At 41.5% G+C, this 256,121-nt stretch overlaps 2 protein-coding genes across 2 annotated transcripts; one reads left to right on the top strand and one right to left on the bottom strand.

The window, feature by feature from the left end:
• Positions 1–28,371: 28,371 nt before the first annotated feature.
• si:dkey-103j14.5 (isoaspartyl peptidase/L-asparaginase) lies at positions 28,372–79,425 on the bottom strand. The gene is made up of 6 exons (XM_061228844.1): positions 79,314–79,425; positions 73,376–73,572; positions 69,467–69,609; positions 56,528–56,691; positions 42,503–42,621; positions 28,372–28,896 (listed from the first exon to the last, which is right to left on the bottom strand). Coding segments are annotated over exons 1-6 (864 nt in total). The 5' UTR covers positions 79,316–79,425; the 3' UTR covers positions 28,372–28,657.
• A 17,224-nt stretch (positions 79,426–96,649) lies between these two features.
• On the top strand, positions 96,650–255,221 carry khdrbs2 (KH domain containing, RNA binding, signal transduction associated 2). The gene is made up of 12 exons (XM_061228444.1): positions 96,650–97,017; positions 128,229–128,356; positions 164,928–165,044; positions 181,747–181,893; positions 194,185–194,312; positions 200,930–201,128; positions 221,123–221,205; positions 224,116–224,174; positions 228,169–228,268; positions 230,285–230,336; positions 243,077–243,180; positions 254,876–255,221. Exons 1-9 carry the CDS (start codon positions 96,927–96,929, stop codon positions 228,264–228,266), a joined length of 1,050 nt encoding a protein of 349 aa, XP_061084428.1. The 5' UTR covers positions 96,650–96,926; the 3' UTR covers positions 228,267–228,268; positions 230,285–230,336; positions 243,077–243,180; positions 254,876–255,221.
• Positions 255,222–256,121: the final 900 nt, after the last annotated feature.

The raw sequence follows: 256,121 nt of genomic DNA, 5'->3' as shown, positions 1-256,121 counted from the left end.
AGGTTCTTATCTGGGAGCTTCTTCACCAATCACTAAGAACAATGTCTGAGACTGATCTAAGCCATATAATATAAAATGTGTACGGGTAAAATATGATGACAACCAAATTATATCATTGACCAATTATAGAGAATGGACTCATACAATTGTTTTTATTATTATAGTTAATAAAATAATAAGTACAATTTTGTCCGTTTCCCTGTTTGTACGTGTCTGTAGAGATTTAACTCAATTTATGGGAAAGACTGTAATCCCTATGGAACAGTAACTATGGCAACACTCTCATCATGTATTATGCACCTTTTTGGGGCCAAGGCAACTGTTGTCAAGTGGACATGAACTCTCCAGCGCTGAGTAATCAGATTGAAAACTGTCATCATTTTTATTCTCAGAAATGGACAATTTGGCACAGGTACTCAAAAGCAATTCACACACAAAATGGTGTGTGATTATCACTGAAAACATTTCCACTGATAAAAACAACCGTCTTCTTTTGTAACTGCAAAAGTACTTCTCATGTATTGGGCTGGTAGCTGATGACATATTTTACCTGAAAAATAAGTTTCTACTTTTTCATTTGTGACAGAAACATTGTCTGTGATCGATATGCTTGTCACATCTATTGGTTTCACCGATTCTTCAAAATTTTCATCCTTTAAACATTGTAGTAATGTAACATATTTTATTTATTTAGGTTCTGAATGAACATTTTTACAGACAAATTATAAAACAAAATGATGACTAAAAATTATAATAATTAAATAAACAATTTGTCGGAGGGCATGTTATGTACTGTGTAATCTGACTTGAATAAACCTGGAGAAACATGTTTCATTTGATCTTTCTGTTAGATGTCGAACACTTACTGATATTCAAAGGATTTAAAGCAGACAGCAGCCGGTGGCATCAAACCCAAATCAGTGTTCACTCAAAGCAGAGCAAACACCAGCATAAACAGTAGTCTCACTGACTGGAAAACATTAATTCTAACACATACAAACAGCAAAGCCCACTTATGCCCCTTCTGTCCAGGAAATTGCCCCTGCTTGCCTGTTTACAAACACTTGCCGGCAATGAGTTAATGTGTGAGGCGAAGGAACAGCGGGTCGGACGACATGTCGCACACCACCCCCTCCCCACCCCTCATTTCTGTTGTTTTGACCGACATTTTCTCAGAACAATGCTGTCCTTCAGTTCCAGGCCAATATTGGAATGGCGTGGGCCAAAAACCACTTGTGTTGGTAACAGAAAATATGTGGTTAAGAGGCTTATGAGGAGTTGTGGCCAAAGAGCTGAGCAGGAATAAAACAGTGTTCTGCATTTAAAAACAAGTAATTTGATGCCAAGCCCTCTGGGGAAAGAGGTCTATGGACGGGCACAGTGGTATGTGAGATCCACCACTTTAACATGGCTTCTGCTCTGTGTGGGTGGCCACACCAGACATCCCCAGACAAGCTGTCTGTTCCAGTACTTCATGGCCGCTGTCTGTCTGTTTATATCACTGAGTAAAAAGTCTGAGTTTAAAAACGTCTCTTAAAGTCTAGAAAAACATCTTTGGCCACAATGCTAGGGCATATGTGTGGTGCTAAAAGTAGGAGAGCATTGTGAATGCAAGCTTTTTGTCTTATAAACATCGCCCTTCCAGCTATAACACACATTCCTCTGGAATGTCTAGGGCAAGGGCTGTACAAAACAACAAGCTAGTAAACAACAACATTGGCATGATCGCCTGGATTCCACCATGATTCCTCAGCTGTATGTTACCCAGTGCAGTCCCCCAAACTGAGCACAGTTGAGAGACAAACAGCCATGTTGCTGTCATGGATCATTGCTAGGCACCATGTAAACACTACGATGTAATGCAATGCCAAGCTTACGTAGCTCATTGTGAGGCTTGACTTTCACTTTAGTACACTCTCAGAAAAAAAGGGTTCTTTGGTTTGTCTCCATAGAGGAACCCATTTTCAGTTTTTTATGGAACCCTCTATCATACGTGTGAAGCGTGAAAGCTCCCAGACAAAGATCCATTTAGCCTGACAAAAAACCCTTGAACTAGATAGGGTCCTTCTCTGGAATCACAGTGTTCCTTTTGGAACCATTCTTTTTCTGAGTGTATAATGTTATTACATTGCGCTTAAATATGACAAAAAAATGTTTCTAATATTAACATTTATTAACTTAATTTAATTAATTCACTTTATTCTATTGCCTTTATTTTACAATTTGAGGGTACACAAAATGCTTTACAGTAACAGCAACTGTAAAAGTGCAAAGGCATGCACAAAGAGGGGCCTCTTTCTGTAAAACCCAGAGCACATTTTTCAGGCCTCTCGGAAGGCCAGCCTCCTCAGTGGTTCCAGAAAAGTAACCAAAGAGGCCTACAGCAAACAGGACCTTACCTGAGTTTGCACAATGTAAAGTGATATGGCAGTCCACCCCTCCCCCGCTCTCAACACCACGTTGTCACGACAAATGGAGAATTTATCTTGCAGTGAATGTTTGCCTATCTCTCAGCACAAACTGTACGCACGTCCTTTTAGCATCCACTAAATATGCTGAAACAACCACAAAACATTCAGCACCCTGGAATGAAGGTAATATATACAGAAGAAGACAATGTGTTCCTTCACGGTATCACTGCAGCATGAAAGGATATATTAAGACTCATGGTGATGCTTCAGAACATCTGTAAAATTAGTTAAAATGAGATTCCAGAGGATATGGGGAGAGCATAGAGGGAAGGGAAGAGACAGTGCCGACTCAAAACACAGGGTCATCGAGTCCCAAACTCCAGAAGTGAGTTAGAACATGTGTCATGCTGATTGCATAACCCAGCTGTGTGTTATAGATTTTTTAAAAGTTGTGTTTATTAACAGCCACACAACAGCTAGGAAGTTCTGTAATGTCAAGCAAGGTGAATCTGTGTAACGGATAGAACAGAGGGAAAATCCGCACACTGATTCACTGATTTTAAAAAATACAGTGTGTGCGCTGATGTGTATGTGTGCGTGTGTGTGTGACGTTTAGAAATGTCACAAAAAAATTAACAAGCCCCCCCCAACCAACATTTTCCCAATCACAACAGTGATTCTGCACCATCATTGAAAACTCAGAAGACACGCAAGCATGCAGTCAGCCAACATTTCTCTTCAGCATTGTGCTGGTGAAGGCAGACCTCAGTCATGTGATCCACCAGATGAGGCAAGACATACCCTGCTGTTTATCATGGTTAATATTTTCTGGGTTTTTGCTGACTTGCAGTCAAAAAACAAATACTATGTCTTTTAGGACAAGATAGTCGTAGCTTACATTTATTTATTTAATTTGGTTTGAGCCCTGCACCCTCCTCTCCTCCCTTGGAGTATTACACAAAGGAGCCAGTCTGTAGTTGGGGGTGAGATGTAACCACTTGGCTTGGATTCCCCGGGTGATACAAGACTGCGGGTACCCAGCAGGTTGGATCTGTACCGCTATTGTCTGGGTTCCTGGAAGGCGCAGCTTCCCGAAGATTAACACTGTTCCCGGCTTCACCTCGGACCGGGTCGGTTCCCTTTATCTCATTAGCAACACCAGCCCTTGGCAACTGCAACTCCCTGTGCTCCCCCTATTACTCTAACATGCCAATTTAGCAGGCAGGCAGGACGAGCTGAAAGGTTAACTCACTCCACGAAAGAACTCACAGACTCCTTACCTCTTTCCCCGTGCCCCAAACATATTTTGATACTTTTTTGGGGGTCTTTCACCTCAGGCGTTTTGTGTCTGCTTTCCAAGGCCCATTGTTCCTATAGCCTCTAGACTGCAGAATGTTGCTGTTATTCACAGTTCGGTGGTGCAGGTGAGTGTCCACCTGATGAGGTTTGCCAAGGAAGAGCTGCTGCACAGATGGCAGGAACTGTAATATACAACAGGTTCTGTACAACTGGCTGGATTTATGGTGTGCCAGCCATACAACGTGACCCTATTATGATATATTGATTAAATTATGAGGTTTTACTTGCTAGGATAAAAATGAGATATGATGTTAGATTCATATGGTAACAAGTAATGTGTATGCCTTTTAGCTATAATGGTAATATATTTTAGCCTATGTAAATTCTCCAATGCATTTCTTTGTTGCTCTCAGGTCTCACCCACCAATAAATAATTAAAAATACCTGTTTGAGTCAATGTGCATTCATCCCCTTAGTAACAGGAATATTTGTTTTCACACAATACGAGTGTCATATGTTAACTTTAGCAACAAGTCACAACCCTGACCTTGGGTCTCTTGAGTGATCAGACTGTGAACTAAAAAAAAACCTTGATGACATAACTGATGGGGCAGGTTGATGGTTATTGTCAAAAGGGTTACATCTTATGCAATACACAAATGGAGAACTCACTGTTATGGGAAATAAAATGTTGCACATTTATCGCAGAGAATATGCATTGTTTACAAAGAGAGATCTATCCATCCTCATGTTAATGACAAAACTGTTTACATTCACAGCCGATGCTGGTTCAGTAACTTACATTTTATATTTTCCAGTGCATTGGAATATGATTTTTTATATTGTTTATATTCAGTAGGCCTATTATATTTATACTAGAATACAGTATCTAGGCTATTTTTTTAATCGTAGCCAACTGTTATTGAAGCACGTAGTTTTCCAAACAACATACAAGACTATTTGAAGTTTATATTTAATGGTTATAATTTAACATTAACGAATTTTAAAATATCTAATTCGATGTATTACGAGACTTATGCGAGCACCTTCTGGCGTTTCAATGATGAACTCGAGTGCCGTAACTTTTCAGTTTGCATTGTGTTGCCATAGCACCAGTTGCCATGGAACATTTTAATGAATAACTCCTAGGGGTAGAAGATTACGTTGAAGTGACTCAGAGTATTACGTCAATCATTCAATCTGTGAGACGAAGCGCTCGTGCTTCAGATATCAGGTGGAATTGCTACTCCGTGGGGATAAGAAAAGGGCAGTTAATTTCCCGAGGTCGTCTGGGGAATGTGGTCTAAAAAATAAAAAATGACACGCTTTGCTAACTGTTACGAGAACGGTGACATCTGTGTCGTCAGGACGTGTTCTGACTCACCATGCGAATGTGAGCTCCCTGTTAAACAGCTCATTTGAAACAGAACGACAATGAACATGAACAGGCTGTGTGGATGATGTAAAACGACAATCGGCTTGTCTGACGACACCAATAAAGGAGATGATATAAGAACAGAGAGAACGGAAATACTGAAGCTTCAAAATCTTTGTTTATGAAATCGTCTGTGTATGAAGTGCAAAACTATTATCATGCTCAAATGAACAGATTGAAAAAATAATATTTAATAATCAACATTTCCAGTAACCTACAGTAACGGTGCTTTCAGAGAGAACCAGGAGCATTGCCATCTGGTGGCTGAAAGGCGACACAACTCAACACCTTGAAGCGGAGTTGAAAGCGATACTGTAGATGTATTGTATACTTAGTAGTAGGCAAGTGTGCTGATTCGGACTCGGCCTGAGACGTCATTAAATACAGTAGCTACTTTAGCCACCAGTGAAATCCGTATTGGCAGGTAACTGACCATATTTACAGAAATATGTACTTTCACCAATATTAAGAAACAATATGTCTTGAAAATGATCAAGGAAATGCTTCTATCAACATATAAAGAGTAAAAAAGAATTACGGGCCCATGTTATTTCACTGTGACCACGAGATGGGTTTCAAGTTAATCACTATATATTCATGAGCAGTTAATCTCTGCCATTATTGAAGCCTTTTACATCAAGTTCCCTCAAAGAGAATGAGAGAGAGAGAGAGAGAGAGAGAGAGAGCTAGCACCGTTTGTATGGGATTCCATTTGTGCTGTCGACTGCTAGATTATCGCTGTCATTCTCAAGTCGTTTTGACAGTGTCATCTGTTTTGTAGAATGTATTGCCTATATCTACTTTGGATGCCTATTGTTTCTAGGTCACAGCAGCAGATGTTGATGGTTTATGTCATCGTCTCTCTCTCTGTCAACCTGCCCTGTCATCCACATTATCGATCACACAATTTCTTCATTTGGGTTAGGGAACAAGATGGGTCCCACTGTAACGCATGCTTTACCATGTCCACATTGAAACCAAAATATCGATGTTCAGTCAATAGTCAATATTCGGTTGTCCATTGACAGGCTTCTCCGTCCACAGACCTGGCTTCTGCTTATGTTCTATTTTCCTGTTGATAAAATAAGCATAGAAGATAACATTTACATTTTATATTGGAATTTTATATCTCAAAATTTCATAGCAGTTGATTTTAAATCAGCAGTCAGATCATGTGCTTGGATACATTAGAAGATTCATTACACTAATGTTCTCTTCTGGTCTGAACACATCAAACAGACCATTATATCTGCAGCGCAGAAAGACATTAAAAGCTGCAAATTACGATCTCTCTCTCTCTCCAGGCACTCTTGTTTTTGGGTCAGACAGGTATGGACTAGTGAGTGGCTCATCCTGCCACGTCCCCTGAACTCTGGTATTTAATCTTGATTGGACCAGTATTTACAGTGACTGGTGTCAGCAAGGGAGCACAGCTTTCAGTTCATGTGTTTGTCATCAGCAGATACCATTGTTGATCTGATACCTGAACCTGTCTGTGTAATGTGTGCTCTACCCCGTGGACTGTGGAGAGCATGCTTGTTCAGAGTTTTCCAAGTTGCCATAGGATGTTGCAACTATTAGAATTCATGTAAATACTATTTAGGCATTACAAATGGGGAAAAAGGAAAAACTGAGGTCAAACAGAAGTTGGTTAAAAAGGTTAGTGAGGAATTGACTAACAACGAAGACAGCTGCAAAAGAGCATATCTGGTGGATATGTGATAAGGGCAAGAATGCACTGATTTTTAAAACAAGATGGCATTGTAAGATTGAGCTGACTGCTGAACATTTTGTGCTAAAGAGTAATAAGAGTATAATACAATGCAAAGACCATTGTACTGTATACGATTAGTGAGGTCACATAAGAACATGTTCATATTTGTAAATTCTCCAGTGAATCCCTATGCATATAAAAGCCCCCAAAAGGGGGATGCAGCTGTGATCCTGGAGAGTCACACTTTTCACTTTCAAATCAGGCAACAAATACAAACCCAAGAAACCATGGGGGACGAGTGTGAACTTAATGGAATAAGTGTGTAATGTAATAAAAAAATAATACAAACTCATAGGGCCAGTTTCATAGACATGAATTAACCCAAGTGCTCGATTAAATTATATTATGAATGGAGATTCTCCATACTAAGTCAACGTAATCCAGGTTTAAACTTAAACTGTGTCTGTGAAACTGGCTCATAATGTTTTAATCTGCCTGTTATAAAATGTAATGTTTTTAACATAACATTTTTATGTGTAATGTTGAACAGAGCTGGGCAGCCATGAGGATGAATACCTTTTTGCATGTAATGCATTCATTTGTTACTTTATATGCAAAAAGTTATTACGTTACGCACCAGCTCACTTCTAATGGATATAAAAACCCCCACAATTATGTGTTGCATTTTTATACACGGTCTTGTCCAGATTCTACACTTTTACTTCAGGTTGTTTTCTTCATGCCACTGTTTCAGCCAATTCAGGGATGAAATGAATATACTAAAGATTCACAAATCTTTGCAATTTATGTGCGAACAGCTACAATATGCAACCAATTTATGTGGGCCTGTAGATGCATCATGTTTGTCCACTGAGTAAACCACCAGTAAAAGCCCAGTATTTTCATATTGCCTCTGCAACTACAAATGGGGATCCAACTAACAATAAACAATAAAATATGTATGTTACATCCATAAGCAAATCGGAGTGTGTGTTCCCTTTCCTACCCTGTTGGACGAGGCTTATTCCACAAAAAAGGTTTTAATTCATCTGATGCTTAAAAAAAGCTGTGTGACATAATATATACAATTCAACCCAAAAACTATGCTTTAAAGAAGACATAATGATTGGCAAAAGCTGAAACAGACAGGAAATTCACAGAAGCACCAAGAACATTGTGTTGACGTATGCACTGACAAGGCTTCCAACACACAATGCATTAATACCTGCTATAGGTACTGTAACTATGGTGGTCTACTTCAAACAACATGTACCACTGGGCTGGCTGCTGAGGATTCTCAAATATCTTTGAATCAATAACCAAATAGATTATTTTCAGAGGAATGCAGAACTTAAAGAATTGATTCATTTCTGGAAATGAAGTAGGTAAGTATTTTGTTGCTATTTGAACTTAAAATGTACTAATTATTTGATTTGTTACTTTCTAGTAATTAATGCTCTGTAAAATAAACTAAAAGACGTAATCACTGCCAAATTACATAAGTATATATGCCATAATAACTTGCACTATTAATGACAAATATAATTAGTATTTGACCATTTAAAAAGAAAAGAGAACTGTAAGTAGTTTAAGGCTGTTACCTATCAAATACATAATGGTCATTACACATTAAGCAAGAGCTTCAATTAAGTAGCCAACAAGCTTTAAAACCCTTGAACCACACCCTTGAACCTGCCTTTGCCAGACCGAGTCAAAAATGAAATAGTTGAAGTTTTGGTAATTGTCTGGAAGCATTGTAATTGCTGATTTTGCAAAACCTTCACCTACCATTTGGCTTGTGCCATTGCAAGTGGATTTTTTAAAGGTTTGTTTTAAACGAACTAGTTAGCTTGGTCACTAAGCTAGTGCAAAAAGAGAAGAGATGAAAGAGATGCATGCATTTACTCTCTATAACTTGCTACCTAGGACCGTGTAAATATTATGATATTAACTACAAAACATGCTAGATGCCGAAAGTTTTGTCGTCAACCGCAACCTGGAGTACCTTAGGTCAGCCAAAAGACTTAATCCCCGCCAGGCCCGGTGGTCCCTGTTTTTCAACCACTTCAATGTCACACTGACCTACCGGCCTGGTTCCAAGAACATCAAACTTGATGCACTCTCCCATCTACACTCACCTTGCCAAGTAAATGAAGAGTCTGCCCCCATCCTGCCTCCCTGCACCCTGGTTGCTGCCACACAGCTCAACATCGTCGGCAAAGTGGAGGAAGGACTGAGGGACTGTCCTTTCCTGGACGACACTCCTGAAAACTGTCTCTTCCTCCCTGAAACGGTCTGTCCGCATGTGCTGGAGTGCGCTCAGTTGTCCCGTCTCGCCTGTCATCCTGGGGTCAGCTGTACGCTGGCTCTCCTGGGCCGCCGCTTCTGGTGGCTCTCTGTTAAGCCTGGTACGGCCACCTGTCCTGAGTTTTCCAAGGGGAAGTCCAGCAACCAGTGGCCCAGGGACTCCTCCAGCCTCTGTCTGTTCCACGTCACCCATGGTCCCACGTGGCACTGGACTTCATTACTGGCCTACCTGTCTCTAAGAGAATGTCTGTTGTCTGTTGACGATGGAAGACCGGTTCTTCCACCGTCCCCCCCCCCCCAAGTTCCCATCCTCAAAAGAAATGGCTGAACTCCTGTCTCTACACGTCTTCCACCTGCACGGCCTTCCCTTAGAGGTGACCTCGGACCAAGGCCCTCAGCCAATTCTGGAGAGCATTCTACACCCTCATCTGTGCCAAAAGCGCGTAGTTCAAGAATGTAGGACCTGACTGGTACTGTATGTACTGTATGTATGTTCCTGTCAAAAATGTCAGAAGATGAAATCTCTGTCAGTGTAGATCTTTTGCAATTAGGAGCTGGGATTTTTTGTGTTGAGCAGGTCGAGTGGAAAAGAAAAATAATTCTCAGAGCAATGCAGGTGTGTGGGGATGCAAATTTATAGCAGTGTCGCCTGTTTGTGCTGCAGGTGCATTTGAGTTCCCAGGTGTGTTTGAGTTGCATGTGAGTTTGAAATCACAGGTGTGTCTCACTGTCCTCACTGAAGTCACAGCAACATGGTCTAACTCCATGGTTGATTTGCAGATGGCCAAAATGTTTATGACAATATTTGAATGGCATGTGCTGGACCTCCTTTACAGAAGAAACTTTTGCTCTCAAAATGTTGTATTATGATGATAAAAGTAGCAATTCTGTCATTTGGAAATGAAGGTGCTGTTCTGCTGAGTAATAAAATGAAATAACCAAAAAAATATTTTATAGCACCATTATGTAAATTTATTATAACCAGATAATACATATATTTCAAAACCCAGCAGTCTCTTATTTACACATAAAAATAAGGCCAATTGTGTTTCTAAGCAAAATCGTTTTCATAACATAGGTTAAACATCAAACGTTTCTTTGACACTGAACTTAAAATGTTTCCAAAAATCAGCAAATAATAAAACGTACTCCACCATCATAGTAACTGCAATATTAGATACATCCATATGGGGGCAGCAGAGCCATGTAAATCTTCAGCCGCCATTGAACATTCTGACATTTCTGACATTTCATAATGCATCATTTCGAGTCCTTAAATTCTATGACTGAATTTGAGGCGAGACTAATACGAGCGAACTACTACCGTAAGCCACTGAAAGTCATTAAGAGAACAGCAAAACTCGCAAACAGAGAGATAGATGATGTGCTAATTGGATTGATTCTTCTCGGTTTTATGTTTCTCAATAATAATAATAATAATAATAATAATAATAGAAACAACAATAATAACAATACTAATCTTCCTCCTCATCATCATCATAAATACAGATGCTCTGAATGGATATAATTCTACATTTCATCAGAGGTTAAAGACAAACACATTTTGGGAAAGTAAAATGCCTAAAACTATATTTATTTCGGCCGATTCATACATATTTTGTTAAGACTCTCCCATCTTCAGTTGACATTTTTTATTAAGCCTATAATTTCAGTCGAATTCAATTTCCTGCAGCTGCAGGTGGTTAATTCTGAATCTTGCGTTCGCCCTGTCAATCAGGACTTAATGTAAGTTCTACCTTGACTGACGGCTTTATGAAGGTTTAATACTTAATATTCCTCCAGTCCATTTGAGAACTTGCTTCAAGAAATTGAGTAACGAGTCTGCTAAAACGCGAAAAAACACATAATTTTGAGGCGCTTTATGACCCGATATTCTGCACTCAGTTCTAAACAATTTTTCTTGCCTTTTCTCTACTCAGGTCAGATACGACTGAGATCTCTTCAGTGCACTAAGCACAGTTCTGAAACTTCAGACACAAAGTCATCATTCTGGTTCAGCATTTTTTCTTGTTTTTACAAAGGACTGCAATCTCTCAGAAGTTTCCAATCAAAACTGAAAAGGGACATTAAAAAAAACGGCGGGTGAAAAATCAATACTTTTAGTGCAGAATCTCCTTTTCCCTTAAGTCTTTCTGAAGGACACCGTCCTACTATTAGTGACCAGTATGTTTTGTTGTAAATTGCACTGCACAGTTCCAGGGTTGGGATTAGAGTCAATATAGACTCACCAAGCACTTTATTATTTATTTATTATTTTTATTAAATTTCTATTACACCTACTTAGTCATGCGATTATACAATCAGCCAATTGTGTGGCAGCAGTGCAATGCTACGGGTCAGGAGCTTCAGTTAATGTTCACATCAACCATCAGAATGGGGAAAAAATGTGATCTAAGTGACTTTGACTGTAGAATGATTGTTGGTGTCAGACAGGACGTATCTCGTCTTGTATTTCAGAAACTGCTGTTCTCCTGGGATTTTCACGCACACTAGTCTCTAGAGTTTGCAAAGAACGGTGCAAAAAAAAAAAAAAATCCAGTGAGCAGCAGTTCTACAGACAGAAACGCTTTGCTAATGAGAGACGTCAGAGGAGAATGGCCAGACTGGTAACAGGAAGCTGACAGGAAACTGACAGGAAGGAGACAGTAAAGCAAATAACCACACATTACAACAGTGGTATGCAGAAGAGCATCATAACTGGATAGGCTACAGCAGAAGTCTAAAAAATAAGTCTAAAAAATAAATACCTAAGTGCTCGGTGAGTGTATCTGTTAAAGATAATCACACCTTCTACAAGTGCAATGTTAATTTAAAAAAATCGAATAAACATAACACCTTGTCTACACCCCTTCCATGCATTTCGTATTCAGGCATATGTGTTAACAAGACACGTTTCTGACTTCACTGTATAGGCTATGTTGACACAAACTCTCACACCTTGTGAATGGCAGTAACTTCACAAGATATATTTTCAGGGATGGCATCATTTGTACCATTAAGAATGCTGTGTAATCCCGACTATGTTTTGTATTGATTGTTGTGTCTCTACTGTGATTGGCTGTGTGGAGCCCTTTGCCAGTGTTTGAAACCCCGTTTTCATGAGTGTAAAATCTCTTGATTGTATGGAAGGCATAGCCGGCTGTGTGGTTCTGTGCAATAATAGTTGCACAATAGTAGCCAGTGTGCACAATGTAAAATTAATTAGAGCTTCTTCTTGCAGAACGTATTGCCAAGCTACTGTCATCCTGCAGGGTCAACCAGCTGTGTTCAGCATTCTTATTTATTTATTTTGCATCAATTAAGTTTGATTCCAAAGCACTTGAATAAGCTCTTCCACTTTATGAAAGCATCTAGAACTGTTCAATGTCATGTAGCAGTGATGGAAAGGGGGAACCGTGTATTGTCCTCCACAAAGGCAAATATGAAAAGACAGACAGGGCAAATATGAACAGACAGACAGGGCAAATATGAACAGACAGACAGGGCAAATATTAACAGACAAACAGGGCAAATACAAACAGACAGGATGAATACGAACTAACAGACATGGGAAAAATGAACAGACAGAGTGAATATGAACAGACAGATGGAGCAGATATGAACAGTCAGACGTAATAAATACAAACAGACAATCAGGGCAAATATGAATAGTCAGACAAGGCAAATATGAATAGTCAGACAAGGCAAATATGAACAGACAGACAGGGAAAATACGAACAGGGTGAATACGAACAGACAAGTCAAATGAAAACAGACAGACATTACATTACATTACTATGCTGCCCCTGGACATGAACAGACAGACAGGGCAAATATGAACATACAGACAGGGCAATATATGAACTGACAGGCAGGGAAATACAAACAGACAGGATGAATACGAACAGACAGACAGGGCAAATACAAACAGACAGGTGGAGCAGATATGAACAGCCAGACAGGGCAAATAAAAAGAGACAGACAGGGTGAATATGAACCAGAGATGGGGACTTGAGACGCACTTGAGTCGCACATACACGGACTCGAATCAGACTTGTCAATAAGGACTTGTGAATAATAAGAGTCTGCAAAATGACAAAGTGAATAATGTCACAGCCAATGAATATTTTTCAATTACTTATATGAAAGCTATTCCTTAGTTTAAACACACCCAACGTTGTTTAACAAGCCACACCGTACGCCTTTAAGTTGCAACCATAGCAACACTCTACGCTGTATTTCTTGCAGCATAACTTGCTAAGATTACAGTTCCGCATGTTGTGGCCTTTGAGTTTAAATAATTCAGAAGTCCATATTTTCTTATGTTGTTGACTGCCAAGTTGTAGTGATGTTGGCTTGGATTTCAAATGGTTGATCTTGAAAAGCTATGCAAGCTAGAGAACCACGAGTGTAAGGTACAGTAACGTTAAAACAAACTTCTTCAGGTTGGCTTGAAAAGCCCATACATTTTCATTGTCAATGTAGTTCACACAATCAGCTGCGTTTTCAGTTACTGTAGAACCTGAGTTTGGCATGTTTTGTTGTTGCATGCGGTTTTTGAAATGATTTAACATTTTATTATGCAATAGTGCAATGGCATTTGTTAGGATTCAAGGTTTTCGTATAGCATAATGCAGACGTAGTCCCAAAAATCATAGCTCCTGATTTTCTTGCATAAACAATATCAACACTCATTTTGATGACTTGTGAACATCTCTGATATAAACAGATAAACAGGCCTGTTCAAATATGAACAGACAGGGAAAGGCAATGGAAGAGAGCAGGGAGAAACTTTATTTTGTAATTATTGAGAAATGAATTCCCCTGATTAAGTTATTGTTTTAAAGTGGTAAGGTATACTTTGCATTAATATTGCAGTAGAATATGCTGTCTGCCTGAACCCACATGGGCTGACCTACAGTTTGTTGCACTCAGGTCTTGAGTTGCTTACATTTCAGCTTTTGAGTAGGTGACTCACAGTGCATCGGAGTGGAGCCATATCTAGTTCATACTTCCAGGACTGATTAATATGATATGTAAGCTGTATTTTGATAATATAAGACTTTCTCTTATTGATTACAGTCAGAAGGACAGTGCACAGGAGTCTGTTGAATCTACAGTGCTTATTGTCATCAATACTATTATCCATTTGGAATGCTTGTATTCAGGATAATGCACATGTAACTGATGTGTTAATGTAATAGGTTTATATTTCACCAATAATCCATTCTCCATTTCTGTTCACGTTTTATTTTTATTTTATTTTATTGATTCTGTGAAATACTGGATGTGGTAAATGTAGTGGCACACGAGCCAGAGGTCTGCCGGCTGGGAGCCATAATGAGGAGAGGTGTGCATGTAGAAACCTGCTCACGAAGTTACTGTGCTGTATTTTTATTGTGTTTCACACAGAATATATTCCCCCCCAGTCAGCATTGGCAGTAGTTGTGCTCCCCTCATTTATTATCACAGACACAATGCAGAGTTAGTAGCAAAGCGGCTACACACAGAGCAATGATTCAGTGTGCTATATAATGGCTATTACAAAATTGGTGGGTAGAATAAGGCTTCACAATCTTCAAATTAGGTAGAACTACAATGAGCCGCAATGAGCTACAATGAACCAATCAAAAGCACAGTAATCCACAAGGATTGGTTCAAATCAATGAGTGACTGATGCCACAAGGCACCATAAAGCCTCACTCTCCTGCCTAGACAAAAACCCAGGGTTTTACTTCTGCTACTCTATTAATGTATAGTGAGGTCTGTACGTATTTGGACAGTGGTACAATTTCTGTTCTTTTGGCTCTGAACTCCAACATATTGGATTTAAAATGAAACAATGAATATGAGGTTAAATTGCAGACTGTCACCTTTAGTTTGACGATATTTACATCCATATCGAGTGATCAGTGTAGGATTTACATCCCGTTTTGTAGAAAGTCCCTCCATTTTAGGGGACTGTAATTGGACAGTCGGCTTCTCAGCTGTTTCTGATTCATCAGCTGTATTTAATGGCTTTATTAATGTCAGAAAGCTTTCAGCATCTAATCTAGATTCTAGGCTTTTCATTTCCTTTGGAGTCGGTAATTGGCATCTGTCAACAAGAGGACCACAGGTTGTGCCAGTAACACAAAGGAATGAAGGAATCCAATGTGCAGGAGTACAGAGACGAAAGAACAGAAATTGTACCACTGGCCAAATACTTACAGACTGCGCTCTACATCCCCTCAAAGAAATACCCACACTCTCCAACCGTACCCCCTAATACTCCCCCACCCTCTGCAGAGTGAGAGTCCACCTAATGAGTTATCATTCTGAGAATCGCCCATCACTCCAAAGCGTGGGGGTGAACGGTCACACAGCGGAGGACAAAAGAGCAGGGTAGTGCCCAGAATGCCTGCCTGAGAGCAGGGTGTCCACCCCCCTGGTGCACACTCCAGACATTTAGAATCAAATTTTGATTCCGATCGAGAAGCCGCCATTACCGAGGAGGAGGCTCCTGCCGTGTTAGCACTGGCGGAGGTGTGGGGGGGAGGGGGGAGGGGGTGAGACACGTCTCCAGTTCCTGGGGCAGCTGTGTCCTTCGGGGGGGCTGTGGGCTCGTTATCAGATGTCCTCTGAAAACACACGACCCGCACAGAGGGAGACCATTACGAAAATAACCAATTAAACAAAGGAATTAGATTCGTCCAAGTCCTCTATTGCGGATTGCTCGACTGTAATAAGTCTGGAGGTATTAGCATTCATTATTATGTTATGTTATGGGTATATGAGAAAAATGATCTACTGAGCTGCAACATAATTTTTTTTTCTTTCTTAAAGGTACAATAGGTAAGATTTTTGTGCTAAAACATTGTTACAAGACTATTGTAAATCCCTTCCTATCATTGAAAAAGGCTAACTGACCCTCTGCCTGTGTTTATAGTCCAGTTGATGGGCCGGTACTCTGTACCAAAACATTGTATAGCTGTACAATAATTCAAGCCCATTGGCTAAAACTTGGTTCTAATTCACACAGCCAATGGCGTTTCCACATTAATGCGTTCACAGAGAAGGGGTGAAATAGTGTGAGTGTGAGGGCAACATGGATAGCCAAAAGTGTTAATTATAAAATTGTTCATGCAAACGAATTCTAATTTATGTTAAGATTAACCAGATCAAATAATTTACAGAGATTTATCTGCAGAACAGTGCAAAACTGTAGTAGTTTTGCTTCAGGTGAAAGTCTTGTACTGCAAATCGCAATGTAGTACAGGGGACTGTTTACATGACACCACTTCTGGATTACGCCACGTCTACTTCCGAGTACGAGTAATGGATAATTGAATTTGTTTACTTGTATACGGAAACCGATACAAGTAATCCACTCCTCGCTCACCACTAGTCTCCACAGTATTGTCATTTAAGCTCCTTAATTTAAACTTTTTCTTTTTCTCTGTTTTCTGCTCCGATGCAATGGCCGAGGTAGCAGTGGATAAATGAAGGTTGTTTATGAGTCTGAGAAGCATTCGCTTCGATCTCCCTGTATTAGGTGAATAAGGTATTGCTGCAGGAGCAACTCCAATAAAGTGTTCATGTAAACAGTATATCCCTTCCTGTGTTTACCATCTAAAAGCTCCATAAATGTTCAACTGAACTGAAAGGATATAGTGTGCCCAAAACCTTATGAGGAATCTCTGGAAAAAGCTCTGTTCTATGCACACATAAAGAGGCTATAAATACAAGTGCAGTTGTGAACACAGTCAAATTAATTGTTTCAAGTCAGCTCCTGATTACTACAGAATGCTTGCATTGAACTCCCAATATGAGACAACCTCTATCCACCACACTGTAGGCTAACCAATGACGCCACCTGGAATAAAACCATAATGCAAATAGTGGGTTCAGACATTCAACTGAAATGTATTGTACATATGAGAATAGGAATCAGAAATCAGACTAAATAATCAATTGACATGGTGAAACTAAATATTGCTAGAGAAATAACATGAAAGTGTATATGCATGTACGTATGTAAGTGTATGTGTGTGTGTGTGTGTGTGTGTGTGTGTGTATCTCGTATTTATCATTTATTCACAGTTTGCGAATTGAAATCACTCACAAATTTAGGGCAGAGGCAGCCTCTGACATGTGTCTGTTTGTGTGTGTGTGTGTGTGTGTGTATCTGTGCATGTGCATAAATTTAAAGGGAAAAAAAAGGAAAAGGGCACTGTCACTGAAATATCATAATTTAGCACATTCTGTCTTACCTTTAGACTAATTGGTGTAACGTGGACGTCATGTGGTAAAAAACAAATCATTCATCTGTATCTACCAAAGACCACTGGAACTGGTTATTTCCCTGGAATATTACCATCTCCTTTTTTTTTTTACATTACAGTTGACGCTTTTATCCAAAGCAAATTACAGTTGATTAAACTAAGTAGGAGACAATCCCCCTGGAGCAATGTGGGTTAAGGGCCTTGCTCAAGGTCCCAACAGCTGTGAAGTTTGTGGCTACACCGGGGATTGAATAATATATTTTATTACATATATTTAATATATGTAATAAAAAGTACATTAAGAAATGAACATTTAAAATGGCAGGTAAAAAGGTAAGAGCACTGAGAAATTCTCTGTGAAGAAGAAAGTGGTATTTAAGCTCTGCGGGTTGCCACATCTTATCACGGGGGTATCACAGCTAGGGGCAGCTGTAAAGCTGTGAGGCAATCATTTACTTCCCAACCATTTGGTATTCCCTATGAAAATGAATGTATCATTAAATCAAAAACCAGAATGGACACAACCCAATAACCCAAAAAATGCCTTGAACCACCAAGCCTGCCGAAGAAAAGGGACCAAGTAAACGTTTAACTTTTGTAGCAGCCATCTAGGCTACAGCATACATATCTATGAAGCACTGTTTTTAATTGCTTAGGAAAAAATTTTTTCTTGAAGCTTGTCTTCCAAAAAGTTAATGTGCGCTCATGTCCAATGTGTAGACACCTGTCTGCCTGTCTGTCTCAACCCTGACCTTCAACATACCAAGGGGCTCTGAGCTTGTTAGCTATTCCATGCATTAATAAACCACTGACATTAATAAACCATGAACTGGAATAATGAGCATGAATATAAGCATGTGATAATATTATAATCTTAGCATGTAATAATAATACTATTTCCTGCCAAAGATCACTTGAGCAAGACTGCAAGAGTTTGTGCAAAAATAATCTAAACCTGAATTATTTAAGTATAGGCATGTAAGATCACAGAATCTATACTGTACAACATTTCTAACAGTATATTCAATGTATTACTGAGTTGTAACCATATACACTCCAAAATAGAAATATACTGTACATACGTATGTTTCAGCACTTTAATTTAGTGTCATAGTACAAAACATTGGTCTTAAACCACATTAATCCAAAGTGGTCAAATTATGTAGTACTTCTTGATTTTCTTGATTTAGGGGTATCATTTAGAACCATATTGCCTGTATAGAAAAACAGTACGATACCAGAGCTCGGAAGTCTTATAAAAGAGTTCTGGCAAACTCTTAAACCAATAAACGAGCCTTTTAGCCTTCTACATCAATTATTATTATTATTATTATTATTATTATTATTATTATTATTATTATTACCTACTTCTTCCACGAATGTGAAAACTTGTTTGCGGTTTGCACTTGTGGAGTTATATAAAAGAAGGGAGTTCTGGACAAATATGACCAGAATTGGTCAAACATTGCTCCACAGTTTATTTAAATGCGCTACATCCTTACATTATGCATAATGAACAAATGAGATATTATGTCTTTTTAACATATGGCTAATGGCAGTTAATGTCAGCATCTGAGTCATTATAAGGCTAAATGATTGATTCCAATAGCAGTTGTGACTAGTGACAGTTGAAGCTCCCAAGGGCAGTTCAGATAATCACACGTTCCTTCATTGAGCAGCACCTCAGCTGCAAAGAAGAATCATTAAAATTAATATCAAAGTTTTCCCTAATAGGGCACTTTATCCTGCTCGGCCAATTAGAGCATCATTCAATCAGTTGGCTGAAAACACTTTGATGCCTAATGCCTCTCCATCTATATCATTATGTGAAAGTTAAAAATCTTAAAAAATAAATAAATAAATAAATAAATAAATAAATAAAAATTTCATCTAGTGAACAGGAGGTAAAATTTCAGGGGGGATAAAAATGGACTCCAACATGAATGACAGTTCTGTAATATGAAGGGGAGCATTTCATCATCATCACCTTGTTCGGAGACTGAAATGGCTGAGCACTGAGTTATTCATCTTATTAACAAATGGGACTTATTTTAATTGCGCCGTTCTTCTAGCCTGTGCTTGCAGATTGCAGGTTCATTTTGTAAGGGGTTGGAGGACCAAACATGACAACATGAATGACAGTTCTGTAATATGAAGGGGAGCATTTCATCATCATCACCTTGTTCGGAGACTGAAATGGCTGAGCACTGAGTTATTCATCTTATTAACAAATGGGATTTATTTTAATTGCGCCGTTCTTCTAGCCTGTGTTTGCAGATTGCAGGTTCATTTTGTAAGGGGTTGGAGGACCAAACATGACCGAGTTGGGTTCTAAGAGTTATCCACAAGTCACGAGAACCACTGATATTTTCTGGGGACATCCCTTGTCACTTGGGATGTCCCCAGAAAATATCAGTGGTTCTCGTGACTTGTGGATAACTCTTAGAACCCAACTCGGTCATGTCTGATGCCCAGAAGAAAAGAGGAAGGGGGAAACAAATGGAATAAATAACTCCCGGGCAATTATGGACGAAATGGACAAAATTTCAGGCAGTGAGTCTCCAGGCTAGTAACCAACCAAACGTGGCAAAGAACGCTACTCCATAACTTGGTTCCCTAGCTACAGGAAGATCCAGGATTCGTTTTTACTGAGAAATAGTCCCATCTTTCCACTACCGTATACCTTGCATATTGCGTAACTAAAGAGTGAGACAAACAACATTCACAAGCTGACTGTACCAACAACTCCACTTATACTGAAACAAGCTGATAAACGTGGCGAGAGGAGATTTCAGAGAGAGATATCAAACTGCTGAAATGTCAGACAGCCAGACCCTAAACTAAGTGTCAACAGGTTCCCCAAAATCTTCACCAGCCCTAACTAGGAAGTTTCTGGAATCCTTTTAATTTTAAAAAACAGTCTCCCGACTCTCTCTTTACCGGATTTGTGAATGACAGAACATGAAGTGTAACACAAAAGTGCCAAGTCTCGGAAAGACCGGAGTGCCTCACACAGCCCCAAGAGACAATGCCCAACTAAGCAAGGCAAACCATGACAAGGTCTTAGATATTACCCATGATAAATGCACAGTGTATCATGAGAAAAAGCCATTTAGTTGTACAAAACATCCCACGGTACCCATTAGGTTCTGATTGACTGAATGTGAAACAACATATTGAGCTGTGTGAGAGAGAGCATTACTGAACATGATGCATGAACTGCTTTTTAAAATATAGAATCTTCGGCTGACATAATGATTTGAAATGGCTCACATGGACATGGTCTGTATTAGGGCAGAAAATGTGTCTTAGGTTTCTCTCATTTTCTTAAGCATTTAGTACAGGCTCTCACTCAGAGCAAGACACAGAGCTTTATATGCATACAGCTGCATATCTACTGAAGTGTTTCAGGTTATAACCCTTGCTTAAAGTACACCTGGAAATGGCACCTACTGTACAACCTTGGAGTTAAAAGTTACATTCAGGCCCCGACTGGTCTAGGGTCCACTTGGCCCCTGGTGGCACCAATGTGAACTCAGTCACATTTTATTTATTTATATAATTTGGCGGAGCACAGCTGCCGTTGCTGAGAGCAATGTGGCAGTTGATGGATCAGGCAGGAAATAGAGCTGCCTCGCTGGGAGCGGTGGTGAGACAGAGACGCACATCTGTCACAGGGGAAGTGCCGAGGGGGAGGGAGCGAAACAAGAGGAAGTGAGAAAAAGACAGAAACACAGAGAAGGTAATAGTGAGTGACAAAACTAAAGAGTAAGAAGACTGTGGGCTCATTCCAATCGGTTATTTTTCACCTCTTTTTTCTTGTCCTTGCTCAAGACCCATTAAATGTTCTTACAAGGAGCTAGAAGTAGAAGCTAGGAACTCCCGCACTTTCCTTTGAGCAAGGAGACATGAGCGCATCCTTTGCGGAAGCATTTTTTCTGAAAGCCTGACGTATAAGTGATCGACCTGTGGATCCACCTTTCCCCATCCGCCATGCAGGCATCTGCCACATCTGTAAATGACGTGGCTTTGAGCCGACATTTGAAGGAGTGAGGACATTCCATTCTCTTGATTCACATTCTCGATTCCCCCGTCTTCACTTCTTTTTCTCATCACAACTCTTTTTTCTCGCCTCTCTCAATGGGTGGCGATAGAAGCAGAAAAAGGAAAAGGAAAAAAAGATGTGAAAAATAAGCGATTGGAAAGAGCCCCCTGAAAGCAAGGCTGAGAGAAAAAATACAAGAGTTGGCTGCATCCTAACCTCTATCCACCACTCTGAAGATACAACCATAACAAAGATTTATTTTCACTTCCTGTACTTTCCCCCATTGGAAAATTTCCACGTCAATTGTACCTGTCATTTATTCATTCCACTTACTTTTTTATGGTTTTATTATCACACACCACACAAAGCTTTGCCTGAAAAGAAGCGCGTGTACAACCCTGAAGGAAAATATGGTGCATTTGTGCCTGAGCTAACATGAAACAGATTCTCATTAATTTACCATTCTCATTTAATCACCATAAATAAATTCTATATAGCCCACTCCCTCCCTCTCCACGGCGACGCTCAGCGAAAAAGAACCCCGTTTCTGAGATATCCGTTTTCTCGTCATGCGATTTCAACAAAGCAAACCCCTCTCTTCTCTGAGAATCCCAGGAGTCTTCTCGTTATGCTAATGCAGCAGAATCATGTTTCTAAATAAGGCCAGTGTAGTAATATTTAATGGCACGGGAACCGCCGACACACAGAAGCTCTACAAAGCACGCACGCCCTGGCTTATTCTCCAGTTGCAGTCTCTCTCGGTCTTTTCCGGAAAAATAAAGGCTCTGATCCCACTTAGAACCCACAGACAAAGTGATCAAAATGCCAAGCTAAGCCGACAAGGCAGCTGGTTGGGTGACAACTTTGTAATAGCACAACGGCGACCAAGTGACTGGCGATCAAAGCAGAAAATTCACCCTCTCCCTCTCTCTCTGGACTGAAAGCTCACTGCTCTGTAAAGCCTGTCTTTGATGATCATAATGAGCGTCTTAGTCACTTCATCACTGACAGAAACTGCTTTTCTTTTCTCTCTGGCTTTTTGGCTTGATCAAGTCCCCTCCCGATCCATAGCTCTGTAGCAGACGCGTCTGTGCTACTAGAACGATTTAATTATTTAATATTAACATTTTGCATCAGTTCATTAAGTTGTGGAAATGCAATCTGCCTCCCTGGTAGGGAGCCATCCACCACTAGGACTTGCTAACCTGAAAACACAAGGGCAGGAAGAAAGGCTATCCGATAGCATATTTATGACCTTGGGTGAGAAATGGCTTGTTTGACTTTTTCATCGTTTTTTTTCTTCTTTTCCAAGAATAAGCTGTGAAATGCTAATCAGGCAGCTGGCCAGCAGCCATCTTCCCTTGGAGTTTCTCAGACATGATGGCTGGTGCTAAGCAGGGCTGAGCTTGGCTAGTACTTACACTGAAGACCTCTTCAGAAACTGAACATGTTCTAGGCGAGCCAGCAGGCGCTTTTATCCCCCCTGGCCCAGGCCTAATAACAAAATTCCACCAGTGAACTGACGGAGATGCAGTACTGGTGAGAAGTTTAAATGCTCCTGGCATACTGTGGCAAGTGTGGGCTTATGTTACAAAATGGCTGGCCTGTATTAATCGGATAGGTACTACATAACGGCAGTGGCTGGGGCATTTCAAGCTGAAGTGGCCAATTCCCCACCCATGCTATATGATGGTGATATTGTCAGGCTCCAAAGGGAATCAGAAGCCGAGAATCAAGACCTAGATGAGCCTAGATACTGAAAGATCTCTAATACCTCTAATAAAGAAGTAATTGAAGTAGTCACCTCACTAATCAGAAACACCGGTGAAGCCATTTGTCCCAATCAGTATAGTGGCCTGAAATGAGAGAACAATGTATAAAAAGTGTTGTTATTTCCACATAGTGAAACCAACATATATAAAATACCCTTTAATACAAGCTGCAATGTGCACTTTAACCAAATGTGACATGTTTACCACAAGCTTATCCATTGTTTGATTACAAATTTAAAATTGTGGAGTAAAGAGTCAAATTAAGACTCTTTTTCTCCCAAACATTATGGCGCTCACTGTACAATATACGCTCATAAAGCACTTTACTATTAGGAATATTTTTACTTTATTACACCTGCTTATTCATGCGATTATGTAATCAGCCAATTAAGGGCAGCACTGCAATGCATACAATCACGTAGATATGGGCCAGGAGCTTTAGTTAATGTTCACATCAACCATCAGAATGTGACTTTGAGCGTGGAATGATTGTTGGTGGCAGACAGGGTGGTTACTCAAACCACCCATCAACAATTATTCCACGGTCAAAGTCACTTAGATCACATTTCCCCATTCTGATGGTTGATGTTAACATTAACTGAAGCTCCTGACCTGTATCTACGTGATTGTATGCATTGCACTGCTGCAACAGAATTGGTTGATTACATAATCGCATGAATAAGTAAACATTTTGCTAATAAAGTGCTCGGTGAGTGAATACATTTAATACATTTCTTGAAAAAATTATATGAAGTTAAGAAATTATATGAGCTAAGTCCTCTTGAAGCGTGACTTTATCCCACATGATAATGTCAGCCAAATTCACTGGATTATATTTCATCGTTATACATTAGTTAAAAACTACAAGATTTTCTTTTTACTCTATAGACTCTGGCATACTGTTCCCAGGGTCTTCATGTAAAAACTAATTTCAAAATTAATCTGTAGGCAATGTGAATGTGAAATATATTGCAGTCAAGGCAACTCATGAACAGTTCAAGGCATCTTATATAACTGAGCATTAAAAACACATAATCTAGATCATTATAATCTAGCCATGAAATTGCTTTACATTTTTTAACAATATGCAAAGACATGCTGCACCATTCGAGGCATGTCACGCCAACAACATTTAAGCAGTTAAAATGACAATCCAATACCAGAGCTGCAATGAATATTTCAACAAACTGCAAGAAAATCAAATCTTGTATAAATGGAATGATGTTTACAACAGATCACAATTATGCCCACACAGATCAACACTGCTTATCTAAGACATGTATTATAATTCCAATGTTTTATTTCTCTCTTCACTTTTTTATTTTCCTTACTGCTGACCAGGACACCAGTTCCACCATCTTTAATGCCATCATTCCAACCCAAGGGCAGTCCATTAGCCTAATTCATGTTTTCAACTTGCCTTTACTTCCTTTTCTTTCAGCTTTTCCTACCCTCTCCCGATGGGTGGAGCTAGTGGCAAGAAAAGGAGAAAAGAGTAATAAAATAAAGGATTGAAATGAGCCCTTAGCTCATCTAGAACACAATCTGAGAGCCTGCTCAGCTAAATAATAAAAACAAGAACAAGATGTGCAGGACGAAAAGATGTCAGGGAGAGAAACAGGGAGGTGTGTGGAGGAAGATTGTGATGGGAGATGATCAACAGACACTGAAACCATAAGACTACACTGTGAGGACTAGAAAATGTTGAGAATTTCAAATGCCAAAAGAGTTAACTTCAGCAAACGATCTTATCCAGAGTGCCTTACGGAAATGAAAATGTTATGTAATGTACTATACATATTACATATAATTGATTTATGGAGTGAGATATTTTACCAGAGCAATTCTAGTGAAGCATATTGCTCAAGGGTCCAATAGCCATGCACCAGTGGAGGGTCAAATCCATAGCCGTTGATTTAGATACTAATTTCCTCAACCATTACATTAAAGTGTGAGAATATAGCATAATACTAGTGCCACAGCCACTCAGACCACTGCACCTCATTCAAAGCTGAAAGTTAAAAAACGGATATAAAATTGCTCATGCGTTAAGTAAGAGAACAGGACGAAGGCAAATTCATGCCATGAGGCAACATCATGTTCAACCGTGTGGACATTCAACCGTGTGTAAAGCAAATTCAACCATGACTGTAGAATAATGGTCATTACGGCCAAACTGAAGAAGATTAAAATGGTGCACTCCCAATACTGCACTTGACCCCTGTAGCTGTGACTGTATTCATGATTCATTTTTGTGTAATTATTCAACAATTAGTCCAACCGGGCGTTGTGATTGGGCGAGACAGATTCATGAGTGCTGCTTCCATGAGTGCTGCTATACAGTATAATATCACCTATATGTCTATGTCCTAATGGCAATAGCTCATACTGGAGTTTGAGATGCTGTGAGAGTCGGACATGAGCTTCATTGGGCGTGTTCTTTTTATGCATATCCCGCACGGTCAGTTTCCCACTATTATTTTGCCACTGACCAGAACCACTCTTTCCCCAACAGAGAATGAGGGACACAGACACCATTAGAAACACCGATATCCACCTGTCACCATTATACTGCCATCATTTCCATGAGTGACTGGAGAAGTCCCTTCATCACAATGCAAGCGACTCCTCTGGAAATGTAGGCATATATGACCATTTCATTGGGAAAAAGGACTAAAGGACATCACATTTCAATGTGAAAACAGTGCTAAATAAAAGTGAGTTAAAGACAATTACTTGCATGTACTGTATACAGAGTAATTGTGTCACAGTAATTGTTGCCAACCATCGCATGAGATGAAATCCTCCCCTCCAAAATAAATCATTTTTTTAGTGTGCGGTGCATTGCCCTCTATGTAAAAAGTGAAACAGAGCCTGAAAGCTGGTCAGAGACCTTTAATTTAATCTGTCTGACACTGCTGGGAGGATGTCTCACAAACCCACTCCCATAGCTCTGTTTGTTCTTCCTCCTGGTTCAGCCATTTTAGTTTTCCATTCTAATTCATGCCGTTTAGCTGAAAAGATGCAGCAGCGGGAAAGCTGCCAAACTTGCTGTGGATCAAGGACTCTGCCCTCGCGCCCCAACTCGCATAAATGCAAATGCTCGACGGCCAGCGCAGAAAACATCAGAGCGCGCCGAGAGATCAGAGCAGAGAATGAGCTTCACCCCAGGGTGCGAGACTGAGTCTGACAGTACTGTAGAAGAGAACTTGCACTTTTGTTTGTTGGAAACATTCGCAGAGCACATAAATCCATCATAAGTTTTACTGGAACACAATGATTCTGTGCTTACTTTCTGCAGCTGATGCAGTTTATGTAATTGCGTTTTCGCCTGAAGTGGAAAGGGGTATCTCTCTCTATCACTCTCCCTCCCTCCCTGTATGTGTGTGTGTGTGTGTGTGTGTGTGTTGTGTCCCAAGAAACTAATAAAGATAAACTAATAAAGATTTACAACAACTCAAATTTAGAGGACTTCAAGTTTAATCATTTATGCTCAAACTTCGCATGTCATTGGGTTCCCTTATGACAGGAGATGACAGGGGAGCTGGCTGTCTGATATAAAATGACATCAATATCAGGGAAATGAACGAGGTGTACAGCAGTCATAAAATAAATTGAGTCAATTAATGAAATATTTATTTATTTTTACCAGCCAGCATGTTGAAAGTTGAAAATATAGTTGAAAGATATTTTCTCATTTTATTGCAGGTTGAAAGATGCAGTACTTTAAACGGAACTGTCAGTGGTGCTTAAAATTATTGCCTGTCCTTGAAATCTTTAGAATAATCTGTTGTCAATGACCAAAATCCCAGAAGAAATTGAATTCTTAATAGGTTGCACATTTTTATTGACCACTTTAAAAAAAATTATATCTCTCCTTTTCCGTTTCACTCCCTGTTTCAAAATATAATAAAACCCTTCTTGCTGTTCAGGAAAGAAGGCATAACCTAGTTAAATTACATACATGTCAGTCAAATATGATATGCAATGCTTTATTATTAAGTTAATTTGCAATTGGATGCTTTCAGGGCATAGAACAAATTTTTCTCTTTTCGAACAGAGGCTCCATAGCTTCCACTGTATTATAGTTAGTTAATTGAAATTTTCCACAGTGATATCACTGGATATGACACAAGGTATTTTTTAACTGGACCTAAACCTCTCCATTGAATCCATGGACATTCTCCTCAAAAATACAAAATGTGAAGCATTTTGTGGTGCTTCGATAGGCTTAGTTTCTGTTGGCAATAACTGGCATGCTTCACTGCGGTAATATGAACGTGCATGTATTATTTTCCAGTCTTCATTGAAAATCGTATTAATTCTATTGGATGAGTTGACCTTTCATGAGTTCCTGACCTGTATTAACTGTAATATGATAATTGATAACAGTCATCATGCTATAAATAAATATAATTATGAAAAGATTTAATTGAAAAAATATTCATGGGAGGGTGGCAGAAAAGTTTTCTTTGTGCTATATTTTTGAAGGCAGTGGGGTTTTTTTTCAGATTTATATTCATAAAGTGTATTAGCTGAGGATGATGTTGCACAGCTAACAGCATGCCTTCTTGTTTGCACATTTGGGCAGGATGTAGCATCAATGTGACACCATGGCTCACTATACCGTGAGCCACACTAATTAATAATAATTGTATTTTTACCCCTTCCCCCACAAAGAATTTACAATCACTGTGCAAATGAGCGACCCAATCCTGCTGCAACCACCCAGCAGAAACTTTCAAAAACAGCAAGCTTGCTGTAATATACTTGTGAAGCTCCTTCAAAACATCAGACTGCTTTTGTGAGCAAAGTCTTGGTTGGTTGATGACATAGACCAGACTCATGCCTAACATGTGTGGACTATAGTGTCCATATCACCAACATGGTTGTGGCAAGAATTTCAGCACCTCACAAAAACACTTCAGTCCAGTGAATATGATCATTTTAGTGATATTAGAATTGACCCCATTTGCACCCATGGCAGAAATACACCTCCTCGCTTAAGATATTTGGAAATGTGTCTAGATTCTCGATTGCAACGATGGGCTGAGGATTTGATGGATTACACATTCTGGATTAGTATAATTTTTAATAATTATTTGAATAATTCAGGTATCACAGACAGTTCAATTAAATAAGTTATGACATTGCCACACAAAACAGTCCTGACATTCAGATGCAAGATTCTCAGTTTAATATCCAGTATTAAATTGGCACTTACTCGGGTCGAGTAGGACAATATGAACACTGGACATTTTATGTGTTCTCAAATTTTGTTGAACTTGAAAATGTCTGACTTGCTTCAGGTTTGTGTAAAGTAGCGATGTTCATCAAGCAATACTATAAGACTCTCATGTCCCTCACCCTTCTCGCTCCCAGGGCAAACACAGCTCTGAAACTGACAGAACTAGCTCTGGTGCTGAGGCACTACTCTCTGGAAGTCTGGCAGTGTCTCCTGGAACACTTCCTTTGGGTTGAGGCCGTAGGACAGCACGTCCCCCTCCATCGCCGCCCAGGCCATGCGCTCTGTGGTGAACTGGGCCGTCCAATCCCCCGCCCGGCTCACCGCGATGACCCCGCCCCCGCCGTTCACTCGTTCGGCCATGTACTGCAGAGAAGAGTCCACTGCCTCAGAGAGACTTTTCCCTGTTTGAAACACACAGGAAAGAGTAGCAGCTTTGGTCTGAATGTGTGTGAGGGAATGGTGTGTGGCCTGCGATGGATTGGCAACCTGTTCAGTCCTGCCTCTTCCCCAATGCATGCTGGGATAGGCTCCAGCGACCCTGACCAGGAATAAGTGGGTTATTGTAGATAATGAATGGACAGATGGATATCTGAAAGGAACAATAATGCCCCCCAAAAAATAAATCCCACAATGTCGCTGTCAAAAATTATGTAACTTTTTCACCGGTTATTCATCGAGAGTGATGCTGGCCCCGTTATTATTTGTGTGGAAAACAATGCGACTGTCTGCTCATTAAAGCTCGACATGGAACCCCATGTAGGAACAATCTGACTCCACTGACAGCCATTCGGCTTGTCCGGGACTTAGCGAGCGTTGACAAGCGGCGGCAAACAACTCTTAGACAAAACAAAGAAGTGGAACGGTGTCCTGGGAAGGACAGAAACATCTTCTAATTCAAAGCAGAAAGGAAGTCAGCGCCGCACTTGAAAGCAAAGTATACAAGCGAAGAATAACAAAAGAAAAACAAAAGCCTACTCATGCCCACTTCCCAGGTTCTCGCCAGGAGCCGTACCGACAAATATCATCCCGGGCTGACCCTGTCGCCTGTGTTTCCTCATTATCTACCGACCACGGCAGCCGTCGGCGCCGATTCCTCTTCCTCTCAAAAACCAATTAAAATGATTGGCAAGCTCGGTGACGAGCCGCCGCCGGAACAGTCGTGTTAATTTACGATGGCGGTATGGAGAAGCCTGGTGCTCGTAGCAACGCGCGGCTCGCGGGCGAAACGTTGGCACTTTCTGGCTGATGTCAGCGCATCTTCGGTGGGGATGGGGCTATCAAGTGTCAAGTGTTCAAGTGTCGTTAAGCGAAGATTTCATGGAGCTGGCCATAGGAGATTGGATGCTTGGCATTCAGCAGCTGCTGATGTTAAGTCTTTGTTTTGGTTTCAGGTGTTTGGTTTGGGTCGTGTCCTTGTTGTTCCGTGGCCTGGACGGTTCCCTTTAAAACTGTTTTTGTGCATGATTATAACAATAATTGTATGGTTCCTGTCACATTAGGTCTAAAGGATGAGGATCCCTAACCAAAACTAGTGCCTGAAACTTACCTCACTAACTGGGATACGGAAAAGCAGCCAACTGAAGTATTATTCACAGTGTCTGAATACTTAGTGTTGACAGTTTTTGTATGTTTAATGCCGGAAAATAAAGTTTTACAAACTTCATAAAAACTCCAGGGGCACCTGGAAATTGTTTTGCTAATTGGAGGCAGAACTTCTCACATAATCTCCTGTAATTACCCTTGAGCGAGTGCAGCTGAACCAGGGAAGAAAATCATCACAACAAGATGAGCAATTGACAGTGAAATGAGGCTCCATGTCCATTACATTAGTCAGGCAACAATGCCATTTCAATGCAATTATTCCCTGCTGAGAGCACAGCGCCATTCAAAATGGCACCCTGACTGACTGACTCACTCAAAAAGATTTTGTCTGGGCTCAAACTGCAGATGGGAGCAGCACTTGGTGTCTTTACCTGTGTGAATACCTATTCACAGAACCACGGAACAGCAGTAGTACAGTCAGAAAGAAAGGGTTTGTGCCAATGTACAGCAGGGAGCGGAACAACCATTATCGCTGCAGTGCCTAACTCAGAGGGAAATGAAGGTTTGGCGGTTTGAAACCTGAAGTATTGCAATCTGCAGAACAATGACTGAATTAATGTACATTGGCATATATTGCAATGTAGAACAGGATATGAATGCATTTTATTCGTAAGGCTCATCATTTTCTGAGGCTTTGTAAATGGAACTGCACGTTTAATGATATTTGCACAGTGATATATACAAGAAATAGGCCAACATTGGCGAAATAATTTCATTATAATATACTTATAATACTTAGGAATCCTGTATAATCCCTAAAACCGCACGGCCAGAGTGCATTTATTTCCATTCAATTCATTTTAACAGCCAAAACAATAAAACTAACGGTTCTATTTGTACAAACTATTTTACGATACCATTGTTTTAGCAACAACCGTTTCTTATTTTATAACATGTGTGGTGACAAAACAAACATGGGAGGACCTCAACTTCAATGCATTTTAGAACCTCACAGACAAACTTCACTTTTCGATTCCAGGGCTGAAGCTGCTAATTACATAACACTTTAACGACTTTGTCACGGTTCTAGACTTCTATTCATGCCTTTTTTCTGCCAATTTGGCAATCATTTTCACTTTAATTACAAAAACATTTCAAAGGCGGAGAAACATCAATAAGAAAAAAAAATCTGGGTGTAAATAGGTTTTTTAAAAATCGGGAAAATCGGAAAAAGCCAAAAATGATGAGCCATGGTTATTCATATTAACATATGAACCATGTGATCATGGGTTGGGAGCACATTACTGACATTGCTGATAATTACTGATTACCATTTGAACATTTCGTTTTAAGAGTTAAACAGAGGTATCCAGTGTACAAGCTACAAAAAGTAAAGCAATTTCATTGAAGAACACAATGCACAGTGATATAAAGCATCTTTATCTAATCATTATAATGCTTGCATAAATAAAAACCTTGTAGAGACTTTTAATGCCTGCAATTTCGAGAGAACCTGTTTTTAATCAATAGGCTAAAATAGGAATCCATTGGTATGGTTAAATTTGCTCTTCATTGTTGAAGAGCTCATTCTCTCTCTCTTCCTCTCTCTCTCTCTCTCTCTCTCTCTCTCTCTCTTTCTTTCTCTCTCTTCCTCTCTCTCCCTTCCTCTCTCTCCCTCTCTCTCTCTGTATTCCCCCATTGATCTGACCCCCCCCCACCACATCCTCTGAACAGCCACCTCCATCTATCACCATCTCTGTTCATCACCATGGCGATAAAAGCCCTTATCTCTTCTTAAGACCCCCCTCCGTTCCTGGGACCCCGATTAGCTCACAGCACCGATCGCCTAGCATCATTCGCTCGGGTGCCGGTGCAATTCCAAATCCAGCCACCTTTAATGGCCGACATCAAACGCGCAAAAGTGCGGAAAAACTACAAAAGAAACTAAAGTTTCTCAAAGGAACACGACAAATTGAGGTCAAGTTAAGGCACAGCCGCGGAACTCAAAAACTGAGGTAAAATCACCCGACTCTTTCTGTACAAAGGGAAAGTGACCAGCAAAAACATAATACCAGCAGTGGCAGTGGAGCGTGTTCACAGAATACAAAGAACCAGACTGCCACTCTTTGATCACTCTGCTTCTCCCCGGTGGTGGAAAATAGGCGGTAAGTCTGTATATTATTCTTACACCCACTGGGGGCAGCTTCTGCCCTTCTCAATCCTCCGGGAGCTGCTGTACAGGGATACAGGCCTACAACAGCCCTGCTATGCTAGCCTGCGTCTCTGGGGCTGACAAAGTCCTATGGTGCTTTGAACCTAACGCTGTCCTCTTTTACCTCTCCTCAATCATACATTCCTGAGGCCATGTCCAATGTAAAGTGAGTATTAATGAAAGAGAATATTAATATGATACCACTCCATTTCCCAGTGTGAAGCGAGGATGTTGGAGGAATGCTAGTTCGCCAGTGCATGCTGGGTCATCTGGACAATTTTATGCCAAAAGCCTCCCTTCAAGAAAGAACTACGTGCTGCAGCCTCAGTTGACTGTCAGGGCAAATAAGGTATAGCCCATTAGCTAGGGAATGTGAAAACTGCTTTGAAACAACCAAACAGAAATACTATAAAAAAATACTTTATAATGAATCAATACACAGAATAACAATTTAAAAGTATTCACCTTATTCTTTTCAAATTAATCGCACATGTCAACACATTTTGATAGCTGTGTAATAATTGGGATAATCCACCCCAAGGTGGTCTGCTACAGAAGACTAATGACCTTTGCGTAGGTCACCCCCCTCCGCTTCATGTTGTTTGTTCTTCGCCTTCGCGTCGGTCATTATTTTTCGACAGCAGACCATCTCGTCGCGGTTCACAACAGTGAGTCTGACACTGTGAGGAATATGCTTATTTTGAAAAGGATATGCCAACAGTGAAATAGAGTGCTGGATATTTCATGCTGTGGAGTTATGCACCGATGGCTTCTGGGACTCTTGTTAAGATCAATGGAATCAAGAATCCAGCAAGGAAGAAGACACTTTGACCAGAAGCGCAGTGGGCTATCTGACTTACTTACGTTATACAGCCTTTCATCTTTGTATCAAGATGCCAGTATTTTATGGAGGGCCCTGCCTCATAACTGTGTTCATTGTGAGTGACCTACCAGATTATATTACGCCCTCATTTCAGTGCCACTTTATAATAAAGTTTAGCAAAATACCAACTTTTCAATGGGTGCAGTACATTGATGGTACATCCATACTTGCATTTTTGGGGTAAGCAAGGATGACCGGATCTCCCCTGACTTTGCATGTGGACCAAGTTTAATGTTCAAAATGTATCGATTTAATGCTTAACCAATAAAACATCAATTTCATGGTGATTAATCATTTGAGGCAGATACAAATATCACATAGGCCAGAGACTGTGATGTGTCCAACTCCTATGGGTCTTCAACAAGAAACATTACAAAAAATGAGGATGAGAACAAGTTTTACTGTCTTATTTAATGAGGTGGTAGTCCTCAAAACTGGCATGCGCACGTTTGAACAGTATAAAGGATCACTGTAAATAATTATCTTTTGTACGGTGTTGACTTTGTCGAAAACAAAGACCCTTATAATCGGATCTAGCGCGAAGCATTTTCCTGACTGGATTGCCTCTATCATAAGACAAGGATGTATTTTTCTTTCATTGCCCAATAAGTTACACAATAGAAATCAGAGCAGATCTTACCAGGAGAGAATAAGCTGAAAGATTGTTGCAGTACTTTATGAACTTATGTTATTTCATGAACAATAAAAATAAAAACATATGGGGAAGGCTTTTGGTGGTTTTCCGCACAGATAGGCAATGGCTTTAGGATGATACAGACCCCATCCTTTTATCAGCGAAAAGCATTCGTGCGAGGAAATGTTTGTGGAAATGACAAATCACGTCTCCAAAGCTTCATCTTCTGCAGTGTCTGCAAAAGGATTCTCCGGTCATAGAAATTCACAATCATTTGATAGGATTTAGCATGCTTTTTCAAGGCATGTGCTGCCTACACTCTCAGAAATAAAGGCACACAAAGAGCCTAATAAGGTACAAATGCTGGGCGGAACCATTATCATTAATGGGATGTATCATTAATTTGTGCTTTTTGTGCTTGGAAAACATACTCTTCTGTACCCAAAGAGAACATTGATGTACTTTCAGGGTACATTTGGGAAATTTGATCCTTGAAGAACAAAAACGTACCTCCACTTCATTTCTGAGAGCGTATGTATATGTGCTGTGTTCTTCTCCAACCAATTTATTTGTTAACCCTGAGAGATCATCCAGATATTTCTTTTGTCTTTTTTCTCACAGCGACAAAGAGTTCTGGCTTCATGACGCAGACATTTCATGGTCAACATTCTCCCAAAAGAGTCCTTCAATCTCCTCGAAACAAAATCGCCTTGTTAGCTTTATTTTATTATATACTACATGACGGTACTTGCACCAATCGCACAATCAATAAATGCAATTCAAGAATGCACATTTATTAGATTTTTTTTAACTTCAGTATTAGAAAATCTTTCAGTTTTATGCAAAGTAACTTTGTGAAAACAGAATGAATCCTGGGGGGGGGGGGGGGGGTATGTATTTGGTGGTGGAAAAATGTAGTGCACCAGAATGGTCTGACCCAGTCTCACAAATTTCAGAGGATACTTTCATCTGTTTTTATTTATATCTGTCCATCTTAAAAAACAAGCGAAATAGGGAAAATGCACACAGTTTCAGAGTTCTCTTAAATTAATAAGAGAGGTTACAATGGTACTTTTTATAGGCCTACTTTGGAAGCCTGTGTTTTTACGCATACTATGTGCTTTTAGGTTTCATAAGTGCAAAATTGATTCTCATTCTCAGAGTGAATTGCTGCACTTCGAGAGTAGGCCCTGACTTCACATCAAATGAATTACGCTAGTTGCAGACAGTAGACCGGTTGAAGGGTACTAAGGAAGAAGAGACAGGCTACCTCCATCAATGCCCCCATTAAATCCTCCACACTGCCTGAGTATCTCATTCTTCCATAGCTTTGCTGGGCCTCCACACCATTTTGTTCCCCGCTCCGAAACAGGAGTCGGTAATTAAGAATCAAAATTATAAAATGCCTTTAATTAACAGAGGCTATTAAGAAAAGGAAGTGAAATGGACTCATTAACTGCTCGTTTGGCCGTTCCTGCGGAGGGCTAGACGGCCGTAACTGACAGCGCATTTGTTCCGGACACCCTCCCGATATCGAATCTCAAAAACTGAGCAGCGCTGGCATCTGGGTTTTCGCCAGGGGAAAAAGTAATTAAATTTCATAACAATGAGCGGGGAAAAAAGACTAAAAAATACAACAATCCATCATGTGGCAGTTACGAGGAGAAGCCTGGGTGGAGGGAAGGGGTATCAGCAATGCTGCCAATTATATCAGCCCCATGCATTCATAGCCCGAACGCAGGGAGGCAGAAACATTGGGTGTTTTGGAGGCAGAAACACTGGGGGTTTTGGAGGCAGAAACACTGGGGGTTTTTCAAGACCAGGCTTGATAAGGTGCTACATACTATTTTACTTTTGGGTAAGCTAAGCACAATTTACATTTCAGTGGTAGAAAAAGGTGAGCATTGTTGGGCTGAATGGCCTGTTCTCATTGTCATGTTATGTTATGTTGCGTTATGTCATGTTATCAGCAGACCTGGGTGAAATACATCATTGTTTTACATTCAAATACTTTTCTGTACTCAATTGATCTTGTCTGGAGCAATTGAGCCAGCCAGCCAAGAGGACCAGAAGGTGGGGTTTGCACTTTCTTAGGGGCAGTCACAGGTTTTAGGGGGCACTCTTTATTCAGGGCTAGGTGAGATTTGGCTCTGTGCTCCAGCACATTGGATTTGAAACAAAACAATGAATATGAGGTTACAGTGCAAACTGTACTTCAGGGTATTTACATCCATATTGTGTGATGCGATATTTTATGTTTGTTATCAGCAGTCCTGGGTCAAATACTGTATGTCATTGTTTTACATTTAAATACTTTTCTGTGCGCAATTGATCTTGCCTGGAGAAATTGAGTCAGCTAAGAGAACCCGAAGGTAGGGTTTGCACTTTCTGAGAGAATTTCAATACACCAGACGAGCTCAATAAAGTGTGGAAAAGTATTTGAATCCAAAACAATTACATATAGGTAGACCCAGGTCTGGTCATCGTTCAGCATCTCATGAATTGATAATAAAACGCATCCTCATTTCCCCCTCTCTCGGGCTGATCGGTGACCTGCGCTCAGGTCGGGTTTCCAGACGCCGTTGTGAGAACATCGAGCTGTCAGACGGAGGGTATGTAAATCTATTACCTGCCCATCCAGCGAGCTGGATGAAGCCCTCCCATTTATCTTGCTAATCTGCCTGGGGGGGCCACTCTGCCTCGAGGCATCTCTGATCTCCTCGAGAACACAGAGCGATTCTCACTTCCTGTCTGTCACTGCCGCATCTGCTGTCCATAAAATGCAGGATCCCTGTCATCGCTTGTGCTCGAAGCGCTGCTTACGAAAAAAAAGTAACAAAGACAGATAAGATTACCTGCCAACTGTAGTAATGCTGCAATGGTGTGATTCATCAACAAGGATGACTCAGTGAAAAACCGATGACAAATACAAAAGAGGAGAGGTAATGCGGATTCTCAAATTTTCAACACCTTTAAAATTGTGTATTGGCACTGTGATTAGCTGCAGCACATGCAGGTGGTTGAAGTTAAAAGCAATTATACTTGGAGTTATGGTAAAGGCTTGGAGTTAAAAGCAGTTATACTGCTATTTAACACAAATAACACACGCTGGCACACCTACACACATGCTTACACAGACAGAAACACACATGCACACAGACACACACACAGGCACGCACATGCGCACAAACACACGCACACAGGAAATGGTTCTGTGCCACTGGGGCCAGTTAACTGTTTATTAAACTGCCAATCAAATCCTGCTTTAATATGTTTACGCATAAGAAGGTCAGTTTATCAAGTTAAAGCCTTTTTAAAATCCATGTTGCGTGTCATAAGTACATGTTCTGACTTCAACTCCGGATCTAAGTACCATGGAAACTGAATGGCAAAGGCTCGGAGCTAAAAGCAGTTATCCTGGAGTGAAAGACTTGGAAGTTCAAAAAGCAGAAAGCGCTGCATTTGTTTGCACAAAAATGTGTGTATATTCACACACACACACACACACACACACGCATTCACACACACACACACACACACACACACACACACACACACACACACACACACAAGAGAGATCTGCGGCAGAGATTCAAAACACCTTTATTTTTCGGAAAAAGATCAGGCATCTCTGACACGTCTGACTCACATCACACTTTCACCACAGCGATGACAGATGTGTTTACCACACACTCCTGGGAGGCAGGTATCGCTCGGTTCTGAAGGGCACTCCCTGCGCCTGTCCCAGAGGGACACACAGCACCAGCTTGCAGGAACAGGATATGCTAATCCTCACACTAGGGGCCGCCTTGCCTGATGTGGAAGAGGACACCGGCGTGTCACAGGAAGGACACCTGTGACCTCTGACCTCCTCATCCACTCACCGAGCCCCCCACAGGCTTCAATGATGTATTTATGCCACAGTCATATTCCCTATCCAATGACAACTCGGGAAGGGCCTGTCACATTTCAACAGCCATTTTAAATTGTTATGAATTATGTTCTTTTTATTTATTTTTGTTACTTATTTATTCATTAATTTATGTCTGTTTGTCTATCTGTATGTCTGTCCCTCTCTTATTCAAACAAATGCATCCTGTAATTCTCCCCAAGTCATAAAATATACAGTGAAATGTCAACTGTTCATTTTACTCAGGATTCTTTCTTTTTTTCTTTTTTTTAATGGATCGAATGCAGTAAGTTAGAATAAAATGAATTCTATCACATCATCTGTACTGCACTTTGAAGTCTAATTCCACTCATTCAACTAGTTCATTGGGCATTCTGGGATTGATTTTGTTTTTGTTCCATTTAAATTTGGCATGCCGCCATCTCTATAGCTTTATACTATGGTTGTTTTGTCTCATTGATTCGTGGGCAGAGCACCCACCCAGCAGCAGACATTACAGAGAAGTGCACCTGGCATTAATATTTACAGTCTGGGATCATGTTTGGTTGACCCAGGGGTTTGTTTAATAGATTTAAACTGTGCAGAGGGGATTATGGAGTTTTAAAAAGCAAGCTATATAAAGACAAAATAGAATGTATAGCAATTTATGAGACTTCTGAATTTCATTTGGTAAGCCCTCTATTCCTGGTGCCTTCTTTAGTTTTATAGCCCTGACAGATGCCTTGCATTCTTCAGGGAGAGGCTAGGGTTTTCTAACTCGTTTGGAAAGTATGAAGTTTCACACATGCCCTCTTCCAATCCTTTTGTTGAGTATAAATTTCATTTAGCAAATCATCACTGAACACATCACAAGTGCTATTTCCAGCAAATAAATGTGTGAAATCAGTTTCCTACAGTATTTCTGCAAAATATGTTCTCTATTCCAATGTAGTAACCCATTTGCCAGGAGTAGTTTCAAGGGAATGTTTTAATCAGCATATTTATTTCATGACAAATTCCTGGGCCCAATATTTTAAAAGTTTAATTGAGATCACAATTATCCGGATTTTGAAATATCTGCTATCCCAGATCAAAGCGATCTTGTTGGTTTTGTCCCGGTTTTTCAATTAATTTTCAGATATGATATAGTAATTCTGATCCAGGTACCACAAGATTAGGACTACAGAAACATGTTGGAAAATGTGTAATTCAGTCCAAAATACATAGGCCAAAGTCAGTCTAATTTCAAAATGCAATGTCTCACTAAATAACAAAAAAAAATACAAATTAACTTCCAAACACAACTGCTTTGAGAGGATAATGTTTTTACTGATCAATCGACCCTAGTTAAAATAATGGTTCAGTGCCGACAGTCTCTGACTATTTTATAATTGTGAACAGAATATATGTTAAATAGCATTTATAATTTTTAAGGCTTTCTTTAGACCACTTTTAGTGTTGTGGGTTCTTCTTGAAAATATTTTACTGTCAATTTAGAATGGATATTGTTTTGGAAGGGTTTGTGTTAATAAATGTGCAAACACTGGATAAAATAATTTATTAAAGATGTGTCATTCCAATGTGTCCCACATGTCCCTACATCAGCCTGGAATCCGTCCTGAATCCACCATTTCAGTGGGATCAAGATTATCCTGATTTTCAGCATCTAACCTATCCTAAACCTATCAAGATTCAATGTAGGATTGTATTACAAAATTCTTATCCCAATTTTTAGGATCAGGTTAACAGCTTCTAGTTTTAAGATTTAATCCTATCCAAGAAAGTTTTGAAATACTGGGCCCTGGGGATTATGAGTTCTCTAGAAGAGTAACTTGCCCTCATCTTAACATATGTTTATGGGACCTGTTCATGAAATGTGCTCTTATTAAATACGAGCAACCGTATAACACTATTACGTGTCACTACATACTGGCTTTTAGAAATCACATGACCATGCTGAAACATGCTTTAATACAGTGACTTACAAACCTTGGATGAGGACTGGTTTGGAGGTTCTGGTGTTGAGATAGGATACTAAAAGCTAATGTAATGCTTTCGCAACAAAAAACATGTTGCATTTACAGTTCAGAGAAAGTGGGCTTTGCTATGATAGCAACCAGCTTCTCCTCAAACCCATCCGTTTCACTAGCTAGGCAAGTAAACAAAATGTCTTAATTCATAAAAGGTAGCCTAGTAGTAAATTAGTATACTTGCCATGGCAACCTTTGTCTTTGATTCAGTCAGCCAATCATGGCTGTGCAACACTTCAGTGTAATGTCACAACATACAGAGTGCCCTTCAAAATGATTCACATCCTCGATACAAAAGGAGGCTGTATAAAATAAATACAGGTAATACACTATACTGTATGCTGAACAATGTGAAATTTCTATTCTTTAATACTAATACAAAAAGAGGTCATTTTTTAGAAAAAGGCATCACAAGTATTACCCCCTCCCCCCAATCACACACAAGCACTGAACTATATATAACTATATCTATAATTTCTTACAACATGTCCAACAAAATTTGGGGAGCATGTTTGACCATTCATCCTGACAGAAGGTCCTTAAGTCTGCATTTCAGGTGTACTCCGTAAATCATATCATTAATTACTGATGGGGTTCAAATATGGAACTATATAAAACTATAGTTCTGCGGTCAATCACATTTATTGGGTGGTATGACTGAGGTATGCTTGGGATCATTTTCTTGCTGAAAGATCCATTGCAGCCAAGCTCTGAGGAGAAAATGGAGGACACTCCAGTTTGCTGATTAGGTGGGCTGCAGCCCCGTAAAGTTTGGGCTCGCCATGTGTAATAAATAAGAGATGAGGATAGTTACCTTGCTCCATGTGAAAGAGGACCCGGCTGGCGAGAGTGACCTTCATGATGGATTCTCCATGACCGGTGCAAGAAACAGCACCCATACGATTATCCGCATAACCGCCACAGCCTACCTCACCAGACACCACCCATGAAATCAAAAACAGGTGGTCACACTGTACAATGAGGTTACATGAATTGGCTACAATTCTAATGTAGTTGTTAACATGAATTAATGATCAAATACATTAAGCCTGCAATTCACTTTTCATTGGTTATTGGTAATTGATTCCAATATGAATTGTCATAAACTAATGGAGCTGTTAATATTAATTAATGATGTACAAATACATTAACAAAGCTCAGTAGTTAATCAACAACTACATTAGTTAATGCCAATTCATGTAACCAAATATATTCATTGAAGGTAATTCTTGAGTTGAGGAAACATGTCAAAAACAACCACCCAGCAACCGCCAACCAAATTCTTTCCACTGTAGAGCTGGAACCAGCACCCCTGTGGCCCCTACAACACTACACGTTTTGATGGGAAAACATGATCAAGGAACCACAAAAAAGCTGTAATGCCCCGCATTTATGAATCATAAAGCCCACTAACAAGATGATGCCTTCTTCAATCGCCACGGAAGCATTGATGGCGATATTTATGTATGAAACCTCAGGCCTTTGAAATATGAAGCGTAAGCTTGAGCTTTGATTAATTACTCTGATGTATCTGAGGGCTCAGCTGGATTAATAATTTAATCTCTGACACTGAAGGGCCCAGCTCGCTGCTGGATCACAGCAGGCGTTAGCACCCGCCGCTCAGTACTATCCCTCTCCCAGTGGTCTCACCCTGCCAGGGCACCAGCCTCTGTTTCACTCCACAGGGTTAGCAGTCAAACGGAAACGTGTACACTCCGCTGTCTCCGCCTTTAATTACGTCCACAAACTGCTACAAAGTCTTCCAGCACAAGAAAACTTTAAAACTATGTGGTGCCTTGGGTTTGCCCGTGTTTCTTACCAAACTGCAGATAACTTTGTGATGGAGGTTCACAGGCTCACACGTGATGCAATGATACACAGGTCTTATGTGGATGCCTTACCTATAACTATTACTTAAAGGTACAATAGATTTGTGTGTTAAAATATTGTTACAAAGGCATTGTAAATCCTTTCCTATCATTGAAAAAGGCTTATTGACATGTTGACTCTCTACCTGTGTTTATAGTCCTTAAATTTGGCTTTCAAAATATGCAGTTGACGGGCCGGCCCTCTGTACCAAAACATCTATAGCTGTACAATAATTCAAGCTCATTGGTTGAAAATGGGTTCTAATCGCCACAGCCAATGACGTTTCAACTACAGCGCGTTCTCAGAGAAGGGGTGAGAAACAGTGTTGTGGTTTGAGCGTATTTGTTGCTGCAATTCCTCTCTTGAGCATTAGAAGTCCAAAATGACATATTGTACTATTAAAAAAACTATAACCTTAACCTTTGGTAATTCCCTCCAAAATAAATGCATATGGCTGTTTAATGTTTCCAAATTATCTATCACAAAATAGAAACACCAAGGTCTGATAATGGTCGTGTTCCAAATGGCATACTATCTGCACTTGAATACTAGTTGTGACCTAAAAATGAGTATGTAAAGTGCTTACAATGCACAGCATGTTCATTTGAGTATACTAGGCTACATTAAAAATTAGATATGAGGATTATATAAATGTACAAGTGTGCTATTATGTGATTTCGACCACAGCTGATTAACTCATCACACGCCAATGGAGAAAATGATTGGCAGCCCCACAGGTATGTGAATAATTTGCCTTTAGTGCAGCCCAGATACAGAGGGAACCATTTAGCGGACTCCTCTTCGTTTCATCCTTTGGCCAATCAGGGTGACTGCAGTGTGCTTTGGAGAATGCAATGAAGATTTTGCACAGAGGAAATCCACTTCACAGAACTAAGCATCACGAACTGCAAGAAAAAAATGATTAAAGAAAGATCCTCTGATACCCACCTATTATGGGTGAGTCCCCGACTCTTCCCACCATTTTGTTTCTGATGCCTCCAGTGGAAGTGGCACAGGCTATGTCACCATGGCTGTCCAGAGCAACTGCTCCAACTGTGTCATGGTCGCTGAAATAAATAAAAATAAATAAATAAATTCTATCAGTGCAGAAGAATCATCTGCTTTGACCACAGTAATTCTTGTATGTTAGAGATTCCACACACAGTACCAAAAATCAGTGTCATGGGCGAGTCACATACAAGTCTTACTCCAGTAACAAATTTCACAACATGGTAGAGTGAAATTAGTTTCTTTTTCTTAATCCTGAACTGTGTGCTCCTGGTCCATGGAATGAACGCTTGAAAATCAATTAAAAATACAATTATTAATGCAAATAACAAATGGTAAGTAAACTCAACCTCTCATCCTACTGATTACGGCGGTCGTAAAACGAGATGAGTATGAGATGTAGCCTACGCAAACTGCACCAGGGAGAAAACTATGCAGGCTCCCAACTGCACGATAGCCTACTTAGGACCGGGAACGGTAAAATGATAAGGACAGACAGACAAGACATCCCGTCTCCAATTCCACTAACAAAGCGGGAACACTAACTCAAACACTAGAATACATGAAAGCATTTACAATTTAAATCAACTTAGGAAGCAGTATTACTGACCCTGACACTATAATACATGAAAACACCCCCCTAGTTCCACTGGCAAAGCAGGAATCCTAATAACGGGGTAGGAAGTGTACATACACAGGGACAGGGGTCCCGGAACCCCAAGCTTATCGGCGAGTTTGTGAAGCTCTTCACTTGAGTGGGATGATTCTCCAACGACCATGTACACTACTTGACTTTGAGGAAAGTCAGCAACCAGCGATATTCACCAGGCGCTCACCTAGGCTCACTGACTGTGCAGGAGACTTACAAATGTGCCAACTAAATGCACCTCCAAGGGTTATCAACTCAGCACCGTGGGCGGTCTCCCACAACCATGCGTTTCATATCAGTGAACTCCATACACTAATAACAAATATACATAATTCATAAATACCCAAACAGCCACAAAGATCTTCAATTTAGAACTCCGGGCTATCGGAGTTTTGCACAGTCATTACTGGCAGGCACAATAACTCCAAACTCACGTATAAATCCTTAGTGTCATACGTAGAAACAAACATGCACTAATAGCCAATACATTATTCATAAATAAAACAGCCACAAGGATCTCCTATATAGAACTCCAGGCTATCAGAATTTCACACCATTCTTACTGGCAGGAATGGTAACTCTGAACTCATGTATATACCCTCAGTGTAATACTTAGAAACAAACATGCACTAAGAAGGGAAAGAAAAGCATAAGTACCTCAGCAAAAGGCTTATGCGGAAGTAACTCAACAACACAATTCCCCAAGGGAATCTCTGACGTATATCCCCAGACTATCGGGGTTGCGCAGGGGTCTGGATGTTACCTCTGACAGTGGCGAATTGAGACTTTGTGCTGTATACACAATGACAGACATAGATGACGACAGTCATGAAGATAATGCGTTTAGAAAGTGACAAAAACAAACACCTCGCTATACTAAAGTAAACGTCAGGCGGCTGCAAAACTGGGAAACCGCACACTACAGGAACCAGACACACAATAAAGCCAAGACCAATCTCCACGTACGGATAGGGGGAATATTGATTTATCCCTTACGCTAGATCAAAGCTGCAGGGGGTCTGAGCCAGCATTAATTACCAGAGGGTCTCAGTACTCCTGGGTCCACTTTAACTGGGTCCACCTAAAACCCCTTCCTTCCCAAAGGTAGATTTAAAAAGGCGGAAATGACCTGTGTGGACAAACAGCCAATTACAGCAAGCATGCGGAAAAGGGATGCAATAAACTCAAAACTCTTGGCCTAGACAGAAGGAAGCTGCCAATGGGGAATCCCGTTTTCCAACTGTCATGTGTCATGTGCAACTGTTTTGTGCGCAAAATAAAAAATGAAAGTTAACGTGTGACGTCCTCACTATCCCTAAAGTGCCGAAGAATCGCTGCGGGTTCAGCTCCCATAAACCCCGACACCACTGGAACACATCAGTCACACCTCACATAATGCACAAAGGGAAAAAGAAAAATGCTCTGGGGAATTCAACAAAGCCCCGATTCAATGAGAAACAGGATTTAAATTGAAAGATATGCAGCTGACCTTCATAGCCAATCAGACCACATGCGGCAGACAATTGGAATCAGCACAAGGAAATTGATTACCTAACTCACCATTCATTGCCAAAATGAAATGAAATCGACAAGGGAGCATTCCTTCGAGTATAGCTAAGAACCATGACAATTAATCAATTCCCACGTGATATCCTGCAACTAAGAATATGTTACTTTTAAATGCAATGGAAAAATAAAATAAGTAAGGTATTCAAAGGTATAGCACGGATCAAATCAGGACTTTAAGGTCTTGTGTACTGTTGTTTTTCACTGTCTGATGGAAACATACCAAACAATAAATTCAGAACTCAAAAATGACTATAAAGAGAATATGAAGTGGCTTTAGAAAGATTTTTAAATGACTGAGACTTGATGACTTGTAATGCCAAATTAAGAACTTGTGACTCGATTTGAGATTTGTCCACTGTTATTCAGGACTTGACGTGAGAACTCAGAATTGCTTGTGACTTCCAAAATTGTGAAATCCCACCTCTGCTAAAATTGACACACAAGAAAAAGGTGACAAAAATTGCCTCCAAGACAACCACCGAGGTGAAAATCTCATCTTGCGAAAATCTCACATGCACATATTGCAACTAATTTTCCTGAGCCACAGAGAGAGAGAAAAAAAAAAAACATACTGATTGCTCATTTAAATTACCTTTCATCCATATTGGATTATACAGTATAAAATTTGAAAAACATGCCATGCAAACTGTACAAATTATTGAAACAGAACATCCACGGAATAAAACCATCAAAGACTGTAGATATCACTAATGATATCACTAAATCATTTATTCCCATTCCAAAACTGCTTGCATTTTTTGTGACATTTGGTGGAGTCCAGGAGCCTTAGAAATGGCTTGGGAGTGTCCTGGTCAAAGTTCTGAATTGCACCCAATATAGATGATGTGGCAGGGCATGAAAAGAGCAGTTCATGCTCAAAAACCTAACAATTTCTTTCAATTAAAGCAGTTCTGCACAGAGCAGCGGGTAAAAATTCCTCCACCGCAATGTGAAATGCTCATATCAAATTATAGGGAGCGTTTGGTTGCAATTATTTTTCCAAAAGGTGGTACAACCAGTTATTAAGTTTAAAGAAAAGTAAAAAAGTAATTGCTTAAAAACTTTGTCTTATATTACATTTTTGTCTAAAGAGCAGAAACCATTCAGAGTAACAAAAACGCAATAAAAGGAACTCCGGAAGGGGGCAAATACAAGGTACCGGGCTGTTCAAAAAAAGTAAGACGGAGGCGATAAAATAACACTTGCTTGTTTGTCATGCTAGTGTATCATTTTCCATTATTTGATGCTTTGCACTCGAGCTCAAAAGGCGAGCGTAATTTCCTTTAACTGTGGGAGCTCTCATATATGTTGCATGCTTCTGGTACTAGATGACAGCTTTGTACAAGATAAAAGCTGCTGCCCTTCTACAGAAGATCTAAATTACCACTCTGCACCAGGGGTCACAAATCATCAGCTCCCGCTGGTGTCTATTTTCAGTTTTCTGTACATGCCTCCCCGGCCTCTGTTTTAGTTTTCATACAAATGGGCACAGCAATTTGGGTGCTGACAAGAAAACTGGGAGCAGTGTCAGAGAGGGCATTTGGCTAATGGCGTTTGTTCCGGAAAGTTCCATACCCTGTTACTATTCAGCAAATGACCACTCATCCTCTGTCTATGGAAAAATAGAGAAGTGTGTATGTGTGTGTCAGAGCTGTCTCAGCAAGGCCAGGCCAGAATGTGTGAAAAGTGTAGCTTTAGAAGCCTGTGCTATCCTTCAGGATTAGTGGCATACTTCAGCCTCGACCAAGATGGAAGGGCGACGCGAAACAAATTCCAGCATCCGCTCTTATGAACAGTTTCCTTCAGCAGCCAAACACTCAACTAACCAGCAAACAAGCAACCTTCTCCCTACCTCTGCCAAACTATGCTTTCATTAAAAGTAAAAAAAACAGGTTCACTTTCAAAAGATTACAGTATAAGCCTACCCCTGCCAAGCAAAAACAACAAAACAAAACTGAAATAATTGCAATATATTTGACTCGCTTCCAAAAGTCTCAGTGAGTTACAGGTCTGTGAGTACAGACAAGTACAACTTTTTCTTTTTTTTCTGGTATGAACAAATTGACAGCTAAGAGCACTGAAATGGAAGATTAATGTTAGAGTTTTGAGGGGCACACAGCATGCATAATTTGCGAGATCAACTGAATGACTATTACTCAGAATACTCTATTTTTATTTTTTTATAATACATTTCGTCGTCAGCAACCTTAGCCGCATGCGTGTGTGAAGCCCACAGCTGATTCCGGAGAGTAGACACATCCACGGTTCTCCTCAGAAACACGTAACAATGATAAAAAAAGGACTGCATTTATATAGGCTGCCATGCAAGGCACCGACCAGCTCATCAGGAGATATTGGAGGCTAGGTGTCTTGCTCAGGGACACACTCAGGGGATCGAACCGTCAACCTTCCAACTGCTCAACAACTGCTCTCACCACCTGAGCTAATGTCGCACCAATGTCGCGAAGGTTGCCAGCTGCACACCACAGACTACTGCTGAGCTGTGTTTGCTGAGCTGAGTCTGCTGAGCTGAGTCAGAGAAGGCTTTTTATATACACTTTTTATACAGCCTTTCAAGCACATTCAATCCCTCAAACCCATCTGAGAATCTCACATGCTTACACACACACCAAATCAGCTTTAAGTGTGTTTGACACATTTTGAGAGCATAGTAAAGGATTACACAACATTACCTGGAATCATTGAGAGCTCAAGTCTGGGAGGATTATACTCTATTGCCATGTTGGGAATATGAACAATTTCACATATTTTGGAGCCATTATGCCTCCATTAAACCGATTAGCTTGAATTACATGTTGTACATCCAAGCACTAATGTCACTTCTGCACTGCAGAATGTTATTACGGTTAAACTCCCAGGCAGGCTACATTACATTAATGGCATTTGGCAGATGCTCTTATCCAGAGCAACATACAGTTGATTAGACTAATCAGGAGACAATCCTCCCCTGGAGCAATGCAGGGTTGAGGGCCTTGCTCAAGGGCCAACGGCTGTGTAGATCTTATTGTGGCTACACTGGGATTCGAACCACCGACCTTGCGGGTCCCAGTCATGTGCCTTAACCACTATGCTACAGGCCGCCCCTGATGATTCACATGATCATGTACCACTCCATGATTGCAAAATAAAGGAATTTGAACTTGTACTAAAACAACACCATGAGTAATGAATTTGTAGCGGCCCAAGAAATGGCCACATTTCAAGGGCACAGGAAAGCAGTCACGTGTGAATTAATCTCTCAGTGAACCAGGATGGTGACAAACCCCTCAAAGGGAATGTTTGTCTGGCCCAGTTGGGGTAAAATCTCTTGTCACAAGTTTTCAAGGGGATACATCAATCACGTTTGACAGGCAGTTGATTGCTCTATTAAATCACCACAGAGGGTTTGATTTGGCTCATCAACTTGGGTGAAAACAAATTTCAAAAAGGTGTTTGATGATGAGCTGTATTTCAAAAGTTATTTTTTTAATTGAAGTCCTCAGCTGTAAATCCTTAAATATCTCAAAAATGATCTAATGGAGCGTACGGCCTTAAGAAATTCCACAAGAGATGATTGATTGTTCCATCACAAGCTTTTTCAGTCTGTCAAGGAAGTTTGAGACCGATTCTGCTCTTGACCAAGAAGGTGTGTAAATTCTCAGATTATTAAGGTTTTGAAGCATCTGGTAGCTCCCAGTCCAACATGGTTTAGCTGGTTGACCAGTTCATTACATTACATTACAGGCATTTAGCAGACGCTCTTATCCAGAGCGACATACAATGAAGTGCAAGCTGAACCCAGGGACAAGTGCGATGAGGACCCTGTAAATTCAGATGGTTCAGATGTTTTGAAACACGCAATGTTTTGAAACACCCGGTAGCTGGTTGACAAGTTCGTACCCAGCTAGACCAGCTTATGACCTGCTCAATTTTATAGTTGGCAGAGCTGGACCTTACAGCTTACAGCAGGGAACTGGGAAACCTTTTGAGTCATTTAGTATGCCTACCTAAGGTGACATAAAATGGCCATTACTGCCATAACATTTTATTTACACATTTTACATACCTGATTCCAAACATTCATATAACAAGAAACCAATGACAAAATGCACCCTGGTGGCTTCTTAGCAAAGCTGAGATTTGTCAACAACGAAAACGGTGTCCTCTCAGAGGACGACACCAATTAACAAGCAGCCGCAATAAGATATTTATACAATGCTGCAGGTGCGACGAATCGCCAGGGAGAGCTAATCAGGAACAATAGCATGCTTTTATCATGCAGTTGGGGAGGCGCAGTGCAAACATGCAAATATCATCGACAGCGTTCACTAGAACAGCCTGACTAATGGGGCAGGGTGATTACAGCTGAGGTTACAGTCACAGTTATGGTGGCTGTTATAGAAAAACTGATAAACACCACCAGCAGCACAGCAGACCCAGGGGAGACAGCTTTGGTTTGAGGGTTTGAGCAGATTTGCTTTGATAATGGCAGTTGCTGCGCTGAAAATTGGTGGGGCTGAAAACCTACCCTTAAACTGATTATTGGTCTCAACCTGTTTTCAGTTAGTTTCCTTGATTATAAATACAGTGATTAACTCACAAAATACTCACCAGCACTCCTCAATTAGGCTATTTAGTGAGTAATAAAATGTTCATTTGCAGTGCAAATTATGCACATTTTGTCAACATTATTTGTGGATACATGTAAACGTCTTCCTTCTCTGCATTTAAACTCAGATTGTACATGTCAAAGATCTGCAATGTGCAGATTTTAAACAATATTGAATCTCAGGTTTTGTTATTGCTGAAAGCTGTTGAGAGTTAACAGAGTGGTCTATTTCAGCGATATGAACTTTTTGATTAAAATAGATTTTTCCCAATTAAATTCATCATTTAATCTGCCTAACATGATGTGAAGAAGCTGTGTGTTAGCTTCCAATTGATTAGTCAGATCATTGGCATGTGTTTTAAAGAAAATGAATGAAAACAGATGAGACCAATGATCAGTATGAAGGAAAGTTGTCCACCCCACCAATTTTGAGCTTGCTCACCGCCACTGTGCTTTGATCTGCAGAGCTCCCCAATGCCCAAACTCCACACCACATCCTCGGGCTTCAAGATCCCCAAAAACCCCTGGAGATGAAGCAAAAACCCCTGGAAACAGCGCGACCCTGCAGGGCGAGTGATTTACTGGCAGCCATCCTGTGGTGCTGGCCAAAGCCCAGAGGAAAAGTCCCTGTGTGCAGCTCCAGAGTCCCTGAGGCTCCAGGCTCCCAGCCAAGTCCAGTCTCAGCACAAAGCCTGGAGTCAGAGCCCATTGCCACAGCCACTGTGGGCCTCTGCGAACCCAAGACCCTGGATCACACTGAAATGAAATCCAAAATGAAAGAGGAAACAGACCTTTACCACCTTCAAGCGCCTATCTCTGAACCTACTCTCTTATGGCATGGAGAGAATCTGCCATGCTAACATGACCCAAATGCTGCAGGCAGGCCAAAGGAAAAACACACCAACAAGTGAATCAGAGAAGCATGCACACGGACATACTGTATAAACATGCATGACAAGACCAGTGTGCATACATGCATGCACCCGTCTACAAGTACACGCATTATTCTGCTCAGTTGGAGCATACTGACAAGAGATGTAATAACTTACATGCTAAAGACCTTGGTAGAATAAAGAGAGGTTTATTTTTATATGAAAAAAACATAAGAATACACATCAGCTATTCAGATATATGCTGTACATAAACAGAATTGGAAGGTAGTAATAGTGTGATTTGGCTCTCAAGGTTTGTGTTAGCAAAATGAATTACATTTATTGTGCTACTGTTTCCTTACAAACTTTAAAAAGGTACATAGAGGCAGTATGAATTATTTTCATGCACATCGGATATACAGCATGCATTGTGCAAGTAATCTATTATTTACTGGTGTTATACTGTAGGTTACATCACTTGTTATGGATTAAATATATGTGAAGCTCAACAAGTAGGAACCACAATTTTTTTACATTCACTAAAACTTCAGACATTTCTGGGTCTTTCAAAGTGGATTTTTTTGTAATGTAATCAAACATTATTTTAATACAAAAAACACTGTTTGTGGAGGGAGGTGGTAAGAAACACGCACTAAGGACAGGCAAAACTGTGCTACACTAGGTGCTCACACAACATTGCCTGGCATTTACTGCAGCTGAATTCCACATAAAAACAGTACAGTGACTGAAGCCCTCTGATGGGCAATTGTTTTGGAAATCCAAAAAGAGTAGAAAGCCGTGTTTGAAATGGTTTAGATTGAAATGAAGGTGAGAAGAAAGGGGGAAGGGGGGGTCCGATGGGGGTTTCGGTCTGACACTGTGAAAAGGCTGGAGGGCAGGGCCAGCTGGGCAGGAGTGATTACTTTTCATAACGCGCGAATGTGCAAATGAACAAGGCCCGTGCCATAGCCTGCCATACTCTCCCTGGTGACCATGTCTCTCACTCGCCCCCCCCACCCCCCAGGCAAAAAAGGTGTAGCAGAATGTAAACACTACTGTGATATACTGTTCTGGGCATGATAGCCACAGATTAGCCCATTACCTTGCAGAGCGAAAAGGTCTATCTCTATCTTTCTGTGTGTGTATGTTTGCTTGTCTCCCTCTCTTTCTCAATCTCTCTCTCTGACTCTCTGTATGTCTCTCGCTTTCTATGTGTGTCTTTCTCTGTCTCTCTCCCTCAAATTCAAATTCAAAATGCTTTAATGGCATAAAATACATTGGTACTGTAAATATTGCCAAATAAATATTACACAGAAATAGGAAGAGTGATACATTAATACAAACATGAATACAAACAACATTCTCTCTCCTTCTCTCGAATATACTCTCGCTCTCAGGCGCTCCCTGTCTCTCTCCCCTCCATCTACCTCTCCCTCTCGGGAACCCAACAAGCATCCAATTATAACATTTATTTCATATTTATTTTATTCAGAGGTTCCTAACAACAAAGGGTCGCAATAATGTGTCTGATAATAGTGCCGTGGGCCAGTTAAACACAGCACATCTATATTAAATTAAGACACGGCACAGAAAGCCATGCAATTTTTACATTTGAGTACAAAACTGAAATCCAGCACTTCACTGCGCATCACACACTTGCAATTAGGATTAGGTTTGGGATTGGGATTGGGATTCTGTTTAACTAGAACTGCTGGAATAGTGACTCATTCTAACTCCTACGATTGACCTGTAGATTGAGTAGCATGGTAGGGATAAACTGTCAAAAGTGTACGTAGTTCTCAAGTGCAGCAAGTGCAGCCACAACATGTGAATGCTTTTTTTCATGTGCAAAAACCTTTCACTTGGCTTGGCTGAATATTCAATTCTGATTGGCTGGGTAGTGCAAATTATTTTTTCATATTTGCCTGGCTATGAAGGAGCACCAGCAAAAGTTTAAACAGGGTTCTAAATCAATGCACATCAACAGTCTGACTTGGGAAAACAAAATGCTGACAAATCTTGTTTTTGTTGTTCTAAACGGTTTCATCATACTTCAAACAACCTCCCAATCACATCTCACACAAGGGATGTGTCCAGCCACTGCCAACTGTCAAGCACAGTCAGCGATGTCCATGAATGACTGTAGAGCAAGGGTCACCGACCCTGTTCCTGGAGATCCACCGTCCTGAAGGTTTTCACTCCAACGATAAAACAGCGCACCTCATTCAACAGCTAGAGCAGTGCTACTCAACTCCATGTTCTGTGGGCTGCAGTGTCTGCAGACATTTGCGCCTACCGTGTGCTAAACCAGCTGATTCCACAAATTAGCTTATTATCTGAACTAAGCAGGTAAAATAATCAGTGAAGTCAGGAGGTGTAGCACATGGCAGGCATGCCTGCAGACACTGCAGCCCATAGGACGTGCTGTAGCGTTGAGTTGGGGAACTCATCAAGCTACTAATTGGGAGAATCAGGTGGGCCAAATGAGGGTTGGAATGACAACCTACGGGATGGTAGATCTTCAGGAACAGGGTTGGTGACCCCTGCTGTAGAGAGTATAAGTCTAGTTACAGCTTGACAAAATGCAATAGTTAGCTATTGATAACAAACATGCTGTTAGCAAGCAAGCCGGGTTCAGCTAGCTAGCTAACCTGGTTTAGAGAGAATAGAAAGATGCACTTGCTGCTGAGTGGTATAGTGTTTGGGATATTTGCTGGACTTATGTATCATTGCCATTGCAATAGAATTGCATATTTTAAAATGCATGTTTTGATTACAATTATGCTTTTTTTGTTGGTAAGCTGTTGTATACGTGTGTCAACTGGGCCCGGTTTGTGGGAAAGAAGCAGGGGAATCTGAGGACTACACCTACTGGTTAAGTTGGCAGCAATTTTAAAAGTGTGCTTTTTTCTTAGACCGGGGAACAGTCACGTCATAAGAGAGAGCTGTGTGTGTGGAGCCAGATGAAACACCAAGCTGATTCATGCCTTTTTTATTTTCATTTATTATTTTTGCCTTGAACCTGTGAGGGGGATGGGCCAAGTCTTTTTGTTTATTTTTAGTTTCGCTCTCAGTTTCTCTCTTCCCTGCACCAAATGACAAAATAAAATGCCAGTACAATCCAGATTTTTTGTATCTACCTGTAACCTGCTCTTCTGTCCTCCCAGGGGTGTCACAGCATGTGACAATAAGCATCACCTGTGGTTTCGTAAATCAAGGCAAATTTACTACCTCCACAAAAGGCATTCAAACTACGTAATCCCAGTGCCTCAGTCATTATCCCTTACATATGAAGTGATTTATCTTGCAAGAGAAACAAGACTTGACTTATGAAACCACAGGCAATGTTTTTTCCCCCCCACACAAGAGCAAACCAACTATGAGCTGTGAAAACACACTGTATCTGCCAGCGTGACCAGGGCTGGCTGCTTCAGGGATGCTAGCTGCCAGGCGGTCATTACTGCAGCCAAAGCCATACAGCTTGAAGAGCTCCAAACTGCACTCACCACCAACCAATGAAAAGAAAAGAAAAACAGGTGAACACCGGTGACCTATGGCAAGTTTTGTAGTAAAAAGAGCAGAACTTTTATATATATATTTTTCCATCCATATATTGTCTCGCTGTTCCCACTTGCTGCCACAAAATACAAGGATAGCTGGGACGCAGCCATTGCTAAATGCAGGGAACCAGGTCACTAACACCCCCAAAAAAACAACAACCAATGAAACTATCATCATTTCATTTTTGCTGGAGGAGGAGAGGGAAAGAAGATAAGTCTGTCCGGCACAGAGCCATGTCTAATCACAGTGTGCCATCCCTCCTTTTCCTTCTTCGCGAAAGCGAGACAACTTTGCCCCTCTTGCAGTTCCCTCCCGCACGTGCTGGAGGAATGAGCCTCGCGTTCTCGCACATCCATTCTGTTTGAAAACAAGATTAAGCACATTCCCTTTCATCTCCTTCTCTCTCTCTCTCAGTCTTTCTTCTGCAGGGACTCTTGTTTACGCTGAAAGCCTCTCGCTCTCTGAGGCTGACGGAGCGCTTTTCGCAGCAACTCCGCTTCCGCACAGCTTTCAGCGGGGGATCCGTTGGCACAGCGGGACGCCCGGAGAACGAGGCCCACGGAATCGTGACGCCGCGTCTGTCGGCTTGTTCGTCAAAGGGTCTCGACACGCTGCTCTGCTCTGCGCTGTCGCGATCGCTTTCTCCACCGTTCAGCCTCCACACAACGCTACACGCAATGTTTATATTTCTTTTAAAATTAAGCTTCCACAACTTACACATTTCCAAGTCATACTCAGACTCATAACATACTTCATATTGAGCCTGAAAAACAGAAGGTATATATCACTAGCCAGGTTAGTGGCCTAATGGGCCCTAATTTTTGACACCTTGCAATATAAAGGTCATAGCCAAGTATCTGGCAGCTATGTGGGGGAAAAGAGGAATACATCTTAATTTAAGAGTTATTTTATAAACCTGAAGCACAATGAACAGACGATGTTGCCACCTTCATTCTTGGGTGACAACCAATGGAGACCATAATGGCCAAAATAAATGTGTTCTTCTGTGCATGCTATACGTGCTGGACATGCTAAATTCTAGGTCCGTCCAGTCTGTGCACAGGGGGTTGGGGGGTTGAGCAGCGATGCTAATGTTGAGCAGAGTCTCTCTGTATCATCAGCTGCCTTACCCACAACCATCATTCCGCGGATTATTCCCTTCCAAACAAAATGCTGAAAGAGCCTTCAGTCTTCTGAAAAGGAAATCAAATTTTCTAGTTGCAGGTGTGAAATCATTGAGCTACAGTGCTATTTTCACGGAATGAAGGCCTAAGGAATAATGTGCTCACTGGTTTTATACTTCTCATGCCTGTTACCGGTAACCAATGTTCCTAAAAAGCTGTCTGGCCAACGTTTACTTCTAATTTACTGACCGGAAACACTGACAACCCACTTCACACACCCCCCCCCCCCCCACAATTCAACGCTGCTCTATCCTGACCTATGAGTGATGTTCTTGTCTAGTCTGATCTAAACAGCTCTGCAGTAATCTGTGCAGCCAAACTGAAGTTTGACGATGAGAACCTGCTTGGTAGAATCTCTCTCCCTTTCAGGTAAAACAACTGAAAATGAACAGTCTGAAAAAATAGAGAAATGCTCAGAAGTGACATTTATTTCAGAAATGGCCATGTGACCAAGCGAGATGCACTATAATATAATAACAGTGACAGTAATGAATAAAACACAGCAGGCTTGGATTAACATCTGCTAAACTAACGAACCAAACATCATTAGGGTGAGCTGGGCCAGCATGTTGCAGGAGGGTTATTTATGCAATAACACAAGAAAAAGAGTGACTTACCGTGAGATAGGTTAGTACAGCAGTGACATTATGTCATGGTAAGACATGACTTCCAAATGTATTGTGTATTATTGTGATTATACAACAGTTTTACCAGCATGTTTATATATTAAAAAAATGGAAAATCTACGATATGATACATTACCGATAAAGTAACTCCTATTCAATTAATTGCAGCACAGGACAAGACTAGCCAAGCTAATTCAGCTCTGGCCAGCGGAGTAAAGGTCATGGTGATAACATTCCTATCACTGGCATGTCCTAAAAACCTATTAATAATTATATGATTAATCAGCCTGGACCTTTTCTATGAAATTAATCAAAAACATTTTACCTTACTGAAACAAGTCATACATAAGGACAAAAGCAAAAATATGGGCAATAATTCCAACCTTGGAAATAACATAATCTATATTTCAGAAAAATGATAATATGCTGTTTAATTGAGACATTTTTCACAAATGCATGAAACATTTTAGGTTTAAAACTACACATTTCTGATGTTAGGTTGATCTCAATACTACAAGCCTAGTAGTAGCATTATCACTACTAGTATTAGGAGGAGTTGCAATGGCTCCTCCATTTTAAGATGTTAGTAACAGTGTTATAATCTGTGAATTACAGGCTTATAATATCATTATGGCACTATTTTCTGTTCATTCCAATTCCCCACCCGTTTGGAAATCGAAATGGCGAGCGCAGGCATATACCACTGCTACAGTGTGTTCTGCTGTTTCATAAGCACTTTCACACTCCTAAACACCTAAAACAGCAGGCATGACTGTTGCACAGGCGTGACTATGACTGGAGACAGGTAGTGCGTGACTGGGACTGACTGGGACTGACAATGACTGTGACAGAGGCAGAGGCAGAGTTACAGAGTTACAGAGTTGGGCGGCCTTACCACTGGGAGTTGAAGAGGTTCTTCACCCCGACGGAATACTTCTGTTGCTTCCTCCACTCCTCCCTCTCGTACTCCGTCACCAGGACCTCGTTGGTCACCGTGGCAATGCCGAGGCTGTCAGCGAACAGGTTGGCACCTCTGTCTGTCAGCATGACGTGGTCCGTCTGAGCCCGCCCCATTTCACAGGGCAGCAGGAAGAACAGTGGAAGCATCGGAGCTCAGTTACTGTACCACGGACAGGGAAACTATTCTTCTTTTCTTTAACCCTTTCAGTCCCAAGCTGAGTATGAAGTAGCTCCACCATGTTCCAAGGGGTTTTGGCTTTGGTTGAGAATATTGAGAAAGTTGAGATAATTTAGCAGTTTTAATAGGCACTCAATAGTTTAGCAGTCATTTTGATTGGTTGAAAGGGTATAAGCCCACTTGGGACTGAAAGGGTTAAAAGGAAAACAGGGCAATCCACCATTGTTTTGTACCGAACAGGGTTAGTTGTTTATAATGAAAAGGAAAATATTAAACACTTATTTAATCTGTCTACTTGCCCCCTTCACTGGTATAGACATGGCTTCTGCCATCAATTCTTTTGAGAAACTCACTTTTCAATACCTGCTCATTACTGTTCAAGGAGATAAAGTGGGATCATCTGTTTATGCAATTCAAATTACACTGAACCAGAATGGCGCCTGTGCGCACCCACCGGCAGTGTATATTATAGGGGTTCCTGGGCAGCAGAGAAGAAACTGCAAATCAAAGCACAACTTATCGAGCCTTCACTTACATGCTGAAACGTCATTGATTCCATGATAAATCGAAAGGCTTTTGCGCCGGAGATAAGCCGTTACATGTCAGAGTAACAATGGCAGAGGAGCTCAGTGAAGGTTAAACAGAGTTTACATTGACCTGGAGGAGTGTGTGCGTTTGTGTGTGTGTGTGATGTGTGAGTGTTTGTGCCTGCACGCATGCGTGCTTGCATGTGTGTGTGTGTGTATGTGGGCGTGTGTGCATGGGTGTGTGTCTGTGTGTGTATGCATCTGTGCATGTGTGACTCTGCATGTGTGTGTGTGTGTGTGTGTGTGTGGGCACGCTTCTACCCAGTCTCCTGAGAGAGAGCGATTACACAAAAGGCTAACGTGAGACAACAGTCGTGAAAACCCAGTGCCATCCATTATGCTGGGAGCCCCAGATGTCACCCTGAAGCAGAGGGATTAGGCCTTTGTTATGTAGCATCACGGCCCCTTTACGCTAACCGATGAGCATGCCACAAGCCGCTGACACATTACCGTGACCCGCTCGTTATAAATGGTAACAAGATCCATACTGTCTGAGTCACATCTCCAGTTAAATCTATATCTATGGCCTGAATTCCCTCATTCACACACAATTCAGACCTTCCCCTGATACAGAACAAGGGAAGCGGCCGGCCTTCAATTTGCCCAAGTGCGATTCTGCCCTTTTCTCTCCAATATTTATCAGCCCTTCTTTCTACTCAAGTCGCACCCCTCACCTCTCCCACAAATGCTGGGTGATGTGAATTTTCCTTACAGCGAGAATGCATTTAGGATTGCACAAAGAACAACACACACGCAAGCATGCACACACACACACACACACACAAAGAAATTATCCTTATCTTCTAAAACGACAGTGAATGTGATGGGGGTGGCACAGGATTTAGGGCTGTATGAAAAAAGGACCATCTACATAACACCGCTAAGTAATCGCAATAGCTTCTGAAAGTCAGTTTGATTCAGTACCTCTTCCATAAGCTGAGAACATGTCTTGGCCCATTTACACACTTCCGAGTAAGTGCTCCCCTATTTCCTATCTGAAAGCTTAAAAAGCCACAGGACTGACTCACCACACAGACAACACCCCATCCACTCTTTACAAGCACATTTGCCACCGTTTATTTATAATGGAGTTGAAGCCAGCAACTAGAAAGTGGATTTAGCTTCCTCCTTCGCAGTGAAACCATCTATTTTCTCAATCCTATTCCATTCTCCCTCTCTGTCTGTCTCCTGCAATGGAATTAATTCAGCCTGGTGATAATTTTTTGCCAAAGCTTAAAAACCACCTTAAACTGGATAGATTAGAAACCATACAGAGGACTGGGCTCCAGTGGGATGCACCTAGTCTAAGTGCTTTGAGTGGATGGCTATCATACCTGGGTTGAAAGCAGCCTACACATTTACATTTACATTTTAGTCATTTGGCAGACGCTTTTAATCCAAAGCGACTTACAAGTGCATAGGTTCTACCACAAGTCAAAGCATCACATCCAGAACAAGAAAAATACACCTGGACTGCTGTTCTAAACATATAGTCGTCATTATAAGTGCAATTTTTTTTTTTTTTTTTTTTTTTTTTTTTTTTTTTTTTTTTTTTTTTTTTTGGGGGGGGGGTTAGACAGGGATAGGGGTATCAGAAGGGGGGGGCGGGGTAAATCAGGAGGGGGGACTAAGGTAGAGTTTGAAGAGGTGTGTTTTGAGTCTGCGTCGAAATAGGGGGAGGGATTCTGCTGTCCTGACAGTGGTAGGCAAGTCATTCCACCACTGCGGAACCAGAACGGAAAACAGGCGTGAACGTGCAGCTCGACAGCCAGGTGCCCGTAGAGAGGGAACCGTAAGGCGACCAGAGCTGGCAGACCGGAGTGGTCTAGCTGGGGAGTAGGGAGTGATCAGGGATTGTATGTAATGTGGGGCAGTCCCCTTAGCAGCCTGAAATGCCAACACTAGGGCCTTGAATCGGATGCGTGCGGCAATAGGAAGCCAGTGGAGGCCAATGAGAAGCGGATAACAGGTGGAAAATCCAGGTTCAGGAAGTAAAAGACTTTCCCTGTATTTTGTTCCATCACCCAGATTTGCTAATTACTAGAGCACAATTCTTCAGCCAGGCGGTATAATTAATTACTGAAACAAGCTGGCTGCATTGACAGGTAGAAGAAACACATGGCAGAACTTTTTCTTTCTGACCCCTGGACCTTCCACCTCTGACCAGTAACAGTGGGAGTTTGTGGGCTGATTCTCACATCACCCAATAGGGACTCTAAATGGTTCAAACAGGAAAAGCCCATCCGAACTGCAAGAAGCAGCCCGGTCAACCCCACCGCCCTCCCTCATAAACGATTTAAAGTGATGAATCACAATTGGGGCCCAATAAATTCAGAACTGGTATCCTGGTAGGCAGCTGACAACATGAATCAGAGGGTTTAGTGGCACTAATGTTGCTCCACAATAGTCTCTTGTAACATTACTGAACTGAGATATTGTGTCCATTACAGAAACAAAGACTGAATTATCGCTCAGTGCCATTTTATGCATAGGAAACTAACCACACATGGTGTACTGAGTAGCCTACAGGCACAATTTTGTGCAAGAAAGCAGCTGGATTGTTGGATTTGGGCTTGGATTATATTAGCGAGCAAGATAACTACTTAGCTGAAGTAGTTATATATTTCAGAGCAAATTTCAGCAGACCCCCTCTCTCTCTTTCTCTCTCTCTCTCTCACCTGAAAGAATGCTAAAAATGGCAGAACAATGTCTGATTTCAATAATCACTTTCAAATAGAAACAATATGGTGCATTCACGCAATGAATTTGCCAGCACCATGTCTGTGATGATGGTGTCTGTTCTATACTTTGTCATGGTTATATATGAAAATAAATTCTACTTTCACAACTGTGAGAAGATGATACATAAATTCTGCTCAATGTGTCAATGTAAATGCACAATTAAATGTTTTGACTACACATGATGGTAATTTTTGCGTAATTTAAATAAAACTGAGGTCTGGTGGGTCAGAGTGGGAGGTGCAAAGTGTTAGGGTGGTATAAGCATCATGGGCCAGCTTGTGTGTGACAACACAAAGCCAAACAACTAATTTCCGTAAGCGGCCATGTTGTCTTTTAACTTCACATTTTACAGAAATACATACTGATGCAGCCTTGGGCTGGCAAAATATGACAATGATTATTGTGAAGTATTTTGACAATATTGACAATAATCACCGTCATGTAATGTATTGGCTTTCTTCTTTTTTGTTTTTGTAATCCGATGTGGTAGTGAACCTCCATACTTGGAATGCTTCCTGGAGAAGAAAAACAAAACATTACTATTTTTTGAGTGCTCATATGACAGCCAATCGTTTTCATGTAATCATGTGAAGTTTTTTTGCATGGCTGTGCTTCTGATTGTGCATCCACCAGGTGCCTCTCACCTCCTCATTACAGTGTAATTATACTGGTGCCCCACTCATATAGTGATGTTTTGACCCTATAGATCAGACCAGGCCCACTTACGGATAGTGCAGTTATAAAACATAGAGATCAGGCCAAGTGCACAAACTGATAGTGCCGTTATAGACCCTATAGATCAGACCTGGCCTACTTATGGATAGTGCAGTTATAGACCATATAGATCAGGCCTGGCCTGCTCATATAGTGCAGTTATAGACCATATAGATCAGGCCTTGCCCCCTCATAGAGAGCAGCTATAGACCCTATAGATCACACCTGGCCCCCTCATATAGAGCAGCTATAGACCCTATAGATCAGGCCTTGCCCCCTCATATAGAGCAGCTATAGACCCTATAGATCAGGCCTGGCCCCCTCATATAGAGCAGCTATAGACCCTATAGATGAGACCTGGCCCCATCATGTAGAGCAGCTATAGAACCTATAGATCAGACCTGGCCCCCACATGTAGAGCAGCTATAGACCCTATAGATCAGACCTGGTCCCCTCATATAGAGCAGCTATAGACCCTATAGATCAGGCCTGGCCCCCTCATGTAGAGCAGCTATAGACCCTATAGATCAGGCCGGGCCAATTCGCAGCTCTGCTGAGCCAGCTGAAGCAGAATGAAAAGCTAACAAGTCTCACCGCAACAAAACCCTATTCACAATGGAAGTCAACAGTAGATAGAGGAGAAAATACAAGGAGATAAATTGAACTTTCTTGCAAGAATGGGAGAAGCTCAGAGCAAATTGTAAAGCAATGTGCTTTCTCAGCCAAACATGCATCCCTTAGCTAAAGCCCCTTAATGTATAGTGACATTTTGCAACACAGCATTCCCTCACAGACAAAGAATCAGCTATAAACTGATTTCCGCACTCTAAACTGTGGAAATTACAACCGAACTCTGAAAAGACAAACTGCAAAATGTCTCAGTTACTTGGCAGCTTTTCTAGACACCCCGAAGCTGTGACTGTAGTGCAATTTCAAGGGACGTGAAGCATTGCCCGTGTGAAAAAGCCCAACCCCCAATGAGGAATTCTTCAAAACCTTCCTAATATCAATCCTGGCCCCAGACAATCAAGAAGTACAAAAGAACATTTCCAAATGATAATTTATTACATTATATATAGTTCCCTCATCACACAATCAAATCTCGAATAACTGATCTGTACAGAAATATTGAAACACAGCTACTCACAGCTTGAGAGGTTCAAATCTATAAGTGTAGTTTCAGACATACAGGCCAAGCCACATTCAGTATTTTTTTTTCCAGTCTGTGTCAGATTATTTCTCTATTGAAGAGGAACTGCGTGATATCACGTCCCTAAAAGCCAGAGCTTGTGTACATGGTTAAGGAGGCATGCATATCAGTGATGTCAAGAGAAAGAGAAGCTTGTTTCAGTGGAAGCTTGCTACAAATGGGCTGGTGGGGCCGTCCAAAGCTGATGAAAGAGCATTATCAATCGTGAACAGCTTGCCTCAAAACAGCTCAAATTTTTAAATGTCACGACAGTGTTGGAGATAGTTTATTCACACAAATGCTCTTCGCCGCAAAAGAACTGGATTGCAAGCTCCCGAGTGACGTGACATTTTCCTGCGCTGTCCAAGTTTCATGTTTTCTGGATCTGCTGAGCCCAATCAGGTCATTCTTGGACCGGCAGGGAAAACTGTACAGCAAACTGGCTCAATGAGCACTTGATTTAGCATTCCTCGAAGGGGAGGAACTCAAAGATGCTGACAGATCTGATGCAGTCAGTGTTTGTGTTCATGAGCAAACTGCAGCTGTACCAAAGGGAATGTTTTCAAAAGGAGGGTCCAGATTTTCTCATTGCGTTGTGTCAGTGTGGGTCAGATTAAGAAGATATTGCCATTCAAGACCAAAGAGAACACAAGTAAGTACTTATACTGGCAGAACAGTTTTCACAAGAAAATACAAGGGTATGCAGAAACAGCTACAGGTTTTACTTCTGGTTGACCTATATGGCACCAAAATTTACCAATTCCTTTGCTGACCACCAGCAGTTGCTAACTAACAGTTATTTACCTGATGCTTTCATCCAAAGTGATTTACACTTAATTAGACTAAGCAAGGGACAATCCACCCTGGAGAAATGTGGGGTTATGCTCAAGAGCACAACAGCTGCATGAATCTAATTGTGGCTATACTGGGGCTTGAGCTACAAACCTTCTGGGTCCCAGTCATTCACTATAGTCACTAGATTACATGCCCTCAAACCAGCTGCAACTGAGATGATGGAATTATAAGTGGGTGACAGGCACGTTTGATGAGAGAGGGAATCTTTCAGTTTTGGAAAGGTGTCGAGAAGTACCTCAAAACATAGCAGGTATTATTACATTACATTACATTATTGGCATTTGGCAGACGCTCTTACCCAGAGCGACATACAGTTGATTAGACTAAGCAGGAGACAATCCTCCCCTGGAGCAATGCAGGGTTAAGGGCCTTGCTCAAGGGCCCAACGGCTGTGCGGATCTTATTGTGGCTACACCGGGAATCGAACCACCGACCTTGCGTGTCCCAGTCATTTACCTTAACCACTATGCTACAGGCCGCCCTACGCGTACAGTTGAATAATGGATGGCAGGGTAGAATAATAGCTGGAGGACTGGGCTTGTAGCATGAAGGTTGCACATTTGATTCCCAGGTATTGCAAGGCACTGCCATTGCACCTTGAATCTGGGTCATTCTAGACCCCTGACCCTAGATGTTGGCCACACCAGCATGTTTCTCACTGGTCCTCTGCTGGTCACCTTTCCTGACTGCTTAACTTTCCTGATTTTGTATAATATTTACCCACTCTACATCCACCTAATTTCTTAGGTGTTCTTAGGTATTTCTCTTTAAAGTAATACTTATGCATTTGGGGAACTCGGGACTACCCTCTGTGTAAGCCCCATATGTGATGAATGGTGGTGCTTGGCATTGCGTGTTTCAGAGGAGAACACAAGCTTGTCTGCACTCTCCCAATACCGTTAACAGAAGTGTCTGGACTGATTTTATAGACTCAAGGAGCACGGTTATCTTTAAATAGCCAAGCTAAAACCAAGGAGAAGCAGGTAAATCAAAATCACTCAATGAGCCAGAGAAAAATAAGCCCCAGATAAAGTGTGACTGGATGCACTATGCATTTGTGAAGCTCAATGACTCGTTGTGCACTTATCCAAGCAACACTTTCATTTCTTTTAGTCATTTAAACAATAAATTGGCATTCGTTTTCAAATGCTATTGCCTTTTTATGTACTGACTGTTGATTCAGTCAATCTCAATAGTCTGTGCCCTCCAGCCAGTCAAAGTGGCAGCCTCAACAATCTCAACATTACACTGAAAAATAGGACATTTGCCAGTGTCACAATGCTACACATCCATCTTTCCCTGGGTTATTGATGGCTCTACTTATAATATCAGACCCACATGAGTCACAGAAATATAGAATTCCCAAGGTAATTCTCTCGTCCTTATTTGTTCACTGAGTAACGACTGACTGACATTCCACCATTATGTCCGCTTAGACATTTTTAAATATTAACGTGGTTATTAATGCCATTTTTCTCCATTGGTTGAAGTACATTTTAGACCACAGGAAAAGAACAAGAGGTCAGTGAAGCTTGATCACCACATTGATCAAGGACTGATGAATTTTTAATACCGAGCTGTTAAGAAGATCTGCGAGACCAAAGACCAAGGTCTTTCAGGGTGCGTTCGGCGGGGGCTCGGACTCGTCCATTTTCTACAGCCTGGGTCGCGGCAGGCTTTCGTTTCTGCTGGGTGACAAAATGTGAACCTCGGAGAGTGCCGTTCGGTTTGTGACACTCAACTGTCCTCTTATTCCTGTTTGAATCCCTGTTTAGTGACAGCACACTGTCAAAAACAGTGGAAAAGCAGGCTTGCAGACACCAGGAGAACAATTTTTATACAAATCGGGGGACAAAATGATGGCCATTAGGCCTAACAATCCAAAACTGCTCAGAGCCTTCCAGCCATCTGTTTTTTCCACAGATTCTATTTTTACAATGATAATATTGTGAAATAAAAGCGCCGACTCCCAATTCAACCTTCAACTAAATCTTACAGGCAAGTATAAAGACTGGATCCAACTCAAGGCTACAATGGACTGATTAGGAACAATAAGAAGCAAGGAAATAAATACGTAAAAAAATAAACAAGTAAGTAAATAAGTAAACAAACAAGTAAGAAATTAAGTTGAATAAATAAATTGGCCTTCTCGACCTCAATGACTCTGGGATTGAATCCTTAACAGTGGCAGGTCAGATAATTAGTTCTGTCGATAGAAATATAAATCAGATCGGATGGCGGTTGCAGCTCTCTCTCCCGACCGGGAGGATAATGAGCTCGTATTCTTAGCGTGTAAAGGCTGCTCCACTTCAGCTGGTGAAAAAGAGGGCACGCTGCGCGGTTTAAAAAAGTAAAAAGCCCGTAATTATATCGCCTGTCAGTCGCGTTCATTGAGAGTGTCAGAAGGATGAATAAATCATGGGATGTGCTATTTCAGGCCAGGCTTAATGCTGTGTCCTGCCGAGCCTTTGAAACGGGCCGCTGTCTCAACCTGTTCCCCATCCACATAACATCTCAAGCAGAGCAGACATTAGCCACGCTACAATATTGGTCTCCAGGTAGCTCAGAGGACTAGGATGCTGAGAAGATGTAACTTCTCACAAACTGGCTTTGATAAGCGGCCAGTTTTGTGTGTGGTAGCGTGTGTGCACACACATGTGCGCACATGTGTCTGTGTGTATGCTTGTATTCTGCTTATCTCACATGTATAGTAAGGTCCATAACTATTTGGACAGTGTTACAATTTATGTTCTTATTTATGTTCTCATTAGATTTGAAACGTCACCTTTAATTTGAGGATATTTCCAACCATATTTGGCGATCCATGTTGGAATTATATGTATCCTTTTTATACATATCCCACCCCCATTTTAGGGGACCATAAGTAATGGCTTCTCTGATTAGTGTATTCAGTCGCTTCCTGAGTGCAGCTATAAGCTGTTATTGGGTTTTGTTATCATGAGGAGCAGAGTTGTGCCATTCAATTGCACTAATGAAGAGATTGAATACACCTAATTAATCAGAAACAGACAAGAAGCCAACTGTCCAATTTCTTTTGGTCCCCTAATTCTTACATAGAACTGCGTATAAAAAGGGATGACTGCACTTTAACCTCATATTCATTGATTAATTTCAACCCCAAAGTGTTGGAGTACAGAGCCAAAAGAACTTACAGACCTTGCTTCAATTTGATCCACTGGCATCCGTGTAATACGGTCTCGTTTTATTGCTAAGCTCACACACTGCTCTTTGACTGGCAAAGGAGGGAGGCAGGCTATTCGACAGCATTTTCAGCCATGACAAAAAAGCACTGATTAAAATCAGTCTCCATTGATCCTCTGTGATTTCCCTTTGATAGACCTTCTTTACATCACAGTAAAAATGACTCCTTCAAGCACAGGAGACTAATATCACAACTGAAGCTAATGCAATGCTTCAAATTATATAAAAAATCTACCAAATAAAGATGAGCTGTGGAATTGCTATCTTTGCTGCCCCCATACAGTTACTATAAATGTCTAAATTGGGGCATCTCTCTGATTGCCCCAAACTCCACCTCTTTGATTACTCTAGCCTGCAATTTTTTTGGTTCTTGTAGCAGAGTGAGTAAATGAATGTGTGTGAGAGAGAAAGAGAGAAAGAGAGAGAGAGAGAGAAGAAATATGTCCACCAAATTACACCAATAAGCAAAATAAAGAAAGATCTATTATAGTTAATTCGTAATTGTGTCATGGGTTGCCTTGCTTCATTGGGCATTATCTCTTGGGGCTGCGTGAGGGCACTCCTGTCACATTCATCTCTCCCTCATGTAGCCAGTTATCGCTGATTGCACGAGGAGTGGCTAATCGGCAAACAGGTGTTTTTACTCTATATAAGTCCGGTCTGTCCGAGACTCAGCACTTTTGACAGAACATGAAGTGTAACACATTCACAAGTCGATAAAGAGAGAGTCAGGAGACTGTAATGTTTTTAAAATTAAAAGGATTCCAGGAACTTCCTTAGTTAGGGCTGGCAAAGGTTTTGGGGAATCTGTTGACACTCTGATCTGTTGTCAGGTTCCTAGTTCAGGGTCTGGCTGTCTGACATTTGACATATGACAGTTTGTTGTCACTTTTTGATTATTCACAAAACCACGTAAACTATTAGCCGCTCTGTCGTTATGAGTCGAGCAGGTTATCCACTTCCTCACCGGCAGTAGAACAGGAGGTGGAGTGGTTTTATGCTATTGCTTTCGTTTTCCCTTTTCTGTTATTTACAAAGCTAGGGTTGCAGCCACTCTGTACACAGTGCTGATCTGTGCTGTGCGTAGGATTGTAAGCTGCACAGCGTTGCACGGTTTGTAGAGCTGTATGCCATAGGGTTAAGCGAAGTAGGAACAGCCCGTAGCTTTGGACTTGGATAGGGGGTTAAAAATTCCCTTCTCATTTCATTTTGGTAGCTCTCTCACTGCTAATAGGGCTAGAGGTGGAGTTCGCTGGGTGTACAGCTTTCATCATGACCTCCCATGTCACCAAGTTAGGTAGATGTTAGCCGGAGGTCTGGTTTTTGCTCCAGGACGGGCTGCCCTTGAATAGGCAGCTGCGTTATCTACCTGCTGTTATTCGCCTCGGACGTGCGCTCCTGGGATTACTGGAGGAGCGCAAGGCGGAGGGTTATTTGGTTGATCTTGGTCGTGTGTCAGAAGTCCCCCGTTTCTTATTCTTGCTCCCTTGTTTCAGGGTAGCTCTATGTTGGCAGTTTGCAGAGGAACCTTTTCCTTATTTTTATTGCACTTTACTAATAGTGGTTACCTCACAGTCTGTGAGTAACTTAAAGATTGCACTCGGTCCTTGGATCGCACCCTTACAAATTGTACGTGATGTAGATGCATAATTTGATTTATTTCTCCTGTATGTTGGTTGTAGTTCAATCTGTTATTGCCTATGTTATGCTTGTTATGTCTGTGTACGCTTTGGCAATGTAAGTGCACCCAATATGCCAATAAAGCTTATTTGAATTTCATTGAATTGAGAGAGGGAGATAATTCCATAACGAATAACAAATACAGACTGATGAGAGAAATGTTCCAGCTGGAGGAAATGTATTGACATGGCACCACTCTGAAACAATATTATAAAACATGAATATGTTCATTGATAAATATTTATGAATTTGAATCTGTAAATGTAATGTTTTTTTAAGCAAGATTGTTATTACTGTTACTGCTTCCATTGTTTTAACTGTACATTTATTGCAGCTGTTTTTGTTTTACTGTTATTTATTCGCGAGAGGGGAGAGAAACCTGCACTGAAAAAGATGCAGCTCTCTCTGCCTCCTTCCTTTATTTACCTTCACTGACATCGGCTGCTTATCTGTGGGTGTGACCCCTGACCCCGTCACATCTGTCTGGAAGCGGGGGGAAACAAAAGGAGCCCTGTTTGTCAGCACGCTTCGCAGCGCCCACCCCGGCGGTCTGAAGACCCTCACAATCCTCCGCAGCGCTACGCTCGGAGGAAGCCAGTTAGCACCTTCCGCCAGGACCTTCTACCCACGCTGCCAGAAGCAAATATAATGACCCGCTCACCTGTCACCTGGTCTCTCTGTGCTTCATGAAAAACACCCAAAAGATTTTTGGAGCTGGTGTCAAGGCTTATTGTTGGTGTGGAAGAAAATCTAGGAATGGAAATATTTTATGATGGCTAGAGTGTATTTGCTAGCCGAGGTGGTGCTTGCATACCAATGTCAATAAACAAACAACGTTAATCAGGGTTTTGCCAGTATTCTTTTGCTAAATCTTTGGCAAAAGTAACAAAATTAGTTTTTGTGTATTTTATCCATCCTTGACAGTAGTACATCATTCCTAGTATTATCATTACAATTTTTCAAGTAATGAACTGTAAAACCACACACAGAATGAAGAGGACTGTGCGCGTGTGTATGTGTGTGTGAGCATACAGTATGTGTGTGTGAGTGTGTGAGCATACAGAGTGTGTGTGAGTGTGTGAGCATACAGTATGTGTGTGTGTGTGTGAGCATACAGTATGTGTGTGTGTGTGTGTGTGTGTGTGAGCATACCGTATGTGTGTGTGTGTGTGAGAGTGTGTGTGAGCATACAGTATGTGTGTGTGTGTGTGTGTGTGTGTGTGTGAGCATACAGTATGTGTGTGTGGGAGAAATTAATCATTTTCCCTGTAAGAAACATCATTAGCAAAGACATGGTGGAAAATGAAGTGGCAATAACTTCTGCTAAATACAAAAGAAACAAAAGAAGGACAGCATTTTGTTTTTGTTTTTACTCCTGGTCTATACCAGGCCACCTCCCTCCATCAGTTGTACAGGACCACACTCTCAGAAATAATGGTACAAAAAGCACCTAAAAAGGTACAAATGCTTGTCGCTGGGGTGGTACCCTATAGGCACATAAAATTGTACCCCTGGCCAGTAATATATAATTAATTTGTACCTTTTTTGCTTGTAAAACATAGTAATTCATATCCAAAGACCTGGGTATGTTTGTCAAATTTGATCCCTGAATAACAAAAATGTACCTCCAGTGTCACTATTTCTGAGGGTGCACCTACTTCTGAATGAAGAAAAGGAAGAAGAACAGAACAATAGAAGAAGAGGAACCTGTTCCATCACGGCGCGAGCGAGGGTCACAGGATGGGCGATGTTCCTGACGGAGGAGACCGCTCCAGTGGCCAGCGTCCTGCCATCCATGATGATGGCGTCCAGCTCCACCTCTCCGCAAGCGTTTAGTACCGACCCATGTCCTGCAACCACACCAGGCCACACGGTGAGCACTCCACCCAAAGGAATCACTGTCCCGCACCGTAAAGCCTGGTGTAAACTCCAGCTTCCATGAAATTACCAGCTTCCAGCTGTTTCAAAACCTCGCTTGACCTGTTTTTTTTCAGCAGGGAAGGAACTGCATACATAAATGCACGCGTGCAAACAACGCTCACGCACCTGCACGCATATGTTGTAGACACGCAGGTATTGCTGAATAATCAGACACACAAACACAAGTGTACATACGCATATGCTAGTATAGGTGGCCATGCACACCACTGCCCATATGCTCAAACAGAGCTGTTTCAATGGGCTTTCTGAGTCGACAGCTGAGGGAAAAAAAATTGTGACCTGTTTTTTCTTTCCCCTCTGTAAGAAAGCCGGTAATCTTGTCAAAAAGGCAAAATTGCTTCCCTGCTTCACAAGTGCACTCCAAATCCTCTCTGTTCAAACCAGACAGAACCACAACTCCAATGCAAAATCCCTGCCCAGAGGCTATGGCTTAAATACATGGCATGACAGCTCCAAGGCCAATAATTTCAGATGCATTCACTGTACAGAGCGGCAGAGGTTATCCAATATTTTTGACTGAGATGTGTTTCTGGGGAGGAGTTGTGTGTTTACAGAAGCAAGGTAGCAAATTTGACCCACTTCTGTACACACACACACATACACACACCCTCCTGAGATAGCAGTAGCTGTGACCTTTGTATATTCTCCCCGCTTCTGAGGGAAAAAGGAATGATATGATGGATAGCAAGCAACCTTGAGCCTTTACATAAAAGATAAGAGGGCCAAACGTAGTTGTGTAAAATCATTCCAAAATCTGTTTTCCAATAATTGTACAGAACTCATGCCATGGTAGTACACAACCTTTTACACGGGAAAATAAACGATTCTGCTTGCTTATCCACATTAAAATTAATTATTTTGGTTGAGAGATGTACGTCTCTAAGACTATTATTGAAATTACATATTACTTTCAATAAACATACGTATTTTCAGAGAGATTCAGCGATCAAAAGACAGCATCAATGAGAAATATTTAAGCAGTGGCAATCATCGTTCTTCATAGCAGTACTTTTGTATGATTTACCATTACAGATTTGAATCCTAAACAAAAAGTTATGCACTGAAATGCGTCCAATCAAAAAACATTACACTGATTGCAGTTTATTATCTTTATTAATTATCCAAATAAGGTTCTAACAGTGCGATCATTAAATAGAGAATCAGGACATAAAGGCATAACAAATTAGATTAATTCTAAATATTGCATTTATGGTAGACTAATCTACTAAACTAATCTAATTTAAATTGCAGTCAATATCGGTGAACCACTAGGCCATTAAATTATCCAACATTTCTGTGTTTCCATTAAATTCAGATCACATACTTCCTATTGTTTTGTAATCAAAAATGAGGATTTAAAATGGTCAAGGACATTTTAATTAGAATAATTGCCAACATTAGCATTGGAGGCACATTATTCGGTTCCTCGCGTATAAAAAACAAACTTGCGGCCTTTTCCTGGGTATTCCTGGGTATTTATACAATGTTCATGAAACAAGAAAATAATGAGACAGAACAGGCAGCGGAATTTAAAAGCAAGAGTGCTTATTCAGACAGACAGACAGGCAAAAGGGCAGGCCTGCTATACTCTGTAAGAAGCTTCACCTCCAGAGCTAGGATAAAACCCAGGAGTTTTGGTGCGGCAAAGCGAGTTCACAATTTATCCTTTTCTAACCGCAGACAACCTACTACTATCACACGCTTTTGCGGCTTGTTACAGTTTAACAAATGACTTCCTGGATGGATGGCGACAAAGTTTCAACAACTGGCGACGCTCGATTCTTCCCGTGTGTTGTCTCTGCCGTACTTGCTGTTGAATGCAACATTTGAGTCTTGTCATGAGAAAGCAGCTTAATGCGGATGGGTTACACTTTTGCTGGTTTCCATGACAACGGCTAAGTGTGAACACTCTGTTTACCTGGACTACATTCACTCTGACAGTTTCATAAGGCGTCTCTCATAGTACTGCCTCTCCTCTCAGTGAACTGGTGACTGCCATTAAGAACATTCCAGCGAGGGCTCTGAGGTTATCAGAGTTTGAATTGAATTGAGTTACATTAGGCAGGTATCGATCAGGCATCGCTGCAGGCAGAGTGGGTGTATAAAAGCATCTCAAATTAAGTGTTGCTGGCACTCCCGTGTTTCGGCGAGGGCCCTGTCGTTTTACCCAGAGTGGCAGCCGGCCAATGCGGATGCGATGGCTTCCTGACAGCCTGGGTGTCTAATGAACTGCCTTGTTTTTGCTGCTTCTGTAACCCGATGATCATCTGAAACACGTCTCTTCATCGCATGGGATCATTACAGTAAACATGTCAAATGTGACCCCACTCCATACTGCAGCCTGTGAACCGTAGCACAGCCCCCACTCCAGGGCCCACCTCCTACTTTAGAATGTAGGCCACTCTAGCAAATGGCCTCCACTCTTGAAAATACCCCTGACTCCAGAAAATAGCCCACAATCCATAAAAGAGCCCCCACTCCAGAACATAACCCCACTCCAGAAAATAGCCCTCAATCTAGAATGTAGCCCCACTCATGAAAGTAGCCCCCACTCCAGAACACACTGAAATGTAATGTGTCTCTGAAAGCTAGTACTCACACTGGAGCATAGCCCAGAATGGCTAATACCCCTGTACTACAGAGCAGTAAGTATGACAGGAGTAACATTACCTACTTCTACTACCAGCAAACTGTTTTCATCTCTCCTTTAAATTCCTTGAAGGACAGTGAGCTATAAATACTGAATGAGAGAGGTGCCATATACTGTAAATGAAGCATTGTTTTTATTACAGTGTGTACTGTAAGAGGCTATTCTCTCAGATAACACTGTATATGACCACGGCAGTTAAAATGACAAAACGTACTTTCAAAATGCAATTTGTTGTTAGCAAAGCCTAATGTGACAGTAAATCAAGGGATTATTTTAAACAGGCTCATGAGGCCAGTCGAAATTGTTAGCTTTCGTCATAAACTAAGGCACAGTGCGATCGCTCTTTATCCGCTACCCTAAAGTCTGATTTATACGTCATCGCACACCCTTGTGTCGTATGACGAAAATGAAAGTGGCACACAACGATTCGCATTTATACCCAGCTTAGGTCTGCGATGACCGTTCTGTTGTCTCTATGGTAACAAGATGCCAAACAGCTGATGTTTTCATTTTTGAAAACACTAGCCTATACATGACAATACATTTCAGTGTTCAATCTGGCTGTCCTATCAACACTGGTCAGCATATGTCCATGAAAACAAAATTCTACAGGTGCGTGACACTGAAGCCTGATTTATACACTTGCGACAAGTGTTGTATGACAGAAATGACACATTTTCAAAAGATAAAAGTGTACTACAACACTTTTTCTCAGTGTTGCACACCTGTAGGATTGTGTTAAATTGCGGACACAGTCATAATTTGTCACTCAGTGTTGATTGGACAGCCAGATGGAACACTGAAATTCATTGCCATGGATAAGCTCCGCCACGTTTTCTAGAAATGTTTGGCATCTTGTTACCATAGAGACAACAGAACCGTCATCGCAGATGATGACGTCATTGCAAAACATTTGTACTTTGGTGAAGGTCATTTTCATTTTCTTTCATTTCCATCATTACAACACTTGTCGCAAGGTTGTGCGACAAAGTTTGAATCAGGCTTAAGATTTAGCGTTCGCTGACCTGCATCGAACACCGGGTCGTCTTCCAGGGCTCTGACGGCCGTTTCCACCGCGTCCAAGGCCGTCCCGCCCCTTTTCAGGACCTGGAACCCGCCCAGAGTGGCAGCCTTCACTCCACCCACGGACGACTCCGACATGCAGTCAGGAATGGCCCAAGCCCCCCCGTGCACAACGAGCACCGCTTTCATAGTCGACTGCCTGTGAAAAGAAAGGGGGAAAATAAAAAGACAAAATTCAACAGCCCGGATCTTTCCGTTTGACACCCTAAATGTGATGCGCGAAGAGCAAATCTGCGAAGGCCCGGTTATTTAAATGCAGAACAGCACCCTGGGTAAATGTTGCTTTCACAGTCGGTCTCCCCGAAGAGAGGGAGCGTGAAAACGCAGCGTTGTTTACGGGAAGAGGCCTGACAGCTCGCTGTCATGTTCGCTCATGTTCCATTAAGGAGAAGAGGAAGAGAGAGAGGAGCAGAGGAGGTGGAGAACTTCTATAAACTTAATCCTCAGCCGGGTTACACCGGCCTCCTCAGTGAGGTTACTCTAGCCCCCCTCCATGTTTTCATTGCACATTTACATTTGAGTCACTTAGCAGACGCTTCTAATCCAAAGCGACTTACAAGTGCAGAAGTTCCTCAACAAATGAAAAAGCATCAAATACATAAATAGCAGAAACAAGAGCAGGTTTTTGAAGCGCTCAGCCTTGCTCAAAGCCCACCAGGAATATAAATCTGCCGAGATTTGCGATAGCACAGTCAGCGTTACTGTTATATCATCAGTGCGAACACGGTCTTGTGACACATGTTCTCCGTTTCCCAATTAAATGAAACATCTCAACATCCCCTTTGGAAGCTTTTTCGTGTGCCTGAAGATTTTATGTCAGTTTTACGAGAGCTCAGTCAGTCGACTTCACAATTATGAACGTTGATGCCACGAAGTGTTTTCCAATTAAATGAAATCCCTCAACATTACCTTTTACTGCACAATTATTATGAAGACGCAACATTCTCTGAGCTCAAATGTATAAGCCGTCGTGTAGGAACAAGGTATAATTAAGATCACACAATTTAGTGTAATACATGTTCTGGTTTGGCTAAATGCTGTTCCCTGGCCTCCATGGAACTACCTGTGCTTGTGTTATTATTCAGCCAAGCCGATGGTGTCATAACAAATCAGTGGAACACAGCATGTCCGGAGTGGTTCAAAATGACGCATATCACACGTTGCTTATACACACTCAAAACAGCAATATTTTAAACTGCGAATCTCTTTACAATATATCAAGATCTGGTACCAAAACATACAGTAGGACGTTTTAGAATTGAACGCGTACAGCCACCTGTCTTCCTCTGTACAGAGGTGTTAAAAGAAAGCCCACACAGAAAAAAAAAATATTGTGATATACACTCACTGAGCACTTTATTAGGAACATTTTTACTTCATTACACCTACTTATTCATGCAATTATCTAATCAGCCAATTGTGTGGCAGCAGTGCAATGAATACAAACATGTAGATACGGGCCAGGAGCTTAATTTAATGTTCGCCTCAACCATCAGAAAGGGGAAAAAATGGGATCTAATTGACTTTGACGTTGGAATGATTTTTGGTGGCAGACAGGGTGGCTTGAGTATCTAAGAAACTGCTGATCGGTGTGAGTGTGTGTATGAATGGGTGAATAAGAAGCATCAATTGTACAGCGCTTTGGATAAAGGCACTACCATAAATGCCAACCATTTACCATTTACCCTGTCTGGCACTAACAATCATTCCATGGTCAAAGTCACTTACCTCAGATTTCTTCTGAAAAACAACTGAACCTCTTTGACCATGTCTGCATGCTTTTATGCATTTCATTGATTAAACATTTGCATTAACAAGCTGATGCACACGTCTACTTAATAAATTGGTCACTGAGTGTATATATAGAATTGTTTCTCCTGAATCCTGACACACAAAAGAGTTAAACACAAAAATTTGTCACTAGAAACAATTATTTTTGTATCGACTGCATATCTTGCAGCAGCACAGTGGTTTGAGACTAATTTGCCACCTTGGACCCTTGATGGCTTAAAGCCATTTAGCCAACAATTGTGTCCCATATCTGTATCAGCATAATTTACAGCTGAATCTAGTCCCACCCCCCAATTCCCACAGAGATCCATTCAAATGCAAAAAGTTTTAGTATTGCTTGTTGGACAACCTGAATATAAGATTTCAGACTCATATGTTGACAGGTCACAGACATCAGGAAGTCATGGCATGCAAAGCATATGCAACAAAATACTAAACATGACTACTTTCATTGACATAGCATTGCTGTGTCCAAAACATTATGGGGCCCTGAAATGGGGGCACTATGTATAAACACTGCTGTGATTTCTACATTCACCCCATGTATAAACATGATTATTACCCGTTTTGTTACACATAGATGCGTGCTGAATAATACTGGCTAGAGTGCCAATCAAGCTGCAACCATCACATTTTGCAACAACTTCCTCCGCCATTTTTAGATTGGAATGTTCAGACGCTTGGATAGACCGTACTGTCAGTCAGAGCACTCAGTGTGTTCTCTGAGTGCTCCCAGAGCACAGTGCTCTGAATTTTTGAACGGGGACGTTCTGAGCGCTCTGTATTTCCAAACGACCAGAGAGCACCCCGGGTGCACTACAAATGTTAGACATGGCTATGTACTTACAGACTTATTTCCAAAACCTAAAATATAAGCTAACACGACTTGTGTCTTCACCATGGAAACACAAACTGAACAAAACCAAAAGTAAGTGCTATATTCAAAGAAGAGCCTAGAATGTTGATCAGGAAAAGCCTAGAATGTTGATCAGGAAAAGCCTAGATTGTTGATCAGGAAAAGCCTAGAATGTTGATCAGGAAAAGCCTAGATTGTTGATAATACCGTACTTACAAATGGACTATATTTGCCAAGTAACTTTATTCGATCTTGAATGTACATATGGTGAAGACCTGTATCTGCATTAAAGCAGAACTCAAAGTCAAGCAGCAAATTCAAATAAATTATTTTATGGCATAACCATGGGGAGCCTAGAGACTGCCTTGATGTGCTTACAGTTTTTTTCGATTGCTTACACACTTGTTGCAGAATTTGGCTCACTGTGTCAAAACTCTACACACAAGCCAAGTAAGACACAACACTTGGAGATGAACATCTCACTTCTATGGAAAAAAATGAAACTTTGCAATCAAGACCAAAACAATCCTTTAGAACAAAAGTTGCCTTCCATCCTCAGGAGGTTGTAACACAGTAACATCAAAACTGTATTACATGTACTTCACAGCACTAAGCACTATACCTATTTTTCTGTTCACTGAGAAGCATAGACCTAATCTTGCAGGACAACAATGTATTGTACTGTGATGCAGAACGATGTGCAGCAATTACATAGGTACAGTCTAGTGTAGACAGACATAACTGCTCTCCAGTCTAAATGTCTGTATTGTAGCACTCTCTGCCCAGCTCATCATGATTCAAAACCAAAGTGGCCCTAATGTCTTTGAAAATATGTCTCCATCTATTGCTTGGTGCCTTTCTTTGTTCTTGTCTCTGTCCTCCCTCCTACTCCTCTCTACCTCAACCTGTACCTCTATCTCTATCTGCATCTCTATCTCAATTTCAATCTCAATCTCAAACTCTACCTCAACCTCTCACTGCCTCCATGTTTGCAAAGTTCTTGGAAAATAGGTGAGCTTACCTGTGATCTATTTATAGTGCTAAGGCTCAGACTGGTGTTCAATTAGTGTATAAGTGTTTTCGTGTGTGTGAGTGTTGCCAATTTCAGATATGTTTTATATTTTGAATAGCAGTGTTTGCCCAATGATTGAAAGACATTTCAATCTTCATTGCATGAAGTGTCTAATGTAAGAAACAATAGTGTAGTGTCGTGTAGTATGTAGTGTTTTGCAAGAAGTGTGTCGCAGAATTGCGCACAACGTGCAAAGCAGAAAATGTGTTTGTACTTTTGGTGCCTTTGTTTAAGGCATGGTTACAAAAGTTAAGGTTTTGATGCTTTTGTCTAAGCATTCACTTTCACTGTGTTAGCAATCGGCAAAAACTGTAATGCAATCTTTCCTTTTTTTCTAAGCTGACACTGTCTCTCCTCTTTACACACAGTTTCCTCGTTGCACATTCACGCAGCTGGTCAGCTCATTGAGAATGCATGAACAGAGTTGCTGAATAACACATTAACTGTAACAGTGAAAAGGCAGGCGAGGCAAGATTATGAGGGAGCGACAATAAGATTCGAAAACATCTTCACTAACTAAGAGTGAGAATGTTGCCTTGGCAACTGCAAGGAGTGAGAGGGCAGAGGTCACCTTTATTTATTTCAGAGGCGACTGGCACTTTTTCCACACAGGTCACTTTTCACTATTACAGTGTATCCAGAATGAGGTAAGATTTTGATTCTTTGCTAGCTAGGACCTCAAGAGTTCACCACCAACACAACATGAGAGTGTGAGTTTGCATGAGATGTATGCATTCGTGGCTGTGTGTATCTGTGTACATATATGTAACTCTGTGTGTATCCATGTTAATGTCCAAGAGTGTTTCTAAATTTGTGCCTCTGTGTATGTGTGTGTAAATTCATCAGCATGTGCGAGATTGCATGCACGTTAATGCATACGTATTTGGATGATTGTGCAAATGTGTTACGAGTGTGTGTGTGTGTGTGTATGCCTGCATGGAGTATGCTTTGTGTCCACGTGCGTGCATACGCATATGTGTGCGTGTGTGTGTGCATATGAATGTGTACACGCATGCGTGTGTGTATGTGTGCGCATGAAGGTGTGTGTGTGTGTGCACCTGTGTGTTCGTTGCAGTGGTTGTGCAGGGAAACGTAGTGTAAACAGCGGAGTCTCACGGTCACTGGGGACTGGAGGCAGGCTGTTACTGCTCCCACTGCGGCTGATGATGAATTAAAGCTTCATATTTCTCCGGTGGGCCTTATTTATCGATCCAAACGGCTCTTACACGTTTAAGAAGACATCGGGGAGGTCAAACACTTAAGCTATGGATTCTTTATTTAGATGTGGTTCCCGCTAATGAGGCTGGTAACACAATCTGGTGTCTGTTCGTAAGGAAAATGGCAGCACGTTTCCTCTGCAGCACTAAGAGCTCTCATACAAGTATTGAAACACAGCATGAACTATGAGTGTACATGTTTCACGTGTCAATCTCACTCCCCTTTCTGATTTAATCAAAGGTGTTGTTATTGTTGTCATTTTGAGAACAATAACTTATTTTGTTCTTTTCATGGCTGATCCAAGCACCTCACCTTAGTCCCCACAGTAACACAAAACCAAGCGAGCCACATGAGAAACAAAATCATGAAATTATAGAATTTAGCAAGGGAACTTGGTGTACAGATTTCAAAAATAATTTGTAGGTAGGCTCCGCCCATACTGTACAAAATAAAAAAACTACAGACCGATATGTATGAAAGTTATATATATTAATTAATTTATTTTATCAATATATTTAATAAAAATCTGAGAGTACAGTAGCTCACTGGTCACAAGGTTGGAAAAATATCCTATTCCCATTCTTATCGGAATACAACTTCCTCTGCCTGATGGTAGTTTGCCCACCAATCCTTTGTCTGTGCTGTTGACCAAGCCCACCCACACACTATAAAGATCAGCAGATGTAAGTTTATGCCAGATCAGATAAAGTTCATAAACAGCCACAGATTCAAATACTTACTGTACCTTTAACAACCTGTCAACAGAGGCCTACAGCCACTGACACAACACATTAAGTAGCTCTCACCTCCTGGCAGAATACCGCAGATAGACATTAAATAACTCTGAACTCAACCTCAAATGACTTTTCACACGTGTCGGTAGATTACTATGCTTCCCTCAAAACATCTCTGCGACATTAGTAATGGAGATCTGCATTCTTACATGAAGTGTAACGCAGCTCCGTCACCCTGGTACAGAACGTCCTCCTCTGGCTCTGCTGGCAGGCTGTGATCTCTTAAGCACAAATCAGCGGTGCCCTTTCACCCCTCTCCGCTTAACCGCACATGCTCTGTTTGAGCAGCCAGATGAATAGCTTGCCTTCCGCCAACTGATAAATCTTCCAGCTGCTTGTTGATAAACTATGACATTCACTCCCTCTCACTTTATATGGTGCGCGTCTGGCTGTAAATTGTCAGGTCAGATACACGCACGCACAAACACATGCGCACGAACAGACACATACACACGTGCATGCACACACACACACATACACACACACACATTGGTATGCAACGTTTGGGCAGACCTGGTCAGATTTCACGGGTTGGTTGATTTTGTAAGTGAAACATACACAACCTCTGCTGGGAAAAATTTAAACATGGCATATTTCTGTTAATTTTAATGCACAATTATAATTTTTTATTTGCTGGATGTAACAGAAGAAACTGTAAATGTGGCAAGTACAAAATTGGTCACCCTGTTATCCACGCCTACAATAGTAGCTTCCTTGGGCAGAAACCACAGTTTCTGCTTCAGCTTTACAATACACCCCCCCCCCCCCCCCCCATTTACCTTGCAGTTCAGAAATATTCTTCAATATTTTTGCATGTATTGCATATTTGAAATCTCCTCACATAATTATTTGAATAATATTCAAGTCTGGAGACTGCAAAGGCAATTCAAAAACTTTAATCTTTCATTCCTTTAAGTAGTTCATGGTTGATTTTGAGGTATGTTTTGGATCACTGTCTTGTTGAAACATCCAAACTCCCCTCAGCTTCAATTTCCTCACTGACTGGGACATTAGCTTCTAGGATTTGATTATATTCTGTCTAATCCATTCTCTCTTCCACCTGCACAATATTTCCGACTGCACTGGCTGCCACAAACCCCAAAGCATAATAGATCCTCCCCCATGTTTAACAGTTGGCAAGGTGTTCTTTTCTTCAGACGCTTCCCCTGTTTTTCTCCAAATGTATTTTTATTGGTTGTGGCCAAAGACTTTTTGTTCCAGCAGTCCACAGCACTTGGTTCCAAAAAGTCTTACATAAGTGTTGTGTTACGTGTTTCAGATTGTTGGAAATGTACGCTAGTATTTAGATTACGGGCTTCGAGACAGAAACAATATCATTGGAAACGCAAAAGCGCAATATTACATGTTTACCTGTAAGAATGGTAGCTGTTCACTCTGTCCCTCTCCCCATCCACAAATATCCAACATCACGGGGGCAATTGAAAGCCACACTGAGACCCTAGTCTATGCATACATACAATCTATAGTGTCTCCTTCCCTGGAAAATGTACCCGCCAAAAACATCCCAGGACACAAAACTATTTATTGTTTTGTCAGGGGACCAGTGTAGCACAAATAGACCTAAGGCTCATGGTTCCTTTTTCCATTTTAAGTTTGAATGCCAAATGTGACATTCGATTGAAATCATCCACTGGAAGTCTCAATGTCTATGCCTATGTCAGAAAACACACTAGGATGACACATTTAGTATGCCACAATAGTTTTTTGAATATTTAGAGTATGTCCAGAATCATAGTAAGTGAAAAATACCTGGATGTAATACTGCATTCGGTGAAATATTGAATGCATAAATGTTGAACTTTTGTTTTTTGCATACGACTGTTATCTCATAATCTCTGTTCCTGACCGGAGCAGAAGGCTGCTACTCTTCCATTTTTTTCCGAGGCTGCATAAACGACACTTTATTGAGTTATGTTGTGATTTGTTTTACTGTCTCACAAATCACATTTAAAAAGCTATATCACATTCGCTTCTCTCCTGAGGAACACAGGGCTTAATTTAGTTTCACAGACAAATAGGATTTTAATTTTCTGCCCAGAATTGGTTATCGTAAAGCTCTCTCTTCCAGATATGCAGCAGAATGTTATATAGCAGTCTTCCACTTTTGCCCCTTTGCCTGCCTTCTATAAGTGACATTTTATCGGGGCATCTGAAGCAAACAAAACATTTGAAAGTAATTTACAGTCACAAACATGTCACAAGTTGTCCGGACTGAATTCCACTCAGCTGGGAAGTTGTCACTTGGGAATGGTAAAAAGGAGATAAGATGCTGTTATTCAATAATACACTTTTTACGGCATTCATCATTTCAGCCATTTAGCTTCATCAAGATAGTCCTGAAAACGAGAAAATGGTGAAACAATAAATAAATAAAACAGTAACACTTTGCATTACATTACATTACATTGCAGGCATTTAGCATAGATCTGCTTCTTATCCAGAGCAATGTACAATGAAGTGCAAATTGAATACAGGGACAAGTGTGATGAGGACCCAAGAGGAAAGTCCAGTTCCGTGTCCTAGCGTGACCACATTTGAATACAATTTGATACAATATACAATTTGAACCCTTGAAGAAAACCTCAATTTACAAACTAGCATACCACAGTTGGCAGCTAGAATACCCTGAGTACAACAATAACTATATATAAGTGCCATTATACTCTATGGCATGCACAAGGCTAATCATGGTGGTGAGGTAGGGAGAGAAAGGTGCAGCCTAAAGAGTCTTCAGTCTACGCTTGAAAGTGGTCAAAGACTGTGCTGTCCTGACATCCACAGGAAGGTCATTCCATCACCATGGCGCCAGAACAGACAGCAGTGGTGACCGAGAAGTGCAGGTGGGGCTAGGGGGAGGTGCCAGGCGTTCTGAAGTAGCGGAACAGGGGGGTCTGACATGTAGGGGTATGACATTCCATGACCAGAAATAACAGGGCCAAGGGATCTGGTGTAAATGGAGAAGAGGAGGGGACCGAGGACTGAGCCCTGGGGGACTCCTGTAACAAGGGGACGAGGGGTTGATATTCTATCAGCCCAGGTCACCTGGGAGGACCGGCCAGAGAGATAGGATTTAATCCAGTCTGGGGCTGTGCCACAGATCCCTGTAGATGCCAGGGAGGCTAGGAGGATGGAGTGGTTGACCATGTCAAAGGCCAGGTCTGAAGCCAGACAAGTGGGGGTCCAGCAGGTGATTCTGTGAGAAGAAGGAAGAGAGTTGGTTAGAGGCAGCTTGCTCAATTTATTTGGATAGGAAAGGTAGGAGGGACGGTAGTTCTGTATGCAGGGGGGTCCAGAGTGGGCTTCTTCAGGAGTGGGGTGATGTAGGCCCTCTTGAAGGATGACGGAAAGCATCCAGAAGGCAGGGAGGAGTTCACAAGGGAGGTGACAAATTGGAGGATGTCAAGTGTGATTGCCTGAAGGAGGTTTGAGGGGATAGGGTCGAGAGCACAAGTAGTAGGGCGATGGGAGGGCAGGAGTTGAGACACACCAGCATCTGTGAGGGGAGAGAAAATGGAGAAACAGGGGGCAGGCACAGAAAGGGAGGCAGGCACAGAGTGGTGGTGGTCGTGAAGGTGCTGCGGGTATCTGTGACCTTCTCGTCGAAGAACACTGTGTAGTCATCAGCAGTGAGGGAGGATTGACGTGGTGGGGGAGGTGTGCTGAAGAGAGAGGAAAAAATGGAGAACAGTTCCAAAAAGGTTCCATGAATTGGCATGAACTAATGTAGTTGTTAACAAACTACTAAGAAGTTAATCTATACAGCTCTGTTAATGTATTATTAATTCATGTTCACAACTACATTAGTTATTGCCAATTCATATTGGAATGAAAAGGTAAATTTATGTATTTGTTAACGGTTAACGAATATATAAATATCATGTAACAAATACATTAGCTGTTAACAATTGCATTAACTAAGTTGCTTAATTAATGTATTTGTCCACCATTAATTCATGTTAACAACAACATTAGTTAATGCCAATTCATGAACCTTATTGTAAAGTGTGACCATTAAAACTTTGTTCAATCCTGTGAAAGGATGTACAGCTATTTTGTGCAAGCTCGGTCAGAAGTCCAATTAGTTGCTAAAGTGTTCTCCAAATGCTGTGATGATGCTGAGGAGGATGATGATGATTATTATTACTGTTGGTATTGTTATTAGTATCATTATTATTATTATTATTAGGCTGTTGCTGAAATCACAGGGTTCAGGGCTCAATGGGGCTGCTTGATGTCACTGTTGTTTACAGTCAGGCTTAGGTTTACTAAGCAATTAAAAGCCTTCACAGGAATGAAAACAACCACACCTCTTAAGATTTATTTTTGTTGTTTACTTTCCAATTAAATTCTTAAGCAGATTGCTTACAAAAATAAACAAGCTCTTTTTAACAAGAGAATACATTATCTTTTAGGTCAAACAAACATTGAGCGCTGAAAACCAGATAAAATATATATTTTTAATATACACTCACTGAGCACTTTATTAGGAACATATTTACACATATTAATTAATGTGATTATCTAATCAGCCAATTGTGTGGCAGCAGTGCAATATAAACAATCATGCAGATACGGGTCAGAAGCTTCAGTTAATTTTCACATCAACCATCAGAATGGAGAAGAAATTTCATCTAAGCGCTTTTGACCGAGGAATGATTGTTGGTGCCAGGCAGTATCGCAGAAATTTGGATTCTCCTGGGATTTTCATGCACAACAGTGTTTGCAGAGAATGGTATGCGAAAAGCAAGAAACATCTAGTGATCAGCAGTTCTGTGGGCAGAAACACCTTGTTAATGAGAGAGGTCAGAGGAGAAGGGCCAGACTGGTCAAAGCTGACAGGAAGATGACAGTATTACAACAGTGGTATGCAGAAGAGCATCTCTGAACATGCAACACATCAAACCTCTAAGCGGATAGGTTACAGTAGCAGAAGTGTAAAAAATATGTATAATAAAAACCTAATAAAGTGCTCACTGTGTGTATATCATTGTCATTTTTATTCAATTGAGTTTTGACTGGAATTTATTTCTGCATTGAAATGAAATGGTGGACCATAAAAATTGGAATTAGACGTCGGTTAATATGAAAGTCTAAAAATATGCATTTCAAATATTCACTATGAGATCTATCATACCGGGGTTTTTGTTCCTTCTCCTACCAGAGGCATTAATTAAGCTCTGGGCCTATTAAAGCCTTTGTGTGGAATCATTTGCATGTGGGGAAGATCATTTTCTTGTCTGAATACTGCAAGTCTGTACTCTGGGATGGATTGAGAAATTATTTGGACAGGGAAAATATATGAGAAAGCAATCCCAACCAACACACACGCACACACACATACCCAAACTCTATGGCCCCAGGACCGGCTAGTACCCAGAAACGCTTTCCCTATTAGACCCTTACCATAGCTGCACCCCTGCCAGTACTTATAAGGAACTAGCCATGCCAATGGATAGCAGGCCACAATGAATACTTAAATGTGGATGTCTCTTTATTTCGTAAATGTACATTGAATGTAGTGGCAAATCTTGACACCGAATCTGCTTGCGCTTACCGATGTTACTGGGAATGATTATTCTCTAAATAAAGAGAAATCCACAAGAAAACATTAAAGTATTTCTTTTCGCTTTTCCAAACCAATGCGTGTGTGGTTAAAAAAATCATCTTTCCCTCCTTCTACATGCACCTGCCGATATAAAAACTGTTAGAGACAAGTCAGAAGTAACAAGGCGAGGCAGAGAGGTGAACAACAGGTAAACGAGGGTATGGGGACAAAACAAAACCAAAACCAAAAAATAAATAATGCTAACATAATATAAACGGATCCCAAAGTAAGTTAAGCTTGTGATTCCATCCACACAAGCCCTAGCCCCCACATAGCCTGGCCTGCAGTGACAGTCGCACCGCTTTGATATTTCCTGCTCTGGGAAAAAGTATACCCCCCAGAAATAACTGGCAGAAACATGGCCGACATCAGAGAGCAGCACCAAGGTACATTAATGCCCTCCTTCAGACCAGGATTTACACATAAGCAGAAGGGGCATTTTGGCTTGACTTGACTGATGCGGTTTGATTTTAACAATGAAATGGTTCCTCAGTTTCCTTCATTTCCCTTTAAATTATTCTGCATTGCTTTTAGCTTGTGTAACACTTCTCAGTGAAAACTGAGCAAGCAGACTCCACACTCAAAATGAATGTAAGCTGTCTTTACTATTGGCATTGTAGCCAATCAATTGATCATTGACACAATTAATTTAGTCAATTAATCACAAATGATTTGCTACAGCCCATACAGGCTTACTGTATAATATCAAGAAGCACTTGGTGCTCCACAGTGAATTGAAAAAGTAGAACAAAAAATGAAGGGATTTTTGAGGAGAAATAGAAGTATGTCCCTTTCCTCAGGGAAAAGAAACGGGGTCGCAGGACACCCCGGAAAACTGCAGAAAACAAGATATAAAGAGGAACTGAAACTCAAAGAAAGTTTACAAATGAACATATCAGGTCAGCAAATAAACACAGAGGTCCTTCTCTGGTATCTGAACGGAGGGCCTACCATGCCCTGTGGCTGGCCAAGACAAACATCCGACGCTAACGTTACGCTAATGTTGCTCTAATCATAACCCCTTCTGGCCTTCAGGGCCTCGGCGAATAGCAGAAAGCGGGACGGCGGGGACTTCTCTGTCAGGCTGCGTGGCCGGGGGCTAGACTCCGCTAATGGGGCGTATATCACACGGCGAGCGCGACCTATCGATTCTGCCTCTTAACCTTCGGAGAAATCGGCCCGCGGACCAGGCGGCGTCCTGAAAAACGGGAGCCCGGCCAATGTTTGTCTCGTATCCTGCCATTTCCCCTTTGTCCGCGCAGACCTTCTGTAGGGAATTTGTTATACATTTCTCAAAACATCGTTGTATGCATGAATCAATATTATGAGGGGGCAGCTTGATTACCGGGATGCTAACAGCATCACATTAAAATCAATTAGGCCTCGGTAATGGATTCCCCGATAGAAATACCTCTTCGATTTAGCTCTCCCCTGGACGTTATACAGTACAGCATAAGAAATATGGAGCTGATATGAGATTTGGTGAAACAGGAGCCGTACGCGAACAATAGTAATCGCCGGAACTGTCTTTTATCAGTGCACTTCAGCGAAATGCTCTTGTCCAAATTTGCTTGATACATGATCTGAAATGCATAATATCCAATGATTTGATAGCAAGATTAAATGAAAAACTATTGGAACAGTGACACATGTCTTATTGTTTTGGCTCGGTACTCCAGCACATTGGATTTTAAATGAAGCAGTGAAGCATGAGGTTAAAGTGCAGACTGTCATATCTAATCTGAAAGTATTTACATCCATATCAGGTGATCAGTGTAGGAATTACATAAGTAATTTTACAGTACTTGCACAGTACCTGTACTATACTGTATATGCCAAGTTGGAAATAATCATTGTGCAATTGCAAGCATTGTGACTACTGAGAGTGTAGACAGTGTTCTCTTAGCCAAACGCCTGCTGGGGGATTTCTTTTTCAATTGCAGTCAGATGAAAATTTACATGCAAATGATTTGGGATTGAATCAAATTTTCTCTCCACCTTAAAATCTTTATTTGTAACAGCTACGGCTGCAAACCTGATGGATACAGTTGCAGGTCTGTGTATAGCTAACAATGTCATGTCATTGGAAATGAAAAGACATTTCATCACTCAATCAATACAATTTAATCATTTTTAACCTGGCTCCACCTGTCAGTCAAAGCAGTTGTCAAGCTGTCCTTCAGTAATGACATCGTCCTGTAGAGGGTGATAGCGAACCAGAGCGAACACTGCAGGATGAGGGCACAAGGCAAATTCACATTCCAGACACAACAACATTTCAGGATGTAAACAATCACACAGAGCACAGTCTAGGAGAGGAGCAACAGATAAAACAAAGTGCAGTGTGTTATTACAATTTCCTTTCTTTGAGAATTATGATGGCTTCACTTCGATCAGTTAAATTTTTGTGCTCATTTGCTTCAAACTTGTGAAACGTTATCAGAATGTCCTTTAAAGGCAGCCTGCTAAACGTGCTACAACCTCATTTACATGAAATGTGTGAAAAAGCACTTTTGTTAAGAGCACAATAGCAAATCAAATCACAAATGAACCGAGTGATTCATTGATTGCCCTAGTCCCTTGTTTTAGAGGCTGAACAGTAATTTGCAGAATTGAAAAAAGGAGCTACGCAGGGAGTGACATGATTGGCTGATCCGTCGCCGAGCGAAGTGGACCAGGTCCTGGAGAGGCACGCGACAGAGGACCAACACAAGATGGGCGCCACAAAGACAGAGAGCGGCCTACAAAAATAGCTACACACTCCCAGAAAAGTGCAGGAGGGTATAAAAATGTTATCAATAAAATAAGATGAAGATGAAATAAAATAAAACAGTAAAAGTAGCACAGAAGGATAAAGACACACTGGGGCCCCTGGAGCCAGATAGATGCAGAGGAGAATGCATTTTCTCCCAGATTGAGGTCCTAATATCCCCTTTCCACCACTAAACAGAGCTGCTTAATAATTCACGCTGAGGGCTATTGCATTTCCACAGTCTAGGACTTAGCTAAAATAACACATCCATCATCTCCTCGTTTGGTACACTCACACAGGGTCTCGATGCCCTCTTAAGTTGTACCAACCATGAGAGAAAGCAAAACATGCGTGCAGCCAAATATTTCAGGTTTTTTTTTACACCTCACACTGTGTTTTTCTGTCTTTTTGGCAGAAATTGCAGAGGGGGACGAAATTACATTTGTCGATCAACAATTTTTTGGAGCTGAATATCCTTCAGTCGTAGCTGGATAATCTTGTTAGTAAAGTGCTCAATGATACAGAGTCCATTTTCAGCAAGCAGCTCCTTAAAGCAAATCTTTAATGCATTGAGATTGAGATGGAGAACATCTTGAAACTTGGCAGGAAGTTGAGGCGCTATAGCATCTTTAGAAATCTCATACGGGAAAATGCTGTTTTTCCTCAACAGCTTTCAAAACACCAGTCTAATCATCCAGAGCGGTTTTGAATCCTCCATGCAATAAAAAAAGCCAGAGACAAGCTCATCTTATCCTCTGCGGTTCCTTAATATATGGCAGTTTACGATTTTGTTTTCATCTGAGATGAAACATGAGCTCTTGATGTTTGTTCACTAATTAAAACAAAGGGGTGTGTGTCTGTGTGTGTGTCTGCATTCACCGGTAAAAAAAATGTCACGTGGTAGCTTGTTTCCAGGAAAATATTTATATACAGTATTATATTATCTGTGTTTCCCCGAATACATGTAATTCCATCTTGAAAACAACTCATTTCTGGCCGCCACGAGCACACAATGTTAAAATTATTTCACTCTCCCAAAAAAGTAGCAAAGCATTGTGTAGTGGTCCATAATTATTTTGACACCATAGATATCCTATACCAGTGATCCATTAAAGAATAGTACCTTGTGAGACTGACCTGACTGTACATTTTGCTGTTTTATGTTTGGCCACTAGAGAGCTGCAAGAACCCATTCCAGAGCAGTGGTACCTTAATGAAGGGAATACTATTTTCATTGCAGGGTATGGGAGGAGGGACGACAGAGCCAGATCCTATGTCTTATTTAGTCACTTTCTGATCGATGACAGCAGCCTCTGGTTCCTTAAATCACTGTTAAAATCACTGTTAAACCATTAGAATTTTACAAAGAGGCTCTTTCAGGTGTCATGGTTGACCAGCACCAGAAGTCATGGTTGACCAAAAGGGAACATTCATTTTTCATAAGGATCAAGCTATACCTTCTCAATATGATCTGGCACCCCTTTTTTTCCATGTCGTAGTGCTTGTCATTTGCGGTCCTCTAAAATCCCTCAATACTTTTACTGAAAAGGATTTATGCACACAGAAAAACAATAATTAATTATTCATGTTCAAAACAGCAAAAAAAAAACCACATTATCTTTGTCTATTTACAACCTCTACAACTTTGTATACAGTATACGCTCACCATAGGAATTGGTAACCTTCACCGTCCTCTATGAGTTATTAATCAAAAAACCCTTTTCTTTTACCGAGCCGCGGTGTTGACCCGTACTTGTTATTGGATTTTACAGAAATCCTATTGCATCGAGGTCACAAGATCCCTGTAATAACATGGCTGACATGCCCATCCGATTCTGTTGAAGCTGCTTTTTGATCCGAGGAGACACACTGTACACCGCATTGCCTTTTAGCATTTAGCAGACGCTCTCGTCCACAGCGATTAGCACATTTTTACATACAATCCATTAATAGCACTGGATATTTTTACAGAAGCAATTTACGCTAGGCACAGTCCTCAAGGGCACGCCAACATTACCCCAGATCGGACCGAAACCAATAACCTTTGAATTACAAGTCCGGTTCCCTAGCCATTATACCCCACTGCCACCCTTTTAATACACTGGCATATGGCCAAAAAAGGACTGCAAAATAAATATATTTATCTATTTAGCACTGGAAGGACTAAGGGTTATGAATAAAGATGCATGCTCCATTTTCCTTCCCAGAAAGTAGATTTTTCTTTATGCATATTATGTGCTATTTTTCACCAAATGCACAGCGTGCATTTATTCCGATTATGACAAAAATGTAACAAAACCTTCGAATGGGTCCTCCAGGATTGAGGATGTCAGTATGTCTTTTTGACAAAAGTGATCATTTATGAGGAGATATTGCGCATCAGAAAGCATGCTGGAGGTGAATTAAACAGTGTTATTAGATTGGGAATCATTTATCAATGACCCTCATCTCTAAAGTAACCTGGAGGACAAGGGGAGGGGGAGCATTTAGACTGTAAATATGCTCCAGGTACAGTAATACCAAGATCAACACCATCAGATCCGTTTTGATGAAGGCACCAGTTGGTTTTAATGGTTTATTTACTGTACTCAACAATATCATTTTAATCGAGGCTGTTAGCATTTATTTGAAAGCATAATTTGATAAGTGTGTACTATAAATATGTTTATCAGCTAAGCTTAGTAAAGTAAATATTCTGGAGTAGCCTCTCTGTTCTGTACATTATGCTTGTACTGTACTGTGTGTCAAAAATAAATAATTAAATACTGTCGGTCCAGAATGAAAAAAACACATGTCCTTATGATCATAAAGAAAGGCGAGATTTGATTTAACCAAGTTACGGTTAAAGTTCCCACTCACAAAGCTAAATGCCACCATTTTACAGCACACCAAAACATCAGTCTGAAGTGTTGGGCTTGGACACGTTCAGAAGGCGAGACTGAGCATGTGTTAGCGAGAATCTCACACGCCATCTCCACTACACATCAGTGTGCAGAAACACAGTCAAAACAACTCTCCCGCTAATAGACTTTGACAGGGAAAGCTGTACTCCAGGGTCTTTAATTGAGGGCTTTTATTTCATTATTTATCTTTTTTTTATGTTGGCTGAGACTGGAGGAAGCAGCCTGAGAAACGATTAAATTTCTTACTCCCTCACTCTGTTACTGAGTCACTCACTTATTTGATGACTCACTCTCTCATTCACTCAGTGGCACACTCTCTCATTCACTCAGTGACACACTCTCTCATTCACTCAGTGACTCACTCTCTCATTCGTTCAGTGACACACTCTCTCATTCACTCAGTGACACACTCTCTCATTCACTGTGACACTCTCTCATTCACTCAGTGACACACTCTCTCATTCACTTAGTGAAACACTCTCTCATTCACTCAGTGACTCACTCTCTGATTCACTCAGTGACTCACTCTCTGATTCACTCAGTGACTCACTCTCTCATTCACTAAGTGACTCACTCTCTCATTCACGCAATGATTAAACTCTCTCATTCACTCAGTGAACGACTCACTCATTCACTCAGTGACTCACTCTCTCATTCACTCAGTGACACACTCTCTCATTCATTCAGTGACCAACTCACTCATTCAATCAGTGACTGACTCACCCATTAACTCAGTGGCTGATTCACACATTCACTCAGTGACTGATTCACACATTCACTCAGTGACTGATTCACACATTAACTCAGTGGCTGATTCACACATTCACTCAGTGACTGATTCACACATTAACTCAGTGACTGATTCACTGATTCACTCAGTGACTGATTCACTCATTCAGTTGCTGTGATACATCCAAATAATAATACATAATAAGTGGCAGGTGACAGTAATAGAGATTTTTGCATGAACTATATGAACAGATGAGATGATAAAGCAGAAGCTATGCAACAGACATGATAATGGACATCAGTAATACGACAACCATAATGGAGAAGACCTTTTGCCAGGTAATAAAATCTGATACAACTGATGGCCATGTCATTTAAACCCTTTGATGGACATGCGGCCTGAGAGACATGTGGAGGGGAATATTCAATAGTCTGGTAATGCTGCCACTCCCAAGAGTGGAGAACCAGAAAGTTGCGTAATGGAGAATGCCTGGCTATTTGTGACATGCGTGTTTCAGATGTCAATTTGCAACAGAGATTTTTTTAAAAAGTGTGATATATTACCTCCATGTTAAATCCGTCACATCACCGGACATTCGAGGCGGTTTATTATCTGAAAATGAAAACCTGGGAGATCGTCTGTATCGATTGCTGTAGCACCACGTTTGACTCAGATGAAATCGGAGGGACTTGAGTCACCTGACCCTCTAACAGACGAAGGCTTTATCCTCTCTCTCAACGCCCCGACAGGCTTTTGAGGTCGAGCGCGTTTCTGCTCTTAGACGGAACTGCGGCAGGAGGTGGTGTGCATGGTAATTTGACGGCCGATCGTATTGCGTGAGAGATCTGGATTGTTTTCCCCACTGTCCCACTTGGAAGAAGCTTTGGTTTTAATAAATCGATAGAAGAGCCGTGCCTCTCACCCCTCCATCACTCCATCTTCTCATTTGTGAAGATGAGAACATAACAGGGTTGCCAATAAGATGCTGCAAATGAAATACGATAACTGGAAAATAAAGCGAAAAACACTTTTCATAATGGTGGGGTCGCGTCAACTTAAGACCAAATGCTTTTCTAATGTTGAGATCACATGACACCACCGAACCGACACTGATCCTACCAACATGGATGATGGTAATCCCATACAGAGAGATGCCATTGACCCACTAGTGTGCATACTCTGCTATACTCACAAACCACAAGTGCTTCTTGCATTTTTTATATGGTGAAATTACACAAACAGACTGGCACTTGGATAATGACTTGGGATATATCATCTAGTCCACATACAAGGTGAGTCATACTATATCTGGCTTAAAATATCATCAGTATGTCAATCAGAAATTATTTTATTTTAAAGACACAGTAGGTACAGTACCGTATTAATCAGATTCCTGGATTCCATTGAAGCCCATAAACCTGTTTTAGAGAAAATAATATTCCCCAGCACACATACAGCACACTGTAACACAGTTGTTCATGAAGTAATTCAGACAAAATGTCAAATTCGTTTACAGGAAAAGGTCACCTTGCTGTGATATACTTTAAAAATATACTAGGCTACTTCGGTTTCTTAATGTTAATTTGGTCTCTTTTTTAGGCATTAGCATGCCAGGAGCAAATTATTAAATGTTACAATTAATATTTTTACATTTTGTTAAATAAAGTAATACATTAAGTAATAGTCTTTTCAGATAAAAAAATTGATTGAGGCTGTCTAGGATTACCTGGAGATCCAGAAGCAAGCAAGACAGCCAAGCGTCATTGCTTTACGGATTGCTTTTACACAGTATTGTAGTTCTATATTCATCTTGAAATGAAATAATTAAAGGGTGTGCAAATGTGTATGTTTCTGGATTAATCAAAAAATGAATGTTGGGTCGACATATTTACATGAACCCACCATCCAATCTAATGAAAAAAAATATTTTTTAACAATTTTTACCCAATGTGGGCAATTCAATTCCCACTGTCATTTGGAATGTTCAACCTGCAACCATAGCTGCAAACCCCACTGCCGATTCGGAAGAGTTTAGACAAACACAGCACTCCAAAAAACAAGTTTTCGCAAGCTAACTAAAGACTAGCCGGGGTTGAGCGAGGGTCCCTGAACAGTGATAAAACGTGGACCCCTAACCGACTGAGCCCTCCCAAACCCTGGGAGATGCTATCTCCAACTGCGCATCACCCTACGGAGCTACCATCCACAGCTGGCAAGGTCTACATCTGATCCGATGCCATGAGGCTCATCCATCCTCCACAGTGTGGTGCCTTAACCATCCAATAAAATCCTAATCAAAATGGAGGACCCACTTTCATACAGCGCCACATGCCGTCTGTGCAGAGTTGAAATCTCACTTTTTTTGAGGCCTCACAGTAGTAAAGGTTCATCTGACGACAACAACCATGGATACCGCTGTGAATGTCTTCTACACATTTATTTGTACTGTTTCCAGTAACAACACTTCATTTTAAGTGTTATTGGCAACACTTTCATTTAAAACAGTGATGGTGAGTGCCTGCCAAGAACAAAAGGTGATTTGATGGTGTTATAGGAGAATGACACTTGGGGTGAATTGGGATTAAGGGGTGGTGAGGAGGATCTGAACAAGGATGATCTCATATTAAATAATAATTAAGCAAGGCTCAAACCATTAGATGCCTGATGAGGATACTACTAATACTACTACTAAGTAAAACCACTTGAAGGAAACTTTGTTTTTGTTCATTGTAAGTTTATCATGATTACTCAGTTATTCATCTCAATCTCAATCACTATTTATGAAGAATCTAACTGTACTGTGTGCTGTTGCTATCACAGATCAGCCAAATCCACAGTGCTGTTGCAGCTTGTTATCCATTGACAAATAGAGTTATGCTTATCAGAAAGCATATGTATTATTAAAGCCTAAACAAAGAATGTTCATTATCAGTGCATAGCATCTACAATTCAATCATCGGCAATTGTGCCAGATTTCTTGTGAAGACAGAATCATTATTATAACATATTATATCAATCACATTGATTAGTTAATTAAGTCTTACATATTTGACAGTACGGTACATTTGGCTATAGATTTTACTGTGTCACATGACAACATACAGCATATTTTCAAATAAAAAAAACAGGATTGTTTGTTGTGTTACAATTAATCAAGATATGCCACCATTCCTGAAATAAACACTGATGATCTCCACTGCTGTTCGTTGTTCGTAGAGAATCTGCCAAATGATTGTAAAGTACCCTTACAAGACTTTGGCAAACTGTTCCAACATAACATCAAACAAAACACAATCATACAACAAGAAAATGTAAGTACTAGACGGTTGTTTGGCTTGTGAGTGTTTACTACGTACCGCAGACCAAAGTAAAAATCTATTCTACAAACAGACGGTGGGCTACAGGATGTATAATTTGTGGCAAGACCTGCGAATGCTTCGTGGTCGTGTTTTCAAGCAGGGTTCTTTTTCCCCTGCGTCAAATGAAAACATATTGATGCATTGGTTGTGAAAATAACTTGCAGGGTGTCCAGTATTAGAGTGCAGTTGGTGGGTCTCATTCAGAGCAGGGATCGAATGGAGCCTGCAGGATCAACCAGTAAAATTACCTGGAAAAGCTTCCAGTTGAATGGAAGGCCTATGGCAGGGGTCGGCAACCCTGGTCCTGGAGAGCCGCAGGGTGTACTGGCTTTCGTCTCCACCTTAAAATAAGCAACCAATTCAGACCCAAGAAACCAGGTGAGGTGAGTTAACTGTGCAATCAACAGCTTTCATTGATCAATTAATGCCAAGTAACAACGAAAGCCAGCACACCCTGCGGCTCTCCAGGACCAGGGTTGCCGACCCCTGGCCTATGGCATGGTGCAGGATGCATTAGGTGTTGATTATGGAAGTGAAATGTGAACAGACACATTGTTATCGTGAAAGTAGTTTAATTAGCTTGATGAAAGTACTAGCTACAATTACACCTAACTTTTCTCTCTGTAAAGGGATTGAGGTGAGGTTGAATGAGAGGTTAGGTTTTTGTTAAATAATTGATATTGTGGATTTGTAAACATTAGTTGATTGAAATTTCATGAAGCATTGTTCAAGAATATACACTCAGTGAGCACTTAATTAGGTATTTATTAGACTCATTAGACTTTTTTTTTTTTTTTTTTGCAGTTTCTGAGATACTCAACCCACCCTGTCTGGCACCAACAATCATTCCATTGTCACTTCAATCACATTTCTTCGGCCTTCGGCACGGTTAAAACGCCAGGTCACACTGTCAATGACATTTAAACAAGGGTCTGCTCCACGGTCGCTATTAAGACTCCCATGCATAAACGATCGATATTGGAAGCAAACACACGAAACAAAATATATGCAAGTAAATGTAATACGATTATCTCTCTGCGCGCAGTCATTTTATGTGACACCAGGACTGCAGATGTTTGCCAACAGGTCTGTAATCCATTCAGTCAGTAATTAGGGGCAAGCTGTCCGGGGTGCTGCGGCTGAATCTCGCATTGGCTGCCGCTACGGTCTAATCCATTTTGGCAAGCCGGGGCATGCTACAAATCTATTGATTAGCATTCATCCTCATGCCAACCTGAGCGCGTCTCAAACTCACTCAGATCCTAATAAACCCCCACCCAATTTCTTCTTAATCCTTGGTCATTTATCACGGGATTCAATGGCTTTGACATTCAACATGTACAACTTGGATGCATATAAATTATGCATATTTCAAAATAGGGTTCAGGTGGCTCAATCTTTGTGTTGTGAATATCGCTAAAAGCTCCGATCGTCTCAAACGCTACGCCTAGGATTTTTGGCTTCGGGGATATAAATAAATCATCCACTGTAGCCTAGTCTGTACCCATCACTGCTGCAACTACACAGAGAAAAAAGGTGCTCATAGGAAGTATTCTTAAACAAGAGTGATTTTTATACTAGGCTATTTCGGATATTTTCCTGGTGAACGGCTTAACCGTTTTCTTGGAGTTTCAGACTTCAGTACAATTTCAGTAGAAATAGTAGTTCTCGGTCCGTAAATTTGGTTTTCAGATACGCTTATTTTAATCTGCTGTAGCCAGCAGTTTTTGTTGTTGTACGTGCTTACCAAACAAACGTTAAACAATGTTTACGGTAGAGCTGCTGCCATATAACCCAATATATAATATTTCATCTTATTATAAACCAATGGATGAAATATTAGCCTAATAACACACATTGAAAGCGAATTCCTTGCAAAGAGGAAACGGTGACACTGTAATCGCTGGCCTGCTATCAATTTTACGGGGGTGGTTCGTGTCTGCGCCTTCGTACTTCATTAGCCTTGCAGTTCTGGCTTCACCGTTCCGTTCCCCACGTGTAAATAACATTCAGAACCACGGACAGCAACCTAGAGGCGGAAAATATTCTGTGTCAATCTCGTTATTTTAGCGGGGAAGGGACCATGTGTGGTTTGCGAACTGTCCGTGATGGGCTGCGACCAATCACGTTAAAGGGGCGGGTGGGCACCACGCAGTGCATCGGTAGCTAAGGTGGGAGCTGCTGTAGGAGAGATTCGTGATTGAGCTCCAGAGATGGGCTTCGGGCTCTGAATTCTTCCACATAACAGCGCAGCGCTCGTTTGGCGAAATTCGTTACGGCTTTTCTCGCAGTGGCTGTTAAGATAACCAAGCGGAGACCAAGGCTCATATTCCGAGAAGCACCACTTTTTTTCGTCTCACCTGCACAAGCGGTGAACAGGAGGAGAGCAGAAATGGATCAAGACAAATACTTACCGGAGCTGATGGCCGAAAAAGATAGCCTGGACCCTTCGTTTGTTCATGCAATGCGCCTTTTGGCTGAAGGTAAGGTACAATTATGTTTGTTTGGTATGCTTACACTTCTCATATCGTTTTATAGCGTGTCATTAGTCTGTGAGGACAGAGCGTTTCAGCAGAACATATGCAGCTAAAATGCATAGTCTGCCTTTTCTCCCTATAAAATAAGTGGCTCCGTGGCTTTCGTACTACTACTACTACTTTGATTTTTTTACAGACTAAACAATCTCGGACAATAGAATATATTCGTAATATATCGGAAGGTGCGTGGAACATCTGTGACTAGTGTCTAGCATTGTATGCGTACGCACTTCGGCAGTGTGAGACCCGAAGGTGTCCCTGGCGTTGTTAGTTTCTGATAACAAGTAACGCAGGATACTTTCCCCGCTCCCCACTGGGTTTATCGGAATACTGTAAGAGCGAATGTGGTAGGCGCCCAAAGGAACTTAGGAAGGAACGAAATATAAGTGTAATAAAATTTCCCAGTCAATTGCATTCATTTCGTTAAAGAGTAGCTTACATTAGGCTAGAGATCGTGTGGTTCTACCGGGGCGAATCTGAAATGCACGGTGGCCAATGCTATGCACAGAACATAACGTCACACGAGCGTTGCAGATTATCAAAAAAAGTGCATCACCCACCTGATTAGAACGTCCTTCTACTTATCTGTAGGAATACATATTTTAGACTACACTAAAAAATACCTTTCCTCCCAATGCATTTGGCTTGTAATAAAAATAATAATCCAATATTTTGTCTCCCGGTCCCAACCAAAACAGTGGGAACAGTTGGTCTATGCGTATCAAGGGCAAATGGTGAAAAGCCATTTAAACAAACGACTGTCTTGAGCTTTTTCTCCCAATTTCTAATTCAGATACTTCTAAAGGACTGGCACAAAGCCACCGTATTTATAATACGAATAGCAATTTCCCACTGAGGTGGGCTACTTTTCAAAACTACAAAGAGAGAGTCGTGTACCCTAAAACCACGTGAAGCCAAAATATTTCTCCCAATCATTTCCCCAAAATCACTGGTAAAATACATCCTAAATGAAAGAATGAATGTATCTTCCTTGATTAGTTAACAAAATCGAACCGTTTTTAGGCAAAGCGTAAATACGTCAAGTAACCCATAACAAAACAAAAATTCCCTCTGAACCTTATAGACTACCTCACAGACTCAACAAACAGTAATCTCTTGGCGACTTCGATGAAATGATCATAGTGTTCACATAAGTCACAAATCACATAGTTTGTTTAAACATAATAGGAGTGTTGAGAAGACCATGAAACGAAGTTACTCCGAGCAGCACGCATCTTAATAATATCTGGATGACGAAGCGTTTGGGGTAGCCGTAGGCGACAGTTTTTTCGCGGAAAGGTGAACGGAACCTACACCTACAAGTCCACAAATAGCTTTTACATCCTTTGCGTCGAGCTAGTCCACGCTTTTCCCACCGAAAGCGGGCTAACAATCAAAGAGATGCGGTGTGTACCGCTCAGTCGGCGAGCCTCCAGATCCGGTAAATCTGTGCGTTACACTGTGCCCACGGATGATTTAACCTGTACTCACAGCACGAACGTATACATCCATTTAAAAAAACACAAACAAGATCTGTCTTTTCGATATTTGAGACCAAGATATTCCATAGTTTTCTCTTTTTTTTTAAATTACGTAAACGGGTTGTTTGTTTAAATGCTGATGCATCTACAGGTTTACCCAGATCCTTTAAATGATCATGAAATATATTTTCAGAGTTGGTGAGAAAATGTTGTTGAAATGGGGCTATGCATAGGGAAAAGTAGGGCAGAGAAGGGCAGGGGTAAACCAACGAAATATGGAAACAGTTTACCTAATCATTGCTTTCTGCTTGGGATCATTTGAATTGATTGAGGACAAATATCTCAAATTACCCACACTTAGCAAAACCTGAAACCTGCACCTCCTTAACTTTTGTACTCTTCCCAAATCTGAGCATTTGGCGGAGGTCATAAAAGGAAGTGGTTGCCATGGGGTTTATCAAAAACCCCCTCTCGTGTCCTTTCACCATCTTTTGTCCTCGCGCCATCCCTTCTTCAATGCCTTTATCCCAAATTCATATTTAATAATCCCCCAACAGCACGGGGTTGTCATCACCAGTTTGAGTAGATACTGTGTGTGTGGCACAAGTATGTTATAAAACATTTTTTTTTTGGTGTGCTATACTTCCGAGTATCCTTTGTGTGAATAAGTATAATCACAAACACTCAGTGAGCACTTTATTAGGTATTATTAGACTACTGCTGTAGCCTGTCCACTTAGTGGTTTGCTGTGTTGTGTGTTCAAAGATTCTCTTCTGCATACCACTGTTGTAATGTTTGGTTATTTGCGTTGCTGTATCTTCCTGTCAACTTGGACCAGCTTCTCCACTGACCGCTTTCATTAACAACACATTTTTGCCCGCATAACTGCTGCTCACTTGATGCTTTTGGGTTTTTGCACCATTCTCTGCAAACTCTAGAGACTGTTATGTGTGAAAATCCCAGGAGATCAGCAGTTTCTGAGATACTCAAACCATCCTGTCTGGCGCCAACAAGCATTCCACGTAGATCACATTTCTTCCCCATTCTGACATTTGGTCTGGATAAAATGCAGCTATAGTTGCTTTTATGCATTTCATTGCTACTACATGATTGGCTGATTCAATATTTGCATTAACAAGCTGGTGTACAGGTCTACCTAATAAAGTGCTCAGTATGTGGTCCAACCTGAACTTTCCACTGTCTATAGAGCTCCCTCTCTTATACAGTCCATTTTCATAACAGCGGGGGAAAAGTCTCCATTTAGTTTCATGAAAGACTGCAAGAAGAGACTGCATTAGGGAAAGCTAATTTTTGAATGGTTTTCAGACATCTCCGGACAGTAGCAGACATGACAGGTTATCATTATTATTAAATAATGTAGTGTAGATTGGACGAACGTTCAAGTCATTTTCAACTGATGCAGTCCCCTGAACACCAGAGGGGCAAGTTAAGTAAAACTGTGTTAGTGCCTCAGTACCACTCAAGACATGTGCTGTCAGCTACAGAATACAGACCATTCCCAGCTGTTTCACATCTGGAACAAAATCATGCTCACACACTGAAAATGTATGTAGCACAAAGAGTATATCACATACTGGTGCATGACATGTGGATGGTACAACGGTAAAATTATCTAATGTCGTTTTGTTACTGCCTAATGCAAATCGTTTCTCACTTATATTGGTTTAATTTCTGCCAGAGGATGACATTCGTTTGGAGGATGAAATGCTTTGTAAAGAAGTAGTGTTGAAGCTGAGGTTCTGGTTGTTGCACTCAGGAATTTGTAAGAGACAGGTGTTTGTGAGTGATGTGGTGAGCTAGCAGGTCTGTCTCACCTCTTTTTATGTCGCTGAAAGTATCAGTACTCAGCATGTATATTCTCCATTAATTCTGAACTGCTTTTTATGTTTTCAATTTGCACTGGATAAGGGAATCTAGATTTTTAAGGACAAACATGACTTGGTGTAATAAATATGTTGTTTATAGGGCACTAAATATGTGGGTGAAGCTTTACACAAAAATACTGCTTAGAAGTGTGAAAAAATGCTCAATTTAAAAGCTTGTATCTGCTTGGAGCCCATTCACTTTGGTATCTTTGAAGTTCAATATCTCAAAACCATTCAGAACACAGATAGAACCTCATAATTCCAAGGTCATGATATTATTATTATTAAATCATTATTAATGACAGCATTGCATTATCATTATTTTTGACTACCGTGATCCAGAAACAATGGCAGGAAAGTGTGGCATGTTATTAGTTCTGTGTTGTGACAGGGTGAGAAAGAACAGTGTACAGTATATGTGGGCATAATTCAAACATAATTCAAACAGGAGCAGAACTGTGCGGCTCACATTAGCATAGCTTTCATAAAAGCCCAATCTGGGTGAGACGGGGGGGGTGTATAATGTAGCCCCCTGTGTTTCTGCTCTGCAGACATCGCTGTGCTAGAGCTCCATAGAGACCGCACAAAAAAGGACCGTGTACAAAATGAGTGCCAGGACAGAACACCCAGCGGGCGTGTGAAGAGAGGGAATAAAAGGAAGGAATGTTCTCCCCGTTCCACACGCTAGAGGAGGGAAAATAGGGAAAAACTCAGGTGTGGCCAATCACTCGCTCGCTTCTATTAATTAAAAAAATAATTTGCGGGCTCTAATGGTAGTGTGCAGCGACCGAGATCGTATCGGGTTTTCTACGTTAATGGGAGAGATGCTACAAAGGGGCTAATCAGGCATCTGCAGGGCTCCAATTAAAATTAATTAAATTGGTGATGAGAAAATAAGCCCCGACAATACGTCACTACAGCTAATATGGAATATGGAAGTGTATATACAGGTCAGTCTTTAAGTAATTGGACAGTTGGTACCAGTTCTGTTCTTTTGGTTCTGTACTCCAGCACATTAGATTTAGATGAATATAATGTTAAAGTGCACTGTCACCTTTAATTTGATGGCATTTATATCCACATCAGGTGATCTGTATAGGGAGCCATAATATTTTGCAGAAATTGTTTGACAGGTGTTTCTTATTCGCTATGTGTTCAATCACTTCCTTAGTGCAGGTATACGAGAGCTTACAGATGTAAAAGAAAACTACATCTAGTCTATATTCTAGGTTTTTGATTGCCTTTGGAGTCAAATGCCAATTGAAAGTCAAGGAAGCCATTATGAGGCTGATAAAAAATACAATTATGTAAAAACACAGTCAGAGACATGGGCTAAACAATACCAAATTACCAAAATAAATGGCTTGGGACAACATTAAGAAGAAAAAGAACATGAGTGCAAGTTTGGGATCATTGCCTTGCTGTGAGATGATGCATACCTTCCAATGAGAATTTGGTTGAACCTTAAGTAGATACTGTAAGATGCTTCTACACACTTTCTAATAATGTTACAAATAATGTTTATTTTGATAAGTCTATTGTTTGCCTATGTCTCTGACTCTGCTTGACTTTCATCAGCACCACAAAAAGTCAATAACAGACTCAAATTCAAAAGCCTTGAATCGAGACTGGACACTGTGAGCTCTCTTACACCTGCTCTAAGTACACCACATACGAAACACCTGTGAAACCATTTGTCCCAAATATTATGACGCCACAAAATTGGGGCGCTATGTATAAAAACGGATGTAATTCCTAGAAGGATCCCGAAATATGGATGTAATACCTTAACATTATAGGGGACAGTCTGCACTCTAAGCCCAGAGTCATTGTTTCATTTCAAATCCAATGTGCCAAAACTGAGAAATTGCACCACAGTCTAAATACGGACTGATGATAATGTTGGAGAGCTGCATACAGGACGTCCATGGGGTACCAAACGGGGGCAGTCAAGTTTCGGCTTGTTTATTTATCATAGATTTTTGTATTTTTTGTATTTTTATTTGTCATTGAGAGGCGGAGACTGGTGTTCCGCTGAGCAGAGACGAGTTACCAGGCCCCAGGGAAACACGTGGGTCGCTGGATACCTGCCAGGTGTTATTTACTCCCCGCTGTATCCTTATTCATCTTTCCTGGGGCCCTCCTACTCGCATTCAAGCACCTAATCACAGGCTCACAGTGAAACCTGCGCTTCCCAAGAGAGGTTGGTGGGCTCAGCTGACACTGGTGCTCTTCGTGAGGATATACACCTTTACTGAGACTCTGCTACTGTAGCGGAGGTTAGCGCGGCTAGTTCGCTAATGAAGCATGGCGAATGAGTGTGGGTTTTAGTCTGGATAGTCAAGTCCCGAATCCCCTTCAGATATGGTGCACTAATCTGTCGTAAAAAACACTCCATTGAACCGAGCAGGGTTTTGACTCTTCATATTCCCCAAAATGTCCAATGTGTGTGTGACATGACAAAGAGGTAGAAATCTGACACTCCACTGCACCTTTTCTGAAATATTTTCATCCAAATATATTTGCATTCATAGTGGCTGACATACTACTGGTAGAGACTTTTTACCAATGGAGGCTTCATTAACAATGTCAGACCCAGCTACTGTGACTTGAATATGCAATAGCTAATGCCATTAAATGTAATAGTGAAAATAACCTAAGTAGGTAGGTTGCAGTGAAGTACTTGTTGGTTGAGTATGCTAGTCTGCTGTATCGGTGAACATAATGAAGAGGCTGCTTGAGACCCTGAAGTATGCATCACATTGAGTTCTATAAATACTGCATAAAGAAGACTTACAGTTCACAATTAGTCATTTGGCAGTTGCTTATAACCGAAGCAAAGTATGTTTTACATGCTCAGCAAACACCACAATAGCTAGAGATACACTCAAAGTCATAATCATATAAGTGCCACCATCAAGGCACATGTTTCCAGGCCTACTGTATGGGAAAGAGAGGTGAATATGCTTTCCTGATAAATAATGTGTTAGTATTAGACATATGTGACATTTATGAGTTTATATTTTCCTCGTATGAATGTCACAGATCTACATACAGAAGCTGGAGTGAGGATAAAGATGTTCTCATACAGCACGTAAAGTTTCAGCGCATTGTCATAGGGGAGCATTAGGTGAATAATTTAATTAACTCAGAATTAGCTCCTGCAATGTTTGGGGTTTATTTTGGGTTTGCAGAATCCCCACATGGCCTGGGACTCAGACGCAGTACACTTATTAAACGAGACAGAAAATTAATACTTTCGGATGTACTTTGGAAGACATTTTGCTGTTGATTCATACCCTTTATCCTAGTTTAAGTTTACAGCATTGGGTACAATAAAAAATCATATTACAGAAAGAGATGTGGGCTGTGTTGATACAGGCCTTTTAATCCGTTCAGCTCTGAGTTATTTCCCTCCGCTCTTGAACTAATGCCCAGGTAAGTACAACTGTGGAGAGTTATTTTTATTGCGTTTGTTTTGCTGTAAGTTATGGAACAGAAAAAGTCACCTGGGAAATCCCGTGCGATTTATTTTTCAGTCTGTTTCCTGAGATGAGGTGACCAGGGTCTTAGCCGTTCTTTCACCTGAGTAATCAACCACTTAATTAGTCTTATTATCCCATTGTGTCCCCGTGAATCTCTCCTCACAGACCTACACAGAGGAGTACTTTTTTTTTAACCGCATGACGATAAGCGGGCAAAGCATAACATTCATTTTATTACGAGTAGGCCTATACATCATATATTATTTAAATGTTATACATGTATATTACATACAGTATGTCATATAAACAAGTTTCAGCAGATCAGACACTGACCCGAGCGCCTTGCTGGTTTGAAATATTTTCCTGGCAGAGAAAAGACGTGCATAATTTATTTCGAAGACAAAGCCGGTAGATTGGTAGCGCTGTACCCGGGCGGTATGGAAGATTACACGGAGAGCGAGACAGTGTCGTTCGCAGGGCCACCGGTGTCTCTCTCAGCAGCGAAACTGCAACAGCCTTTGCTAAAATGTTTCCAGAACCGAAGCACGTGTTGGGAAGGGCGCCTGGCTCCTTTGTTTTCACGTTCGCAAAAGGAGCTACGGGTCGGAAATGAATTTTCGGAATAATTTCCCTTCTCTGTCAGAGCGGACTTTATAAGTAGAATCCTGCAGGATTGAATTCCTCCCATACGGCCCCCTGAGCCTCACCAGAGGTAGGGAGGGAATATAAATGGCTCATAAGTGTCACTGGCATGAACAGGTTTTATAGGAAACTTAGACATATGGCTCGAATCTATTTTGTTAATTGAAAGGTAAGGTAGAGGTCTTGGGTCAAAATGCACAGCGAGCTTGAAGAGGCTGAATATTTACCATTGTAAAAACACGTGCAGTTCAAAAAGGGAACTGAAAAACCTTTGTGTGAATAATGTAGTTAAATATTCTCCATTTAATCAAAGGGTCACATTCCTGTGCTCTAGACAAAATAAGCTCAGTTTCTCGGTTTCATAGATTTTTTAAATATGTTTTTCCCTCATTAACAGTGGTAGGCTATTGGAGAAAACAAGCTGTCCAAGCTGAGGCCTTTCACATTTGCGGACCTTTTAAACATACCCTTCTGCTGTGTTTATTTATTCATTTTTATTCATGCTTTGCTTAAAGTTAAGCTTTTTTTTGTGGAATGGAATGCCTGCATTAGAATTACTTATTTTAAAAGCTGATTAGAACATTTGGAACAAGGAAAAATTACTGTTAAAATAATGCTTTATGTTTGCCAGTGTGTGTAAATGTTAACTGTGTTTATACACCGTCTATTTCAGCCTCTTCCAAAATATTTATGATTTAATCATTTTGGTTTCAGCACACAATTTGCATTTACAACAGCACTGAGTATTACGCTATGAAACAATTTACAGGGTCAGTTCACTGTAATGAAAGACTTTACACTTGATTATTTCTCCAAAAGTTTAGGAGAGGTTGATATTTTAGACTCTGCATCTTGTAAATGTCTGCATTTATATACCGCCTTTATCCAAAGCACTGTACAATTGATGCCTCTCATTCACCCATTCACACACACACACACACACACACACACACACACCAATGGTGTTTGGCTGCCAGGGACACTTCGACATACCCAGAGCGTGATCGAACCGGCTACCCTCCGACTGCCAGATGGCTGCCCGTCCAGAGCCAATGTCGAATTTTAACCAAAAGTCCAATAATGCCTTATTTAAAACAAAAAATATTCAAGTCAAGTCTGTGTATATTGGAGTCAGGCATTTCTTCTCTAAATATTTACTCTGTCCTCTCCAAGTACAGGGACTGTTATAAGGAGACACTTTGAAATGTTTCTCTTGCCAGAGGGAACTTCTTCAGTCACAACTGCATAAGCCATTGCTATTTTTGTCATATATAATTCATATAAGAACTTTATTGTTCTCAGCCACTGTGGGTACCAACTATTTCCTATCTACCCACTGTGCCATTATTATCCTAGCACATCAGTCGATTTGGATTAAAATCTTAATTAAAAGCTTCTAAATGCCTAAAATATAGAAGAAATGTAAATGTTATTGAAGATGACTGGCTGACTTTGTCTGGAGCTTGTGTACCAGAGAGCACTACCTAACTGCCATGCTCTGCACTAGAGCTGAATGGTCTTCAGAACAGAACAGAACAGAACATAGCATGCATTACTACACTTGCCAATTCAGCATCTTTAACGCTACATTAGACTGCCATCAAAAGCTGACCATGAGTCTGGCTGCTTCAGGCTTTTAATGGTTGGACTTTAACAACAAAATCCATGCAACCATCAATGGATAATAACTCAAGAATATCTGTCTATCAATCTATATATCTATCCATCTACAGTATATAAAGTATTTACACTCACCGAGCACTTTATTAGGAACATTTTTACTTTATTACACCTTCGTATTCATGCGGTTATTTAATCAGCCAATTGTGTGGCAGCAGTGCAAGGCATATAATCATGTAGATATGGATCAGGAGCTTCAGTTAATGTTCACATGAACCATCAGAATGGCGAAAAAATGTGATCGAAGTGACTTGGACCGTGGAATGATTGTTGGTGGCAGACAGGGTGGTTTGAGTATCTCAGAAACTGCTGATCTCATGGGATTTTGACGCACACTATTCTCTAGACTTTGCAAAGAATGGTGCAAAAAAAAAACCAGTGAGCAGCATTCCGCAGACAGAAACGCCTTGTTAATGAGTGATGTCAGAGGAAAATGGCCAGACTGGTCAAAGCTGACAGGAAGGTGACAGTAACACAAATAACCACACATTACAACAGTGGTATACAGAAGAGCATCTCTGAACACACAATGCATCATAACTCTAAGTGGATAGGTTACAGCAGTAGAAGTCTAAAAAATAAGTCTAATAAATACCTAATAAAGTGCTAACTGTGTGTATAGGTACATAGTATAATGCCACAGTGTATTTATTGTACTGAATATTGACCCAATTCTTTTGATTTTATCTGGCACTAAGCATGTATTCCATTTAATTGCATACAAAATACTACAGTAAAATATTTACCGTCTGCAGTGAGCTGGAACTGAAAAGCACGGATCAGTTTCTCAAACTTCCTTCATGTTTAGAAAAGAAACGGTTCTTATTCACGATGGAACCTGCTGGGATGAGTGGAAGGGAGCAGGAGAGCTCCGGAGGAGATGAGAGGGAACCTGTGGGAAAAAACAAGGAGCTGACACTAATCCCACAGTATTGCACAACAGACCCGGATCCTCGCTGTACGCGTTGCCTACCATACAGTAATTAACTGCTATTTGTGTCATTGTCTGCGGATAGCAGCTATTGAATTGAGAGGCAGTGGGTTCATGGTTGAAAGTGATTGTTAAGCAGCAGTATTGTGAAATGAATGCCTGCCTTGTTTAAGTATTGGGGGTGTGGGGTGATACGTTGTAGAGGCTGTCTTGGTGGTTTAAGAAGAAATATTACATAGTCTTCAGTGAAGACTGTCTGTAACAAAACCTACAAAGCCTTGAATACTGTGCTTGTGTGTGTGTGTGTGTGTGTGTGTATGTTAACTGTTTATGCCCGAATGAAAGAATTGTAATATGCATGACTACAGGAAGGTTTGGGGTACTGTATTATAGGTAAGTGTAGATGGAAGGTTTGGGGTAATATATTATGGATAAGTATTGGAGGAAGGTTTGGGGTACTGTATTCTGGGTAAGTGTTGGCAGAAGGTTTGGGGAACTGTATTTTGGGTAAGTGTTGGCAGAAGTGCCTGTGGCAGTGGGCAGGGGACCCTGGCAGGGGATGAGAGGCTGACCCCAGCTTAAAACCTCTAATTTCCATCTCTAGTTTAACATAGCAGTGTGACGGTACCGACAGGGGTAACATCCTGCAAGCCTCCCATCCAGCTTCTGTATAGCGGTAATAAGGGGCTGCAAGCTATGAGTAAAGCAGCTAACTGATCCTACAATAGACTGAACTGATGCTCCTGTAGAGCTGACTTAAGCAGTGCCCACTGACACACATACATGCATGCAGACACACACAGACACACATACACACACATACAAATATTTTTAAGAAGTAACTGTTAGACCACACCTAATATACTGTTTTATTGATGAATCAGGCCAGCAGCATAGCCCGATAATTGCTAAAAGTGGCTGAAGCTAGCTGTCTGTATCAGAAAGAGAAACAACACGCATTATGGGTACGGTGAGGTCAGGAGGAAATGCAAGCTATGTTAGGAGTATTCGTTAAGTGCTACATTTGCACAGACCGCCAATGTGCCCGTTAAAATCTAGCCGCCCAACCGACAGAACAAAATGGTGCCATAGTCCTCAATTAATCTTTCATTGAGCACACTTCTGGATGCAGTCAAACTTTGCCCACGTCTCCTGCTGATGAATGAACGTGTTTCTTTTTAGGATCAAAGACCCTCTGTGCTCTCACGGAGAGAGTGGTGCTGTGGAAGAGGGATCATTATCTCCGGTGCTGGTTTTTGTGCTGAAAAGGACAACTTTTAATTTGCAAGATAAGCATTTTCCCGAAGAGCCATAACTAATAAACAATGTATAATGAGGGAAAAATAAATATAAAATGCACAACCTTTACCCGATCCGAGGTTAATGTACAACCTTCTTTTCCACACAAGTAAAAGTTCCTCTCTTCTCATTTTGGGGATTACTGAACTGCACTTAAAAGTGTTTGCATGCTGGTATTTAGCTGTGAAAGCGTGTGAATATTGATGAAGACGAGGTGAAATATTTTGGCCTACGACTGCTTTCACTCTTTCATGCGATGCCAACCCACTGCTGAATCTCAGACCACACCTCTGGTCACATGACTTCAGACCTGGCCTCCTATGCTGTCTGACTCACATTTACCCATTTCTGCTATAGCGGAGATACGTTTACATTTTACATACGTTTTAGCCGAGAAGTTTAGTCCTTAAGCTGGTGTAGCATTTGTCAATACGTGGGCGGTTGTGTTGCTTTTTTGAACAGAAGGCCCAGGTGTACAAGCAGAGTAGCTGAGAGTAGGCGTTGTGATTCCAGCCCCAGCAACACTTAAATGTGGTATAATTCCAGCTCTCTCACTACACCGTGCGCTCACTCAAATGCGCATTAAGACTGAACACATTGCGCACCACCTCCAGCGTTCTGCGCAAAGCAATTACGCCACGGAGCCTCCTGTATCACGGCAACTGCACCTAATGACTGCAGTGTCCCCCCATCACTCCAGCCATCGATTACATGCTCAATATCGTCTGACCTACTTCTATCAATACCAGAGCTGATTTTTAAATTTTATTTTCATTTATTTACTTTAAATTCCAAGAAGGCAGCACACCGGCCTCTGTCTCTCTGGCACTCAGTATCTGGCTGTAGCAAGTCAGTCTTCGTTTGTGGCAAGTTTGTTATGACTGAAGTTTTTTGTTGCTTTGAATCAGCCGTTATCTACCTTTTGACTGCACATATTTATGTTTCTGATTTTATTTCGCTCTCGCATCCCGTCTCTGTCATGCTCTCTCACACTTGCTCTGCTTATATGATTTTGTGTTCTACTTATGGTTTTATGGTTTTATATTGTCTGTAGCTTTATGTGCTACTACCTTCTTGGCCAGGTCTTCCTTAGAAAATAGATTTTTGAATCTCAACGGGACTAACCTGGTCAAATAAAGGTTAATGAGGTTAACTAATAAATAAAAATAAAGAAATAAATGATAATAATAATACGCAATGCAAAAACCATTCCTTGCATCAATCTGGCTGTCCTACCCACGACCGGTCAGGGAAAGAACAGACTTCATAAGGCTTTAGCGGCGATCATCCACCCTGTTTGTTTTCCCCGCTGTTCTAATGATCGGGGAGGTGTTTTGAGTGCTTGTAAGGCGCGGTGGTTGTATCAGATAAGAATCAGGGCACACGCTCGGTGCCGAGCGCGTTCTTCCCCCCGCGACTGTTAAATAAATAATGTCGCTGCAAGGTTAGATGAAGCGCATCGAAATCACACGAGAATAGGAACGGAACAGTCGTCCGCGGAGAGGGACTCCACACTGCGAACCGATACTGTGGCTAAAAGAAATGTGAAATGAATCGCGAGGCTTTCTGCCAAGGTATCGGTAATGCACTTCACCAATCAGAGGCAGAAGCATCCCTGGCAAAAAGTACCCTCCACCCACGTATTCAAGCTCTCCAAATAGTGTCAATAACATTACTAATGTGCCATTATCTCTTGTTCTCCAGATGAGATGGTGTGTATGCACACTTTTCAGTTCTACCTTAATTTTATGTTGAACTAAAATCAATTACAACAACAACAACTAAAATGTATACTAAAATGACTGCTCAACTAACCTTCACATGAGGTCAGTAGCATCAAGCTGTTGAAAGGGGCAGATCTTGCATCAGATCTTTTCACATGCCATACTGTCCTGGTGTTCACTATCAGACAGGAAACAGTTACATACTCCTTATCAATGTGCGTTCCTACCATCCTGTTGCACAGTGAAATTTCATTTATAAATTAAAAATCAATAAAAACAAAAACAACAGTCGTAATAATGATAGTACATAGTCCCAGCTTCCATATGTAAGCAGGAGATCTGGGGAGTCCAGGCTGTTTTATATCTGATTGAATCCCAAATGTGACCTCTGTGTAAAAATGCACAACATCCGTAAGACAAGTCCCCCCGGAGTCCAGACTAAAGTCAGAGGGAATTTGGGACATTTTCTCATGCGGCAGATGGGATCTTTCAACTGCAGATGGGAAAAAACCTTATCTTAACAATTCTATTTCAGTTTGCCTAACGTGGGTTTCAGCTAAATCCCAGTCAATAAAGTCATGAAACACGGTTTCTGTATTATTATTATTATTATTATTATTATTATTATTATTATTATTATTATCATTATTATCAAAATGTACTCATGAATATGTAAATACAGTATATTAATGTTCAGTTAGTTTGTTTCCCGCTAAAAAAAACTGCTTCCTGACATTTCTTTTTTATTATAAATTGTCCAGGGATGAGATCAAATTACTGGCTATATGTACATATGTGCATAGCCAATATTCAATGACATGTATTCAAATTAATGTATATATTTGTAGGTTTTGAATTAATCTTGCATTTACATACCTTAAGTACTATTATTAACCCCATATCATATAATATTATAGCACTGTCGTTGATTTAATGGCTGTACATGGACATTTATTAAATGCCAACTCTTTCAGTCCAATAAGCCATCAGTATGACTACTGTGAAAGACAGACATTTATGAAAGGCATAAATGTCGCTGGTTTGAAAGAATATTACCTTTCCACTGCCAAATTCCAATTGTAGTTTTAACGTGTGAAGCCTGTCATTCCTATTTGCCTGCCCTAAAATGCACTCCATCACATTTTAATTGAACTGGAGCATAGTGTTTCAATTAAATCTTGAACCTGCCCCAACCACCAAACAAACTCTTTAAATGTTTAATTTTTGGTGACAAGGGAGCTGTAAAATGTAAGAGATCACAGCAGAATGGTCGTAACTCACTGGAATGGTGCCTGGTTCCAGAGAGAGAAGGGTGAGCACAGAGGCCTTCAGAGGGACAGGCGCACATTCGACAGCACCGCATTTTCTCTTCAATGTTTCTCTTTCACAACAGCACGGGGGGTTAGCGACAGAAATATAAAGAGAGAAACAGCACTCAAGGAAATATTTTTTGCTTACTTCACAGCTCAGTTCAAGGAGCAGTGGTCATACACTGTTAGTAATCAGTCATTGTGATTTTTAGATAGGGAGCTCTTTGCTTGGTTCAGACGAGTACAAAAATGACTGGTTGTTGCTCCGCCTCCACTACATGAAAACTCACATCACCACTGTTTGGCCCAGCTTCTGATTTCAGATCAGTGCGGCTATGTGCTTATGCTAATAAACAGCTGGAGGAGAATTCTATCTTGCTGAAGCGGACTGAACAGTGGACTTCAGTCTAAACATGAATATTCATAAAGCACATTACATATGCTCACCTGATTTCCCCCTACGCTTACCTAGATTGGCCAAATTAGCTATCCTTCCGCCATTATCAAGAACCTAAAAGGCCGTAGAATTACATGTTTCCATTTTAAATCAGGCCTTTTAATAGAACAACTCACTTATAAAATCCCTAATTCTACCTGCGACTTGACAGAGATTTTCTAGGGATTATCTCTGTGTGTTTAGCGAGAGAAGCTCGGCGACATCCGGAATCCTGGTTTGCCACAGCATATATTTTGCAATAATAATAATATTCCAACCCACTTCAGTGCATTTCAGTGAATAGTCTCAGGAACCAGGGAGAGAGAGAGAAAAAAAAGAAACCTCCCCTTAGTCTAACAGCATTTATTTCATATCGATGACACAGTTTGATAGATTATATAATGACCGAATTAATGAAAATATCGCCAGGGACCTTTTCCAAAACCGCCTTTAGAAAATTCTCTTGCAAGTGCTTACTCCCCTGACTTAATTAACGTCAGTCAATTTCCCAATTTAGTCACGGCCACCCCTGTGGCTGGGGGACCCCACTGGGTCGACATCTGTCCGCTGGCGAGCTCGAGACGCCTCTCGTCTATCCTCGGGTTGTCATTTGGACACCGGGAAACAGACAGAACGAGCTCTTAGCCTCGCATTAGGACAGCTTGGGTCCAGCTAATAGGTTGGATGTCCTTCATGGTGCGGAGGTTAAAACAGGAAGTCGGACCTCATCACAGGAACTCAGAGATGGGAAGATATCTCTGGGTATGTCTTATGGCTAGAACTATAGCGCATGGGGTACCTGTACCAATGCTCATTGCCCCCTGCAGTGTGTGCGTGGTTGTGAATCTGACTGTCTGTGTGTGTGTGTGTGTGTGTGTGTGTGTGCACATATCTGTGTATGTATGTGTGTGCGTGTATATGTGTGTCTGAACCTGTATCCATGTCTGCGTGTGTGTGTGTATGACTGCGTGTTTGTCTGTGTGTGTTTGGGTGTGTGCATGCGTACATACAGAATGTGTCGTGTATGTGTGTGTGTGTGTCTGTGTGCGTGTATGTACCTATGTACATCTATGTGTCTCCATGTGTGTGTGTTTCTGTGTAAAGTATGTGTCTGTGTCTGTATACGTGTGTGTGTGTGTGTAATACATGGAGGCCAGTGTGTGTGCGTGTGTGTGATACATGGAGGCCATTGTGTGTGTGTCTGTGTGCCTGTGTGTGTGTGATACATTGAGGCCTGTATGTATGTAAGTGTGTGTGTGTGCGTGTGTGTGTGTGTGATACATGGAGGGTAGTATGAGCACTAATCTCTGGGGTCAATGGCATCGATTCAGTAATGTGCCCGGAGACGCTCGCCATAATAAAAAAAATTACCTCCGATACGAAGCAGAGATGCAGTAAAGATAAGGCGCTTTAATACTCCGCGCATTGCAAGCGAACGGAACACAGCTCCTCTGAAGCAGATATGAGAAATAAATATTCACGGCCGTCGGGAGACGACTGTTTAAACACGGGGCAGATTTCTCAGGGAGCAGCCAATACCCTCTCCTCTTCTTCTCTTCCATTCCCCTATCCTCCGCTCAAATCCTGGCAGGGGGCCTATCTTCCTCGCTTTTGAGATTTTTTTAGAAATGCGCGTCCCAGGTCATTTAGCAGAGAATAGGAATGCGGCCGGGTGCTAGCTCGGTGGTGTCGGGGAAGATGTGAAACATCTTGAAAGAGCCTGAGGTGAATGTTCGGCAGGCCCGCGCCTCACCGGTGTCACGTCCCCCAGCTGCCCCTTCCTGTCAGAAATATTTTGCTACGGCTCTGGCTGTATTGCAGCCTTCATTGATTTGCTGAGTTTAGGTCAACAAAAGACAAGTCTTTTCACTGCAAGACCAGCGCAGGAAGGCAGCAGCGTTATTAAAGAGCCTCTGGTTCGCTGATTTCCAGGGGTGGAAAAACACATATGGTGAATATTCGGGTGGGATGTTAGACCGACGTCCTGACTCACCGTGATCGTTAAAGATCCCACGATGCTCTTTTCAAAGTGTGGGGGGTTCTTTGGCTTTGTACACAACCTGGCTTTCTCGACCTGCCACCTAATCATCCCCTGATTTAATCGGCTAAAAACCTCCCCCTCTCCACCTCAGCTGGTGTGTGGTGAGTGTTCTGCCACAAAATGGCAGCCGTTGCATCACCCAGGTGGGTGCTGCATATTGGTTGTGGTTGAGGCGAGTTTCGTCTCATCACTGTAAAGCGTTTTAAGTGTGCAAAACGTGCTATATAAATGCAAATAAATAAAAAAAGAGATCATGTACCATCACGGTGGCCCTGTGTCTTTTCAGCAGTTACTGCTGTAACTTTTTTGGGGGGATTTTTTCAAATAGTGAAATGTAAAACCCCAACACCAGTCCTCTGTATATTCTAGCTGCCGGCACATATAAGAAACAGCATCTGTATGAAGGTGGGCTACAGGAGCTGTAATAACAGGCTGAGGGTATCAGAGACACCCTGCAGCAGTTCCCTGTGGGCTAGCCTCCACTGCTCCTAAAGGAGAACACAGGACCACAGTGCAAGTTCTGGCCAGAAATAAATGTATAAATTCTGCAATAAAAAAGCCAGAGCTCCCATATAATGGAAATGCCATTATATAAAAGGTTTAGTTCATGTTCACTCATATTGTACCTTTGTTAATGAATCCCAGTAGACTGACAGAAAAAGCAGTAATTTCCATGTCTGTATCTGCAGTATCTAGCACATTAGTGGTGCTTGAGGCAAACTACTCCTCATCACTGTAAAGCCGTTATTGTCCGCATTGTATCTTTTGGCAGAGAGGTAGAGAATTTGTATGAAGAGTTTCTTTCTAAAAATCAACAATAAAGTTGGCCATGGTCCCATGTTGAAGGCAACACTGAATATGTCTGCTCGCTCTTATCATATATTAAATTAAAAGATACATTAAATGAATCCTATACATATTCATGCATGCTTGCGTAACTGCACTCGAACGATGTTCACAGTTTGTACGCAGTGTTATTAAATTAGAAAAGCCGCGATGAGTTCCTTATGTTCGCAGAGCGGCGGAGTTGAAATCCTCTTTGAATATAAAACTCCAGTGTCTGTACAGTAGCATACTTGAAAAGCCGGTTTAACCCAACCTGATACTCTAACCCCGTGTCTTGCGTTTGATTCTTCCACAGCATAGTCTTAAGCGAACCGCTCATTGAATCTTGTTTCTGTGTTGACCTTGCTGTGGTACAGAGTGAGAATAAGATACAAGATACATCTCTGCCTGCTATCCACCTTTCTGATGTTGATGGGATGTCATAGTTCTGTGCATGGTTCTATGTACACCGGTTCCTTTGACACAGTGAATCTATAAGAAAATAATGCGTGAAAATATAAGAGCGCAAATCTAAATAATCACCAGAAAGTGAACATCAGTACCACGTCTAATTTAATTTATACTTCCATTTGCTTTATTGTCAGCTACATGAAAGGCTTTTTTCTCTCAGCAGTGGGAGATAAAAAGAGGCTTGAACAAGTAATTTCCATATATTGAAGGTAGACTGTCATTGAATCACAATAAATACATGCATTCTCATGCATATGCTTTTTCATAAAACATGTTCTTCATATCTTTACAAAAGATGGGAAAAACCCGATATTAAGATGTAAAAGAGGGAAAAGCAAACCAGCACAGTGTTCAGAAATTGTGCAGTGAGATTGTGAGCTGCTCCTGAAAATGAGTGGGCAGGGAAGACAGTCCAATTCAGACTACAACTCCAAAGAAGGAGAATAGTTTTCAAAAGACTATACCAAGGCTATAATTTTATCCAAAAAAAAAGGGATAATCGCTTTTTAAATGCTTGAAATGTTGCATCTCCAGTTGGTTTCACCCTATGTTCCAGACCTTAGGAAGCTAATTACCTGACTGAACAAAATTACTCAGTTTTACACCCATTGCAGTGCTGTAAATAACTTTGGTCTTGTAGCGGTACTTGGAATCGTCTGTGCATTTTGACTCACAGGTGTTCCACCTACACACGGTTCTCCAAGTGCACCTGGCCTAGCAGCACCTGCAGCTAAAGCACTTCACACTCACTCGCCTATGGAGGTTTTATTCCTTAACATCCACAAAGAACTGCTGGGCAATCTAGTATCACTCTCATGCATCTCTAGTATCTTCATCTAGCACATTAATGTTGCACTAGTGTCTTCATCCCGACTTTGTAGCTCTTCAACATGTCTCTTGCAGTCATCCCTCATTTCCAGTTACGGCATAATTTTACTGATTTAGTCTATGCTGACCTAGATTAGATGTTCATGGCTATGGATAACTGATATTTTATGGGAATTGTACCTTATTTGTACCCTGTGTTCTGTAGTTGTTCCAATGACTGTTATGCGTGTATTGTTCATCGCTTGGGATAAAAGCGTCTGCCAAAGAAATGTAAGGCAATATAAGCTAGTGCAGTTAGCACCAGTAACATCAATATCTGTGCCCCAACATTCACTGCAAAGAAATAGTCACTGGTTAAATCAAACTGTGCTCATTATAAAAAGTAATTTGGAGAAATTAAACAAAAACAAAATGTTGGTATTCTTGGAATCATTGCTATCCTACCAAAAATTAATAAATTATGATCTTATTTAGAATACTCTTGCGTAACCAGATGAGGAACATTTGTTGTTTGCCTGATTTTCTGTTAAATGTTGCGATTTAATGTGACATGATTTAATGCTGCTTTCTTGGCTAGATCTCTGTGATTTCTAATTGCATCGAGACTAACCTAGATAAATAAAACTTTCATAAAAAAAATCTATAAAACAAGATGTTATATCTGATTGTAAATGCAGTGCTGGTTTCAGTTTAAATCAATCAGCACATCTACAATAGACATTCATTCATTCATGTCTATTAACTGTGACCCGACTGTTTTTTAATTAGCTTTTCATCATTCCAAGGATATGCTAAGAGCAGATGAGTTGTACCTTTTTTCAGTGGAAATAAGGTATCAGATAATTGCACTTGGATGCTTCCAGCAATTGTCAAATCATTGCATCACCATCCAGTATGATAAAATTACAAATGTAATAAAGTCTTGTCATTTTCTCCTGATGCAAGAGTCATCTGGATGTTTTCGGGCAAATAGCTGTCTCTTTTTCCCAGCGTTTTATATTGAATATATGAATTTTGAAAGTGTGTCTCATTTGCGAGACTGATTAATAATGTAACCAGCAGCTGAATTATGCAGTGGTAAGGTTCCTGCCTTCCAAAATGTTTTGACTACTTTGTAAAAAGTAAAAAAAATAAATAGAAAAAAGTATTTTTCCTCCTGAAAGCTATGAAAGTTCTATATTATAAAAACAGACATTTGCCCTGTCTGCTTTTCATTTTCTTCAGATAAAAGACAGACCGTGTTTCATGAAGCAGCCGTAATATTTTTAATGGGGACAAAGAAGATGGAAAATCCTGAATCTTGGGCTCACAGCAGTGAAAATGGACACAAAAAGTAATGTGTTCAGTGGGAGGGTGAAGCCAACAATGAAAGATGATGGATTCGCAGAAAAAGACATTTACCCCAAGAAAATGAACGTAGATACTATGAACCTGTAAAACGTACCCAGATAAATAAGTAATGATTGTGAAATCGAACGCTAGCTATGTAACTGATGAGTCAAACAATTAAACAGGTCAGGTTGGTGATTTTTTTCTTTGTCAGAACATCATCCACAGTATTACAACATCTCCAGACCAGGACAGCGGAAGACACTGGATAGAAACTAGTTGTTGAAGTACCAACTACTTTGCGATGAACAGACTCAATGTACTTGCACCAATCAATGTCTAATAACGTAGTGCATGACAATGGTACTGAATTCAATAATATGGATCCATTTTCATTTTGGGAATTATCCTTGTATAGAAAATGTATAACCACCCCCTATACCCTCCGAATAACAACTAAATAAAATACATATTATTATTGTTATTATTATCACATATACAGTAAATAATAACACTTCTTCTAATTCCAGAAAAATGTGCACTGCCCCAAATAAGTGCAGTCCCTTAGTGGACACCTTTATATTAAAGACCTGATAAAGAGATTTGCTTTGGAGAGCATGTTACCAATTGTAAAACACAGAGTCCAAAAAAAACCAGGCAGAGATCAAAACAGAAAAATCAGAAAACAGCAATACCAGACAGAAGGCATGGGGTAGAGGAGGATAGAACCAGGGTAGGGAACACAAGGGCAGAACTTGGAAACAGGAAGAGACAAACTAGCAATGAGAAACTGAAACGGACAGGTTTAAATACACAACTAACAAGCACAAAATGAGTAACAGGTGGAATGAATGACAGGGGACGGGAAGGACGTACATATAAGGAGTGGGAGGCGGAGACACAAAATAGAGCACAGGTGAAACAAATGAATGAAGGTGAATGAAACAGAAAAGTGACTACAGTAAGCACAGAGGGTAAAAATAAACCAAAACACTAAGGACTTAGACAAAAAAAAAATGGAGAACAGAAAAACTGATGGCAAAAGGGCACAGACGTGACACATTTCATGTTGTTCAGAATGTTTTAAAATCATCAGTGTGCCGTGAATCAAGTCAATATGAATGTAATCTGACTATCATAAGTATGCAGTCAATCAGGTGATTATTAATGTACAGTACTGTGACTATCACCAGTGTGCAGTCAATCAGGTGAATATCAATGTACATTACTTTGACTATTTTTATTTTATTGATTTTTCTGGTTCCTCAGAATGTGCACACTGCCAAGTGACTGCGTTCATGGTTATGATTTTTAATTAATCCTTCATGGTATAATTAGTCACACACCTGTGCTGCGCTTAAATCATTTTCAATCTTAGCCTGAAATCTATAATTATTTCTGAGATTGTTACTTGAGCATAAGTGTTGATCACTGGTCACATGCATCTTAAATGTGCAACCCCTACCCTTACACATGTCTTTATCTATTTTTAAACATATTCCCATAAGGTTTTTCTCCCTTGCTGGCATCGAGTATAAAAGGTGTTGCGGAAATCTGTCATGGTCTCTTTCAGAGTGCTATGCAAATCCAGTCCTTGAGCTATGTGCATATCCTCCTAATTAAATCCGGGATTATTTGTTTGCTACAGTAGAATATGTATATTCACTAAATTTCCATTTCACAACGAGGCCACAAGTCCTAAAATTAATACAATCAGACAGATAGCCAGGCAATGTCACATGCAAATATTAACATACTATAGCAATGTATTATTAATATTAGTATTAGCAGTAGTAGTATAATTAGAGGTAGCAGTACCAGTAGAATTAGAAGTAGTAGTAGTAGTAGCAGTAACAGTAGCAGCAGCAGCAGTAGCAGCAGTAGTAGTAGTAGTTGTAGTAGAAGTAGAAGTAGAAGTAGCAGTAGTAGTAGTAGTAGTAGTAGCAGCAGCAGCAGTTAACTATTTTTTTGGGTTTTTTTTTTAAATCGTATGAACTACATAAAATACTACTTTTACATGATGCTAAGCCTCTCTATTTCCGGTTTGTCCTCTGATTTCAAAAGCTGCCAAAATTTAGCAACGAGCATGTCCGGGCCCAACCCGTGCGCAGCTGTGCTCGGTTGACCACAGCCCAATCCCCGGAGAGGGATCGTTTCCACAGCGAGAGTGAGAACATACGAGAGCGATCATTTCTGCAGAGAGAGAGACAGAGAGAACATATGCACTCAGCAGAAGCCGGGATTAAGGGGTCAGAGAAAATGAGAGGTGGGGAGGGAGGGGGGGTTATGGTCCCAGACTGGAGGCTGTTGTGGCAGGAATGAGGAACTCAGTGATTTAGGGAAGGCTGCTGACCAGTTCACTGTTCCCTCTCCAAACTCTCTGCTGCAGAAACTAATAAAGACTTTTTTAGGACACCCTTTTTCAGAACACCCTTTGCTGCCCTGTTCCTCAAATCCATGGGATCTGCTGGTTTTCCACCCTCCCTTTGCCTGGGACCAGTCTGGCCATTCAGTGGCACTAATTACTCTGGTTAATTACCTCAGAGGAAATAAAACCAGGGTGGGATTTGAGGATCGCTGCTTTACTGGATTCTTCACTTTCTATGAATCTGAATGACATGGACTAAAGACACAGTCCGTGGCGGTTAATACACACAACCATTTTCTCTGGAAGCACACCAGTGGTGTACGTAAGAAAGCTGTATTCCACCATAGAGACATTATTTAACTACATCTGAGGTTTTGCAACAGAGATTTTTTTCTGCATTTTTAGATTGCACTAAATACAAACCCAGGGAAAGGATCTGCTTAGACACAACAATCAAATATATAATTCAGCCATGCGCAACAAAACTATCAATTGCTCTGTAAGCATCTGGCAGTATGTGACACATTCAAACAGTATGACAACAACAAACAATCCCACGACATTGAGAAAAGGTATATAAGGACACGCTAACAGGGAAACCAGGTTGCGCGGCGCGATGTTAACTCTTTCAATGGTGTGAATCGGAGGGTGGGATTCCTCACTCATCTCTCACATCAGAGTTTAAACTCCTAGCGGCATTCCATACTGTCACAGGTCAGCTAACTCAGCCTGTAGCGTAGCGGTTAAGGTGCATGACTGGGACTGGGTCAGTGGTTCGATCCCCGGTGTAGCCATAATAAGATCCGCACAGCCGTTGGGCCCTTAAGCAAGGCCCTTAACCCTGCATTGCTCCAGGGGAGGATTGCCTCCTGCTTAGTCTAATCAACTGTACGTCGCTCTGGATAAGAGTGTCTGCCAAATGCCATTAATGTAATGTAACTCCAGATTTTACCCAAGCCTCCAAAATCCTGCTCAAGTGCAAACAGACCTGGGTCAAATGCATAATTGTTTTGGATTCAGATACTTTTCTGTGCTTGATTGATCTTGCCTGGTGCAATTGAGCCAACCAAGAGGACGAGAAGGAAGGATTTTCACTTTTTGAGTGGATATTATCTGTTCCAAAACACCAGACAAGCTCAGTAAAGGATATAAAAGTATTTGAATCCAAAACAGTTATGCATTTAACCCAGGCATGACTGCAAATGTGCAACCATTCTTTATTCAAGTACAGTTGGTGATATTAATATTAATATCAATTCATGCGTACAGGAACATCGACAGACAGAGACATTTATACACTCCATTAAATGTAACATTTCCTTTCCAAGAGTCATATGCCGTACATGTAATTATACACATTTCAGTCTCTCAGCCATATTCAAAAGTAGATTAAATTGTAGTAGTCAGGTTAAATTGGAAGGCCAAACTGTATTCATGGGCTCAATCTCATCACAATAAAAGCCCAACCTTTTCCGGAGAATTCCTTGCTCCGAGGCACATTTCACCAGCTGCCACTTCCCTTCAGTCACATCGTGGCGTCGGAGGAAGGCGTTCACGCAGAGCGGCCCCAGGTCCAGTCATTCAGAGGAGCCACTTTCGCTCAGTAGCAGGAAAACAATCCCAGCAAGATTGCGAAAAGCAGCCCTTCTTCCTCAGCGACGGAGCGCCCAATTCCACAGCACCCTGGAGAATGTGATACCAGCCTTGAAAAAGTTCTGCCAAACAGTTTCAATCTCGCGCCGGTGTAAAACTCTGAAGCAATTATTTGGCGAGGTAGCAATTCTATATATATTTAAGGTCAGGCCGCAAACCCACCCCCCAGTACCTTCCCGCCAGACAAATATTGGAAAAAACATGTAGCTGTCACACAGTAGAAAGAAGACCTCTTTGTGCGCTCTAAAAATGGGTCTAAAAAGATTTTTTTGGGGGGGAAAAGTGGAACGTAAATGTCAGACGGCACAGCACACTCTCGAAATACCGCATCAGGAAGAAACAGAGGCGACAGTTTTTACACTTAAATTGGACAGGTAAAGGCATTTTTTACCATCACTGGAGACCCCCCGCCTCGCTGCAACAGTCCCACAAGCCAACAGCGTCCACTGTGGGAGGCACCTTTTGTACTAGCGTGCTTTTGAGCTCGGTATGAGTGGCTTTGTGCGTGTGCAGTGGAGAGGGGTACGCACTGCGCGGAGTGTCCCAGCCCAAACTCCCGAGCCCTCGTACCGCTGCCGCAGACAAAGCCCTCCTGTCGCGTGTGACAGAACGCCGCTGCGTCCGTCTCCGTGAACCTCAGCAGCGGGTTACCAAGGCGCTGGCATTCTCGTTCATCATCGCTGGAATTATGTTTGCCAAAAAAAAAACAAAGACAAAACCCGTTTCAGAATTCAAATATAGCTCAGCCCTTTGTGTTATTTTATACAATCTTTTTTCATACTTATGAAGTGTGTGACCATTTTGAAAAGCGATTCAGCGTTCGGTTGGTCACAACTACAGTAGCAGATGGGTCCTCATATTTGCATTCTACCATAAGTGATAACAGGACTATAATTAAATACAAGTGGACCGAATATATAAACAGATATGTTGGCATAATGCTTAATTGTATTCCTGTCTAACACAGTTCAGTAAAATAGGAAATATGAATCATGCTACAGAAATGCTATCACAGAACTGTAATTACTGTATGACAATGATAATTCTGAACTTTATAATATTAAAATTGTTTTAACCACACCACACCTTTCCTGCATTAACCTGCAACCATTAAGCGCAACCTACCATGCTGTGCTTATCTGACAATAAATAATTGGTATGCATTTGCAAATGGCATGAAGAGCAACACTCACCCACACCCACTGCTGTCAGCATTAGCATTTCCATTTCCACTGCGTTCAGACAGGGGTGTCAGGCATCTCATTTTTTGGGGGGGCCCACACAAAAATCTGAGTACAACCCACTCCCCCAGACACACTTGGAACAAGCCAATAGCTATACCCTACCAAATTCTGCATTGGTTCAGCCCCATTTTTTGAGAAAATGATTTGTGCATGCTGCAATTATATTTTTTTCATGCAAACATGCCGCCTCAGTTTGAATAGGCATGACGCCAGTGTGTTCAGTTCACAAGAGCAGAACCATGCATTTGTTAGAACAGGCCATTTAGAACATTGTTCTTTCCATCCATTCCCTTCAAACTAGGAAGCAGAGAGAGACCTAGCTCAGGAAGCAACAGCGTTGTCTGACAGTCAGAAAGTTGGTTTGATCCCTCGCCATGGCGTGTCAAAGTGTCCCTGAGCAAGACACCAAACCCACAATTCCTCCCGACGAGCTGATTGGTACCTTACATCGCAGCCTATCCCTGTTGGTGTGTGAGTGTGTGTGTGTGTGTGTGTGTGTGTGTGTTTGTGAATGGGTAAATGAGAGAATGAGTGAATGGGTAAATTGTAAAGCGCTTTGGATAAAATTGCTATTTAAATGCAGTTTATTTACCATTTACTCACTTCAAGAACAGTAAACTTGCAAGGGAATATTTAAAGATGGCCTCTTTTTGATTTTATGGATTTAATTGTCCAATCTATTTGATTATAGTTAGATTTCACATTTCAGTTACACATTTAATGTAATTTCGAAGACTTGATTCAATTAACTGAACTCAATTAAGCTCCGCTGAGTGCCATAGCTTAATTATTTTTGAACATTTCTTACTTTTCAACACTGTTTTTGTTATTATTAATCTCTTTATTTTTAAATGGTTGTCAGTGAGTTTTGTCTCAATGTTGCCAGCTGTGAGAATCATGTGAAACTGCAGCATTCTCAGCTGACTTTCTGAAAGCAAAGCTAAAATATGCACTGTAACCTCATTTGTCAAAATTGATTTTTTTAAAGCTTCACATCTACAAAATGAGCAGGAATGTGAGAGACAGCCCAAAGTTGGGGAGGTGTAATTGAAATGAGATATACTGCAGGAAGTTTCTTTCTCTGACTCAGCAGAAATTATAGGATGGCAGTATAATGCACTGCTAAATCTACATTTTATTTTCACACTCATATGCATTATATTCTTAAATTATTACTTGCTCTTTTTATTACTATATTGTTTATGTGACATAAACTGACAAACCAGGCATTTGTCAATTGACTTGGCTGGGTGCATCCAGCTTCTAATTTTCATATTTTAATTCCAATGTGAAATATACACTCAGTGAGTACTTTATTAGGTACTTATTTTTTAGATTAGTCTTCTGCTGATGTAACCTATTCACTTAGAGGTTTGATGCATTGTGTGTTCAGAGATGCTCTTCTGCATATCACTGTTGTATGCTGTGGTTATTTGCATTACTTACACCTTGCTGTTAGCTTCAATGAGTCTTGCCATTCTCCTCTGACGTCTCTCATTAACAACACATTTTTACCAACAGAAGTGCTGCTCACTGGATGTTTTTAGTTTTTCGCACTATTCTCTGCAAACTCTAGAGACTGCTGTGTGTGAAAATCCCAGGAGATCAGCAGTTCCTGAGATACTCAAACTACTCAGACTGTGGAATGATTGTTGGTGCCAGACAAAGTCACTTAGATAAAATTTCTTCTCCATTCTGACACTTGGTCTGAGAAACAGCTGAACCTCTTGACCAGTTGCTGCCACATGATTGGCTGATTAAATATTTGCATTAACAAGCTGGTGTACAAGTCTACCTAATAAAGTGATCACTGAGTGTATATGGGTTAGTAGGTGCAGAAGGTCATTATCTGTTCACAACTTTGACCGACAATATGAATACAAAAACGCTCCAGATCCAGTATAACACCCTTTCAATCCAGTGATAACATTACAGGCCCAAGATAACAGGAACACGGAGTAGTCATCATGTTCAAACTCATCTTAGATTTACAGTTGCACATTCTTCTTGAGCCGGACCTTTCTGGAAGTGAAAGCGACCCAGCAGGCCAGTAGAGAACCAACCCCAAAGCACTGCAGGCAGACTACAGTTCAAGGGTCCCAAAACAAACACGGTGGGGCCACAAATTCACACTTTGCACACTTGCTTGCACACTTTGCAAAATGGCTGCAGCTAAATAAATAAATAATGTTATTTTTATCCCAGCAACACAGTTTCGGATATTGGTCACATTAAATGTAATGGCTTGAAAAACCTAATGTGCACAGTAACTCTGGCAAATGGGCTTTCAATGCATGGATGCAATATTCTTTACGCAGCCTACTTAGATAATGACCACTATCACGGTAATCATCACGATAACCTTAGCAAACAAAATGGGGTTCTTTGGAAAATCTAAATGATTACTGCATTTCAGGGGACTCCAGAGAGCTGAAGATTTCCACAGAGCAAATCCACATAACTGCCATGACTGGTTTCAGCTGGAAATCTAGGTCTCATTTGCAAGGGACAAGCAAAACACTAACTCACACACACACACACACACACACACACACACACACGCAATCTCTCTCACACACAGATGCACATAGCAGACACATATAATCTCTTTCACACACACACACATATGCACACAATGTCTCCCTCTCCCTCTCTCCTTCTACCTCTCTCTCCCTCTCTCACACACACGCACACGCAATCTCTTTCTCTCACACACACAAAATCTCTCACACACACATACACAATCTCACTCTCTCTCTATCTCTCACACACACACAATCTCTCTCTCCCTCTCTCACACACACACGCACACAATGCCTCTCACTCTCTCACACATACACACACACACACACACACATACAATCTCTCTCAAACACACACACACATGCACACAATATCGCTCTCTCTCACACACATACACATACACAATCTCTCTCACACACACACATGCACACAATGTCGCTCTCTCTCTCTCTCTCTCTCTCTCTCACACACACACACATACACACACACAATCTCTCTTACACACACACACACAGCACACTTCGGTCAGGCACTGCTGTTAGAATTTGTCACGGCCGGACACATTTTATTCCTGCTCCTGCCTGGTACGCGTTGAGGGGAGCTGTGTGATTTTCTACAAATACGGACTGCAGAGAGGGCTTCATTAGAAGTGAAAGATTACAGGTTCCTCGCTGCTGAGCTCCTCGTGTGTACCTCTCTCACTCCCTCTATCTCTCTCCCTCTCTCTTACTCTCCCTCGGTCCCTCTCTACCCATGCTCCCTCTGTTCCCTCTCGTGTATTGTTCTACGAGACTGCAGTGGGGTCATAATTCTTAATTCTTCCCGGCATTAATTTTCCGGTGACAGCGGAATTCCCCCAGGACCCTGGCAGGACAGTTTTATTCCCAGACCCCTTAATGTTTTGTGGCTGTATGGTTTTGATTCAATTCTCCCATGTGCTATAAAATTTGTCAAGCAAAGAAAATATCAGTGTTCCGGAATACACAGAGGGCAGCGGAGATAACGAAGCTCAACGCTTCATTTCGCCAAAACAGCTCCTTGCTTCGCCTGGATTAGTCAAAAACACTACACAGATGTTGAGAGAATATATCGATCCGCTCCCTGAAATGGCTTTTCGAGGTAAATACATGCGAGGCATCGGCCGTTGTTTTAAGGTGTAAAACATAGCCCAGGAGCAGGGACAGTGGGGCGATCTATAATGGAGGACCCGCAGCATATAGCATATGGAGGTTTCATTTCACATCTGCCAGGGAGGGTCTCTGCATAATTAAGATTCAGATCCACCCCTGTGTGGGCAGAGGGAGCAAAGCATCGTGCCACTGTTCAGTGTGTAAAATAATATCAAGCCATTTGGCCTGCAAAACACCCCAACCAAGGGCCAAGCCACCGTCAGTAGTGTTCCCAGTGGCAGCAAAGTAATCTCCTGAATGAGAGTAATTTAAAACCATTTTCATATAAAGCCCGATTTATACTTTGTTGCACACCCTTGCGACAAGTGTCATAGGACAAAAACTATGTATTTTCTACTGACAAAAGTGTTGTATGTTATGTCGTGAAAACACAGTCATATTTTGTCACGCAGTGTTAATTGGACAGCCAGATGGAACGATGAAAGCCATTGTCACGGGTAGGCTATGCCCGGATCTTCATTGGCTTAAAAAATGTAAACGCCAGCTGTTTGGTACCTTGTCACCACAGAGACAACAGAACCGGCATCGCAGGCCTTTGCCGTACAGTACAGTATAAATGCTAAATGTTGTGCGACACTTTTGTTTTCGTCATAAGTCTCAGACGACAAAGTATAAATCTGCCTTTTTCGCTGTTTGGAACACAAGCCCATTTCATCGCTTAGGACACGTGTTTAAAATGGCTGACTAGGGGAGAGATGCAACACACATGTACAGTAGTTAATTTAGTGAAATTGATCGACAGTTCCTGAACACAGTGACTGATGGTAACCCAAGCTCTGCTTCTCGGTGGACTGAAAGACCTTTTGTTGACATGGCACTTTTTTCACCCCACTCAAATGTACAGTCGTAGCTTGAAACCAGGATAAGTTATAGAATTGATTGATATTATGAATTCATGAATGTAGATCAATAAACAAGCAGGTTTTTCGGTGCAAAGTACCAGCACATGACTGCAGAAGTGAAATAAGTGGGAGAGGATGTGTTGTGGCGCAGCTCAAATCTGTATGCAAGAGGCCATTTAATTGAAAGGCGCCGAATTCTGCATGTTGTTGCCTTTGGGAATATGCATTTGCATTAAAGAAAAAAACAGTCCATCAGATTAAATAGGGCAGCAGCATAATGGGAATGGGAAATAAAAGGTACCCATTCCTGCAGAGTTTGGGGTTTGGGGGGGGGGGGGGGGGGGGGTGGTCATGGGGGTCAGAATCCCTGGAGGTACGGGTGGTCTCACCTTTCCAGCCACTTGTGCTAGCGTGTGCAGCAGCTACACACTGCCCTCTGAAATCCGCAGGGTGCGTCCCGATACTCGAAAAACGCATCCCCCTTTCGCTCACTCGGCCGCTCCCCCCATACTTCCAAACAGGAGATGAGTACAGGAAAGGGGGATGCGTTTTTTGGAGTGTTGGGACACCCCCACACACACCCAATTCCATTTTCATTATGCAATTTTGTTTAGATACTTTGGGGGAAATTGGTGATTTCTTCCCCCTAAGGTATTGATTTGGGGTGGATACCGAGGCACCAAAGCAGGTTTCATTTGATCCAACACTAATCAGGAGGCACCTACATACACCCGTTGATTGCACACCCTTCTCCTTTCCACGCACATTCAACTGATAACACTTCTCCCAAGAAACATCGCTGTTGAGAATATTTCGAACACTGCTTCAAACATTCAGGTGAAGCAATATTTCTTTCCTTACCTTTGCCTGCTTTCTTGCGTGTCCTCTGTATGTACCTAGCCTTCACCCGTTGTGATCGGTTCTGAAGGCACACGTCTAACACAGGCCTCCCCATTGGCTCTCTCGCAGAGATCGAGAAGTACGGAGGCGAGGACCTGAGGAAGGATGGAGACGTGCAGAAATATTTGGACGTCATCAGCAACAAGAACATCAAGCTGTGTGAGAGAGTCCTAATCCCTGTGCAGCAGTATCCCAAGGTAAAAGCCACCTCCTTCACCTCAACCTCCTCATCTCCACCGGCTCTCATTATTCAGTCATATAAGCAGTGGCATTTAACTCTCTCCGGTGGGTAAACATTTCCCTGACCTTTAATTATTCTACATTTATATCTTTATTTTTGTCCCTGCCATATGGACTGATGGGCTCAGCTATCCTTCTGAACTATGAGAGAAACCAATCTGTGGAATTATGCTGCGGTACTAGGAAAATAAGGAATTGCTGTGATTACAATGTAATGAACAATTATGAATGTTCTATGTTTGGATAGAACATAGTTTGGATAGTTCCTGTTTGAAAATGTGTGCTTTATTGTACACAAATATACACTCAGTAAGCATTTCTATTTTTTTTACTTATGCTGCTGTAGCCTATCCAGAGGTTTGACGCGTTGTGTGCTCAGAGATGCTCCTCTGCATACCACTATTGTAATGCGTGGTTATTTGCATTAGTGCTTAGATGCATGCTTTTATGCATTTAGTTGCTAACACATTATCGGCTGATTAAATATTTGGTTTAATAAGCTGGTGTACACTGAGTGTACAGTGACGTGATGTTTATACACACACATATTCCATATGAAATATTCAAGAATTCTATAACATCGGTTATATAAACACTTTATTACAATACCCATAACTCAAACAAGCCAGCATTCAGTTAATGCTGAGTCATACTGTATATGCAAACTGTATTCATAATTTTCCTCTTATTCTGAAATAAATCCACACCTGTAAATTGGACTGGAACATTATGCCAGAATTGGCTCTCTAGCTAGCAGTCATATCAAACTTAAAGAGCTTTTCTGAAGAAGTGTGACTTTGGTCCATCAGTAGACAGACACAAATGTTCTAGATTTAAAAGAAAAAAACTGAAACAAGAAAAAACATTCTGGGAAGGTATTAAGAAGAACTACCCTTTGCAATACTACATTTGGAAAAGTGAGGGGGAAAAAGGATTTTCGCACAATCCTTTCCAAGACTATTTGTGGGATACAGTACTTTGATGGCCATGTATATAAAAATAGACATTGTATTTCATGGTGCATGTGAACAGTTTAATATAACACAGTGATCAGGATGAAGGCCATAATCCAGAATACTGTGTGTATGGAAACAGATATTGGCAGTTAAGACAATACTGTTCAAAGTATAAAAGGAAAATGAAATTGAAACACATACTGTTATAAGCATAACATCCGATCAGTTTGTAATGCAACTACCACTGCAATAAACAATGGAGAAGTCATTTTAAAATAAATGCCAATTGTATCAATAAGCTGGGCAGGCAAAAAATAAATCCAATTTAAAAAATCTCACTGACTGGATATGATGATCATTACAAACAATTTCTCTCATTCCATTGTCATGTTTGAGAGCTTTGTGTTCTGGCAACGCCAGCGCAACTGCTCCTTCCTCCAATAAACTTTCCAACACAACAGAAAAATAACACTGTACATTCAATCATTTTTCCCTGCAGTTAAAGAGAAAGTAATTTCAGCAGCCAACGCTTTCAATTCAGCATCCTGTTATTGTCACTTACAAGTGTACCGATACTGTCTGTAGAGTCTTGTAGTGCACTAATACTTTCTTTAGGTTCTCTTGCCTCTGCTGCGGTGTGCAGCAGCTGAAAAACAGTGTTTTTCTCAAGGCAAAGATCAAAGCTAGTCTTAGAAGTTGCCATTCATTTCAACACTGTGATCCCATATACATGAGCAAATTCTTTTAATCAACCGACAGCAATATGGTACTTCAGAGAGAAGTGGGGGGAGGTGGAGTGGGAGATAACTAACAATAGCATGTTGCTCTGCTTTGCTGTTCTTGCACTCAGATGGTTGTTGGATCTACTTATTCCAGTGCTATAATTCTATAGCTAATTAGAGGCTGTCCCTTTGTGATTTATCGATTCCCTTCTAAAGATCAAAACACTGTATAAGTCCATTGCAAGATTTGGTATTACTTTACAATAAGGTTACATGAATTGGCATTCACTAATGTACAGTACTTGTTAACCAGGTAACTACTGAGAAATTAATCTGTAGCTGTGTCAATGTGTACACCAATAATTTATGTTAACTACATTAGTTCATGTCAATTGATACTGCAATGAAAAAAACAGTTGGTGTATTTGTTAATGGCTATCCTATGGTTTGTTAATGTATAGATATTCATGGAAATGATACGTTAGTTGGTAAATACATGATTTAATATTGAAAGATATTTGTTAATGATATCATTCATTAATGATTAACACCTAGTTTAGTTAATGCTTAAATACCCTTATTGTAAAGTATGACCCAAGATCGCATATCAGAATCAACAGCAAAGGTGAGGGCACAAATGATTAATTAAGTGAATAAAGTGCCAAGCTGAAAAGGAGGCTGGGGCCTGATTTTGTTGTTTACTTCCATGCTGTGCATTAAAATAACCCAAAAACAGCTGCTAGGTAGTGCATCCTCCTAAAATAACGTTCCAGGTTGTGGATGCGGCCCCACACTGACCGTGCCAATGCTAACTTCTGCCAGCTGCCCAGCAGGGCTGCGTATAATCAGCTGTGGCATCATTGAGGGAGGGCGGGTAGGTTTGGGCTTCTGGCTGCTTGGGCAGGCCTGGGGAGGGGCAGTGCAGTGCAGTGCCTGGTGTGCGCTCTTCTAAAGCAGCGACCACAGAGCTCAGCGAGCACACTGCACCCAGAAAAAACACCACAGCTGGTGTAACACACCCTGGAGGAGAGAGTGTGTGTGTGTGTGTGTGTGTGTGTGTGTAAGACAGACTGCGTGTGTGATGGAGAGAGAGAGTATGTGTGATGGAGAGTGTGTGGAGTGTGTATCTGATGGAGACTGTGTGTGTGTGTGTGTGTGTGTGTGTGTGATGGAGAGAGTGTGTGTGGGAGTGTGTGTGTTTGATGGAGTGAGAGTGTGTGATGGAGAGAGTGTGTCAGTGAAGTCCTGGATGACACCGACCAATTACAACAAAAAAAGAAAGATGTTCATCGTTTTAATTTTTCTTTTTAAATAAAAGGCTATATTGAGTGTATTGTACCACCCAATCTGTTCAAATGTCTAATTGCCCATTTAAACTGCAATTTGCCCATTCAACATATTGCTCAGCAGCACAATTAGCCAGTGACCGATGAAAACTGAAAGCATCTTAGTAAGCACTGGGTATAAAGTCGGCTTAACGTATCATCCATACTTAACGGGGACCTGTGGCCTCTTCAGACATCCATCCCACCAAAAGGCTACAGAGCAGGGATCATCAAATCCAGCCCTGGTTTTCCTTTCCCCTGGTTAATTAACTGACCAAATAGTTCCACATATTGGCAAAATAACAAATTATACGTATAATTATAAGTAGCTGAACAAATAGTGCTACTGATTGGCCAGACGGTCTTCACACCTGACTTCCCCGGCAAAGTGAGGGTGGAAACCCAGGAGCTCTCAGCCGTGTAGGACCGAGATTTGATGATCCCTGCAACAGAGAGCAGCTTGCCAGGATGGAGGAGATACGAGCATACTGAGTATAAGCGGCTGCTCGATTTTTCTGTTGCAAACTGGCCAACCTTGCAGTTCACATCAGGACACTGGTGAGTTCCCGACACACCACCTTTGCGTGACAGTAGCCAAAGGCACTTAGGGCGAAACTGTCAGAGCCCATCCAGAAACACCTGCTTGTTTTGTTAAAGGAAACGCGGGAACCATTCTCATCCGACCTAGCGTGGCATCCAATGAGAGAGCTGGCGGCAGGCTGAGCGTATCCCGTAAACAATCCCAGAGGCCGCTGGGAAGCCAAGGAGCCCGGGGCAAAAAAAATGTAGAGACAAACATTTGTTCTTTTCATAGCAACAGGTAGAGAAGTGGCAGGGTGGCAGGGAGGGAACAGAATGCCGTGAGCATGCGACAGGTCCCTGAAACTACACTCTGGTTCCAGAAGGAACCTTGCGATTCCATAGAAGAGCCCCATCTAGTTCAAGAGTTGTTAGTCAGGCAAATGTTTTTTTTTCTGGGAACTTTCACACCTATGATAGTGGGTTCCATAAATAGTTAAAAGGGGTTCCTCTATGGCAAGAAACCCTATGATTTCATAGAAGAACCTTATCTAATTCAAGGATTGTTTGACAGGCAAAATAGCTCTTTGTCTTGGAGCTTTTACACTTCACATGTGCGATCGAGGGTTCCATAAATAATTTATATTCTATGACAGGGATGAGCAACTTGCCATCTTCAAGGGCCAAGAACTGTTGGTTTCAACCCTCCCTTTACCTGGGAGTCAGGTGTGAAGACAGCCTGGCCAATTGGTAGCGCTAATTACCCGGGAGGAAAAAACCAGGACTGGTTTTGGGTTCAAGGGCCAGAGTTGATGATTCCTGCTCTATGGAGACAAGCCAGAGATTGTACTACAGCTGAGTAGCTGCATGATCCCCCAATCAGCCTCTGTCAGGTTCAAGTAATGTTGGTCACCGATCAAAGTTTTCTGCATCGTCACTGGCCATCGGTGTTACCTGTGAGGCCAGAGTTTATGACAACCTTTCGCATTGGTTTCTGTGCAACATACGAGAAAGGCTTTTGAACGCCAATATGACTGCATGCTCTTGTGTCACCTCATTTAGAAAACATTGATTTTACATGGCATTGCAGGTCTTGTTGAATTGGAATTACAGGCCTGATACCAGGCTTAAAAAGATACAGTAAGTAGATCAATACCTCCCAGGACAGTCTGTTGGAGAGGGACACAGTCCTCGACCGTCCAAGGGTATCAGGACTGTGCTGATGCGATTTATTGATTGATTGACTGGTCTTTAAGGGAAAGAGAATTAATTAGCTGAATCAATCATTACACAGTAAACAAAGTGACAATAGAATTTGGTCGGCAATACAATAACACAGTGCGGTAGCCAAGGAGATAATATTGCTGAGAAACCAGTGAGACAGCAAAAAGCCGCAGCCAATGCAGAGTTACAATAATCAACAAGATAACTGAACAGAGAAAGTGAACAGACGACAGTCAGCTGTCTATGAAATCCAAGAGTTGTGCCATTCTCGACGAACAATGCATTACCATTTCTGAAAGTTTTGATAAATAAATAAGTAAATACCAGCAAACAAACAAATAAATAAATATTGTGCGCATGTGTTTGTGCATGCAGTCATAGGCGGCAGGCAATTCACCGTTTTATTCCTTAGACTGGCCCTGAGAGAAGAGAAGTTTGCACATCCCTGTCTCTAAGCTGCTCCAGGCACACTGTGCACACATAATGAGTTATAGCAGCAATCTAGCTTTGCATGGCCCTAGGGTGTCTGAGTGCTGGAGAAAGTCTTTGTATGTGAGAATATCCTCAAAAATGTACTGAACAGCTCCTCAGAGCACTTCCCTCAGGGTTACTGCAGGAACACCCAGTACACAGAGAGTGGGAGTGTGTGTGTGTGTGTGTGTGTGTGGGTGGGGGGGGCACTGCTTTCTGACCAGCTGCTGAAATGAAACCACCCACTCAACCCTCTTTATTTCCTGTGTAAATTTGTTCATTACCAGTACTGTGCCATTGAACCCCTCGTATATCACCAAAACTTATACCATAATACCTACTGCCCCTCATACTACATATTGTGCCTACATGTCTATCCGATTGTACATTTATCTGGCTAATGCTGCTCAACTTCTCATATCTAACAGACATGCACGCACCCACATTTTATATATGCTGTATAATAGAGCTTAACAATTTACTCACGTAGTAATCAAATGATAATTTCAAGCAGAACTAATTCCATGTAGTAATCAGTTAATTGACCATTGTCGAATCTCTCAATGTATAAATGGATTTCAGGAGGGCGGTAGCCATTACAGGCTAATTATTGCTGTTTTTTTTTTCTTAAATTAGTTTCAGCCGAAAATCAGCTAATTCAGCTCAAAGTGCTCGTTATCGCCATATATTCAAATGAAGCAGAATGAGGCTGGTTGGAGAGAGGGACAACACTGGAAACCTATCCTTTATTTGCTTGTTGCTGTATTGTGGATAAAGGCCCACCATGCTACACCTATGACATCTAAGGGCCAGCTGTCTTCAAATGTCAGCCATGTCTGTTGTGTCTGCGTATGTCAGTTCAACTGTCAAGACTTTCCAGATGAGCGAACTTCGAAATAGAGGAAGAGGTGCTTCCCCTCACAATAACTCAAAAGCATGTGGCAGAAAGGTTCCCTTAATGCCTGACCCGGGGACACGGAACAAAGCCGGACCGAGAGAGAGCTGCAAATGGTGCCCAGGGAGACAGAAATGCCAGAGTCTTTCTAAGTTTCTCACTTTTATTTTTTATCCAGGTTCTATCTGTATTCACAGGGGAGCTGCATCTAATGCAATAAAAAAAAGTAGTGTCCATATTTGCAAGCTAATATATTTTTTATTGGCCCCGTTCGTGTGTCCGCAGAGCTCAGAAGAAACGAGAGAGGAACACTTGATAAACGAGCGACCGTTGCTGTATCCGCGGAAACGGAGCACTTTGCTTTACTGCCGCCAATGTAGTCTTAGCTATCAGACTTTTTCGGGTCTTGTTCTAAACTCACGGAGTTTGTGAAAATTAAACCAACAGACTTTTCTGCATTTTTGTTTCCCAGTTCAGGGACTTGTCTTTCCTTAGCCTATGTGTCCAAACACAAACTTGGGAGTCGTTCTATCAGACGGCTGTTGCAGCAGCTGGGCACCATGTAGGATAGTACACCCTACTGTAAAATCCAACTATGCCAGCTCAATTTTCATGCTGGCGAAACTGGTCCATTGGTATATGAGCTGCTCAACCAACTAGTGCTGGCAGCTTGCTTGAGAAAACCTAGTCTGGTCTGAACTGGTCAACCAGCTACCAGTTGTTTCAAAACATAGCTTGAGCTGTTTTTTTTTCCCAGCAGGGCGGTACATCAAAGGGGTTGAAACAACCACCTCCATCCCTGCCACACCTGGCAGGAATCTTTGAGAAGCGAAAGTTAACATGGATATGATTTGATTGTATAGCCTTGCCAAGGAAATTACTCAAGCTAGATTCTGAAACAGCTGGTAGCTGGTCGACCAGTTCAGACCAGCTCCCAGCTCGACATGGTTTGATCAGCTTAAGCTATGTTTTGAAACTGAAACCAGCTACCAGCACTAGCTGGTTGACCAGCTGATACCCAGCTAGAACAGCTTATGACCAGCTTGGCCAGCTCAAAGGATTTTACAGCAGGGAGTACGTCAAAGGCGTTCAGTGGCCTCCGTCCCTACCACACCCAATATGACTCATACCCAGCAGTGATCTCTGGGAAGCGAAAGCTAAGAGGAATATTTTGTGTTCTTGTCATCCCTTTACCCTGGGAAGGCAAGCTGAAGTGTGGCTCATCTGTATGTGGTGCAGGGTGTGTGTTTCCCCACACTGGAAAGCGATGTACACGGCCAGCGCGGGTGCAGCTCGATATGTTTAATTACTTCACAGCCGACCTCCGTAATGAGGGGAAGCACATTTTATGGGGCGACATCATGAATGTCCTGCCATTGCTGTAACTCAACCAGCTGCCAGACGTGCCGGGTTAATGCAGAAAAATGCACACCTTCCAAACTATGAAACAGGAATGTGGCCAATAAAATATTTTCTTTATTAAACAGAAGCCCCTTATTAGTATTAGCAATAATAATAAGAACAGCAGTAGTAGTATGAGTTGTAGAAGTTGGAGCAGCAGTAGTAGCAGTAGCAGCAGTAGCAATAGCAGCAGTAGAAGTAGCAGTAGTAGCAGTCATAGTAGTAGCAGTAGAAGTAGCAGTTGCAGTAGTAGTAGTATTAGCTGTATTAGTAGCAGCAGTGATAGCAGCATCAGCAGTAGGGGTAGCAGTAGAATAACTTGTTACAGTAGGAGGAGTTGCATTATGATTCTGTTCTTTTGCTGTCAAGTGCTACCTGACAGCGAAGAGTGATGCTATCACGTTGGGATCATGGGATGTAGGTGGGAGGAGCATGGGATGTAGGTGGGAGAGGGTGAGACCCTGCGGTTTCTCTGAGATAAGTGGAACCGCAAGACAGCAGCAGGAGTAGAAGTGGTGGGGGTGTGGGGAGGTGGGTGTGGGGGTGCCACCAAGCTTTATAGCTGGACCAGTCTATCGCGCCAAGAGGCTGGACGCAGTTCAATTTTCTGCAGTATAATTCAGGGAACTGGGAGAATAAAAGCATATTACAAATCACATTTTCAGTATTTTACAATAAAAACTTGAGGCATAGAAAGAGTGGTATTACAGTAAAATTTTACAATTAAAATTGAAACATATTTCAATTTGTCTTCCTTATCATCGGTTAAATCCTTATAATTAAAATTGTCATTCCTTGAGAGTTCTTTGCATGTAATGAATAGAAAGTTTTGCCTATTTAAGTTGAAATTTGGATTGTCAGGAACCAACTTGGCCATCGTATATGACGTCTTCAAATATGAGAATGTATGTGAAAACTTCTCAAAACAACTTTGGCTTGAATCTCCAGCCTGTGTTTCCCAGAAGGTAGCGCTCAAACTCCACCCCTGACCACCTGAATGCAGAGACTGGTTTATGGACGGCTAGCCTGAGCAATATGAGTTGAGGTAGAGGACAAGCTTTTCGATTTTGACAAAGAAATACAACCTTACAGTTTTGAATCAGAATTTACAGAGGACGAATTGCGTGAGCGAGAGAGACAGACAGCGGAGGACAAAGCAGCCAAAGCTAACCAAGAGGATTAATTGGAAGAAGTATCCACAGCCAAGGGTTCCAGGAGGGAAACTAAGCGACGAGTAAGTAAATATCTAGCAAACAAGCTGTATCAAAACATTGGTTGTGGATACTTCAATGAATCCTCTATGTTAGGTTCGGCTGCCTTGTCCTCTGATCTCGGTCTCTCTCAATCACACAATTCTTCCTCTGTAAATTCCAATTGAAAAATTGTAAGGTTGTATTTCTTCGTCAAAATCGAAAAGCTTGTCCTCTAACTTGGCAAAGTCAGAGTTGTCCGTCATATTGCTCAGGCTATTTTAATGCTAATGCGACCAGAGGAGTGTTACATGATTGTTTGCATGGGTGGCCATCCATAAACCAGTCTCTACATTCAAGGGTAGAGTTTGAGTGCCTGTTAGCTTCTGGAAAACACAGGCTGGAGATTCAAGCCCAACTGTGTTTGTTTTGAAAAATTCCGCCCCATATTTAGGCAAAGAACTGACTACACTGGCTACACTGACAGTGATCTTAAAAATGCCTACATACATAATTTAAGCATTTAATCCAAATAAGGTCAACTGAAATAAGCATGACAGTGCTCCTTTAATTGATCTGTTAAAGCCGTTAATTACACAGTTAACTCACCTCAACTGGTATCTTGGGTCTGAATTGGTTGCTGATATTAAAGCTAAAACAAAAACCGGCCACATCCTGCAGCTCTCCAAGACCAGGAGTACCACTGACCTATACCCTGATTAGGCCATTCATTCAAAATAAATAATTTAATGTAATTGAAAGCTGCCAAGAAAATGATTGGCTTCTGTATTGCACAAACAATACTGTGATTGCTGTGTGGAAATATATATTTTATTTACCTTGAGATTTTACGCGAGCTCTTGCATGCGTAGTCTATTCACAGGCAATGCACATATTCATTTTCATCCATTCCTTTGAGAGAAACTATCTATAGACAGCAGAACTAATGGTGACATGGGGCGAGGGGTACCTTCATTACCTTTTAGGAATAAAACCTCTCTCTACCCTTGGAATGATAAGGAACCGACCCCCCACTGCAGAGACACACACTACCTTGGTTGAGTGACGGATGTTTGAGATTTTTGGTCAGATTCAGTGATTTGTGTTGAGGGGTTACCGTAGCTCAGAGCTTCTGCAACTCCACGGCCGCTCCCAAAAAGAACAGACTACGCCCTGGAATAATCTGGGACTTGCCCTAGTGATGAAAAGGCAGTGCTGGTGCTGTGACTCACCTTTGCAACAAGGTAACCTTCTTTCCACTTCATTACTCACCGTGGAAGATTCATCGCAGGCCTGAGGTGAAGGCTCTCAGTGAGAGATATAAACCAGAACTCCTTCACGAGGAGGATGAACCAGAGTCGCCTTGGCGTGAGCATGAAACTCAAAGAAACGGCCTTGTCGTGTGGTCAGACAAAGGACAACAACTCCCACAATGCACCAGCAGGACCTTCAACCCAGCCTTTAGCCACAAATCCAGTATAACAACATCAGATCAAGGAGAATACACCGTAAATATAATTGTGTCAGTGTGTTGAAGAGCAGATGATCTAAGATGGAAACATGACTGAACCGAGCATCTGCAATGTGTGGCAAAGCAATCATGTGAACAAGAGAACTAAACAAACAATGGCCTTGATGCTTTACATCAACCTTATAAAACTAATGTTCCCACCTCTGTGTGCATGAACCATCTTGAGGATTGCTGCAGAAATGTAGCAAGAATGAACTTCCTGTTCAATAGTCACTTGAGGCATAACAGAATATTATGGGACATCTAGTGAATAGATACCCAAAGAGCTGACCTCAGAAGGAAAATAATGTGCGTTTGCGATCATTTTTAAAAAATGGACTAAAGAATTGCAGGACTATGTTACAATATAATGTTCTATCATAACAAAACTGTCAATAATGGACATTGTATAGTGAGTTAAAAAATCTTCCTGCCACCAGCCATTAGAGGCAGACTGTCTGTACCACTACAAAGACCCGTGATTCTGTATCCAGTAAGTCAGTGCAGATGGACATTGAGATGCAGCAGAGCTCGATTTCAGCAAATCAAAGATGAAAATGTTACAGCACTTTGCACTTGCAGAATCCCACTACCATTTGCATCTTACTCAACTTCAGCTGCAGTTCCATTTGCATTTGATTTGGCATTGATTAGCAGTGGCATTTAAATAGGTGTTTGTCTGAGTAGTATTGGCAATGTCGTGGCAGTGGTGTTTATATTTTATTGGGAACCTAGCAGTGGTTTTAATTGGCTACTGTGGTGGTTGCATTTCATTGGCTGCTTTTTTTTTTGCTTGTATCAGTCATTGTCATTAGTTATAAGCAAACATCCCTCTCTCACTCCATCTATTGTTACCATTTTTAAATGTATATATAAAAAATATGTTGAAAGGTGTAGACAAATACCCAGGCTACATGTGTAATTGATGCATTTAACACTTCCAATAATTTGAAGGCCTGTTACAATGAGTATTTTTACAAGTGACATTTTCACAAAGAAATAGCAGCATTGGGTTTAAATTGCACCAAACCACCTGCTGAAATGCAGTGTGTGATCTATTTAGTGTGCATCGCAGTGTCAAGCGATGGGAAGATGTGAAGATGGAATTCTGAGTTTAATTGGCATGGATAGGCAAGGCCAGTCACTGCTTGGTCTTCAGAAATATAATCATCAGCTGTTTGGCATCATGTTACCATAGAGACAACCTAACCCTTATCTCAGACCTTTGCCAAAGTATAAATTCAAAATGTTGTGCGACACTTTCATCTTTCTGCACAACATTTGTTGAAAAGGTTACATGACAAAGTATAAATTAGGCTTAAGTGTATATTTACCTGCTTTTTAAAGACAGTTCGACATTTTATCTCATTACCGATTTCATAAGAACAGTATGGGAAGAGCATACAAATTCTTAGTTGCATGCATGCATGTCCAGTAGAGAAAATACAATTCACCTAGGCCTATCATAATCCATGTGAACAAACTGATTGTTTATATTTGTATATGCCCTTCAGGAGTTTAGATTTACTGTTTTTATGAGTGGTAGTGTCCTACAGTTGCTTGGGAGAAGCCAATAATTCTGCTTTCCTGTCGGGATTGCATCTTCTCTTTATTTTTCTTGTAATTATCTGAACAAAAGTAATTGAATCTCTTGGAAGGGACCGTGTTCTACATTAGGGTCTCAAATCTCTAACAAGACCCGGCAAGCAAATTCCCTTGTGATGAAGAATCCAGTCATTACTCACTCTTAGTTTTAGGCACACTGTTGCTTTAATGTCCTAATTAAAATCACTAGATTTTAATTTGTTTATTTGCCTAAAAGCGTATTGTTGATTTTGTTGTCTGCCTGTTGTTTCCAAACAATGCCTCGCCATGTTTTTTTTTTTCATTCTTTCACCACTCCCAAGTGTTCCAATGAATGACTCAGGCACTCATTTACTATTGCAATTTTCAATTTTAATGACAAAAAGGTAATGCCTACCGATTGCCCAAGTTGAAGTGACAGATTATTGATTGCTTTAATGGTGCTGTGCCTTGAGCATGCCCTAAACCTTGCATTGCTCCAGGGGGTATTGTCCCCTGTTTAGTCTAATCAACTTTGGATAAAAGCATCAGCTAAATAACAAATTATGTCTCCATGGAATAATATGTCCCCTTGGGGATCAATAAAGTATCTATCAATGACATGGACTGAGAAAAGAGAGTGTTTTTAGTTTCTGTTAACGGTATTTTAACCTTTCAACACGGGATTGGCATGTTTGCATGTTTAGCGTGCAGCAAGTTAAAGATTTCCAACACTGATTTCAGATGCACTGGGGGAAAAATGGCAGAATTTCACATCAGCACCTGACAAGCACATTAAATTTGCATCATAGTTAGTCTGTAAACTCCAGCCAACAAAACAGATCAGGATAAACAATGTGCATGGCAAAGTGCCTTGCTTTTTGAAAGCACTCTGGTCTTATGAAAGGAGTTTATAATTACAGTTATCCACATTCCTCTGTAGTGATTCTTAATAACACTTGAGTGTGATATTTGCATACAACCCCTTGTAAAGCATGATAATTGATTCCTTCATTTACAAACTATATTAATACGTCCGACAGTATTATGGAAATTCAATGCAGTTAAATTTTTCTCCGCAAACCTGACTGGCAAAAACACCAAAAAAGGGCTGCCAATAAATATATTTTCCAAAATTCATAGAGGTCACCCTGTGGGAAAAGTGGAAATAAGCACTGTGTAGTGTACAAAACATGAATGATTTAAGATGTCCTCGTCTAAGACCCAATGACACACTGAAGCTTCCTTATCTATTGGTGAGACCAAAATTGTATGTACATGCTGCAAGTACAAACTTTCTCATCAGTGGAGCACAATGAGCTTGACATATCATACAGTGTGCTAAACAAAGCTTTGCCAGTGAACTTAGCATGTCAGAGCTAAGCACTGCTCCACACTTGCCGAGTTCAGCTGGGGTATGTTGGTCGACAATACATGCCAATTGTGCTAATCTAACTGTTATTGATTCATCGTGGTTTCATCAGTTCATCCGTCATTCTTGCTATTCGCCTTTACAACAACACCACAAGGGCATTTCATTTAACCAATTCAACAAAACAGCAGCATTCATTTTTACATATTTTAAATTTGCTATGAATATCATGAATAATCATGGACAAATGTGATTATCATAATCAATTGACAGTACTAAAAATATACAAGTAGACTCAGATAAAGAGCAGGGGACAGCCAATGAGAATTCTTGCTTATAGACTGAGGAAGATACTGAATCTGCCTTTCAAGGCAAGGTCATGGAGCCCTCTAGACATCACGGAACAATACGGTACAGATAGGAGAGATAGGGATGGGGAGGACTAGGAGGGCAATATGAGGGATGGTAATCGGTGGAGAGGAATGAATGCAGGTAGAAATGGGAGAGGAGGAGAGATGAAGGAGAACTGAGTATATTGAGGCAATAAGGAAAGGATGAAGGAAAGATGGATTTGGGGTTGAGGAGGGATACAAGAAATAGCCAACAGCTAAGCTTTAAAGCAGAAAAAAACAATACACATATATTCCCCACATCAATTTTAAAGCTGCAATGGATCGCAAGCTATCAACACGGCGGTGTTGAAAAAGTGAAAAATGAAAACAAGGGTGAATTCACATTTGGCCTTGTTTCAGAGACTCCCAGGGATCATCAAATCACAGTCCTCGAGGGCCGAGAACTGCTGGTTATCCACACTCCCTTTACCTGCGAGTCAGGTGTGAAGACAGTCTGACTAATCAGTAGCACTAACTGTTTATTCAATTACCCGAAGGGAAAGAAAACAAGGGCCGGATTTGGATTGGAGGGCCAGACTTGCTTAGCTCTGCTCTCAAGTCTTGTGAAGTCTTGTGAAGTTTCCTTCTGCAAAAAAACAGACCTCAAAATAGTATTAAAATATATACTTTTTTTTACAGGTCACCCTGTGCCATTTCACATTTTCAAATACACACAGCAACCTTTTCCAAATCTGCTGAGAGTTTTATTGTAGCTTTTAAATCTGCTTATCACGTTTGGATTCAGTGTACCTTTCTGAGTGTGCACAAAAAGGCCAGAGAGGTCATTATGCAATTTTATTTCACACATATATATTTTATTTTATTTCACACATATATATATATATATATATATATATATATATATGGCGAACAAAAGGAAAGCCGATGAACTCCCCCTGGTTTTGGCTTGGTTGGAAGCCTACCAGCACATAGCAGGCCTGGAACGGTCTGTAGACTATTCTAGATCTGGTCTGCTGATAAAGGGGCATACATATATAAGTCAACCAAAGCCCAGTCCAGAATGCCACAGATGAACAATGCTTTCAGTGCTACACTCTGTTAATGCCAAAGATACTGTTGCCATGGAAACAACTGAACTCAATTTTTATTTATTTTTAGAGGGTGATGTTTTTTGGCCATCGATCATCAGGGATCATTTTATTGTAGGGCTAGGATTAGGGTTAGGAGCACCATTTTTATTTATTTATTTACTTTTACTATGACCAAGTAAGTAGAAGCTCACAGAAGGCCTTTTCTTCCGTACCACAGAAGCTTCTGCTACTTAATGATGTTGGGGATTCCACCAGGAACCTTGAAGAAAATGACGTGGACCAGTTATATAATCAGAACAAGGTGTTGACCATTGGCCTTGTGGTACTCTTACCTCACTTGTAGGGTTTAGAAAGGTCAAGGATAGATGGAAGGCACTAAACAATACAAGCTGTAGAAAGCTGTGATTAAAAAAAAAACAAAGAAGAAAAAAAAGAAACCATCCATTTCTGCCATCAAATCAATACTCAGCAACACATGCAGATTGATTGCATCACCACAGAAATGCATTCATTAGTGCATATATTTCTGAGGATAATTGGGATGCTGGAAAGCAAAGGATCGAGTTTAGGTCCCTGTGGTACACCGCAGGAGCCTGGTGATGCGAAAGACTTTCAAACTCACAGTAATAAGGAGAAGAGAGGCATTATCTTTCTGCAGGGAAGCCAAAGGGACCGAGCGCTCAATCGACAGACAGGTGGCCAAGCGCAATTACCGCGTGAAGCAGTACCGGCAGCTCCAGGTGAAGGCACACCCCACACCAGAGCACACTAACCCTCTCTCACCCCACCACGGTTTCACCATCTTTTGTTATTAATGGTAAATGGTTGGCATTTATATAGCGCTTTTATCCAAAGCTATACAACAGGAGCATTTAGGGACATTTCGACACACCCCGGGCGGCAACCCTTCGACTGGCAGACAGCTGCCCTTAGCGCCTGAGCCAATGTCACCGCATTTCTTTATTAGTTTATTAGTTGATACCAGGGGAAGTCTCTCCAGAACATATTGAGAAATAAACAGATCGATAGCCTGCAGAAGGAGAGGTTCGGAGAGGAATGGAGCCTTGATGGGTTAAACACGTATGGCACATTACAAAGGAACGTTGCAGTGCCATTTTGAGAAAGAGAGTATAGTCATGTACATACAAATAATTCCCTCTTGGGAGAGGTGTCAACCTAATATATTACAGCTCTAAAGTAGGGGTATCCAATCTTATCTGGCAAGGGCCGATGTGGCTGCAAGTTTTTTTTCATGATCTTCGATCAAGACCTTGATAGAAGTACAATCAGCCATCTTAGCGTTGGGCTTAATGTCAGCCCTTTTTGGATAATGTAACCCAGGTTTAAAATGCATTAACCTGTAGAACTGCAAAGATTAAATAATATATAAAAATGATAGAAAAAGAAATAAAGATAATGGTTCATTACAATAAGATTGAACATCTATGCTCAAACGTGTTGAAATTATGACGTACGTCGAAGGTTAGTATGAGTATTGGCACAGTCACAGGTTACTGCTTAGACTGCTTCTTCCTCTTCCTCTGGTATTTAGCGGTGTGTACCTGTCCCAGCACTCTGCCACTTTTACCATTAGGGGGCGAGGGTGAGTCAAAGGAGAAAACTTTTTTTTTGTATCCTTTATTTAACCAGGGGAGATCCACTGAAAATGTGTTTTCGTTTGCAAGGATGCCCTGGGAGAAATGCCAGAGAGAACAGCTGTGCGGTGAGAGGGTTAGCAGTTTTTTTGGGTCAAGGGCCTTGCTCGAGGGACCCCACTTCATCTCTCCAGATGCAGGGTTTCAAACCAGCAACTCTACAGTACACCACCCCTCCCCAAACCTTAAACTTCACTCCCCAGCTTTCTAAGGATGATTGAGTGAAGCAGTTTAGAAGAGAACTAAAGGAAATAAATAATTTCTGCAGCTCACCCTCAACAACAACAAAAAAGTCAGATTTTTCATTACTCCCCTTGTTTGTGTGGTTCTGAAGACATGGTCTCAGGCAGCAAATATGTAGCCGAGGATACAGAGAAGAGAGTTTTCAGAAACACTTTTTGAAATTTCAGTTGACATTACAGACATTTTTCAATACACTCAAAAAACTGGGCGATGCATAAACTGTGTGGTTTATTGTGCACAGTTAGTCAATAAATACCATAATAAATATGCAAATTCAGTCACAATTCCAGACACAAATTTGAGTAAGCATACACCAGCTGTTTTCAGCTTATTTGAGAGGAAGAAAAAAAGATTTCTGAATTTTTTTTGTGAGTACTGGTAGCTCTGCAGTAGGAAAAGCAGTAATTTGTTGCTGTTGAAAAGAAGCTGCAAATTCTCCATCTCCAGCACGGATGACCTTGACATTCTTATTGACTCCAATGGGACTGACAGCATTATAAAGGGCCCTTCACAACCAAATGAGCCTCGCTGTAGCTACATGCTGATTCCTATCTATCCGCCAGAAGAAATGAATATTATAATACCGCATTACAACGCCTCGTGTTATGTTACCGCCGTTCTTTATGAATTTATTTAATGTTAAACCATACTGCTTTCCAAGTGCAGTTTGACTCTTCAGTACTCCCACATTATAAAATGTGTTCGGTGGGAACCGACGTTTCCAGGAATTAAAATACGAAAGCGTGAATTATGCAGCGAGGAAGAAGTAAATAGCAGTAATTAAGATAATGAATGTCATGGGCTATCGCTAAATGCCATCGCACCCCGCCGATGAACATGGGACTTTGAGTGCTGACCTTGACCGTTCCTCATCTAAATGTTGTTTTCTTCTGCTGCAGCTTTGCGAAGCCATTTGCAGAGTCCCTTCCCCAGTACATAACTCATTACGTACTTGGTGACATTTGGTTTTCTGGGCTCCGCAGTCCCCGTCTTATCGGGCTCTGGTTCCTCTGACCTTTCTGCGGAGGTCTAGGAAAGCACAGCTCACTGAATAATTCTATTGTTGTCTCGCCAAAGAAATATGTTGTCCCAAAAGTTGGACCAACCTTGTGGAAATGTGCTTTACATAGATAAGCTTCCGAATACAACCTCAGAACATAAAAGTATAATATTTTCGAAGACACTATCTGACCATGGTGTTGTGAAAGAGCGAGGTTTTGCGCTTTTCTCTCCTCATGATGCCCAGTTTGTAAACTTGATTTTGCTGTTTTACATCAACAAGTGCTTGGGGATTCACATTCAATAAAACTTTGCCAGGGAAGCTTGGAAGCTTGAGTGAATTAATGGAAATCAACAAACAGACTGTAGGGGTCTCTTGAGCTCTCAAGTCCCCCCCCCCAAAAAAAAACAAAACTCAGCTGACCATCTGTTTCTAGAAGTTTCACCTCCACCCCCAATCATTTTCAGACCCGCAGAACGGATCGACTAACACCCTCAGACAATATCACACAAAATAAAATCATTAGTATGCGAATATTATTTGTTTCACGCCCACTGACAGCTGGCAAAAAATAAAATTAAAAGTATTAAAAAATACGTTGATTTTCCCTCTCAGTTATTGCTACTATAGATCAGTAACCGAAAACATACTTCTGATTTCAAAGAAAGTTGGTGCCATAAAAACATGGGTATGTTCGTTCTGGTCTTTGCTTCTCCTTTGTCATCCATATGGATAATGGCAGTGGTAACCTGTCAGATTCCTCTCTTCGCAGGAGGTCTTAATGCCCTGTTTGTTTACTCAACATCTGCGCTGCCTGCCTCGCGTGCCAGAGGCTTGATGTGCGTTCATTAATTCTGCAGATTTATCGAGGGCTTTTCCTGGGATTCATGACGCTCGGCTGCTTCCTTTTTCAGGAGGAAACCGTCAAACATGTGTACATCTGTCACTCTGATGCTCCGTGTCCTTGTCTCAACACTTTGCTATTGTTTGGAGAAAAAAAGAAGGATGAGTTCTATGTTCGGTTATGGTATTGCTTGTGTTTTGTGCTTTGGTGTGTTATGCAAGTTTTGCCGTGTTTTTTGCTTTGGTGTGTTATGTTATGGTGTTCTGCATGGTCATGTGTGCTAGAGGATTGGCATTTCATCAGTATAAACCATGATTCAGTTTGTGACAGGATAGCACACCCAATATCAGCTCAATTGACTACTTTTCACAAGGCTATTGACTGCAATCATGCCAATTATTAGTATTACTGAATGGTGACCTTTAAGAAAGCACTTTCAGCACCTCATTTTGCAAGTCGCTTTGGACAAATGTGTCTGTACGACTGCAATGTAATGTCATCGGACATTTTGTTCACTTCTGGCTCGCTCAATTAATCTCTCAATGGCTCCGCTAAAGCCCAGTGTTCGTCCATTCGCTGCGCGCTTCGGTAATCTCGGGGACAGCCTCCGTCTCGACGGGGAACGGCACAGAAATAAAACTGTTCGTCTCTGATGCCCGGTGCGCCACGTCTTGCACGAGGGAGGATGGAATCTGTGTGTTGGTGGCACTGCGGACAAACCCAGGTCTTTATCCTCGCCTGCTGAATAACCCTCAGTGTCATTTTCCACGAAGTGGCGTGGCACCCAGCTCTTTAAATTCCACTTATGAGATTGTATTCTCGTTCGCCACCAGATAAAGTACTTTTACCACCCCTATGACACAGAGCTACGGCCAGTAGCGCATGGCCAAACTGTTTAGCCACAATGCTACATTCACTTAGTGCCTACAATTAATGAATTATTCATTGCACTGCAGTGCCAGTACATGCTGCTTTTTTAAAACTTTTATTTTATTTTATTTGTTTCTGAGCTTGTGAAAGCAGTATGTTACCCATTGTTCTGAGTGAAGTTCATTAAAAAGAGGCCAGCCACAGGGGGTCAGAGATCAGATGGGTTAGACAGCCCCTGCTGTGTTTCAACACCTCAGGATTAAATCGATGCTGAAACATTTTTTTTTTTTTTTTTTAAACCTTTTCCTAAAGCGGTGATTTACTCTGCTCTGTTTGCACACAGGCATGGCCTAACACAGTGAAACAGAAAAAAAACGAACACATCTCCCAATAAAAGGTTCTTGTTACAAAAACAAGCTACTTTACTTCATCAACCACCCTCCAAGCCTTGGCCCCCGAACCCCACTTAGCAGCAGGCTTTGATGCAGCCTTTATGGCCAGCATAGCTATTGCCCTGGACACTTTATAGTCAAGTCATCTCTGGACAGCCATTAGATGTGAAATTGTGCCACCGTTTATAATCCTCCTATCAGCCAGAACCTTCCCCAAACCACAGCCCCAGTGCTACCCCTGGGGGGGCAGCAGGCCAGGCCGGTAGGGCCTGACATCTATGGGTGCTCTGGGCTCAGGCACAGATAAAGGCCAATGGGGTAGCTCTTGGCCAGGACTGAGGCACAGCTGTAGGCCTCACTGTAGAGATTATACAATAGCAGCCATTTTGTTTCTTTTTGTGGGGGAGGGGTGGGATGGTGGCTGAGTTTACATCAAAACAGTAATAGTGTTTACATGGCACAACAGTCCTATCTGAAGCTGGCCATAGGGTCTAGAGGGCTTGGGGGTGGATGGGGTGGGGGGGTGTTTGGCTGGCCTGCAGGGATAGCGGATTTTGATTCGCGTTAATCCCTCAGTGCAATTCAGACAAAAAGAAGGAGGGGTTTTTTTTAAACAAAATCTCATTACAATTAAACCCAGATACAGGCTAGTATAAATAACCACGGGTACCCATACTTTTGAAGTGTGGATTCATGAAGTGGTTCTTTCTCTTTTTAAGAGCAGCCCCATTTTGTGATCTCTAATCCGTCGTAAAGGTACTGTCGGCAACAGACAGGAATTCAAGCAAAACACATTGGAGTGACCCAGATCTTGGAGAAGGCAAGGCAAAATGATTTTGTTTCCCCTCACTCGCAAAGACTGATGCCACCCACAGTGGGTGAAGAGCGAGAAAGCTCAAGTCAAGCTCTTCAAGTTGGGGCCAGACAAGCTCTTCAACAGGAATTTGCAAGTGTTCGGAGGGCTATGATAGAATAACAATTTGATTGATTTTGACCATTCTGTTTTTCAGCTGAAGTGCAAATTTGAAGCACACTCCCCTTCTGCTACTTTAAATTTAACTGTGGGTGAAAAGGACTCCACTTCAGGTTGTTCACTACAGGAGTGACAGACATCGTTTGCTCATGTTCTTTAATGTTGCCTTGGGAACAGTGCCGGGAATGACGGGTAATTGTCTTTCCCGCTCTCTCACTGGACAGAGTGCATCGTGTGTCGTCTGAAAAGAAAAGCAACCAGCGCACCATTCACACATTTGTACATCAACCCAAACAATGGTGACTTCTTCTGTTGTTGTTTGGAAGCATGCAATTTATTTTCCGACCTTTGTCCCTCTCTCGCGCTGGGCGAAATGTACATCATTTGGCGGAGTAAACACAGCTGAGAGAGCGTAATTTGCATTAATAGGAGAGCGGAGAGGTGGGGACGGGGTGACGGAAAGAGGAACGGGGAGCCCGGGCCGCTCAGAGAGCATTAAACGCTCCCAAATAAAGCAGAGCATTTGAATGCAAATGGGACGTAATGCATTTCAAATTGTTCCAGTATGGAGCGCCGGTGTGAAGAGGGGAATCCGGCACATTGAAAGCCCAAATAAATTACCGCCGAACCAAGTCCTCTGGTGAGCTTTGTCATACAAATAATACTTAACAGGAAACCCGTCTGTTCAGGGATGGCACGGCTGTGGTGTGTGTGTGTCTGCTTCTGTGTGTGTGTGAGTGTATGCGTGCCCGTGTGTGTATGTGTGCGTGTGTCTGTGTCTGTGTGTGTCTGCATGTGTGTGTGTGCGAGTGTGTGTGTATGTGTGTGGTCTGTGTGTGTGTGTGTATGTGTGTGGTCTGTGTGTGCGAGTGTGTGGTGTCTGTGTGTGCGAGTGTGTGTGCGAGTGTGTGTACGTGTGTGATGTGTGTGTGTGGAAGAGGGGGGATTTTGGCTCTGAATACTGGAGACTTTTTTTAGTGGTATTGAAATGCCAAGCGTATTCTCTCTGGGGTTACACAACGCCTGGATGTCGATGTTAAGGCCTTATCACTCCGTGTTTCTGCGCTCGGTCGCTCAGTCTCTCAGGTCATCTTCTTTCAAGGCCCTGCGCTGGCTTAACACGGGCTGTAATAAAACGCACAAATCTATCTTTATTACAGTATGGCAGGTGGTTTTGACTTCTGCTGCAGCGATGACTTAATCAATGCACTGCACCCGCGCTCAGTCTCTAAAGGTGAGCACAAAGACTGGAGCGAGTATTCCGCTTCCCTTTGAACGGCGTGTCATATCGAGCTGGGACTTGAATAATTTGAAAAAGAAACAGCCGCACACAAAATATAATTTATTACACCTTGACTCATGAGGTTTCTTCCACATAGATATTCAATTGTCTAAACGCATCATTACGGAGTTGATTGATAATGGTCGACTGCATTATGGGGTGATATTTTGATTCGGGAACAGCGTAATTATCTCCGTAGACAATACAGCATAAATCTGGCATGAATAAATGAACAATACTTTCCTTCTTACACTTGGTGAATTAATTAGTCTAATTGTGTTCAGACTTCAGACACGGGGAGAGAGAAAGAGATAGGGTTGGAGATAAAGGAAAAGAGAGGGGGGAGACGGAGTAGGAGAGAGAAGACAAAGGAAAACGGGTGGAGAGTGTGAATGAAGTACAGAGAAAGAAAGGGAGAGAAAGAAGGGTCTTCTGGGACGTCAGCTATGTTGGACCCTGAGAGTGAACGAACAGAATCAATTAGATGAATTTCAAAGCAAATTTAGCATGAACACATGTTAATGTGTTGTAATGGATTTCTGGGAGGACGGTGGCCATTCGGGCTCAAATGGACCGCAGTGTGTGTGGAGTGGACAGAATGGATTGTGTGAGAGTGGTGGGGGGGGAATAAAAAGAGAAAGAAAAATCGATAAAGCCAGTTACAGAGAGAGGCTCGCTGAGGAGCAGATCACGGTCGGAGGGAAGGGTGTGGGAAAGATATTTGTTCAGTCATCCGACGGGAAGTGGAGGCACAGGAACGCAGTCTAAACGGAGACACGCTTGGAGATTTATTAAAGCGACAGGACCAGCGCTCACCGCTTGACAAGGGGCAACAGCGGGGCTCCGTTTTTGTGCCGGGAGTGATCTTTTTCAAAAGATGCAAACAGCACAAGCTATATATTTAGAAATCTATTTTATTGATTTGTTTGGCACAGATGCTCCTATTTACCGTGATTTACATTCTGGACACAGTTAATGTTTACCAGAAGTGTGGAAGTAAGAGGCCTTAGCAACATCAGTCACATATGTCCACCATTCCAGTGTCACTCCATACAATACTTATGCTTTAAAAAAAAAGAAAAGAAGCTCTCAGAAGGACCAGTAATATTTCTGGGGCTGTCATATTGCTATACAGTGTTTTATCAGTTTTTTATCAGAGCTGGAGAGTATATCTGAATATTCGTATCCTCGGAAACTAGGGCTGCCAGTTTATTGCGTAATTATTTTGGATTCAAATACTTTTCTACTCTTTACTGAGCTAGTCTAGTATATCGGAACCTATTAAAATACTCTGAAAAATGGCAAGGCCCACCTTCTAGTTCTCTCAATTGGCTCAGTTGCACAAGGCTCGATCAATCAAGCACAGAACAGTATTTGAATCCAAACAATTACCTATTTGACCCAGGTCTGGTTGCCATACATCAGGTTTACAAATTATTTGTACAGGTGTAGCTTCTGGCCCCGACAATGTTGTGTGCCATGCCAATTCATTAGTGTCTAATGAATTGGCATGGCATTGACTCCCCGGTCCATCAGACCGCCAGTCTGACATTGGTTCCGAGGGGGACACCCTCTCGTCCACTAGCTGCCAACCTCATTTGCAATTACGCTTCCATGTTGTCTGGTTTTGATAAATGCTAAATCTGGCAACCCAGCCTATCAGTATCTGATCTGGGGAGACCAGGGGTAGCCAAGGGCCAAGAGGAGCCTTTCTTGAGGTGGGGAAGAGGGTACAGTCTCCCTCCCTCACTGGGTGACTTTACGGTGTACTACACACTGGGCGATTACACTGGCAACAGGTAGACACACAGCTAGAACTCAACCCTCGACTGTTTGCAATGCTGCTTATCATGTCACTTCAGCATCAGAGCAGACAGTCACCTTAATCAGTATACACTGACTGTATTTATTTCTGCGCAGTACTGTTGATAGTGCTCATAACATTTTGGGATGCGTTTCTGTTTTGTAAGGGTCTTTTTATCTTCGGAAAAAGATAAACGTGACTAAACAAGTGTTGAGAGCTGGGATTTCTGGGATGCTCGGAGCATCAAAGGAGGTTTCGGATCCCATGAAACTGGGACACAAGATGTCAGGAGGGAACCAGATGGAGAAAGTGTGTTCGGCTCGTGTTTCCGTGCACCTGTGGGGACTTGTAGTCCTGTGTGAATTAAATGTGTTACCCACTTCTGGACACAGTGATGTATGAAACAGGAATATTTTTCATCTTGCGCTGATTACATGTGTAGACAGAATTCAATACGGCACAGTTTTGGTCGAGATGTTGTACTTCATTATACAGATACACATTTGTTTGTTGGTCACATGGGGTACTACTTCCGCACAACTGAGGATTCAAGTAGGAATATCCACAGAGCAAGAACAGTGTGTTTGAGCACATGTGTTTTTTCTTTATGTGAATTTTCATCCATGCATTTCTGCATTCTTGTGTCCATGTGCCTTTATGGATATACAGATGTGTTTTTAATATGCGTTTACCCTTTGGCATCCTTAGTGCATATAAGTATCCACACTTATTTATCAATCCAATTGAATGTGTTTACATATATGCACCAGGTATTCAATAATTATTGTATGCCTTGACTGATTATTGTCAAGTCAAGTCATATTTATTTATAAAGCACATTTTAAATGACTACCATCAACCAAAGTGATGTACAATAACTAATTACTATATGTATATATGTAAAAAATAAGAACAGTGAGAAACTAAATCCACAGTACTGCAATAATAATACATAAAGATACAACAAAAAAACAACAACAATAAAGACAATTTTCATGTGGAATTAAAAGCCATTGAAAAGAAGTGAGAACCATGAACCATGGAGACAAGAACAAAATGATTTTAAAATCAAACCTAAAACTAACCGGGAGCCAGTGCAGGTGTGATGTGTTAAAACATTTTTGTACCAGTTAAAAGCAGCATTTTGCACTAGCTGCAGGCGGAGGAAGGATGTTTGGCTAAGACCAAAGTACAGGGAATTACAGTAATCAAGGAGAGATGATATAAATGCATTAAAAACTATTTCCAAGTTGTGAAATGAAAGGAAGGGCTTGACTTTGGCTGTGGCTCGGAGTTGAAAAAAAGCTGGTTTTAATGACAGAATGAATGTGTTTCTTTAACATTTTTCAAGGGCAGAATCAAAAATGACACCCAAAGTTTTTGGCATGGGGTTTAGTACAATGGGATAGAGGCCCTAGGTCAATACAGAGACCACTAAGAGAGTCAGGCAGACTGAACAGGGACACCTCCGTCTTACTTTCATTTAGCTGGAGAAAGTGTTTAGTTTCTTCAGCGAACACTTTGCATTTAAAGGGAGGTAAAGCTGAATATCGTCCGCATAACAGTGGCAAGAGATATTGTGTTTCTCTACAATAGAGCTGAGGGGGAGCATGTACAGTCAGAAAAGAATAAGGCCTAAAATTGAACCCTGGGGGAGTCCATATGGAATAGGAGCAGAGGAGGACAAGGAGCACTTGATGTTAATTGAGAAGGTCCTGTTCTTTAGATCAGAGGCAAACCATTTTAGGGCAGTGCCTTGAATGCCAACTGTATGCATAATCCGGTGAATTAGGATGTCATGGTTGACCCTGTCAAAAGCAGCACTAAGGTCCAACAAAACTAAAATAGAGCATTCTCCGGTGTCAGCTGTCAACAGTAAGTCATTTGACACTTTAAGGAGGGCAGATTCAGTACTGCGAAGGGCTCTGAAGCCAGACTGGAACTTTTGAAATATGTTATTTTGATTTTAAAATAATAAGTGTTGTGAAAGAGCTATTTTCCCAGGACTATTGGAGATGGAGCGGAATTTATTCAGAATGGTGGGATCAAGGTTTGGCTTTTTTCACAGAGGCTGAACCACAGCATGTTTAAAGCAGGATGGGACAATACCTGAAATCAGAGAGCTGTTTATAATAGACAGGATTCTGGGACCAATTGTGTCTAATACCATTTTTAAGGAGGTGTGAGTGTCAAGAGGGCAGGAAGTGGTCTTCATATGAGACACTATCTATCAGGAGAGAAAGACAGACAGGCTCAAACTGACTGAAGACAGCAGCATGCATAGGAAGGCTGGAAGGATCATGCGCAGGAGGTGGCATGTGAAATCTAATGTCATCAATCTTTGAAATAAAAAAATGTAAAAAACTAGCACAGGTTACAGAGGAAGCGTTGGTGCTGGCCATAACAGAAGGATTAACTACTGTATTAATTGTATTGAACCAAACTTTTATCTTACCAGAAAAATACCATGCTCCGGCTGCTTTAACTCCTTCCTGGAACTTAACCAGACATTTTCTCAGAATATCAAAGGATACGTGTTAGTTTTTTCATTTTCACTCAGCTTTTCTAATCCCGCCTAAGGGCTCGGGTAGAATCGTTTAGCCAGGGCTGAGTCTTAGATTTGGGTCGTTTGATTTTAAGAGCGGCTATGGAGTCAAGAATAGTTAAGCAGGTGGCATTGAATGAATTAACCAACTCCTCTGTACTCATAAGCAAAGCTATGTATTCATCTTAGAACTGTTTGGCGGTTGAAGAGTTAAAATAGCAAGTGCAGCAAACTGGAATGACAGGCCGGCAGATTGGCAACATTACAAACGAGAAGGCCAAAGGAAAACACAAGATCAAGGGTGTGACCCTGCTGGCGTGTTGGGCCATTAACCGACTGAACAAGATTGAACAAATCAACCAGCTGTAAAAACTCTTTAACCAAGGGCTTAGAGGGATACAGATATGAATATTAAAATCACCAAGGATCAAAATTCTTTCAGATCTTGACATGACTGATGACAAAAAATCAGCAATTTTTATTTGATTTGGATGGTCTGTATACAAGGGGCTGTTAGCACCGGATTGGACAGTTCCAATTTAATTAGTTGCACTTCAAAACTTGAATACGTTTCTAGGTGAATGTCTTGTTGGATAGCGACCTGGTGTTTACCAGAGCCATCTATGTATTCGCTGACCAACTACAGGGCACATTTCAGTGAGCGGAGGTTCTGGAGATCTGCTCCACTGCTGCGGCGGTGATGCAGCATCCAGGGAAGGTAGCAAAGGGAGAGACTGACGAATCCGGGACGATAGGCCGGAGCCAGGCGTGTCTCAGTTCCAGTAATGGCTGAGAGATGAAGAGGCAACAGCAGCCAAGCAGGAAAGATCGGTCGTTAGCACGAAGATACGCCCTGATCTTCAGCGAGACACCTCCTCACATCCCCCGTCTTCAACGGCGCTTCCCACGGTAGAGCATACATGGTGGGCGGCAAATGCCGGCTGCTATCGCCGAGAGTAGAGGAGGGGGGGTAAAGCTTCGGGCCAGCCAAATTCCCATTGCACAGAGCTTCAACGTACTTACAGAAATTCGATAAGGCTTGCTGATTGTATATTATGAAAGACGAGACATTGCCGTTGAACAGAGACACAAACAGAACAAGAATAATAGCACAGGTAGGAGACAGGCTTGCAAGCACACCCATGGCCGCACCCATAGACGCCATCTTCCCACCCCCAATGTGGGAAGCACTATTGACAGTTTAGTATAAAGCATCGTCTAGAGGATTGACACAAGTATTCCATAGAGTGCAATGACTAATATTTGATGTGATAGTGTGTGGAAGGTCCGTGGGCACAAATGTATGGTACAGAGTGAAGAATGATAGATAATTATAGATAAATCTTACACGGCAACATTTGACTGGTCCATAGTGATATCCCAGAAATTCATACGGCTTTGGTTATTTTTCCCCTCTATGGTCAAGTAATATCTGCTGTAAAAGCAGAAATATTTTGGGCAAATAATCTATTTATAACTGAGCACTTTATTAATTCATGGCTCATTTCTTCAGTCAACACTTCTGTATGCAAAGCACTGCTTTGTACTTGATTGCTGCATATACTGTACTTCAAACTGCAGTTTCTACTTTGTGCTTTCATCCAAAGTGAATGTGTCACACCATCTCGCCGTTAAAATAAATTTGAAATCTCAGAGGGACCACACGGCTAAATAAAGGATAAATAAAAATATGTCCACCAAGGCCCCAGAAGAGAGGCGGCAAGGTCTTTTGAATCTTACCACTCAGCACCTTTTCCTTCAGCTCCTGCTTTTCAACAATATCAGCTAAATGAATCCTTCTGTCATGGGTCCAAACAAGGTGTGTCATTTTGGCCTTCTACACAGCCATCTTATTCAGGACAGACGCATTCTATGAATCCCTGCAGATCCAAAGTAATCACGGTGTCAGCAAAGCCGAGCCAACAATTTTATTTAAAAAGAAATAGAGTATTGTGCCATGTTTCAACTAAACTTTAAATATTTATATGTAAATATCTTTTAAGTAATTATTGTAAGGTTTTTGCAATATCTCCTTGTTAATTATTGAGATGTATTCAATCAGGAAGGTCAACTGAAGGGCTATCTCAGTTGTCTAGCTCAGACCCTCATTATTAGTGCAGTTTTATGCTAAGCAGTTCAGACTGAATCCAGAGCATGCTAGTGCTAGCTGTGACCATGGGGAAATGCATAATTAGCCATGGAAGGGACAGCTGCATGGGGTTTAAGGGACAAACAAGCTACTGCACTCTCTCCAGAACTGACATTGCACGGATTAGAAAGGTCTACAACCGCAATAATAATTGGGCACAACTAATTGGGAGAGAGAATAAATATAGGACACAAAAAGGTTCTCAAATAAAAAGGACAGTCAGTTGAGGAGCCAAATCTACTTTGTAGTCATGAGCCAGAGATTTACAGTGGGCCAGAAGTTCTTGGGACTGTTTAGCCAATCAGCTGTGGGGAAGGATGGAAAATGACTCTTTCCATTAGTACCACTTATTAGGCCCTAGACCAAACCTGGCTTCCCCGTAAAATGTCTTCCGTTGAAGCCCTAATCAAGCCCAGCCCGAAGCCAAAGTAGTTAGAAGACTCTCAAGTCTTCCTATGAAAACCAAGAGCTGAATATCCAATCAAGCATATTAAAAAACCAAGAGGTCCACAATCTCAAAAATATATAAATAAAATACCATACATAATTACAAATGTGGTTGGCAATCAAGTCCTGGGGGTTAAGTGTTTTACTCCATGTATTGTTTTGTATTTTTCTTGAGGGAAAACTGCAGAGCAGTTAACAGAAAACAAACAGAGGGGCTGATGGGATAGCCCTAGAGCCCCTCCATTGGCCCTGAACTCCAAACACCGATGGGGTAATAACAGTTGAAATATGTCGGTAAACTGGCTTGATGTTTCCATAACAACAAAGTGAAAATTCTTGTTTGGGAGTAAATTCATACAGAAGACAAAGTCAATGTGAAGTTGAATTAATTTATTGATCGAATCATCAGGATTTTTCATGGATGGAAAAGGTGCATTTGCGTACAACATTACTTCTTAGAAAACTTGAAATGACCAAAACTGTAATGAATTAGACATACTTTTGTCATTTAGTATATACTTATGAATAGTATGCAGCAAAATTGCGGCAATCCCAAACGGGGTATTTTAAAAATGATTGCATTCAAAATAAATCGGAGCACTATAAACATTTGATAACTTTTGTCAAAATTATTCATTATAAATGTACAATCACTGAGCACTTATTAGGAACACCTGTACACCTACTGATTCATGTGATTATCTAATCAGCCAATCGTGTGGCAGCAGTGCAATGCATAAAATCATGCACATACAGGTCAGGAGTTTCAGTTAATGTTCCGATCGACCATCATAATAGGGAAAAATGTGATCTCAGTGATTTTGACCATGGCATGATTGTTGGTGCCAGACAGGCTGGTTCGAGTATTTCTGTAACTGCTGATCTTCATGCACAACAGACTCAGAATGGTGCGAAAAATTTAAAAACAGCCAGTTAGCGGCAGTTCTGCAGACAGAAATGCCTTGTTGATGAGAGGTCAAGAGGTCAAGGAGAATGACCGGTTTGAGCTGACAGAAAGGCTACGGTAACTCAGATATCCACACTGTACAATTTTGGCAAGCAGAAAAGCATCTCAGAATGCACAACACGTCAAACCTTGAGGCGGATGGGCTATAACAGCAGAAGACCACATCAGGTTCTACTTCTGTCAGCCACGAACAGAAAGCTGAGGCTACAGTGGGCACAGGTTCACCAAAACTGGAAGACAGGAAAAACGCAGCCTGGTCTGATGAATTTCAATTTCAGCAGGGCTGAATCCATGGATCCAACAGCATGAATCCATGGATCCAACCTGCATTGTGTCAACAGTCCAGGCTGGTGGCGGTGGTGTTATGGTGTGGGGGATGTTTTCTTGGCACACTTTTGGCCTGTTAATACCAAGCAATCACTGCTTGAATGCCACAGCCGATTTGAATATTGTTGCTGACCATGTGCATCCCTTCATGGCCACAAGGTACCCGTCTTCTAATTCTTCCAGCATGATAATGCACCATGTCTCAAAGCAAAACAGAACATCACAATGAGTTCTTCAGTGGCCTTCCCAGTATGCTTTCAACATCTTGTGGAATCCATGCCACAAAGAATTGAGGCAGGTTTGAGAGCAAAGGAAGGCCCTACCCAGTGTTGGTATAGTGTTCCGAATAAATGCTCTGAGTGTATATATTATTATAAATAGTTATACATTTCTGGAAAGCTCTGAAATGACAAATTTGTTTTTTCCTAAGCACATAAACGCAAGCCTAAAAATATACCATCATGAAGGAAGAATTCACACTTAACAAATTACCTCTCACACCTACTTTCACACATCACTGTGCCCATTTGGAAAAGCTGGATGCTATCTGCTAATGAGATTTCAAATCAATATTCTCACTTAGATCACTTGGCTTCTGTTCTGTACTAAGAGACACCTGTACAGAGGGGGGACAAAGACATGTGATCATTTCACATGTTATTCAGCTGTGATTTTAAATGCCTGTCAATAATGAACATGTATCTGGGATGATACTCATGACCTTGGAATTATATGGTTCTGTCTGCATTCTGAGTGGTTCTGAGCTTCAAGGATACCAAAGTTGTTTTAAATATTATTGGTTATTTCGTTACAGATGTCATAAAAGTTTTATATATATATATATATATATATATATATATATATACACACACACACACACACACACACACACACACACACTCACTGAGCACTTTATTACATATTTATTAGACTTCTACTGTTGTAGCCTATTCACTTAGAATTACGATGTGTTGTGTGTTCAGAGATGCTCTTCTGCTTACCACTGTTGGAATGTGTGGTTATTTGCATCACCTTCCTGTCAGTTTTGACCAGTCTGGCCATTCTCCTCTGATGTCTCTCATTAACAAGACATTTCTGTCTGCAGAACTGCTGCTCACAGGATTTTCTTTTGTTTTTTTGTACCATTCTTTGCAAACCCTAGAGACTAGTGTACATGAAAATCCCAGGAGACCAGCAGTTTCTGAGATACTCAAACCACCCTGTCTGCCACCAACAGTCATTCCACGATCAAAGCCAAATTTTTTCCCCATTCAGATGGTTGATGTGAACATTAACTGAAGCTCTTGACCCATATCTACATGAGTGTATGCATTGCACTGCTGCTGCACAATTGGCTGATGAGAGAATCTCATGAATAAGTAGGTGTAATAATGTAAATATTCCTAATAAATGTTCCTAATAAAGTGCCTGGTGACTGTATATTGCATATATGCATGTGTAATATTACCTTTCAGTTTTGTCATCCACCAGAACCCCCCCCCCCCACTCCCCCCTCCACCTTCCCCCCGTTACAAACCACGGATGACACGTGCCTGCCTGTCTGCTTTGGGGCAGGGCAGATTTCAGAGCTCATTTAACACTGAACCCTGCCCCCCTATAAAACCCAAATCGCCCAGCACAGGAGTGCGAAGTCACGGCGGATGTTCATTAGCTTAATGAAAACAGGCCTCTCACGAGCGACCGCCCAGCGAGCCCTGTTTTACAGTAGCAGGAGCGGCCATCTGCTCAAGGACTCTCAGACAGCTGTAGGATATTCCTCTCTGTCCAACCCCGCTGAGCAGAAAAAAAGAGAATCAAGCGAATTTCTGGCTCTAGCACAATACAAAACCACAGCCTCCACATTGGAGAAAAACTGGAGAGAGAGAGAGCGCTTTCCACATAAAACCTCAATACCCACTGCCCACAGCTGACATATTATGTAATTATATTTGACCATGAGAATACTGTCTGTTTTTTTAATCAATATTCAAATACTTTCAGACATTAATGAACAACAATGCAAAATTTTACCCAAGCCAACTAGCTAGATTAATAATGGTAATTAAAACACTCTTGGCAACTCTTAAGTTAGCTTGCTGGTCTTGAAATTTGATCAGTGTAGGACTGCTAGATAAAGTCAGCAAGACAAACTTGATTTTCAATTTGTTTTGTATTTTGTTCAGTCTTCTTAAAACAAGCTGCCAGAAGTGTGGGGCTGTGACTAGCAAGCAGCATACTTTAATTTCAGACACAGTCAGAGTTGTACTTGCCTCAATTTAGTTTGGATGGGAAGCTCCAGTAGCCCAGCTGGTCGGAAAACACTCCTCCATCTCCAAAACCAATCCTAGATGCACCATACACTGATTATGTAAGGAGAATAGTTCTCGAAGAGCAAACCAATCAACTCCTTGGAACATTAAATCAAAGCATAATACCATTTCACTGAAGGACTGGAATATGGCCTGTGCTGAGAGCTGTCATTCATTTCACAATATTCTCAAACAATTTCACCTTGTACTTCAGAATTCCACTTACCATCTCATGTTGGCTACATGCACTTATTTTTCTATGATACCTTTTTTTTATTAGTTATTCGTCAACATAAGTTCAGAAAATCATCTAAATTCAGAAAAAGGACAGATTATTTTAATGGTCAACATGAAATTGCTTTAGACTAGATTTCAGGTTTGCTGGAGAGGTCAAAATATGCAAACGACCAGGCATGAACTATTTGACGCAGGCTTTAAATGCTCATGACACAGCTGTCGTTCTCGTCTCTACTTTTTACCTGGCTGAACAGTCTGTGGTAATGGAAAAAGGGGGGTTTGTTTTTTTTTTTGGAAATATTCAATCTTGGCAGTGACAGAAAATTCAAAATATAAAATATATGTTTGAAATAAACATCCTAGCCACCGTCTTTCTGGCTCTGAGCCTGAATCTCTTTAATGTGGTCTTTGGTGGTGTGGCCAGAGGCCAGTTAGTGGGGGGGGGGGGGTGTTGGAATTACCCAGCATGCCGAGCAGGTGGTGAAGGGTCTGCTCTGCGGCGGTGGGTACCACAGAGTGCCTGTGTGGGCACTGCCAGCCGGGCGAGGCTAAAGCGGGTCAAGCCTGTGGCCCCACCCTGACACCAGGTCCAGCCACCAGGCCCAGCCACCCGACCGTCGTTAAGAGATTCTCAATGTCAGGTGCTGCTTTTTAATGCAAAGACCTGCTGGTCTGGCACTACCCCCAATGCAGACCCCAAGTGTGATGGCAAAGAATATGACCTAAGTGCAAATCATCCCAATTCACGCCCTGCTGTAAAATCCAGCTATGCCAGCTTGATGATTCAGCTGGTGAAGCTAGTGATAAGATGGTCTCGCTGGGTATTAGCTGGTCAACTGGTTAGTGCTGGTAGCTTGTCTGAATTGGTAGCTGGTCAACCAGCTACTAGCCGTTTCAAAACAGCTTGAGATGTTTTTTCAGCAGGGTATGCTTGAAATTGAGTTGAATTGAAAATCAGCAACCTAAGTCATGGCTTACATACCAGCAGTGTTTCAGAAAGAGGACTAGCACACAAGCGTTTTCAGTCCTGAGTAATTCCAGCTTTATCCCTAGTGGTCATAAAAAAAGTGATTTCATGGATAAATGTGTATGGAGATAAAAAATTCTGAATGTAGGTACATAGAAGCCATTTAAGCAAATTGCTTGCTTATTAACCCATATGTAATAGGTTAAGGAGATTGCAGACATGGAGCCAATATCAGAACTGGTTTTGCATTCCAAAATGTGAACAGCTTGCATATACCGTAGCCATGGTACCGGCAGTCCAAAATATAACACGAACAGGTCGGGTGTATAGAATGATTAATGTATACAATGAAAATGTGAGATTGAGTCTGCTGCAGCCTAAATCAACAGTACGCTGTGTAACAAAACATTCATGCTGACAGCAGTATATATATTAAATTTAAGCAACAGCAAATTAACAGGCTGTCAATACCCTTCGAAAAATGACTAACACACCATCACCTCCCAAGAAATAACTGCCACACTTCCTTTGATGTACACTGATAAAGAGTCTCATTGAACGCGTGAAGTATGAGGCTCAGACGTTTCGTACACGTTGTGTACAGTAATTAAACAGAAGCTCTTGAATACTGTTACGGCCTCTGGATGATTAAAGCCTGCCACAGGGCTCACATTTACATATTTCACACGTCTGGAAAAGGCTTCGGATGGCCGCACAGGCCTTGCTGTAAATCCTGACTGGACGAAGGCCAACAATTACAACCCGAGCAGCCATTACTCTGTAGACTCCCTGTTGGTCACACTTCACAATAAGGTTCATGAATGGGCATTAACTAATGTAGTTGTTAACATGAATTCATTGTGGACAAATACATTAATTAAGCATTCAATTAACTTTTCATTAGTCAATGCATTTGTTAGCAACTAACCAACATATTTGTTTCATGATATTTATACGTTAGCATTAGCAAACCATAGGATGACCTTAACCATTATAAGTAGTTAACCATTAACATTAACTGATCTTTTCCTTCCATGTAATGTAGTTGTTAACTTCAACAAAGCTGTACAGATTAACTTCTCAGTAGTAGTTATTTAAGAACTACATTAGTTTATGCCAATTCATGGAACCTTATTGTAACGGGTTACCTCCCCGTTTATACACCGGAGATCCAGGACATTCGACAATAAGCAGGGAAATTGGAGTAGAAATTAAAAAGTGGACCAAAAAAGCTGTTTATCAAATCTACTCTGGTGATGTGTGGTTGTTCAAGTCTCTGTTCATCACAGCCGAGCCTTGACGTCAATAAAGGGTGGAAAAGGCTTGGGCGGATTGGGCAGCGTTGTGTTGAAAGACTTCTTCACAGGAGCAGATAAACAGCGACTCCGAGTGGATTAAAAGCTTCTCAGAAGGGTGAAGATGTACTTTTGTTCAGAGATCCAGAAAACTTCTTCATTTCTCATGTTGGGGAATGTGACGAAATGGGAGGGACTGTGCAAAAGGCAGATACTGGAATTAAACCGGAAAAAAAGAAAATGAAAAGCGATTTTTAAAGCACAAAGCAAAAAAACATCCTTTATTGATAAATGGAACAGCGAGATAAGGATAAATATTGCGCCTGTAAGATCTGTCAGGATTTGACCATTTTCGCAGGTGTGTGTCTGTGTGCATGTGCGTGATTTCCCCATACATATTTCCAAGTGCATCCGCACTCTCAGAAATAAAGGTAAAAAAAGTGCCTTAAAAGGTACAAATGCGTGTTGCTTGGGCTGTACTCTATAGGTACATAACACTGTACCCTTAGCCAGCAATATGTCACTAATTTGTACCTTTTTGCTTGGAAAACTCTCATTACCAAACGAGAACATTACTGTACTTTCAGTGTACATTTGGGAAATATGCTAAAGAACAAAGCACCTCCACAGTCACTTTATTTCTGAGAGTGCAGTAGCCCACACTACTCCAGAGGTCTGTAAAAGATAGCCAAGGCTGGATTTCAGCAGCCTTCCTCCATAGCTGGAGCATTTAAAAAAAAAGGAAAGAACATGATTGGCATGTCCCTCTGCCACTGGTCTGTGGCGGTTGCGAGGTGTTGCCTGGAGACCCCGCGGCCGGTGTTTGATAGCTCTTCATCTGGATAGCGCCGCCTTGATTTCCCATCGGGAAGAAACTCATTATTTTCCACTATTATCTGGAATCCGACCTCCGGAGCGCCCTCGGAGAACCGCATTAGCCCCGGCACATGTTGGATTTCCTTCCCGGTACTTGACGGTGGAGTACTCCAGTCCCCCAGCAGCGGTACGGCACACGCCTGACCGGGTCGCCGCGTGACAAAGTTACGAGCCCATCAGCGGGACCTGATGTTGGAGTCGATCGCCTGGGAGGCCCACTGTGTGATTATCTGCTCTGGGGGTGTAGCCTAGACCGGAGACCTCAGCATTGTACCTTACGCTCAAGTTTCTGGACGGGGGAGCTACTATTGAAACCTTGGGTGATGAGTGCAGTAAAATTCACAGCTGTGCGAATGTGAATTAATTAGTGTGTCTGAGTCATCATGGGTCTTTGCTAAGTAAATGTAAAAAAAATGTTTTTTAGTTAGCTATGCAAATGATAAACGCAATTAAACATACGTGCGTGGATTCTTACACGGGGGCTTACTTAGTAAACAACAGAATTGTGTGATGTTTTAATCAATGGCAGATTCACTGATGAGGACGGCTATTTAAATTAAAATGGAACTAATTCATTAATTCGTGAATGGAAGGGACTGAATAAATGTCAAGTGAAAATAATGACATCCCCAAAAGCATTATCTGTACAGACTGTGAGGTCGATTAACAGGGCTTTGATGTTCCTCAGACTGGTCCTCAGACGGTTCCTCACGGTCGTCTTCATGCCGGTTTTTGTTCCCTCTCTTCCCCGTAGTTTAATTTCGTGGGGAAGCTCCTGGGGCCAAGGGGAAACTCCATGAAGAGGCTACAGGAGGAGACGGGAGCCAAAATGTCCATCCTGGGGAAGGGCTCTATGCGGGATAAAGGAAAGGTAGGCACAACTATTCTTATCCCACAAGGCATCTCGCCGCTGGTTGAAAAGTAACAGTTTAACCCTTTATGGGTGGAAGCGAGCGGCACGTTGCATCTCCCTTACAACGCTGTCGTCTGTTCTGAGTTCCTAAATGCAGACAACCATACATAGCAATCAAACACAAAAACAAGTGATGTTACTTTCTGTGAGACTGCAATGGGTAGATCCACTGGCAGTACTGAGCGCTGTGCATGTGGTTTATGGTGCACTAGCTGCAACTGCTAATTACCGTATTAGCATACAGTATATTCCCTGCTGTAAAATCCAGCTTGAAATTACCAGCTATTTCAAAACATAGCATGAGCTGGTCAAGTTATCAGTGTGGAGCTGGTCTGAACTGGTTAACCAGCTACCAGCTGTTTGCATGTTGTTTTTGCATGTCTCGTCTAATTTACTCCACAATCTGACTGGGAGAAGTCCATTGCCAATGGCCTTCAGGCAACATTTAGGGGATCTGTCCAATATTTTGTGAATCTGACTGTTATCCTTGTTCATATGGTATTCTTCTGTTATGATAGGGGGGAGGGGGGGGGCGGGGGTGACGCTAGCTCATAGAGACACTGATGTTTTGGTAGTTTGTATTTTTCTTCTCTTCTGCATTACATTGACTTTTGAGGCTGTGTTTGGTCTCGGTTGTCTAAGCACATTTTTTCTAAAACTCAAAACAAGACTTGTCAAGTCACCTCCCAATTCACCAATAAACTAAAAAGCTGATTTTGCTAACGCCTTACTTTTGACAAGCAAACGCTGATTCAATAACATTCAATGGAAATGTGCCAGTCATTTCACAGATTACTTTAATTTTGTTAATTATGTTTCCACACACACATGCTGCTGCACTTATAATGACCTGGATAGGAAGCATAGATCCACAAACAAGATCAGTTGAATGCCCAACAAATGGACAGCAATATTTATTGGAAAAATTAATGGACTTGGACTATTTAAAGATGATTCATTTCTGTCACTTCACACAAAGAGGAATACCCTTTATGGAATAGCCACTGTCTTGCACGCCTAACGTATTGGCGGAGGGTCTGTATTGCAACCACCACAGCCGTGTTGGTGGCTTGCAAGCATACACATTGCATGAATTTGAATTGTGTAAGATGACCTGGAACCTGGCAGGAATTATGTGAGGTCTATTTTGTTCTAATCTTACATTTCTGTGTGTAATCATCTGTGTGAACCAGCCACAATTAAATTACAGTCCTGGAGGGCTGACGTGACTGCTGGTTTTTGGGTTGTTCTTGGCACCTGTGGTTCATTCAAATCATTGATTGGCTAAAGAATCCACACACCTTGTTCTCAAGGCAGCTTATTGAAAGGAAGCCACAAACACCTGCAGACACTGCGGCCCCCTGGGAATTCAGTGTGACATCCCTGTGCCACACCATGTATTGAGCCCCATTTGCACAATACCAATTTTTCTGAAATGTGTGTAGAAAACACAGTATACTGTAAATATGCTTGACCTAGACACTATTTCCCTGTTATTGCAGCAGAATGTGCTTTTCACTCACTGCCAGGGCTTTGAGAATCAAATGTAATTCTTTTCTGGTACTTGAGTTGGTTCAGCAGGCACACAACACATCTCAGTCCTTCTGATTCCCCTGAAGACCATCCAGTGAGGCAATTTGGAAATGGAGGAGGCAGTGGGTGTAGGGAACTGGCTTTTGTAAAATAAAGGGAAATTTTGTTTATATGCCTTTCAGTGGAAGAAAGAATTCTGTTACACTTTGCTAGTTATGACCAGCATGAAATTACCAGCTACCAGCTGTTTCAAAACATAGCTTAAAATGGTCAAACCACTTTGAGCTTGGAGCTGGTCTGAACTGGTTGACCAGCTATCAGCCATTTCAAAAGCTATCTTGAGCTGTTTTTTTTTTCTCCATATTTTTTTGTCATTTTAATGGGTTCACAGGTAGTCAACTCTTTTTAGATCTGGCTTTGAGATCAAAGTGGGCCCACAATGCACAATATAACAGCAGAGGTGGCCCCTGAAGTAGCCAGTGCTGTTTGTTCCAGTGTCATAACCCCTTGCAACCCCTTTCATGCCATGGCTGCTGTTAGCCACATTAGTTCAGCTGCAATGATTAGAGCCTCGGTTAGCAAAGGATGTGGAAGTGCAGGTCAATGTCACTGTTGAAAATTCCAGCTAAGTCCAGTTAAACTTAAACTGGTTTAAGGTTGTTTAAGATGTGGTTTTTGACACTTCTATCGAGTCATAGCTGGTATCTACTTGGCCAAAGCTGATTAAGCTGGCAGAATAAGCTGGTGGTCAACTGGTGAATTAGCTGACTATATAGACTAGTCAGCTGGTGAAGAACTGCTTGACCTGCTAAAAGTGTCAAACACTGCTTTAACCAGCTGGTTTAAACTGTAATTTACAGCAGGGAGGAACTTAACTGCGTTATAATCAGCCAGACATTATTGGGCCCAAGGTTGTTTGCTTTGCACAGATTGCAAAGTCCATGCCCATTAGTGTTGATTTCTGAGATTAGCTGTTGCTCATTGCTTGAATATATGAGCCGGTTCACTGTCGTCTTTTTACAACATTTTTACACTACATATATTTTTTTTTTTCCAACCTGATTGTGCCACGCATACCAAAAGCACTACAGCAGAAGCAACTGCACCCCTACAACACACTTGTCCGTGGTGGGTTTATACACTACAGACCAAACCAGTATTTTTTCAATGCCACTTGTGTTCGAAAATGTTGATATGAAGTGTTCAAAGTGTCCGCATTTTTCAAACCAACCACCTTTTTATTAACATGATAGCGATCTCAATTTCACCGTTACAGCACAACCCTCAAGCTAAATCTGCTCAGAATTTTTAACCGATGCCAGACATTACGCAATGCATTCTGGAAGAATTTTTTTTTTTTTTCCACAGCAATAACTCCCATGTCCCTTTGTTTAGCAACACCGCCTTCTCTTACAGATAGAATAGACATTGTTTATTTTATCTGCAGACCCAACATTCAAAGTGAAGGATGCAGGAGGGGGATGGATGGTAATACCTTCCTCTGCTGTGGTGTAAACGCAGCTAAAGGGATTCTTCCCTCATCCTCTGACAATATAAGCATGAATGCCGATAATCGTTCCCCACAAATAAATGCACTGGTCTGTCGATCCCTCACAGCCAATTTCAGCGGAGTCAAAACAACAACATGTCGCTCAAATACAAAGGACCCCGCGATTTAGCACAGTTGGCGGAGAGGAGGCCGCTTCCCTCTCGCGGCGTAGTTAGGATGATGAAAACAACGTCCCCTGCCTAACAAGAGGGAAAGAAAAAGGCATAAAAGAAATTACCTTCTTTCAATGACAGTCAAGGGATTTCAGCCGAGCATTAAGCATTTGTTCTTAGTCTCAGTCGCTTTTATAAATCAGCCACAATGTTTGGATAATAAAGCCATCCAGCCCTGCTCACGACATTTTACCAAATAGAGAAGTAGATTTGAGTTAATGTATCCAATTTTTAGCAGTCAGTCAGGCTAATACGGATATTTAATTTACAGAAAATATTCAGTATCCAATAGGCTGACAAAGTTTCTTACTTTAAAGTGAAAAGTAAAGGCATGGTAACATGATGTTCTTAAACCAGAGTTACGGTAACGGATAAAAAGCTTCACAGACACCCCTTCGAGATGCATCATATGGATATGTAAAATATTGACATGTTTAAAGGTCGAGTGACGTGTGCATTCCACAAACAAGTCTGTATTGATCCAGAGGGTACACTACGCATCGCTGAGCCAAGAGCACACACACAGCCAATTATGCCGAACTGCTGTCTAGAGAAAAAATGCCACACTGGCAAACGTGAAATGGAAGCATAAAATACAAGCAGACAACACTCAGCAGAAGTAATTTCAGGATACGGTGCACAGGAAACATATAACACCCAATAATAAGAGGAAACTGCACCTTCCTGCACTGACAAGACATCACTAACACCAGTAACGTTCCAGAAAACTACAGTAGCATTTTGCCTGGCTAAGGATGAGGTGGTGGAGCCACTAAGTTAAGCAGCCCTCAAGCAATGAGGTCACTGTGTGAATTAAGCCTCATGAACAGTTTAAACAAGAGCAAATCAAAAGCAAAAGATGTGAAATGCAAGCCATACTTTTGGTACAATGATTTCTTCTGTATTTCAACAAGATATTGTATCTGACTGGACCATTGGGAATGGATGGAGCTTGTCATTGCCAGTATCGTGTATCGCTGACTTAAAAAAGAAAAAAAAAAGAAAAGAAAAAAAAAACATACAGAATTGTGAAAAGGTTCAATTTTTCTGGGGGGAAAAGGTTTACCAGATATCTCTGATATACAAATGCACAAAAACAACTATCTGCCAACTGTCAAGTCTTCCCTTTCATTTATTATTAAAATGATTTCAGATAGAGGTAGCTTTCCCATGTAACCCACATCTCTGAAACGATTTAAAAAATGACTGTTTGATTTACGCTCTGTATTTTTTTGTTTATGCCTTTTAACATCCCTTTGGCTATTTTTATTGCTTCAGCAAAATGTCTGGATCCAGATACCATTACAGCAGTGTCTTTTTCAAACTGTGCACATTCTAACTTCGTGCTCCCATAAGTGGTCTCATGAATAAATAACTGAAAATGTTATTGCTTGTGAAGAACTTTATATTTGATTATGTTAAATGTCCCTTCCCAGGTGTCTACATGGTTCAGATTTTATTTATTTTTACCTTCTGTAAATTATTAAGCAACTGCTTCACCCCCGAGATTTGCATCACAGTCTAAAATAAATATTTAGCTAGTAACAGCCTTATCAAGGTCATTTAATACATTTTAAACAGCACAAGTCCAAACACGATGCTTATCACTAGGGAACCTAAGTACACTACCCAGAAATTGCATCTTTACTCTCCATTGTGTGCTGAAATTTTAAGCAGCTTTGAGGAACCCCTTTGATTACTACTGGTTTCAGTTTGACTCTGAGCTGCTCATGTTACTTCGAGAGACACTTCTTGGAAATACAATTATATGGAATACAGATTTGAGTCAAAATATGACTTAACATCATTGAAGAACCTCAGGAGAGGTCAAACTCTCTCTGGAATAAGGGTTCTGTACGGTATGATGGACATTTTAAGAAATCAAATTGCTAATAATACATTCCGTAAACTTACATTACATCAAAGTTAAAGTAACTAGCCTGTAGTTTTCTGATTCAGTAAAATTCATCAATTTATTGCCCACTACAATGGTTTTGTCCAGATATCAGGTATATGCTACCTAATTGTTTGTATTAGTGGATTATAAATTATAATTATTGATATTTTAGTAATCTGTCCCAGTTATTTCAGTACTCTTGGATATATGCCTTTTTGAATTATTATAATCCCCACTGCTTCACCCGAATTCAAATATCCTCTCAAACTTCCCAGAATACAGTGCAACTTTCAGCTGTGTCAACCTTAAGCACTTTTTAAATAATGCATAAGAAATTTTAAAAAATTGAAAATATGTTTATGTACAGGGATGTGGCTGCTCTGAACGTTATTATACTTTCTTATACAGTGTCTACTGCTCATTGCAGTTACTTGTTGTTCTTACAGTAATTTGGCAATACATTCACACACTGGCATTTAGAAATAATTAATTGGATTTCCACCACTTCCTTGTCATGCACTATGTAAGTTGCACCTGTTTTCACTTGCCAGCATACATTATTCACTGTGGTTGTTTGACCCCAGAGCCTCAATTACAATGGTACTGCAAATGATTTCAGAAATACTGTTAAATTAGGTTGAGACATGAATCGGCTCTTGTGTGGGTGGTAAGAAACTGCACTGACAACAATTATTTGCAACACTGTATACTCAGTGAGCACTTTATTAGGTATTTATTAGACTTATTAAGTCTTCTGCTGCTGTAGCCTATCCACTTAGAGGTTTGACGCGTTGTGTGTTCAGAGGTTCTCTTCTACATGTGTGGTTATTTGTATTACTGTCACTTCCAGTCAGCTTCGACCAGTCTGGCCCTTCTCCTCTGACCTCTCTCATTAACACCGCATTTTTGCCCACAGAACTGCTGCTCACTGGATGTTTTTTGTTTTTCTCTTTGTTTGTTTGTTTGCTTGTTTTTTGTGTCACAGAAGTGTCACAGTTTCATAGTTTGAAGGGAGTCATTTGATCAAAGGCCGGCTATTGCTTATTCCCGGCATTAAACCCCTACCCATTTTCAGGCAGTATATTAATCCAGAGAGCCTGCCTTGATTTATAGGATAGATTTGTGCAATTCCGTGAACATTAGGCATGTTTTTAGGGTAGCTGTTCTCCCATTTTATTAGTTCTGTATTTTATGATCCGTTTGGATCGGTCCTGGCCATTTTACTGTTTTACTGTTCGCCCTATGTTGTAACCACAGTTTTCCACACACGAAATTCTGCCCCAGTCAGAGGAATGGTCCAACATTCCAGCTGTATGGCGATAACCTCACACTTCAACATTCTCCCTCCGTCTTACACTCTGAATAAAGATGAACGGGAGAGAAAAAAAAAAAAAAAAAAAGTTCAGAGGGTGAAAAATACGGTTGGTGGAAAAAAAAAAGCGCTCTGACACTTTGAAACTGCAGATGCCCTTGTAGTAGAATTATCATTCTACAGCTTTCAGCTCCGCCAGTACAAAATGTGCTCAGGCACTCGAGGCCTGCTCTTGACTTCTCATTATATCGAAGACAACGCTACGAGTTTTCATCTGTGTCATCATTATCTCGTTCTAGAAGAGGCAGTCCCTTGCAGTGTGGCCAGGTGCTAAACGTCGGCTTTGGAAATGGCATTTGCTTATGGTTAATTTATTTAATCCTCAGAAATATTGCATCTCGCCTCCGAGTCATAAACCGTTTGACACAATATTCTGCCGAGTTACATTCGCTTCTTCCCCATTGTGAAAGGCAAGCGCAGTAATTTTGTATCTGCGCCAGCCCTGTTGCATGGCTAAATATACATTTTCATTTGCTCTCGAGTTTGTCTGGTTCACGGAATTTGATTCAAGGGAGGCTTCCCAACTTCAGAGACAGGTGCTGGAACTCGTTGACTCAAGTATTTAGTGGCTGGAATATATTTCCATGCATTATTTCGGAAGAAGAAAATATGAAACGGTGTAAAGCCAAATCCTATAACGAGGCGGACTTCATATGTACAACATGCGTGTGTATCAGCTCAAGGTGAAAGTGTGGAGCAGAATACATTTCCATTGTAATTAGTGTTGGGGTCTGTGACAGCCTGACTGGCTCTTGTTAAAGTCCTGTAATAAATTCAAATTGATTTCTACAGAGATTACTGTTTCTATGCCTGAAGAATATATAATAATATTAAGCGGTCGTTTTCATACCTGGGTTACGAACAGGACAGAACAAAATCAGTTGGAATTCAGCAATTAGCCCCTCCCTGTGTCCAAGTTAAAAAGCATTACGGGAAAAAATAGCCAATGTTATGAGGCTGCTTATTCTGATGTGAAAAATAATTTAATTTCAGGCAAGTTATTCATGATACTGTAAAGATACAGTCTAAAAGCGGTCAACCAGGTCTACATATCTGTCTGTGCTGTGCATATTTATTCCAGAGAAAAAAAAAAAAGTTAAAGTTCATCCGTTGTGCCCAAAGGCTCTGAGCAGAAAGCCTATTTATGGCTTATGCTGATAATAATGATTAGGAACTTCGGTAAAGCCCCGTTTGGTTTTAAAAGGTTTCTGCATCCAAAGCAGTTTCTCAGTCTCAACAAGCTGCATAATTTATGTGGAAATTCATGCGGAAGCATTTTTTTAAATGTAACATTCAGTGTTTGTCTCGTTTACCCTGTTCAGTGCTGAATGTGCTCCACTAATTTCACCATTAACCCCCCCCAGTGCATTACTGCATACTTGTATGTACAGTATGCATGAACTGTATTAATGAATGTACGTGTGTGCGTGTATGTGTGCATTAGGGCTGTCAACATTGGGATGAATTTGAATTCAAATGTAACCTTCATGAATTGGAATGAATTCAAATATATTCAAATATCATTTGCATAAATTCTGTATGTATTGTCAGGCTTAATATGTTAATTATGCAGTGATGCTCCCTCTAATCTGTTATAGGCCTGAGGATTATCGTCCACAGAGGTGTAGTGTAACACAATAGGACTTTGATAACATTGTTCAAAATGCAATGTATTTTAGCTACACTTTATGCAGCAGTAGGTCGACACTATATTAAGTGCTGTTCATGCATCTGTGCGGTTATCTCAACTGACTAAACTGACCCAAGCAAATAAAGCACTTTGTTTCAGCAATTTAATTTACCATGGCTCCATAGTTATTAAGCATAATAAAAAATGCCCCCATCCCCTTCCGATATCCCTCATCTAACCCTAACCATTAATACATTAAAAAATAATAATAATAATACAAAAATGAAATTGCACTTTTGGCAATATTGGAAATGTCACTTTTTTTTTTTACTATCTTTTCGTATAGAACAGCTCTTCATGTGTATTTTACTAGTTATGGATTTGATGCTTTTAACCTGTGGAAGAGTCTGCCAAATGAAATGTAGCCCATGACTGCATATCAGCATTGTCCAAAACGATCATTTTAAATGTAGAAACCTTCACCGAGAGCAACCTTATAGGCCTGGAGTGCAAAGGAGAAGAGGCTAATAGAAGCATAGGGCACAGAGGAGAATAGGCTAATAGAAGCATATGGCACAGAGGAGAATAGGCTAATAGAAGCAGAGGGTGCAGTAATAGGTTAATGGAAGCCCAGGCCTTGATCGGGACAGTCGACTTATTGTTATACACTTTTGGCTCTTACTGTGGTGCCAAGGATCACCTAGTTTTTGTTTTACCAGCTGTACAATGTTTCCACCACAAGCAGAAATCTTGTTTGGCCTCCAGGGTCATCTCCTTCGGTATGGCCGTAGGCAGGACTTACATTATTCGCACTGAAATGGTAGATTCCACCCGTGGGATATGGGCAGTGGATCTACAGCGACCATTTTATTATTAAGACAGATTACAAGGAGGAGGGAGTCTTTACCGATTCAGACCGGGCAGCCAGACAGCAGCAGAGAAGGCAGTTTTGTTCAGTAAAACTCATTTGAGCATCCCAGGTCAATAGAAAATGACCCTTCTTCGGTTGTCCATTTTGTTATTTTTCCTCAGAATTCGTATGAGTTCATTGGAAGCAGTCGAGTAATATAAATAGCCTATTCTTATTCTACTGGGTTTATTGCAATCCCATGCCTGGTGCGGTGGTTGCAATGTTGGTTCAAGTCATTCTTATTTTTCACATTTCTAGTCGAGAGAAGTTATGAGATACTTTTTCATTTGGAACTGTACCATAACAGATTAAAAATGGAAATGTGCTTTCTTTCAGTTCATTATATTGAACAATTTTCTGATGTTGGTTTATATCAGGTTTATATTTGCCTCCAAATTTATTTAGCACCCTTTGGGTTTTCTCAATGACCACAATTGAAATGATTTACAGTAATGGGTTCTGACGCCAAGGAGCTAATCCAATGACAGTCAGCTAATCCAGATACAATGGGTTTGCATCTTCCATCTAGTTTTAATTACACATATTAATTTTTTCATAAAGTGAGAGAGAAAAATACTGTGTTAAGTGATATTCATAAAGAGTGGTTTGCCGCATGCATTGGTCAGTTTATGGGGTGTTGGAATGTTCTAGAGCAGATACGCTATGTACCGAAGGGTTTTTATATTAACCCTTTAATCACATACATTTGTGCACATTGGAACTTCCATTAGTATATAAAGGTGCTCCCTATTAATGCTCATCTTGAATCATTCCAGAAGACTGCAGACTAGCGTAGCATTCTGTGAAGTACATATATGCAACTGTCCGCTGCTTCTTTTCACTCTGCAGTCTGTTAGCTAAAATGTAGGAACTTCCCATGTGCGATGGCAAAAATCCCCTCTGGCGGAAATCCCCCAGCCTTTCAAATGCTTGCTGTGAATCCATACATGCATCTCTCAATGTAAACCCTGGTCACAGTCAATTCAACAACACCTTATGGCGTATGGCACTTCACCAAGGACAAGTGCTGAGGCAGGATGCTTCATTCACGGGTCATAAGACCGTTTCTTCTTATGTACTGGTATGGTTCTCTCACTGCCAAATTTAAGATTCCCAAAAAGGTACTGCAGAAGAGAAAACGGAACACTGGTTTTTATTTCTCTCCCACGCAATATTTGCCAATTGTGGAAGCATCTGCTCTTTATTTTCTCATCTTGTTGTCTCTGAGAATGTGAGATGTTTGGCGATTTGTGTTTGTGATGATTTGTTATTGTCAATGTGTTATCTGTTTGTTTTATCAGGATCTGCTTTGGCAAAGTATGAGTACCCTTGCCATGCCAATAAAGCTTGTTTCAATTCATTTTCAATCGGCGGCAGGGCTACGTCATGGAGAGGAAGTCAGGCCACTGGATAATGAGGGACAGGGGCAGAGGGAGGAGCTTGGACCACACATTAGTCTATGCTGCTTCTGTTAGAGCAGCTTTGGAGAGATTCTTCTGATTATGTTAGTGCAGTTTTGGAGAGTCTCTACTGCTTGTGTTAGTGCAGTTTTGTCTACACTGTGTGTCAGGAACCGGGACAGAGGGACCAAGAGCAGACTCGGGACAATGCGAAAAGTGCAGGCTTTATCGACAAAGGGTAGATCCAATAATGCAATCCGAAAACAGGCAATGGTCGTGATCCAGGCAGACAGGAATATACAAGGTAATCAGAAGTGTGGTGGATAAACAGGCAGTTCAAAACCAGTAGGCAGTCCAAGCAAGCGAAGGTACGAAAAGCGAGGCGGACACACTTAATAGAGAACAGGTGAAAGGAATGAAGGGCAGACCAGACTACTAGAACAGGACTACAGAGAGTGACACACAAAACAAGGGAACACATAGAAAGAGGAAAAAACAATGGGGAAAAGGCACAGAGCGGACATTATGATACTTGTGTGATTGCAGGCTTTGGGCAGCTGCACCAGTGGAGAGAGGTCTCAATCCTGAACAGTCAGCTATTATTTCCCAGGATTCAGCACCATATTATAGCACGCCGCGATGCACCCCTGGGAAGGACTGAATAGTCTGATACAGGCAGATACAGTCGATCTGGTGTGGAACGGAATATTGATTCTGATGTACAGAGCCGTGCCATGGAGGCAAGTAGGGAATGGAATAAGATTTTTAAAAAATGACTGAAGACAAAAACGCTTTCCGGAGAGATTCCCGCCAAAATCAACACAAATAAGGTTTCCTGCTCTCTTACCTGAAAGTGTTTTATAGTACAGCACAATCTGATATATGAAACAAAGGATGACTACAGTGTATTCCAGTGTGTTTTAATTGCTGGCAGTGACAGAAACTGGGTCAGAGAGGATTCTCGGGAGCAGGGAGAGAAGCTAGCAGCTATAGTGGGCCTGTGAGCTCCAGTGGAGCTTTATCTCACGGGATGTCTCTTCAGTTGTAATCTTGTTAAGGCTTGCAGCTGTCGTTCAGGTGCCGTACCCACACAAGAGCCTTTTGTCATGTGCTACTTTGCACAAGAAAGTTTCAAGACAGCCTGTTTTAGACTTCTGATTTTAGAGCCTCGAAATTTCAGAACTGCTCTGGCCATTTATTATTTTAACATTACAACATTAATATAGGGCTCTGGGTGGAAATGACTACAATTTATAATATTATGGCCTTTTTTTATTTAATGATCTACTACTCTAGTCCAAGTTATTTTAATGCATGACATCATTTCAGCTGACACATGGTTCTCAATTATTCTCAAGTTTTGCTGATGTGATATATTGCATGTCTCCTGGCCAGATTTAAAGCCAGTGAAAACAGGCCAAGAGTTTTAAGCCAGATTCAAAGCCAGTGATGTTTGGCCAATACTTTAAAGCCAGATTCAAAGCTAGTGATGATTGACCAATAGTTGCACACTGGATAGATTTCTTTCCCAGTTCATCTTTGCGTGCGATCAGTACTCTCTTATTCCTGTGCGTTCAGCCATTGTTTACAATTTCCTCACAAAGTACAGAACCTACCCCTGAGGACCTGCCATTTTGTCATTTTCGAAATGGATCCTGCTGTAGTTGGATTGAACCACTTCATTGCCTTTGGAAATTCGCTCTTAAAGACAGGCCCGGCTTTAGAACAATGGAGCCTGTTGCTTATGGAGTGACATGAAAGGAAGTTTAAAGCTCTCAGACATGATAGAGAATGAATGTTTCAGAGTTAAGTGCTCCTCCTTGCAGGAGACTGTGCGCTGGCAAGCTTTCAAATGATGCTGCCACAGCTGTCCCCCGCTGACGTCACCAGCAAAACCTGACTCTGACGAGGAGGCTGTTTGAAGTTAGAGGAGAGCTACCTGAGGCCAACACACACAAACAAACAGACACACACACACACACACACACACTTCATGTGGACATGCATTCACACACACACACACACACACACACACACACAGTTCACGTGGACATGCACGCACGTATGCGCACGCACGCACGCACACACACACACACACACACACACACACACAGGCGGACACACATGCAGACATGCATGTATACGCAAACACACGTGATACCCACGCATGTGCATACACACACACAGACAGGCACAAGCACACACACACACACACACACACACACACACACACACACACACACACACATTACATTATAGTAATTTAGTGAACACTCTTATCCAGAGCAATGTAAATATAAATTGCAAATCAGGCACAGACAAACACACACACACACACACACACACACACACACACACACACATGCACACACACTACAACTGAAATGAATATTAAACACTCTAGAAAGTGAACTATCCTTTTAAGATTAAGATAAACCAGCAAATAGCTTTATATTCTACTTTATACTTTATTCTACTTTCCCGTTTCAGGCAAAATGCCCTGCAGTTATAAAATCTAAGCCAACAAACACTTTGACAAGGTACTTCACATAAAAGCACAAAGACCTCCTTTGTTGTCTGTGCCTGCCTCTCGCTGCAATACTTCGGCTACTTTTCAGTGTTCAGCGGAAATTTCTCTCTGACATACTTATCCTCCAAATGTCAGCCTGGCCCCAATACGGGTCCCTGCCTCTACACCACGACAGAGGGTGTGAGCATTGTGTTACCCATCAGGAAATGCGAAGTCACGGACAAGAAAACATTAGCTTTTTACACAGGGACATTTACTTCTGTGCCTTTGATTTATGGAAACAAGTCGTTTAGTTTCTGAAAGAACCCGTTTTAAAGGCTCCTACAACACAATGTTTTAGGAGCCGTACTAACTTTAATAGTTCAAATGGATAGGATGTCTCTGATAATGAGCTTTGACTTACTTTGACCACTGTTCCCCTTTGCCACATCTAATAATTTAGAAGTTTTTGTGACTAATGGTCCTGCAATTCTTTGGAGCTTCGCTAGTTGCCTCATGTCGCTTTGGAGACTCATATCAAAATCCTGATCGTCAGACCTCTGTCAGACTTAATGACTCACCTGTGTAGCTGGCCGTTTGTGACACTGTCCAACCTCTGCACTTACTGTATGTACGTATGCATGTGTGCATACTAATACAGTGCAAGATATTATCCTTGAGCCAGGGACAATCATATTTGCCATAAGTTCACAGATTATTAATCACCCCCCAGGGCCCAAGACAAGGACACATTTTTTGTTGTTTTGGCTCTGTACTCCAGCACACTGGATATAGACTGGATCAGAAACACTCTTCAGGAGGCAGGCATAGAAGTGTCAGTGACTACTCTCCAAAGAAGACAGGTCTACAGAGGCTACACTGCAAAAACCCCCTCATCCACCCCCCCATCGGTGGTGGAGGTGTTATGATTTTGGCATGCATGGCTGCCACAGATACTGGCCGACTTGTCTTCATTGATGATGTCACACAGTAGAATTCATGCTGCCTCATCCTAGAGCAAGACAATGATCCCAAACATGCTGTTAAAGCAACAAATGAGGTTTTCGAAGCCAAAAACTAGACAATTCTTGACTGGCAGCCACCCAATCTGTATCCAATTGACCATGCATTTCATACCCTGTAGAGAAAACAAAAGGAAACTAGCCCCTGAAGATGGCTGCAGTACTGGCCCAGCAGAGCATCACCAATCTCCGGTGATGTCTATGGGTCGGTAAAATATATTAACCAGTAATATTAATATTTTAATCTCAAAGATGGCATCTCCTGCAGTACTCCAGTCTCCCTATCACTGCAGTATGCGTTGGTTTCATTCTTTAGGGGGGAATGCTGCCTCCTACTGGCTTGCAAAAAAAAAAGAAAGAAAGGAAAGAAACTGTGTCAACAGCATTTTTCATCAAGAGAATTGCAAAGGCACATTTATATCCATCAGTTTGGCAGGTGAAGGCTAAATTCCAGGACCACTGGCTTGAAGCAAGCATCTCATTTTATCACTTTGTTGCTTTTTTGTTCTTTCACCATTTTCTCACTTGCGCTCCTGACCCTTAAAAAAAAATATTTGAATTGCATTGTTGAACCTTTGAATTTTAAATGAGGTGGATGTCAAGAAACATTTATCTCTTTGTAGCAGTGGATCTGTGGGGTAATAGAAACAACTGTCTGGCATTACAATGATTACAATCCATCTCTGACTCTTCCTTGTGTAAGCATTTTGGATTATTGTGATTGCAGAAGTGCCTCCTAACCTTGGAGTGAATCAGGTCCTCCAAAAAAGTTGTCTTACGTCCTGCCTTGGGAAATAGAGAGGTGTTTATTCATAATGGAGGGTGAGTGGGGGTGGGGATGGGAGCAGCGCAGTACTGATCAAGCAGCTCTGTGAGTATCACATCAAAGCCCTCCAGTCTTTGAATGTGAGTCTTTCCTAAAGGTAATCAACATAAGAAGGTAATTCCTGCCTGCAGTAATTGCCAGCATTCTAAGGAACAGTTAGCGGTGACCTTCAGCAATCAAGGTACTCTATTAAGCCGACTATCACTCTAAAGTAGACTGAATTGCCTCGAGAAGAATCAGTTAGTGAACTGTAGTCACGCGAGTCGAGTGCTTAATCGTTTATAAAATATATACATAAGTGCCTAAGTGCCTTTGTATGTCCCGTGTGTTGATTTATCTTTGGCTTTCAATGAATATACAGGCTAGCTGGCTAAAAGTTGCTTTTATATTGCACTTTTATGGTGCTATGAATCCCTCTAGCTTGGAAATGTGTTAATCAAATTAAGCCTATAAGGTGCTGGCTGATTTGTAATGCTCCTAATTAGACTTCATTACAGAGAGATTCCTAACCTAAGGTGTGTGCTGTGGGCCTAATGGAAAAAGGAAAAAAACAAAACAGCACAGGGCACATCCACCTTTTCCACAGGTGACTCACCTCTGTTGGAAGACGGCCCCCTTTTTCTTGCCATGGCCAGACCAATCATCTGCTCTCTTTGTGCTTTTGCAGGTCGCTTCATTAAAAATTTTTGTCAAAAAAAGAAACAAAAGAAAAACCAAGCGACAAAATCCTCGGGCGTGTTATACTGCATGTGGAAACCCTGCCCCCAAGTTGCTGACGACGTGCGGCAACCATCAACTGTTTTTTTGCCCTAAGCAGTATATCGAACTCTCTCCACCAAAAAACAATCTCTGTTTGCCAACCTCCTCCCCACATCACTTAGGAGACCAACTTAAATCACCTGTGGAACAGAGGTGTGTCCCGCTGCCTGATGTCACAGCAGCAAGTGCCAACACAAAACAAAATAAAGGGAAAAAAAATAAAACAAGTAATTCCTAGTCGTAAGAATGGCATATCGAAAGGGACTTATTGACTAATGGCTCACAAACATGGGTAATAAGGGGCTACTGTAGGCAGCAAGAGCAAATAGTGCCTAGTCATTGTTTAGCGAGGGAAATCCTTAAATAATTATTCTAAATAAATTCCTGAATGTTGCTGCAGGTATTGTATATGTGGCCAGACTGTAAGGGAACAGCTTGAACAGATTTCTTCGGCTTAGTTAAACACACTTGTGTTCAGATACTGTAGTTGGATGCAGTGTCTCATTAATGGTAGGGGGAACCCGTCCATCCCTGGATACACATGAAAGAATCTCACCACAAACCTCACCTCAATGAAATGCATGTAACTAATTAGATATAAACAAACAAACTTTCTATCCCTACATTTACATAAGTGTTGATTATATGTTGGATTGTGAACTTGAAACAGGATACTAAAGCTTAACCAAGGTGGCACACTATAAGGATCAAACGCCTGTGCCTCTTAACTTATAATTGCAACTAGGCTAATGTGGTAGCATTAAATCTTGCTCCATCATGCTAATTACATTTCTATACAATCTCCAAATTACACTCAAAATCTAAATATAATGTAATAGCACTACGATAACAGGAACAAAAAGAGAACAGTTACAGTCACACAATAATAAAATTAGATGAGCTGATCCTAAATTGACACTGAGTCACTCTGAATATTTGTGGAAATAAGGTTGCTGAAAGTTCAATGTTAAGGAGGTAAGTTTTTGGTCAGTCTTATTTTAAGCTTGCAAGCTTGGCCTGTTGATTGAACACTTGTAAAGCCAGTAATAACACGGCCTCCGCCCCATCTCTCGTCCACAGGAAGAGGAGCTGAGGAAAAGCGGGGAGGCCAAGTACGCCCACTTGAGCAACGATCTCCACGTCTTAATTGAAGTCTTCGCTCCGCCTGGAGAAGCCTATTCCCGCATGAGCCATGCCCTGGAGGAGATTAAAAAATTCCTAGTTCCGGTAAGTCGGCTCTGCTTCATTTGCCCCAATTCCAAGGAAGGTAATTGTGAGAATGGCGACATGGAGATTGGTTTGCCCCCACTGCTCTGGTGTGGAGCCATGGTAGCGGCTCGCACTTCCGCGAGAGTTAATAGAAAAGTTACAAGGGTTAAGCATACGATTAAAACTGTATTACAAGTGCCGTGGCTGGCGCGGTAGGTCGCGAAAGCGTAAGATGTCTTACAAACCTTCTGGAAAATCCGGTCGGTGAGTTTTTAGTCTTTCTGCAGTGAGGTGAGTTTTTTATGAGAAATGTAAAAGCACAGCTGCTGTTTTTATGGCTGGGAATATGAGTGTCAAAGTCAGAAATGCAGATGGCTGTCCTCGGTCTAGTGGAAAGGATCTTCAATCTAAAATACTAAAACTATCAGCAGGGAGAGAGACAGAATACAATCTTGGTTGGTTTCCAGGGTGAGAGAGAGAGAGCATGACAAAGATGTTAAAATAAGTGTCGCTCAACACACAACTGATTTTTTTTTCTTTTTTTTTTTCACCCGTCTCATACTTTAAGCATCACGTCTCGGTAGAGCTGCAATTTATTCCAAAATTAGTGAATACAGTTGGAAGGAGATTTTCCAGGCTGTAAGTCTAAAGGCAATCAAGGCTGTTAGTGCTTAATTAATGCAGGCGTCACCATGCCGAGTCCAGACTGTAAATATTAATGGAGCTTCAAAACCCTGTGCGCCGGTCCCCAAAACTGTGATTGCTGTGACACTGCGTGGTGTGGATTTACCACTGTCGATCGGGGGGTGGGGGGTGTGGGGGGGGGGTTGGCCCCTCTTCTGCCCCCAGAACTCAGTGCCCTTAAATTCCAAGATCTGGGGAGGAGTGCTCATCTCTTTATCATCCCCGCAGAGCAAAGTCCCACACATTAGTTTTTTAAAATGATGTCTTCGGTTGTTCCGTCTCATAAGGCCCAGTTCTGGAGGTATGTGTGCGGTCTGTGCAGAGCTAATAGCCTAACTGTCTGATTTTTCACCCGGTGCAGACATTTAGCTTCTTGATTTAGAACAGAGAATTTCCAAGCACCCGGTCTTACACTGTGCATTCCCTGGGAATGCACAGTGTTGTTTGGTTGCACTGACCCAAAACTCATCAGGGGATGAAGAAACTGTACTGGTCTTTCTGTTGAAGATTATTTTATTTATTTATGGATTTCCCCCACTTGGAGACAGCAGCAGTACCTCTCCAGTTATTGTTGTGCGTGCACACCAGGAGAAATTGTTTTTGCAGTTCTTTTTCGGACACTTTTATCCAAAGCGACTTACAGTTGATTAGACTAAGCAGGAGACAATCCCTCTGGACTAATGTGGGGTGAAGGGCCTTGCTCAAGGACCCAACTGCTGTTCAGATCTTGTGGGGTGGTGTCAGAGTGGGGGGGCGATTGTGGTTTCTATCACTTTTGGAACGTTTCACGGACCTCAGGTCAAGGTTGACATGCGAATGCATTGTAAGTTAACGGTCAATTTGTTCAATCAATTGATCAGACCGGGCATAATATTATTAGGCTAGGCAAACCGGTACTAATCATTTTAAAACTGGGTATTTCAGAAAGCTGGCTGACTCACTAAACTTGACTTCTGCACTGATTAAAATCTGGAACCCCTTCAAATATGAAACATGGACTAAAGTAAAAATAGGTGTTCTGGGTTTTTCTCAGCGCAGAAGTCTGGCTTACTCAGTTAGCCAGCCTCAAGAAATACCCCCCTGGACAGTCCAGTCAAAAACTGGGCATCTGTCAACCGCATCATCACAGATGCACCCACCCATGACCCAGTGACAATGTTACTCCCCACAGGCCATACATTATATAAAATATAAGGGAGCTAGCATCAGAGGCTAGGCGTACATCTATCCACAAAAGCTGCTCACCTGTGACATTATGGCTCAAAGTTGGATAGAAACTGAATTGCCAGCAGCCTGATGATCTCTAGTAACAGGTCCAAACTGACTATTTGGCAAGATCTTCTCACTGGTGTAAAACATGTCGGTGTGCGGTTGTGACAGCCAGGTAATCACAACACTGAAATATAATTTTAAAAGTAATACGGCTCATCATTTTGATAACTGGTGTAAGTTGTGCAAGAAACAGCCATGAGCTCAGTCTGTGTTTGAAATTAAAAACACGAGGGAGTAATCATACACCTAAGGCACTCACACAGACAGGCTGCTGCCAGTGTTTAAAAGCATAATGGCATAATGCTTCTCAAAAACATCAATTTAATTACTTAATTTATAACTGGAGATATTTAAAATAACATTTGGGGCCCAACCCCTCTGACAGTAACAGTCTCAATGGCTCGCTGGGTTGCTGGGCACCTTTGGCAATAATGTTAATTAATAACAAAAGCAACTGTACTTCATTTTTGTGCCTCTTGCTCCCCCAGAACAATTTTTCCAAAGAGAATATAACTCATTAGTGCAAGGGAGATGATAGGCAGATAACTCATTGTGCAACATTGTGCCCTGCTCGGGTTTCTGTTCATATGAAAAGGGGGATCATTTTCCCCCATTTAAATAAACACACAGCAGCCTAATAGTGAGCTACACTCCACTTGGAACTCCTAAAAACGATACACCTTCCAGCGTCCGATTCTTTCCTCCTTCAAATGAGGCGAGACAGTTTTCCCAAACACCGATTGTGTCTGTTTTCACGGCTCAACTGCACAGCAGGTGCGTTCACTCTGCGGTTAAACCCCTCCCTCGCCCCCATAAAGCCACAAACGGGAGAGCAGGCGAGCTAGCGACGGCAGCTCGACCTAGCGCTCCGAACGGATCCGCGAAGGCCGGGCTCGGAGACAGCCGCACGTCGGCCGGGAGCGCCGGGACAACACGCTCTCCCCCTGAAGACGGGCGGCGAGCGCGGAGCCCGGCCAAGCGCGAGAGAAACGCCACCGCGCCGCAGCCGGGCGCCGGCCAGACGACACGAAGCTGCCGACAGCGGCTGTCGCGGCTCGCTGGGAGCGACCGTGGAGGAGCCGTCACGCGTGAGAGCCGGGGGGCTTCGCACCTACTCTCCTCACCAAGGCAGAATGAGACAGAGCCAAGATGGCGGCCGCTGTCAGAGAACACCAGGAGGAACGGCTCGGCACTTGTCAGAAAGAAAAAAAGAATAATCACACCCTCAGAGATCTGTACTTCTCTCAAACCTTAGTCCCATTATTAGAGGCAGGCTCCATTTTGAGAGGCGAAAAGATAGCAGAATGTGCTTATAACTATGTTATAAGGGGCTGGTACAGGTTACCTATTGAAGGTCCCATATTGTACACCTTTCCACTGTTTTATTTTAGATCCTGACATCCATAAGACAACGTTTGCGTGGTAGTAAGCACCAAAAGCAATCTCTATCCAGTTTTCCATGTGAATTCTCCAGGGCCTCATGAGCTTTACCAAGAACAGGCTGTTTTAGTGACTGTGTTTTTAAGGCTCAATGAACCTCTATTCTGATTGACTGGCTAGCTTCAATTAACTTGCATACTAAATCTGAAAAAAATATACTTAAAAAGAGTGTCAATATCAATTATCTGTAAAAGCAACACCGTTGCATTCTCCAACAGTCTCAGGAATCAACATTACCTCAAGTTATGTTATATTAAGTGTATAATGTCATGCTCTGCACCACAGTGTTTGTGGAATATGCAGTCCGTGAATAGCAATTTAGCCCAGTTAAATTAAATTAGTTTGTCAAAGCAAAATATAATGCAGCCGTTCCTCTCATTTCATATTTAGCCCTGGCCCCTGGTGCATTATGGTGTACAATATACACTCAGCAACAGAGAGGAAACTAAATGAATTTGTAATTAATCCGTGAAAAAAAAAAATCCATGGCAATACACAGCTGAAATTGGACATTTATGTTCAAGTTCAAAACATAATATACTGTTTAGATGCACATTTTTCACCTCTGAACATTAATCTCTACAGTGAGCATGGAAAAGGGAAAAAATAAACACAGGGTTAACGGCCTGATAAACACAATGCAATTAGCGGCTGAGCCAATTAGCATGGTGACACTTCCTGCGGTGGCGAGCACGCTCAGCTGTCATTTTACAGGATGTGGGTGAACGAAGCCCACTAACGCCAGAGTATGAAAACCCCAGACAAACAATAAAACAAAACTCCAAGCTCAGCACATCTCTGTGCAGCATGCCAAGTGTCAACACAAACAGACGGGAAATGTACATATGCATAAACAATACGTGAGCACCCATCGTAATTTGGTTTCATCGATACCTTACCCAAACCTTGTAACTGGTCTCCCTTTAATTGGCACCAGAGTCGCTTGTACCTTCATGACATAATGTGGATAGCAGACTTTTCCCCTCTCATCCAATGAATTCTGGGAATCCCACATACAAAATTTTCTGGCCCATTTAGTAACTATTTCAAATTGACAAAGTGACAAACCTAGCGACATATATAAAATAAAATATACCCGTAATATATAAAACTCTAAAATTCTATTCTTGGAATCTTTTCAGAAAATGTCCCTCCTTCACGTAATACACATAAGCACATGAGTTTGATGAAAAAAAAAAAAATTTTGAGCATGGGTTCGCTACGTTCCATGGAAAAGGTTGACAACTCTCCAGCGGTATTTCTGCATTTAGCAGAGGACCTTCTCACCAATCCCTGGACAGGCCTCAGTGAGAGAGGGAGGGCACTACAGACAGGGAGACACCAGGCAAGCACGAGGCCACACAAGACAAATATTAAGAATATTTTTATAGAATTATCATAGGATTGTGCCATATGGGTGAAAGCATAACTTCTTCAAAAACAATAGAAAATCCTTTCATATGCCTGCGTTAAAGTTCTCCCAGGTCGGCTCATGTCACCCCGCTTCTCATTGGCCTCCACTGGCTTCCTATTGCCGCACGCATCCGTTTCAAGGCCCTAGTGTTGGCATTTCAGGCTGCTAAGGGGACTGCCCCACCTTACATACAATCCCTGATCACTCCCTACTCCCCAGCTAGACCACTCCGGTCTGCCAGCTCTGGTTGCCTTACGGTTCCCTCTCTACGTGCACCTGGCGGTCGAGCTGCACGTTCACGCCTGTTTTCCGTTCTGGTTCCTCAGTGGTGGAATGACTTGCCTACCACTGTCAGAACAGCAGAATCCCTCCCCCTATTTCGACGCAGACTCAAAACCCACCTTTTTAAACTCTACCTTCCCTCCTGATTTCCCCTGCCCCTCCTTTCTGATATCCCCATCCTTCTCTGATGACAACTATGTTTAGAACAGCATTTCCTGTGTATTTTGCTAGTTTCTGGATGTGATGCTCTGGCTTCTGGTAGAACCTATGCACTTGTAATTCGCTTTGGATTAAAAGCGTCTGCCAAATGACTAAAATGTAATGTAAATGATACAGTTTGGTTGAGAAAGTTGAGAATTTAGTAGGGTTATAATAGGAGCTCAAAACAATATGATATCAGCCATTAGATTTGGTTGAAAAGGTATACGGTTGAGAGTGCCATATGGGACTATTGGGATTTTATGGCAGTGACCAGCTGGCACTTCTGGGACTGAAAGGGTTAAGAGACACGAAAGGTACGCTTTAATGCAAAGTGAAAATGGATTGAAAAAATAGACAAGGAAAGAAACAAGCAAAGAAGTCATCACAGCCATTGCTTATCTGACGTTTGCGTTAGATACCATCATTATATTCCGCCCCCTGAATCAGGCACCTGATTGTTTTGAGCAACCGAAGGAGCCCAGCCAACAATGCACAATTTAGCAGTTACATCAATACCTTCAGATCTGTTCAGCTAAGAGCGCAATTTAATTTCACAAACAATTTCAGACCATCTTATCTTTCAGAGGGGAAAAGTCAATACAATTAGACAGGCTGACCTCTGTTTGCTGTTAACATGGATCATCAAATACCAATACGATTGCCTGATTGCAACTACCTAAAACTACTCTCACAGAAACATTCATTACAACCACGACCCTAATCCTAACAGCCCCCACACATACACCTTCCTTGTCTGAACGTAATTGAACCATTACAGTCTGCACCAACAGACTTCAGATGCTGCACAATTAATGCAAACTTTTAAAAATAGTCTGGAGTATTGTTAATTAAACAGATTTTAAGAACCGCATTAGTGCTTCTGCATTTTTAAAAAGGTAGACAAAAGTAATCCGTTATTACAAGGGTCTGTAACAATGTATTATTTATTATTTTGAGTAAAATGTACCACTTGACAAAAATAAGTCAATCATTGCTGATAGCTGTAAGTTAGTTCACAAGTTTGTGCTCTTAGAAGCTCCACTGGCCAAATTTTATTTTGTTAACATTACACTTCTGTTATAGTATGGATAATTTGATTGAATTAGAATTAGATTGAACGAGTAGTTGCAAAGTGCTTTGGGAAGTTTAGAAAAATATGTCTGGACTAAATGAGTCTTTCTTGGGTTGTAGACAGACTATCTTCGATCATCTAATGGTGTCCAATATCAAATCCCAGCATCAGCTGATCAGCTGTATAGTGAATTTGCTATTCTTTGTGTGGAGTTGTTCAGACTGTCCAATTTCTCCATTTCATTTTTTCCTCTTTTTATGCCTATAGTGCTCAGCGCAAAAGATGAAAAGTTAAAGTGACGTTGAGATTGAGCCAGTGTTTCTGAGTCTGGGGATCAGAGACTGTCTCAGGACACTACATGTTCCAGTCAGACAGACGGCTCATTTAGACAATATGCAGGCAATTTTTTTATTTTTTTTATTTTGATGTACAGTGCAAAAGCAGCCTGTCCCAGTTCAAAGACTACTTAAACAAATTCAGGTAAAAAAAAAAAAAACCCTCACCACAATTGTTATTCTTTTCACTTCATTAATAGTGTTCATATTAGTATTAGCATTAGCGTTACATTGACCAATGTAAATCCCGGACTAAAGTGAGCAGCGTACTGCATTTGTCCTTCCTTCATCAGAGAGGGACCCCCGTTCTTTCACGGTCCCCAAGAAAAAACATTACTTGGAAATGGACACATTTTATAGCGCTTAAATTTGGTAATGAATCCCTTGTGTGCTGAGACCAATGTGAAATTGGGAACTGTATCTTATCCTGTGGACCTGGGGGTGTTACGGCAGGGAGGACAGAGGAACCAGAAGCAGACACAGGGGTGTGGAAAATGGCAAGTTTACTCACAGGTGATGGGACAGACAGAGCGTAGTCACAAAACAAGCCACGGTCAAAATCCATGGGGTCAGTCCAAACAGGCAGAGGTACAGAAATCCACAAAACACAAAGAATAGTCCAGGGAAGCAGGCAGGGGTCAAAACAGGAAAATCAGATAAGCAAGGGCAAGGGCAAGGGCAAGGACTCGGGAACAAGGGCAGGGGCAAGGAAACAAGGAGGCTAGAACTGGGGAAGGAATCAAGGGCTCGGGAACAGAAACAGGACAAGACGAACTAGCCGCGTGCAACTGAAAAGGACAGGTATAAATACACAGGGGAATGAGACAAACTAGGCGGGGCATGGGAGTGAGGGCGGTCTAACAAATAAACATCAGGTGAGACACATGAAAGGGTAATGGGACAATAACGAGGGGGAAACAAAAACGCGGACTGGAATCACAAAGACACACATGTAATACAAACGGCTCCGGACTAGGGAGTAGACAATTTGCAGAGAATCAGGAGATGCAGAGATACAGAGAGACAGGTGCGAATACTTCGCTGAAAACTAATTAATTAAGTAATCAGTGATAGAATAGGGAGGTGGAGTTACAGAACAGAATTGAAACTGGAGATGCATTAGTAAGTTAGTTAAGTGCTTTAAATTACAAATACCCAAAACTAGTGAATGTTAGTTTGACAAACATATTAGTGTGTTAGTATAAGTAGTACTGTACGAATTCTATGTTAGTTGGGATTAGTATATTAGTGCTATGTACAAACATGAAATGGAGAGAAAGCAGGAAGTAAGTAATGTAAGATTGGAAGGAAGACTGAACCCCGGAACTACCGTAAACACCCGAATAGTGGGGCACGCAGACAAGGGAGTGACTGGACTGGAAAACATTCAGACTCAGACATCACAGGGGAAGACGAGTGCAAAGACAAACAAATATAAACAGAACCAGACATGAAATATGAAAAATAATAAATTACAAGAATAAATAATACTAAACAATGATACACTAACACACAGAACACAGGAACATAACAGGGGGAGGATGGGGGGCCTCATTTGGCCACTGGTTTGTAGCGTAGCTGTTTTGTGCAGCTTTTATGATGAAAAATGGTGCTTGTAGAATCCTCAGTCCCCTTTTTATGTACAGTCCGGGAGTTCTCTAATAAGCTGCAGTGTGTTGCTGGATCTTGCAGCGAATACTCTTCAGCGGCTGTCGATAGTGGACTTAAAAAGACCAAGTGGACGTTCAGTACTTTGGTTAAGCTACATTCTTTCCAATTAAGAGGCCTGCAAGCCTGCCTTATGACCATAGATTGCCTAGCCTAAGGCTGTATATAAATATTGCAGATCAGCCAGCTCAAGTCTCTTCCAAGTGACAACATGCTTTACAGAAAATGTTCCCACAGTGCACCCTGTCATTAAGATGGAATTACTTCATTTTACCATCTTTTTTGCCATTCAATTAAGTTACAATTCCATGGCGGAGTTTAGTGTCCAAATAGAAGCTTGAAGATGTAAGAAGTTATCTAACCAAAAACTGCATGTATAAAACTTGCACTTGTACTTGTAAAAAGAATATGAATATTTTTTTAGGGCTTTACATCTTTTTTTGTGTTTGTTTTGTTTTTTTCTTCATGAGTCAGCAGACTGCGGCACATACGTCTGCTGAAGTTGCTTTCTGGAAATTCCCACGTCATTTCTTACACGCCTCTTTAGAAATCACGCTAGCTTAGAATTGTCAGCTTTTTTTCGAGTGAAATATTTTCACTCAAAACGCATCCGTCAGTTCTGGGATGACGTCTGTCCACTGCTCAATTTTGTTCTTTTTTTCCCCTCCGCTGACAGAGGATTCCCCCTCGTTTACTTCAGACCGTGATTGATGTAGATGCCAGTCTGCCATTGTTTTTCTGTGGCCCGTTTGGATTTGTTGTAAACGCTGCAAAACAAACAGTCTGCTATGGTGCGCGGTGTACCAGGAGGGCACTGTTTTGTGTTTGACGCACTGTCCATGTGTCGTTAGAAGGGTCACAGTTGACCGCTAACAGTATAATTACTCGGGTGATGACAATCCAATGCCTACATGCTCTAGATAAACTGGTTTCCCTACCCATGAAGGACAATAGTTTGGAGGTAATTCTACAGTGGGGGGAGTTATAGGGCTATAATTGAACCCATGTATAAATGCCCCAGTTGATGAATTTTATATATAGACCAGGCCAGCAGGCTCTTAACATAAACAGGATATCATAGCCTCCAAACTAATTAGCCGGTACCTTCGCAGTGTCTGAATGACTACATTTTGTTCGTCGCACATGGTTGCTCTCTGAATGAGCTCAAGATTGGTTCTGCCTGAAAGCATCAAGAAAAAGTCCCCCCCCCCCCCCCCCCCCCTTACTATTACTGGCATAGTGGCATCGCTCGAGGATGAAAACAAGAAAACAGGGGGAGGGGAATCTCCTTCATTTAACAGCTAATTACATTTTTCCACCGGTTTTCTCTGTGTGGGTATGGTGTCGAGTATAAAATCTAATCTGTGACTGTGGTGTAGTTCTTTAAAAACAATGGACAAGCAATCCAAGTGTTCTGAAGTGTTTTATTAAATGTTCATCTGGAGGTGGTTGACCTTCACGTAAGTTGCTTTTCTTGTCTGTGTGCATTTTCACTGAGTATCAAAATAATCAGTATGGAGTATGTGGTCAAAATGCCATGACAAGAGCAGAGTGACTCTCAACAACCACATGGGGAAAAAAAATATTAAGGCCTCTGAAAATGTGCTCCCAATCTGAAAGAGATTGCCAAGTGGATTTAGCAATTGATTTTGAAATAATAATAATAATCATCATCATTATCATCCTGTGAATGTGGTCTCATATTTATGTATAGAGTATGGATCTCATAATTTTAATACACCTGCATCTTAAAAAGCTGAAAGAAGACCACAATTGAAATTGAAAATCTGTATTTTTTGTCCCAAGTTGTTAATAGTTTGCCTAGAGATAGATTCTCTGATTGAGCTAATGTGACTGTACAGCTGTGGTGACATTTTGCACGTAGGATTTTTAGGGCCGTTATCAATAAAACAGATGGGATAGTTTGAGAACTGCCAGTGGTATATTTGCTTATTTGTTTAGTTGTACTCTGCTGTATAATTTCCAGTGCAATGCACATCACAATAGATAAGGATATTTGCCAAGTAAACAATAACATCATTTTGCTGCCAAATCTAGGTGCAATTCTTTGTCATTTACAGTATTTACAAGCAAACATGTTGGGGTTCATATTTTCATGTGTGAAGAGAAGAATAAATTAGGAAATTGCATATGAATATCATTCTGCCTTAAAAACAGTATTGACTTCAGTTGCATGCACATTTGTGGTAACATGCTAAGTCAGCTGAGAACTGGACTCATAGTTGACAGTGATGATCTGAGGAATCAAAGTAAAGTAAGCCAACGGATTGTGAAGCCAATAATAACATAGAATGATACAGTAGTCAGATGTAGAGCGCCATTTCTGTGGGTAATTGACCAGGTCACCTGGGTTATGACCTCTACTTGGCCTGTTTCAACTGCCATATCTAAATGACCTCAAATAACCACAGTGAACCATGATCTGGGTTTGACGCCTCATGTCTGTATGATCGCCATCCGTGCTGTGACACCGGCTTTTATTAGGTCCGGATAGAAGAGAGCGACCCACTGGCCCACCGGCATCCCTTAAAACTCTGGCCTGAGTGTGAATTAGACAGAGAGATGAAAGGAGTCGCTCTCGGCCGGGCAGGCTGGTGACCTGTGAAAACACAGGAGGGTCTGGCACTCTTATCTCCACGGTGATTTACACTCTTCTTATTGGCTCGGAGAAGAGGGAGGCACCATTAAAGAGACCAGGCCCGGCACAGCCTTATGAATGGGCAGTAAATGAAGCACTCAGCAAACTGGCTCTGCTTTCCTCTCATACACAACGTTGCATTATTCATATTGAGATGTTTCTCCGAGTCCCACAGTTTCCCTTTTTAAAGGCAGTTAGAGGGCCTGTCACAAGAAAAAGAGCTGCTCTCTGAAATTACTTTGACCTTAATGTCTTCCAGATTAAGATCAAACAAGAAATGAATTGTGCAGTTCCTCTCCTGCACATCGTGGAGAGTTCATTCCGGAGTCTGCACTGCTGCTCGCAACATCTGTCGTGGTTGGAAGACAAGTTCCGCACCAGCTTCCCCACCCAACCTGTTTTTTCAGCCCTCAAATGTTTATTTATCATTGATTCCCTTCTTCATTCATAATGGATTTCCACATATGGTGCTGTGGGACTAGATTTCGAAGCCCCAAAAGACCCATCCACACCAAGAACTAGGACTATAACCGTAACGATAACGATGTGAGCATCCACACTGCTGAACGAAAACTTTCTGTATACAGCCTCTGGGTTATGTCCTCTGCTATTTTGCATGTAACGCCCTGTAAATTCGGTTGGCTTTTGATTGGCTGTCTGTTTTATTGTTCATGCACCTGGAAAATAACCGCTCAAAGTGATCCCAACGATATTGTTTGTCACTGTCATCGTTGTTATGGTGGTGATGTGGACTTCGCAATCCACTTGAGAGAGAACTATTTTTAAAAAATAGCATATTTCTTTGAGCCTCAGTGGGACACAGCTAAAAACATTGGACTGTGATGCGGTTGCACACCAAGGACCGGGGTTCGCATCCTGCCAAAGCCGAGTTTGGCCAGCACACGAGGGAACAGCATTACTGCAGTTGCAGCCCGCTTCTCTGAGGGTGAGGGGAGGGACTCGGCAGGGATGATCGCCACACACAACAGCGCCCGATCGCCACGGCATCACAGTCACAGGACGAAGCAGTGCAGCTTGAAGAAGGCGTGCCGCTCTCCGGATCATTAAATCTCCCCGGGCCGCTGTAAACGGTGTATCCTAGGCAGTCAACATGGGTAATTGGATTAGATAGGGTACAATTGGCAACCAAATTGGGAGAAAAATGGGAAAAATCAGAAACCAATTAAAAAACAAAAAAAGCAAAAGGAGCGTATTTATACTTATAGTTATCACTCTTGGTGTGGATGGGCCTTAATGCGGGACGCTTTCTTTCTTGCTGCAGGACTACAACGACGAGATTCGGCAGGAGCAGCTCAGGGAGCTGTCCTACTTGAACGGCTCGGACGAAAGCAGTCGGGGGAGGAGCACCCGAGGGCGGGGCCTGCGGCTGGCTGCCACGGCGACCACCAGGTGCGTCCCATCTGCCTAACACCAGGAGTGTCAAACTGGATTCCCAGGGGGCTGCACTGTCCGCAGGTTTTTGTTGTTTCCTTTCAATCGGCTAGCATGAGAACAAGGTGTGTGGATTCTTTAGCCAGTCAATGACTTGTATGAACCACAGGCACCCAGAGCAACATCTAGCAGTCGGTACAGCCCTCCAGGACTGTAGTTTCACAAATCTGCTTTTGATTCTCAGGAATGAAGGATGACCTTCCTCTGAATTTCCTTAGTTGATGTGTTTTCTGAAGTGGGGCATGTCGGGACATTAATGCTCCATAATTGCAAAAGATTGCATCTCAGAATTGCCCTATGAGGTCCCGTACCAGATATACCAATGTTTCATCGGATGGTGAAACTATTTGCAAAATAATGTCCGGTGTGCTTTCTGTAAGGTGCTATTTTAAATTAAAAGATAAGACTTGATTAGTCTCATTTGAAGTATGACATTGATGTTCTTTTTAAGTTTCCCACTGTATTGTCTCCAGTGTCCCAGATAACAGTAACTTCAGAATTAATTCAGTTTAGTGATGCAGGTGATAACAGTCCCCACTTGATTGAAAGATTTAAGACTCCACCATGCCCCCCTCCTTTACAGATTAGCAATGAATATAATCACTACAAAATATGTACAGAAGGTGAGGACCCAATCATTATCGAATGTCCTCACATTTCAGCAGCATCGCCTGTCTCTCTCACAAAAAAAAAAACTGGCCAAAGGCAACATGTACTTCCCTCGGTGACTTACAGCTGGGAATATGGCCACACTTGTTTCGTAACAGACAGCCGCGCATCCGTCCACATTTCCCCTCACTGGTTATTTTCCATGCCCTTATCTTGTACCTGGCAGAACCAATGCATTCCTCAGGGGGTCTGATTTAGGTGGAGACCCCGTCTCAACAGGCTTCCAATACTCCATCCCAGCGAGATAAATTTGGCATCGTGGGGGCAGAATTTCTCCAACAAAATAAAAAAAAGAAGTTTTGGTGGTTCTGCCACTTTTTTACAAGCAGAAAAAACTTGTAGGAAAAAAAACCCCCAAGATATTCCAAGATGGAGTTATGAGTGTTCCTCGCAAGACTGGCGGAGATGACAGTTCTTTAGAAAGGCACAGAGCTCCCACGGTGGGGTCAGCCCAGTGAGAGCTTGCAGTTCCTGGCCCCGTGAAATAGGGAACGATATAATGACATAATTATATCATCATCACATCGCATTCAGATCATTGCAGCATCTGTTGGAAAGTCAAAGTAGGTTAACCTCTCTGTGTGCCTGAGTGAATGAGATTTCAATACAATTTGATGAATGGCCACAGTTAGCAAGTCTTTTTTAAAACACCCTTTTAAATATGACCTTTTACTCAAGTTATTTGATGAAACACAAGTAATAATGTTACATAAAAGCACCCCCATTTCTATTTTTGTTATAAACTGCAACAACTGATACATAGCCAAGAGTATTGAGTATAAATCTAAGGAAGTTATACTCACCTTATACAATACCTGAGTTAGACCACACTTGGAGTATTGTGTGCAGCTCTGGGGATCACACTATAAGAAAGCTATAGTGCCAGAGGCGCCAGAAAAGGTTCAGAAAAGGCCAACCAGATTCTGCACCTATTATAAAGTATTTTTTCCACACAGAGAGTGGTCACTGTGTGGAATAGCTTGCCAGTACATGTAGTAAAGGCAAAAACATTGGGGGTTTTCAAGTTCAGGCTTGATACGGTGCTAAATGCTAAATACAAACCAAGCAGTAGGTATACTTTAGTGGTAGGAAATGGCGAGCATTGCTAGGCTCAATGGCCTGTTATCAGCGTTATGTTATGTTAACTAAAAACAAGCAAATAGAGTGTTTATTCACTGTACATTCAGTAAGCACTTTATTAGGTATTTATTAAACTTATGACACATCTACTGCTGTAGCCTATCCACAGTTATGATGTGTTGTGTGTTCAAAGATGCTCTTCTGCATACCACGGTTATTTGCATTACCGTCACCTTCCTGTCAGCTTTGACCAATCCGGCCAATCTCGTCTGATGTATCCCAGTAACAAGGTTGGTTCTGTCTGCAGGTCTGTTGCTCACTGGATTGTTTTTGTTTTTTTGTACCATTCTTTGCAAACTCTAGAGACTAGTGTGTGTGAAAACCCCAGGAGATCAGCAGTTTCTAATAAAGTGCCCAGTGAGTGTATATTTCTATAATGTTGATATTGAAAGATGATAAACACCACTGTATCTGTATCAGTCCCAATAGTGCCAGATGGCACCCAAGCTCAACTACCATAAGATCTGAACCTTATACCTTTTCAACCAATCAAAATGACTGCTGTACTATTGTTTTGAGCTACTATTAAAAACCAACTAAATTTTCTCTACTTTCTCAACCAAAGCCAAAACCCCCTTGGGACTTGGGTGGAGGCACTTTACATTTGGGTTGCGAGTGAAAGGGTGAACAGAATCAGAAGCATTAAATATCTTAATCATAATTCATCCATATGGTTTGATTCACCGGCCTTAAAGGGATGACGACAGAAGGTATGATGAATGGCTTTTTATCAAATTACTGTCAAACTCACAGCCCCCCCCCCCCCCCCCCCCCAGCCGGTTTGTGCCGAAAAGCCGCGCCATTGTGCGCCGAATGCTCATATTTGCAGGAGGGTTCCACAAACAAGCGCTCACAGCTGTGTAAATACAGATATTATTCCACAGCAGATTAGCAGCTACATCCAGAATTCTCCTGAATGTTCTGTGCAGTCTGCTCTTTCGGAGGGGCCGCATGCTAATTTGGGGGCTGCGTGGAGGGGAAAGGATTCGGAGACGCGTATTTCAGTGCAATAAAAACCACCACAACATTTTTCATTGATTTTTATAGTTCACGAGGGGGGAAAAAAATAAATCAATGGAGCAACCCACCGTAGAGTAATATTCAGGATCCATATTTCAAACACGGCTTATCAATTTGTCTTCACTCGTTGAGCTTATTTCTGAATGTGCGCGTGTAAGAGCAGCACGACGGATTTCACTGCTTTGAGGCGTAAAGGTAATTCTCCATCTTTTATGAAAAATGGAACACCTGCACACGCGTGCCAATTTGCACCGGTGGCTGACGCGACCTTTAATGTCATCCATTACATTGTCGAGCGAATATAAAACCGACGATAAATCAAGCTAATGCCGTACAAATCCTTGTAAAACATACCGGAGCACTTGAAATGCATTAATATCAACCCTGCTAAAGGCAGAACTGATCATTAACCTGCGCCTCAAGGGCTTTGTATTTATGGTCAGTGGCCTCGTGATTCTTACATTACTTTTTATTGGTGAATGCCCTCATCTATTTTACATACTGACCATTTGCACAGCTGGATATGCATTGAAGTCATGTGTGCAATAACTGATCTTAGTAACCTTGAAGAATTGGGGTGGGTATCGTTTAGAGTGGTTAGTCGAGGTATTGCAGTTTGCCTCTGGTGCCAAAAAGAACATTTCCCCCTTGAAGTGCATTCAAAACTACGAATGTAACCTGGCCAGAATATTATTATTATTATTATTATTATTATTATTATTATTATTATTATTATTATTAAAATATTATATTATTTCACCATATTTTGAAATCTCTTTTTCCCCCCAGAGTGGCCTAATTACTCTCCAGTGACCAATTTCTTTTCTGAGCAATACAGAAGAAGATATAGGATTTATTTAATTCCAATTTGGTCCGCATGGTTTTACGCCACACTGCACGCACCTGTTCACAGACACACCCGCGCATGAACGAGGATGAGGCCGTGATGGACTCAGACTGATACGCTGAAAAGGGGTTGAGAGAGAGAGTTCCCTGCACGGATCGCTTCTCAGCCCAAGAGACTGATGATTACATTCATCTTAAGCTGCTATTATGCTGATATGATTCCGCCATATTATTTTGACTGTTATTTTGATATTGGAACTAATAGCCTACTGTTATTAAAAATGTTCTTAGTTGTAATATTTTTGTATATGCATGATGATGGTGAAGTTGATGAAGACTTATCACATAGGAAAAATAAATAGGCCAACATAAATAGATAGCTTAATATATTTAATTTGCTCTTTATTTTTGAGACAATATACTATGGTGCTGATTAAGGTGGTGGTGACGATGAATGTGATAAACCTGTCGATTACAAAGATGAAAACTTTATTCATATCATATACAATAATACCCTACCTAAGACCTATTAACAGATTTTATAGATGTTTTTGTGTTTTATCCATTTCCATAAGTAGGCTATATATATATATATATATATATATATATATATATATATATATATATATATATATATATACCGTATATATATATATATATATATATATATATATATATATATATATATAAAATGTAGCTAATGTAACAGTTATGTCACCAAATAGTTCCCTAAAAGTGCCTACGGAAACATAGAAGCCACATCAAAAATGTCCTTGTTACAGCTAGTCGCTTGTTTTCTTGCATAAAATCCTGTACCTAGCCTCCATATGCAACAGTTTGTCAGACTGCTTCCACTTTCTTAATTCAAACTGCTCTGCGTTTACTGGTGTATACCATGATCCTTCATGTTTAGCTACCCAGTGCACATACTCCTCTGGTGCCAAAATCCTCATAATCCTCTATGGCTATTTTGACCGAGTTTAATGTTAGCTAGCATGCTTATGGTACCTGTCGTCATGGACTGAATAGACAGAGACAGGGTAATGTTAGGTAGCATGCTAACAGTAGCTGCTATCATTCACTGAGTCGACAGAGAGAGTGTGGCGTGAGCTTGTGAAGGCGTGTGGCGGGGTAATGAATGAGGGATGCTTCTGTTGCCTGGAATTTCCATTCTGGAGCATCAGAGGGCAGGGCAAAACTGGGTACGCCAATCAGCAGCTCAGGAATTGTATTTTAAAGTGGCACCGAAATCTGAATTTCGATTCTGGCTGGCAGGCACCAGTCGTATGGGAACCAGTGCCACAGTGGTGCCAGGATTTGGTAACACTACTTAAGAGTTCCAGTTACAACACCACACTTGGTATTCAAACCAGCAACCTTTTAATTGCAGCTTGTTCTTTTAAACAGTCAAAGGTAGATTGGTAAACTATACTGGTGTAGGGGTCCTCGCACGGGACTCCAAATTATGTAGGGTCCTTGCACGGGCCGCCAAATAACGCAGGGATTTTACTCTCTACGAAACCGGGGCGCCAGTTAAACGTTGTGTAGCAGTATAACTGCAAAAAGTAATCAGTCTCATAAAATTACTATTATCAGGAATATCTAACCACAAATTTAGTATTTTAATTAATAATTAAAATAACCAATACTAATGATTAAACATACCGATAACCTGAAGGTTGTAAGTTCTTCGAAAGACTGCTTTAACTCGGCTCTCATGTCTATGCGATTCCAAAACGGACACCGGGGTTTAATAAAATATATTTATTAAACAAACATACAAACATATAACAGATAAACTAACGGGAAGTTAGTAAGGAAATTTAGTTTGGTATGTGTGTGTGCGTGTGTGTGGCGCGCGCAAGCGCGCGTGTCGCTAGAGTTCTGGGTGTGGTAATGAGTTAGAGTTAGCTGTGAGAAGGGACTACTTGCATAGTTTTACTCTATATATGCGCAAAAGACGGCGAATCAATTCACGTACATATATATGTAGCTAACCAAACACATTACAATGGTTGGATGGTAAATATTGAAACACAGATTCACAAAAACAGTTAAGACTAAACTAAACACTGGCTATGCCTGAATGTTTGTTTTCTTACTGAGTCCATACGCATTGCTGGATCCAAAAGACATGCTGTCCTTGTAGAAGCGGCGATGGTGCTGTGAATGGTGTCCGGGAGAGATGCGCAGGCTGGGGTGTTCCCGTCTTAGTAGCGCGTTGTCGTCTGATCCGCTGGTCCTTTTCCAGGTGTAAAAGTTCGTTGCTGTTTCGTTGTTGGGCTTTATTGGGGTAAACTGATGTAGCGTTCCGCGTACAACAATTTCCACTCACTATAGGCCACGTAGTTACCGCGAGGTAACTGGGTGTGTCCGTAGGCCTGGTAGTGCGCTGTGCAGCATTCAGCCTCTGTCCGAGTCTCGGAGCAGATGAGCTGAAGCGACTGGCCAAAAAGGGTGCGTCGAAGAGAACAAGCAGAAGAGGCAGAAAAAGCAGAAGAGCCAGAAAAAGCGTGTCTTGCTCTTATACGGGACCGTTTATTGCTCCCGCCATTACGGGATTGGCTGAACCAAGTTAGACGTCATTCGTGGTGGACGTCGCAGAATTTTCCTGTGGGAATGTGGAAGTTGTAGTCCCTACACTGGTAATTGGTAAAACTATTCAAATGTTTGTTAAACCAAATACATATTTCTTATCAATTAAAAGACTTTTCTTGCCTGGTTTTTTCAGCCAACCAAGATGACTAGAAGATGAGGTATTTCATAGGTTCCAACACACCAGACAAGCTCATTAAATCATGGAAAAGTATTTGAATCCATAACAATACATATTAGACCCAGGTCTGGTGTCAGTATCATCTGAACTCCTTCTGAGAAGGTGCTTTTTTGTGATTTTCCAGGGGACGAGGGGGCGCTGTCCCACCTCCGCCCCCAGGCAGGGGGGCAGCGGCCCCCAGAGGGACGGTTGGGACGCGCGGGTCCCTCCCCACAGCTCCGTCTGCGCGAGGGGTCCCCACCCCGAGGACCAGGGGCACCCCAGGGGCTCCAGGATACAGGCCCCCCCTGCTCTCAGCCACGCACGAGTCCTACGATGACTATGTGAGTCAAACCCTCTTTCAGACTTAACCACCAAACCAAGGGATGGGATGTGTTTTAAGTCAAATATATACCCACCCCAAGGGTAATTTAGCTGCATTGGTGTCAAGCAGTGATCTCCAACCCTGGTCTTGGAGAGCTACAGGGTCTGCTGATTTTCATTGTTCCTCTGCACTTAGAGGAATCAATTAGAGCAGTTGGTTACCTGGATCTCAACAGTATGCTGATTGTAACTAATTAACTGCCTCACCCAGAACATATGTCAGTTAATGAGTTAGGGTGAAAAAACAAAAACAGCACACCCAGTAGTTCTACACCATGGTTGTATCTAAGTTTGCGTCCATCTCCTGTAGCTGTGCCAGAACCTCATGAAAGAGTCTTGATATGTCAAAACGGGTATGCTGCCACAAGCATCAATATATATGCACTGTATGGTTATAACCCCTGAAGCAACCTGCCCCTGAAGAGAAAAAGATCTGATGTACAGTAGGCCAACTACACGTAGATACTGGACTAGCGGCACGTAAAAGCTACGGAAATAAACATTACTCGAAAATTAGGTGTCATCATTTTAACTGCCTCACCTTTATGATCCGGAATCCGGATGTTATCATAACGGTGTCGTTATTTCACGTGTGAATCCTTAGCTTCAATAAAACTTTTAAAAAGCGAGTCGCACATCTAAAGGAGAATCATTGGTGTACCCAGCTGTACTCAGACAGGGCTGTATCAGGAACAGGAACTGACAGAGTGCAGCTGTTCAGTCCCTCCTGCCTATAGTCACGTTGATTCAAGCCGTCTCCATTCAGCCAACCGCTATTTCCTCTTTACATCCGCCACCTCTTCTCCCCGCTGAAAGAATGGTAGGAATTAAATAATGCTTTCATTGAAAGAGCAGGTTTACAAAAGACATTAAATAAAGATGGGAATGCCTTAGCCTTACACGGCTGAGGGCCGGAGGCTCCATAGACGCTAGCCGCGGTGTCATCCACAGAGTCCCAAGGTCATTCTGCTGGAGGGAGAAGTATCGGAGGTCAGAGCAGAATGCATTCCCACCCAATAAGAAGAGCGGCACTTTAGAAAGCCGGGTTGCGCAAGGTTTTCTTTGGCACACAGATCTCCTCCTTTCCGGCAGTAGATGGGAGCATGTCTGCATGGGGAGATTCAGGCTCAAGGTCTCATTACCCCCACAGAACTGAGCTCTGATGGAGCCTGTGGGTTCCTGGCTTGGCCAGACGGGCGGAAGAGGAGAGACAAACACCAGGGGATTATGAACTACTCCGGTTCTGCAAACACGGCCATTTTCCCCTCCCATCTTCTTTTCTTCCTTTTCAATTCCAAGCCTCACCATACATTCGCCACCCCTCCCTCTCTCTCTGCCCTTCCCTCTCTCCCTCACTCTTTCTCCTCCTCCATCCCTCTTTCTCTTTCTATTTCTCCTCCCCCCTCCCTCTCCATTCATCTCTCCCTCTTTCTCCTTCCCGCCGTCTTTCTCTGCCCTTCCCTCTCTCCTTCCCTCTCTCTCCCTCCCTCTCTTTCCATCCCACTCTCTCTCTTCCTCTCTCTCTAGCTCTCTCTCTCCCTCTAGCTCTATCTCTAGCTCTCTCTCTCTCTCGCTCTCTCTCTCACTCTCTCTCTCACTCTCTCTCTCACTCTCTCTCTCACTCTCTCTCTCTAGCTCTCTCTCTCTAGCTCTCTCTAGCTCTGGAGTCAGTCCCACACTAAATCAGAGGGACACCAGCAGGACCCTCACAAAAGCAGGGTCAGGGGATAGGCTTTTATTCAGCCATTAGAACACTCCTGGGACTGCGCTTATAGTCTGGCAGCGCTAATTCATCATTTCCCTGCTTCCATCTCATCAAGAGGGCTTCCTCAACGGTGGAAAACATCTCCCTTCCACCTTCAAACAATGAAAAATAAAACCTCCTGTTGTTGATTTACCGTAACTCTCCACGTTCTGGATAGAGCGTCTTAGCGAGAATCTCTCTTCGCGCTGCGTGAATTCAATCCCCTGAGACCCTGTAGAGATTTCTGGAAGGCTCGCACCCTAACGGTGTATGGAGCATGAAGGTCGTATGCATCCAGACACTTCGCCTTAATTAAAATGCTTCACCCGTTTTCCCTCTTGGGAACGCGTACAATGAGGTTGCCTTGGTTATGACCGAATCGGCCGGTAAATACTGCTAGCCAGCACAGCCGCTCTATGTATGAATACAAGTAAGGTATCAGGATAGGTAATTATGTTTCATAATATTTAACTTTTGACTCAAGGCCAAACGTACCAGAATTGAAACTCAAATTGAATGAAACTGAATGGGTTTTAAAAATATATATATATATATAAATATATATCTCTGCAAAAGAATGTACCGGAAGAATAACTTGTGACAATATGCATCTGGTTTCTTGTGCAGCATGATGGTTTTCTTTCCGTTTATTGTGATGGGGAAAGTAAGTTGGTTATGTGATTGCTTTTATCCCTGGTTTGGACATCTCTGGAGCAGGAGTGATGACACATCACTTCCAAATATTACATTCAGCGCCACAACTCTGAGACAACTTCAGCAGAAAGCTAAAACAGAAGATGATGATTCACGGAAGGATTTTAGTGAGTCTGGTCCTGCTTAGAAGTCTAGCTGTGGCTTAGCCACAGCATGCACTGATCTTTCCATTTCGCTTATGCTCAGCTCAATATTATTCCCTTAGCTAACCTTATTTCATAGTGTACACCTGTCCTGACATTTCAAAAGCAAAAAAGCAAAAAATGTGACCATCAAATCTAAAGACAAAAAAGGTTTATGTTCTTGTGGGGGCCATCAAGCTGCCCATCACAGCAATTTATTATTATTATTTTTTTAATGTTGGTTTTTTAATGTAGGTTTAAATGCAAGTAGTTTTTTTTAGGAACCCCTCCTCCCCACGCATGCACACACACACACACACACACACACACACACACACACACACACTGATATACAGAAACAGCCGAGCTTACGGATCACACCTCAGTCACCTTTTCTGGCTGCCATCAAAACCGTTGCTGATAACCATCACGTTCATTCACACTTATTACATCATCTTCACCATTTCCTGAACACGGGGATAGCAGGTTTATTTAGGATGTGGGAAAAAATGGCTCCAGCGGCCTGTGAAACCTTACTGCCCTGTCACGCGTATCCAGGAAACCGCAGACTGTGTCCCCGTTGTACCCCATCGTACCACAGCGTGGCCAAATGATCAACACCATCCTGTGCCTGGCATTTTCTGATAGTGATAGTCAGTGTATCATCAACATGCTGCCTTTCACAAATTAGCGTATTATCTGGACCTAGCAGGTAAAATAATTAGGGAAATCAGGTGGTGTAGCACACGGCAGGAGAAATACCTGCAGACACTGCGGCCCACAGGACATGGACGTGCTGCTTTACAACCTCATACACAGACCCCAGAATCAACTGAGCTTTAATAGCTTTCTTAAGTGGCTTTCTATAAGGCAATCTAATAGTCAGCCATCCCAGGACCTCAGTTACTCCGTCATTCTTAAATTTAAGTGAGTCATTTTATGGGACCTGGAAACAGGTCTATTTTTTGTGTTGTAAAAAGCGTTACCTATTGTTCCCACATCCATTTGCCTTTGCAAAAAAAATTATAACAGTAATACAAAACATAATAAAAGCACTTTGAGACTTATTTCCCAATTCATTGCCCTATTAAGGGCAAGTAATTTTTCATTGTCTGTCATGCTGTGTTTAAGTTTTTTTTACAGACCAAACCAAGCCCCAGACAGGCCGAGAAGCCAACAGTATCCCTGTATCACCCACATTAAGAGAAACATAGCTTTTCAATGAAACCCAAAGGCCCACATAATCAGCACAAAATGGAGCTCCCTCCATTCATCTCTGGTCTGTGATTGTACCGGTCTGTGTATTGCGGTAATTTGTCACATTGGCAGCGGTTCACACTGAACATAAAAGGATTGCGGAAAAGCACCTGTTACAGCACTTCATTTATCAACGTAAAGCGCGGCGTACGGCTTTTCTCTTGATGGCGGGTAATGGGATTCTGCCATACATGCTTGTTAGCGGGGATTTCAAAGGTGCGATTATAATTTACACTGTAGCTGAGACGATAGCGTTAAGAATGACTCTGAATGAACGGGATGAATGACCGCAAATAAGGCTGGGGTTCGATCGCAAGCGCATGGCAGCCGAGGGAATACGGAGCGCTGGGCACGCAGAATTTTCTGGCTGCGGCTGAACCCGAAGGAGCTGCCGTCTCAATAAAATATTCAGGATTTTGTTTTCATTTATTTATTTATTTTCTCCCTTTAGCTGTTATTTAGCGTTTCCACGGTGACACACATTAGTGTCTGGAGTGCTGAGGCTGTAGCCTAAAATACTGTACTCCACTGCACCTATAGCCCAAAATACTCTACCCCACTACACCTATAGCCCAAAACACTGTACCCCACTGCACCTGTACCCCAAAATACTCTACCCCACTACACCTGTAGCCCAAAATACTGTACCCCACTGCACCTGTAGCCCAAAATAGTCTACCCCACTACACCTATTGCCCAAAATACTCTTCCCCACTACACCTGTACCCCAAAATACTGTACCCCACTACACCTGTAGCCCAAAATACTGTACCCCACTACACCTGTAGCCCAAAATACTCTACCCCACTACACCTATAGCCCAAAATACTCTACCCCACTACACCTGTAGCCCAAAATACTGTACCCCACTATACCTATAGCCCAAAATACTGTACCCCACTATACCTGTACCCCAAAATACTGTGCTCACTACACCTGTAGCCCAAAATAATGTACCCCACTACACCTATATCCCAAAATATTCTACCCCACTACACCTGTACCCCAAAATACTGTACCCCATTATACCTGTACCCCAAAATACTGTGCTCACTACACCTGTAGCCCAAAATACTGTACCCCACTACACCTGGACTGCAAAATACAATACCCCACAATACCTGTTTGCCAAATATTGTACACCACAACACCTATAGCCCACAATACAATACCACACTATACCTGTACCCCAAATACGGTACCCCACTACACCTGTACTCCAAAATACTGTACCACACTACACCTGAACCCCACAACCCTGTACCCCACTACACCTGTACCCCAAAATTCTGCACCACAACACCTGTACCCCAAAATATTGTATCCCAAAGTACAAGGCCCAGTCACTGTGTATACTGCACAAACCCATGCCAATCAGACCCTGTAGTGCAGGAAGCACATTTATGAAGCCCCCCGGCTGCTCTCCTACCAAGCCTGCCGGTCTGGAGCTGAGACTGAGTGTAAATAATGGAGCATTATTACTGGAGCTGTGGCCGCTCCGGGGCTGAGAACCACGTCCCATTCCTCTGACAGAACCTCAGCGAAGCAGCATCTACTGCAGCATACGTGCCCAGGAGGATTTAGGTTGGGAAACTGATGCAAAACTTCCCTAGCTCCTAAAAAAAAGTTCACCTAACTTTCAAACGTTTATATTCTGGTGCGCAGAAACACCTTTACCACGCCTTAAACTCATTTTGGTGCGAGATTCTGTGCTACCGTGCCACAAGCTGAATGGCGCCATTAAAATACCAGCGCCGTTCTGACACCCCTATTTTTGAACCTGCCAACTTTGCGACCTTTAAAATAGGGCCAACGCTTCTGTTTGTTTACCCTTTAACGGCCGCCCCTCCCCTCCCCACCGAACCTTCCCGCGGAGCAGCCAGTGTTGTGAAGTTTCCAGAACCTTCCGGCCTCTGAGAAATATTTTAAGCCATCAGAGCTCAGTGGCTTTATAGGTTGTGACAGTGTTACAGTGGTGAGATTTTTATTGATTTGATTTATTTATCTTGCCTGGGATTTTTAATGTGTGTTTGCGGGGAAAGCCAGAGGTATTGTTGCTGGAGCGAGACTGGTTTTCAGCACAGACAATAGGAGATAAATTCATGGAGAGCATGAACTGTGAACATAAAATATGATATAAATTTTGTTTATAATAAACCGCCCTCCCTAAAATGAGAATAACGCAAAACTTTAAAAAATAAAAATAAAAGATAAAGAGCGGACATCTCATAAGGCAGTAGGAACAAATTCCCACCCCCACCACCCCAAAGTCCTGACATCACCGGTTAAAGACGCGATTTTCTTCAGCACGTCTGGTGAGATCATGAATATACATGAGTGTTACGTAACTTTTGGCCTCCTTGTATTTGAACATATTCACAAACCCGCTAATAACGCCTCCCGTGCCAAACGGCAGGCTGTGCCGGGCTGTTCATCGCCTTTCCACCACTTCGTTAAGCCTCCCTCTCTTTCCAGTGCGCCAGCGTGTGCCAGCACCCAGGGGTGCTAAACCGCCGGAGCTGGTGTGAGAGACACCCAAATGAGCCACTTCGCTTTTTTTGGCCAAGAAAACCCCCCTGAAAACTGAGCCTGTGGGACCAGGACGGCCTCTAACACATGGGAGGAGGCGGAGGCTACTTCCCGATGAACCGTCTCATCTCGATAACCAGACGCCGGCTACAGCACTATGCGCTGAAGATAATGTTTCGCGAATGCGTTCACGTTCGTGACGGTTCTGTACTTCAGTCGAACGCTTGGCCGTGATGTCTCATCGTGAGGTTCTCCCAGAGTTTTATTATAGTTAATGAGAACTCCTCCCGATAATCCAACCGGTCTCAATCCTTTACATTTTCGCATTACATTATCCAGAGCGATGTACAGTTGATTAGACTAAGCTGGAGCAATGCAGGGTTAAGGGCCTTACTCAAGGGCCCAACGGCTGTGCGGATCTTATTGTGGCTACACCGGGATTAGAACCACCAACCTTGCGTGTCCCAGTCATTTACCTTAACCACTACGCTACAGGCCGCCTCAATCCTCCATTTTGTGGCGTTATTACAGGCGGTGAGGAGGAGGGGGATAATGCCCGTGTGGTGCAGTTGCGCAGAAGGCCGGGCAGGGCGCTTCACGCCCGTAGAAGCAGCTTGCGGGCAGGCGGCTGGAAGACGCGCTGCAACGTTACGCAACATCATGTTTATTCATGTTCGCTTACGCGGACAAAGAGTGGGGAATTCTCCGGCACGGCTATCGCCGGAATGCTGCGCAGGGACGGCTATAGCACCATAAACGCAGTAAAACCAACTCCTCCGACTAGTGTCTCTGTTTTTATCCTCCCTCCGCCGCCAATAAATTGCATGGAACAGCAGGGTTTTTGTCGTGCCGGTTTTTTATCTTGCCGGGATTGGTTTCTGGGTCCCGTGCGATCGCTGACCGTGGCTGAGGCTGCAGCAGGTTATAAAGCATATGGCAGCTGTAGTGCAGGGCTTCCATCAGAGAGTATCAGGCAGGACATCAGCTGTAATATTTCTCTCTTGCACCTGGCGCACAATAAGATAAAATTTTTTTTAAAAAGGGCGTAAACAAAGCAAGGGTAAGCAAAGACCCCAAGGTGACATGGAAACTGATATAAGGCATAGCTGGAAGCTGGTTGCACGCGATTAAAGGGCTACATACATTAAATAAAACTATACGGTACATACAAGACCAACCTTGTACCCTACTACATCTGCACCCCAGAATATTGTACCCCACTACACCTGTACCCCACAATACAGGACCAGATATTTGAGCACTTAACCCGGGAGAGAGTGAGAGAGACACTCCAACTTCACAGCTTCTGCTTAATTGCCCATGGCAACTCCTTTAGTCTATTTCTTCTTGGTTTGAAACATCACATTTGGCTGAACAGATGTAGACAGGAAACCATATCACCATATAGACTGGAAATATTTCTGCTCTGTTCAAATGTACAGTGCTTTCAAGTGTAACGGTTATGTTTCGATTGACAATGATTGTACAATGCAATATTTGGAATCTCACATCCAGACTTAAAGAGGGAGACCCCCCCCCCAGTAAAATTATCTGATCTTAAAGGTGTAAGTACACTACAGGGTCAAGCAGATTCAGTCTTCAGAGGATCTTCAGAGGAACAGTATGACCTCACCATTTCTGGTAATTTCCAGAACAGTATATCCCTCTCCTTCTTGTTTGAGAATACAAGCTCTTCCCTCCAAGGACAGGTTTAGTTTGCAGGCAACAGTTAATGCATTGTTGATGTTTTTGCACTAAATTTCCCACAGTGACTACTGGTTGCAATCACTGCCATTCTAAAACATGCAGTACTTACTAATCCACATTTATTTACTCAAGAGCACTCCAACTCATCTTTAAGGAATTGTATATTGATTAAAAATGAATAAATCATGTGTGCGCATGAAAAAAATGGTCCGGTGGCTCCTCTGCCTAGACCTCGCCCATGTCACGTTTCAGGAAACGGCGTAATAAGTAGACCGTGAGCTTTCTCCACTGACTACCCTCAAGAATGGCGGTCACATCACTGGTAATTGCTTTTTAACAATAGGTTTGGTTACACTGCTGAGGTTAACTAATTATGGAAATGAGATTCGGCGTCTCTCAGTGCGGAAATCCCCTGTTTAATAAAAGGGATGTAAAACATACACCTCCGGTAAATTGTTGAACACCGCCATGCGTGAACGAGGAGTGATCAGACTACTAAGCACCTTGGCGACACAGTGAGACAACACAGTAGGAGAGAATGCATTCTTAAACTAAAAAATGCAGCCCAGCATCGTAATATTGGTTCGGCTGAATGTGACAGTATACATACATACACAATGTTTATCATGTACAATGCATACACTTTATATTAATGTATACATTTATGTAAATATATGGGGATGGGGTGAGGGGGGTGGTATGTTATCGCCATTTTGACAAAGATTTTTTCTTTGTTCACTTTGTTGATGATCACACTAGTAATTATCTCAAGCTGGGGTTGTGTGTGAAACTCACAGTTATTGATTTATGCGATGTAAAGATATTGACATTCTTTAATCTCCTTAAATGTGAGAGACAGAATGAGCAAGGGTTTTTTGGGGGGGGCACTCCCCTCCTTTCTACAGCGCCTCTCACAGTTTAATGTGTTTATATTCTTCTGGGTCGCTCATCGCCGATAAAACAATTAGTCTGTTATTGGCGAGGTCTCGTATCTTTAAAGCCGCTTTCCTGTCGCCTGAAAGCACAGGGCTCCAAAGCCTTTTCTCATTACAGTTTAATTAAGGCAAATGTAATATTATTAGTTTGCCAAACAGACAGAGGGCTCATAATTTTGCATGGGCACGCAGCAGTGTACGCTGTGCTGGGGCGGATGAATACGTATTCTCTCAGTGACGGGACTGACTGTAGTTAGGCTCCCATAAGGTTTCTCAAGAGCAAAACAAAAACAGTCGAGCAATATTACTGAGGCCCCGGCTCGCAGAGTGAAATTGCATTCCTATCTGTAATTCAGGATGAACGTGCCGATTTAATGGCCAGTGTTTGCCCAAAGGCGGTATGGAGATGCAGTGGCGAGGACTGTCGCCTAAGAGCAGGAAGTGCTGGGTCTGAATCCTAACGGGGCCTTTCTGTGTGGAGCGTGCATGTTTTTCCCACTCCTGTGTGGGTTTCCTTCAGGTACTACAGTGCATGTGTGCTCAGTCAACCTACCCTAGAAAATAAAGGTTAAATTAAATGTTAAAGTTTCTCTTGGCTTCCTGTAGCAAGAGCACTGTCAAAAGATGTCCTTCCAAATTTAGATCCTTTACTATAATATCTTTGCCAAATGTCCAACGAACTCTATGTTTTATGTTCACTGTGACATTTGTCCCATGGGTTATAGTTCAAATCGAATATATAAGCCACAAATTGAAACAAGTCTTTAAAAGTATGAAGTAGATTCAGAATTTGAAGATCCAGGCACTTTGTGCCAGTTTATGCCGTGTAGCAATCCAGAATATAATGTTATGCATATGCCCAATTACTCAATGTTTCAGCCGAGCAGTACCATGGGAAGCTCCTTTCACTGTGCGGAGGAGAAAATAGGAGGACGGTGCCATGAACTTTGCTCACTGATGTGTGAATGTCACACGAGCGAACCGTAATTTGCAATTACCGAAAGGCAAAGGTTTTCCATGCAATTAACTAGTGCGGGGAAGAGCTCACATACAGTAAAGACCTTGTTATGCAGAATACCATTTCGACCGGTTCTTCATGTGAGACGGCCACTGCAAGTGTCTTTCATTTGCTCTGACTCACTGTATTTGTGCGAACGATTTCGAAAGGTCACCGTCTGAGGCGAATCGAATAGAAAATCTAGCGCAAGAAGCATCGCAACAAGCACCAATCTGTCTCTGAACAGCAACGATCAATGGTGATTCTCTTCCCCATTCAAGCAGTCAACACTTACGCTTCTTCGCTTTGGTAACATTTCATCACAAAGTTGTAAGAACTAACCTTGTCTACATCCAAACATTAAACCTTATTGTAAAGTGCATTCTCCTCCAACCAATCAATGGTACATACTATGCTCTTTCAGAAACATTGAAGATTCTTATCTTTCAACCAACCAAACAAATACCAGCGCTAGCACTTAAAGGCTTGCCTTTGAAGAGCACTCATAGAGACTGAAATTCCACCCTCGTGTTGCACTCGACAGTATGCCTTTGGTCCTCAAAAAAAGCCACACGCTGGATCAAAGTGCACTTCAGAAACGCAAGCGACCCTATGACAACCTGTCATGCAAACCTGCACACACACACACACACACACACACACACAAATAACGTTGTTTCAATCCTCTATGCTGATTAACGGAGAGCATGATCTACAGTGATTATACAGTAAATCTGATACAGTAAGTTATTCAAACGGCCTGTTTTTTGACAGTATCACACCCCCACACAAATAACATTTCAACATATTGTGTCGTCAATTAATAGTGTCTATACTGTGTATTGTCACCGTTTAATAAAAGAATACAGCACTCGAGGTTGTGCTGTACTGTGAATACATTCACAGCTACAGGTGGTTTCCACCACTCCACTTTCGTGTCATGCCTAACTGCACCTCTATTGCCGTGACTATTCACCATACAGCACTACCTCCAATGCCATACTGCTTAAAAATACAAATCTGCCTCGACCCGCCCGGATTATTAGCACAGAATACACTTTTCTTTTTTTCAGTCTGTTTAATTTTGAGGAGGTCGAGGACACAAGGTTGAAGACGTATTCTTTCCAATCAAGATAAGTTTCAAATTCAATTAAGTTATGGGCAGCCTGTAACCTAGTGGTTACATGACTGGGACCTGGAAGTTTGGTGGTTCAAGCTCCGGTGTAGCCTTGGTAATATCCTTGCAGCTGTTGGGCCCTTAACCCCTCATTGCTCCAGGGGGGATTGTCGCCAGTTTAGTCGAATCAACTTTAAGTCTTTGGATAAAAGTGCCAGCTAAATAACTGCAATATAATGTAATGGGTAAAGTAAAGCATGGTTTAACACAGGACTTCCCAAATCTACAGCATGTTGTCAAAAGTATCAGCTTATGCCAAAGTGCAAGTATGTTCCCTAAAGTGGGGACTAAGGCAAGGGTTGATTTTTTGGAGGCAGGAATACCCAGGCCCTTGTTTTGGAGGATAGTGGGGAATAGTCTGAGAGAATATTGATATTCCATAAACCAAGCAACACTTAAAAATAAAAAAAACACTTGGGAGATAAAAAACACAGAGCAAACGAGAGCAGAGCCCCATTACTCTACCCTCTCTCTCTATACTCTGAAGGTACACATTCAGTGTCCCGGCATGTGGATCCATCACTGTCAGGGGTGGCACAGGTTGTCAATTGATAATGAAGTGGTGCAGTGAAGGCCTTTGGCTCCTCACTGTCCTAATTACACAGAGCCCGAGCTCTCCAGCCATGTGTTAACACTTGATTTATTTCCTCTTCTCTTGTTCAATAGAGCCGCAGTTAATTGGTTTTCCAAATGAGTGTTAAAATATAAGGATCAGGCTTCATTACCGGGGAGCTGCGCTTGTTGTGCGAGGTGGATTGTAAGTCTACGTGAAAAAAGTTTTGCGAGGTGAAAAGTGGGGACTGTAAACAGAACCGTACATTGTGTGTGTGTGTGAGTGTGTGTGAGAGAGAGAGTATGTGCATGTGTGTGCATGTGTGTACATGTGTGTGTGTGTGTGAGTGTGTATGTGCGTGCGGGCGTGTGCCTGTGTGAACGTATGTGTGTGTGTGTGTGTGTGTGGACGTGCGTTTATGTGCGTGCACATGTGATGCATATGTGTGGTTGCACGCATGTGCATGTTTACGCGCATGTGCGTGTTTTTTACGCGCATGTGTACGTACCAACTGCGCAGTGGTCAGGAACAACCTCCAGTACATTCTCTGCCCTTTCTCTGTAGCCTTAGTTTCATGGCACTCTGCCAACGGAAAATGCCCTCTCAAACAGAGCATCCCATCACACCCCCGAGAGACCGAATTAGAGGATAATAGAAGAAATCAGGACTAGATGAAGGAGAGAAAATGATGACTTGTGACACTAAAGGATTACTCCACAAAGCGGTGGGATGAAAGGGAGTGGTAGCGAGTTGTCAAATACAGCTGTAATCTCTGCACTCACAGCTGATGTGGTTTTAGACTGGCTGAAAAGAAACATGGCAGCGTGGACCAATGGCATGGGAGAGTAAAGAGAACGTTCAATTAGAGAGACACAAAGGACATCAACCCTGGCATTATGGGAATGACATATACGAGGAAGCAGTGGCATTAGATTACTAAAACAACTTAATCCCTTGCATAATCCTTAACTTTAATTTAGTCAAATCCATGTTCTGTCCCATAAAACCGCACTCGAGCCCAAAGCAGAATTTAAGTCTTCTTTAGCTAGTGAAGAGGGAGAGAAGACAGAGTTGGAACATCTTGCTTCTCCGACTGATCACACTTTGTAAGTAGACTGAAGCTTTTATCTTGTAGAAACATGCATTACCCATTACTGCATTTAAAAAATAAAAAAACTCACACTTACTAATTTCTTGACTTATTTGATATATACAAATGCAATTAACCATAAAACGTTGGTGAACTATACGATAAATAAACAAATATAATTTTATTTGATAAGGCAAAAAATAAAGATTAGCTTCGACTGAATGACAAAATATGCCTGTATGATTATGATTATAGGTTTATATTTCAGCCAAGGCTTGTAATAGGAACGAATAGAATGATTTCCTGCATTCCTATTTGTTTGGCCGATTTATACTCGGCCTCTTGTGAATTTAATAATAAAGAAAATGGTGCTCACAGGAAGTAAAGCACTAGTACTTCCTCAAGGTCATTTCAATGATTCAAGTTTAAACATAACCTGTACGATTCAATAAATTAATTTAGCTTACAGTTCATCCAGTTATACAGCGGGATACATTCTGGGGAATAGGCTGTGGTAAGTGCACCTCGATTTGGAAACTGGAACCAACAACTTAAGGGTTTAATTTCAAGCCGATTTCTCATTCTCAATCACACACACACACACACACACACACACACACACACACATACACTCAGTGAGCACTTTATTAGGTAGACCTGTACACCAGCTTGTTAATGCAAATATCTTATCAGCCAATCATGTCGGAGCAACTAAATGCATACAAGCATACAGACATGGTCAAGAGGTTCAGCTGCTGTTAATACCAAACCTGTATGAATAACAAAAGAAATGTGATCTAAGTGACTTTGAGCGTGGAATGATTGTTGGTGCCAGACAGAGCGGTTTGATTATCTCAGAAACCGCTGATCTCCTGGGATCTTCACACATAACAGACTCTAGAATTTGCAGAGAATGGTGCGAAAAACAAAAAAAACATCCAGTGAGCAGCACTTCTGTGTGCAAAAATGCCTTGTTAATGAAAGAGATCAGAGGAGAAGGGCCAGAGTGGTCAAAGCTAACAGAAAGGTGACAAATGCAAATAACCCAAATAAATTACAACAGTGGTATGCAGAAGAGCATCTCTGAACACACGCTTCAAACCTGGATAGGCTACAGCAGCAGAAGACCAATACGTTTTAAAATAACTCTAATAAATACCTAATAAAGTGCTCGCTGTATATTTATGAGTGTATATTTTAAAGAAAGTGAAGAATGTCCCACCAGTAACAGGGTCATTGGAAATAGAAAATGATTAATTTCCTGCAACACTTGAATGGACAGTCAAAACACAAAGATCAAAAGCCTTTGAAAAGAGGTTTCAATAAGTCACAGCCGAAGTCAGTAATTAACTTTTTTTTGTGAAGAGAAAATCATTTTAATTGAAATTCAGACTGAATTGTGACAGGTTCTGGTGTGCCTGCAGTGATGAGAACGATGATTGCCATAAATGAAGGCTTTGAATGGCACCAGAGTGCCTTGAACAGGCATCACGCGGCGAGTACACGCCTGCCTGCAACCTTCAGGAAACATGACAGGGAACCGGCGTCTAAAATAAACAAAGCTGTGACAGTTGAAGTTTTGGATGAATCTAATTTTCTTTCTGAGCACCTCTGAAACTTCTGTCAGGAACACGCAGTAACTTCACACCAATCCTCTATGTCATCTTGCGCACAATAATTTGCGACCTCATTAGCGCAGCCTTCAAAAAATTACTCCTTTTCTACACAGCTGTGAAATTAATTTAGGTCTCGATTCAGTGCCCTTAAGGATGAGAACTATTTAAGCAACTGAAAAGGAAATAAAAGTAGATGTATGCATACTTGTTTATTGTGCTACTAAATCCAAAGGACATGCTGATAGGAGAAAGAAAAACAGCTCAAACTGGTCAACAGCTGGTTAGCCAGTTCAGACCAGCTCAGACCAGCTCAGACCAGCTCCCAGCTTGACATTGGTTTGAGCTTGACCAGCTTTATGACCAGCTTATGTCCAGCTCAATTTTCAACACGGAATAGCAGGATTTCACAGTAGGGCACTCTTTCATAGAACAAAGAAAACTTTGAAGAAAAAGGGAAAGTGTACATCATGCTTTGGAAGTGATAACCTGGAATTTTGTGGAACTGCAGAAATGTCAGGTGGACATGTATAAGTAACTGTGCAAGTTGTTTTTGATTTTCTGGAAGCTACAGGCTCATACTACTGTATGCAGGGATTTTCTGTGTGATGGCCTGTGGTAGCACTTAACATTTAACTCTTTAAGATCAGAGTAACATGTCACTTTTTGATTTATGTGCCAGAGAAGGTGAAGGTGAAACCTGGGAGACAGCGTTTTCATGAATTAAGACTGAATCGGTGATCAAATGATTTCACAATGGCAAAACCCCGGGATTTAGTTAAAACAGTCATGCTGTCTTCCGAGAATCTGTCAACAAAACAAATTTAAAAAATTAAATCCTTTTTGATATACCATTGAATAAAAACTAACTGATTTTAAATAAATAAAAACAAACAAAATCTCTCCGGACCGGAAGATGCATAGAAAATTCGAGACAGATGTTTATTGGGAGGACAGCTCCAAATGTGTCCAATCATTTTGTTCCAGATTCATCAAAGAAGAACTTGAAATCTAACCAAAAGCCTCCGCGGGAAAAACCTGCGAAATGTAGGAGCCGTGTCCAGCTTATAGTGCCAGCTGTCCGCTGCTGTCATGCGTGACGGAGTGCTTTTGAATTTGACGTGCTTCTTTAGAGCCGTCAGATACAGTTCGACCTCTTGGAGCACTGTAGCTGTGCTAGTGAATCACATCAGAAAGGACAATACCTGACGTGCTACAAGCCAGCTTAAAAAAAGAAAAAAGAAAAAAAGGACCAAATGGGTCAAATAGGTGGACCAGGACAAATAGACTATATGAGACTTATTACCCAGGCAACTTCCCAGGAACTAGCCCAAAATAAGAGACTGATGTCAAACATCGCCTTCCTCAGTCAAAGACAAGTGAAAAAACTAGTGAATTGTGTATCATCATGTTTTAGGATGCAGTGCAATGGAAACTGAGACGACAGAGCTCAAACAGTGCCCCCTTTTTGTTAAAACTAGGAGTCTAGCTCCTCAATTCTGAATCACATCATGCAGAGCTAGTTGTGTTTTGGGTGGAATGAGGATCGATAGAATTATTTTTCATACTCGTCACATGAATACATTTTTTTTTTTATCATCGATTAGTTAATTAATATATTATGATTACAACAAACATAAAAATAGGTCTTCTAGTTTTCTATGACAGTACCCTGGGCTTTTGAGAGCTTTCTTTCGCATATTTATAAAGTAGGGCTGATATTTCATCAGAAGATTACCTTGTTGGAAAGAGCAACGGTTTAATAAACAGGCTTGTGATGATGCTGCTTTCAAGCTGAAAGATTAGCTTTTTTTTAATTGGAAAAAAAGTAAAGCTGCAGCAATGATTGATTACAAGACAAACCAATGCCATTTTGTGCCTTTTTACTTTTGCTACTCAGGTATATTTGTGTTTTATAACATGACTATTGCATATACTGTGTAAGTAGTTATATTATGCATATATACACTCAGTGAGCACTTTATTAGGTATTTTAGACATTTTCTTTATTACTTCTGCTACTGTAGCCTGTCCACTTAGAGGTTTGGCACATTGTGTGTTCAGTGATGCTCTTCTGCATACCACTGTTGTAATGTGTGGTTATTTTTTGGGTCAGCTTCGACCAGTCTGGCCATTCACCCTTGACCTCCCTCATGAATGTGTTTTTGACTGCAGAAATGCTGCTCACTGGTTTTTTGCACCAATCTCTGCAAACTCAACTAGAGACTGTTGTACATGAAAATCCCAGGAGATCAATGGTTTCTGTGATATTCAAAACACCCTGTCTGACACCATTTCTATCCAATTCTGACATTTGGTCTGAAAAACAGCTCAACCTCTTGACCACATCTGCATGCTTTTATGCACTTAGTTGCTTAGTTATCGGAGTTACCATAGTGTTTCTGTCAGCTCAAACCATTCTGGCCATTCTCCTCGGACCGTTCTCATCGACAAGGCATTTCCGTCCACAGAACTGTTTTCTTTTTTTGCACAATTCTGGGAAAACTCGAGAGACTGTCCATGAAAATGAGATCAGCAGTTACAGAAATACCTAAATCAGCCTGTCTGGCACCAACAATCATGTCATGTTCAAAATCACTGAGATCACATTTCTTCCCCATTCTAATAGTTGAACATCAAGTGACGCTCCTGACCCATATCTGCATGATTTGATGCATTGTACCGCTGCCACATGATTGGCTGATTAGATAATCACATGAATAAGTAGGTGTACAAATAATAAAATGCTCAGTGAATGTATACACAATAGTAGTTATACTATTCTATACCATCAACACACTATTTATGGATTGCCAGGAAATTTGTTTATGGTGTTTCTAACATTTTCTCCATGTAACGTATGCTGTAGCATGTAAATTTGCTTATATTTGGTACAATAAATATGAAAGCAATTTTTTCTATATAAAGAGAAAACGATCTTCCTGTTTGGCTTAAAAAAGCCACATGATCCAGACATATAATAAATGGTGTGACATACAATTGTACTCATCACAAACACAGTATCACATTAAAGGAGTGGTGCATTAGTAATCTAATGTGTTCTCAACCACTCAATCCTTTGAACTTCTCTGTTATAAATTAGCAGGTTTTTTAACAGCATATAAAAATTCACATAGAGAAAGGCTTTAAAATATATGGTTTTGCATTCTGATATATACTCTCAGCATGGACAAGTTTATTCCCTGCTTCTGATCAATAAGTCAGTCAGTAGTTTTATGTGTAAGCGTATTTTTACATCTGCACCCTCATAAAGTATTGGATAGGGCATATTTGCCAGAGGGGATTCACAAAAATAAATAAATAAGCCCAGAGCCAATTTGAACCGGTGAAAAAACAGAACACTTCATTGAACCCAGGAAAAGACAGTCAAGTAACACTGCTGGAAAATGGAAAACAGAGAATGAGATGCAGAGAAACGGACAAATGGAGGCATGTATTCGGTTTAAAATTATACATTAAAATGAGGAACCAAATCGGGACCCGAAGCTCAACAGACTGTAATGGTCCCGTGAGACCACCGCTCTCTCATAACGTTTTACTGTACACGCACTCCGTATGGAAATCACAAGAGGTAAAACGTGGGGGGTTTTAAAAATAACAGGCCTAGTTGCAACCGTGTAGCGAACAGGGCTTTCCGCGTCGATGGCGGATCCGTCAAGGTCAGCAAGGTCGTCGGAGAAGGGATGAGTGTCACAAGTTGTGGATCATGAGCGAAGGCTGAGTGCTGGCTAATTTCCAGTTTAAATGCAAGGAGCAGGAGAGCTAATTGATATTGATAAGCTGGCGGTTATTGTTCCACTTCCCCCCCGTCTCATAAAGGATTTTATTTTTGGATCAATGCAGGTCTCTGGCTTGGACATGGTTCAATCCATCCTCAGAGCAGTGGTACCTATAATGAGCTGGAGCCTGATTATCCATCTATGTTTTAACAGCGCACATACTGTATGAACAGTGTGAGCTTCCCGTGAAAATTAATTGAAAAATAATCGGCTTGGACGACTGCACTGTTAGTTTCACTGACACCATTTGTAAACCGATCCAGGATTTTTCTATCAAAAACAAATTATAATGAGTGTCATTATTCTAAATACAAATTATTGCATTCAATAGTCCCGTTCTTAAGGATGGAACCAGTTTGGTTTGGTGTACACTGTATCACATTGTGAAGTTCAGCTTGGTCAAGTTTTCAAACTATTTTACCTGTTATTTAATATGCGTCATCTCTTGAAATTTTACCAGAAGCTTCTGTAGAAATGGTGAAACGTTATTTACAGGATTGCCTTTATTTCACCTTGTAAGCTGAGACTGTCAAGATTCCCTCTCCAGAGTGCCCACAACTTAAGAGCTTCAGCACTTCCACACAAAATCTCTCATAATTATATATTTCCAGGGGGTTCCATTTGCTGAATTGAAGTATATTATCTATTGGACCACATGTTCATCCTCTGCCATCTCTGGATCCAAAAAGAGCTCCTTCTTTCCGTAATGAAACCATAGCTTTGACCTCCATAGAAAAAACATCCACTAACTTGGGTTTAATACCCCAAAATCCATAGACAGTCTGAATTATGACTTTCCCTTTGATATTGGTGAGGGGATTAAGCAATGATAATCGTTTCTAAAAATAAAGAAATAAATACACTTGGTCCTCTTTTTCCAGTCGACGACAGGCTCGCTGGCAAAATGAAATAATTTCATAAAGTTATGCCGTGAGACACTTTGCGCCAGAAGAGGCTTTTCATAGCCGGAGAGAAAACTTGAATAATAACACTCAGTTTGTTGTGCAATTTTGCGATGGCCATTGCAGAACAGCAACCAGATGGAAATCCAGAGAATTTCTCCTTGGTCGAGAATTTGATTAATGCATGGAAAAATGCCTGCCAATATGAACCACAAAAAAAAAGAAGTAAATAATGCACATAACAGTTATTAATTGAATGTGACATTTGAAGTTATGCTTAGTACCCTTCTGTGTTGTGGTTTATTTATATCAAAGTACATTATGAAAGAGTTTAATAAAAATAGATTTAAATATAGAGAAATATATCGAGAAATATAGAGAAAACTGCAAGCCTTCCTTCTGAGCACTGACTGTTCTGACCAACCGTGAATCTCTTCCTTGGTGATATTGCTGTCATTTTTTAAATCTTGGATGAACAAAATGAAGCTTTCCTAAAGCATTAAGATGGGACCAGGATTGCTGGTGGTCCAGTCAGCCATGGACTCAAAATGTGGAGACCCGATTCAGGTTTCATAGCTCAATGAGTGTAAGACAGGGGTCCCTTTAACACAGTTCAGTCTCAGACTTCCCCTTCAAAGTGTTACTTTTCACACAGTTCATTTTCACGATCCCTTTTGCACAAGAACAATAAGCAACCATCCACTCAGTGATGTGAAGAACATCAAAGAAGTGAGACTCCTCGTCTACAGTTTGTCTCCTACTCATTTCACACCCAGGTTTAACAGAGTTTAACAGAGTTGTTTTTTTGTCACAGGGGTACGATGATGGTTATGACGGAGAGTACGACGATCAGAGCTACGATGCGTACGACGACAACTACAGCAGCCAATCGAAAAGGTACAGTCCACGGTTTTTCATTTTAAAAGGGAGACAAATTTGCCTTGTGTACAGCCCAGAAACATAATGCATTCTGGCTGCCATGGCGACCTCCTAGAGAGGTGTCTATGTGAACTGCCATATTGAAATCATCATATTCACTTTTCTGTGCTGTCAGCTGCATCTGATTTTTTCTCCTCTGGAACAAAACACATTGGAAAATGGAAAATAAATATAAAAATAAATAAATGGCCCACCAGCATGTCTGAAAAAGTACATTTCAGTTGCCGAAAAATGAGTAATTCAAGCACCATTTTTTAAAATCAATCTGCCATTTTTATTCAATAACAAAGCAGTTGTAAGTGTCTGCCAAGGCTTTTCCCTGTCCTCCCCAGCCCATTACAGCTAGCCCCCTCCATATTTGCTTCAACCATTTCTCTTAAATGTACTTTTTAAACCCCCTCTAGCCAGGTTTCTCAAAAGCGCAATTATCTTCTTCTAGTGCATCGCTCTTAGCCATGTTTTTAAAGAATATTTCATTTAAAACCTTGTATGAAATATTCATATTTTGTCATTTTCTCAAATCCTCTCTTGAAGGTGTTCCAACCTACATTCATTGGCTGAAACCTTTCTTTTAGGTACTTGGAGATACTGTCTGATACTTAGTGCCTCTGTTCTCGAGTATCACCCTATGAATATAAATGTGTGTTTTTTTGTCTAATGGGAATGATTGACTGCTAGTCACTGGAATTGCTTTGAAGATAATTGTGTTAGGAAAAAAAGCAGGTTTTACATTTAAATGAGATTCATTATTTATCCAGTGAGATTCAGAAAATTAATAAATTATTGACAAAGAGATTTTTATCTTGACGGGATTCACCTGGATTAATATAGGACAAATAAAATAAATACTAAGGGAACTAATAAAAGGAGGGGCACGTGTTGCTGTGGGATCATTGATGAGGTGACGCGTGTCATATACGTGTCCCTTCTGATAAACTAATGAATAAAACAAATTTCATAAACTATCTGGCTGTACAGGCATAAGCTCGAGATTTTTCTGGCTAAAACGAATGCGGTCCAGAAACTTATCGGACATACCGTACCGAGCATAAATATCTCAGCAGAAATAATTATGGAACACTTAATATGCACACTGTTGTGTGGTGAATCCACCTGCTCCCACTGTTAGATCTGTATCACATTCAGATTCATATCCTAAGCACAGCTGCTTTAATGGGAGACTGAACTTGCGGGTTTTGCTTGTGTGGGTGGGCTAAGCTGGCTCGCTGTAGGATGATACATAGGGCCCGTGGGGACCCTCATTCCACATCCCTGTAAGGAAAGGACGCGTATGTACCCGTATTTCATCCCACCGTTGGGGTGAGACGGTCATAAGGTACACCCTCCTCTCAGAATGCGACATGCTCGTGATGAAGAGGGTAGCTGCCAAATCTGTACCCCACGGATGATTCCGGATGCACAAAAGCACCTGCAGCTTAGAGAGTGATGTTCGCCTGCCTGTCATCAGATAAGAACTGCCCCCCTCCCTTCCTCTCTGCAGGGGTGGTGGGGTAGCAGAGTGGCAGGGGAGAAACACACGGGGGCTTTTATTACTGTAATGATGGCCAGGCTGTGTACTGTGTGTTGTGCTGTAGGATAAACACACTGGGGGCTTCATTAACTCAGCTATGGCCAGGCTTTACAGCTGTGTACTGCAGTGCCGTTCATGCACCCACTTTAGGTAGATTTTCACATTACCACCTGGACCTGCATAGATTTCTGTTGAAATAATGCTGAGGTGTAGCCTAATTATTCTAACCAATTACATGATAGAAAGAAATAACTGGATATGAAATGTCAAAACACCTTTGTTAGGTTTTATGCAAGAAAAAACAATAAGCCTTTTGAAATCGATATACCCAGACAGTGCCACAGGAAAGCAATTTAGCTTTAGCCTATTTATGTATTAATTTTTTTATTTTTAACCTGTACATAATCCACCATCTTGAAGAAATTATGTAAACCTGATCTTTATCCTGGTGCTTCATGAAGCATAAGCGGAAGTAATAAACCATACATGTAATCATCTAATGTGTATGTATGTGTATGTGTGTGTGTGTGTGTGTGTGTGTGTTTGTGTGTTTGTGTGTTTAGCCCTTCTGTAATGAGGAGTGTATCCATCGCACCCACGGTGAAAATAATGACTTACGCAGCACATTGCCGACTTTGCACATTTGACATGGAACCGGCATAAGAATGTGAGACTCCATCAATTAAGCTGATAATTAGTCTGATTAATTTACTGGGAGATGAGCTGGAATGCAGATTGCAGGACCCTGGGGCCCTCTGGGACTGAGTCTTGTAATTGGACTATTAACCTTAAAACAAGATTGAATGTGTTGGCAGTGGTGCCTGTGCATTGTTATCCAGTTAAGAATACTGCGCCTCTCAGCACTGTGTCAGAGGGCAGCTGGTCTGGCCTGTCACTGGAGAAACGGGTCTGGACCTGACAGAGGCCGTGTGTGTGTGTGTGTGTGTGTGTGTGTGTATGTGTAGGGGGGAGGGGGGTGCGTGCATGTGTGTGTGGGTGTATGCGGTGTGTGCGCATGCACGCAAATATGCAGTTATAGGTTTTTATGTCTGTGCTTGGTGTATCACATCATTTCTAAATAAGATGGTAAGGGATGATCATATTACAAATCATAGGTAGATATTGGTTTCACAGACACAGATTAAGTTTAGTCCTGGACGAAAATTGAGTTCCGTATGGTAAATCTCTATTCAAAATTTTATCTACGACTAGGCTTAATCAGTGTCTGTGAAACTGGCCATGAAAGTATGAAAAACATTGTACTTTATATCTTTATATGCCGTTAACACAGACATTTTGCAGTTTCTATACAGTATTTCCCTTCGTTTGCTCAACAGCACCTCGGAGTATTATGAATACGGACACGGCACAATCGAGGAGGCCTACGACAACTACGGTAAAGAACCGCACCGCCTCTTTTTACTCTTTACGGTAAATAACCAGCAGTTTCAGGGCTCCCTCCACACCCGTTTCCGTTATGTTGCCGTTCTGGGATCGAGAGTGGAATCAATCACTGACATTCCAGGGAAAATAAAATTCCTGGCCTCACTCCTGAAGGATCAATTGATGTGATTCCAGCTGCGTGGAGTTTGGGGGTCCCTTGTTCACGATGGATCAGTTTTGAGCTAAACCCCTACCAGCAATTAATCAAAAAGGGTGGAATTGATCTTTGCCAGGACAGCCCATTGGCTGATTTATGCCAAGGTGTGTCTTACTCTGCTTGTGTGTCAGATCTATTGATGAGGCGCTATTGCCTTAAATGAGCAACATGGCCCAAAGCTTTGCAGACCAACTTTCCCAATCGCTTTGCTTCTCTGCCACTTCTGTGCATTTTATTACAGGAAGCAGGACAAGCTACTTGAAGAAATTACATGTTTAACGTTTATGTGGGTGTTGAATCCTCTGTAAGGCCAATTAATGATTTTATTTATTTTTTTATTTTAAGTAGGGGGGACACTCCAATTGGAGTGTGAATGCATATTCACCACATGCATCAATGCAGAGGAACAAACAAAGCATTTAATTCCATCATCTGACTCGTATTGACTGCAGTTATATGATTATTTTAAAAGTTCTTATTCATGAGAAACATCAGAGATGGGAAAGTTCTGCATACCCACAATGCTACTTGTATGCTGTATGAGAAGTTTGCAGCTACACCTGCCAAACATCAGCAAGAATATAGTTCAGGGAATCCATTATCCGTTAAATCTTTTGCCTTGTGCAGCTAACTGCATTTCCACCACTGCCATTTTGACACAAAAGGCCAAAGTTTTACATTTTAGTCATTTGGCAGACGCTTTTAATCCAAAGCGACTTACAAGTGCATAGGTTCTTCCAAAGTTTGGTGGATTTGGCAAAGGCAGTCATTAGAGATCCCACAAAGGGGGATATGACCAGTGACATTCCCGTATATTAAACTCCCATGAGCCCCCTCTTCCTCTCAGAGTCGGTCCACTTGCCGGCCGTCCTGCAGTCTGTTTGGAGAGCCCAGTCGGGGGGCAAAGCCTCCCCCATTCTCCACACAGAGCCGAAAGCTCCGCTCCGGTTTCCCGTGGTGACTGTGACGTTTGGCAGCGGAGAGGTAAAGGCTAGCGGCTGCCAACGTTGCTCATATTCTGGCCTCTGTGTTGCCCTGGAACAGACTTCCACTACAAACCACCCCACCCGGAGCGTCGAAGGGTGGGGATTTCCACTGACCTGGCCAATTGACCGAGGCAGCTCAGAACCCTAGGTGTGCGTACGGTCATTTTGACCGGTTTTGGCCGAGGCGGACACGTCCTTGTAGGATTAGCCCCGGGAGCGGGAGATCTTTTTGTCCTTCCGCTCTCAGAAAATTAAAGGGACAATTTTTTCTCTCTCTCTCACCGGCGGCTCGGCTAATCGCCTTCCGGGGAGCGGGGCAAAAGACCGAAAACAAAAACGAGGGACCGATGATCCCATTTTCCGCTCTGCGACCAGCCAGCGAAAGCTCCACACACCTCGTGAGCAGGAATAATAAAAGCTCCGCTCTCTGCCACAGAAACACCGCAAAGAAGAATGGAGCACACTGCCACCACCTTAAAAAACCCGCGGTCGGGGCCCGGTCGCTCTCCTCCCCTCCCGCACCGGGCTCGGGCACGTAGCCAGTCTAATTAATTTCCGTGGAGAAGGCGGCGTTCCCAGCGGAGAGAACCCGGGCCTTAATCTTCTCTGTTTTTGTACATGTGTACGTCTACGTGCCAGACTGCTCCGGCTCGATCCCAGTCCTTAATTAGAGGGATTATAACATGTGTCGGGCGGCACGCCGCAGTTCCCGGTTCGGAATACGATTTAAATTTCACTCGGTACTGTAATGTGTTTCCCTTCAAAAGAAAAACACTAAGCGTTCAATCACAAACTGTATCGCATAACAGCTTATTTATGCTAGAAGTAATTAAGTACTCTTGTGCAATCAATCCTAGACACACTCCGTATAAAAAATTACTTAGGAAAGGAAATAGAGTGGGTGATGGTCTTACACAAACAAAGATATCCATTTAAGGAGGCAAGCCAATTTTACCAATCGCCGTTCTAAAAGGTCAGGAAGTTGAACCTGTAATTCTTGCAAGTGAAAGGAATTCAGCTTCAAATGTGAGCCTGTTGTTTTTGCCTTTTCTTTTATGGTGAACTTTGAGGCAGTCATTCAGAGGACTTCAGCCTTGGCACCTTGGAGTGGGTGTTCAGCTCAGAATATTTTTCTATGAAATCAAGAGTATGCAACAGCCACCCCCACCACCTGTTCATTATACAGTCAGTTCCATGAAGATTCCAGGCTGGACTAACATGAATACTATCCTTCCAAGCACATACAGCACACTGCAGTGTAACACATACAGCACACTGCAGTATAACACATACAGCACACTGCAGTATAACACATACAGCACACTGCAGTATAACAGCACATACAGCACACTGCAGTGTAACACATACAGCACACTGCAGTGTAACACATACAGCACACTGCAGTGTAACAGCACATACAGCACACTGCGGTATAACAACAAATACAGGGAGGGTAACTGCAAACATTCAGGGGCTAACAAGCATGTTCTAGAACCTTCTCCCTGCACCACTAGTGAAGGCACATTGTATTTATGAAAGAAGGTTCACTTTGGGTCTCTAACTTATGTCTCAAATTTCAATTTTCATACCTCAAATGTAAAAACAACAGGAGCTAGAGGAGAGCAAATGGAAATGTTCAGAAGCACTCACTCACTAATCCTTGGGGGCAGGACTAACATGTGGTCCATAACGGTAGGGAAGTAGGGAAAGCAACAAACTAAAGAACACACACACACAAACAAATAAACACACAAACACATGTTTAACTAAACTGAAAAACATGATGCTGATGCAGACATATACTCTCCAAGCACTTTATTAGGAACATGCTTACTTAATTGCATGAATAAGTAGGTGTAATAATCTAATCAGCCAATTGTGTGGCAGCACTGCAATGCATACAGTCATGTAGATACAGGACAGGAGCTTCAATTAATGTTCACATCAACCATCAGAAAGGGGAAAAAATGTGATCTAAGTGACTTTGTGCAGCAGTTCTACAGACAGAAACGCCAGAGGAGAATGGCCAGTCTGGTCAAAGCTGACAGGAAGGTGACAGTAACACACCACAACCAGATAACCACACATTAAAACCGTGTTATGCAGAAGAGCATCTCTGAACACACAACGCATCATAACTCTAAGCGGATAGGCTACAGCAGTAGAAGTAAAAAAAATAAGTCTGATAAATACCTAATAAAGTGCTTGGTGCATGTTTTTTGAGGTTAATGCCACCATCAATAACACATGACAGTGCAAAGGTAGCTGGCATACCGTAATGGTGAGATCCATCACACTGCACTGTGGGACCTGCCAGGTTCACAGGCTTTTGGCCTTTCTCAGTGGCAGTACTTTGTTTCTGGGCCCCATTTTGAGGGGGTGCACTCTGATAGAGGGGCGCAGATGTGGCACACTGGCAGAGTGGCACCACGGCATACCGTTTTAAGTGGAACATTACATTGTCCTGGCACAAAGCCATCACAGACAAAGGAGAGACAGGCTCTTTTCATGTAGAAGTGTCACTTCCATCTGCATAGCATCACCAGTTCTTGTTGCTTCAGTGACTTTTGTTCAAGGTCAGAGTTAATGAAAGCCCTTTTCAAAAAGCCCACCTGCAAAGTTGCTAATTGGACACAGCAGATGAAAAGTACAGGAAAATTCTGGACTATCTGTCAAAACATGGTTTTGGGGGCGACTGGGTCCAAGCCAGTCAGACCTCAGCGAGCAAAGCGTTGTGTTTTGGTGGATGATCCTTGTTCCGGTCCTGCTCTGTATTTGTTTAATGTGTCTCACTCTTCTTCTAGCAGAAGAGGAGTGGACTGCTGCTCGCCCTAGCCTCAAAGCCCCACCCGCAAGACTATCGCGAGGGGGCTACAGAGAACACCCCTATGGTAGATATTGAAGGTGCTCCACATCTGTCACCTCCAACTACAGACAACCTTAGGACTGTGTGCCCCCACCCCAGCCCCCTCAAAAGCAAGAAACTAATTGGTCCTTCCTTTATTTTTCGACCCCACCCCCCCATCTTGGGAGAGCTCCTCAAGGCTTTCACACACCTAATGCTAAACCTACGACACAATGTCAGCTTAACTGTTTTTGTAACATGGACTTCTTTTTAGAGTTTAAGTACAAGAGGCAAAACAAAAACCAGGCAAACACGCCGAAATCTGGCAAGCTATGTCGATAAACTCTGCACTGGAATGCTGTTTTTACTGGTTGTCCCTTATTGTCTGTCCTTCAAAAGTAAAAGCATGAAGTTTCCACAGAACTTGGTGCTTCTTGGTGCCCTTTAGTGAACCCTGGTCTCGTCTCTGAAGGCAAGAATGAATTGCAACTTTTCAAGTGATGATAACCAAGCTGTAGATAACTTCTTTCCTTTTAATATTTGTTAGGTTCATGATGTTAAATATTGAGTTTGTAAATTTAATTTAATTTTGTTATTGGGATTGGAAGCAACCAGCTATGTATGCAGCTAAATTTAAGTGCTCTGTTCAGTGTTTAACTTGTATTTGTATATAAAACATAATAAAAAGAACATAACGCACCCTGTGTAAGCTTCTCTAAATAGGTGACCATAAATTGTCAAATTTGTTTTGCCATAATTTGTCAATAAAGCTGCAATCTTTTTTGTAAAAATATAAACATTTGAATTACTTGTTTCTAGCACTAAATGCCTGCTTTATTTCTCCTTCAGGAAATGGCTAAAATGTTTTGATACATTAAAAAGAAATCAACAAAAAATGAATTTTAGAAACTTTTGTCTTAAGTCATTTTTTGTGTAACAATAGATAAGCTGTATTAATACACTAAGAAAGTATTGTTAAATAACTTTAAAGCTCTAAATTGTTCCTTGAATCTTGGTTAGTCATATAAATGTATAACATGTTAATGATAAGCAACTGTTTAGAACAATAAATGGATTTTTTAAACTATCCTCTAAGTTTTGATCTTACTAAACACAAATTCAGATGGACTCCATTGCATTATCATGATCTGAGAATGAGGTAAGAGATGTCCCACACCACCGTAAGACTGTCTAGATGCATCCAAGCCTTTGAGTTGGCCAGCATAGGCAGTCTTTCATCCAACATCTTTAACACTGCATTAGATTCACTATCTCTGTCTGCGAACTTACAGTAGGAATGAGTGGGATGCATATTCTTTAGATTCTGCTGTCTATCATCAACAGCCCGATGGACTCACAGCTGTTTTTTTCCTGTTCCTCTCTGTTATCTAACCTCATAAATCTGTATATTTTCCACTGTTTTAACTACCACTGCCAATGATGGCCAGTTAGATCTGAACTCTCTCTTGTGACAAGTAGGCTCGAAGGCTGACGATTATAAAGAAACTACCGTAGATCGCGGGACTCAAAGGATGACTAAACATTAAGCAGGTAACCCCAATAATAACTAATTTTGCGTATGCCAGTCGTAAATGATAAAGTTACTAATTCTTAAAAAAGTAAACCTTCCCAACCTAACCACAAATAGATGCCTAGGCCTTTTTAAAAACCGCTAATTAATGTTAACTAGTGACATCAAAAACATCATCTATCACAAAAGAAGCATAACTCTGCAATCCATAAAAAAACTAAAACTAATATTAATGCTTGTCCAGCTAAACTTTAGCTATATATAACCGGAAGCAAAACGATTGCAAGAATGTTTCAGGGCAATCAAAATAGTACCTCTAAAACATAATAACCATATTGGTATGATGGATTTTCTACCCTCTGATTGGTTTACTTTTTTGGTAGTAACACAGGCTTTGATAATCTTGTGAAGGTTACTTGCATGCATGCTGAATGTAGCCTAGATTTCCTTTATTTTCTCTGTCATACATGTTGTGTTTGTGATTCTTTGCATTAAATTAGCAATTGAGACATTTTCACAAAAATGACACCTTGTCTCTTTACAGGTGACTCGCACTGTTTGAACCACTCAATAGATGGAAGATTGTAAATGAAGGGGTAAGTTCATAAACTTCTTCATCAATAAAAACACACCCTGCTCTAAAATCCAGCCATGCCAGCTTGAAAATTGGGCTGGCCAAGCTGGTCAAAACTGGTCAAACTGGGTATGAGCTGGTCAACCAGCATGACCAAGCTGGGCATAAAGCTGAGTACAAGTTGGTCAACCAGCTACCAGCTGCTTCAAAATATAGCTTGAGCTGGTCAAATCATGTCAAGCTGGGAGCAGGTCTAAACGGGTCAACTAGCTAAACCATGTTGAACTGGGAGCAGTTCTGAACTAGTCAACCAGCTACCAGCTGTTTCAAAACCTAGCTTGAGCTTGTTTTTCAGTAGGGCACTTTACCAGGGAGGGACCATTAGGAAATATATTCTATTGTTAAAGTACAGTTCTATGTAAAGCACTACATAGAACTGAAATATTATTTCCTGTATTGCGAAGCATCCTCTCTTAAAGGGAAATGCCTTTAAGTTTATCTTTCACAAGTTTTTGTCTGAGCTTCAGCGAGAGAGGAGACGGCAAGCGGTGGTGATTAAAACTCGGGAATGCAGTTTGAACCGATTTCAATCGACTCTTCCCGGAGGACGTGAACAGCAGAATAAGAAATGCGATGTTCATACGCATTGTTCCGTCAGATTAGATTATGTAAACGAACGCACCGGAATCACGTAGCAGAAGTTGAATTGTGAGTACCTGTCACTAGCCCCATCGAATGCTCAAAGTTTTCAATGAATCTGAATTATGCAAATTGGTAGAAGCAAATTTGATAGTCTAGTTTTAGGTAAACAAATCAGTAAGGGCTTCTTGCGCTTCCAGTTTTTAATGAGATAAATGAGAAAATTACTGCAGGCCCAGATTAAATATCCGTTAAAAGACTGTCCTCCTTTGTGCTTCTTCATTGAATGGCATCATAAATATTCTGTTTGTCCCTCTCACCTGGCTAACATGGCTAGATGGATGTTAAGTAACACATGCCTGTTGGAGATAAACACATGCCCTGAGGCACAACAAAGCATTGGAATTTTCTAGAGGAATGGGTTAACAAATGTATGTACCTGCATGCTTTATCTAGACTTGCCCCCTTGACCATTGGATAGAATTCTTACTTGTCGACACCTCCCTGAACCTCAATCTGAAGATAGAGTAACTGTGTCCCACTTCACTTAGGAAATACATTCTGAATTCCATTAAAATACATTTTATGGCTTTTTTATTGCTATTATTATTAATCAAGTCTGGTCAACAAGCAATGGGAGAAACGTCAGACGCCTCCCACGTCAAGGAATGAAACTAAGAATGACTGGAGAACATCAGGGCCCACCATTTTCACTATTTCCCCAAAATATCCAGCAACACCCCAAAGGTGGAACATCCTGGCACATTGGCAGCGATACTATAAATATAGACAGTAGGTGAAGACATTATTAATGTGGTCTATTCTGCCTTTTTTTTTGCATTTTTTATTTATCTTGAAGCAGGCCTACCAGCTGTACTGCATGGCTTATCAAAGTTCTCTCAATGCATTTTAAACAGAAGCATCCCCTTTATGCTTTTGGATTCAATAAGGCCTTCATCATCAGCGCACACATTCTTAGTGCTTGGGCAAATTGGGCCATTTGTATTAGACTGCTTATGGGGGCCTGGGCCCCAAATGCCAAGTGCCTTGAGACATTGTGTTACATAAATAAAACTGAACTGAATTAGACAGTCATGAAGACCGAGACCATGATGACTATGATATATATGTGATCTGGGTCCAACGACTGATGACATTTTTATTTTCTGCATTGATAATAATGTATTACTATATAGACTCCAATTAGGTGGCAACAACTAAATGCATAAATGCATGCAGACATGGTCAAGAGGTTCAGCTGTTTTTCAGACCAAATATCAGAATGGGGAAGAAATGTGACTTTGACAGTGGAATGATTGCTGGTGCCAGACAGGGCGGTTTGAGTATCTCAGAAACTGCGGATCTCCTGGGATTTTCACGCACAATAGTCTCCAGTGTTTGCAGAGAATGGTGTGAAAAAGAAAAAACATCCTGTGAGCAGCAGTTATGTGGGCAGAGACGTATTTTTAATGAGTGAGATAAGAGGTGAAGGGCCAGACTCATCAAATCTGTCAGGAAGGGGACAGTGATGCAAATAAGCACACATTACAACAGTGATACGCAGAAGATCATCTCTGAACACACAACTCATCAATCCTCTAGGTTGATAGGCTACAGCATAAGTCTAATAAATACCTAATAAAGTGTTCACTGAGTGTAAGTGCAAACAATGTATATATGAAACTATGGTAGTTATCCTATGATGCTGAGAACTACTGTAGTCTAAATGTATACATTTTTTGGACTTGCATTATGTTTTTTCAGTAAAAGTATAAGAATTATGCGGTGTTACACAACCACATCTGTTAGACGGTACATAACACTCCAAATATAACACCTAATGTCATATTGTTTGTATAATGACTTTTAATACAAGTTGTGACACTAATTGCATGGTTATTGCTCTTCACCTAACCTTTTCGCATTCACATTATAAGTTACTGAAGATCAGATTTTCTGCTAGACATCCCCAAGGCATAGTTTTGAAAACAGCCTAAATAAATATAATTTATTTCCCACATATTCCCTCTTTGCATAGCATTTGATCGATTCTCTCGGTCCTTGCGGGCAGGTTAACGCTGTCAGCCATATTAACCGAATATTTATAACCTCAGGCTACATCTTTTTTTTGTTTCCCTTTTATTTAAAATAGTGGTCTTTTCTGTAGAACATTTTTCCCAAGATTCTGGGGATTTATGGGATAGGACTACCCAGGGCAGTGCTTTTGTACACAACAAAAAGGCCACTGTTAAATCAACTCTCACAGTGTCTATATGAGTCCACTCTGAACTCATAGTGGACTCAGTGGATTCATATGGACACTGTAACATTGTGCCATGTAGAAAGTATGAATTTCTCTTGTTTTGGGCTGGGTAGTTGCATTTGTGGGCCCTCTTCATTCCTTCGGCCACAGCTGTCAGTTCAGTAGAGAGCAGAGTCTCCTTGAAAGGCACACACTGTTAGCTACTGGCTCTTTGACCCCATAGTCCACCGGCTGAGCAGTGCGGTCAGTCATCGAGTCACAGGAGTATACTTTACGCCCCGCTGCGAGCTCCTAATCGACCGGAGGCGACGGCAAGAGAAGGACAATCTCGCCATTGAAGGGCCTTCCTCCCCGGGCAGTGCTTTGACCAGCTTGGGCCAATTATACAAGGTCCTGCGGGTAGTCTGTGGCGCACAGCACTGGCATGAACATGACTTGATAGGGGAGCGTGGGGTGCATCTACACAGCGTACCACGCTGCTGAGCGCTTTGACACTGCGGACCGTTTTCAGCCCAAATGACGAATTGGCATCAGTGCCGCTGCACTGAACAGCGGTTAGGCTAATTGGGCTGTAACTCAGAAAGCTGTGCATTTGAATCCTGGGAGAGATGTGTGCTAATGGACCCCTCTGCTGGCAAAGGCACATCAGCCCGAGCTTAGCATCGCAGTGAACTCGTCTTCCCTGTTATTTCATCAAACCGGAAGGATTATATTCATTTTACACCCTTATTTATCAGTGGCCTGACATGTGCAGTGTTCAATTCACAAAAAAAAAACACATGCCCCAAAGGCTGTTAGAATAACTCACCATGTCAAGCTAATCACGCTAAACACCCTCCTGGGAACTTTCTAGTGTTTTCACATCATAAAATAAGCAGTTGGAAAAAGCATAATCATTTAGGGTTTCAGCAACTGTAGAAATATTCTACATCACAATAACGGATATGGACCATTTTGTGTGGAGCATTTATCAATGCTAGATTAAGCATTAATAATGCATGTATTAATTATAAACATGGGTGGCCTAAAGCATTATAAAAACGTAAAACATAAAACTTCACATAAACATGGAGTCAGTGCATATTTTGTTCTTTATATTTGGTATATCATTTGATGACAATGTATTTTAAGATTTTGTCATTCCCTAATTGTAAGAGAACAATAATTAAATATAATTTGTGCATGGAGTCATTCAACACTGGCTAAACGGCTCCCTCTTTGACAACATTGACCCATTGGATGAAATGAGCCTTAGGAGAATGGATGGAAGCACTTTTCCAAAAGTGTGTGGAAAGCTATGCTGAAGAAATATATTCTCCAGAGAGAGAGGGGGAAGGGAGAGGAAGAGATAGAGAAAGCTAAAAGGATTCACAGAGGTGAGGACTTATAGTCCACACAAAATGGGGTAAGATGTACAGAACGAGACTGTTGTGCTTAAGTCCTAAAGCCTGCATGCTTTACTGTAAAGAAAGAAACTTTAGAAAACTTGATGAGAGCTCAAATTCCTCTAAGGTTTGCAGTTCCTTTTTGTTTTTGCACGTCTCATCTTAAGCATGCCTTGTCTTCAAGGTTTTGCAGCGTTGCAGAGCCTCATTTTACCCCTGTCAGTTATGAGGTATGAATGTATGGGGAAACATTCATTGTGATTCATTCAGGCCCCCTGCCCAATCAGCCAAAGTAAGCAATTTGCCATGATGAGGCACTTTAAAGTTGTTTAGCAAGCAGACACTCGTCTCATTATATTCTCCTCTATACGTGCAAGTGGGGTGGAGGAAATAGGAGGGGGGGGGGGGAGGGGGTCTTCAGATTAAACATGTCAGCAAGACAGAGCACAGCCTTAGGAGAAGAGAAGTGAGGCTGAAAGCTCTGCCTTATTTCTCTCGTTAAAGAAGGATTCATTTCGCATTTCACAGCGGTGTTGGGTTTCAATGGGCGAAAGCTGAGACACAGATGGAACAGAAGGGAGAGGGCCATGAATATGTACGTTGGCCATTGTGCGTGTAACGGCAAACCAAGCGTGTTCCTGAGCCCACCTCATCGGCTTTAGGCCGTGTTACGCGTCCGTCTTTGTTATTCAAAAACGAGGGGAATTGCGTTCTCATTCCGTTTATGCAGCCCTTTGTGGAAATTTTTTTTTGTTTTTTTGTTTTTCCACCTGAATGCAGTTTCTCTCAGCACTACGCGAAACACAATCATTTCAAACAATTACATCACGAAAACACAGTTTCCTGCCAAACCATCGGCCGCTGCTGTCTGCCGCTCTCTGGAAGCAATTTTCTCTGTAAATTCTGCGACATATAAGTTTTCATTTAAATTGAAAGTCTGGCCACCTTGTATAAACCGTATTCTTCCTCAGATTTGAATCGGAAGAGAGGAGTGTAGAGAAGTGGATGTTTTCTGCAAGTTAGCTGGTCTTCGCATCATGCAGAGTTCATGCTGAATGCATAGTAATTCAGGTTGAACGTCATTCTTCGGCCTTGGCTGAACCGAACCACTCCGTTTCGCCCCAGCCAATGAGAAGCCGCGATCACATTGACCTGGATGACAGGGCGTCTCAATGAAGCTTTTAAAGCTTTTAAAGGGTTCAGGTATACACACTTCTTTCACTGAGGGGTAAAAGAGGAAGAGAATAAAAGCCACATGGTGTAAGGAAGCCGTTGTGCAAAGCCCGGAGTGCGAATCAATGGTCTTCGGCTCAAATGGAAATGTTTTGAGCCGCTTTTTCAACCCGACACGGACATGTACAAAGCACGCTAGGAAGCGGAGCTCCACCTGCCGCGCCGTCTTTCTTCCTCTGAGAAAGAGACCAATCATATGAGGAGGTGACTGGAGGGGCACTAGCCTCCCTGCCGTCACCACAATTCCACTGTCATCGGAGAGTTATTTGCAAGAGATGAAGATGACTTTTCTAAAGCAAGAAAAGTTATGGATAGAACTCATTTTATTGGGTTGACAATGCCCTGCTCTGCATCTTCAAGTAGTAAGTCACATTAATTAGACCGCGAGAATAAACCAGAAACTGCTCTCTGAGGACCGAACATCTCTGTTTTAATGAGATGGACAAAATGCACAACAGCAAATTGCCATGGATAAAAAAGTAGCAGCAGTGTTTTTTAAAGAAATGTATTCAAGTAACATTTACTTCCTAATATCGCGTCCTTAGAAAAGTATTTTGACTAATGTGTAACAACTTAAATTCTTGTAGACACCTTTTTTCAAAAGCAAAAAAAAAAAAACGAGAGCAAAGTGGATTATTTTTGTTTACTTAAAGTTAAATATTAAAGTCACAGCTTATTTTTTGTAACTGAATGGGTTTTGCAAAGGATCATTACCGTGATTCAATTGATCATTTATTTATGTGAGCTTAAAAACTAGCGATGTTTGGTTTGCTAGAAGGTAAAGCTTCCTTTGAATAGAAAGTGGGGATTAAATGCACAGGTTAATTACACACATGACTGCTAGTGGGGCCTAGTGTCTTCCCTATGTGAGCATTTAACAGTTCAACAAAAACAGAATCTGCTGTATTTCTTTTATACCTCCCCAAGCAAAACTTCACGTTTCATCCGAACTGCAACACTACGCAGACGCATTGCGAGTATATGATGGTCGTCATGACACCCAAAATAAACGTATGTGCTGTATTAATGAAGTGGCATGCGCCCAGAAAATTGTGCGGATTTTGAAACCCCATTTTTTGCCGTCGTTTCGTAACAGATCATCCGTGACCAGCCGTGAGACGCTAAAGTAATTTTGGCTGTTGCATAAGCATTACATCACGCTCAGAGAGGTAGCCGGGCAGAGGTGTCTCGGTTGGCTGTCAGAACGGGTGAAAATCAAGAACGTAACCGCAGACAGGAACCAATAAGCTGAGCCCATCAGGAGAACCGTGTCTTTGTGGAACCTGTGGGAAGCGGCCGGGGGATTTCACGGGCGTCGGTTGGGCGGTCGTTAAAGACGGACCTGGGCTGTCAGTCTGTCAGTGACAGCCCGTGATCCAAGAGAATGCAGCTCGCCAATTTACCGCACATGGCCAAGATGCAGATATCGTCTGGCTCCTACACACTCCCCTAATGCTGCCAGCTCAGCTGGACAAATAACATTAATATATACACACACGCAACACATACACACATACAAACACACACATTCCCTTAATGTGAAAAAAAGAAAAATAACATTTGTTTACACGCACACACAGTAGCTATATTTTTTTATAAAATGGCTAATAATGTGTGTGCATGTGGAAGCAAATGTTATTTGTACAATGGAGCTGGCATTCCCTTAATGCCAGTGTGCTTCACTGTACAAATAGCATAGATACACACACACACACACACACACACAGTGGATGCATTTTATCTAAAATGGTTAATGATGTGTGCATGTTGCTTTCGCATATATTCATTTAAACTGCCAAAAATGAATCTCCTTAGATGGCAGGTGAGCTCCTCCCATTTCGGCGTTCCCGGGAATTGTTGTGGAAGCCGTTCCTTAAAATAAAGCGATAAGCAAGGGGGAATGTTTATCTACGGGCGAGTGGGGTAATTATCCCTACTGACACACGCTCCTAATTAATTCTGAGCTGTCAGCCCCTTTTCCTCTCTTTTCACAGGGATTTCACGGCATTGAGGGACAGCTGGCTTGGCAGTCCTCTCCTACACTTTACAGTGTGCCAGAAAATTTACTGGCAGCTGGCCCCAACATTATACCATTCCCCCACACTCACTTTCTCGCCCTGTCACACACTCACACCCTCTCACACACACATAGATATTCACATGAATGAACACTCACTCAGTCACTCAGTCATTCAGTCACTCAGTCACTCAGTCACTCAGTCACTCAGTCACTCAGTCACTCACTCGGACATATGCACATGAACACAAACATACACACAGAGACACGCACAGAGACCCACTTCTCTTGCTCCCTTTTAGAGAAATCTGGTGGTTAGATATACAGTAGGCGTTAGATACACAGGTGTGTTAATCCATCACACTTTATGGGCTGTTGCTGGATCCTCATCGGTCGAGCACACAGCAGTGATCATGCCATAACTCCAGCACTGGATGGACTCATTTTTATTATGTAGCCAGGTGACTTTGAAATATTACTCATATACATTAATAAAAGAATGTTTAAAAAAGGGCCAAGTAATTAACTCTACATTAACTTCCCAGCCTGATAAGGAGTGTGAGAGTTATTTTTTGTTCATTGATTTCAAAAAGCCATCATAAACAATTACTCACTGAACTTGTCCAGGGTATAGCAGACAGGATACCATCTCCCAAGGGATTTATGAGATATTATAACAAGACAAACAGTAAATGCCATAGATCTTGTATACTCTAGGTTATGAGTGTTAACACTAAGTAGCAGTAACAGTAGCTTAAAAAATGACGACCAGTACATTGTGTAAGTTACTATCAATATCTCCACAAAGGGCTCAAAAATTTTCTCTTTGCATCAGTTCTTATATTTTTGGGGCTATTACATTTATTAATTGTATGCACTCAATCAGTTATGATTGTCACCCAGTGTCATTTGACAGTGTGAGCGTCATTTTAAGGGGTATAATCAAATCTGATTGCAGGGCCTCCTGCAACGTCAGGTCAGAGAGAGAAAAAATGTAATATTGCTACATTTGAAATTTCTATTTAAATTCTCTCTTGAAATGAGTATTCATAAATGTTTCAAAATAATTATACCAACCCACATATCTATAGTTATTGAGATGATTCAGCATTTAACAGTTACACCTGCCAATGCTATGTCTTGTGAATGCTTTGTGCGAACATCATATTGTAAGCAACACTATTAATACCTCCACTGAAGAATAAACTGCACTCATCAAGTGTTACAAATACTCTGCCTTATAATCATTAATAATTAGTAAGCGATTATGCAATTACACATGGCTGCTTATTTATGAAGTGGCAATTCTGCAAAACTATAATTATGAATCGTTTTACTGTAATGGAGCATATTAAGACTGCATAATAATTGCTTGTGTTGGATGTAATTGTTTCCAGCATAAGTCTCCACGAACAGCACTATAATTACAGACAGTGTAGCACTGACGTAGATCTACTTTGAGTGGTGGGGGACACAATTTCTTGGTCGTTGGTATGGGGTTGGTATTTATTGTGTGCATTGGGTGAACTAGTGAGTGATGTTCACCCAAAAGCTGTGGAGAACATGCCACAGCCCACTTTTCCATAAATGTAACCTATTGTAAATGGCTTGGCTTTGGGTTGTTCGTGTTAACCCTAGTCTGCATGTCAACTGAACACTATTACTGATTTATATATCATTCTTAAGAAAATGAAAATAATTGACCCAGTCTGAGGTGTCATATACTCACATAATTACACATCTGGTGAAGAGTGGACAGATTAGACTGGTCATCAAAGGCAAATGAAAAAAATGAATTTGAATTTGCAGTTTTATGTTTTCTATCCAAGATTATTCACTATAACACTAATTTTAAAAAAAGAACAGTGAATGTTAGTTCTTATCTGTCAATATATTAGGTATTATGTAGAATAATCTAAGTACATAACTGGCCACCAAATCAAACTATTTTAATTTTTAAAAGATGGAACTGAAATATACTGTAGGTTAAAGTTACAATGCGCCTATGCTTTAAAGCAGAGGGACTTTCTTTTCAGCAGATGTGGTGTGCAAATCATCTCTTAGCCAGGAGACCAGGTTGTTTTCCCCATGCAACTCCAACTCCACTTCAGGCTGGGATTATTTTTAGGAGTTAAAAGAAAACTTGCATAGTGCTCAAAAACATTATAAGAACATTACAATAGCACAAGCTCACCTTTCTGTATGAATTCTCATTACAAAAGGAATGGAAGCAAAATCTATTCAGTCATTCCTGTAGCTAATTTAAGTGCTTAAGCAGAAGAGAGAAAGTAATTCTCTTCGGCCAAAACTTCTCCATAATTTTCTTTCGTCTATAAAGCTGAATATCAACAGCATTTTATGTTGAAGATTTGAGAATGAATACATGTATTGTACATGGTTTTGATTTTACTTCTCAATCAGTCAACAGTTAACATTAAAGGAACCATTTTAGAAAGCTTGTCTTGCATAGAGCCATGAATCGGTGAACACAGGAGTGTCTCCGTTAAATGCAGACCTCTGCTAGCTCAACCAAGGCCTACCATTTTATCAAGTTGCATAGAAATTCATCCATAACCTTCAGCCATATTTTTCATACTTTTGCAAACAGACAGAAACACTGCCTCACAGCTCTCCTTCAGATTTCTCTTGAGCAGAAAGCTGGTCATTTGGACCCAACATTATAAGTGCATAAATGTGTTTACATATAGTAGTGCATATGAGTGTGTTTTTTTGTAATCTTTTATTGCTGAATGGCCATTGGAATAAAGCTTGCACTTAAACGTCCTTTCCCCAGATTGTTACCCACAATTCCAAAGCTGTGGTAATGGGCCGTGTAATGGGTAGTAACAGTCGCCTCATGCATAAAAGCACAACTGTGCAGCTCTGAAACGGTAGATGCTGAAAAATGATAAAAAAATAACTGAGAACAATCATTGTATTACCACAGGTGTTAGAGGTCCCATCAGAAGCATATCTTCCCCTTCTGAGCAGGTCCCTTAACCACCTTTTTTTCCACCGATAACAGTGGACCTCTTACTCCTGGTCCTGGAGAGCCACAGGGTGTCCTGGTTTTTATTGTTACTCAGCATTTCATTGATCAATTTAAACAGTTAATTACACTGTTAACACACCTCACCAGGTTTCAAGGGTCAGAATTGGTTGCAGATATTAACGTGAAAACAAAAACCAGCACACCCTGTGGCTCTCCAGGACCAGGAGTGAGAACCATTGTCATAGGGCAAGTTGGAGTGCAGTGCATGCTGGGATACCCATGACACCTGCATGGTGTCCACTAATCAGCACCTGGCAGAACATCCCTGTGTCACTGTTGCTGTGCAATGACCCACAGAGATTGTGATAAACATTTTTTGAGAAGCTCTTACGGCTTATACAAGATCCACACAATTGGGTAAGAACATAGACAAAGCAAAAAATTATCATCATCTGAACCGTCTCAAGTTTTTCAGTCTCATATTTAGACTTGAAAAATGATTTCCATAATTAATTTCCCAAATAAATTTTTTTTTTTTTGCCAATGACGTTACAGTTTGTCTCCATTTTCAAGAGGGCCAATGCAGTAGGACAATTGTCAAACAACCTAATGTAATGTATTTGAGAGAAAAAGTGATAAAACTAAGTTTCATTACAAGACTAAAACACTTGTTAAGACAGAATTTATTAGGTTTTTGCAGTGTATGCGTTTCATGAGAAATTAGTCAAGTTTGTTTTCGGTTTAGTTGGATATAATATTATAATTCTCGTTAAACAGCCCCATTAAACATTGTGAATGCATTGAAAGTTTCAAGTACACCCAAGGAAGAATTCATGCAGAATGGGAGTATATTAACCATTAAACCAATTAGCTTACATGACTGTTGTACTGTACGTGTGAAACCTCTCTCCCCGTGTGGTGTGTGTAGAAAGTTGTGACTGTGACATATTGCCATCATTTGTTTTTTAATGTTTTTTCCGTGCAGTAGCTGCAGGGTTTTTTTAAAAGAAATTTGATTCATAAGGACAGCAGCAATTAAAAGTCTCTACCTAGATTGATAGTATGTTCATATGCAGCAACATTTAACAGAAAAATGAACCAAAACAAAGGTGCAGAGGCTTTTAAAGTTTTCATTTTAAAGGTGTTGAATTGTTTAGCCCCTGAATACATCTCTGAGTTGCTGACTTCTTACCTTCTAAAATAGTCTCCCAGGTCCACACATAAACTATGGGATGCTTAGCCCGAGAACATCAGGGTTGGTTCTCTAAAGACAGCTTTTAAAATGCCTTTATTGGAAAGTTGTCTTACTGCTACCCGGTTGAAGTGCTGGACAAATAAGGAGTATATTTATCGTTATTTTTATCATTATGTGACAGACATTGGAACACTGGGTACTGCTGGTGTGACTGCACCATCTGTAGTAATAACCAGTGTTTAGGGTGAGTCTGGAGTACGGACTAGTATTTAGGGTTACTAGTGACTAGTTACTAGGACATATGGTGCTAGAGAACATAATACATAATACGTTCCCCCAAACAAATATTTCAGATCTAAATAGAATTTCTCATTTGTTGTTCATCATGTCAATGCTGACATCTATGGTGCTGCTCTAATTTTGGTGGTTGGGTAAAATCACCATTTTGTCGACGGCCATGTTGTGCTCACATTCGATGTTGCTGAACACTTTCTTTTGATGATTGTCTGTACAATAATTTCACTGAAATGCATACTGTATACTTGGGCAATTTCCCACATTATTAAATGCAGTATACAGTAATAGATATTATTTTTACATCAGTATATGGCGGTATATACTGTGGAATCTGATTTCTTTCATAAAATAGTAGAAAAATTGTCTGTCTTGGAGCCACTTGAACAACTGGGATCATTACTGAATAAATGATTGCCTGCAACATGCACTTAGGCTAATAAATGCATATCCCTGTCCAGGTCTTTGGTTTGACACACTTTGTTTTAATGACTGAAACATTTCCCTGCTGAACCATAGATTAAATCTTCAGAATAGCAGTGATTACACCTCGTTAGTGCATCCAATATTGGAAGCCCTACACTGAAATAGCCACTGGTGGCTATCGAAACTCAGGCATGACATCACTGATGACCGGAATCAAAATGAGGATGACATCATTCATGCAGCTCAGGACCACTGCTTCACATATCACCCAATCACATTACTGAACAAATGACTACTGTTTTTTTCCAACCCCGACAGATCATGAATTTCCCATAAATGAGAAGAGAACGCTCAGCAGAAGAGCAATGTTGAGGTCACCATTCGTCTCTTGCGGGTGCCAGGAATGATGGGAAACGATGACGGTATGTATCCACAGGTTTGTCCAATTGCCAATTATTGACCCCTGAAAGACCTCTACATCAAAGAAATGTCCTAACAGCTAACAACAAAAAGCAGTGCCATAGATATCAAAGACTCAACACTGTGATGATAACGCTACAACATTCCGGGCAGCTTACCAGAAGCCTAGAAGAGAAGAAATTAAAACACAGATGGCATCTGTAAAAGTGTGGAATTTAGTTTGAGGTTTGTTGCAGAGCAACAGATATGAAAACTTGACAGTGTGAAAAACAGTGAGAGCCCATTTTAGCAGCAGATATTGTGTGCTTTAATAATAAATCATATTTCTCCTGCCTGTAAAGGCAGCCAACATGGTCATCAGAAACATATACTGCTATAAACATTATTTCAAATGGAATTTTACAGATTCAGTGTAATAGCACAATGAGAATATCAAGAGACGTGCCTACAGACATAGCACGCTAATATCTTCAGAGAAACGGATTAATATTTTGGTAAGTCATTGCTATATCTGTAAATATCTACCATTGCACACATTATATTTGCAGATTTACACGGCACAAAAGATGGAAAGGTACTTTGTATTTGATGTGAAAATAAATTGACTGATACTGGGAAGATGGTTAGCATAAAGATTTGTCTGGTGATACAAAAGCCGCTTCAATGACACTGAATATCTCTGAATTTCTCTCACCGGCTTTCTGCTGTTCTACCTCCTCAGCCATTCTGGATAATGGCCTGACACGAAATGGAGAACAGCTGACAGGAATCGCATGATTTCAGTGGAAAAGCATTGGCAGCATTGTTAAAAATGTGTCCATTTCATTTGACAGTAATCTCGGAGTTTGAAGTAATAGCATTTATACACTTACCATGTACTTTCTGTGATTGTGTGCGCATTAGGGCTATACTGAATAACAAGCCAATCGACTAACGATTTAATCACCTAGTAGCTTTACATAAAAGCTGATCACTCTTCATGGACAATTTCTATTTTAATATATTAATTAAAAATATGCATTTATTTATTGATTCATCAGTCGATTATGCTTAAATTATATTATATTGACAGTCGACAAGTACACTCCCTCCCTGGACAAAACCATCCAACAACCCCTTGAAACTGCATTTTGACAAAATAATCATGCAACAGGATATATGAGTGCAGTCCATTAATGATTGTGAATCAACCCTGCAAGTGAGAAGGCATGGCCATATATGTGAATTATGGGGCATGTGTTTTATCGCCCCCGGCGTGCAGAGAATGTAATATTTGCATTATCCCCAGCGCCTCTACGGGCAACAGAGCAAATTCCTGTTGGCATTTACTTTTGGCCATCCAACAAACCCTGCTACCTTTATTAACAATTCCCTATTAATCTTCTTGCTCTGTTTATCTTTCCTTCCTCATGAGGTGGAAGTCACTGAGACATTCCGTGACCAATTAAAAAGAAACATTCTCGATACAGTATGCGGTCATTCACGCATACTCAAACACAGAGTTGTGTGTGCGCATGTGTTTCAGTGCCCTCTACAATTTCACCGCCTGATAACAATCAATAAAGCTAGAATTATACTCGGAGAGATGCCTACACCCATGCTAGTTCTCAACAGCATGGTCTCGCACAGATTTTCCATGCCCTGGAAATCGGGTCACGTATATCGAATCCTCCCCATGATGACATTCTGCAATTGCCAGGAGAAATATAATAGATATAAAATAGGTGTATTTACACATAATCCGTGGGCAAACGGCAAAACAATTGTAGTAAAAGAGGTTATGGTTCAGGCTAAGATGTAACATTACCAATATTACTTGAGCATAGAGACACAAAAACATTTTGTATGCACGCATTCAATGCCTCAGTTTTGGTTGGGGAATTAGAGCGTACGGTTAACTTCAACCACTAAGGCTGGATGTTCAGATCTCGGAAACACAGAGGCCCGATTTCAGTGGTCAGAACATTTGGTCAAAGGTTATCAAATTAGTGCGAGACCAGGTGGCTCTCAACCCCTGTGTGTGCATAGGAAGCAGGGGAGGGGCTGACTAACTGTCTACTGACTAACTGTCTTGCTGAAACCACGGCACAAAGCACATAGCAATAGTGCCACTTTGATGTTACATTACATTACATTATTAGCATTTGGCAGACGCTCTTATCCAGAGCGACGTACAGTTGATTAGACTAAGCAGGAGACAATCCTCCCCTGGAGCAATGCAGGGTTAAGGGCCTTGCTCAAGGGCCCAACGGCTGTGCGGATCTCATTGTGGCTACACCGGGATTAGAACCACTGACCTTGCGTGTCCCAGTCATTTACCTTAACCACTACGCTACAGGCCACCCCTTAACAAGCTGATGAATCCAACTCCTTAACCGGGCTAGTTTTCCCAATCCCCAAAATCACTGGTCTAGGGCAAGCAGGCAAGCTTAATTTCATATCCTGCATATCCTATATTTCAGCTCCAACTATTTGCACTTCTGGGCAGCTTCGTTGTTGATGGCAATGCGTCGATGCCTAGTGTCCTCATTATGGCACATTCAAAAGGTGTACTATCGCCCTTGAGAGTTATAAAGGTAATACAAGTGGTAACAAGCTTATGAGGGTGCATTAGGGTTAGGGTTTTTTTTTTTTGTGTGTGTGTGTGTGTGTGTGTGTGTGTGTGTGGCCTTTCCTCTCTCTCCTCTCCACTCCTGCATGCAGACCCCACTGCCCTTTCTCTCCTCTGCTCAGATGAACAGCACTAATCACTCATTAGCATGGCAGGATTCACACGCTCGGTGGGTTTCTCCTCTTCCTGTTTTTAAGTTTGAGTTCGATCTAGACTAAATCCAGGCCAGTGATTTAAATGGTGTTCGAAGGCACCTTCACATAATCCTATTAATCCTATTGAACATCATGCTGCCATTTTACTGGACTAATTCCAGTGCTCTTTGTCAGGGACGCAATGTGAATCGATTCAGATGAACCTGTGGATACGATAAAAGCATCCACCCACAAACAGGGGCAATGGTAAAGATGAAGCAGCTTGTTTCACAAAATTTGTGGTGTGCAAGCTGAGATCTGCAGATCTCAGGACTCTTTTTGGTCCTGCTCGTTTCAATCACTGTTGCCAGCCATGAACGCTTGTCGCAAGGCCGTTTAATGTAGCTAATCAGTAAATTAGCTATCATTCACATCCCCCCCGCCTAGTTTTGGTTTCATGTTTGTGTGCAACATTGTTGTACTCCACTGCTCTACATGGGCTGGCCATGGGTGTCAGTAGCCAAGGTTTCAAAGGGTATCTGAGGGGTGTAATAATTCGTATTACGGTCAGAATAAATTATACATGTTGGATATGTGCTCCACCATTTATTATTTTCAAGTTCCCTCTGAAACTGTCCTGTTATGGATTCTCATAAATAAATTGTTAAAATGACTATATCTCCCCAGTCAACCGAATGCAGCCTGTACTTTAGCATGAGGCATTTTGCTATTTGTAATACTCAAATGAAGCTTAGCCACTGTCACCTAGAAGGCATGTATCAGTAATGTCACCTGCAATGAAGCTCTCAACTACGTGAGAGGTAGGGCCCCAGGTACCATGCAGGAGCAGGTGAAATTATGAAAAATGACATGATGCGACACAAATCAAAGCATTTAACAATGACATAATTACACAATTTGATTATAAGGGGGAGGGGTGAGATTCGGCAAAAACCAACACTGGCAATACGTGCTGTGATGTTTATGCTTCCCAAGGCAAGCAAAGGCAGACCAGCTGTAGCCAGTTGTCTTTAAAAGTGGACTGCTTGGGTTAGTTATGCACAATTGATTTTAAGCTATTCAGTTAACTTGGCAACACCTATGCTGAAACAGTTTGGCTAACCCTATAATAACTGTTACAAATATTATGGAACTTCATTACATTAAAACAGTTCAGGTTCCCCTACCATAACCTGTGTAAAATTCAAGAAACAATTCAGTAACTCTGTAATAATGGTTACACAAGGGCAGTACTGTTGTGCGGTTCTCAGGAAAAAAAACAAAAACAAAGAAATCAAATTGCAGAGAAAGTATTCAGCGCAAGTTACCAGGAAATACTAGGGGCCTGGTTGGCAGAGGAGGAGATCCATGCATCAGTTGCTAAATTTACAGATGTCCGATTTAACCAGAAAATGGCCGCCTGTCACCCTTTGTTCTTTGCTATCATTGCTGTGATCAAAAGGCCTGCCCCCCCCCCCCCCCCCCCCCGTTCGCCGGTCGATCAGAAAAGCAGCACTTCTGCAGACAGGACTGTCTGCTGATGCTCATGCGATATGGCTGATGCCCAGGCCCCTCAGCGGTAAGACCTTGATTTTTTTTTTTGCCAGATTGTGGAAGAAGACAAAAATAAACAAACAGTGATCATGTTACCGCAGGATTCTGTTTTTTAGGCAGAAAGAGCCAGAATCCAGGGTAAAAAAATATACAGTGTTCTTTTCATGCAGATATTCCTAGTTTTTGTTTGGTTTTTAACAGTGGGTCATGACCCAGACTTGAACCACAACAAAATAATTACTGCCATTTCTTTGAGCCATTTGGTGTCTGACATTGTGTTGTTTACTGATCAAAAGATTTTCATGATCATTGATGGCATTCAAAGAGAAAGCAATTAATTTCAATGAAAAGTCGAAAATGAGATGTCATACTATCTGGTCTGCTCAACGTGAACAAATTAAAACATAATTTTTTAACAAAAAAAAATATTAGTAGTCATAAAATTATGAATGATTTATATTACAAAACAAATGAGGTCATATAAACTTATTAACTATTTATTGTGTTTGTATTGAGTTTGCATATTATGGTAAAACCATATTTTTTATCAGAACCACACTGAATAGGTGGAAAACACAGATTATAATGTGTCCTGCCTTCCAAAGACACGCATCACATGGGCTTGCGTGACCACTGATAAAAAAAATAGCCCAGCACTCAGCGACTTCATTGCTCATGTACCAAACTTCCTCAGTTTACAATTCTGAATCATGTTCCATTAGCCCTACTCTATCTAATGGATCAGACTGGATTAAAATTCAACCAGTAGGTTGCTTCATTATACCTACACTTATTTTGGAATGTAATGATGGCTCTGCAATGAATGTAAGACTCAGACAATGTGTGATATGTTTCCAGATAAAATCTAAATGGTATGAAATAAAAGTATCTTTTCCTTTTGTGCCATTTCATGCTATGGAAGACATATCAATAATGTAATACTAAAACCTAAACACTGTGAGGATTTGTGACACAAAATCATCACCCAAATTAGCTATGCTATCTGAAAAATGAAACTTCAAATCCTTTTGACAATAGATAGCAGAAAACAAACATCCCACAATGCACAGCATAAGCCTAAACAGGTTTGTCCCACAGCAACGATATCACAGCGATTTAAGCTTTATGGGACGTTTCTTACTGAACCAAAGCCGACAACAGATAATATCAGGCAGATGCTCTACTATTAGGCCAAAATAAATCAAATATCAGTCAGATGCATTTTCCTCCAAGAAAGGAGAAATACAGATTACAAATGTGATACATATGGCATACATTACAAAGCATATGTATAAATATATACAGAAATATCCAGGCATATAGTGATAATGGCAGTGTTTAGGAGCGGGGTCTGGCCAGTATAATAGCTAGAGTTCTATAATATTAAAACGGAGTCACTTTTTGTATTTCCATTTAATGGTTGGTAATCTTCAGCAGTCGATATGACCACCCATGAGGCACACAGATAGCAATCACATCCAGACACTCAACTCTTTCTTTCCTCCCTCTTTCTTTCCTTCCCTCCAAATACACAGGTCTCTGACAATCGACCTCTCACTGATCGTCAAGGACTTTGTAGTACCCTCCTCCCAGAAGGCCAAAAATATTGGGGTGACCCTTGATAACCATCTCACCCTCGCTCCACATATATCCTCCACTGCTAGAACCTGCAGGTTCTTCCTCTATAATATATGCCGTATCCATCATCTCCTGATGGAGAAAGCCACCCAGCTCCTAGTCCAGGCGCTTGTCATCTCCTGTCTGGATTACTGCAACTCCCTCCTAGCCAGTCTCCCAGCCTGTGCCATCAAGCCCCTCCAGCTGGTCCAGAATGCTGCAGCCCGCCTGACCACCAGTCAGCCCACGTCGGCTCATGTCACCCCATTCCTCATTGGCCTCCACTGGAGGCCTATTGCCACATGCATCCGCTTCAAGGCGCTAGTGTTGGCATTCCAGGCTGCTTAGGGGACTGCCCTTTACATCCAATCTTTAATTGCTCTCTACACCCCGCAAGACCACTCCGGTCTGCCAGCTCTGGTCGCCTTGTGGTTCCCTCATTACAAGCACCAGGTGGTCAAGCTGCATGTTCACGCCTGTTTTCCGCTCTGGTTCCTCAGTGGTGGAGTGACTTGTCTACCACTGTCAGAACAGCAGAATCCATCCCCATATTTTGACGCAGACTAAAAATACACTTTTTCTGAATATACCCTAATCCTATAGTTGATCTCCTCCCCCCCCCCCCTTCTGATATCCCTCTTGTCTAACCCTAACCCTTAATTAAAAAAAAAAAATTGTAGTTTGCTAAGATTTGATGTTTTTAACTTGTGGAAGAACCTATGCACTTGTAAATCGCTTTGGATTAAAAGCTTCTGCCGAATTACTAAAATGTAAATGTAAATGTCTGTAGCAGCTGATTAACTGGTCACTTCACTGGCTTTGCGGGTTGGAAAGACACTGACTAATGAATAGCGAATGCTCCAGTTCCATCAAAATGGTTTTGGCACTTAAATAATCCGCTTAAATGGTTGGCGGGGCTTATTCATCTAAATAACCGAACACGACACAAATGTCCATCGTGCAGTCTCCAGTAACAAAGTAATCAAAATCTCAACCAAGTGAAAGTCCAGTGACTGCATTCATACAGAGAAATATCATTAGAGACCTTCTAAAGTGTTTTCCATGGTTGACATGTATTCTCTTTGGTTTACATATTTCATACAGCTATGCCATGACTTGCACTGCCTGGTGGAAACACACGCATCAAACCGACAGACACTCTTTCTTCTGTTGTTTAAAAGCTAAAAGCAAAGGAATCTTACTCTGATAAACTCCAGCTCCTTTCAGACAACTCTGAAGCAATAATTGCATTATGTTATGAAATATATTTATGAAGTCGGCTTTACCTCCTGTGAATGAACCAAAATATAATTTTCTAGCAGACTGTGGTGTCTTCTTTTTTTTTCTTTCTTTTTTTTTTTTAATGGTAGGCCCCAGGGATGTTAAATGCATAATGCGAAAACATTATGTTCAATGCTCACTTTGAGCACCAAGGGGTTTCAAAGACAAGACAAGAACTGTAATACCCACAACTATTACATACAGCCGTTTACACTAGTGAAAGAGTTTAAATCACGTTCATCATCTCTGTATCGTCCAGTTCATTCAACCTATTGCAGTTATGGTCCAGCTTGGGTTTGTTATTTGGCATTTCCCTAGCACGATGATTATAATTGCTTATGAAAATTAGGCTGGTTTGTTATCGGACATTGCGGTGGCAGGAATTAAATATTTTGTTATCCAGAATCCGCCCAAGGCAGCTGTCACTCTTTGGTTCACTCACTAAAATCCAAATCGGAAATTTGGTTGCAAACCTTTTTATGTCATTCATTTCATTTGGGGTTTACGGGAATAAAAATAGGTTGTTCTTTAATTTTAGCGCTCCTGGGCAGATTCGCCGTTGTTTGTAAACAATTATACACAGCGTAAGAAATCGTCGCTCATGGGGCCCTGTGGTTTCAATACTAATGAGATCACAGATGTCACATATTAATGTGGAATTAACTAGTCCTGGAATGATGGATAAATATGTATGAGTGAAGCAAGTGTAGATAATGCAGAAATCGCTGTGTGCATGTAATTCGGTTTTGTCCTTGAATGCCTAATTTTCAAGCCAAATCATTGATGGTGCAGACTGCTTTCCTGCAGATCACTGGGCAGCAGAAATGAGCGATCGTCATATGATTTACAAATAACCTTTCATTTGTACACATTTATTAAATCCTTTGAGAGTTTATACTATGAGAGAGGTTATTTTCTGTTGTGTTGGCATTTCTGTTGATGATGAGAGTGTAAATCTAAATATACACTCACCAAGCACTTTATTAGGAACATTTTTACTTTTACACCTACTTATTCATGCAATTACTAATCAGCCAATTGTGTGGCAGCAGTAATACAATCATGTAGATAAGGGTCAGGAGCTTCAGTTAATGTTCACATCAACCATCAGAATGGGGAAAAATAATCTATGTAATCTAAGTGACTTTGACCGTGGAATGATTGTTGGTGGCAGACAGGGTGGTTTGAGTATCTAAGAAATTGCTGATCTCTTGGGATTTTCACATACACTACTCTCTAGAGTTTGCAAAGAAAAGTGCAAAAAAATAAATAATAATCCAGTGTGCAGCAGTTCTATAGACAGAAATGCCTTGTTAATGAGAGACGTCAAAGGAGAATGGCCAGACTGGTCAAAGCTGACAGGAAGTTGACAGTAACGCAAATAACCACACATTACAACAGTGGTATGCAGAAGAGTATCCCTGAACACACAACGCATCAAAACTCTAAGTGGATAGGATACAGCAGTAGAAAAAATAAGTCTAATAAATACCTAATAAAGTGCTCAGTGAGTGTATATCCATACTTCCCACTAGGATTTTCAGTGCACTTGTCCCTGGTTATGATTTGCACTTCATTGTACATTGCTCTGGATAAGAGCATCTGGCAAATGACTATAATGTAATGCAATGTAAAAACGAGAAATGACAAATGACATGTACAGACATAACCAACTAAACAAACTTGGTTCAGACATGTACTGTATTCAAAATTTAAAATGTGCATACAGTATGTACATCACACTATGGAAAAGTAATGTGTTCATCTTTTACTTGCCAACGTACAGCTGAACACACGTGTACGGTACAATAAAGCACACAGTAAACAGGTCTTTTGAATGCCATGTATTTATGCACCGCCATCCTCAAGGCATTGGAGAGGTCTATGCTCCACTGCATTTTATTTCCATAACCTGAAAATAAAACACAATCGGCCGTCCATTTTATAATCCATTTGAAGAAGGTTTGGTCATCAGAGCGTGAACATTAGATGCAAAAATGCTATTTGACCTTGTAATACATCTTCAGGATGCCATCTGATGAGAGAACCACACTATTAGCAAAGTAAAACCGAGAATGCACCGTACTGTCAGACAGTCTGTGTTCTCATTTTTAATACACAATGCGAGCAAAACATGCCTTTGATGTCTGAAAAGAATAGAGCGAATTTAAAAGGTAAACCAATTCTATTCAGAAGAATCTCTGTTGATGGAGACAGGTGGGAAGGCCACCTGGGTCTATGCAGAAAAAAGCTCATTAAATTAGAGCAATTTCCTTCTGGGATGTTGTTCTGTCCTGGCTGTGTTCACAGCAATTCAGTCAAACAAATCGCATTAAAGTTTGCGCTTCTTAGCTGATGACATAAGCACAGGCTCTGGCCTTTAGACCGAAAAGGGCTCAGAGGAGAACTTAACAGCACTCAAATCCCCAGAAATGGCTAAGGAGATTTATTATGGCCAGAAGTAGATTAAATTGCATTTCGTCTATGCACATGCACTGCTGTGACAGTTGTCTGAAACACAGGGAAAGGGAAAGGATCTCCACTAAGTCGTATTCTCCCGTTTCCTTGTGAAGCTCGCGGAGAAACTTTTAAGGCTCCTCTGCTGATTTGGTTTATGAGGTCCCAGTTGAACAATAGAAGCATACCGCCAGAAGAGGAACACAAAGCCAGCTCACTGCATTTTCACTCCTGTAAAAACATTTATGTAAAAGGCATTAAGGCCTCTTTCAGATTTTACTACACCTGTATTTATAGGCAACATTCTCAACCCTATTTATCACAGTCAATTATCTTGCTAAACTTGCACAGTAACCTTGGTGTTTGATGTGGCAGTGTAACCAGCAGTCTTTGACTACAAGTGCGACATGGCTCAGGCAGTAAGAGCAGTTGTCTGGCAGTCGGAGGGTTGCCGGTTTGATCCCCCGCCCGGGCTGTGTTGAAGTGTCCCGGAGCAAGACACCTAACCCCCAAATGCTCCTGATGAGCTGGTTGGCGCCTTGCATGGCAGTGTGTGAGTCGGTGTGTGAGTGTGTGTATGAATGGGTGAATGAGAAGCATCAATTGTACAGCGCTTTGGATAAAGGCGCTATATAAATGCCAACCATTTACAAGTGCACAACACAACGCTGTACACCAGTGCTACTCAACTCCATATCCTGCGGGCTGCAATGTCTGCAGGCTTTTGCGTCAACCTTGTGCTACACCACCTTATTTCACTAATTATCTGAACTGAGCAGGTATAATAATTAGCTGTGGTGGTGTAGTTGCTCTATACACAGTCATATTTCATACATTGAACATTACTCTAGTGCTAAACAGTTTCTGTCCGCTTTGAGTCGACTGCAGTCAAAGGGTGTTAAAGGGCAAAATGGTGGCAGGTTACGTGGCTGTTCAAAGTGCATGCCAGATAAGGAGGGGCAAAGTGAGCACCCCAAGTTCTGAGGGCTGTCGAAATTTGACACTCAAGGGATGAGACAGTGCTCAGTACTTATAGGCCATGCGGAGAGGATAACAGAACACCTCAGCCAAATTCTCAAACACCGGTCAATCATTTTATAGACGTAAAGTGCTGAGTTGGGCTCTTTTATCCACCTTTCCAATAGCATGAAAGGCCACATGAGCGAATGGGTGCTGTCTAAGATCCTGAAGCACAGCCATATACACTCAGCAACCACTGTATTACATAGTTATTAGACTTGTGCCTCTGTAGCCCATCCACTTCGAGGTTTGATGTGTTGGGTGTTTAGAGATGCTCTTCTGCATACAACTGTTGCCACATGTGGTTATTTCAGTTACTTTTACCTTCCTGTCAGCTTGAAACAGTCTGGACATTTTCCTCGGACCTCTCAAATCACCCTGTCTGGCATCAACAATCATGCCACTTAGATCATACTTGTTCCCCCATTCTGATGTTTGGTCTTGAACATCTTGACCATGTATGTGTGCTTTCATGCATTTTGCTGCTGACATGATTGGCCAATAAGATATTTGCGTCAAGCTGGTATACAGGCGTACCAAACAAAGTGGTCACTGAGTGTAAACTTGGCACCATCCACTATGCTGTGCAGTGACTCTGGATCAGTCCATGCACCTGAAGGACAGTGCTATGGTGCGTGTGCTGTCCATAGCCGCCAAGGATTATACTATTATTTAGCCGCTGTCTGTGCTTCCTAGTGCCATCCAATCTCCTGAAGGACTATCAGAACGATGAAGGCGGCTGCCTTCATAGTGACTCTCATAGTTAATATCACCCGGTTCAATAGCACTGTAATGTCCGCCTTCTGCTTGCAGTTCTCTTCTCTCCATCTCACCCTCTCGCTCTGTACCTCTCTCACTTTCAGCGTCTGACAGACTACCGTGTTTTAACAACAGCGGTTTGATTCTACTTCCTAATGGAAAATGTTTTTGAAGCCATGTGTTGACAACGTCTTTCGTGTTCCCTGTTGCTCGCTGCAGTGCTACGTTCGTATAATTTATTTCCCCATCTTTTCCCTGTTGCAGCCAGAGAATGACTAACATGGCTGTTTGAGGCCTGGCTTCAAACTGGGCGGCGACAGCAGAAACGGCACAACGGCAGCTGAGCGGACAAAGAAGCCAACTGGACAAACTACATGTCCAACCACATCAGAAAGAAAAGCGACAGAAAATACCAGAAAAGGACAAGCAAATTCAACAGCTATGCAACCAAGATGTCAATTTGTCATCTTTTTCATTTTGTCTACTGTTGTGCCCTCATGTTTTAGACCTTTTTATGAGTCAATGCCTTTCACTATTGCACAACCAGATGTGCTGAGGTTTTGTGTCAGAAAGGGCTACTGCGATATCAATAAAAATGACTCACACAAAATTGCTTGTGTTCTTATGGGAAATTCCTTTGAAGAAGTACACATTCATAAAACAGCTGCCAATCATTTGGATGGGAGCTTTTCACAATGTCACAGGGGACTTTTTTTCCCACCATTAAACCATTTGTATACTGACACACAAAAAAAATTATCAAAAGAAAATATTTTGCTCCAGTTTCTTACAAATGTGCGTATTTAGTACAGTTGCAACATGTGACAACCACTATTAACCCTTTAATTAACCTCCACAATAACAATGAACCCTTTTCAGTGGTGGTTAGCTGGGCACCTGGGTCTTATTTTGCAGGGCGGCTTGGGAAGGTTTCATATGCAAGACATTTCGCTCTTCTGTCGTGTTATACAGAGCAGTAGCAGGGTGAACAGTAAGACAGTACAGACTTCTGTCCTGTTATACAGAGCAGTAGCAGGGTGAACAGTAAGACAGTACAGACTTCTGTCCTGTTATACAGAACAGTAGTACTGTAAACAGTAAGTCGAGGTGTTTCAGTTTGACAGACATGAAAGCGAGTGCAGCACAGGAAAGTGATCTTTGGGGCCCATTCTAGCAGAGCACAAAACATGTCTGACACCAACAACAAAAACAAGGTCAGAGCGGGCAGGACCCACGAAAACTGCAGTGGAGGGACATCCAGACACCGGTTTACAGGAGAGTAGCTTTTTACTCTACAACTTGTGACAGCGCCGGGGACACTCTGAGCTAGCCTGAAACACGGTTGTGCAAATGCACTCCACCTGCAAATGATATCAGCCATGTCTTTTCTCACCATATATTTCCCATATCAATGGATAATGTCCCCCCGCCCCCCACTTCCTGCACTAGACCGATGTCATACCCAGTTTACCGACCCCACCAGTCAGCAGGGCTGTAAGACAACACCTGC

The sequence above is a fragment of the Conger conger genome, chromosome 18 (genome assembly GCF_963514075.1).
Source record: "Conger conger chromosome 18, fConCon1.1, whole genome shotgun sequence".
NCBI classification, from domain to species: Eukaryota; Metazoa; Chordata; class Actinopteri; order Anguilliformes; family Congridae; genus Conger; species Conger conger.
The sequence above is the reverse complement of the archived record's forward strand: the minus strand, read 5'-3'. Positions and strand labels throughout refer to the sequence as shown.

Coding starts and splice junctions, on each gene's coding strand:
- si:dkey-103j14.5 (XM_061228844.1), bottom strand. Junction 69,610..73,375: donor CGACCCGGTGTTCGATGCAG/GTCAGCGAACGC, acceptor GTGTGGTTGCAG/GACATGGGTCGGTACTAAAC. Junction 56,692..69,466: donor CTCGCGCCGTGATGGAACAG/GTTCCTCTTCTT, acceptor GGGCGGGCTCAG/ACGGACCACGTCATGCTGAC.
- khdrbs2 (XM_061228444.1), top strand. CDS start 96,927: ATGGATCAAGACAAATACTTACCGGAGCTGATGGCCGAAAAAGATAGC. Junction 194,313..200,929: donor GCTGCCACGGCGACCACCAG/GTGCGTCCCATC, acceptor GTGATTTTCCAG/GGGACGAGGGGGCGCTGTCC. Junction 224,175..228,168: donor GGAGGCCTACGACAACTACG/GTAAAGAACCGC, acceptor CTCTTCTTCTAG/CAGAAGAGGAGTGGACTGCT.